This window comes from Miniopterus natalensis, chromosome 3 (genome assembly GCF_054644295.1).
Source record: "Miniopterus natalensis isolate mMinNat1 chromosome 3, mMinNat1.hap1, whole genome shotgun sequence".
Classification (NCBI taxonomy): domain Eukaryota; kingdom Metazoa; phylum Chordata; class Mammalia; order Chiroptera; family Miniopteridae; genus Miniopterus; species Miniopterus natalensis.
In genome coordinates, this window is record NC_142083.1 from 18884806 (window position 1) to 19107764 (window position 222959).

General features: G+C 43.7%; 1 protein-coding gene across 1 annotated transcript; it reads left to right on the plus strand.

The window, feature by feature from the left end:
- Positions 1-27526: 27526 nt before the first annotated feature.
- MYO10 (myosin X) lies at positions 27527-207522 on the plus strand. Its single transcript, XM_087815337.1, has 41 exons — positions 27527-27977; positions 66338-66436; positions 105840-105998; positions 118035-118222; positions 125363-125497; positions 127174-127298; positions 127796-127809; positions 127929-128013; positions 128585-128688; positions 136508-136637; positions 138016-138134; positions 138768-138914; positions 139091-139191; positions 139304-139370; positions 139886-139978; positions 140413-140481; positions 140908-140990; positions 143070-143178; positions 145477-145557; positions 176212-176336; positions 176421-176535; positions 181130-181236; positions 182108-182365; positions 182725-182770; positions 183711-184559; positions 185470-185593; positions 188055-188298; positions 190156-190251; positions 192641-192734; positions 193426-193481; positions 195264-195406; positions 195664-195858; positions 196837-196994; positions 199193-199316; positions 200055-200352; positions 201132-201339; positions 201815-201951; positions 202781-202901; positions 203302-203748; positions 204496-204687; positions 206084-207522. Exons 1-41 carry the CDS (start codon positions 27957-27959, stop codon positions 206183-206185), a joined length of 6168 nt encoding a protein of 2055 aa, XP_087671463.1. The 5' UTR covers positions 27527-27956; the 3' UTR covers positions 206186-207522.
- The last annotated feature ends 15437 nt before the right edge of the window (positions 207523-222959 follow it).

Genomic DNA, 222959 nt, shown 5'->3' on the forward strand with positions numbered 1-222959 from the left:
CTGAGAACATTCCTGGCAGGGTAATTACAAGGGATTTTCTACCAGAACTGTCTGTACTCCCCTTTCTTACACACTAATTATCCTTCTAAAGAGTTGAGTTTGCCCGGAGGTCCCTCCATCTAGACCCCCAATGGCTTCCCTCTGAGGAAAGCATTCATCTTTCCCTTCCAGCCCAGGCCTCAATTATTTTGAATTGTGTTACTAGAAGCTCTTGACATGCCTGGAAACAACCACATTTGTGGTAGGACTTTATCCCTTGAAGGCAGAGGCTAGAAGAGATTTTATGGAGCTTTTAAACTCCCTTCCAGTGACAACCCAGAAGAGCCTTTGGTCTTAACAAGGGATCAAAATCCAAAACAGTGTTATAGCAAATCCATCACCCAGGACCACCAAACACTTGCTGAAATAAAACAGAATCTTGAGGGGGGAAAAACTCACCAACCAAACCAAAAGCCTAAAAGGGTGTGACAACGAAGTGGACAGAGCCTGCCGCCGGTCCTCTGTTTAGACAAAACCACCATAAAGGTCACTTCAAACATTTCCGTTTTTCTTACTTGGACTGGGCACGGCTAAGCTGCCTCTGTTTTCTGGAAGCGGTTTTCCCCTTCCTTGTCCAAAACATCTACACGGGACCTCAAAGAAAACACAACATCTCAAATCCCAAATGCTTCCCTGCTCTGCCCAGTTCTCTCTCCAGCTGAGAAGTTCATCATATCCCAATTTAGTAGCTATTCTTTTACAAGTTGCAGTAAACATCAAAATAGACACGAACACTCAGTGGAGGTAGTGAGAACATCGCTGCCAAAAATATCCCAAGCACCCCACCGGCGCTTCCTTTCTCCCGCTTCCTTTGGCGCTTCAAGGACGGTGCACATTTGTCTTGCACACGACAAAGCGCGCTGCGGCCTTGTAGGGGGTGACGTCCCTCTCGCCTGCCTGCTCGGACTACTGTGCCTGCTGCTGCAGGCAGGGACCTGGGACAACACCCAACCTGTGGCTCAGGGACGACTGTCCAGGAGCAGAAGATATTTCAGTGTCCTGCACAGCGAAATGCAATGAGTATCCCATCCACCACACAGAGATCAATTGTTACAACAGTTTACTGGAGAACAGGACAGAACAGCCTTGGGAGCGAGGAGATGTCCTTTCTTCCTCCCAGCTCCCTGGTAGCGAAGGCTCTGATTGGAGAGGATGGGGCACAGCCCAGGGACTGTCTCCCACGCCCAGGATGTACAAAAAGCCCTGAGACAGGACTGCAACACAGAAAAGGGTTTTAGAGGCAACAAAGTACAAATTTTAGATTTTAAATTATTCCACTTACTTGAAGCTCTTTAATAAAGAAATAAAATATAGCCACTACTTTTATTTATTTTTCAAAAATTTTATTGAGTACATAAATTGACCATAAACGAAGTAAAAATGGATTATTACCTTCTTCAAGCTAACATGTTCATGGAACTACCATCTTGTGAATGTTTCGGTCTACTAATTGCTCAGCTCTTGGGTACAGGCAGCTTGGAGAAAAAAACTCAAAACGAACATGTTAATAGACTGGTCATAGTTTTGTTGGTAATGCTGAGCTGTAGTTCAGATGTACAGATTTTAATAATATTCTAATATTGTTATATTAAAAGAAATGGAATGAAAACAAATAAGTATGCAAAGAGCAAAACTAAAAAAAAAATATTGAATTCATTGGGGGGTGATACTGGTTAATAAAATTATATAGGTTTCAAGTGTACAATTCTATACTACATCATCTCTGTGTTTTATTGTGTGTTCACAACCCAAAGTCAAGTGTTCACTACTTTTAAAAGCTCTATTCATACGTATCTCAGGAAACACGATAGCCAAAGACAAACCTGTCTTCCCATATTTTTACATCTGATTTCTGCTCTTAAGTTGGGAAATTTTATCAAGCAGCTAAGACTGATTGATATGCATGATCCCCAGTGTCCTGACAGTAGTGTTGCACTTAGTGGGTTCTAAATAAATCTTGTTTAATTTTTAAAAAACACACACATTCAAAACTTTTCCTTTTCTCTTTCATTTTGTCTTCCTTCAAATCCATAGCTCTCCCCTGTCTCTGTTTTCTATCTTCCTTCCTGTTTGCTCACATTCACCCATCTCTCCCCTTTTCCTTCCAGTTTTTATTTCACAAGGTGCCTGCCTCCTAGCATTAACTCAGGCTTTCACAACGGGTCCTGCTAGTTACAACAGAATTGGCAGGCGCCGACTGAAGAAATTATGAATAAATGAAGTTGCCATTCATCCCAATAGCCTGGGCCTGCTCCTGAGACTCCGCACGGAAGAGTGAGAGGGAAGCGTAGCGGAAAAGGGAGAGAGAAATGGAATTCTAGCAGAAGAGAAATGGGACTCAGCTGGGAAAGAAAGAGACTGGCTTGTTGAAATAATAAGTCAGGCCCAGCTGCAGGAAATGAGCGAGCACATAAGAAAAGTCCCTCAAAAACAAGGACAGAAAAAAAATAGTCATATGCCACACAGAAGTTACCAGCTCTCCAGGAAAAAAACAGTCACAAATTGGAACAAATTGGTGTTCATCTACTTAACAAAACAGAGCCTTCCGTGTGTAGCCTGTGCTGCAAAGGCTGTCAGACAAAAGGCAGGGGAGGGGACTTCTGTGAAATGCCACAGCTGAGACTGAACTCACTTGGCACAGCCACGAGGCCAGTGCCCAACGCCCGCCTCCCGCATACATCCGACTGTCGGAGCAGACACCTACCATCCTGGCGCAGGAAACGTGACGGGCTCGCCCGGGCAGCCGACCACAGCTGTCCCAGGAAGAGCCGCTTCTCCTCGTCTTAACTCAGCTGATCTAATCTCATCGCCCATCTCCACAGCCTGGGCGCCACAGGGGGACTCCAGCAGTGTCGAGGTACCAGCCGTGGCCTCTGCCAGCCCCTCCTGGGCTCCAGCGCCACCGCCCGATGAGTCATACAGGCCCTCGGAGCACCAGCCTGCAGAGGCTCACAGGCGGGGTTCCCTCCAGCAGCCCTGAATTCCCTCCACAGGCCCCTAGAGTCACCGAGGCTCAGCCGGGGAACTGGATCACTCCCCTCGCCCACATGCGGAATGAGGGGCCACAGGAGGCAGGGGGTTGAGGTCAAGGGGACAGGGAAAGGGAAGCAGGAAGGGGGCAGAGACCATGTATCTCCGTGTATCTTCTTTTCTAAAATGAAGAAATAAATGAGAGAATAAATACATAGCATAAGGGCTTTGAAATTTATTAATATAAATTATTTTCTTGGTAAAATAAAAATAAAAAATCGGTAATCCCATGGCATTATCCCCTACCTTTCCCCACCTGCCCCACCCTTTCTTTTTTATTTTCACAATTTCCTTTCCTGTTACATCCAAAAGACTGGATCATGGGTTATGTGCAATTCCTCAAGTGTTTTTTCTTCTATACAAAACATGAAATTGGTTGCTGCTTTTTAAAAAAAATTTTTTTTTCACCTAACTCAAATTATATTAGCTTCATAGGTTTTCAGATGATGACAGTAACTTCCAAAAAACAACAAACTTTGATGGAAGGAATACACTTTTATCCACTACATTGTACCCAGGTTAGACATTTTACCGCTCTTGTTTCTTAGAGTTTACTTTAAAGTAAGTCTTAAGAGAAAGTTAAATATTCTCCAGAGTGAACCCTACTCTGTAGTTGGTGGTTAACTCATACTTTCTGAAACCCAGGTCTCCAAAGAGAAACCAAAGGCATTAATCCCAAACAACTGCGGCTTTATTTTAAATAATTCCATCCTAGGCCAAATTAAGTCCATTCGTGGATCGTCCTCAAGATATCAAAGCACTTTATAGAGATGTACTAATTAAGCCTTAGAATCTTCTTTTTTGATGAAGAAAAAAAATCACACGTTTACAGAAAGACAAAATTTTAGTTTTCTGTTCTGTTTTCCTCTTGGTTTCTAGTGGTAAAAGCAGAAGTGACAGGTGGCCCCAGAACTGTGTAATATGTTGGAAAGAGGTGGTGGATAAGATCATTCTTTTCTCTTACTAGGAAATAAGCCAGTCTGGTCCCCACCTTCTCTGTACATAGAGAAGAGTGATGCAGAAGATTTCCTAAGAAAATCACTCTGTCAGGCAGTGGCGTCCCAGAGACACTGGACTCCTGGACTGAGGCTCAGTCCACTGGATTCCCGCAGGACTCGCCTCTTTCTTTAATTGCCCCAGTCTCAGTCTGCATTTGGCAATTCAGGGCCTTTCTTGCCGTCATGATTCTGGCAGATTCTGTATTTTCTTGTAACTGTTAAGCTCAAAGGCTTCCCATGTCCTTCAATGAAATGCAGTGTATCCGTGACAGGAAGAGAGTGACTCTTTCAGAAAATAGATCAGTTCTGTTATATTTATTTCCTCTACCCCCTGTCCTAACATAATCCCATGTATTCTCTCAATATTTTAGTGCCATCAAAGAAAACGCTTCAGTGGGGCGAGGAGGGGGAAATGGGGGGTTAGGTTGTTCAACAGGCACAAAGTTTCAGTTTTGCAGGGCGAAGCAGTTCTAGAGATCCTCGGTACAGCACAGAGCCTCCAGTTAACAACCCTGTGCTGGACGCGTAAACACGTGTGAAGAGGGTAGATCTCATGTCAGCTCTTCTCACTACAGTAAAAAAAGAAAAAGAGAGAAATTAATAGCAAATGACAAAAAATTTAAACAAGAAATAGCCTCTAAGAAGGGTTCATATGCTTAAATGCTTGGGAACCTTGGATAAAGGATCTAAGGGAAACAAGAACAGAGGAAAGGCGAGCATATCCCATAAATTGTTTCAACATCCATGCTGAGAGATTATGAGCAGGCAGAAAACAAAAGGTCCCTATGAAGGATTTAGAGATAAATTGTATCCCCATCTACAACTGCAGCATTGTTACAAAGGGTTCATTAAATATTGCTGATGGGAATGAAATGAATTATGGCCCAGGAAAGGGAGGGGTGGATGGGAAAGGGCAGGATGCCAGGCAAATGCAAATGGTGTTTCCTTGTCAGTCCTGCCTACCTGCCTCACCTCTCCAATGAGTTCTTTTTCTCTTTTTATTGAAGGCTTTCAGGTTAATTCGTTTTTGCATAATTTGCTCTTGGCCTCAATATAGTGGAGTTCAGAACTGCTTGTGTTTTGATCACCCCCAAAATCCATGCATTTTTTTAAAAGAATGACAGTTGGATTGGATTCTTGTGTAATTAATGAAAACACATATTTATACCTTCTGACATTTATAAATAGCTCTCACCACTCTTCATTCTTTGACCCAATCATTAGCCAAGCTTTTATTCAGAACCAAATATGTACCAGGCCCTGTGCTATGGGGGGGATTTCCTCAACATCACTGAATTACATCGAAAACAATGGTCTTTTTATGGAGAGTGGGCCACGTAAAATCCACATTAGGAATAAAATGTGTTAGTCTTCAGCACTGGTGACTTCTTTCAGACATCAGCATTGTTAGTAACTAACATTTTGTGAGAACTACCTACCTGCTGCATTATATCATTTAATCTTCACAACTCTGGGAAAATGAGCATCTGTTACTCTCTGCTACAGAAGAGGAAACAGGCTCTGAGTGGCTAAATAATTTAGGTGAGTTCCCAGAGGAGGCTCCCCCGCTGGCTTTCCTGCACTGCCACCACCTCTTTTTGGAAAATAGTGAGTAAAGGCTGCAACCTAGATATTCAGCCTTCCCACCCAACTTGAAGCACGTCCTTTAAAATACTCAAATAATTTTACATTTCTGGTTTAAAATTTTTACATTATTTGGCACTAGGTTTTTCTGAATTTTGTTGATATGTTTGTTTTTTAAAATTTATTTCTTTAACCTGGAAAAGAAAAAGCAATTTTAAAATGTATAATTCTTTTTTATTTTACTTTTTTAAAAAGATGCCAACAGCAGAGTAAATGTTTAGAAAACCCCACTGGCCCTGAGCACTCTCGGACCCTCCTCCCTGGTCATGCTCCTGCACGTTAGTCCAGGGGGCAGCAAGCGTTCTCTCTAAAAAGCCAGTCCCAACCACTTAGGGTTTTCCAGGCTATCAGGTCTCTGCTGCAACTATTCAACAGTGGCTTTGTAGCTCCCAAAACAGCTGCAGACAATACATAAATGAATGGGTGTGGTTGTTTTATTTTAAAAACAGCCCCCAGGCCAGATTTACTCCATCCTTCTGCCAACTTTTATCCTCTCTACAGGATCTCCTTTAACGTCAGGTTTTTAACCTGGGGTCCTTAGGCTTCAGGTTTCTAAACTCCCTGAAATCCTTTGCAAAATGTTGTTTATCTGTCTTTTTGTTTGTATGGGCATCTTTCAGGGGGTAGGGTCCATAGCTCTCATTATGCTTTTAAAGGTTCTATGACTCAAAAAGGTTAAACCTGAGATCCCTCCCTGCTGAAGCCCTCACCCTGCTCTACTGTTAGTTACTTTTCCCGTGACTTATGAGCACCACTCACACTAAACTATTACTCAGGTCCCAAAAACATCTTGCACAACTTTCAAGTTGAATCTGTTTGATGTGAACCTTTGATTTAATTAAATTCGATCCCATGAGCATGTATTTCTGAAACAGCTCCTTACAGCTAGGTTGTATGTCCTGGGAATAGTTAGACGTGCAAACGTGCAATTACATTACTAATCAGTGTGGCAGGGAAAGTAAAAGGTGCCGTCAGAACAGGAGGGTGCCTAACCCAGATTTGGGGACATGTCATAAGCAAGGGAGCATCCCTGAAAAGAGCCATTCACACATTTGTGTCTTTCCACAATGCCAGGTGTATTAGGGGAGACCTCCCCTATAAGCCAGTAGAGCCACACACAGGTTACACAGAGAGGGGGAGCTTAAGCAACAGAGGCGAGCAGAGCCAGCGACTGGCATGCAGTCCCGGCCACTGGCGGTGCCTGCCGGTGGAGAGGTGGGCATCAGTCATAAGCCAGGGGGCTGCAGTGAGGATATGAGTCTGGTGGAGTGAAGTCAGGCAGGGCACCAAGCCTGACACATGGTACAGCCAAGCTCAAAAGTCAGGTAGTCAGAGTACTGATTTCTCATAGCCCACAATGGGTGGCAGTCCCACTCATATCGGTGTCCCGATGCAGTCCTTACCCAAGTGTTTAGACTTGTGGTCGTGGGTGTCCTGGCCCCCCAAGGGGGTTCCCGTTATACCCCATTACCTCAGTCTTGACATAGCGCTTGACATAACTGTCACAGCTGAAGTGACTCCCTATTGGATTGCGAAAGGTAATAATTCCCCAAAGTATTCAGTAGGCGTACAGATTCCCTATCTCCCCCCTGGATCTTCTCATTCAGTGGCTCTAAGTCCAGACATCTATTTTTCCAGCAAGTGTTCAAGGATGATTCTTACTTTAGGAAAGTTTGGGAAAACATATTTCCCTGATCCCCAACTCAGCAAAGTTCATCACCTCTAGGTTCCCATGGCACCTTCTCCTTAACTGTAACACAGAGTTAATGGGCTGGTCTATAATGTGTTTTTTTACACATCTGTTTTCCTTAGCAGACTCTGAGCTCTTCCCTTTCGATCTGCTGTCATATTCCCCATGCCCGGCACAGTCCCTTTGCGCTCAGTCAGCGCCCAAGTGCATCCATGAGTAACGATGACTGCCACATGGCCCCTTCGTGGGGGAGACCAGAGGTCAAAATGACAGTAAAGCAGAAAGTAGCTGCAGTGTGAATGAGCAATTTATTAGTGGGATCTAGTTCTGAATATTCAAATCACCCTCAGAGGATGTTCCTGTTTTCCAGTTCCAGCTGAACCTCTTCTTCACCCTAACGCGGGCCATCTCGGCTCCTCTCAGCAGCTGAGGATCAGGGCAGCCCCTGCCCGCCTCCCTCCAGCCACTGCGCCCTGAAAACGCCTTCGAGCCATCCAACCACCGCATTTGACCATCTGACCTTCTGTGACAGCAAATTCCTCTAGCTGACCACAAGCTGCAGGAAGCTATTTCCTTGCATTTGTTCTAAAATTCCTTATTAACCAGTTGGCCTCATTTAAGGAATAGCTTTTGAAGGCGAAATTAATTGTTATTTTGTGTTGTAGTGAAGAGAGGGGAGAGGTTATAAATATTTTTTAAGTGTTCTTCAAGAATCTCTTATTTAGTTTCACATTATATTTTTTTCTGGATATTTAAATCATATGCATCTATATTGCAAATTTGGGGGGGGGAAGAAAAATGTAAAGAATATAAATCCTACCAGCTAGAATGTTATGGTTCTGTTATCTGTTAATAGGGTTTAGTTTCAAGTTAGCTCCTTCACATACGTAATGATAAATGCAGCTGGAACCAAACACAGGTCTGTGTAATGCTCTTAATGTCTGAAATATTACTACCCCCCCACCAAGCAGAAGAGTGATGTGAGGGACACATGCAGCCAAAATTACCTGAGGCTCCTAGAGAAGAGAAGAGATGGGGGTTAAACTTCTGCGAGGAATCCTGGCTTTAAAAATAAAGGAGCTAGGAGAATTTGTCACCCGGACTCTATCCGGGGTCAAGAAGGAAGCTGAAACACTGCTAGGACAATAGGAAAAATCTATCTCCCTTCCCCAAATGTGCTTGTCCTCGAGAAAATTCTGCGTAAGCAGCTCTCTGGAGCCTTTCCAAGCATTTCCCTCCCTAGGCGCTCTAACTTCCAGCGCCTCAGGTCTCTGAAAGGTGCTGGGTTAGACAGGTGCTGAGCCACTTGGATTGTCCACGGGAGAGCTGGTTTCTGGTAAGAAGGCATCTGTTCCCTAAGGGATCCTAGGGAAAAGCCAAAAATGGCTTTCTCGAGATGGGATTGTTTTATGGGCTTCTTTCTTTTTCTAATCCGCGTGTGACTGTTGTTTTATTTTCTAAAGGCATACACTCATTACAAAACAATTAAGTGGTGCGGAAGAGTACAGATATTAAAGTATAAAATCATCAAGCACCCAATGCCTGGGCTGTCTCCTGTCTGAATTGATATTAAATGCTCTGGGCGAAGGCTCACTCTCCCCCGTTGGGGATGTTGCTTCTTGCAGAACTCAGCTTGACCTCCCGCCCCCTCCCCAGCTCAATGATGAGCCCTGGAAAATAAGGAAACCTGACAGATCCTTTGTTCGCTGCTAAATTCTGGAGTGGTGAGGTAGGGCCTTTTGCTCCTACAACTTCTCCCATATGTTTTCCTTGGATCTACCCACTTGGTACGCTTCTCTCCAAACTGCAGAGACTCGACAAGCATTCTTAGAGGCTGAGCAGAAGCACTCCAGAATCTTCTGTTCCTCTACTTGACATCCAACCCCATCTGAACCTCAGTTTACCTTATCCATGCTCACCATTCTTGATGTCTTCTGCCTAGCAGCTCCTTCTAGATGCTCTGACTGGGCATCTTCCTGTCTCCCAGCATTTGGATTGACTTCTAATCTGAACTACACAGATTCCCTTTGACAAACAGCTTTACCAACCAGTGAGCCATAATGAGTCCCCTTTTAGCATAGCTCCAGGACCTCCCTCACCTGTGAACCACCCTGTGGGTTGCTCATCCAGGCAACAATCAGGACTAGATATAAGAGAAAAAAACAATCATGGAAGTAACTTGAGAAGTTATTTATGCAAATTTCCTACCCAATGCACGATTCATTCTGACAACATCCTTGACTAGTAGTCATCTAGCATCTTTAAGCCTCCATCCAGTGGCACCAAGACAGCTTGTCCTAATGTTGAACAAGCTTCATTCTTGTCATGAGCCAAACCCTATAACAATGTCACTCACTGATGAAGTTCTGGCTTCTGTGTCCACACAAAGTAGGCCTCACCCAAGTCTACGTACGAGTCAACCCTTTTATATGAAAGCCTCCATTGTATTTTCTTTTCCGGGCAAACATCCCTAGCAGCTTCAACAACTCTTTATAATGAGCTATTACTCTTCTTTATTATTCTGATTGTTTCATCTGGAACTTAGTGGATTAAAATAAGACAATTTATTATCTTACATTTCTGGAGGTTAGAAGTGCAAAATAAATCTTGCTAAACTAAAATCACCTGCCTTTTAAAAATCAGACATAGCAGGTACCCAAACATGCAGTCATCCTGTGAGGAGAAGGGGAGACTCATGAAGAAGCCTCTCTTTCTAATCTTAGTCTCTGCATATTAGCTAAGCAAATTGTGGTACTTCAGTAGACTCCTTGAAGAGCAAGAGTGGCATAGTTCAGTGGGCTCTGGGATCCAAATACCAGTGTGCGCATTTTGTCCTTACACTTACAAGTTATGTGAGTTTGGACAAATTTTTAAATCTCTAATCCTTGGTCTCCTCATCTGTAAAATGGTATAATAGTAAGACCCACCTCATAGTGTTATTGGGAGGATTAAGTTAGACAATGCCGGTAAATTTCATAGAATAAACTAAGTGCTCAGTAAATGTTTTTAATGCTATGTAAGATTTCCTCTTGTATTGCAGGGCATAGAAATAAGTCATTAGTAAATTAATTCGCTGGTTAATCATACGAGAAAAAGGAGTGCCTATTTCTTACTACACTGTTACATGAGATAAGAGGAATCACGATGAGTTAAGTATAGAGCAGATGTTGCCTGGTGCTTGGGGAATTTGACTGCAATTTCCTGTAAAATGTGAGGTTGCATGCCTTTACAAGTCTTTCTCCTTGACAAATGGCATTGATTCAACATGACCCAGGTGACAAAGCCTAGACACATTTGATGAATTTTTTTTAATGTCACTTGGCTATCTTGATTGATAGGAAATTAAAAGCAGCAGATCATCAGGAAACCTGGGAAATATCACCATTTATTTTAGTTTTCCCTCTTGAGAAAACAAGTTTTCTGGAAAGTCATATTCAGGATTTCCAAGAGGGAAAAACAAAACAAAATAAAAAACCCTTCAATATCACTAATCAAAGATATTTGATGTTTCCTTAAAGTACCTCTTAAGGAAAACAATCTTTTAAAATATGCTAAAGGAGAGCAGGGCTATTATTTCTGATATATGCTGGCTTACTTTAGCTTCCATAAAATGTTTATGTTAAAAAATCTGAAAAGATGAGGCATCATAATTGAGTTTATTTTTATTTTATGGGCAGCTAATCAAAATAAAGTCTTCTTAAGTATTCATCAGTTCATCAGACTGATTTCTGGAAAAGATATATATTTTTTATCTTTCCTACATTTTTCATAATAATGTCAACAATATAGAGCCTATCATTATTATTTTTGCTTATAACTCTTTAATTTTATTTGTGTGACATGTTATATTTACTGAAAAAGGAAGCTTGGCCCTCTTGCCATGCGTCTGTTTGTATGTCTGTCTGTCCCCCCCCCTTCCTTTAAAATAGCGTATCTGTCATTCCTTTTGGTATGAGAATGCTGAGACACTACATCATGAAAGCCCGAGTCTCCAGGCACTTTCATCTGTGTACTTATTTTCTGAAGTGCATTCCTTCACTGAATCCTGGTCAGCTCCACCCCTCCTAAAATAACACTATGACACTTGAAGATCTACCTCGGCCCTCCCCCGCTTCCCTAATTGCACATAAAACTACTGTTGTAGTATCAGAATAAGGGGTTGTCAGGATTGGCTACATAATTTATGGGGCCCAGTGCAAAATGAAAATGCATGACCCTTTGTTCAAAAAAAAGAGAGAGAGAGAAAAGTGCCACTTAAAGCACTAAAATAAAAAGCTATTTCCTTTCTTCTGTGTTCTCTCTCTTGGCTTGTCATGGTGCTTTTTAGTTGCTATTTAATGTCATTCTAAGTAAAGGAAAAATAAAAATTTGAATTATTAGCAGGCATTTATGTCCATCTTTTAAATGAAAATATTTATTTTGTCTACGTTTGGCTCATCCTCAGAATCACTGAAATTATACAATTCGTATTTTGTTGTTTGCACACACATCATACGTATTTTATTCTTACAAGAGCAGTGGGATTGAGGCGCAAAGCTCACTGACCATTTTTATTTCGCCTCCTGCTATGCACGCATTTACCACAGCGTTACCTTTGAGTTAATGATGAGTAAGGGAGCACTGAAATGAAAAGCGACTGTGCATTGCACCAACTTTTCCCGTTCCTTCTAGATCATCACTTTCAGCACAAGGGGTTGGTGAATGCATGGAACTAACATGAACAAGGATATGATGGGCTTCCTCAGTGGTTTATGTTTCTTAAAACACCATTGCTTTCTTTCTGCGTTCAAAACAAGTATTGATTTGACCAGCAGTGAGGCCACTTGTGGCTGTGAGCATTCCTCAAGCCCATTTTACTCACTCAAAGACATAGGACACTTACCTTGAACTCACTTTGAGTCTCCCTGAACTCCCATGGGTGCTGGGTCCTCCAGAATCCTGTGCCAATGGGGCATTTATGAACGTTACATGCAAATGGGCCTGCAAGAAATGGCTGAAAACACACGTACTGTGCATTTCTTCTCTGCCCACAAGCTCCATTGTCCTACAAAACACAAGTTCCAAGACAAGATTATGCAGAATTTCAAGATGGTGCAGTGGAAAATTAAACACACACACAAGATTTTAGAGCGGTTGTTTACCCTCGTGATGGTGTAGCTGACTGGGAGCTGCTGCTCTCTGCCACTGCCCAGGATCAGGAGAAAGTATTATACAGGATATCACTAGCCCAGGAAAAGATCAAAATTAAAACATTTGAAGTATGGTTCCTACTAAAGGAGTATCACGTTCATACCATCGTAAAGTGAAAAAATCAGAAGTCAAACCATCTTAAGTAAGGGACCATTTGTACATATGAATCACCTGAGTAATCTGCTTAAATGTATTTTTAAGGAGCTCCCCAGGTAGTATTGACAGATAAAATACCAATATTGCATGGGACATGCTCATACTAGAACCTTGTTTACCTGAAATTCAAGTTTACTGGGCGTTCTATGTCCTAATTTGCTAAAAATGGCAACCCTGTCCCTTGGGGATTCTGATGCCAATGGGACACTTACAGACTCCCAGGTTTTCCTCTGATGGAGCAGCTCATAAACCCCTGAGAGCCTTTGGCTGAGCAGTTGTGAGATTTTTGACCATGATGTCTCTAAAGTCCCAGAAAACATTCTATACTGCCAGCCAGTCTCTCTTCATATAGTCCCTTCTCTCCTTTCCACGAGTTCTCCTGGCTTCTCTCCCACTTCAATGGCTTCTCCTCAGCCATCCCAGGGGTCCTTGTTTTGTGGGGCCCAGAGCCTATTCAACTTGGGGTACTCTTTTTAAAAACAATATACAATTATAAGTACATCATTGGGTCAAAAGTAAGCAATATGTAGAATAAATAAAGAAATCACCAAAAATTGCAAGTTTAAAAAAGCTTGTTTTTCATGGACACTCATCTCTAATGTTTCCCTACATTTTTGGCTGCATACTCCTTAATCACTTCAAATGATAAAGTTTGTTTATAATATTTTCTATGGACAGAATAAGAACGATCATTCATCTTGCTCTGGCACAATGATAATGTAGGAGAGTTTCTTTCCATTTTACAAGCAATCATGGCGATGTCATTTACATTTTTGGATAGTTGGCAAGTTTAGGCAGACTTCATTCAAATTTCTTTTATATATGAGCTGTCAGATTTGGAAGAACTTTCTGCAGATTTGTTTTATTTATTTCAAACCCAGTTTTTCCTCTGCTTCTGGTGCTGAGCAGCACAGGTCTCAGTCATGTCTCATAAGACCTCTGGTTTCACATGCCCAGCTTTCCACCCCAGCAGAGTCAGCAGTGTACAGAGCTTCTGTCCTGTGGACGCCCTGATTATTTGGGTTTATTGTTTTATTGTGTGTTCATGTGTGGCTGACTTGCATTGGGCTCTACCTACTGTATGTGCTTAAAATTATTTTTTTCCTTGGGTTTTCGTAGACCACTTGCTAGGTCTGCCATAACAAAGTACCACAGATTGGGTGACTTAACCACAGAATTCCCCCCCCCACACACACACAATTCTGAGGCTAAAAGGCCAAGATCAAGGTGCCACCAGGGTTTGTTTCGCCTAAGGTCTCCTTCTTTGCCTTGAAGGTGGGCACCTTCTCAAGGGGTCATCACATGGTCTTTCCTCTGTGTGCACCTGATCCCTGCAAAACTCCTGACATTCCCTGTTTGCAAAATTCCCTGCACTTACTCAGATGCCAGTGCAGAGAGCACAGGTAATTTCTTTGTTGCTGAGTATGGCTTTCTGTTTAAATGTCCCTGTTTGTTCTGGGGCAGTGGTCAGAACAAGGGGGGTTGGTACAAGAAGGTGGAAGCAGAAGGAGTCGAAACAGAACTCTTCGTCTCCAAAGGGAAAGCAGTGAAGAGGTGATGGGGTTGTTTTCCATCAAGGTGAGTGACCTGGCAAAAGGGAGAAAGCTGAGGGTGGGAGTGGGGGTGGGGGTGGGAGTGGGGGTGTGGTCTCATGTGCTCCAGGTGAGTGCTGTCCCAGCTGTGAAAACACAACTGCTACTAGGCAGGGGAGCTGACTCAACACACTCTGCCACCCACCACCAGGTGTAAGGAGAAGTGTGGACCAAATGAAACTTGTCCTATTTGTTATCTTTAAAAAAGACAGAAGCACTAACAGTTTTAAGCACCCAGTATGTATGTGTCAGGCACTGCGTTGGGTGCTTTACCCACCCTATTCGATGCTTACAACTCTGAGAAACAGTGGTAAATTCCAGGCCTCACACTAGACAAATTGCCAGGGCAAAGTTGTAGAGCAGTGAAGTCCAATATTGAACCCAGTTCTGCCTAACTCAAGTTCATAACCTGTCCAGGGTAGGACAAAAGAAAGAAATAGGCTTGAGAGACCTCATGGAGTTGTGTGCACTGATCAACAGTGGGAAAATGGGCAATTGCTTGAACTCTGTGAGTCTTGGTTTCCTCCTGTATAAAATGGGTAGACTGAAACCTCCCTTGCTGAGTTAGTATAAGCATTAAATAATAGAATACAAAGAAAACCTTTAGAACTGTGCCCAGAGCACTAGCTCTTGTTAAAACACCTTAGCTCTTATTATCAGTAGTGCTAATAGCACTGTTATTATTATTAGTTTGGCCAATGTTATCACTCAAGTGTTTTAGTTAACAGTACTATCAGGCCTTCATTTTCACCCCTCCATCATCACTCTTTCATTTATGCAGCAGTGACAGACAGCCTTCTGGGTTCCTGAGATACAGCAGGAAATGAAATAAACACCCGGTTCTCAAGGAGCTGACATTCTAGTAGAGGAAGCAGACAATAAACACGTAATTATAGTAAACAAGTAAACCAGGGATCAGCAAAGCTTTTCTGAAAGGGACAGATAGTAAATATTTTAGGCTCTGTGGATCATAAGGTTTCTGTTGCAATTCTCCAAAAGCAGCCATGGACAATCTGTAAATGGAATAGGTGTACCTGTTTCAATATAAATGCATTTCAAAAACAGGCTTTGTGCCAGATTTAGCCCATAAGCCACAGTTGGCTGACCCCTGAGGAAAACAAAGATTATCCACGATTACTTTGAAGAGTGATAGATGCCGTGAAACAAATTGGTGGAGCAGCGTGATACAGGGTGACAGGTGTGTCAGTGCAAATAAGATGGGCTGATCAGAGGACACCTGAGCTGAGCCCTAAGCGAGGCAACGAGGCAGCCATGCAGAGTGAATTGGAGTGAGTTGAAGGTGAGGAAGCATTTCAGATAAAGGAAACACATGTGCAAAGGGCCCGAGGCAGGATCAAGCTTGGTGGTTGGTGTGCTCCAGGAGGTCAATGTGGGAGAGACACGGGAGGCAGGTCCGACAGGACTTAATCAGCCTAAAAGGAGCTGGTATTTGATGCTAAGTGTCAGAGTCCCTTGCAGAGTTTAAATGCGACAGTAAAGTGTTACTGGTTTAAATTTTAAAATAGCACTCTAGCTGGGGTAGAGCAGAGAAATCACTGGTAACAATGACAGAGGAGGGGGCGGTGAGGAAGAGGGGGCAACAGGCAGTGGAGACCCCTGAAGAGAGAACTCCTCGGATGTTTCGCTGTGAAGAAAATAGGGTGGTAGGTGGGGGAGGATGTCTCGGGTGAGAGATTTAGGGGTGGGTCTGGTAGAGCATGTTGTCTGCCGAGCAGGAAGATCTGCAGGGGACACGGAGATGCTGGAGTGAGGAGCCATGAGGAGGTAAGGGCAGATGGGACCCAGAGAGAGCGAGGCGGTGATGCCGCCGGGTGGGAGCAGAAAATCAAGCAGCGGGTAGGGTGATGGCCTTGAGAGAGGCGATGGAGGAGTCGCCATCTCTGAGCCCGTTTACTGGCGGGTCCCCAGCATCTTCTCCCCTTGGCGCCTTTCCCACATGTACCTGACCTGACCCTGACCCTGACCCTGCATCACCATGGGCACTCCGCCTTTCCTCTCCCTAACCCCCTCACCCAATGGTATGTAGTAGCCAGAATCCCTGCAGTCCTCTGGCTTTCAAGATGATGGATTAACCTAGTACATTTATCAGAGCAAGTGTGTAAATCACCCGATCCCCCAGTTTACTAGGAACTGAGCTGGTGGAGGGCATCCGATTTGAAACTCCCTCCTCCATCGTCCTCTCCATCTCACAGTCTCCTCTCTCCCTGAAATTTTCATCTTCCTCTGTATTCCAAAAATTACCCCACTCCTCTTCTTGAAGGCCCCAGTTGATGCCACCTCCTCTGTGATGGTTTAACCACTGCCACAGCCACAGAGGTTCTTCCTCCTCCCACAGCCCTCTACCTTCTTAGCAGTTTCCTCCTGAGTGCATGTGTGTCATCGCCTCAAGCAGATGATGAAATGTGCTACGTATTACTTTATTTTTCTAGTCCTAACCCCCCAAGGGCAAGCCCAATAATTTATGAAATAGTAGACATAAATAGCAGTGTCCTTATATTGACTCATGAGAACAGATTGTTAACTTTTCAGAATTCTGCAAGCCAGTTGTGACACATGGCCATCACTCAAAATTGTTACATAAACTTACAGTTAAATGAGTAATCTTAAAACCTCAACACTCATGGTTTATAAATTATTCTGGTGCATTTTTACTGTTATCTATGCACTTGAGGTTAGTTATGTCCACTGTATCTATGTAGATGGTGGAAATACTAATTAATGATGAGTTTCTACGCATCTCTTCTCAACGCTATGTTCAGTGAGTCACGATGACAGCTTGAAATCAGGTGAAACCATTTACACCACAGAAATTGGCAAATGCGGTGGTATAATTCAGGGCTATCCTTCCCAGAGGGTCAGTTGTCAAACATTTACCAGCACACTACTGATTGTAAACTAACTTAATAGAAACCTACAGCAAACTTTCCAGATTTTTCTCTTATAACTACATACACAATCTCTCGTTCTCTCCACCCCCCCTCCCCCAACCATTTTTGGTTCCCTTTGCTGAAAATACTTTTCATACCTCTGGGTCATTCCATGTGCCCTTTGCCTAGAATGTGCTTTTTTCTCTTTTCCACCTGGTAGACTCCAACTCATCCACTGAGCCCTGGTTCAAGTGTAGCTCTCTGGGAATTTTTTTCCTGACTACCTGTATTAGTGAGCCAGTGCTGTCATAACAAAGTACCCCTTGACTGGGAGGCCTAAACAGCAGACATTGATTTTCTCACAATTCTAGAGTCTAGAAGTCCAAGATCAAGGCATTGGCAGGTGTGGTTTCTCCTGAGGCCTCTCTCCTTGGTTTGCAGAAGACCATCTTCTCATTGTGTCCTCACATGGTTTCCTCTGTGACTGCATCCCTGGAGTCTCCTTGTGTGTCCAAATTTTCTCTTCATATAAGGACTAGTCAAACTAGATTAGGGCCTACCTTACTGGCCTCATTTTAACTTAATCACCTATTTAAAGACCCTGTCTCCAAATACAGTAACATTTTAATTTTTTTTTTTTAAATGTATCTTTATTGATTTCAGAGAGAAGAAGGGAGAGGGAGAGACATTGATAGAAACATCAATGATGAGAGAGTCATTGATCGGCTGCAGCCCGCAACACGGGCACGTGCCCTGACCAGGAATTGAACCCTGATCGTCTGGATCCTAGGGCGACGCTCAACCACTGAGCCACGCTTGGCCGGGCTACAGTCACATTTTAGAGTACTGGGAGTTAGGACATCAACATATGAGTTTGGGGGGGACATAGTTCAGCCCGTAACACTACCCCAGGCTTAATGCCTTATTTAAGGTTTCTTTTAAAACTTGGCATATGCTTCCTGCTACAGAAATGTCCATAGCCCTTTTGAAATTATCTTTTAGTATCTCTCTCTGCAACTGCTCTATTGATTTTGTTAGAGACGAGACCCTGACTTACTCATCTTTAAATCTGCTCATACCTGGCATCATACATACACAGAAAACATTTTTTTAAATAATCAAAAGATCAGAAGAAGAGATGAATGAAGTTCTGCTCTTACAGAGAAAGTGTGTATTTTCTTCTTCAAAGTAAGAACTACTACTGAATTCACAGGTATCACAAAAAATTCAGAAAATACAGAAAAGAGTCAATAATATTTTTTATTGATTTGAGAGAGGAAAGAAAGAAAGAAAGAAAGAAAGAAAGAAAGAAAGAAAGAAAGAAAGAAAGAAAGAAAGAAAGAAAGAAAGAAAGAAAGAAAGAAAGAAAGAAAGAAAGAGAAAGAGAGAGAGAAGGAAGGAAGGAAGGAAGAGTTGTTGCTCTACCCATCCATGCATCCATTAGTTGATTTTTGTATGTGACCTCACTGGGGATCGAACCTCCAACCTCGGGGTATCAGAAGGATGGTCTAACCAACTGAGCTATCCAGCCAGGGCCCAGGAATAATTTTTTAATCGTTCTTGTCTTTGTTATCTAGAGATAACAACTGTTAAACATTTTGTTTGTTTTTTTCCTTCAAAGCTTTCTACACAATTAATTTTATCAGGCAGGAAAAGACAGACAGCTGTTTCGTAGTATCTGTCCTTTCCTTCTTGCAAGTAATAGTTTTCAGCTGGGTAAAGAAGCGCCCAGAATGAATATTACATTGCTCAGGATTCCTTGCAGCTGATGACTGAGCTCCGGTCAACAGCATAGAGTCGGCGCGCTGTGCGGGGCCTCCTGGGAATCTGCCTCAACAGACGGCGGGCCTGCTCTCGGTCCTCTCCCGCCTCCCGCAAGGCCCTGGGCGGTCACCACCGTCGCTGCTCCCTGCTGCTTAGGAAGCCCACAGGTCCTTCTCAGGCTGCAAGGCCGAGCTGGCTGTGCACAACCGCAGCAGAGCTGGAAGGAGTCGGTGTCCCCGAGGACTTTATGGAACGCCCGGGCCTCCAGGCTTTGTTTATGAGGGAAAAAGAAACATGTCTGCCTCAAACCACTGTTTGTTTTAAATTCCTATAACATACAGATGAAACATATCATTCTGCAGCTTTTATTTATTTATACCTCCACATCAATAAATATGGATAATATGGTAGATTAAAAATGGCCACAGAGAGGTACAGTTGGCTGGTTCCTCAAAAAGCCAAACATAGAATTACCATGTGACCCAGCAATTCCACTATGTACGCAAGAGAATTGAAAACAGGTGCTCGAGTGTTCACAGCAGCACTGCTAACAACAGCCAAAAAGTGGAAACCACCGAGCTGTCCATCAACTGACGAATGAGTGAAAATGTGGTCTGTCCATACAATGGAATATTATTCAGCCATACAAATGAATGGAGTACTGGTACATGCTACAGCATAGGTAAGTATGACTCCATTGTATGAAATATCCCAAATAGGCAAATCCGCAGAGACAAAGTAAATTAGTGGTTGCCAGGGGTTTGGGGGTGGGCAGGAATCTGAGTGACCACTTGATGGGTATGAGGCTTCCTTTTGGGGTGATGAAAATATTCAGGAACTGGATAGATGGTTGCACAGCATTGTGAATGTACTAAATGCCAATGAACACACTGCAAATGGAATCCTGAGACTTCACAGTGTGAGAAAAGACACGTGGAGAGAGTGGCCAGCTGTCCTGGCTGCCTCAGCCAGGCGCCTGCCGTGTGCGGAGGCCTGTCCCATCGCCAGCCACAGCGGAGCGCCGTCTGCCAGCAGCTGCCCGAGAGAGCCCACTTGACATCAGCAGCCGTCAAGCCCGGTCAAGTCCCGTCAAGCCACAGAATGGTGAGAAATCATAAGTCACTGTTGTCTGAATCCTCTCCGTTTTAGTTTTCGATGGCTTGTACACAGAAACAGGTAACTCACAGAGTGTGCTTCCATGCACAGTTACCGTAATTCACTCAACCAGTCTCCAGCCGCGAGGCATTTATGCTGTGTCCAGGTTCCTAACTATTCTAAACAACTCTGTCTCGGACATTTTTATATAAACAACTCTCTGCACTTACCTGATTCCCTCCTCCCCCCCCCCCCCCCCCCCCCCCGCAATACTCTCAGCAGCAGCACACTTGCATTTAATGGAAACCTTAGGGAAGAAACATTCCAAACATATTCCTAACATTCAAGAGACAAAAGCAATAGTGGGATTTCAGGCCATTTCAGCTGGGAAAACAAGGCCTTGCCAGGCAGCTGAAGAGTTTGTATAGAATCCACTCTGTGATGTATCTCATGAGTCCTGTCCCCAAGTTTCTCCCTTGTATGCCAGCCTTAGGCTTTCTGCATTGTTCTTCAGGGCTTCCCATAGGCTGTGTGGGACCCCTGTACATATAAATAATTTAATTACAATATGTTACAAAATTCATGGACCCATGTTAGGTGATTTCTCCATGGAGATTTAATGAGTCCTCAAGTATTAGTTTATTTCAACAAGTGTACATAAAGATTGTTTTTAGGGTCCAGGCACCAACTTTTCCCGTTCACATTCAGGAAACATCTCATCTTCTTCTTGTCAAATGTGACATGTGTGGCTACTTTCTACCTTGCACCATGAGAAAGGGGTAGGGAAATTCTTATTATTCACAGTGTCATGGCCCTTTAGAACCTGTCTGTATTAAAACAATAGAGAAATTTATACCTCTGCAGTTTCTTAATTCCATTTACTTAATGTCATTGTTTATGACACTGTTGTCCATCGTGGACCTGTGAAACTGGCTACTAGTGACACTCAAAGGTTGTGACAGTGCTTTGTTAGTGGTGACCACAAATGCAAGTCCAACCCAGAATATGCAGGAAAACGTGAATGATAGTTCATATCTGGGTCATGTTCGATTTACCATTGAGAGTCAGATGGGTATTAGACTTATCCAAGTGATTACCTCATAAGGTGTATGAATGTCTATTCACTATGTGTTACAGCTGAAACTAATATTGTATGTCAATAATAACTGAAAATAAAATTTTGAAAAATTTACCATTGAGAATTTTATAGCATAACCATCGAACAACACATCTCCCAATTATATCTTCTCTTGAACTCTGCAGGCTGCACTCAAGGCATTCTGAGCATATGGTCAATTTCAATGTTGACTGCACTTGACTTTCCAGTACCACATGGGAGAGGGGCCATGAGTGGAGTGGGAAGAACTGTCTCACTGATGCAAGAAATTTCATCTTTCATTTGGTTCAAATTAAGGGTAGTCTATCTACAAGAGTAAAGACTCCATAGTGACTGGAGACAAGAGAGGACATTGATTGGAGGGGCTGATTGGCAATGCAGAGCTATCTACAAAGAGGAGATGGGTACAGTTAACCTGAGAAGATTGCCTAATATGAGGCTCAGAGCCAGTGAAGGGAGTAGGATGACTGTTCTGTGTGCCTGGAATGGGAGCCACACAGGGTAAAGGCTCCTGCCACCTCCCCACTGCCCAAAGGTGCTGTTGACCTAGACAGCACCACTGTTTGTCAGAACACATAGGTGAGGCCTGACACAGGAGTTCACATGGCTAAGCCTCTGTGTGAGGTGAGTGAAAGTCACTAAGGATCAGCTTGTCAGCACTGTTCTGGTGGCCCAATCTCTCATGAGCCTGTGAAAAACATACTGCATTGCCCAGCAGAAAAATCCAGGTGGCTGTCCTCCTGGGACTGAGGCCCATCCATGAGCTCCATGAGGACCTTAAAAAATGTCAACTCTGGACTTCTGGATGACACCATGTGCATGATAATTAGTGAGAGCCCCAAAGGGGAAAGACAGAGAATAAAGCCCATACAGGACCTGATTTGGATCTAGGGTGGCCTGGATGACACTATTAGTCCTGGTCAGTACCAGCACCATATGGGACTTAGGCCATTTTGATGAACACATCCCCAAGCACAGGGCGACACTTTCTTCAATCTATGGGTGTCAGTCTTCCTAAAATATTGGCAAACTGTAGACAACAAAATCAATTTCAGAGAACTTACACAAGAGAAGATTTAGTAAAGAGTGTTACAAAGTGTGCTGTACCATTGGAAGAGCTGGAGGATGGGCTTTAGGCAAAGCTTCCAGAAATAATTCTTAGAACCACAGCACAGAGCAGGCCTCGTTGGTCAGAGACTGCTTCACCTACCACCCTAGGACACCTGCTTCTGCTTCTGCAGTCTGGAAGCTGCTGCCCCCACTGCTGACCACAAAAACATACTGCCTCTCCCACAACCTTGGCCACCAACATTGACGCTCTGAGCCTCCCGTGTCCTCGTGTAGTTTGCTTCCTAAGTCTTAAGTGGGTACATCCAATTGCTAGAACTGAAGTTGCATGTTTGGAGCAAAGGAAACTTGAAGGTTCTCTTTTGGGTTGAAGGGATTCACAATGTGAGGACACTCTAACATGTAGATGGGATCATTGGAAGATATGGGGCAGCTCTAAAAGACAATATCCACTCATTAAGATCACTGAATTATGATTATTCCATTAGTATATCTAGGAAAGTTGGTAGATGTTGATGAGGAGAGTAAAGAAGGTTTAGTTCTGGTGTAAGAAGGATGCGAAGAACCTCACTAGGAAAAATCCAACAGATGGTTGGAAATGTGGGAAGGGGACTTCAGGGAATTTGAGTTATGGCAGCAGAAATACTGAGAAGTAATGGCAAGAATGTAAGCTTGGGGAAGAGAATGCGTGCTTAGGATTGATCGCATTTTGGAGGAATAAGGGAGAGGAGCCTGTAGGAGTGACAGAGAAGCAGGTCAAAGAGATGGGAGGACCAGACGAATGCAGTGTAGAAAAGCTGGGTAGGAGTGGCTACATAATTTTCGGGGCCCAGTGCAGAACGGAAATGCAGGGCCTTTGTTCAAAAATCGGCAAGAATTTTACAACAGAACAGAGTATTGAACCAAGAACCCTCCTGAGCCTGTGCAACTAACCCTGCAGGTTGCACAACTGTGAGGCTGGCCTTGGAAGCTAAAAAGTTAGAGAGTTTCACAAGAAGGGCAATGCCAAGGAGGGGGAAATTTGAGAACCGGCTATTGGACCTGATTCCTTCAAGGTCATGACCATCTTCAAGAGAGCTGGATAAAGGGCAAAATTCTGATTTTAAGGAGTTTAAGAGTTGATTGCTTGGAGATGAAGTTTAGGAAGTGAAAAGTTAGAGGTTTGAAGAGAGATGGCCTAACAGTTCAAGGAGCAATTGGGTTTAAAAAACCCAATAGACACAATCACATTTATTGGCTTGGATAAATAACATGAACAGGAAGATTCAGGAAAGGGAACGAATGAGGGCACAAGGTTCGGAAGTGGTAAATATTAACGTTAGAAAGATGCTAATTTTGGAAAGTCAGCCTCAGAGCCACTGAAAGAGTGGGAGCATGAACATAGAAAGAAATGCAGGCAGAGGGGAGCTGTGGAACATAGTCCATGGGGCAGAATAGGTAGGTCATCACCAGTGTTTCCAGGATTTGTGCCATTTGTTTATCAAAATCTGCAAGCCCAAACTAACCACTTTAAATGGAAATGGATTAATTTATGGAAACAACTCTCCGTGTTTGTGTGGGATCTCAATTTAGAAAGCATTCTTGTTGTAGTTTTGAAGTGATTGGGATTTAGTCAGAATCAACTGTCTACTGAGTGCTCTCTGATGAGGTAAATTTCCTCTTAGCCCTAGCCCATCTTGTTTAGAAAAAGAGCTACCAGAGAATTAGCTCTTGAGTTCTTATCCGTGCTTTATTTCTGTACTTTTGTACTTGTTTAATTCTATTACAATGTGAAGCATTTCAAGTATCCCCACATCCCAGCTTTTTCTTTCTATAGAAATCTTTCGCAATCATTTGCAGTTTCCTATGGGGAAAAAAAAAAATGCCCTTCAGGATTTTTGAATTGCAAGTTATGAGAAATAAAAGAAACATTTGTCTAAAAATGTAAAGAACACTTTAAAATTCCCTTCATTTTTGTTTGTTCAAAGAGGCAAACACGTGAATTTTTAAACACACAGGACTATAAGAGACCGGAAAGGATGAAATGTTTAGTTAAGCACCAAAACAGTACTTTATGGTTGTGTCAGTTATTAACCTCTAATTTGTGTGAAAGAACCTTCCAGAACTTTCCCTTTCCGTAACTGGCAATTAAACCATTACTCTGATTTGGAGCAATTAGAGGTGAGTGTTTTATAAAAACAAAGGTAATGGAAATCACGCCACACACTAAACACACCCAGATTAGGAACCCAGAGAAAGCAACAGAATAACAACAAAGGAACTCAATTTGAAATCACAAAGGAAGTTAAGACAACCCATTATGACTGAAAACAAACAGGTGGTGGAAAACAGAAACAGGACGATGGTAATACTTCACTTACATATATGCAAAATTAATCCTCCCTTAGAGTGGCAAAAATGGTCCCATGTATATTAAAATAAATTTTTATCAATTGTAGATTAATTTGTGCAGCTAAATAAGAGAATGCAACTCGAGCTTTTTTGATGTTTTAATTTGAAAATATAACACTATTAGCATGGTGTGCTTGAGAAATAAGTAGGATAACTGAAGAAGGAACTTGGCTCAGAGCATTAATGTTCTTGAGCCTCTGTTCTCAGGGGGCAGGGTTTAACTATTTTAGCCCAAACAGCTTTGACCAATGGGTTACGCAGATTCTTGAAAGAAAGTGCTTAACTTTTTAAAAATGGTAACGAAAGTGGATATTGTTAGAAATCTATTGATTTAAAATGCATCGCCATCTTTGCCCAATTTTGTCAAAGCCCTTATAAATTTAACACAGTCGTTTTAAACAACTGATTCAACTCCAAATACATGAATGTTAGATATCCCATTTTGAATGCTTACAATAACGTGCACTTTGCTCTTTGTTCAGCAGTCCTACTGTTCAGTTTTTTACTTTTTTTTTTTTTTTTAGAATGCGCATTTATAAGGAAAATCTGATGAATTCTGACAACCTAAAGCAGTGATTCTCATAGAATTGCCTAGTTGGGTGTTTACTAAAATTCAGATTCTTAGGCACCCAGCTCACCTGAGATTAACAAGTTTTTTTGTTTTGTTTTAAAGACCAGTCCCAGGGGATTTTGATAAGGTGGTATAAACTTTTTAAAGAATTATAAGGTAGTAAAATTCAACCCTTATGTATTGGATCTGGCTCACATTTTTCATATGAGTCAAGTTGGGGGGTAATTAACTATATCTTCTTAATCAACAGGAATGTGACTTTTAAAAAATTAGACTTAATTTTTTGAGCAATTTTAGGTTTACATAAAAATTGAGGAAAATGTGTCTATCTAGCTCCACACTCCCCCCCCCCCCCCCCCCCCCCGTTTCCTCTATTACTAACATGTTGTATTAGTGCAGTACATTTGTTACAATTGATGAGCCACTGTTGGAAAGTGTCTTGGCCGAGGCGGCCCAATACATCAATCAGTGCCTGGGCTGATGCTGGGAACCACGCCTCACCCACACAACTCACTTGAACAAGCTGCCTGGTAATTTCTCTTGAAAGATGTTCTGTACAGATTAATACCATAATGACTGTAATTGTTCTGCCCCCATATCTGAGCACAGGTGGCAGCAGGACTCATTTGACTAAGCACTTTGACTGGTGCCTGGGATTGCTGGTATTTATCCTGGCTCTATCTTAACTTTCCTTGCAATCTGGGACACAGTTTTAATGGCTTAAGTGCCTAAACCTATGAAACAGGGCAGCAGCAAAGCACAATACCACTAATTTATACCTTGACTCTTTCCGAAGGATGGCTGGCTGAATAAACATTAACGCAGGAAAGCTGCTCTGAGATGGGTTATAAACATGCTTGGATTTTCACACAGGTTCATTCTTTGAGAAAGACTGGGGATACACATTTTAAAGCACAGTTCCCTCTCTTAAGGAGCTTCCATTTTCCCAGCTGAAGATGGGTAGGACACCAATAAAAAGCCCCTTACAATATGATGTAGTTTCCTCAACAGTCTTAGGAATAAGCCACACCTGTGGTTAGGTGGAGCTGGAAGCAAGATGAGTGGCTTGGCATCTCTAGGTAGGCTTCCTCTGGAATATGTGACTTTCTGGCTTGAGTTTTAAAACATGAGGAGCAGTTGGCAAATCCCCTAGAGAGTGCGTCTCAAACTGTTTGTGGTGAAGAACCAGTCGTTTTCGTTTCCAATCTGCCAGGTACCAATACGAGATCCCTGTTGTGCCAGGTATATGACTCACCCTGCAGTCTGACAACACCCAAACTGGTTTATACTCAGTTCAAAGAGTCCAATGATCATGCACTTGGATGCCGTGGCATTTTAAAATCGTTACAAAAGTTTCTAAACCTTTATTCTGCATTTCTCTACCTGTTACAGACAGGCTCTAGTTTGCAGACCTGCACAGGAGGGCCTGCTAAAAATGCAGATTGTCAGCGCTCGCCCCACTCAGTTCCAGCCTGCCTTCTAACAAATTTCCCAAGTGATTCCTGTGCACGCTAAAGCTGGAGGACCTGTTGTTGAGGAAACCAGGACTCAGTACCCGTGGGTGTGATCCTTCATCCATCTGATTTTCATCCATCTCTGTCTCCTTCAGGTCCTACAAAAAGGTTCCATTTTTAAAGGTGCAATTGGCCACCTCCTCTTCCAGTTTACGAAAGTACGTTTCCTCGCGGCTATGAGAATGTCTGTTAACCTGACGGCAGAAGAGAAACTCAACACGCGAAAGCAGCTTCCAGAATTCTGATTAGCCTCCGTGCCCCGCTTTGATCTGGCCCAAGAGCCCGGCGCTCCGCGGACCGCGCTTCCTTCCCGAGGGCGCTCCTCTGCCGAGCTGCATAATGAGATCCGCGTAGCGCGGGTTCCAGGGTCCGCTGGAGATCAAAGGCACAAAAGAATCCCCCGGCCCCTCCTCCCGGTGACTATTTGGTCTCTATCACCGAGGAAAGATCAGCTCCCCCGCGGGTCCCTAGGTGGGGAGGCGGGGACAGGAGCGAGCCACTTGGAACCCGCCTTCCCCCTGCCGCGGGGCCCGGAGCTGCCCAGGGGCGGAGTGGGCGGGGCCTGGGTTGCAGGTGGGGCGGGGCGCGCCCGCTTGGCCGCGCCGAGCTCCGCGGAAGCGCCGGGCGGGGATGGCTGGGGCTGGGCTCCTGGGGGGGCGGGACGAGGCGGGGTGGGCGTGGCCTGCGAGCGGGGCGGGGCGGGGCGTGCGCTCGGGTCTGCGAGTCTCAGCGGCGGTGAGCCGGCTGAGCCGCGGCGCCCGAATACTTACCGCGGCGGCGCTCGCGCGGGGAGAACGACTCGGGGCTCGCTTTGTGGCCGCTGTCCCCTTGCAGGCGCCCAGCGCCCCTCGCCCCAGCTCAGAGGGAGGGGGCGCGCTCCCAAATTCCCCGCCGCTCTCCCCTAGAGCCCCGGGGAAGAATGTGCCACCAGCTGTTCTCCGCTCGCGCGCGCTGCGCCCAGAAGTGAAGAACTTGGAGGAAGAGGAGACAAAGGCTGCGTTTGGGACGCCGAAGTTAGAGAATTGGCTTTGGGCGAACAAAAGGTGCGAAAGACGAGAAGGGGATAAGGCGATGGCAGCGGGGGAGCCCCGAGGGCTCGAGTTCCTGGGAGTCGCGCCGTGACACGCATGGTTTCCCCGGACCTTCTGCTGGGCTGACTTCCGCGAGCTGGACGCCCGACTCGGGCGAGTGGGGAAACGCGCTGGAACAATGGACAACTTCTTCCCCGAGGTGAGTGCGCCCGCGGCCCCGCTCGGGCTGCTTTCCGCGAACCCGGCGCGGGCTCCCTTCCCGTCCGGCCCCGGCCCGGGTGCCCTCAGGGAGGGATCTGCCCACCGCGCCGCGCGCCCGCCCGGTTTCGCCCTGAGCCCGAGAGGACGAAACTTCCCGGGAGTCACCTGAGAGCACCCCCTCACCCTCCGGGGGAGTAAGCCGAGGCAGGTTTTGTTCTGTCCCGCGCTTCCACTTGCCGGGAGGTAGGGAAGGTGAGCTTCCTCTTGCGCGGGTCGCTGGCTCACCGGGGTCCCCGCGGCGCCCGCGCGAGGTGAGGCGGCGGGCGCAGGGGCCTGGCCAGGACATCTGCTTGCCCGACTGCCAGGGTGCAGGAAGCCCAATAAAATGTTCAACCGGGACGTGCCTTTCTCCGAGAAAGGTCTGGTATTTCCTTTGCAAAACGTGCCGGCTTCCTGTGCGAGGGGTGCAGACGCGTCCAGGGGAGACGGGCTTGGATGAAGTGTGAGCGGGAAAGGCGAGGGTTAATCGCTCGCCGTGTTCTCTGCCCGCGGGACCTCTGGCGTCTAACTTCTAGCTCTTACCAAGAAGCGCTCTTTTAGGGTTTGAGATCGCTACAGAAAGCGAGATCAAAAGGTCATGTAGTTGTGCCGACTGTCCTTGGCAGATTTTGAATTTGAATGTAAAGAAAGTCGTTTAGGGCAGACAATGGCTATTTTAAAAGAATAAACTGATGCCCCTTTTTAGGGTTCATTGAGGGCGGGACACCACGGTTACTTGAAATCCTTGACTTGAGAACCCCCACCCCTCTTTTTTTTCCTGGGATCGAGAGTTACTGTGGTTTCTTGGCTCCCTTTCCTTTCTTGGTTGTGTTTATTTAATAAATTCTGTTTAAGTTTGAGGTTTGAAGTGGCTCAAAGTAAACTTAGTTGACTTAAGGGAGTCTGATGTGACTTTCATTGAAAGCCAGGGGTTGTTTCCTGAATCTAGGACAGTTTTGGAACGTTCTAGCAAATTGGATTGGGGAGGGTTTGCCTCTGTGTTGGCTAATTTGCTTTATCAGGCATAATTGGATATAATATTTCAAGTCATTTTTGCTTTCTGGATTCCCACTTAGACAACTATTTATAATGGCCCAAATGATAAATAATGTTCTTGTGTAATAGTAATATCCAGGTTTTTTTCAAAGTGGCATCTCACATGATACCCCCATTCTCTATGAGAGGTGGGCTGGAAAGGAATTAATCATCCATTAACATGTATTTTAACTTTTTTTTAAAGAATGAAATCTATAAATGTGAGATTTCATGCCTAGAACTTCATGCCTGTAAGAAGGCACCAGAACTTTTTGTAGGAGTTTCAGGTTAACCAATAATGAAAGACCAGTGACTGTGTATAATCACCTTTATCTGTAAGAAAACCTAGGCTCTGCCTGCAGGACATTAATTCTTAACCTTTTTGGGGGACTTTATTTTGTTTTTGTGTGTTCTGGGTCCCTTAGGAAATATGATGAGACATAGAATTTGTATTGGGTTTTTTGGGGATCCCAGTCCCCATGAAGCCTGTGGACTACAGGGGGTGGGTCCCCTTGGGAAGAGCTCTGCCCCCTAGTGCAAGTGGGGAGAACTGCAGGATAACAGGGGATAGCTGCCCCTCACAATTTCTGGTTAAAAACCGTTTTCCTTACACTATGTACCTTGCTTGGTTCAGTGCAAGAAAACCTAGTTGTTGGATTTTATTTCTTTTTTATTTATTTATTTTTATTTTAATGGTTCAAAATATTACAGATGTCCCTTTTTCTCCCCATTGACCCCTTCCACCCCCCCACCCCAGTCCCTCACCACACTATTGTCTGTGTCCATGGGTTATGCATATATGCATATAAATTCTTCGGTTAATCTCTCTCCACCCCCACCTTCCCTCTGAGATTTGTCAGCCTGATCCATGCTTCCATGTCGCTGAATCTATTCTGCTCATCAGTTTATTAAGTTCTTTAGATTCCACATATAAGTGAGGTCATGTGATAGTTGTCTCTCTCTGCCTGGCTTATTTTGCTTAGCATAATATTCTCCAGGTCCATCCATGCTGTCCCAAAGGGTATGAGATCCTTCTTCTTTATAGCTGCGTAGTATTCCATGATGTAAATGTCCCAAAGCTTTTTTATCCACTCATCTACTGAGGGGCACTTGGGCTGTTTCTAGATCTTAGCTATTGTAAATTGTGCTGCTCTGAACATAGGGATGCATATATTCTTTCTGATTAGTGTTTCAGGATTCTTAGAATATAGTCCTAGAAGTGGGATCACTGGGTCAAAAGGCAGTTCCATTTTTAATTTTTTGAGGAACCTCCATACTGTTTTCCATAGTGGCTCCACCAGTCTGCATTCCCAGTTGGATTTTATTTCAATGATGAATATAATATTGAAGTTCGCCTTTAGCGATCATCTACTCTATCCCCTTTATATTCTAGATGAAGAATTTTAATTCAAAGTTGTTAACTCACTTGCCCAAGGTTAAAGAGCTTGTTATAGAATCCAGAGCATTTTCTCTCTGTTGCTGGTGAAAATTTTCATTTTGGGGATATTTTCACTTACTTAAAGTTGTACTTTTAATCTTGAGATGTATTTCTAATCAGCCTTCAAAGTTCTGCCCCTAAGGTGGAGACCAGTAGGGCCAGTCAGAGTGGCCACACAGTGTTCTGTTAATTGAAGACAGACTCTTAACATAGATCCTTTCTTGCTATTTAGTGTCTTATAACAGAGCATCCTTTTGTTAAACTGTCCAGTGAAGAAAATCTTGTTATGTCCTGTGAGAGTAGAAACAATAAGTGTGGTAGTGATATATTTCCAAGGACAGGAAAATGGTAGGGACTCCTTATCACTAAGTGGCAGCCTGTTCTTTGGTAACTTTCCCCACTGTGATTTAGGCATAAAGACTTGTTGCTTGTTGGACGACAATTTGAAGCTAATGCTAACGATTGAGAAAAAAACATTGAACTAGATGTTTTATGTATTAGCTTCATGTATGAATGGCCAAATAATAAGAAACAGGAGCACCTGGGACTAGCAGTTGTTACTTAGAGCAGGGCCAGGGTTTCTCAAACTGGGTAGCATTGTCATTTTGGGCTGGTTCATTCTTTGTTTTGGGGGTTGTTCTGTGCCTTGTAGCATATTTAGCAGCATCCCTGGCCTCTACCAACTAGATTCTAGTAGAGCCCCCAAGTTGTGACAACTAAAATGTCTCTAACATTGCCAAATAAGCCACAGGGAGCAAAATCACTGCCATTTGAGAACCATTGATCTATACCTACAAAGCGGTTGCCTCGTGGAATGAATTCTTGTGCGTGTTGCGTGCACAGCCTTCTTGCCTGTGAGTGCCTGCTTTAAGTAGCAGCAGACATCTATCTTCCCGCCGGCCAGGCCAGCGGGGAAGCTTGTCAGGCTCTGGTCCCTCAGCTGATAGCTGCTGACTTCAAAGTGTACCCCGGGACTGGAGAAACTGAGCACCCCACACTCCCTAATGGAGTTTCTGCCTGGCCTGCCTTAGATTTTTATGGCTTCTCTCAAGTAAGTAGTGTGTGCACTTCTGGGAAAACTTGTTTTTTTAGCATTTGAAGGTAAGTTGTTAAAAAGTTTACTTCAGGCAGCAACTAAGTTTTGCTATGTCTGTAACCAAAGCAATTTTTTTAAAAAAGCAGAGAAGTCTTAACCAGCAAAGTAGCAAGACTACTGTGCAAACATGTTGTTGATATTTGAAGTGTGGACGCTGTTTCCATGTACCCAGGGCCTAGTACAGTGCTTAGAACACTGGAGGGGCCAGTAAGCACCTAACAGTTGAACTCGTAAATGAGCTTGACTTTTCTGTTTTCTATTCTAGGAACAGGGGTGGCATAATGGCTGTTCAAGGAAAAGATCTTTTGAGGATTATTAATGGGACATTGATTTTTTCAGAATGAATATGTAAAAATGTACATAAATATGCTCATAAATACAGATACAGGAAGCAGGTATGAATGTTTTGAGGGATAAATTGTTGGGTATAGTGGAATGCCTTCCGCTGTTTCTTATAGCCTGGTTCACCCTGGGAACAAACAGCTCTCAAGATGCTCAGTGGAAACACCCTCCTCCTTGCCACTCAGTTTGGGTTTGGTTGTTACCTGGAGTTGTTCAGCTAGCTTTTTAAGTTGGTAAGATTTCTTGAACCTATTTTTTTCATAGTATTTTATTTTGTTTTGCTTTAGACCATATTGATATTTCTTGTTTTGGTAAAAAAATAAATAAAAAAATTAAGACTTATTTTTGGCAGCCCCTTCCCTCCCCCCAGATCGTCTCTCCTGGGCAAAAGGGAGGCACTCAGGACTTCCTTGCCCCACCAAATCCTGAAGCCCACCCTTTTGACAACTGTATGATAGAAGCAGGGTATTTGCCTTTTCTCACAATGAAGTTATAGTGTCTTGCCTTTTCTCTACCCTCTCAAAGATTTCTATTGTCAAGTACATTTTTTTGGCTCCTGACACACTGGGAACAGCAAAGCCCCAGGAGCAGCTGCGAGCAGGACAGTTGTTGCTAGCAGGGAGCCCTGATCTCCCTGGCCAGGGCAGGCTGGGGGCTCCCCTTATCCCGGGGCCTGCTGTTCTTGTTCTCACCTCTCGCACTATCAGGCACAATCCAGCCTGGGCGGGGCCTTCATATTAAGCAGAATGGTGAAGGGAGCAAGTAGAATGTTTGCTTTTCCAGCTCTGCTGGCTTTAAGTAGAGTCACCTGTAAGGACACGAGCCTTGAATGTGCTCTTCTGCTGAGACTGGTAGGATAGGATACCTTGTTGTTGATGGGTTCAAGGTTTTATGTTCAGGGTAACTGCTACGTAACATTTTCATGTTATTAATTTGCAGGAAATATTCAGGAATGAGCAACCCCTGAAGTCTACATTAAGCTTGGCAAGACTTCCTGGTGCCTGAAGGCCCGGCCCCTAGGCGGAGGGAAAAGCACCTTGTCCATAAAAGTAGAAAAGATGTGGCCTCTGGGAGCCTGGCTGTACCCCTCCCACCTGTGGGAGCTTGGCCAGGTTACCTGACTTTTCTGGCCTTTGTTTCTCTGGTCTGTAAGTGGGCATAATCTCCTTGACCTCGCGTGGCTCTTAGGTGAATTCGAGATAAGATTTACAATGTACTTGGCACGTGGTAGGTGGGTGAGTAATAATAAGAGTTTAGTTATAGTAACTGAGAAATTAACAGCGAAGGGAGTCCCAGTACTCACAGGTGCAGGGAAATCTTGGCCTTAGAGCTGGTCCCCAGTATCATATCTGGTGCTGGATTGCATTTATTAATTTGCTCCCTTTCAACCTATACCCTTCTGGCAGATTTTGTATTTCCAGAATCCTGTCTACAGCAATGTCCATATTGCTTACAAAATCAAGTTCATGTTCCTGAGTCTGATTTTCCAGGCCTTCTGATCTTGCAACTCTGTTCTCTTTCCCTCTCAAGAATTTGACTCCAGAGTCTCTCTTCCTAGCCCTGCTCCGTACCTTTGTGCAAACCAGGTCAGATGGCCTGCTCGCCCAGCTCCTTTTTGAAACCATCTCTGACAGGTCTAGTTCATGGCAACCCCTACCTCTCTTTTCTCTGAACTTGACTCTGCCTTTCTGTCCTGGTCATCTTAGGAATTTACTCCTGTTTGCTTTACATATCTTCTCCTCCACCATCACCCCCTTCTGAAATGAGTAAACAGAGCCTTGAGAGGTTAAATATCCCATTTACTAGTTTTATCACCTCGTTTGCACTGAAAGGTCCTTAAGGATGGGATTCTATCCTTGTATGGCCTTCACTTTCCCTTCAGGTACAGATTCTTTTTATGGCGGGAGGGGAGATGCTCATAACCTTTTTCATTAATTACAAAGCATTTTACAATTTTTTGAAGACAGTAATAAATATGGCTAATGTTTATAGAGTGCTCACTATGTGCCCTGCATGATCCTAGCACTTTACATTCAATAACTCATTTAACCCTGAGAGTAAGGCTCTATGAGGAAAGTGAGGTACAGAGAGGTTAAGTAATTGGCCCAGTGTCACACAGGATTTGAACTCAGACAGGATGTCTCTAGAGCGCCTGAGCTCTTCACAGCCTGGCTGACTTTCTCTCCTGTTGGTGTCATTAGCCTTATGCCTGCATCATCGTTTCCAGGCTCTTTGATGAAGTGCCATATACAGTAGGCACTTAGTAATTGATTTTTGAGTTGAAAACAGCATGGGAGTTTGAGAAAACAAATGGTCCACATCCCAGAAACATTGCAAACCCAGCAGGAAATTGTGAATCAGCTTTTGAACATGCCGCTAATTTTATTTGGTTTGTTCTTTACTTAGGAAAGACAGGTATCTTCTGGGTTGGTGTTTTTTGTTTTGTTTTGTTTTTTGTAAAATGTGATTTCTAAAGCTGCTGGCCCCAACCTCCTGAGGATGGTAGGAAGATTGTAAAAGAAGGCACTTGGAAAACTGGGTTTTTGAGAAGTGTTTATTAAAAGAAAGGATTGGGCAACTCATTTTGCCCCCCAATTCTAATGCTCAGTTATTAGAGCATTTATTCCTCTTTGAGGTTTTCCGATGGAATCTTCTCTTCTGAGTAAAGGTTCTGGCTCCTTTCCCAGTGCTTCTGCATATCAGTTGTGTTTTACTTGTTAGCTTGGAGTGATCATGACAGCAAAGAGGAACGTTTCTCAAACAACCTTCCTTGAATACAGTTTTCCTTGCCGAGGACTTTCCGGAAAATGTGTCCACCAGGCCGAAAGTAAGAAACTTGAGTCCCCAATTTCATTCTAGCATCTCATGGCACATGACAGCATATCAACTGACTCTGGCAGTTACAGGAAGAGGTGTTCGCATTCTTGCGGCAAAGCCTTGATGCATCTGCTGGGATCCAGTCAGAGCCAGGGAGCGGCCTATGGGAGCTGTACATTTCAGACCCCTGCCATCACCCGAGCTTCAGTAGCTGCTTTCAGGATTAAATCACCTCGGCATAGAAGCATTTGACATCGTAGTAATTTAAAATATTAGATATTTATATTAGAAAAGGTAGGCAAGGTTGAATTTTTGCGCTTTTGGGTAGGCACAGTTATCTTTACTACCTGTCTGCAATTTAGAGGCCAAGATAAAACAAGATATGGGGATTTGGAATGCAGCTTTTTTCACTTGGTCTCTTATCCAACATTGGGTCCCAAAAAAATCCCATAATTCTTTTAAATGTCATTTTTGGGGGGATCAGCTAATAGTGTGAGGAGTATCCATTGACATTGCGGAGAGAGGTGGACTTCTCTGAAGAGTGTGTGTTCACGATGTCTACTTTGTGTGTTCAAATTCTGTTAAAAAGTTTATCTAGTTGACTGCATACTTGTGTGTGGCCTGCCATACATTTTGGGGTTTTATTAGCTTCATAGATACTTAAGTTAGATTACTAGAAATACATTTAGCATTAAAAGTGTTCTTGCTGGGGAAAAAAGCTAAATATAGATTTGCTATATTAATTTTCTTTGTCATTCTTAAACCATTTTTTTCTGCAAAGAATATACACCAAGCTTAGAAAATTTAGAAAATGCTGTAAGCAAAAGGCAAAAACCTTCCTGGGCCCTACCTTGATGTTTTGTGGTGTATGCTTTGTATGCCTCTGTATATGTTTGGGTAAAAGCACACCTGTAATGTTTTTCACATAAGGGTTGATTGAGAAAAGCTTTAAATGTCAAGAAACTTGCATGTGTGCAGGCAGTCCCTGTCATTTTCAGGGCCAGGGGCAAGAGTACAAATGCAGGGCCCATATCACAAATCTAAATATTTAAAAGTTATGAATCAAGCTTACAAACTGGTAAATAAAATCTCTTCTATTCTCCTACCTTGACAAATATACCTTCACTAGGACACAATTGAAAAATATTTAAAGCTATATTTTTTTCTGCTGAAAGTCAGCAGACTATCAAAGGTGAATGAAGATAATTGTAGTTGCACACATCTGGGTGTCCTTTTGATGGACCAGTGATGTGTGCATGAGTAATAGACATGTATTCCATAATATAGTTTCCATAACCTATTTTTCTTGCCAGTATTTCAGCAAAATCACTAATTTTATGGTTATAGTCATGATTTTCACAGTAATTTATGTTTTATTGGTAGTAACATCAAAGTAGGAAACCTTTCTTGAATCATCGTGGTTCTTATATTTGTTTCTGTGTTAATTTCAGTTTGGAGAAGGCCTGCTTTGTTAAGGCTGGACAGTAGTTATTGGCATTGTCAACAAAACTCATATAGCAATATTTAGATTTTAAAAGGAATAGGATTGCATATGATAAGTTATTGATATTTCAGGATGTACAGAATTTTGTAATTTTAACTTTGTTCCTGTTATTAATATTGTGAGTCTCACCATTTCTTAAAACAATCTCTAGGCCCATTAAATATTTCTTAAATTGTTCTTCAGACTTTTCAATGCTGTGCATATTATAAAGAAAAAACACAGAAGTCAATTCATTAAAAATCTGTTTTCAGATGAGACTATACCTTAATGTACTTTGCCCATAAAATAGTCTGCATAACAATATGATAGGGAATCATGTGTGTGTGAATTTTTTCTTCCTAGTCATACAAATGTTTTAATTTCCTTAACCTGATTTTTTTCATATTTTCTTGAAATATCCATTTTGTTGCATGTTTCACATTCTTTATTCATTCCTTTTCTATTGAGAAAATTTTTCTCTAATATTTTTAAAAACACATTTTTTAAAGTGATATGGCCAAATTCATGCTTTCTGGGGTTTGGGGAAGCTTTTGCTAATATTATGAAGGGTAAGCAATAGTTCATAACAAATAACTGCCGTTTATCGCAAGTTCAAAATTAATAATACCGTGATTAGCTCTTTGAGAAACTTCTGTTTAGTTATTTATTTATTTTTTAATTTTTGCCTTTGTGATGTACAGGGCACTCTAAAGCCTATAGCTCAAGGCAGGGGTCTTAAGTGTCCAGTTCTAAGAGTGGCCCTGCCCATTTCTCTGGGGCATCATCATTTATGTGACCATTTTAGGTGGTTTCTAGTTGTTTGCTTTTATAGAAGACAGCACACAAATATTCTTGTACCTGTATCATTGCATGCTTGTCTGATTACTTCCTGAAGATAACATTTTCTGGGAGTGGAGATGTTTGATCAAAGGGTTTTGCACATTTTTACTTAAGATTTGGCAGCAACATTTTATGAGATGTGTCAGTGCAGTTTACTGCAGGCACAGTTGAGACACCCTGTTGTGATGTATTTATGATAAGAAGGATTTCATAACTTTTTGTTAGACTCTCAATGATATGCATTAGTTTCACAAAGGAAGTTAACATTGAGTACTAGATTTCTGTGTCCACTGTTAGGTTCTTTTTTGAGTCTGGGTGGAGGAGAGAGGCATTCTTCTTAGTTAACAGCAGGGCTGTTGATTTACATCTGGCACACAGAAAATCCCAGTCTGGTTGCTAATGTTCATTTAAGACCAAAGCACACACAAGGGATGCAGCCTTGTGCTGCCTGGGGAGCCATTGACCATTTGCTTAGGGTACTGTTTGTATGGATTCTTCTTTTAATTCTCATTCCTATGCATCGTAAGTATCCTTGGGAGTTAACCCTGGGCCACAGCAGTTACGTTGTGGCTGTTCTAACTGTAGGGATTTGGGTGACATGCAACACGTATGTGTTTGTGTCTGTATGTTTGACTTTAAGGCTTATTATTCTAATTAATTACCCCCAGGAAATCTTTCTATGAACTTTAAAATAAGTGTTGAGTGCTAAGTGCAAATAATACTACATCATTTACAATGTTGTCATTTTATGCAGCTTTGCCTCTGTTTATTTCCTCCCCCATTTTGCTCTTTTAATGATGTAGGCTAAGGGCCAAGGTATTCATCCCTCTAGTAGTTTTCAGCCTCAGATTTGCAGATGTGGACAAATGTGCCCTCTTTCTAGGCCTTTTCAGCCTCATCACTGTTGACATTTTCAGCCAGATCAACCCTTGTAGTCGGGTGCATTGTGGGATGTTGAGTTAGATCCCTTGATTTGAGTCACTAGATGCCAGTAGCATTCACCTTGCTCAGTTGTGGTCTCTTCCCCTAGCACAAACTTCATGAAATAAATTGACTTTTTGCATGGTTAATGCTGTCGATGTCACAACCTCATGATGTTACAGCGCCACGTGGACTTGGCAGGTGAGCAAATGGATATTGGAGTTTGCTCGAGCCAAGACTTCTTGGGAAGCTGAACACTATGCATAGTTGAGCAACAATACAAGATATTTCTGCCCTGATTGGTTGTCTTCTGCATGCGCCCCAACCAGGGATTAAACCCTCAACCTGGATATGCGCTCTGAATGGGAACTGAACCCACCACCTTTTGGTGTATGGGACGACACTCCAACCAATCCTATGCATGGATGTGAAAATTGGACAGCTTCACTTTGTCATTTTTTTACTCCTTTGATGTTTTAGGCTTAATTTGATTGAGGGACCACCTTTTGGTCTTTCTGGCAGTGCAGGGTATCTGTAGAGCTCTTCTCCAACCCCATATTTCAAATGAATCAGTGTTTTTCCTATCTGCCTTCTTCACTGTCCAATTTTTGCATCCATGCACAGTAATTGAGGATTTGAGGCAGCAATGGCAGAATTAGGGAAGATCACCAAGAACAAAGATGTGTCATTAGAGGCCAAGGCTAGGATCATCCACAGCCTCTTTCCATTGCTGCCTTTCTGAGCCTCTCTTTTTCAGAAATCAGGCATCTTCCCAAGACCAAATTGCCTGTGGGTTTTTTCCACACCTAGTAGATGTGTTGTTTGGTGTCAGAAGTAGTCTTTAGTAGGCAGTGTTTCTGAACTGCTTTCAGATTTTTAAGAAGATCCAACTTAGCAGCCTCCCTATAATCTGACACATTTTTGCCTTGTATAGGTAGGGCCATCAGAATACTGCCTTGTGGATCATAGGTACTGCTTTTCCCAAAGATTTTCATTCTCTAGGGATTCTCTCAAAAATAGGTGCCAAGTTCAACTTCAAGAATATGAAGTCAGGTGCAGACTATAAATCCTGACTAATTTCTTCAGACCCTGAGAACCACTGGAATTCTTGGATGTTTCTCTTGGTGGTTTTTTCATCTGTTAACAGTTTTCTTCGTGCCTTTGTGCAGATCTTGGTAGGTTAGGTCACTGTATTTTAGGTCCTAAAACCATGTCCACGTAAGGTTCTCTCTGCAAAGGCCAGTGTGTCTTTTCTACAAATATTTCAAAGGTGGAGTCTCTTCTTGTTCTTCAAAGTCAACATCAGAAGAAAAAACATCTGATGAAATGAGCTCTTGGTTGTGAAATTAGGAGTGGATTCTGCCATACAGTATATTGGAGAGTAAGCAAGTCAGGCTGTTTTGCATAAGTTGTGAGGGGTAATTTGTACATCTGTCTCTTCACCATAGTTATTTTCCAGTATTTTATTTAAAAAAAATTCAAACATGAGTCATCAGTTCCAAGAGTGAAAGTGGGGAGCAAAAATCATCCTAGCTTGGCTTCCTAAGGCCGTGCTCTTCTGTTCATTGTATGCAGTGCTAAGAAAGTGTGCTTCTGACGTGGACAATCTCGTTGAAGGAGTTCAGAGAGCTCTTAACAGGGCTGTACCTCTTTCTGTCTTCTCCTGTTACTACTGCGATATCAAGTAGATTCTTTTTACTCTGAGGCACAGAGAACTAGGTTACTTGACCCCAAATCTACCACAAATGATGGAGTCAGAAATACAACTTAGGTTGTGTCCTTTGAGTCTCTTAAAATCCCCACAGGCTTGTTAAGCTCCACCAGATCCCTAAATGGGAATCTTTCGAGTTGGCGTGTAAATGTGAGACAAGGAAATGGGATATCCTTGGAAGTTAAGGGCCCTGGGAGGATTTTCTTTCATGTTATTATAAAATGTTTGATGAAGTTAAATAGCCATTCCCTCAAGGAAAGCAGAATTTTGGAAGCTTATTTATTTATTTGTTTATTATTTATTTATTTATTTATTTTTGTAAAGGGTATATCCTGTCTTTACCTTACTCGGGACAAAATTACTTTTTAAAGAAAAAAATGTTTATTCTAACAGTGTTCTCTAACTCAAGTCAACAGCTTATTTGTCCAAGGAAGAAATTCGATGTATAATTAGGATTTGATATTGTGGGGAAGTTTGAATAAGTGGAACTCGGCCTTGGGGCTTAGCCAGTGTGCTGTCTGTTCAGCCTCCATGTCACCTGCATTTTCTCTTATCTAGTTTAAATTTATTGATCACTTACCGTGGGCTGGGGCTGTGTTAACATTGCTTACATGGATTAATTTATTTAATCTCCCCCAAAGTCTTAATGCGGTTGGTACCACTCTCCTCTCCATTTTACATATGAGAATACAGAGTCTTAGAATTTTTTCTAAGTAATTTTCCCAGGTTCCGCCAGCTGGGAAGTGGTAGAACCAGGATTTGGACCCAGAGAAGGAACTGGGATTCATGCAGAGGCGATGGCAGTAGGTCCCGGAGAGAAGATCTTGGGAGCGTGTATTTGCTTCTCCATAGAGAGTAGGCCAAAGTCATGTGATACAAGCCCTGGAAAAATTACCCTTTTTTTGGCCAGCAACTGGAACAAGGAAAAGAAATTTTCCTGTAATCCAACAAAGCGAAAACACAGTCTTTCTGATTGTTAATGTGACGGTAGCAAGTGACCCTTCATCCTGAGTGAGGGGCATAGTAGGCGTCCTGTTTGGGAAGATTCAAAGACTAGTTTAATGAAATTTGTGTAGGTTTCTGGGGAGCATCTCTACGAAGGTGAGGGTCTCGCTGGAGTTCCTGAGTCATTGGTCGTTGCTTTGGTCTATTTCTGACAAACCCCAGATTCCCATGAAGTGATGCCATGAGAGGCATGTTTGCTTTGGAATCTGTGGGCAGTTTTGTGAATCTTGGTCGTCTGCAGAGCTGACAGCTGCTGTCTGCCTTGTACATGGCAGTGGCCCTCTCATCACAGATTTGGGCATTTGGTCTGCTCACATCTTCCTCAGAAGAGAGATAACAGTGCCATTTCATTCACATTCAGGGATACATTTTCTCTTACAAAGACTTTTTTTTTTAAACAACAGTTTTATGTTCACAGCAAGTAATAAAATTTTGAGGAACTATTTGGGAGATTGATCTTCCTTCAAGTGATGTGAAAGTTTTAAAAGATAATTAGTGGTTTACATTTAAATTGACTTTTCAAAAGCTGTAATGCAGTTAAGATGGTGATATGGTAGCTGCTGATGTTTTTTATTCCTAACAAAGATAGATTTTTGTAGTTTACAAAGAAGAGTGCTAGCGTGGTTATGTCAGTAGGTGTGTTCTTTGTCATGAAGTGTGCAGTCTGGATGTGGGTAAGGGCTGGGTAGATCTTTAGGAATGGGATTAGAATTTTGTTTTATATAGAATAGTGGTTCCCAGCTTGGGACAATTTTGCCTTCCTGAGGATGTTTAACGATGTCTGGAGACATTTTTGGTTGTTACCACCAATGTGGGGAGGTTGCTATTGGCAACTAGTGGGTAGAAGCTGGAGATGCTGCTAAACATCCTAAAATGCACAGGAGAGCTCCCACAACACAGGTCAATTCAGTCCAAATGCCAATAGTGCCAAGATCGTCCCTGTAGTATGTTTTTTAGGGGTATATATGCAAGTGTGTGTGCGTATGATGCATTCATCTGGTTTTTAAAAATTAATTTTAACATTGGAATTATATATATATATAAAAATATATTTTTAATCTTCACCTGAAGATATTTTTTCCATTAATCTTCAGAGAGAGTGGAAGGGAGGGAGGAGGGGGGAGAAAGAGAGAGAGAGAAGCATCGATGTGAGACACATCAATTGGTTGCCTCCTGCATGCACCCTGACCAGGGCGGGGGATTGAACCTGCAGCTGAGGTCAAGGGAATCAAACCGGTAACACTTCAGTCTGTGGATCGATGCTCTAACCACTCAGCCAAACCGGCCAGGGCTGGAATTATATTTTATAGCTTAATTATACTATATATCTAAATCTATAGTTATATGTTAGTTATATTTATTCCAAAATTGATTTCTGTAGTATTAGTGAATAATAAATAAAATATATTTATTAGGTATAACAATGTATATTTATATAGTGGGATATAAACATTTTTTCCCCAGACTTCCTTAACTATGAGCTTGCTCTTATCCTAAAACAGCAAGAGAGTGGACAATTGGACAAGTTCTGCCACAGAACACCAGGAAACCGATACGGGTTTCTGAGACGGAGGAAGGCTGGAAAGGGCCTCCACCAGAGATCTGCACTCTGCTCTCTGGACCTTCCCTGTCATTTGATTATTTGAGTTAATTACCAAGCACTCGGGTGACTGATCTTGATAAAGCAAAAGGCGGCTTCTCGAAACCAGGGATAAGTGAAACTCTACACCTTCTCTTTTCTTCTCTGCTCCTCTCAGCTCTGATGAGTAACTGTGTGATTTTTCTTTCTGCTTAATTTTCACCTAGCATGTTGTTTTCTTGGAAGCCACAGGAGTGAATCACTGCTCGATAAAGGCCATTGAATCAGCAAGCGGAACTCGCATTTGCTGAAAATAATTGGAAGAGTACTTACAAGTTTACAGCCTTACTCTCCCCAAACCTTCAGGCAGGAGGGAAATTAAGTTGGGCTTGTTTTAAAGTTCCTGGATTTCATCTGTGGTTTTGGAGTGAGTTTTTTATTTTATTTCAGCTTTGGTGAGATAAGATTGACATGTAAAATTGTAAGATGTTTAAAGTGTACATTGTGGTAGGAGTGAGTTCTTTCCATGTTTCTTATCACTTTTTCCCCCCTTTCTAGCAGGAAGACAAAAGAAAAAAAGATTAATCTATGTTCTTTTGACTTTGTTGCTTTTTAATGTGTAAGATGCTGTAAATGAGACATCTTTCTAGATGAACCGTAGAATCTTATATGCTTTGTTTATTGATTGGGAATCATTTAAATAGACTCTGCAGGACTCCAGATGGGATATTTAATTTGTTAGCATAAGGGTCTGTGCCTCTACCTGTTGACACAAAATTAATTAAAGTGGAAAATTTGTTGGGTATTAACTGACCCTGACATAGAATTAAGGTCTTTGGAGATGGTTCATGATGGAAATCTAGGCTTGATAGGTTCAGTAATGAGGCTTCAGCAATGACATTGTTATCAAGGCTTGGACTTCACACTCGTGACCAAGCTATTCAGCTTGTAAGGGACCGGCACCAAGCACTTATTCACCAGTTCAGTTAGTTTAGATTAATAAGAAACCCGAGTGTGGTGAATGATTTCTTTGCTTCAGAGATCACTTCTTGTTAAAGACCACTGTTGATGGAATTGAGCGTGATTCAGCTGTGCCAAGGGACCTGTGAGGGACCTGGCGTGTGTGAGACTAAGGCTATGCTCAAATTGACATCTAGGCTCAAGTTGAATTCCCACCCCTGCCTCACTGAGACTGTGATGTTATGGAGGCGGCACCAGAGGACACTGAAGAAGTACAGTTGATTAACTGATGAATCTGAAGGGTCTCTAAAGTTTATCCAGACACTATAAACCTCTAAAACTAACAATAATAGGAGACATTTGTGAGACACTTACTTGGTAGCATTGACTATGCTAAGCCCTTTATATACATCATGTCATTGAATCCCCTGCATGTTAGAAACTATTGTTAATTCATATAGAGTTGATCAATTGAGGCTTAGGGAGACTGAGTAACTAGTCACATCACATAGCTGGTAGATGGGATTCCAAGTTTTTTGTGACTTCAGAGTCTGTGTTCATTATTTTTTTCCAAGTTGATAGTTCAGGAGCTTATCACAGCTCTCCCTGCCAGGTGCATTGCCAGTCTAGGAGACTAACTATGAATTTATCAAATGTTTGGACTTTTCTTAATGCTGCAAAGTGATCTCGCACTGGGCAACAGTTATGTTTCAAGGTTATTTTCATGGCTTGTGTACCCAGTATGAGGGTGTGTTTTGTCTAGGACTCCCTCAAATATAGGACATATCTGGGGTAGAAACTCAGTATTGCAAGTGGACAAAACAAAAATAGTGGCTTTAACAAAAATAACAGGTCTGCAGAATTAACAGTGAAATAGATGGCCACATAGGTTTCCTTGGATATCACTGGCCCTGAGGTGTGATGGGACATAGTAACTTGTCCTTTTGTTGGCTACTCTCTGATAGTGTAGGCTTACTGACGATGGATATCATCATTAGGTTCTTTTATAAATGGGTCCTGCAGGCTTCATAGATTTGTTCCAGCAAAGCTCATGAAGGTCCTTGGGAAGGTGTCACCGGTCAGAACCACCTAGAATGGCTGTGTGGCCAGCAGGTGGGATCAACAGAGTGGACTCCAGCAGTGAGTTCTCTCTGTGTGCCTGCCCTAATAGTAAGGCCTTATCGCTTTGTTGGGATCAGACAGATGTTGCTCTGCCTTTCCCGACCTTCCTTATTGCCCAGACCCATGATCCCAGGTGCCTGCTTCCAGTGAGGAGCCCAGGCTAGCTGGGTGTTGTATATTGTTTCTTGCCTTACTGAAATGATGTAAAGCATTCAGCATTGAGGTGCAGAGAGGACCCCGCGTTATGGAGGTTCTTCCTTCTGCTGGTGCCTCTTCAGCAGTACCCTCATCGCCCCTTCCCCGTGCACCCCAAGTAAGTATAGGCTTGGCTTTGCTTGCTGTATTTGGAACTCTGATTTTTGCTGCCTTATTTCTGAACTTTAATACACATGGATGTATCGTGGTTCTAACTGGTTCTTACTTTTGTTCTGACTCGAGAGCTTATGGTCCCCTGGCCATGCGACCCCACACCACACACCACTGCTTAGGCCACTGCCCAGGGTTGGTCATGCTTCTGTGCAGAACCTCCCCTCCTCACTCCTCCCCAGTCTCTGACTGGTTGCTGTCCTGGGGTCTCAGTGATGACAGGTCTGATATACCTTTTTAGCAGGAGTCTCTACCCTGCAGATGCAATTTCTCCAAAGACAGGCCTGTGGAGGCGGAGATTCTCCCCGGGCAGAACTTGACATTAATCATTCAGTCTTGAGCTTCAGATGGCCAGGTGAGGGGAAGCAGAACAGCACTGTTTGAAACTCACAGCAATTTATGGCACAGTGGCCGGATTTCCTGCGGAATTACCATGTGTCCCGCCCCTTCCTCTATTGCTAGTCAGTAAAGAGTTGATTATATCACTCAAGGTTTGGGTTTTTTAAAGTAATTGGCAAGAGTTTTAAGAGAATATTGACAGCTGCTTGGACTTTTTTATTTGGCGAGTTTTTAGCACCTTTCAATTCTGAATATGGAAATAGTTTTTGTTTTATACCTGGGGGAAAGCAACCATTTTTAATATTCGTGTTAGGATATCAATCATGGAAGAATAGAAGCGCTGTGACAAATGTAAGCTCCTTTTCGGTGAACTTGCTGAACACGAAAGGGAAGATAGAATCAGTTATTATTTTGAGAAATAAACAGAATTTCCTTGCGTTCTGGCATTCAGTTGGCTGCCAGCCAGGAAGCATGCCTTTAGCTCAGGAATTATCCCAAACCAAACTAATGGAAAAAGTCTGACTTGCTGGAGGCTGAAATTCAATATTGAGGTGGTGACATGGGTGTGTGAGTGTGTGAGAGAGAGAGAGAGTGTGTGTGTGTGTGTGTGCGCGTGTGTTAGTGGTGGGGCGGTGGCGGCTGAAAAATGTTGGAAGCCTTAACCTCTGGCAGCTATAAATAGAATACTTACTCACTTGAGTGCCTAAAATTCATGCTTTTAAAAAGGGCTTTATTCTGCCATTTGGTCAGAATTAAGATTTGATTCAATATATTATGTCCAAGACTGGCTTAAAAACATATTCATTTTCCTTTTGATTTGAGCCAAGTTTAATTAAGAGCATTGCTTGACAAGCCCATTAAAAATTGAAACACTTCCCTTCAAAAGCTTACTCTGAATGGAGGCACTATGTACAAAATAACACATTTTTTAAGCCCTATATTGAGACCTAGACTCCATGAGGCAGTCTGTAAAAGGGTTCCAAATACTGGCCCACAGGGGCCAGCAGGTAAGGAAAATGAGTGAAATGAGCCAGCTTGTGGGTGATAGGGCCTGGTGGGGACTGTGGCTGACTGGAGCTCATAGACCTGGGAGAATTAAGGCTCATGGTTGCCAGGCCTTCTAGTTTTTAAAGAGAGGACAGATATATAGATGTCTTTGAATTGTCTCAGTTTGTAAAATGTAGACAAGTAATGCAGAACACTTTTTTTAATAGACTCCTTTTTTAAAAAATTTATTGATTTGAGAAGAGAGAGAGAAACATCAATTTGTTGTTCCACTTATTTGTGCATTCATTGGTTGATTCTTTTTTCTTTTTCCCATATATCACTGTAAATGAAAATGCTGTCACCAGTGATCTGTCATCAGCAGATGGAGTGATCAGTGGCAGCTTCTTTGGTCCTCACTTGTAGCATTTGATACTTTCTCCGTGGGTTCCCCCAGCCTGTGCTGTGCTTCCTGGGAACACAACACTCTTCTTCTGTTTCCTGTGTGGGCTCCTTCTCTGTCTCTCATTTGAGAGGCAGTATAATAATTATGTACCTGGATTGACTTCTGTTTTGAATCCTGGATCCACCATTTAATAAAGTTACAGAGGCAAGCAAAGAACAGAAAAGGAGGAAGTAAGCTTTTTCAAGGGATTGTTAGAAATCATGATGGTCTGGTTCCTTGAATGTACATAGGTTCCTCCCCTTCACATTAGCCTGAGGATTCAGAGAAGGGGTACATCAGACATCGATGGCAGGATCCACAGCATTCTGGCACCTCTTGGATATGGGGGATGGGATTGTTTAGAAATGTCAGCTTTCTACCTAGTGATGGCAGAAATCTTCAAGGTGGGGGTGGAGAAGAAGAGAGTGTGGAGAGATCCTGGGGTGGTTTTCGCCATGATTAATGATTTCAAATGGCCTCCGTGATCTCACCCCTGTCCTGGCCACTGCCCCCTCAGTAATCACATTGAGTTCACTTCCCTTGAGAGTTTGGATTAATTCAGGTCAGAGCTGCAACTATTACAGAAAAGCAGTTCACTGAAGACTGATCTCTTCATTCAGAAGCATATGGTCTGAATGTACAGGGGTGATAAATAAAACTGTTATTTTATGATCTTTTCATTAAAAAGCTTGATTGAAAAGTAAACATAAATAAATGAAGCTGCTTCCAGGTGGGACCTGAAATAGCCACTGGTCTAAAAGGAAGAAGGCTCTCATTTTGCCCACCCCCCTGGAGGACATTTGGCAATATTTGCAGATATCGTTGCTTGTCACATTTAGGGGCAGGGTTATGGAGTGAGTAGAAGCCAGGGATGCTGCTAAACTCCCTGCAGTGCACAGGAGAGCCTCCCACAACAAAGAGTCAACTGGCCCCAAATGTCAGTGGTACAGATGTTGAGAAACCTGCTTTAGACCCTTCCTCCAGTAAAAGGTTCACATTCCTTTAGTCCTAGGTGAACCTGCAGGCTCCTCACTCCACTCTATAGACGTTGGGCCTTGGAGGGATGGGGGGAGGACCAGTGTGGCCCCTACTCCTAGTGACCACGGGAGATGCCCTGAGGGTGGCCTGGGAGCGGCTGTTCTGTCAGATGATGGGTGCCTTCAGGGCCTGTTAACAATATGGGCTGCGTGTGAGAGAGATTCTGTTGTCACTTCTGTGAAAGTGCCAAGTATAAGAAATCTCTGTTGCCTCTCACAGGGACTGCAGTTGAGGATGTGTCCACCCTAATCTATGGGAGCTTTTCTTGCTTTTTTTGTTTTTTATTTGCCATGGAAGATATGGAACAGGAAATTGGACTCAACAATTGCTGGATTGTTCTCCTTCCGCAGATGCCACTTTGTTAACAAGCTACTCTTAAGTCCCCACAGCTCTCATCCTGGACCCATACATTATCCTGTGCGGGTCAATGCACAGGATGGTGTGTGTGTGAAGGCTCTTCTCGGCCAGCTAGTATCTTTGAAATCAGGGGTTAAATTTCTTAGTTCTTCCCCTAGCAGGGAGTTTATTCTTTAAAGCAAACAAAAGATTAATTGGTGTCATTGGGTTCCTGAGAGCCATAAAATATATTTGAAAGTGGGTTATGTCTAAGGTAACACTGCCTTTTGCTTTGGCAGACCCTAGAGCAGAACATTCTCACTTCGGGGCACTTGCCAATTGGTGGATCTGAAAGGGGGCCCATTGCCCTGGCAGGCTGGGCGCTGTTCCTGCAGCCGGGGGATGGCTGGGTGTCAGGGAGGTGGCTCTGGCAGGGGAACTCTGGCTGCAAGAGCAGTACCAGTTTGAAGAGGAGGGTTTCAAGGTCAGTGAGGGCAGTGATCATTCTCAGCAGACAAAAACAATAAGCTTTGCAGAATGAGACCAGACAGATGTCTGAGGTGGAGTACATTGATTTCATTCTTGGAAGTGTTTCCTGAGAGTTTGGAAGCCAAGTGTGTGTTGGTTTGTTTAAGGACGGTCATACCCATCTCTAGAAAAAGGGTTTTAGACCACTGTCCACAGCAAGCAAGATTCCTTGCCTCATGTTATATGTGTCAAACATGCAAGACTCACCTAATAGAGGCTCTGGGCTCTTCTCCGTAGTTTCTGTTTTAAGTTATTTAGCCTGATACACATCTCAGTGTTCTCTCTTTTGCAGATACTTAGCTCTAGAAACACAGATCCTCACTCTCATTTAAACACACAATTGCCCTTTGTATTTTTATGTGTACTTCCTATGTCATTTATCTCTGCATTTTATTATGGCTGTTTTCTGTATTTACTAGTTTTGTCTCTGATTAGATTAAACTCTGGGAGCGGACTGCCTTTCATCCATTTTCAGGCTGTGGAGCAGTTCCCTTTGCCAGGCATCAATATCATTTTACTAATATTCATTTCCTTAATTTAACGCCTTCACTGCTCTGCTGATTAGAGCTTATTTTGCAATTTGTAAAATAGAAAACTGTGTCTCAGGAAAGCTAAGAGATGGGAGAGGTAGAGTTATGTGGAACTAGGATGGAATTGCCCAGGTGTAAGTAATATTGTGTATAAATTTTACATTTATAAAGCTGTTGTTTTAAATAAATACAAAAACAAAGGGAAAAAAATCAATCCCGATACCTGTTAGCTCTGGGATTTGGGGCAAATTCTTTAACTGCTCTGTGCCTCATTTCTCACATCTGTTAAAGGGGGGCATTATTAGTTGCTCATGTCAGTTACTGGCTTTAGAATTAAACATATTAGCACATGTGAAGCGTTGAGAACAGCGGCCTGCAGCTGGTTGCTGTGTCTGCTGTTGCTCTTCAGGGTTATGTAGCCAGCTGGGGGATTGGAGTCTGGTCTGCTGGATTCTGAAGCCCATGTCCTGGCCTTTGAATTCTGTGTCTTTCTTGGCCCTGAGACTGCCAACAGGGCTAAGTCAATATTTGTAGAATGAATGAATGCATTTGGAATTTGGGGTGGTGGTACTTCTCTAGGTAAAATGAGTTTGCTAAATGTTGAGAACCTACCTTGGGATTCATGAAAGAAATAGAACACCACGTCAGAGTTCTGGAAAATCCTCTTGTATACCTCAGCCTGGGCTGAAAAAGCAAACAACTTCTCAAATCAGTCATCTTAAATGAACTCCCACCCATGTGGAAAATACGGCCTCATGTTGGTCTGGCAGGGGCTACCAGGGAGCCAGGGCACTCGGGGCTGGGGTGGTAGAATTCCTGTGCCCTCTCTGCAATCTAGAAAATGAATCTTGACAAGCACTGGAGGTAGCACAGTGGGGCTGGGCAGTGAGCGGTCATTGCCTGGGTTCCAGCGTCAGCAGGCACTGACTTCTCATTGTAGGGACTCTAGAAGAGGGCGGGTATTGGTAGGTAATCAGGATATGATGTGTTTTAGGGTGTAGCTATCACTTGTATTATTGGCTTCCACAAATGTGAACCCCAGAAGCTGTAATACCAGTCTTCTCACCTATTTAAATGCTGTAGAGATAAGCTTAAGGAAGTGAGTTGGACACAAAATGTCAAGGTCATTGTTAATAGGAGAGGGCTGGTAAAAGACAGATGCACTTCCCTGGCAAAGTGTCCAGGTGGGTGGAGTTCATGCTGGAGACCAGTGTGTTCTTGGGTCTTTGCTATACCTGTTTTTTGTCTTTCCTAGCAGAGGTGGTCCTGGCCCCCATCTAGCAGGGAGGGCTGGCATTGCTGGTGTTATTTATGTGCCAATTTCTCCATCATAGGGCAAAGGTGCAGGAGCAATGGTGACTGTGTTGGGGAGGCAGGCCAGGGACTCCCCGGGGAGGGGGTGTTGATGCCCAGGCTAAAAGAGTACATGGGTATCGCTGACAGAGCACTGGGGAGAGGCTCAGCCTGGCTGAGACCTGAGAATAGTCCATACGAGGCTGGAAGGGGAGGCAGGGCCAGAGTGTGCATGGTCCACAGGCCACGGGAAAGATTTTGTCCACGTGAAAAGACTTCAAGTAAGGCAGGGATGTGGGTCTGCAAGGATCACACTGGCTTCATGGTGTCACATAAATTGAAGAGGGACAGGGTGCGTGTGGGGACTAGGGAGGGGGCATCAGACATGGGAAGGTGTTGAGAACAGATGGTCTAGCTGGGCCTTTGTCCCTGGATGGCGCAGCTCCATGTTTTGAAAAGCCAATTTGCCTTTCTGAGCTGCTCACCTCCCTGCTGGGTACTGGGGGGAATTTACAAGTTTTTCTGCAGTTAGTCTTCAGATCCCTGCTTCAGGCTCCAGCTTTACCATTGCTGCTCAACTACATTTCACTTTCTAACCTACAGCTCATGGAAACCTCAATTAAAAACACATTTGCCTTAGACAACTCTTATTAGGTTTGCAAGACTCTTTCCTCTTCCTCTGTTATCACATTAAAATTATCTGGTCATGGTTGGGAGGAGAAGAGGGCAGTTTTGGGGTGAAAGCACATGCTTTCTGCTGCTTGATGTATAATTAATTGTCTAGTTTTATTTGTCTTAACTCTAAGTCACCAATAACTCAGTTAATGAGCTGACATGTGCAATTAAGAGTTCAAGAATTTATAAAACATTGCTGTTGAAATTGCTGCTAGTTTTGTATTTCAGTAAACAGATATGGTTTTTTCTCTCCCTTGGGTAAAAAATGTCACGGGAATTTATGTACCACGTTCCCCAGTGCTGTTTTAATCATCTTATGTAGCAGGCATGTAGAATTTACATTCTTAGAGCAATTCTAATTTATCACATGCTTTTATTATTTTGGAGGTAGAGCAAAAGATTGCTCTTTTATCTCCCCAGATGAATGTTGAACTAAGGTAGGTCAGGGTGGGGCAGGTGAGATGATGAATAATTTATACATACCTCTGCTGGTTGTCACTGCGGAAGTTTGTTCCCTAAAATGAGAAAAAGCAAAATAAAAGGAGACATTGTCTTTGTATACCTCTTGCACCTTTTAGCTCACATAGTGACTTCTCTAGATTGTAGTATCTGAAACTTCGTGGTCCAATTCGGTGGGCAATTAAAATACGGCTATTCTGAAGCGAGATGTGCAGTGAGTCTAAAATGCCCACCAGACTTTGAGAATTAGTGTGAAAAACAAATATAAAATCCTCATTAATACATTCTTATATTGATTACATGCGAAAGTGGCAATATTTTGCACCTAGAGGGTTAAATAACAGATGATACTCAAATTAAGATTACCTGTTTCTTTTTACTTTTTTAAAAAATGTGGTTGCTAGAAAATTTAAAATCCCGCCTGTGGCGTGCATGAATTCTGCTGTGAGCATTGGTTTAAAGATGCACTCAGCCAGGAAGCAAAAAGGGCTCAGAGGGAGCTGGGGACCGTGAGCAGGGAGCTCCTGAAGGTTTTATCTCTGGAGTCTGTGAGCTGCTGGTGATATTCTTGCTGCTCTTACCCCAAGGAGAATGCACCACTCTTCTTTCATTGCTCAGCTGCTCCAGGCCTCCCCTGCCTGCCAGCAGTGTTTCTTAGGAGAAGTCTGCTTATCTGCCAGTCTGTGATTGATGACGGCAAGAGGGCACACATACTTGTAGGTCAGCTCTTTCTTAGAACAAAAAGAGTTCAAGGAGTTCTTGAGATTAGGAGGGTCTGTAGAGTTTTAGTGACACTCTACAAGAGCTTGATAGCATTTGGTGAATTGCCCATGATCTTTCTGAATTCTGGGTTAGCCTCTGAGAACATTTGTCCTTGCTAGTTTCCAATGATCCACTTGCATTTAAACAAACCTCTTGGTGGTAGTGGGCGGGGGGCGGCTTTTGCTGTTTTCTGTCAAGTGAGGGGTTTGGACCCTTTTGACTCTGCCCTTCTAGATGATGCTAGATCTTGTGGTCCAGGCAGGATGTCCCCGGGGAGAGCCATCACTACAGCCTATAAGTGGGGCCAGTGGGGATGAATGGTTATTTCTCTGGATTTCCAGTGTCTGTTGACAAACCTCTGTGGCATTTGTTGGGGACCAAAGGAGTTTGGATTATAGGACATAAGAGGCCTTCCAGCTTGCTTGGTGTTAGCAGGAGAGAGCAGGGCATGGACTTTCTGTGGAAGCCTGTAAAGGAGATTTATTGCCATTTGAAAAGCCAAGTTGTGGGCTTAAACCCAGATGTACATGGTTTATCTGAGAATGCTGATTTTAGACACCAGTAGGGCACTTTTCATGTGTCTTGGAATTGGGTATTATGGTATTCCAGTGCACTTTCTGCTAGTGGTGTTGCTGAGTCCCTAAATAATGCTAATTGAGGACATTTTTGTTAAAAGGGTAAATTTTTAGGTGATGTTTAGCAAGCCAGGTGCAGTTTTGTGGGAACTTCCAAAATAATCTTTAAATGATATATTTCAGAATGAATTAACTAATTTCAAAACAATGGATTTCAGTGAGCGTTGATTTTTGGAGTAATTGATAAGTGTAGTGATATATGTCAGCATGCATAGTAAATTACTCAGGAGCAATGCATTCTATCTTGTGACACAATATATATGTTGGTAACTAACTAACTAACTTAACTTTTCTCCCTCCTCCTTCCTTCTTGGTTTTGCGCTCCCCTCTAGGGCAGCTGTTTAGATTCATGGTTTTAAACCCAGTGCTCTTTGTTTAAGCTGGTGTTTGCTTTGTGCGGGAGCCCTTGTTTCCTAGGAGTCAGACCAGGGTTGAGTCACTGAATTGGTGAATGTGCAGATGGGGGCAGGGGAGGGAGCCCTTCGCCTCTACCCCAACTGGGCTCAGAATCATGGTGGAGCCACAGAAGACCCAGCCCCTGCCCTCCCAGGTATGCACATCTGGACTGGGTCCTGGACTCTCCCAAGATTAAAGTGCTCCAGCATGTTTGATTCTGCTGAGAAGTCAGGGATGAGAGCCTCCCTTCTGGGCGTTTCTATCCCTGGATAGTTTCCTGGATGTGTGCTTGGCCTGGCATCTGAGTTATGACTTCCTCTGCCTGTAGTTACTTTCCTTCCGTGAGCCTGTGCAGTGGCAAAGGGCCCTATTTTGCAGAGAGAAGCAGTGGGCCCAGATGTGGCTTAGGAATAGAATCCTGCCTCGGTGGAGCTCTTGCAGGCCCTGCTTGGTGTACTCCATCTGTTCCTATCCAGTCCTAGAGGAGGAGCCCCTCTGCTTTAGGGTTCACCATTGTGGGTTTTTATTGCGGGCATGCCCTTGCTTCCAGCCAACAGTCCGGTTTGTACTGAGTATTGGGCAGAGTGTGTGTGTGTGTGTGAGCTTCTGTCTTTAATTGTGGCTGGAGTGGTATGGGAAGGATGCAGTTAGGGGTGTGGGGAGGACTGGACTCCACTCCTAGAAAATTTCCTTTGGTCTCACTGGGGAAGCAGCTACTTTGCAGGGTGGAGCCTGTTCTCACCACCAGCCTTTAGGTAGCGAGAGGTCTCCTGGGAATGAGAAAGGGGAGCAAAGGCCTTCATGTGGGCCAGGGCCACTTTGGTCTAGATGGGGCTTGGCATCCAGGAGCAGGGGAGAAGCTGACCAGGAGCCAGGAGGAACTGGGAAGAACTTTCTTTTAACTTCAGATCTCAGAGCTTCGTGCTACCTGCCCTGATGGGGCCTGGCCACATTTGGTTGGCAGGCCACAGACTTCAGCCCACCGGGCTCTGCTTGTTCTCCTGGTCTACCCCAGCGGGATCTTAACTATAGTCTCCAGCCCCTGTTTCTGCCCACCCATTTAGTCTACTAAGGGAAATCTTGAGAATGTCCAAGTTTTGAGTGACAGAGGATCTTTTGAACTGAGATTGAATTCAAAGTTGATACCTCAGAATGACTTGGCTGCTGGGTTTTGCTGCTTGTTTTTGTAAAAACATAGTTAGAAAAAAATCCATTGCATTGCAAGACAATGTAATTTGACCCATAGTTTATTGGTAAGGGGGGAGCAGTTTTAGTCCTTAGTGGTTTCTAGCGCTTGGTGGGTTAGAGCCTGAGACTCATTTCTTTTTTGGACTGGACAAAGGTGAATGCCTTCATTGTTCAGTTGTGTGGAGCTGTTAATAGTTTACGGATGGTGATTAAGTCAAGCAGGTAAGCCAAGTTACAGTGTGTCTTAGCCTAAGTGGCGCTTGGCTAATTTGCAAAATTGGGGCCTTTCAACTTGAGGCTTCTACCCCGTGGGGTTTGTCCTGTTCATTTGTCCTCGGAACCCAGATCTTGTGAGGCCTGCTTCCTTGGTCAGCACCCCCAGGCATGGGTACTCTATACGTATGTGTCCCCACATTAGCCCCGGGACATCAAGTTTAAATGATCAAAATGTCATCCCTGTAGGACAGCAGGCTTCCGCTGTGTCGTCCGCTATTCCCTTACTCATCTTTGGACGGGTCTCTGGCATAGCATCTTCCCTGCTCAGTCAGCCAGTGCCGCTTCTGCTCTCCATGGGGGGTTTCTGCTTATCCACTCATCCTCACCTAGTTAGCCCATTAAAGCCCCACAGGTACCCTGGGAGGGAGGGAGAGAGGGAGGGAGGGAGGGAGGGTGGGTTTATTGCTCCTCTGTAGAAGAGGACACTGAGGCCCATGGTGGCTAATTTGTCCCAGGCCATGTTCAGATGCAGGAAAGCCAGGATTCCCATTCAGGGGGTTTGAGGCCCTGGATTGAGCCGTCATTGGAAACCACCACACTCTAGTCTAACCTTGAGGAAGAACCCCAGACAGTCAGCAACCGAGGGACATTCTACAGATTACCTGACCTGTGGCCCTCAAAACAGTTAAGGCCTTTACTCAAGGAAAGTCTGAGAGACTGTCACAGAGCAAAGAAGGCCTAGGAGGAGTGATGATGAGAAGTATTGTCCTGGATGGGCTCCTGGGACAGAAGGAGGACATTAGGGGAAAGCTCATGAAATCCAAGTGAAGTGCGGAGTGGAGCTCATAGCAGTGCACCGGTGCTCCTTTGTCATGCCAGCTCTGCCGCAGTAATGAGAGATGTTAATAGCAGGGGGTTGTGGGGACCCTGTATTATCTTTGCAGCTTATCTGCAACACAGTTCTTGCAGATGCCGCCTGTGTTTACTGGGCATTGAGCAGAGCACTGAGGTAGGATTTAGGATTGAGAATGGATTAATTAACACTCAGCCCTCATCTAGTGCACCCAGCCCTGTCTTAGTTGCTGGAGATTCAGAGCCAAGTAAAACTAACCCACTCCTGCCTCCTATAATACAAATGATGTAAATCCTAGTATAACATCCATCAAATAGTCAAAGGGCTGAAATAACTGTTGTTTTGGTGTTTCCAGGAAAAACGCATAAAAACCAGTTGTGGTCAATTGCCTAGATCTCTTGATGAGTGAATTGCTTCCTAGAGATCTTCTGACAGTAATATTTATGTGTGGTAAATAATAGCTTATATTCCTTTGTTGTAAGTAATAGAAGCCCAACAAAAACCAGAGTGAGCTGAAAAGAGGACTTCCTTGACGTAGGGAATGTGGGCGGGCAGGGATGAAGGTGGCCGTTGGGATAACTGGATCCAGAGAGTGAAGTCAGATATGGGTCTACTTGTTTTTCTGTATAGTTGTTTGTCTCTCTTTCATTTCTCTTTTTTTATTTGAGATATAATTCACACATCATAAAATCCACCTTTTTAAAAAAGTATACAATTGAGTGGTTTTTAGTATATTCGCTGAATACTAGTATGAGTATATACGGGAATACTAATACCAGTGTATGCTAATAGTGATGCAACCATCACTGCTATCTAATTCCAGAATATTTTCATCACCCCATAAAGAAACCCCATACCTATTCCCAGTCACTCCTACTCCCAGCCCCGGGAAACCAGCAGTCTGCTTTCTGTCTCTATGGATATAGCTTCTGGACATTTCATATCAATGGAATCACAGTATGTGGTCCTTTGTGCCTGACTTCTTCCCCTTAGCGCAGTGTTTTCAAGGCTCGTTCGTGCTGGAGCGCGGATCAGTTCTCCATCGTTTTCATCACTGAAGAATATTCCATTATATGAGTCTACCACATTTAAAAAACCTGTTCATCAGCCAGTGACCTTTAGGGGTGTTTCCACTCTAGGGCTGTTGTGAACAGTGCTGCTGTGAGCTCTCCTGTACAGGTTTTGATGTGTGGACAAATGTTTTTGTTTCTCTTGGGATATCCCTAAGAGTGGAATTCCTGGGTCACGTGGCAGCTCTGTGTTTAACTTCTTGAGGAACTGCCAGACTTTTCCACAGCAGCTGCACCGTTTTGCATCCCCACCAGCAGCGTGGGGGGAGGGGTCTATTTCTCCACATTTTCACCAACACGTCTGTGCTTTTGATTGGATGGGATTATCTTTTAAGTACCTTTTAATTCAGGAAGTATGATTTTATGGAAAACATTAACTATTTTTGAAATTTAATACAATTCTGCAAAGGCATTAATTAATATGTATGCGACAATGAGAAATAGCTGCTTTAAGTTTACTTACTTCCCACTGTGTTCTTGGGTCATTCGTTTTTATGAAGTATTGACAAACGCCTGTTCTGAGTACGTCTGTGTATTTTTTTCTAAAAAACAGATGGTAGCCAGAAGACAGCCAAGATTTCATTAAGATAATCTTACCAGTTTTTGTTCATTTGTGAGGGATTTTGGTGGTTTTTCTTGAAAAAAATTATTCAGGTCAAGAATAGGAAAGGACAATAAACTCTAGGAAGTGGGAGGTAAAGGTCATCTGGTATTATAGTCCATGTGGCATGCAAACATCTGTCAATTGCTTTTATTGCTCCTCTGTTCTGCATCTCCTACTGTTTCCACCTAAAGGAAGTATGGAGTGCAGTTCTAAAACCAGCTATTTGGTGTCTGCTGGAGAGGATTTCCCACTAGTTTTTGATAGTCTTTGGAACAGTTTTATTCACTTTATAAAATCTGCATGTCTTTCCCCCATTTACCTGCTTTTCTTTCTTGTCTTGTTCCACTGCTCCTTATGTTACATAATTATTCCCTTTGAAAGAGACTTGATGGGGCCCTGGCTGCTGTGGCTTAGTTGGTTGGAGTGTTTGTCCCATATACCGAAATGTTGAGGGTTTGATTCCTGGTCAGGAAATTGAACATACCTAGGTTGTGGATTTGGTGCCCAGTTAGGGCATGTATAGGAGGCAACCAATAGATGTTTCTCTTTCTCCTTCCCTCTCTCTAAAATCAATAAACATATCCTTGGGTGAAGATTAAAAAAAAACAAAAACAAGATGGGGAAGATTTTTAGAATAGGCATAGTTTACCTCTAATATATTGTTTTTTAGAGTAGGCATAGTTTACCTCTAATATATTGTAAGCTCTTTAGAGTAGGAACAACTTTATATACTGTTGAATCTTTTATATGTGCCTGATACAGAATAGGAAGCTCAAAAGATATTTGTGGGAAGCATGGATTTGTGGAAGGGTGGCCTGGTGGATGATGAATGGATGGGCAGATAGATGGATGGACTTACAGGTAAAATAACTTAAACATATTGAATGAATTGTAATGGTATTGGCTGATTCTTTAGGTCCATTTTCTATTTTCTTTTAAACACCTGTGTGTTGACTGTGTGATGATTGGTTGGCTAATAGATGGAATAATTTGATTTTTGTTGCTTGGATTGTCATGTTCCTACAATGTTGAGTTTGTCTCAGCAACTTGGAGATGCCTCATTTCTTTCAGTGTTAAATTGTTTCTTGAATCATTTCTAGTCACTGTAGTTTAACTGAAAAGCTGTTTCAAGGAATTGCAAGGAAGAGAGGGACAATCAGAATATGAAATCAGGACTGAATTAGTTGGCAGTTGGACCTCTATAACCGTAGGAATAAACTCTTTACAGGATAATAAGTTCATAATTTAGGCATTTTGCCCTTTAGCCTAGTTTGTTTTTGTTTTTATTTTCATTTGGATTGGAACTAGGCAGGTGCCAGTGAGTCTTTGCTAGATATAAGGCTTAGTTTATTGGTGATGCCCTTTTCCATTTTATTTCCTTTTTCCCCTCCCTTTCCACCTTCTACCCTTCATACACTTTTTGCAATGTCCTCTGCATGGAAGCCACCCTTCTTAGTAGCTGATAGCTGTGACAGAGTTTGACCTTATGGGCAGGACAACGGGGGAGAATGTTGGTGCCGTGTGATCCTTCTCGCTGGGTGCACTGGAGACTGGAACTGTCCAAAGACATGGGATAAATTGTCTGTGAATTTGATAGTAATGAACGCAGACAGGCCTCAGTTAGCAACCATACTGTTTTTTAGGTGCGTTTGTGAGTTAGTTGTTTGGGATACTACACATCTTCCTGTGGAAAAAGTGCTATAAATTATCCGAGGCCCACAGACAAGCATAAGAAATGATGTCGACGATGATGATGATGATGATGACGATGGCAACATAGCCAAAAGCTACAAATATAGTGTAGCTACAAATAGTTGGATACATTTCTTACTTAAAAAGCAGTACCATTAAAGACTTCTATAGGCCAACCTTGGGATTAACCCAACACCTCTCCTGTAATCTTTGGGGAGAGAGGGCCAGTTATGCTTATGAGTCCTGAAACAGAGTGTCAACAACACATTTTCTTCTGGAATTGAATCGTGGCATCACATCTGGTGGGGGCAAGACTGTGGTTCTTGGGGTTGCCTGTATAGAAAACAAATGCCATTGCGGTCCCACAACCACCAGTAAAATGGCACAGACTTGGGATCCTCACAACACATTTCTTACATTTTGGGCTGTATGCTCACAGTTTCTCTCTTGAGTCTCCCCTTTTCTTCCTCAACGGCTGGTGCTGGCCTTTGAGGATGGAGCCTAAGCAGCCCTGAGCTGGCCTGCAGCGGTCTCTTTGGAATCTGATACAGTTCAGAACTGATTGCCAGGCTCAGGTCTAAAACCCCGCAGTCACACACCAGGGAGGGCATGAGTCAGATCACTCAGCGTTGTGGGTGTGCACTGTGTGCTGTGAGCAGAGGCTAACAGGACCACCCACTGCTGTGGGGATGCTTGCAGAGCATGTCGCCCTCCCCCTTTACTTTATTTCCAGCCCCCCACTGAGTGGTGGACGTCTCCATGGGGGAGAACCTTAGGTTCCACCTTCCCCTTTAGTTTCTGACTCTCCTGGGTCTGCCTCCAGCCAGCAGTACTCCCTCATCCTTGCTGCTTGTGTCCCCTCCCTCGTCCCTGCTGCTTGTGTCCCCGTTGCTTGTGTTCACGCTGCATTTTTCCTACTTATTTCGTAGTGTGATCATGTTGCCTCTCTATTCTCTCTGCCCCGTTTCCAAGCTTTCTGCCAAGTTTCGTGTTGGGGTTTGCAAGCACTTGGGGTTGAAATAGCTCCTGGGGTGAAAAAGCTCCGTGGGCAGTTCGTCATCTGCATAAAAACATTAAAAGTCAGTTCTAATTAACATTAAAGTGCATTGGAAAAAGCAAAAACAAAGACAGCCCAGTGGACAGAGAGGAGGAAAAGGAGAGTCCCTCTGGCACCACCGGCAAGCTGCTGCCTCTGAGGCTTCTTCCCTTACGCTTGTCAAACATTTCGAATCCCATTCCCTCCCTTCTGTGTGCACTCAGTTTAATGTCACTGGAAATTAGATCTGTCCCAGGTATACTGTGTCCAGGCTGATCCTACTTCGGGAGGTTGTGAAAATTCCTAGAATTTACAATGGAGTCTGCTTTCAATTAATTATGTCTCAGACAGTGAATGGTTTTGAAAACTTTTTCAGAACTCTATTACTCTAGATCAGCGGCTGTCAACTGGGACAGTCCCCTCAACCCCAACATAATTACTTTGTCCAAAATGTCAATAATGCCAAGGTTGAGAAACCAGCTTTAGAACTTTGAATGTTATAAAAGCCATGTGTCCTTTGAAGTGGATTTTAGTAGTAAGGATTAGGAAAAAATAACATCTGTTAAGTTGAAAAGGTATTCCTACTTCCAGCAGGAAAAAAAAAATGACAATAAAACAGGAGAGATCTCATTTATATGTGGAAGCTAAGAAAAAAAGGAAACCCAACTTATAGGTACAGAGGACAGATTGGCCGTTGCCAGAAGTGGGGATGGGAGAAATGGGTGAAGGGGGTCAAAAGGTAAAAACTTCCAGTTAGAAAGTAAGTCCTGGAGATGTAATGTTCAGCATGGTGACCGTAGTTAATAATACTCTATTGTATATTTGAAAGTTGCTAAGAGAGTAGATCTTAAAAGTTCTCATCACAAGAAAATAAATTTGTAACTATGTATGGTGATGGATGTTATCTAGACATGGTGGTGATAGTTTCACAATGCACACAAGTAGTGATTCATTATGTTGGACGCCTGAAACTAATGTTATATGCCAATTATATCTCAATTAAAAATAAACAGGAGAAAAAGTGCTGTTTATATGATCCACATCCAGTTTTGGAATTCAGCACCATTCACAGTAAAGAGCCCCTTGGCCACTCCCCACCTTCCGCATGAGACATCTAAGCCAGGTTGCTTCTTGACTAAGTCACTACAGCCAAAAAGATAAGAACATTCTTTCGGCTACTCAATTTACTGCGGATTTAAATAGTCTTTTTAATTTATCTCTTACAAAATTATTTGACATCTTTGTCTTAAAAAAAAGAAAAAAAAAAGGCAGATCATATTTTAGGACCAAATTGTGACTTTATCATGTAGGTTGTTAGAGAATCCTGAACTATGATACTTAACATAGGCCAAGTAAGCAGTTGTGGGACAAAAGTAGGTGTGGTGCCCTGCTCTGGGTCTGAGACTGAGTTGTGTGCTTGGCTGAAGAATATTCTCTTTTCTGTGAATCTGTAATTAGAACATGCCACACAGCATGGTATTTGAAGTCCATCATCATTATCACTTTTCAGGGGTTATTTCCCTACCTTATTTTAAACTTACGTTTTTTCAAAGTTCAAGAACATCATTTTTAAAATTAGAAGAGAAGTACCCTAGTTTTTCAAAGGGCAGTAGGAGGTTGAACTCTACATGGTGATTTTAATCTTCTTTACCTTGAAGTAGGTAATAATAAACAGTTTGCGCAAAGGGCCATTTTTGTGTAAATATTTTAGGCTTTGTGTAGCTACTTCACATAGCCATGGTAGGAGGAAGGAAGGAGCTAGGTAAACTTCCTTGCCCAGGGAGGCACTGCAAGTCACAGGCAATTGGCTGGGGATTTATGATTCATAATTGAGATTCATGAGACAATGATGCAATCTACGCCTTATCTTTAGATTACCTTGGGCAAGTCTCATGTGATGTCGTAGCTCCCTGGTCTATGTTAGTGGAGAGCAGAGATTAATGAATTCAATGCAGAACTCTGAGTTTTAACACAGCCCTTATAATTAATTGTTATGGGTTTGGGTTTTTTTTGGTTGTTTTGTTTTGTTTTTGGTATGTTTCTTGATAACCTCCATTGCTCAATTACAGAAACATGACTGGGTTTTTCCCGTTACGGAATGCTTAAGAATGTTCATGTCCAATGGAGATGGGAAAGTAATTTTTTTAAATGATTGAAACTACCAAGATATAATTACATACCATAAAATGCACCCGTTATAAGTACAAAGTTGAATGAGTTTTTGTACATTTATATAGTTGTGTGGCCCTCAGTACAGTCCTGTTTTTAGAACAGCTCTATCATCCCCCAAAGTTTGTTTTCCACATTCACGAAGTCAGTGTCTCTGTCATCCCTAGCACCAGGCAGCTGTTATACTTTCTGAATCTGTGGATTTACATCTTCTGATAATTTCATGTACACAGAACCTTATAATATGTACTCTTTTGTGTATGGCTTCTTTCACTTAGATGATGTTTTTGAGGTTCATCTTTATTTGCTGATTCTATCAGTGATTAGTTTTTACTAATGAAGACTTCTGTTGTAAGGGATTTATCACATTTTGTCACTGTACCAGTTGATGGACATTTGAGTGATTTCTAGTATTTGGCTATTATGAATAATGCTGCTATGAATATTTGCTTGCAAGTCTTTTTAAAAATTTTCTTTTGAGTAGGTAGATATCTAGCAGTTGAATTGTTGGGACATATGGTAAGATTATGTGGAAACATCTTTGTTTTACATCTTCAGCACTTTCTCCACATCGTCACCAACACTTGGTATAGTCGGTCTTTTTTATTATAGCCAGGAAATCATTTGTTGGCAGTGGAACCCCTGTGAACCTCGCTTTTGAATAAAGGATGGTATTTCTTGCCTCCCTATATCTTACAGGATTGCTCTGAAGATCAAAGGAGATGGAAATTTATGTGCAAGGGTTTTATAGTATAAAACTGTTAGTGGTGAGTATGTGCAGAAAAGTTTTTAGCTGTTAAATTTAACACAGAGATTAAGATGAAAACTTGCCCAAGTTTTAATAAAATGTGTATGTTACGGTTGAACTTGTTCTACCTTCTTATAAAGGCATATTTTACTCAAATTGTGAGCTTCCTCCGTATGCCTGCATTCTACATTAAATTATCAGCCTTATTTCACAATGACAGAATATAATGGTTTGCATATGCTGGGCAAATTTTTCTTTCCCACTCAAACTTGGATGGTCTGGTAAATGTCTGCTTGTGACTTCATTTTCCAATACCTGTGGGTGGCCTCTTTTCTGGACCTGGGCGTATGTGTTCTATTCTAATAGAATGGAAGTAGAAGAGTTTGGGAGCTCAGAGAAACGACCAGGAAACAATCTATAAAAATAGTCATTGCAGCGGTTTTACTTTGCAATTCTGATTCTATGAAAATGGCCAGTTTAAACTTTTTCAAAGAACAAAGGGAGTTTTGAATGCATTTCCCTTCCTGCCTGTGGGAGCCAGCTGCCGTAGGTCTAGGGGAACTGGCCCAGGGGCTCTAGATTTGCTCTTTGGGGCTTGATTTTGTAAACCTTGCTTATCAGCAGCTCTTCACACCTGTTGAGGAAGACCTTTGGACTAAGGAAGTTGAACTGTGTGTTTGATCATGTACGACTATGTCAACAAAGGGCTTTATAGCACTTTCAAATGAAAAGGTAAAAAGAAACAGCAAAACTCAAGTCAAAGGAACTGCGTGCCTTATAGGAATCTAGAGATTTATACTAATCCTGGTGACAGTTTATATTCAGTAATGTTTCCTAATAAAATCTTAATACATCCTTACTAAGTGGACAATTTTAATAATTGGGAAATGTGTACATGAAATCCTTTTTGATAAAGATGTAGATGGTGATCATAGCAAAACAGTGCTTTGGACTCAGGATCCTGGGATGTGCAAAATTCTTTCATGATGTTACTCACTGAGTAAAAGTTCTCACCTTACATGACTTTGAAAATTTCTGTTTGAATATGGGTGTGCGTATGTGTGTGTACATGCATGTGTGTGCATGGATGTATGTAGGTATTTTCAAAGCTTTCAAATGCTGCAGTCTCTGATATGTGAATTAAAAAGCAGATGAAAAAAGTAGTTGAGGCCCTTGGAAATCTTTTTCTCGAGCATTACTAATAATGTGGTGTGGTATGGAATGATATTTGAGAGAGCAGTTCTAGAGGAGGCCCAGAGTAAATGCTCTTTTTGGAAGCAGCTGTTGGCTAATAAAGAATCAGAACTGACAGGCAGTTGTTTCTGGGTGTTACCACCATCTCAGCCTGGATTGGGGATCACAGGTACGTGACCCACTCCTGTGAAGGAAATTCCCTGCGGTCGGTATTGTTTGTGTTCTTTAAATAAGCAGACTCCAGGATTTATAGAGAAACACTTCATATTCATTTCTGATGTTCTTGTCCACCTTGATCGCGGAGGATTTCAACCCCTCCGTGGAGGGGCGGTGGAAAAAGGAAGGATGGAGTCAACAACTTAAAATTCCTGTAATAATGAGAAATGGGGTGCCCATGGGGAGGGCCTTGTATGGGGCTGTAATAGGCGATATTAAGAGAGTTGCGGAACTCACATGGGGAATTGTGTGAACCAGTCACGGGGAACAGAAGCTGGTGCCCTTTCAACTTTAGGCCTCAGCCACCTAGATCTTCTTGGAAATGCCTGTAGAATCTCATGCACACATGGTCCCCGCCACGGGGTCCCGAGAACCTGGGTCCCTTTAGCTTTCATGGAACTCAAGGTGACTTACTGCATCCTGAGTAACAGTGGTGTAACAGCAAACGTTTTAGGTCCTGGCTGGTGTGTTCTAAACAAAGTCATCGATGGCACAGAGGGAGTAACTTAAATTGGGTTTTTATATCTTCTTAAAATTTTTCCTCCTAGGAGGGTGAGAGAGAGAGCAAACGATTGTATATGGTAACTGACTACTTAAAGGGACCTCTGTGTTATATTTTAATTGTTGACTAATCTATTAATGCATTTGATTTATTTATTAATTATTTTAAGGAGACAAATAGAGTCGGTGTGACATGTGGAAAGAGCATGGGATTAGGAATCGGAGAGATTTGAGACCTGGCTTGGCCACTAACTGACATCAGGCAAGAATTTAGGCTCTGAGCTTCAGTTTCCTATCGGGGGAGGGGATTCCTGTCTGACTGAGGATTAGTGTTAGATACAGAATGTCATTGAGGCTTTTAGCACATGACCTGGACACCTCATGGGCGCTCCATTACTGGATGCTACTATTTTTGCTATTTATAAAGAGCAAAAGTCGCATAAAGTGATGAGTATACTTCTGTATTACTTATTTCCTGCCAACTCTCTGTTAATAGAGCAGTAGTAACCCCTGGAAGAGAAAGTTGGATAACCAATATGTTGTAAATATTTCACTTAACACTTCAAATCAAAATAGAAATTAAGCAGACCATTGAAATGAGGTTGAAAGTTCTAGATAAAGAAGTTGTTCAGTTTAAGTGCTATTTTAAGTGATAATTTTTTCAGTTTCTTTTTTGTTGAGCAGAGTAGAAATAATGAGATGCTAAAGCTGTCCATCACAAGGGTATACCTCAGACGTCATGAAGGGAACTCTTTATCATTGGAATGACCAGTGAACACCCAGCAATTTCGTCAAACTTTTTTGTCACTCATCCTTGGAAACAAATAGTTTTTATGCTGTGAGATTAAAGGAAGAGGGTATTCAGCATTGAAAAGCTAAAAACGCATTATTTCATTTGTCCACTGGGGAAATAAAAATGGAAATGAAATCAATGCCAAAAACATATGCCCTCGGTTAACATGGGATCTGGAAATTCTCTTTTGGGCTGTAACCCCAGACTTTGGAGTGCATTGGGTGCGTGTTGGAATCCTACCGAAATTCACACCAGTGGATTGGGTTCTGATATTTACTAAAACGTTAGTTCCTCTCTTGGTGAGTCCAGTTGACACGTGGATGTGGTACAAGTGGGAAGTCAGTGGAGTGTTCCAATGCCTTCTAAGAGGGCAAGTGCATGGGGCTTGCACCTGGGAAAATGGGAGCCCGCAGGTCCCAAAGAGTTCTCAACTTGGGGTGAAGCAGAGTAGTCACCCGACCAAACTTGTGGTTTCTGGAACCCAATTGCCTGGGGTTGAGTTCTCCCTCAGTCTCAGATGCTGGGCAAGTTACTTTACCTCTAGGCCTGTATTTCTCCATCTGTAAAATGGGTGCGATAATAATACCTGCCTCAACAGGTGTCTGTGAGAGAAACGAGATGATCCCCGTTAAGTGAGTTGTACTCAGTAACACAGGGCTACAGATTTCTCAGTCCCTTCTTTGCTCTCTCTGTCTGGTGGGACTCCCTCTCAGTCACACTTCTCTGTAGTAAAGCTTGCAGGCGATGCTTTCTGAAGAGTCATTCTTTGCTTGTTTGAGAACATTTGCATTTCAAAAAATTTCTTTTTTAAAGGAATGTAGTAGTTATAGTAATTTTGAGAGTGGTTTTTCCCCACAAAGTGCAATCCAAACTCACCATGAAATTCTGTTTGTTTTGTTTACAGGGAACACGGGTCTGGCTGAGAGAAAATGGCCAACATTTTCCAAGTACTGTAAATTCCTGTGCAGAGGGTGTCGTCGTCTTCCAGACAGACTATGGTCAGGTGAGCACAAGTCCCTTGGCCCACAAGGAATGTGAAGTGCACGCTTTAAGTGTGTGAGAGACGCAGTGAAATTCTCCCAAACAGATTTCAGAAGGTGTTCCAACCAGGATGGGACAGAAGAGCACTCCACTTGGCCTGTCTCCTTCCTGGGGATCTTGTCCAAGAATCAGAAGTATGGAATGCAAGCAGCTGGAGGAAAAGTCTGAATAGATTGATATTTGCTAGTTGGTTTCATTACCACTTTCCCTCAAAATTCTTAAACTTTCCTAGAGTATTGGAGATGCTTGGCTTGCCAGTGAGAGTGTAGTGTTGCCATGTCCTAATCCCTGTAAGAATCAGACTGACTAAATCCCTAACCTGAGCTTCTGTATCCACCTTGTTAAGCAGCTGCAGGAGTTCCTTCTGTATGTGGGAATTCTGCTGCTGCTGGTTCTCCATTTTTTTAGTGTAAAACAAATGAAAAGCCGGTCACTGAAAATAGAAATATCATGTGAATCCAGAAACTGGCTCATTGATTGTACATTTGAGCCTTAAACAACATAGATTTCACCTGGGCAGGTCCACTCACAGGTGGATTTTTCCCCCATAAGTGTTGTAAATGTGTTTTCCTTATGATTTTCTTTTCTCTAGCTTACTTTATTGTAAGAATACAGTATATAATGCATATAAACATACAAAATACATGTTAATTGACTGTTTATTGCTATCGGTAAGGCTTCTGATCAACAGTAGGCTATTAGTAAAGTTTTGGGGGAGTCAAAAGTTTTGTGATTTTCGACTGTGCAGGGGGGTTGGTGCCCCTAACATGTTGTTCATCAACTATATTTGGATAATTGTGAAAGGAGCCCAGTTTCTCCATTTTATTAGGGAAACTAATTTTAATGTTACAAATGGGCCTCTCCCTGAGAGGCACCTATGGAAATTTAAGACATAAAGTAATAAAAGGATGTCATATACCAGGGTTGAAAACTCCTAGTGCCTGAATCTCCTTTGTAATTGTGCTGAGCACGAACGCTGCAAGGTGTAGTTTGAGGCAGATGGGCTGGGCTACTGGGCTCTCACAGCCCCTTAGCCGGATGGTCCCCTCGGTGTGGTACCTTTCTCAATTTTTGGCGTAATGAGGAGTGATGTTACTGGACTGTTTTGCAGTTCCTCAGTTTCTTTTTCATCTGAGTCTTGAATGGCTCTTTAGTACTTATCCAGGTGAAGACATAGCTCAGTTTCGTTGATATAGACTGTAAAGGGGGAGGGTGTAGGAAGAGGGTGGCAAAGAGATCACAGATCTAACAGCCATCGCCGGTGAGGTCGCTGCACTGGTGCCCAGTCCGGTTTCTTTCTCATCAGGTTCTCAGGTAGTGTCCTATGATCTATAAATGAAGGCCTGACCGATCGACTTCTCTGAACCTCAGAGTTGGGCACTGCTGTAATGTTGAAGTTTCCCTGCAGACGTGGTCAGCATTTTTTCTTTTTTTGAAATCCTCACCCAAGGATATTTTTTTCCATTGATTTTTAGAGAGAGTGGAAGGGAGGGAGGGAGAGAGAGAAACATCGACGTGAGAGAAACACATCGACTGGTTACCTCTCACACGAGCCCTACCGGGGAATCAAACCTGCAACCTAGGCATGTGCCCTTGAGTGGGAATCGAACCCAAGACACTTCGGTCCGCAGGCCGACGTGCTAACCACTGAGCAAAACTGGCTAGGGCAGCATTTTTTCTGTCTTAGCCTTGACTCTGCCTGTGTCCCTTCTCACTGGCCCCGTGAATTCAGTCCCTTTCAGTCCCTGTACATGCTTCTCAGGATGACATAAAAAAGGAAAACAGTACTACTCAGTGTACCTGCTTGGACATAACTATTCCTAAAAATATTGTAAAATAGATTTGTAATGGAGTTCTTTTTGTTGTTGACTATCTTTTAATCCCAAAGGTAACTTCTAAAAATTTTATTCCTCTTATTTTATTTTATTTATTTTAAACTATATCTTTATTGACTTCAGGGGGAGGAAGGGCGAGGAGAGAGAGAAAGAAACATCAGTGATGAGAGTCATTGGTCAGCTGCCTCCTGCACGCCCCCTACTGGGGATCGAGCCTGCAGCCCAGGCATGTGCCCTGACTGGAAATAGAACCATGATCTCCTGGGTCCTAGGTTGATGCTCAACTGCTGAGCCACACCAGCCATACTAGTCCTCTTTTTTTTAAAAAAAAAATGTGCTAAAAAACCATAGGATGTTAAGTTTACCATCTTAACCGCTTTAGTTTGCACTCCAGTAGTGTTAAGTACATTCACATTGTAGTGCAACAGAGCGCTAGTACTTTTTCATATTGTAACACTGAAACTCTGTACCCACCCAACACTAGTTCCCCATCTCTGCTCCCCTAGTCCTTCTAACTCCCGTTCTACTTTCTGTCTCTATAACTTTGCTTTACATACTTTATATGAGTGGAATCATACAGTATTTGCTGTTTTTTGTGACCGGCTTATTTTGCTTAACAATCCTCAAGGTTCTAAGATACTTTCTGTTCCTATCTGTGCTTTGCTTGGCAGCGGCTTCTAACGTGGCAGCTTCAGTGGCATTTATTGCTACTGCCTATGACACGTGGTCAGCAGTCTGTGTCACATGAAGACACTGCCAGCCCCAGTCGATGGGCAGCTCGCAGAGAGGCGTGGGGAGTGGAGTGGGATGGTCAGGGCAGTAGTTCTGTTCACTCTTGATGGTATTTATGGGTTGTGGGTTTAGAACGAACCAGAATAACGTGTACTTAAACGTGAAAACAACTCTTAACTTGGACTCCTAATCCTCAATCGGTCTTCAAATACTTGGTCTTAATGTTGTCTGCTCTATCATTCCCAAGTCTAACAAGTATAATTAGCTCGGTGATTTGTGTAGGAATTGCAGGGTTTAAAATATGAGAAAAGTGAGGCGAGATCGAAAGAATTGGGCTCAGACTAGGATCAAGAACTGGCAGTGGCCAAAAGACTAGTTTCTTTCTCTCCTGACCTACAAGTTCACTGTGGAGGACAGGAGCATAATCACGGAGGATTAGGAGAAGTTCATTAGCTGGTCCTGGCACCGCCCAGGACAGGAAAGCCTGCTTTTTAACTGGGCCAGGATAAATTCTTGAAGGAATCAGGGTCAGAGACACAGAGCATGGCGTTGTCCTAGTCAAGCCTGTATAGTAACTTTTCAAGGCATTGGCTAATTTCAGCACAATTTGATACATTATTAAAAGGTGTTAAGAAATCGCTGTTTCTGCCCTGGCCATGTGGCCCAGTTGGTTGGGTGTTGTCCTGTGCACCAGAAAGTTGCCAGTTAGATTCTCCGTCAGGGCTCATGCCTGGGTTTCGGGCTTAGGCCCCTGATCCATGCAGGAGGCAGCCCATCAATGTTCTGTTCACATTGATGTTTCTCTCTCTCTCCCTCTCTCTTCCTCTCCCTCTAAAAAATAAATCAATAAAAATATTTTAAAAAAACATAAATAGTTGTTTCTGGGGTGGGGACAGGGTGAGGAATAGGGATATATTGTTGCCTGGGTGGAGTAGCTCAGTGGTTGAGCAGCCACCCATGAACCAAGAGGTCGCCGGTTAGGTTCCCAGTCAGGGCACATGCCCAGGGTACAGGCTCGATCCCCAGTGGGGGCATGCAGGAGGCAGCTGATAAATGTTTCTCTCTCATCGATGTTTATATCTCTCTCTCCCTCTCCCTTCCCCTCTCTCTAAAATCAATAAGAACATATTAAAAAAATATATATATAGATATATATCTATATATCTATATATATATTGTTTAATGGGTACAGGCTTTCAGTTCGGGAAGATGCCGATTACACAACAGTGTGAATGGACTTAATGCCAGTGAACCGTATGCTTAACAATGCTTAAGACGGTAAATTTTATGTTCGTATGTGTATTTTATTACACACACGCACAAAAGGATATTAGTGTTTGAAGTCAGATAGTAACTGGTAAAACCTCTCAAATGGGTATTTATTTGTATCTTTAATAACAATTTTGGTGAAATTTTTATGTTGCCAAAATATGACTTCTCAGAAACGAACCGAAACGGCTTGAAAAACTAATTGCCCTTTGGGTTAGAGCAGCGCATCTCCTACTTGACTGCCCGTTGTTCAGATGCAGATTCTGCTGGGCAGGTCTGAGGTGGGGCCTGAGGGTCTTGCGTTTCTCACGAGCCCCCTAGTGATGTTGCTGTTGCTGGTTCTTGAACCCCATCTGAGTGGTGAGGATTGAGAAGACGTTCCTGGAAGTCACTGTAGGGTCATCGTTAGGACAGCGAAGTTCTCTCAGATCTCTTACGCAGGCCGCCAGCACTACTGTTTGGAGGAAACAGAGATAAAGATGAGGAGGGCTTTAGAGAAAGCTGGAAAGTATTTCTTTGGCCTTTTGAGGCTTTTCTTGGGGCCCTCCCTCCAACAACCATTTTACCTTGAGCGTGCTGACTGCAGCATAGTATTCCTCTGGTGGACTAAAGAGCAGTTTTTAAAATCCCGTCTAGTGTTAGAGAGCAAGCAGAGCCTTGTGTAACTAAAATCCTCAGATGGAACCTCGGGGACCCTGGGAGGTAGGAGTTGACAGTGTGGTGTTTTTAGTGGCAGCACTAAAGGGCATGTTTTCTTATTTCATTCATTCTCGGAGAATCGTGCACACTCACGCAAGCTGTTCTTTTTTTTTTTTTTTGGCCAGGGAGATAGCTTTAACGTTCACTTAAAATTCTCTTCCACACGAAAATTGTAATTGCTGTTGGTTGGTCCTAGGAATATGGAGGGCCGAAACATTCCCTGTGGACTCATAACTTTTGTTACACTCACCGGGAAGTATTTGCAGACGGAAAGAACTGTGCAAGTGACAAGCTAACACACTTGGGTGAAACCTATGCATAGTTGTAGCCTCCAGACGCAGCACATGGGCAGTCAGCACATGTCCTGAAATTTCTAAATTACTAGTTTATCGTCTTAGATAACAAGCTTTGGACAGAGATTTAGAAGAGCCAAGTTAAAACGCACTGCGGCTCCGCAGGGTGCAGATGTGGCTGAACGATCGACTCTCATCCAATGCTGTCTTCCCTTTCTTACCCGAGAGTGTCTTTTCTGGAGCTTGCACGAAGCTCACTGGCGATCACTATCGCACCCTTTACGTACATTGCAGAATTGTGTAATAAGTTTTAAATTAGATTTTTTTTTCACTTTGAGAGTGAACTATTATCTTTTCTGAAAGAGCCTAATTTGATTGCTCTGAAATAGCTTCGAGAGAGCTCAATTTACCTAATTGTATTTAAAAGGGTAGTTATTTAACTTTCCTCCGTAAACTTAGGATGATTACTGCATGCAGTGATTTTGTTGGATTTTCTGTATGCAGTCTCTGTATGGGGTCTTCCGTAATATTTTACTGGCGGGAGATTTAATCGCCCCAATCTACAAATAGATGCCCTCCTCCATGCCCCTTGCTTTTTATTTGCAACAAGCGTAATTAGACTTTGTTTTCAAAGTTATTCTTTTCATTCTATTAATCCACGAAAAGGCTATTAGATTGCCTGGTACTTTGAAGTCATCCCCCAAGAAAGACTTCCCCAGGCCACACAGGAAACACAATCCTAATTATTTATAATCACATCTCCCATTTAAAGCTTTTGCTAACCTTTTTTCTTTGACCTTCGGGTTTTGACTTGTTGGAATTAATATAAGATGGGCCCACTTTTGTGAAACTTAATATCGGTTAGTGTAGTAATTTTTCATCACTTTATTTTATTTTGGTTATTTTGGTCATTTTCACACACTTTCTGCCCTGGCCAGCTGCTTTTCTTTTGACCCCAGGGGTTCCTTTTTGTGGGTGTGTGTCCCTTGAATGTCATGTGGACGTGGGCAGCCTTTTGACCTCTCTACACCCTCCCTGTCCATATACTCCCGTGTCCTGAAGAAATCTCCCCCAGGCCCGCTGAGTGCTGGAATATTGACAGTGGGAATGTGCCCAGCACGCTCTCTCCCACGTTAGAGCTCCAAATAACACGGGGACCGTCAGGAATTGGACAACTAGAACTCTTGTGATTTCAACCTTCGCGGGAGACAGTCGGATCTGACTGCTGAAGGGCCGTGGTGGATCCTAGGTGTTGTAACCGGGGAAACATTTCATCTGAAAGGAAGCTGACAGCACAAACTGGCCGCAAAGGCCCAGGAATGCCCAGGAATGCCCGTGCTTTCCAGCAGCCAGGGAGCTGCATTCCAGGCTCCACACGCAGAGCCAGCTGCTGGCAGAGGCAGCTGCCTGGCTGCCCCCCCCCTTCTACAGGAGCCCGTGGGATGTGAGCCGCAGTTGGCACGGCCCCCGAGTGAGGTGGCCAGCAGGAGGGCACCACCTGGGGTCCCCAGGGCAGCTCACAGCCCAGGAAAGAGTCTCCAGGCTACGAATGGTGGAGGAAAGGGAGGCACCTAAACTTATGAGGGTGGAGAAAAAGGGGTGCAGGGGATAAGAGTAATGATGCGAAAGTAGTGTCGTTTGGATACTTTGGCTCTCGGGGCCAACAGGACAGATTCTTCCTAGTCAGCTGTCCTGGACATAATTCCTGTGCTGTTTTTTCAGTTTTATTTAGTATTGTTTTGGGGATACAGCTTAGTGGTTAGATAATCATATACTTTACCTAGTGCTCCCCTCAGTATTTCCAGTACCCCGACTGGCAGCATACATAGTTATCACAGTATTATTGACTAGAGTTCCTATGCTGTATTTACTTCCCTGTGACTAATTACCAATTTGTGCTGTATGTCCTGTCACCTCTTTCACCCAGTCCTCCTTTGTTTTTTTTTAAAGTATATTTTATCTCCTTCTCAAACTTTTTTATCTCCTTTTATTGTGTATCTCCTTTTTGTGTGTGTGTGAAGGAAAACATTTTCATATTAATGTGTGTATTTGGGAGAAATCTTACCCATTTTTTTCTGAAAGGGAAAGAAACATAGATTTGTCTTTCGGCTCCTGTGTCCTCTCAAATCTCAGATTTCCCATATATTGCAGTTCCTGCTTCCAACCAGATTAACCTGCGGAGTCTGGTTGAACCATATGAAATTGCCATCTCTATAGGATAAGCAAGTTGAATATTAGCAATTTCATGTGGTTCTGCCTAAGAAAATGTTAGTACCCATCTTTTAATTTTGTATTTTAGCTTATCCATATGTTTATAATTTTTGTGATGGTGTTCAGTAAAGTTTAACAAAATAATGTTTTTACAGGTGAGTTGAGGGGCAAAGCATATCTCTAAAACAATATCCAGCTCCTGTTTTTGGAATACCACTGCCATCTTTAATTCTGTTTTCGCTGGGTATGCCTGTTTGCTAACAGCTGTGACATTTGCATTCCTTTTGTGGTTTTCAGTTTTTCTGATGGGTGTCTAAAAGATTTGCCGTGATTGGTCTCTGCTGCAAGTGTCCAAATTGGAGCTAAAAGAAAAATTAATGAATATACAATTTATCTGTTTTTTGAACTGGAGCTAGAGTTTTCTCTATTGTCATGTTTGCATATTTGCATTTACTTTGCTAAATATAAATTACATAAAATTGACCATTTTAACCATTTTTAAGGGTATCATGCAGTGACATTAATTATATTTGTAATGTGTGCAATCTTCTCCATTATCCATTTTCAAAACTTTTTTCTCACCCCAAACAGAAACTCTTTAACTATTAAGTACAAACTCCTTATACAATTTATTTTTTTAGCTCCTTTCCTCTTGGATGCCTTTTCTCGTGCTGGTTTTAGAAATAAAAGCACACCAGAAATTCTGGTTTGTGTTCTTGCTTAAGGAATAGACAGCCCCAGGAAAGATTGCTTTAGACCTAGCTCCAGACGCCCAGGAGGGAGATTCGGATGGTCACTAGGACCGCTGCCCGGCGCTGAGCATTTGGCACTGGCCACATGACGTGCTGTGGGGTGGAAGGTACTGCCCCGGGGGTGGGCCTAGGGCCCTTCCCAAGAGGAAGGTGGCTGCACAGTCCTTCGGAAATTAAGGGGAAAGAGGGGCACGATGATGACAAATGGCAATTTCTAAGAATCACATGCATTTGGCTTTTTTTGTTGAAATTTCAGTATGGACCCATCTGTTACTCTTGGAATTCACTTCAATCAAAACAGTACAGCTGTATTAAAGGGATAGCACTGAGCTGGGAAACTTCTGAATTCTCTGTTCTTTTCCCACAATCTGCTATTTCATCCTGGAAATACCCCTCTCTGGGACAGATATGAAACACCAGCCCATGGAGTTTCTTAGGATCAGAAGTCTATACCCCAGAGGCCAAACACCACTGGGGCTTTCAGTCTTGCTTTGAAGACAAAGTACAGTCCAGCTTACTTAGTTTTACATGAATAACATGTTTTTATGCTCTGAAAAGCCACGTGATTGACTCTCCAGACCTCTTCCAAGAATTTGGTTTGGCATCTTATGGCTCAAAGATAGGAAATCAGATGTTTCCATTAGTTTTCATTCTGGGATGATAGGAAAAAATGATGTCTACCTGTTTATTAGTTAGTGTACTTAGCTCCAGAAAAGAAAAAACACATACACACATGAGTTTTTGCAAATTAAAGCTCTGTGTGGAATGCTCACTTATTGTTGCTCAAGCAGCCCAAGTGCTTGTCTTTCCCCCTTTCAGGAACCTGATTCCTGCAGAGATGTGCCTGGCTCTCCCCACCTTCACTCAGGAGAACTTCTCAGAGAATCCTTCTCAACCTCTCCATCCAAAAGAGCCACCACCTTGACATTTTATCACTGTTTATTTGATATTCTTTCTGTCTCCTCACCAAGCTCTCTGAGAAGGGGGCCTACTCCTTGTTGTGTCCTTAGCATCTAGGAGCAGAGCCTGGCTGTGGGAGGTCAGGGGTGGCATTCAATAAGTATGAAGCCAGGCTAGTCATTAGAATGCTGTGTGCTCTGCTGAGACTGTTATATAACATTTTAATTAAAAACCGACAAGTCTTAAAGGGTAACAAGTGACAGAAGAAAAAACCACGTGTCGCAAGAGCCACGGTGGGAGTTTACTATGCTATTCCTATCCTGGCAGCATATAAATCAGGCTTGGACCATAGGACTGGAGTGAAATAAAGGACTCTGAAGATAATGAGAGCCCTTTCAAAGTAATTATTTCACTTGATAAACTTCAAACATATATGAATTGCATTTTCACTTTTTGCTGGGGAGTGGGTGGATATTGAATTTGGTTCAGAATATTTTCCCAGAGTTTGGCATTTTGAAACTTGGTTGTTATTTCCTGTACTTCAACATCTACACTGAAACAGGAGCAGTTTACGGCGAGAGACACTGTAAGATGTGTTGGTGTTCTAAGGAATGAGGGCTGTGCCGAGTGTGGTAGACCTTAGCTTGCCAGGGTGCTCACCATTTCTGTTCTGCTACCTGCCATGTTCCCAACTTTTCTGAAAAATCCCTAGTTTCTGGGGTCTGTCTCTCTGTTTCTTTCACTGTATCCAGCTTAAATAGATTAGGAATCTAGCTTATTTCTGACCCTTTCTTTTAGAACAGGAGTAGGGAACCTTTTTTCTGCCAAGGGCCATTTAGATATTTATAACATCATTCTAGGGCCCTACAAAATTATCAACTGGAAAATTAGCTGTGAGAAAAGCTCCTAGATTTGTTGAATTTCAAGCCCCACTTGCAGTTGCCTTGGCAGGGCCAGACCAAATGATTTTTGCCCGTGGGCCAGACGTTCCCCACCCCTGTATAGAACATAGCTTTTACCTTCCAGCCCCAGCCCCCTTGGATTCAACAGCCAGGCCCCTCCCTGCCTGGTCCTTGCACTGGGTGGGTGGGTGGATGGGGAGAGAATTGGATCACTGTTAGAGGTACTTACTGGCTCTAGCAAGGCTGGAATTGAACACGCACACATACTAAACGTTTTTTTGCAGGAGAGCAAATGGCCTCTGCCCTGGGTCACAACCTTCCTTGGCTTCCTGCCCTCCTTTGGATCAACTTGACTTTTTCCACTGTGGCTACCTCTCGACTTTGCTGCTTCTGATGGTGTCATCAACCTGGCCACGTGTTACAATTCACTGGGCTGCGTTTACCAAGAGCCTTGGCTCTGCCCCACAACAACAAAATCTGAGTTTCTGTTGGAACTCAAGCCAGGGTGTGTTTTAAAACATTCCTGGGTGCCCTTCAGTGAGCAGCCAAGTTCAGAACCATTTCATAGACAGAATGAGCCTCATATCAAAATACTACCTTCAAAGTTGTTGAAAAAGCACAACTTTTGCCTACTGGACTTAGTGCTAATGTTACCCGTGATTCCTGGGCCTTGGTGTTTCCCACACAGCCGCTTTTCTGGACATCTTTCCTTACATGGTTTGGTGACATGTCTCCTGGGTGCACATTCTTTGTGACTGCAGCCCCCTCTGTCCATCCATCTTTCCCCTCAGGGAACTGGACCTGCACCTCATCTTCCCCTCTCCACATCTCCACTCCCACCATCCTCTCAGTGGCTGCTCCATGAGAGCGGGGCATTTGGGTTTAAATGTCCCAAACCCTAGTGCAGTGTTTCTCGATGCGTGATCATCATTGGGGTTCTTGTGGGAAATGCAGGCTCCTTGGCCCATCCCAGACCTGTGGGAGTCCACTTCTCTGTGAATATGACCCAGGGATCTGTAGTTTGACAGAGTTCTCAGGTGCATCTGCTCACAGTGAAATTGGAAAACCGTGGACACAGTGGGTATTTTGACCTGAGATAAATTGGGGAGTCTTCTTCTTTCCTTTTCTCATCCCCTCTCATTTGCTGTTTCAAAGTGGCTGCTCCCTGCCCTGTAAGGCTCAGGGCCCTGGGGAGGGGGGTGGCCTTCCTGGTGTTTGACATTCCCATTCCTCCAGTGGTGCGCCTGCCCTCCATGGCTTGAAAGACCTCCCCTGGGCTGGATGAGATGCAGGGTGAAGGACTGGGAAAATCCCAAGGGGCTGCCCGTCACTGGAGAGGACAGGGGGCTTGTGCCTAGTGGGTGCCTATTGCTAACTTCTGCTTGAGCTGTGCTGCCTAGAACTCCAGTGAAAGTGTGAACTTCTGGGTTTTACTTCAAACTGTTTGATTGTGCTGCCATTTTAAAGGTGACAAACATCTGAGGAATCACGGTACATGGTTACTTTGAGGAATGCTGACTGGGAGGAGAGCACCAGTGAGCTTTCTGAGGTCAAGGAAATGTTCAGCATGTTGTTTCTGTGTGGTTGGTCAAGCTGTATATTTTGCTGTGTGCAAGTTAAACCTCCATTTTTTTTTAAAAAAGTAACATCTAGCTGTTTTGAAGGCAGCTGTATGTATTGAAGTCACATATGTCAGGAGCACAGCATTCCTGAGCTCAATAAAGTGTATGTAATGACCCCAGTGTTTAACTCAAACAGCGACGGCTGCCTCGGCCCATGCCTGCTGCCTGTGTCGGTCCCAGCTGTGAGCTAAGAATGGCTTTTAAATTTTTGGAAAAAAACAAAAGAATCCTATTTCATGACACATGAAAATGATAAGTTCAGATGGGATGAAGTTGTTCTGGAACTTGGCCATGTCCTCTCACCGACTTGTCACCTGGGACCGTGTTCCAGCTACAGCAGCACAGAGTCAGCAGCCCAGAGGATTTACCATGTGGCCCTTTGCAGGAAAGTTTGCTGACCCTGATCTAAGGGCTCATTTCCCCCAATTACTTCTGATATGCTATTTAGGGCTGCAGGGGGCCCTTTAGTGGTTCCCAGCCCTGGCTACACATTGCAAACTGTTGAAGGGCTGCTAATTGAGAACCTGGGCCTCGACCCCATGCCCAGTGGTACAGCCCTTCTGGAGGTGGGCCCAGGAACCTGTGTTTGCTAGCAGCCCTCGAGAGTTTGTGCTGTGACCCCCGGCGAACAGATCAATTAGTGAAGCCCCATTATTGTGTTTTCCCTGGGAGGGGGAATCCCTTGCCCAAGAGGATCAAGCTCCTGGTGCGTGTGGAGCAGCGGCTCTCAGACTGGAACAGGCATCAGAACCTCCTGGAAGGCTTGTTAAACCACTGAGCCCTGGGTCTCTACCCACCGTGTCTGCTGGTGGGTCCTGGAAATCGCAGGTGGGTCCTGGAAATTTGCACCTCTGCTCCCAGGTGCTGCTGATGCTGCTGGTTTGGAAGACTCACTTTGAGAACCAGTGTATGGGGTTTCGCAGGCTGTGTGTGCACTTTCTGTTTTAAATCCATGTTCAAGTTAGAGCGTCTGATACACAATCTTCTCCCCAAAGCATGTTCTTTAGAAACACAGATGGTCACTTGCACAGTCCAAGTAGCTTTCACTGCTCCAGCCGTAGAGGGATCATCTTGAACAGTGCCTGTCAGAAACAGAACAGAGTCTGGCGATCTTGGTTTTAAATACTAACACCTGCTGATGGTTTAGTCTGTAACCCAGTCTTTTTTTCTGGGTTAATGGAGAGGCACTCCCAGGCACAGCAAAAATAAGAATAGCCTGTGGGTTGTGTGTTCATTACATTTCCAAGGAAGTGAGCTGATTGTGCTTGTACACCCTCAGAAGTTGCTGTGTAAATTTTGACACCCTGTGTTTATTTCTAATATTGAAGAGCAGTTAAATTGTTAACTTGCCATTTGCTGTGTAGGTAAATACATAGCCCTTATCTTCTAACTGAGGTGCCAAAGCCAGAGAAGGAAGGAGAGGTTATGTATGTTTAGAAGCTGCTGTGAGGACTCCCAAGCTTTTGATAGTTACCTTGAGGTTAATATGCTATCTTATCCCATTGTCCATGCCACCCTGGCATAGAAAGCACTGCGCTGGTATCTAGAAAAGGGCCAGGACTCGGGTGAGTGAGGGGGGTGAGTAGGGCACAGGGATGCTCAGGGCTCTGCAGGTGCAGAAGCTGCGTTTGCACGACCTCCATCCAGAATTGGCGTATCCTTACACTGTGCACCCCGCACCTGCCTCACCTAGTCCTGGTCTTGCTCAGAACCTAGGAGTTTGAGCAAGACTTCCAAGGACAGGAGGCCCATCTGTCAAATCAGACGTCCCTCTTCCCAAGCTCTCTTCGCTTGAGTGACTTATTGGTACTTTAAAAATACTCTGAGAAATGACTCATTTTGAACAGTCCTTTTTTGGTATTTGTTTTCAGATATGTGTGTCAATACATTTTAGTGAACTTATTTAAGATTAAATTATTGCAGCATGCAGTGCAGTATGTGATGTGATGGTATTGATTATCCGCATGAAGTTTTGAGGGGGAAAATGTCCCCAAAGGGTTTCCTAAACAAAGGCTTTCCAGCAGGGCTTGTGCAATCTCCTCTAAGGCTGTACATGACATTGTAAGTTCAGCACATGGACTGTATTAGAAGTTCCAGATTTGGCAGCGGCTTCATTTCAGAGGTTCAAGTTGGTCTTTAGCTCCTGTTTGGGTGTTCCAAATGGTTCTTGCATTGATTTTGAATTAATTATCACTATTTCTAAGTCTTGCAGCGAGGGTAACCGAGTAGCTACCCCTTGGGAATTCAGCAAGTATTTTTGTCTTCTGGAATGATCTTCTGTTCTGAAATGTATCCATCTTCCTGCCATGTCAGAGTTCACAGTGGCTTGCTCCAAGCATCTGCTTTCGCTCTTGGAAAGGAGCTAATGACAGATGTTTACTGGGTGGTGCGGAGACCCACTCACTCCTGTGACAATGGGCCGGAGCATCTGTTGTCCCCGGTTTCAGGAAGCTTTTGTAACAAAGGACTCAAAAGAGACCAGGCCACAGAGGAATGTTGCCAGCAGGCCTTTGTAAAGGGCAAATCCTGGCCGATTAACCCAGTTTCCTTCCCGGAGTAGTGATAAACCAGGGAGATTAAAATTGCAAATTTTTCAATGTTAGCATTTTTTTTCTGATTTAAAAAATGTTCATAATTACAATTTAAACGTCTTTTTAATTTGACAAATGTATTATGCTTCATCCCCCCCTCCCCCAGCCACCAAAAGGACTTAACTTGTCTTAGAAGATAGCATGGGCCTCCTGAACTTTCACTGGAGGTGTCACTAGTGAGACTAGATGTCAACATCCAAACCCCCACGCTTGTTTTGGAGGTTCCCTGTTTGAGACATTCCCTACAATGGTATAAATGCCACAGAGAAAATAATTCCTGCCTTTTGAGGAAAGTTATATTCAGAAGTACACACTGTTGGTTCATTGCTCTCTTTGATGAAGACTTTTAAATAGCTTGCAGATGTTAATTTTAGCTAAAAGAGCAAAAGAAGTTGTAGCCACATTTTAGCACCTAGGATATGATTAGTTAATTACTTTCATGTTTGGACTTTGGTCTAAAATAAAAAGGGATGTTTTCTCTTTTAATTTAATAGCTGTATTGTGATATAGTTCACATCTCATACAATTTACTCATTTTACGTATACAACTCAGTGGCTTTTATTATATTCACCGAGTTGTGCAACCATCAGCACAATCAATTTTGGAACATTTTCATTACCCATAAGAAAGGAACCTTGTATCCCTTAGCCATAATCCCTAAACCCTCCCACCGCACCTCAACCCCCCCCCCCCCCCCCCAGCCTAGGCCACTACTTTCTGTCATTATAGAGCTGCCTATCGTCAACATTTCCTATAAATGCAATCATCCAGTATGCAATCTTTTGTGACTGGCTTACTACACTTAGCAGTGTCTTCGAGGTTCATCTGTGTTCTAGCATGTATCAATACTTCATTCCTTTTTGTTGCTGAATAATATTCCATTATATAGATGTGCCACATTTTATTTAAAAGGAATGGTCTTTTAAAGCTAAATAGCAAAGAAGAATATAAAAGAAAGCAAAAGAGTGATGAGCCATATACAGCTACTTTTTATACGGTTACTAATGGGTCACACATTTAATATTTCTAAAACTGAGGGTCACATTTTGATGTGTAGGCTGGAGATCAGAATAGTAGTTGAGAGCAGTAAGATGATTCTTCTCTGCGTTAAAAAAGCAGTTCAGATTTTCTCTTAGGCAGTATTTCTAGTTATGGCCTCACATCTGAAAATGGGCTCCATGGTTGCGTGTGTATGTTTTTTATAGTCCTGGGAAGATTGGGAGATCAAAGGTTTAGGGACTGGGCTCCCCAGAGGCAGCCCAGGAAGTGGGTTATTTAGCCAGGAGGAGGTTTGGAGGTTAATTTAAGCAGACAGGATACTCTGATAGTGCAGCCCAGCTATTCTTCCCCACTTGGAAGAATGGGCTTCAGTCCAGCCAGGATGGCCCTCCCCATGCTGCCAGCTCTTCTGACACTGAGGACCTCAAGGACAGGTGGCCTAACAGCAGGAATAAATAGTTGAGAATAAATAGTTGGCCTCTGTTCTATTGAAAGAATGGTAATGCCATAGATTTTAGACCTGAGGATTGTCAGGGGCCATTTTCTTCCTGCCTCTTCTGTCCAGGCAGGTGCAAGAGTATCATAAATGTTTCCTTGTACCAGGTGAGATTGTGTTTTATCATCCTGACCTCAGAGGGACAGCCGGCGATCGCTGCAGGGGGCCTGGACATTGGACAGTGCTGTAGAAGTGTAACAGTTTTTAGAGAAGGCGTAGCTTAAAGAAATGAGGTATGGTAACGGAGTTTTTTATAATGGATTTTTGAGATTCTCTGAGTGGTGTCTCAGGTCATCACCATTTTATTCCTGGTTCTACCCTCACTGGTCCCCAGGGATCCCCATGGGTACAGCTTGCTATTGTTATCCCTCAGCTCCCCTGTGGCTGCCTGGCAAAGGCTTTTGAGGAATTCCTGGGAGAGATTCCCCGGAGGTCTACACAGGCCGTTTTAGTTCCAGCATTTTTTAGTAGCTGCTAAACACGGGGACCTTGGGGGAGGAAAGGACGTAGGGAATCATCTAGTTTTGTGTAGTCATTTCACGTGTGAGTGGAGTTGCCCAGAGGGCTTTGACTAAGGTCACCTGAGAGAGGAAACTAGCACGGGAGCACAGAGGGTTTCCCACGGGTCAGGCCTCCCTTGGCTTGCTGGCCATCTCCTGCCCGAGGGTGCTGAGGGTTGGCCAGGCCGGGCCTGGAGACCACACGGAAATGAAGGGCACGATGCTGGTGAGGGAATCACGACAGGAAGTCACAAAATGGTTAAGAGAGCCAAGTAATGTCTGAAAACCAGAGGCAAAAGAGTGAGTTAAGTTGTTTGGTACTGGCTGTGAATGAGTGCATTTAGGATAACTGACAGTGAGGCCCAGGCTGGAGAACGGCCTGATTCACCTGTGCATGGAGAGGAGCCTTTGCACAAAATCACTCATGGACACTAATACTTTGTTTCCTTTTCTAACTCATACCCTCAACTGTGTTGCCCTTTGAATGTGCCTGAAGTTGTGTGCGGACTTGGTTTTTATAGAGTTTCTTTACCACACTGTCTCTGTCTCTGTCTCTGTCTCTCTTCTCATCCATCCTAACCAATGGTTAGCAAATCCATTCTGATTTCTTCAACTAAATCATGTATGTGTGTTGACTGATACTTGTAGTGTTTTCTAAGTGTATATTATTTGGTTTGATCTTCCCAGAGGCCCCAATTTGGCAAATAAAAGAAAAATCGTGATCACAGTTTTGCGATTTTTATCTTGAAAGATCGCTGCCTCCCCTTGTCCCCGTGGGCACTAAAACAAGGGAGTGTGTGAGGAAGTCTTGTACTTTCATTTGAGGGGTCTCATTTTTGATCGTCATAACAACCATGGGACCCAAATTGCCAATTTTAAAAATGTCATTTATAAAGATCTGTTTATTACCACTTCCCCTCTGTTGCATAGACAGAAGTGATTTCAGGTCCGCCAGTGCCATGACCTGACTTTTCAGTATAAGACAAAGCTAGGTAGAGTCCTCAGGCCACCTCTCTAGAGGAAAAAAAAAAACACGTGACAAAAAAGCACCTGAACATAATGGCCACTTTTCATTCTCTCCCTGAAAGACTTCAGCTTCAGAAATGTAAGCTGGACCTCAGAGTAGAAATAAAGTTTTTATTGCTGTCTACTTTTTAGTTAAAAGCCATTTTACATGGCAGGAAAAACCCAGTGAATTATGTACACGCCCCCCCCCCCCCCATCTCCTGCCAACTTTTTTAGAGCGGGCTCACCTTCAGGTGTCAGAATTGCCTTGAGCTTGTGCTAACCTATAGCTTTATAATCATCTCTTTCTCCCTGCCAGTGTCCATTCCAGTCCACTCCATTCACTGATGGCACTATTAGGTTCTTTCACTGAGAATTTCTTTTATTTTGCTTTGTAAAAATTATTAAAAAAAGAAAAAGTATAAGTAGAGTGTCGGATTGGAGTTGGAATGTCAGATTTAGTATGTCAAGCCAGTATAGACAAAAAATAGCTGAATGAATTGATGGTGCTTTTTGATAAGAACATCTCTCTTATGATTGCTGGGCTGGGCAGAATGACTAATACGCTGAGGGATGTCAGCGAGGATCAATTAATTTTTTACTCACCTAAAAGCATTCCTCTTTGTCTTTCAGAAATGCCTGGTCTGAAACTGCCATTAAGGTCAGACTTGCTGGATAAATAGTTTAGATGTCAGTCTTCCCAGTCACTTTGTTGGGAAAGGCTAAGCCATCTGGTTTCACGTGCTTTTTATTCTGCTGGCTCGAAAGATGGAGCACAGTGCCCTTTGTTTTTAGGTCGAAGCAGATGTGCGCAGCTCACCATCTTCATTTCTTTTGTAAGGGTTGGTATGTATGTTAGCTGTTCTGAAATGCTGGAAAGGTTTCAAACCAAGTTAGGGAAGAATATAAATAAGCTGATGTTTTTTCCATGACCAGGCTTACTAGTTCAACTATTTTGTGAACAAGTGTTCTCTGAAATAAGTACATTTATTTAACACCATTGAATGCTTCTCTAAATTTGTTGTTAATCTTTTTTTTTTTTTTTGGTCCAGATGTTTAACTTATGTCTACACCATGCGACTATGATTTTGTTTCAGCGTATACAGGGAAAGAATATTAGATCCTGAAATAGTTTGGTGTATTAATGTATTGTGGGATGATGTTTCCCCCTCCCAACACAAACTGCAGCAATCTTGAAATGTATCCTTCTGATTCCAATCTTGAAATGTATCCTTCTGATTCCATGTTACCTTTGGCTTCGCTGATTTATGCTTTTATAGGTGTGTGCTTTATTTAGGTGGCATAGGTAGACTCTGTCATTATTAAAATTTTAGTCATAACTGATGTTTATGTTAATTGGTTTCTCTTAAGATTATGCCTAGAAGCCATCTTTTTAATTTATTTTGTTACCTGTGGAAAAGCCAAAGTGGGAGAGGGGATTACATCTCCACTGTCGCCCAGCAACACATTAGGTTGGAGCAATCAGTAAATGCGTGTCATGTGCAGATTATGGACTGAAATATTTTCCGGTCGTCAGAATGGAAAGAGAAAAAATGCTTTAGAAAGAATCAATTTAAATACTTTAAGGGCTCCATTTCTAGTTGCTATTATTATTATTTTTAAATGTCTTTATTGATTTCAGAGAGAGGAAGGGAGAGGGGGAGAGAGAGAGACATCAGTGATGAGAGAGTCATTGATCGGGTGCCTCCTGCACACCCCACACTGGGGATCGAGCCCGCAGCCCGGGCATGTGCCCTGACCGGGAATCAAACACGATCTCCTGGATCATAGGTCGATGCTCAAGCGCTGAGCCATGCCGGCTGGGTTAGTTGCTATTATTTAACCTTCCTGTATAATACTCACATTTCCAAATGTAGTTGAAAAAACTCCTATGCCCACAAGGTATGCTGATGCCCAAGACAGAATTGAAGAAAGAGCCGTGGTCCCTACCTTCGAGAACTTATTCCTAAGGAGCATTGTCAGTTATGTCAACCAGCAGCAGTCGTGTTAGTGGTGATCCTGGTGTAGACACTGCCTCTCAAGTCTGGTGGAGAGGCTGGTCCTTCTGTCTGTGGCTGGTAGGTGTCAACTCCAGCCGTTTCACTAATGACAGTGTTAGCTATTAGCGTTTCCCACAGACTTAACTAGGGAACACCAGTCCTAACTGATGTTGGTAGAAGCAGGTGAGGGGGGTGTTAAATCAAGTGTGGGAAAGGCTACATTATTTTTCAGAAATTAAGAGCATGTATTTAATCATAATTTCTGCGGGTAAAGAAACGCGTTTCATGCTTTGCTTAATAATGCTGCGCAAACCACAAGAGAGCCTCTTCGTAAAATTAGTGCTCATTAACTAACACACATTCACCTTGGGAAACGCTGAGCCAGACGACCCTTCCTTTTTTGTGGTTGCCGCTTTCAGTTTCATTCGGGTTCTTGGTATCAAAGTTACTCAACTCATACCAACACTGTCTCTCTAGGCTGTGAGTCCCATGTGAGTCCCATTTGGATGCTTTACTGTTTCTCAGGAACGTTAAAAACTGTGTGTGATTGTGCACGTCTCCCTGCCTGGACTGTGCTCCAGGAGGGTGGACCCTCTGCATCACCCACACCTCCCAGAACATCGCCGCATAGCAGATGCTCAGCAAGTACTGAATGCGTGAAGGAGTGGAGAGGAATCCTGTGTGCTCCATTCAGTTACAGCCGTGCCGAGGGCCTGGGGAAATGATTGATCTTAGGTGGCCTGGAGAAGTGCGCCTTAGAGATTCGATATGACAAGTGACAGAGTGGTGTCTCCGCTGCGACTGAATAACTTTGGCCAATCACGTAATGTTAATCCTTTGCTTTCTCACCTGTGAGATGGTGATGGCGATCCTGACCTTCCGGGGCTGGCTTGGGGAACGGGGAAGGAGTGCAGGAGGGTGCTCGGGGCTACACTGACATCGTGGATCCTTAGCACCTGTCACGTATTGTGAGGAGTGGTCCCAAAGGCAGGCCCTGCACGGTGCTGATTTCCCCCACCTTTTAACACTAACCAGGTGACTAGGAACCTGGTCGGGCCCACCCAGCTTCTTTGCTCTTTTAGCTGCAGACATACCTGTGTTGCAGGTTCAGTTCCAGACCTCATCATAAGGGGAGTATTGCAACAAAGGAGGTAGTGATCTTTTTGCTGATAGAAGTGATCTTTTTGCCTTCGATTTGTGAAAAATGCAACATCTATGAAGTGCTGTAAAAACGAAGCATTCCTGTGCTTTGACAACAAAGAACAGAGATAATAAAGGTGTTGGAAGATGAGAGAAATCTGTGCTTTCACGATGAACAGTCTAAGGGAATTTCTTTTTACAGTAATGGACTCTCTGGAGCCAGGTGTCAGCCTTTATGCTTGGGTGTGGGAGGGAGGGAAGAAAAGGGACTTGGCAGGTCCGTTCTAGAACAGTTTGTCTCACACCCAGAAATGGCTGTCACCCTTCAGTGACTTCAAAGTGGTTTTCAGTGTTGCGAAAAGGAAACTTCATCCGAATCCTTTTAGTCTTATGACACGTAAAGATAGTAATGTTCTAATTGGTCCTTCAATAGCTTGTCTTTCTGTTTGGCTTCATTTTACTTTGAAAACAAAATTAATAGTACAGCCCATGAAAACACTTTGCCGTCATCAGTCTGCATTTGATGTTCCTCAGGGCCTGGACCTTGTAGCTCGTTGGTTCCCAGGCCTTTGGATTTCTCCCCCCAGAAGTACCAGGAGACCAGCAGAGTTACCCCATCTTTTATGTTGTCAGGTGAGGGCATCGAATAACTCCTGGGCCATCATTTTATTTTTAAAGACAATCTCAACATGCTTTCAGTGTGTTGAAGGACATAATTTCAACACAAAGGACAACCTTTTAAATGGAAGAAATTAAGCTTTAGGAAAAAGTCATTCATTGTCGTATATTTCTTGTTTGGCTATTGATAAAAAGCAGCCCCACGTAAGTATTTGGAAGTCCCTGCTACAGTTAATTCAACAATAGGGATCTTTTACTTAGGATCAGAAAATGCACTCCCAACCCCAGTCCTATAATTCCTGGGCCTTGTCTCACCAAGAGGTTTAGTTCTGTAGCAGGTACTTTAAATTACTCTCATTCCTTTTGCTTAAAGATAAGGTTTTTGATCGTCTTAGGGCAGCTAGTTATGGCTTCAGTTATAGGTTTTGGTAGGATAATTAAGGGAGTTATTCAAAAAAGGAAATATATATCTAGAATTCTTTTGTTCAAATAAAATGTTACTGGAAGTTTACAGATTTTACAGACTATATAAGGAGGAGTGGGCAGAAACAGCCCCCTCATTTTATTTGGTTTCTGTGAAACTTGTTGTTCTGTAGAGCTTGATTTAAACACCACTAACTGACAACCGTCTAGTCAATATAACACATGCTCTTAGTGCTGCTGCTATTTTCATCTAACTTTATAGTTAGGTGGTTATACTTTCACGGCAAAAATTAGTACACAAGGGGAAAGTTGGAATTAGAGGTTGAGTGTAGATTAGGTTCTAAAATTCTGTTTATGCCATTTTTGTATTCTAATGTGCTGCAAGACCATCTTTTGCTTTTCGAAAAACAACTAGGCTTTCTGTTCTGGTAGATTAACTAGCAAAAAGTTAAACTGAGTAAGTTTTCTTGCTACAGTCGTTCATATTCCTCTTTTCTTACCATTAGTACTTTCATAACCACATATTTGCCCTTTCTGATTGTGACTATAAAAAAAGAAAAGTTGATTAGGCAACTTGTTGGAGAAAGCGTAGTGGATAAGTCTTGGAGTCATTGGATGTCATCTTTATTTTCAGGGATCATTGCTCTCTGCTCCATTTACCTTAGTAAGGTGCTTCTAGCATGAAAAAACTATGTGAACATTAGAGGTCTGTGTTAATATGGGAAGTGGACCTGATAGCAGTGAAAAGCATGTTTCTTCTGTGATTTATGTAAAATACTTAGAGCCCAAATGATCAACCCTGAGTTCGATAAGGAAATTAATTATTCTAAGAAAATAAAGTGAGTAAAATTGTTTGGAACAAAATTTTTTTCTAGTAATATGATTTGAAAGAATAATTTTAGGGATACACAGGGACAACTGGGTAGAAATATGGAGCAGAATTCTTCAGGCTGACTGAGGGGGAGCAGAGAACGGGGAAAAGTGAATTGATTGTGATTTGTGACTGGTTCAGCGGCCGATTCATTGAATGACTTTGGACAACCCACTTTTCTTGTTTTGCCCACTTTTCCCTCTTGTGCATCAGTCTTTTTGTTCATTGGGCTAAAGTATGATGAACTAATATGGGTTAAGTATTTAAAGTTCTTATGTAACCATGTAATTATTATTTATTGGTGTCCTCACTTAACCCATCTGCCTAACTTGTTTTGATGTTATTAGTGAAGTTCAGAGACCGAGAAGCTTGTTGGTTAAGTGTTAGCATCCCATTTCCCTTGACTGTTTTACTCTTTTAAAAAAGAAAATATGTAATATTACCCATCACCATTCATTTGATATGCTATACTAATAGATCCAAGTGCTTAGCATAGGTGCAGTTTTAAAATACTGTTCCATTTTAACTTGATTTTTAACAGTGAACAGGCAGAAGTTTAAAACTGGAAAATCCGGCACACACTGGTGGTACACAAGCCTGCACTTGTGGCAATAGCCTGGCACACTCTGATAGATGGACTTTTGGCTCCCAGCCCTGCCTGCCACATACTGACCTTGGGCACATTATTTAAGCTCTCTGGGCCTCAGTTTTCTCATTTATAAAATTGGGATTCAGAGTTTTCTTCCCAGAGGGCTGATTGCCAGATGGAACGTAGGCATTTGCCAGGTTATACAGGTAAGAATTGCCATAATTATACATGTATGTCTGTATGTATGTATTTAGGAATATATGTGCATGTAGATATACACATATATGAGGTACAAAACAGTTGGAAGTAGGTCATTGCCATAGACATTTGGAAGGTAAGGGTGGAGTGGGGAACATGATTTAAGCTGGAGTCCATGGAAGGTCTGGTGATGTGTGGAGGCTGGTGCTGAACTGGTCTAGCTGGGTGTGGTTTCTGCTGGCTGCTGGACAGCAGGGAATAGCCTCATGAATGTGTGGCCATGGGCTCAGAGTAGAGGAATGAGATGAAACAGGGCAAATGGAACCAGACTCCATAGCTGGATTTCCAAGGAAACAAGCCTTTGGCAGGTTGTTGATTGAGCTGATGGGCCTACTGCCAAGTGGTAGCAGGCATCTTATCTTGGCACCAGCGATGCCCAAGCTTCCAGGTCCCTTAAAGCTGTGCATTGTGACTGCCTGTCTGATGCTCACAACAGCCTTGTACCTGGGGAGGGAGGTTTTTCCCCTCCTTTGGACAGATTAGGAAGATTCTGAGTAGTGGACTGACTCGTGTCAGATCACATCACTGAAGGTGCAGGGACCGCTGTGAGGAGGCGATCTCCCTGGTGTTGGCCTCCCTCTGCACGGAGACCCTGCACTTTGTTATGACACCTTTTAAAGCACTTTCAGGATCATTTTCCTCACCCACCCCTTCCCTTGACTGGCTCTCAGCACCCTTTCTCATCTGTCTTTATTTCCTCAGCTCCTTAAACAGTGCTGGGCACCAAGTCAATACATTTTGAACAAAAGAGCTTTTGGCAAAAGACAGGTGAGCAGACTTAAACCCCAATCTCAGTCAACACATGCATCAGAAATTATACTTATTTAAACATCAATAGGTGTGGGCCACATTTTCTAAAGTGCACATGTATGTAGAGAGGGTTTTCTCCAAGGTGCTATTTTCTAAGGACCTACTTTATACTGTGAAACCAAGGATCTTCTTGCCACCTGATTATCTGTTTATTGTGTAATGCTACTCCCACTCCTAACAATCCCCCCAAAAGATTAGTTTCATGGCTTTGATGGTTCAATCCTCTTAGTCTAGGGTATCAGATATGGTGCTAATCTCGGCAGGAAACAGGGCTGTGCCCAGGCGTGGGCTAATATGTGCCTGACCAGTTATAAACACTGCAGGTCTCCGAGCTCGCTCAGGGCTTTATTATTAGACACACTTACAAAAAAGCTTATTAATGAAAAGCAGTTTGCAGGAAGAGTTGGCACACAAGTCAGCTTCCATTGTTACAAGTCCAAATAGAACTTGGCTTTGGTGGAGGAGAGCCTGAATTAGTCATTAGTGTCTCAGGCCACAAGGCCACTCTGTTGTGATGGTCCATGGAGCTCATGAAACATAACCATCCTTTCTGTCTCAAAGAAGTATGAAAAATTAAACATTTTCAAATGAAAATCTTCAGCTCTGCTGTTTCATGCTTGCTCATGCATAACTTAAAGGGGGGTAAGTTCACAAAGGCAAATAGTGGTGTCAGTTCAAAGTAGACATTTTAAGCCGTTTTCTAAAATCTGAAAAATCTGCCTGACTATTGAGTGTTAGCCAGCTTAACGGAATTGTTTGAGTTGTTAATAATTTGTTCTTACCATTTGTACAGGAATATTATCTTTATTTTAATAGGCTTAGCTCAGTCCACAAAGTAATTACCCATAATATCTCAATTCTCCTCATACACAGCGAAAAGACCTTCAGAACAGAATTCATTTGAAAATGTGCATTGTTTCCGAATAATACCTTCTTCTGGGTTTTTTGGGTTATGTAAGCAGCTTCTAAACATTTTAAATCACCTCTTCTTTTACTTTTAAACCAAGTTAGCACTTTGTATGTTGAACCCCCTCCCCCCAGTACATTGGTTTTAACGTTATTTGTAGCAGCCGGACATTGAAAGTAAAGGCTTACAGCCTGCCATTTGTTGTACCATGTTGGCAATTATAGCATCTCCTCTGAAGGCATGTAAACACTTTATACATCTGATGTAGCTGCCAGTGTGGGAGTAGCCGCACTGTTCCTGTGGTGGTGAGCACTGGGCACAGCACTTCCAACAAGGGCTTCTAAGAGCAGAAAAAATCACACGTTGCTAGTAAAGCAGAGAGTCTCTCAGGGCAGGTGGGCCTAGGCTCTTCCGTGTGGCCGGGGATTGTCAGAGCCGGCTGGGCTGTGTTCTCCCCCGTTCCTTCTCATCCACAGGACCCCCATCTTTCTCTGGGTGACCCAGGCGCCTACTTCCTTCCTAAACTTGGAATTAAATTACACCACCTCTGTAACAGTAACAAAGTGGGTCACCAAAGTACAGGGCATGGGGGAACTGGGACTTGAACCCTGGACTTATAGATAATGTTGAATGTGGGGGTGGGGGTTTTTTCTAACCACCTAGGCACTGGATCTCTACTGAAATCTCTGACATCTCCTTCCTAGCTTTATTTCCCGAGATGTACTGCCGAGTCACCCAGCACACAAATCCTGAATCCCTTCCTCCCAGCATTCAGTTGGTTAATGTCCTGTGGATTCAGTCTTCATGCCTTGAATTCAGATCCACATCTGTTCCTGCTGACTGTTTAAAGCCCCCTTTCTGGAGTCTCTTTCCCCATCTAGTCACACAGGGATACATACGTACATCAGTAATAGCAGTGATAGGCTGTGGTCTCAGGCGCTGTTCAGTGGTTCCCAGTTGTCACCTGCTCTGTTGTCTTCATAGCTGATTCCAAAAACCCAGTTTATTGGCTCCGGCCCAAACCTCTACCCAGGCACACCCTGTGGGGGAGGGACTAGGTGGCAGCGCTGTCCACTGGTTCTGCTGGTAAGTCTTGGACACACTAAAGCGGGAGGATGACCCTCACCGCATCCAGCCTCAGCCTGGCCTCTCTTCTGGGTCTTACACTGTAACCCTGAGTCCCGTCTCTGATACTGCACACTGCTCCCCGATTTAATTAGGCATCATTCAGTGAAATTTCAGAAATCAACTCAGAGAAGCAAGGCGACAGTGCTGATTTTGTTTATGTCCCAGTGATGATCATGCTAAAACACTGTGGAGTGTCTCATGCTCAGACGCAGAGTGAGAACTGAACAGATGCCATTTCTCTGAGATTTCCTGGGACTTGCTGCCACCCATCCAGGTATTCACCGTTCCCATGTAGAAAAGCTACCCAGGGACTCCCAGTCTAGTGTGCTTACCAGTGTTTGTCTGCACATTTTGGTGGAGGAAGCTTTTTGTAAAAACCCATTTGACACATCCTTGGTGCTTTCCGTTGCTGCAGTTCATCATTTGGAGTGGCAGGCATATCCTCTTAAAGAGGTGAGAGTCCCAAGCAGGGTTCTTATCCCAGGAGCTAGTTCAACATTCTGTAATCCTCTTCAGAGTTAACAAAAACAGTGTGGAAGTTTCTGGGAATTCTGGTTCTACCTCATTTCTGCCTGAATAATTCTGTATTTGAGAGATTAGTTCAGTAGGAAAAAAAGCTTGATACTCTTAGGTTCATGGTAACATCTTACGACCACCAGAGAGAACATCTAGTGGTAGAAAGTCCTGAGGAAAGGCCTATTGGCATATATTTCTGAAATGAAATTCTCAGTTAAGTCCATTTAATGATTGTTGAGGGCTCATCCATAAAATATTAGTTAAGTCTTTATACTAACAGATTAAAAAAAGATCTTTTTCTGTATTAAAGAAAGCATTTCCCACTGATTAAAGACAGTATTAACCCAGCCAGAGTGGTTCAGCTGGTTGAGTGTCATCCAGTGCACCAAAAGGTTGCCGGTTCATTCCCTATCAGGGAACATACCTGGGTTTTGGGTTCGATCCCTGGTCAGGGCAACTGATGGATGTTTCTTACATCGATGTTTCTCTCTCCCACAGCTCTTTCCCTCCCTCCCTCCCTTCTTCTTTCTAAGCATGTCCTCAGGTGAGTATTAAAAAATAAATACAATTTTTTTAAAAAGAAAATATTGATCTTATTCTGAGGTACCTTGTAAACAAAGAAGTTGGATTCCTTTGCATGGTGACTTTTTGCCCATCTTCCATGGTCATATTATGGAAAGTAAGAATCCAGACTGTTGGGACATTTGAAAGGAGGCCTTAGCAATGGGCACTTACCTTGCATTTTGAATACACACCATTCTCTGCCACCTGTCACCCGATGTCAGGGGACTTTGCATGTAGAATAGGAAGTGGTAGATAACTGCATGGCTTTGTGCCTGGGCATAACAAGACACCAGTAACTTGTGCTAATTCACACTTTTGTGAAATGCTAGCCTGAATTATTATGAACCTGAGGTTCATAATAGTTTTGCTTTGCTGAGATCATTATTATATTATTTGGTTCTTGTTAGTGGAAAAAATGTTGTTTTGAGATATTTCAATCACCTGAAGTAATGGTTAATAAAGTGATTTTGGGCCGAGGCCTCCTGTGTCAGCTTTTCAAGGCATAACTAACTCCCCATGGAAAGAGCTTGTGCAGACTGCAAGATCATCAAGGTCCGATGACCTTTGTCAAGAATAGCAGGTGTCTGAGCATTTACTCTGAGGCAAGAGTTCTGCCTGATGTGAGCTAAGTTATGACATGAGCTAAATAAGAGGCAGGCCCTCTTATTTTCCATGATTTCTAGTTGTGGGAAGTGAGGCACAGAGTGGGGAGGTGTCATTCCCGAGGCCATGCAGCGTTGATTGGACATGGCAAGGATGTGAGCGGGGTTCTGAACTGGGGTCAGTGGGATGCCAGAGACTGTAATGACTCATCACAGTTACTGTGTATACTATAGATTAAGCAAGTGATGGCTGGAGACTTAGGATTTACAGTTTCCTACTTCAAGTCAACTCCAGGTGTAGCTCTGTGTACCTGATTTGGCCACACTGAAGACACCCTGCTTTACGCAGCCCGGCGCTTTCCTGCCAGGCCCATCTTGGCACTGGGAAATACATCGGGTTCTGTCCTGTTGCCAAGACGAAGATTCCAATCAGATTTCCATCAGTTTCTCTAAACCTCAGGTACTCTGGCTTTTAGATACTTCGACCAGATTTCCTACAGCAGGTATACAAAGCGCTTACATCCTTTGCATTCACAGATTATTTACAGAGAAACAATAACTCTTTGTTGGCACTTTTCAGGGGGAAACAACAAGCAGTGTTCTTTTTAGCCCCCTTATGTTGTTCATGGTCCAAAACTCGGTGCATGGTATTAATTTTTCTTATTAAATATGTATTTTTAAAGAGATCCTTGCCATCATTTAGTGACCTATATTTTTTCAATCTTTCTTCTTTCTAGCCTTCTGCCTCCTCCTAATCCTTTTAGTAAATCAAGTAGCGTTTTCCTGACATTTTAGAGGTTTCCTTGGCAGTGGGCGTTGGGATAGCAGACAGGGACAGTGTGGGAACTAACCATTGCATGTTCCAAGCTGTTGTGCTTTGTTTCTGGCCTTTCCTATAATCTTCTGGATGACTTGTTTTCTCCTACTTCTTGGACCATAAGTTTGAGCCAAGCTGACCTCTTGGCCCCCTGTAGATATTTTACCAAACCAAGAGCCAAAAACGACTTTCGGTTTCAGTCTTGAATCTGGAGTAATTTTGGTTCTGTCATTGTTCACTGGGTTAATAAATCCTTTGTGTGGTATCTCTTAATTCTTACTTGATACTTGGAAATGAGTAGCATGTAAAAAACATAGTGTGTGAAACTAGGATTCATAAAATTGATTGTGACTTTGTTTTAAAACTCCAAGATGTGTGCATATTTGGCTCAAATATGCCATTGTCATTTCACTTTAGCCAAGGAATTGCTGTCATATTATTCAGTTTCAGGCAGTTTCAAGGCAGCCAGTAAATAAAGTGTTGACTTAGAACTCACCCTTTGGAATTTCCCATGCAAATGCATGGTGCTGGTTATATGCTCTTAGCACCGTAGGACAGCCCGTGCTCATCCATTTAGCAGACGGTTAGTAAGCCACTGGTGCCAGACATGTGACTAGGTGATGACGACCCAGAGGTTTTCACGAGACACCGTCTAGGTCCTCCCAGATTTGTCCAATGCAAGGACTGCAGCGTGGCCCTGACTGTTGTAGACATCACTGTTCTACTTCCCGCTGTCTGCTTCCCGCTGGCTCATCTGGAGCCCCAGATCGTCATCACACTGCTCCAGGAAATCATCCACTTCCAAGCAGGAGCCCAAAGTTTTGTCACCCTGGTTCCTAGGAAGAGATGAGAGCGAGATTGCATACATCTCTTGGCCATTTATATCTTCTTGGGAGAAGTGTCTGTTCAGGTCCTCTGCCTATTTTTTAATTGGATTGTTTGTTTTTGTTGTTGAGTGGTATGAATTCTTTATATATTTTGGATGTTGACCCCTTACACTTGAAAGCTATATAATTTATTAAACAATGTCACCCCAAACATATAATAAAAATTTTTTAAAAAGAGATTACAGTATCATGTGGTGACGGGAGAGGTTCTGTCCAAGGTGCTGTGGGAGAGGAGGGCACTCTGCTCAGGCGGAGTGTGACGGCTGAGGCTGGGAGAGGGGTGACCAGGGGGAATTGAAGGGCTGGCCCCAGGAGAGTTTATGGGGGAAGCAGCAGGGGGCTCAGGAAAGGCCCTGTAGGAAAGCACACTGAGGAGATTACTGTTCATCCTGGGAGTGATTGGGAACAGGCTGTGAGGGATGACATCACTGATAACAGCAACAGGGTTAACAGGGGACATGTCTGAGTTGCTTACTCAGCTCTGAGAGCTCTTATTCACTCCCCCTGCCACTCTATGAGGTGTACGGGTTATGACTGCCCTTTTCTTGTAGATGACGATGTGGGAGGTTACAGAACTGAGTCACCGGAGCAAGTGAAGGTTGCTCGGCCAATGGACAGCATATTGAGGTTCATAGTTACCAAAGACCGCGCTGTGCAGACTAGAGCTGTGTCCCCTTAAAGATCCTAGTCAATTCCAGTTTGGGAAGCACCAGCCAAAGAAACCAAAGTTATGGCTCTGAAAAATGTCTTTCAATTCTAAATTATCAGTGCCAAGAAAATTTGTCATTAGAACTAGTAAAAAAAAACCCACCACTGTTTTTTAAAATTGATTTTTAGAAAGAGAGGGAGAGAGAGAAACACTGATGTGAGAGGAAAACATGGATCGGCTGCCTCCTGCACCTGGGATCGAGCCTGCAACCCAGCCATGTGCCCTGACTGGGAGTCAACCGGCCACCTTTTGGTGCACAGGACAGTGGCCAGCCAACTGAGCCACACGGGCTATGGTGAAAAAAATACCCTTTTAAGTTATTAAAACTCAAAATTAAATGTCTCTTGAACTCCAGCTTAAGTGCTAGGGATCCATGCCATGGGACACTGGGGGCAGAGAAACTGGAGCTGTCGTAAAGGGTCTGGATGAAAAATGTGAGGAGTGAGCCGTGGCCGGGCAGGAGGGGCGTGAAGACGGACTCCAGGGAGTGTGGCCATCTGATCGCCAGGACCTGGGAGGTGGGTGTAGTGGCCAGCAGAGTGGAGGGGTTTTAGGCTGGCCTTGGTTTCTGACTTGGGGAGGTGGCACTGGAGGTGTCATTCCCCGAGAAAGAGATGAGGAGGCGGGCGCAGAGTGAGGGGATGTCGCAGTCTGAGTTGTGTTGGCTTCTGAGACACTTGTGAAGTATCAGTGTGGTTCAGAATTTTAAGAATGGAGGTTCAAGTTCATGCTATAAGGGTCTAGGCTTATGATTCAGAATAAAGGGATCAGAAAGGAGTCCTTAAAGTTAGAACAAAGACCAGAACATTGAGACAGCAACCAGTTGTCAAATGATCTTTGGGCCAGGAATTGGGGTTCCAGGGTTTTCACTTCATCCCTTCTTGCTTCGTAGAGTTTCTCTGGGCTGGCACTTAATATGCTTAAGACAAATGGGTTAGAAGAAAAACCCCCTATCCTTCTAATAGCCTGTGATTCTTGGTGGAGGTTTATTATTTCATTTTGTCTTGTTTTGGAAAATAATTTTAAAAAATTGCATCAGTTATATGTATCCAGATATGTCCATTGATGGTGATATTGATTGGACTGATTTGTCTTTGTAAGACTAGAAATGTTTGAAATTTTCAGAGAAGAGTCATAGAAGAGTATAAAAAGCAAAATTAAAAACACCTACAAACTTGCAACCCATTACTGGAGTTCTGATATGTTTTCTTCCAGCCTCTTTCTCTGTATGTGTAAACTTCATTAGTTTTGAGATCATTGTAGACCCATGTGCATATGTAAGCAATAATATAGAAAGATCCCAATACCCTTTACCCAGTTTCCCTCAGCGATCGCACACAGTGTCACAGCCAGGGTGTTGACGCTGATACAGTCAAGATACAGAAGCTTTCTATCAGCACAGAGATCCCACATGCTGCCTTTTGTAGCCACACCCACTTCCCCCTTAACCTCTGGCAAACACCAGTGTTGTCTTCCATGCTCCATAGTTGTGTCATTTCAAAAATATTATATAAATAGAATCATACAGCATGTAACCTTCTGGGACTGTTTTTTTTTCAGCTCTTGCACATTACAGATAGAGCTGCTATGAACATTCATGTGCAAGTTTTTGTGCAAACGAGTGTTTTCATTTATCTAGAATGAATGCCCAAGAGTACAGTTGCTGCTGTGTGTGCGTATGTGTGTGCGTGTGCATGCACATGTGTGTATATTTTTAAAAATAAGCCTAGGATCATACTGTGTATGTGCATAGAATAATTTTATAGATTTTAGTATAACTCTATAATGAAAAAAAGATTTATATATCATGGTCTTTTCCTGCACACTGAGTTCTTCAACATAGAAAGACCAGCTCAAGGGGCACAAGCCTCTTCCTTTTCTTGGTGGATGTGGCCTGCTTAGCAGTGTAGCCATGGGCAAGCTTCTTGAGACACATCCTAACACAGCTGGAACAACAACGGTGACTTCCTTGGAGCAGAATTTCCTGAAAATTTACACATATAATTTTCTTTAATGAATAACTAATGTAGTTTAACATTTTTAAAAGGACTGTACATAATTCTTTTTAAAATCACAATTGCTAATTACGTATAAATTGAGATTTGAGGTCTTATTGCCTTTGTATGCAAATAGCCTACCATGTTCTTTAGTGTTTGTGTGTGTGTATTAGCCATTCCTTCCAACTGTGCCAACTCACAGAGTTCACTTTTCTCTCTGAAGTTCACCAGGGGGGATGTCCGGGACAGTGTATCATCTAGGCTGTACTGGTCGGTGGGCAGTGCCGGTGCAGGCAAGCTAGCTGCCTTTATTGTGTGGCGTGTTGTGTGGCGTGGCTCTACATCTCCATCGGCTTACGTGCTGTCTACAGATTTGCTGCCTTGGTGTGTTAGACTCTTGGGCTCTGAATCCTGTCAGTCTGCCTGCACTCTGCAGTGTCATCAGAAAGATCCCTGCTCTGTGGCTGACATTTACTGTTCAGGACTCGCCTGCAGAGCCTCCATCTCTCTTGGGTTGTGCGTTGACATTGCTGAAGCTTTCTATGGTGCGTTATTTGTGCATGTGAAAGCGGGAAGAGACCCTCCATGTGGCGACAACAGTGCTTGTAGCGATCACTCTTCGAAGTGACTCAGACATTGCTTTCTTGGGGGCTGTCGGGAAAGTTGGTCTCATTGAGTTGCGTTTCGTAGTGAGATTTCTTCTTTGGATCTTGTCTCTAGAAAAACAGTGTCAGTGTCACATTTGATATTAGAGTTGTCTTGATGGTGAGTAGGTAGAGAGGTGTCTGCCCCCACTTAGCTGCTTGCAGGCTCTCAGTTGCGTCAGGTCAGAGGCCAAGGGCCACTGCAGGTGCAGGACCCACACCCTGCCCCGGCCACGCTCCACCGAGCACGTGCCTGCGCAGCCTGGCCTCTGTCTGCTCTTCCCCGCTGTCCTCCCTGCTGCGTGGCTAGTTCCCGGCATACCCTGGGACTTTCCTCTGTTACAGCCCCCACCCCATGGGTAGGATTTTTGCTTATTTTTCTGATCCCTCAGTGGATGGTAAGCTTTCTGAAGGAGAGGCATTTAATTCATCATTGTATTCCCAGGGTCTAGCTCACAGCATGGCACGAGTGACTGGGGAACTAGAGAGTAAATGAAAAATTATGGAATAAATGAGAGAATAAACCCAGCATGTTAGGAAAGCAGTGCACGATGTGTTTTCCTTTCCCCCTCTGCACCCCTGTTCTCCACCCCAGCTCCCAAGTTCAAAGGGCCATGGAGCTCTTTCCCATTTACTGCACTGAATGTGCTCAGGGATGCACAGCCAGTAAGTGGCAGAGCTGGATGCAAAGGCCATCTTTAGACTAGTGACTTCCAAGGTCTCACTCTGACATGCATGCTTTTCCATGATTCCAAGGAATTCAATGCTAGCTGTGCTGTGTGCTCTTGGGCAGATTTCCTAACTTCTCTGATCTTTTGTGAATTCATTGTTTAAAAAATGAGCAACAGTATTTCCTCCCCTGCCGAGGATCAAAGGAGGTAATATAATCAATGTGCCTGGTGGGTGCACCCAGCACTCAGTAAGTACCGTTTCCTCTGCCCAGCCTGCTTCCTCACCCTGGTTCTGTACCCGAATGCTGTATACTTGGTGCTGCACTGGGCATCAAAAACCTGATGATGATTTAAGTGGCTTAATCTCACAAACTAGTTAGAGTCTTTGAAAAGGAGGATATCAATCTTTGCTTTATCTGTGTTTAGTAGTCGGTTATCTAACAAACTCACCCAAGGGGAATCAAAGCAACTGATATTTATATAAAGATAATTTTAACCCCCTGTGCCATGGTTATTAGGCTGCTAAGTCTGACAGATTTGAGCCAAAAGTACCATTTTTCCCCTCATTAGACATGTATAATTTGCTTTTGATTAGGTTCCAATGGAACTTTCTAGTGGACTTTACTTTTTCATGCCCCAGATTCTTTCTCCAGTCTCCTGAGGCAGCAACACAGTAACAGGCCAGGGTGGATTTTCAGTGGACAACTTCTTTCCTAGACTTGTCCTGGGAGCATAGCTTGAGTCAGTGAAGCTTAACATGAGGAAGCTCATTTTTTTATTTACATGATTGCTCATTTTAGCTACATCAGGAGGCAAACGCCTTAACCTTTGTCACCAATCATACTTCAACTCATGAGTTAATGAGCCAATAAATGAAAGAAAGAAGGGAAATAAATTGAGAGGCATCCCCAGATATAATGTAGAATTCCAGGGAAAATTCAAACAAGGCCACCCAGGCTTGTGTAAAGGGACTAAAATAGAAGAAGAAAGTGTTATGTCAGATAGTTTTTCATCAGCTCACAAGTCAAGAGATCATCGTAAAGTATGAAGAACTGAGTGTGCAGCCCTCCCTCTGCTCAGCCCTTCTCCCGCAGCTGGTGCTCAGCCCTTGTCCGAGGAGTGTGAGCTCCTCCATCTGTGCCGAGATTGATTATTTCCTTATAGAATGTTCTGCATTGTTCTAGCATTACATCCCCCTCACAGAAATAGCTACTTTTACTGAGCTCTCATTGGTGCTATTTGTTTTCACAATAATTCTGTCAGGTAGAGATTATTATTACCTTTCTTATTTTGCAGATGGAGGAAATTGTGGGCCAGAGAAGTTACCTTGCTCATTGCCTCTGAGCTACAGGTAGCATAGATCTAGGAGAAATGAATCCACCCAGGTCTGACTCCAAGACCATGTTTTGGTTATTACCCCACTCTGCCTCTCCTTCTATATTATACCCATTTTGAAGGCCAGGACCATCAATCCTGTATTTATTGAATCTGTTTAGTGGGCCAAGGCTGGGCACTGGGGAGCAAGCTCAGCATATTTCCTGCCCTCATGGAGTAGGATTTTCAAACCTTGGTTTGTGACGCATAATAGTGAGGTGTTTTGAAATCAGTGTAGAGGGTCACAGCCAGCATTTAAGAGAAACAGAATTTAAAAAACTGGGATGCATCAAATACTTGTGATGTGTTTTATGAAACTATGTGTATTGTAGTTTACAGTATAAAACATATTTTTTATTGTACGTTGTGGTCAGTAGAGTTGAAAGTCACTGACCAGAATGGGGGTGAGGTGGTTTTTAAACAAGTACAATAATAGATTAGATAAGCTATTACCAAGTGTCATAATGAGCTGTGAAGACGGCACTCGTGTCTTCATACGGTGAGTGACAGGTGCCTTCTGAGAGGGTAACATTTGGGCTGGGACCTCAAGGAAGAGAGGAGCAGGATGTTAGTGACCTGGAACCAGGAATAGCAGGTGCAAGAGCCCTGGGCCAGGTAACAGAAGTAGAAATAGTGTGGACCGTATTGTCTGACCATAGCACAGTACAATTAGAAATACTAAAATGTAAGCAGACCCCAGTGCCTAGTAGTAACTTTCATCATTTTTATCATCACCACCACCCTTCTTAAGCTGGGTCAAATAAGGAAGAATCAGAAACTAAGTTACATACTATTGTCATTTTGACCTTTGATTTCCCTCTCTTTACTGGTTTTAGTTCTTTGTTTCTGGAAGCCTTGTTTTTATGTTTTCTGAAACATTTTGCTTACAGACATTGGCTTACGTTCATCACTTTTTCTAGAATCCACATTGACATCTGGTTGGTTGGCCTGTCGTGGGACTTCTAGACCAGGGTATCTCAGCCTTGGCACTCTTGACATTTGGTCTGGATAATTCCCAACCTTCACCCAACTTGATACCAATAGCCTCCTCCCCTCAGCCCCCAGCTGTGCCAACCAAAAATGCTTACAGACATCGCCACACGTTCCCAGGGGGTGAAGGGCCAAATAGAGAACTGCCCTAGAGGAAATGCCAGGCTAACGTGCTACGAAGTTGCTCAGGTTGAGAAGTCCCTGTATGCCATCCGCTCACCAGGAGAGGACATGATAAGATTTCCCCCCCCTTTCTCTTCAGTAGGAAAAGTTAGGTTTTATGACGGGGGTTCCTAATGACTGTAATAAGGAAAATCTGCATACATCACTCTGTGTTCTACAAACTGTTGTGTAAGTGGGTGGGGTTGCCTTGCAGTGTGTACCATCCTAAGGTTAAAAATAAAAGGGGATTGATCATGGCTCAGCTTTTTTATCTAATCAATTGACTCCGTGCCTTTTCATACCGAAGTGGACCCAGCCTTGGGCAGGCCTACTTTGGGTGTTTTGCCAGCAGTGTTGATTGGTTTCCTCTGTTCCCCACGCTTAACCCAGTCCATCTTGTGACCAGCGGCTTGTATTGCTATAACAGGAGCTGTTTGTTCTGAGGCCCCACTTTCTCTAAATTGATTTCCTGCCTATTAATCTTCCGTATTTGGCTCCACTTCTCAATCTCACTACCTTTCTCCCAATATATGCTCCATTGAAGTAACACAGTTTATTCTGAGTTGGCTTTTTAGGGCTACATCCTGTTAATGTATTTTGGCAGTTGTCTGCTTCTGAAAAAAATCCTGTAAAAAGAATTCCATTCTTTAATCCTAGGATTTTCTTTTCTGCTCTTTTGGAATAATCTTGTGCAACTAATACCCTGTTAATTGTTGCACATAGGAGTATGAGTTTTGGTCATTCAAAGGGCTCTCCTTTAAAAATTCTTGAATAAGATTGTGGGTCTAATTAATCTGTTGAAATCTTTGCAAATTCAATCAGGTGGTTTATTCAACCAGTACAGGGACTAGTTTCATCCCTTACTTACTTAGGGTTTCTGGTGAAGAGAGGTAAGTCAAAGGTGAAAATGACAATATTATGTAACTTAGTTTTTGATTCTTAGAAACTCTACTTACAGGAGTTTCTAACTTGATGTTATCCTCCCAGCGAGGCTGTCCCCAAATACCTAATATAAAGTAACCCCTCTTGGTACTTAGTCCCCTGGCCTTCGTGATGTCTTCGTAGACATTCATCACCATCTGTGATGCTGTACGTTTACTTGTATATTTGTTTTTCCCCCCTCTTTCCTTATTGGAATGTAAGCTATATCCTCAATGCTTAGAACACACCAGTAAATATTTGCTTGAATGAATGGATTTTCTTAATTAATTTGTCAGACACTTATTTGGTCATTTCGATGTAGACTAAATCTATTTCTGAGTGGATGGTTATCCTTGCCTTTCCTTCACAAATACATTTTCTCTACTATTCTTTGAAATAATCATTGTTTTGAGCAGCTGCAATCCTGTATCTATGCAGAATGTTTCTTTTTTCTGTTCATAGCCTCTTGTTTATGTAACTGTTATCTTCCATCATGATTTCCTCTCCTTGAGGTCATGAGGATTGTTCTAGTTCTCCTGATCTCCCCTCTCCTGGAATGGGCAGGGGCCCACGTTGTATACTCAGTATGTTCCTGAAAATATCTGAGGAAGTCAGTGTAGAAGGTGGAGAACTCTGTTTACAGGTCACGGCCACTTTTTTCTGTGGCCATGTGACCAGCTCTGAGCTGTTTACTTTGCTCACAAATGGTCCTACTGTTCTAAGCACATTAAAAAACAATAAAATGTTTACATAGGATGCAAATATTTAATCACTGTTCATATATATTTTAGTGTCTAAGTGTCGTACGGTGTATATTATTTCCAAAAAGCAGAATCAACATAAATACAGACAATAATTTTAATATTCTAAATTATTTCTGTCCTCAAATTCTGGAATTCTCCATCTATTCAATTTGTGGAAAAAATTATTTGTTTTCATGCTGGGCAGGACTTGTGATGGTGAGTTTGCCAGAGATAGTTGTGCTGGTTTTGGTGGCTTTGGTGGTGTGTCTAGGTTCCTACGAGATTTTCTGGGGAACTTGAGTAACCTGTTTTCTAGTTGTGTTGGCAGGAGCTTTGAGCAAGCAAAGTGAGAAGAGACCTTCCTGGGGGTGCTTCCGTGCACTCCTCAGCCGGCCAGACAGCCCCTGGCCCAGCCAAGTTCTGCTTCTGTGCCCACCCTCACAGTCACTTTCAGTGGAAGACCAAGTAACCTGCCCAGTTGTGGTGTTTTGGGAAAACGTGCCTGGATTGACATCATAGGCGTGTAGAAAGCTGGGGAAGGCAGAGAGTTCAAGCTCTTGCTTCTGGGATTTTCCAGGTTGCCCTAAAACTACTTGTATTCTTAGCCTAAGTCTAACTTTCTTTCATGGTATTTATGAGTTAAAATGCAAGCTTGGGTGTCTTAAGTGTTTTCACATTCTTGAATGTTCCTGTGCATTTTTCTTAAGTACCTTGCTCTCCTGGCTTCGGCACACTCCTCCCTGCATGCCTTCCGCCCTCCGAGGGCCCCAGGCGCGCCCCAGCCTGCGGGTACTCACGTGGCAGGGTTGGCCACCTCTCCACGAGGTGGGGCTGCCGGGACTGGCACATCTCCTGGTGGGTGTCCCAGCACAGGAAACAGCTGGGGAGAGTGGCTGGTCCTCAGAAGACAGGCTGGGTGTCTGCCCTGGCCTTGAGCAGTTTCTCAGGACTGGTTTTGAGCAACTCTTGTGGTTCACATGGCAGAAATGCCACTGCTGAAGTTTTAATTTTTCTCTAGAGAAAGACAACATGCCATTTTCCGTGGCTTATGAAAACCGTCGAATTGGTACTTTTGCTTTTTTTGGTGTGTCGTTCTCTTTTGCAATAACATACCATTTGTTGCCATGTAGGCAACTGGTCAGTATTTAAAAACAGAATCCCCAGTCCTAAAGTTCTGCAAATATTCCTGAAAGTTGGTTGGCATGTGTATGTGCACATGTGAGTGTGTGTGCATATGAAGACTGCATATTTTTCCTGTTTTTTACGTTCCTGTTTTTTGCATCTTGGTGTTCTTGTTTTGTTTTGAGAATGAATGTAATAAAAGTGTAAAGTGAATAAATACGGAGTAGACTCCATTATTAAATGATGTTACTACATGAGTTTGTATGTAAAGCTGGGCAAGCTTTAATCAACAGATGGAGCTGACTTGACATGGTTAATCCTAAACCAAATCGGTTGTGAGAAAGGAGTGCTGAATAGATTGGAGGAATCCATGCAGATTCCGTCATCAGTCGCCCAGCATCAGAGCTGCCTCGCGTACATGCCACGGCATGTGTCCAGCACTCACCACGGGGGTTTGGAACTTCCAGGAAGACAGGCTGTCAAGCAAACAAACCGATTTTATTTTAAATCTGATAGGGCATTTGTTTTGCTTAAAGATCACATGAACGCTATATATCCCGATAGTGAGAGGAGAGTATCCACGGATATTTTTAACATTCCTGTGCAGATGTGTTCTAATCTTTGAGCAAATCTATGGACATACAGTAAATTTATGTAACACTTCAATGGAAGATTGTTATTTTGAAGCTTTGAACTATATGATCCTGTGTGAAACATTAGGTAGTGAAACCAAATTGCTTTCTGAAAGCTTGGTTAGCCAGTTCCTTAACTGATTTACATCCGTTGGAGAAATATGCAGAGAGTGAACTGTAAAGCTATAACTTTTGTGGTTTCCAAAGGATGATTGGCACTCGAACTAATGTCTTCTAAGACTATCTAAAGCAATTGTCAAAATAATGGCTTCCTCTGAAAAGAGATGGGTGGCGCAAAGAAAATGAAAAAGCTCTCTGCTGTTTATTTTTTTACTGCCCTAGCTCAGGATCTTGTTGCTGAAATTGTACTGAGTTTGTATTGTTTATGTTGTATGTTCAGGAAACTTCTAGAAACTCTTCATTGCTGCTAACTATAAACAATTGAATTTCTCTTCTCCCGCAGGTATTCACGTACAAGCAGAGCACAATTACACACCAGAAGGTGACCGCTATGCACCCCTTGAAGGAGGAGGGCGTGGAGGACATGGCCACCCTGACAGAACTGCATGGGGGCTCTATCATGCACAACTTACACCAGCGATATAAGAGAGACCAGATTTACGTAAGTGCCCCTCCAGCGCCCTCTAAAAATCCCTCATCCCTGGCCCTTTTGGCTCAGTGGTTAGAGTGTCGGCCTGCGGACTGCAGGGCACATACCTCGGTTGCAGGTTCAATCCCCGGCCCAGTCCGGGCTTGTGCGGGAGGCAACCAATCGATGTGTCTCTCTCACATCGATGTGCATGTGTCTCTCTCTCTCCCTCCTTTCTACTCTCTCTAAAAATCAATGGAAAAAATATCCTTGCGTGAGGATTAAAAAAATAATAAATAAAAATCCCTCAAGTTTGACTGTCTTTTTTAAATTTAACTTTTCGGTTACAGTTGACATTCAATATTATATTAGTTTCAGGTGCACAGCATGGTGGTTAGATATTTACATAACTTACAATGCGAGTCATTCCCCCCCAACAAACCTAGTACTGTTTTTCAAATTATTGTTTTCAAAAAGTATTTCCTGTTTTTTGAGAACCTCTCGTTAGTCTAAGTAAAACTATGTGTTCAGGTGTTTTGCCAAATTAGAAATGTGGCTTACTAAGTCATGTTGTCTCTGTTTATTGCCTTGATTTTATTAGAGGGATTACTTAAATTGAAGGGTAATCTGACCTTTCTTCAGTGAGCGCGTTCTGTACCTAAGTGTTCTGTTGATGAAGAAGTCGGGGAGTGGTTCGACTTCCTCAATTAAGGGCTGGGGGAAAATGTGGATTTGCAAACCAGTGTACCTGAACTTAGCTTTTTTCTCATTTTCTTGGTTTTTCTTCCTTTTATGGATTTTTTTTTTTCTGGCTCTGGACGTCACCCGGGGGGATATTTGGATTCAAGGGAACCCACCCTCCCTATTTGTGGGATCTGTTTTGAATGCAGACATGTCTGTAAAAAGCAGGCATGCACGTGTTTCTCTGAACTTTTATGAAATGTGACTATTTTGTGTATTATACAGTAATATTTAAAACTCACTCCTGTAATAACCATTTTTTACATTAAAGTACATATATTACATTATCTGTCAAGATTGATCGGCCTACAGATTTTACCCATTTTTTTATCTGCCTGTTTGCAGGTCTTTACATTAAACTGGGGCAACTGCTTATACATGTTTATTTTTCTTGTCATGTTCAAATTCATACAGTTTTTAATAAAACAAATATGAATATTGTAAAAACCCTTCATCTTAACTTGGCTGATACGTTTGTGATTATGGTGGAAAGTAACACCAGCTTTTACAACAGCTAGTAGGTGCTACTGACACTCAAGGCACGCGTGGGAGTTAGGGCCTCCAACTCACCTACCTTGGCCCAGGAGAGAAGAGTTGGGAAGAAGAGGAATGAGAGATTTGGGAGGGGGCGGGGGGTTAGGCTTGATTTTATTCATCTTTTCTAAAAAGTATGTTTATTTGCCTTCTCTTTACATCGTGAAAGTGTCATTTTGCCAGATCGCCCTAATGTTTGCCAAATGTTTTCAAACAGCCCTGTCTAGAGAAATTTCATCGCGTTGTAGTCCTCTGGCTTGCTGAGCTTGCTTACACTAAGCCTTCAGATTTAAAATGTTTTCCATATGTTCTTCAGAAAAGGTAACGCTCATACATGCTTATGTCAAAGTGGCTGTGTATTCTAGTCTTGCATGTGCTGGCGGGAGGAATGCCCTCTGCTCCTCTCTTCCCACGGAGCACCCATGGCGCGGGTGCCCGGGTTGGGTTACCACGCACCGTTCCTGTTTTTTTAGTATTAAGAACTCGACAATTCCATGTAGCTATCTGTTTACGTAGCACGTTCCTTCCTCGCTTTGTTAAGGACTTAAATTTATTTTGTCTTTCTGGAGCCAAGGACATTGCCTGGCACCTGGTAGTTGTGCAATAAATGTTTGTAAAGTAAATGCCATGCATATTAGAGATAACCAGCTCTAGTTGGTAGTAAAATGTGAAGCTAGACTGAAAAATTCTTATTGGTGTGTGTCTCTTGTAGGTGAGTATTTCAGAACTCATATCTTTCCATGCAAGTTCTTACTGTACATTTAATGGTCAAGAAAAAGTAAGTCAATTCGGAGGAAAAAACCCTGTCCAATGGATTTAGAAGGTAGAGCCTTTTAACAGTTTTTTCCCTCCATGAGGATGATGTTACACCTGAGAGGTGAATTGGCTAGTAAACCCTGTGATTAGGATCTTGGTGTTTTTTTAATTCCTGAAATGAAGATCTTTTTCCTCTCCTTTGAGGGAAAAAAAAACAGAGGATTTTTGTACATCCAATTTGCAGTTCAATTCAGTTAATGTTGCCCTGTTTGTCTTCCTTTTGAGACTTGGATAATCGTACTGTTATCCGTAAAGCAGCCGCCGTGATTTTCTTGTCGTGGCTGAAGCTGTTGGCAGTGGGGGCCAGTACCTGTCAAATGCCCCCTGGAGACAAAGCCACCACCTGTCAGAGAAGCACGGCTTTGCCGCCTCCTGTCCCAGCTCTGAGCGATGCCCGTCTGTACATGTAAAAGAAGGAAAAGATGACTTGACTTACAGCGTGGTGCTGTGTCCCCGTCGGCCTTCCCCGAGGCTCTGGGGGGATCCGCTTCCCGCTCGGTCCTGATGCTGGCGGACCTCACTTGTTTGCAGCCGTGGGACTGATGTCCTCGTATTCTTGCTGCCTGTCAGCGAGGGCTGGCCCCGCTTCTAGAGGCCCCCTCCCTTCCCCTTCAGAGCCAGCGGTGGTGGCTCGAGTCCCTCTCAGGTTTCAGATCTCTCCTCCTTCCATCCCATCCCTGCCTCGGACTGCAGCCAGGGAAGGTTCTCGGCTCGCAAGGATTCATGAGAGTGGATTGGGCCTACTGTCTCAGAGGTCACCACTGTAGTCACACCTTCAGAGTCCCTTTGCTGTGTGACATCACAGTTACGGGGTCTGGAAATTCGGTGTGGACATTGGGGGCTGGGGATATGGATTTTGCCTGCCATAGCTGCCCTGCTTTGAGTCATATTATTGAGAAGCAGTTTCGTGGGTCTGTGCCCCACTCTGGGTCTTGCATTATTTGTTGACCTTCTGGTCTGAATTGGCAGGTTACACAGATCACCGGTGAGGGGGACCCATCTCCAGGTAGAGAGGTCTGTTGTTTTGTGCTAAGAAGGACAGTTGGATTTATTTTCCTTGGAGACCACCCTTATTGCCTGAGGATTTTATTAACCTCTGTTTTCCAGCCTCTGGCATCCTCCATGAAAATTAGGGTACAGAGTGATAGAGGGATTAAAGCATTAAACAGAAAATCAGGGTTGAGCCCCTTTTTTCCACTCACCTCCAATTTGGCTCTGTACTAATTACTTAATCTTTTCGAGTATCAGGTTTTTAATTTGTTTTTTTAAATTACATAAAATGTAATGACCTCCATACTGGACAGGGCTGTTTGAAAATGAAATGGCAAGAGAAAGCTTTAGAGCCTTTGTTTACCTTTGCACCTTTGTCTTCATCTTAGCTGATACCACCAGGTCTTTATCTAGAAAGCTCCCGCCTTGCACTTGGCACCATGTCCTCTGGGCATAGAGGCTGTGCAGACTGTTACGTCAGTGTCTCTAGGTCTGCCCGATTCCGGCCTTGTGGCTGGTCCCATTTGGCTCTGACACTTTGGTTAGAGCAGATGCCCGAATGCTGGTTCCTGGAACTCCAGGTTCCTCATGCTTAGGGCTCCACCTTGTCAGCCTTTCCCATTCTCTCGCGACTTCCCAGGCGAGAGCCCAGCTCAGCACTCCAGCTCCTCACCTGTCAGCCCATCCCAAACTTCCACCTGGACCCTCTGTTCTCTGGGCTTCTTGCCCCTGATGGTCTTGCCCTTTGGAGACGGTCTGATGAGGATCCCACCCTCCTCTGTCTCTTCCTACCACTGATGAGACCTGGTGAAGACAAGTACTCAGATCTGTAAGTACCTGAAGACTCGGAGTGGAGGGGCAGGGTATGTGTTTGTGGTGCAGAGATAATAGGTGAGTGAGAAAGTCTGAGCTGTCTGTGAAAAGCTCCATGGAGCAGGGGCGGTGATGACACTACAGAGAGTTGGTTAGAAGGAGAGGCTAGTGAGACACCATGCTTGAAGATGGAGAGATGAGAGGAAATTGGTGCGACGGCTTCACTAAACTGGGAGAAGGTTCTTTGCTTATGGAAACTGGGGTTTGTTGAGGAACTCTGAGCAATGAGATGTGTAGGCGGGCTGGGGTCAGGGCACCCCGAAGCAGTGGTTCTCAATCAGGTGATGCTGCCCCCGGAGGACATTGGCAATATCTGGGAGCATTTTTAGTTGTCACATCTAGGGTAGAGAATGCTAATGGTGTCTGGTAGGAGGCGGCCAGGGATGCTGCTAAACGCCCCACAGTGCACAGGATAGCCCACAGCCAAGAGTTACCTGTGTTTAGATCCTGGGTACTAACAATTTGAAATGATCCAGGCTCCAGAGACTACATTATGTTGGGCATCCAAACCCCAACTCAGAAGTGTCGAGGGTGAAAAACCTGACTTCCTTACAGCTAGTCAGCAAAGTTTGGGCTCATTGGTGTATAGACTACACTGTCTTTGTTAAAGGATTATCAAGAGAGAATTTCCCAGAGGAAAATTTTAGAAGAGTTGATAGGGAAGTGATGTGAGATGAAACTAGAAAGTCAGTTGGCTTAGAGAGCATTGCAGTACTTCAGGGGTGAGGAGCCATGGGTTTTAGACCAGGGTACGTGTGGTAGTGAGCAAGACAAGAACAGATATGAGGAGTGTGGGGGAGGAGGTGAAGGGGACAGGATTAGCTTTAATGAACCCCCAGCCTCGTCAAGCCCAATGGGCCTGAGAACATGGCACCAATGGTCTTGGCAGCTCCTCGGGGAGGGGAGGGGAGGGGAGGGGAGGGGAGGGGAGGGGAGGGGAGGGGAGGGGAGGGGAGTGGGAAAGACAAGTTGGGGTTTGGATGCCCAACATACTGTAGTCTCTGGAGCCTGGATCATTTCAAATTGTTAGTACCCAGGATCTAAACACAGTGTTGAAAAGAACAGATGAGGTCCTTGTTGTATTGAAGGTGAGCTCCGTGTCCAGAGTGCAGGGACTGCCAAGCAAGGCCCGTGGCGTGGCTGCTTTGCTTTCTGCTGAATGGAAGAGAAGCCCATTCTCTCCATTACAGGGTTTGTTGCACTCAGGGTCAATTGCAGAGACTCCTGTCCCAGCCTTGAAGGAATGGCTCCAAACCACATCAGGGAGAGGGCTGCAGGGAACTGAGAGCGCGCCTGCAATTATGGGGTTGGAGATGGCTCCAGAGGAAGCCGGGCCCTGTTCCACCCAGCCCTTCGGTTAGTTTGTTGGTCTTGTTGAACAAACAGTGCAGAGTCAGAATCAAACAAGCCCATTTTAAGACGTGGGGCTGTGTCTAAAGATAAATGCTCGTGTCAGCACAAAAGATTCTTCACAGCTGATGTATTTTTAGGTGTTTCAGAAATACTCTCCTTTGGTTAGGTGGCATTCTGGGCTGAACCTGTAAATGTGTTTGATGTTGCTCTTGAATTAACTTTGAAGTCTGCTTCTGTCGAGCCAAACGTGTTAGCATTTTAAAAATGCAGCACCCAGTTAAAGACCCATTGATTGCAGGGGGCAGGTGGACTGAGTTTACCTGCCGGGAATCACGGCGCCTGCGGTGTTAGCACCGACAGGCCACGGAGGGTACCGCTTGGACATGAGAATCGAAATCTGCATTTCATTTCCTTGAGCTGAGTTTTCCCGAAGTAGACTTTTTTTCTTTTTTTTTTTTTTTTGTTTGTTTCTTTCCAAAGCCAGTGTCGAGTAACAGTGTGCCTCGCACGGACTCGGGGACGGCTGATGTCGGAATGATGAGCAGTCCTGGCGTGTGGCTCGTACCGGGAACAGCTGAACTCAGTGTGGTTTGTCAGGGTTTCTTCCACATGAAATCAAGAACTGGTGTTGCCAAAAGATGATTGTAACCATCTGTCCGACTGTGGATGTATTTTTAAACTCTACCAACCGTTTAGGCTCTTGAGTGGCCACTTCCACATCAGCACATGATGGTGGCAATTAGGAACTTTGTTTTTGTGACTTTTTATTTTCGTTACCTGCCTCTCTTTGGGGTCAGATTCCTTTCAGCAAGGAAGGCATTATAGTCTGAAAGCCACTCAAATTCAATAGAAATGTCATCTCTAAATTTAAGAGCTTGACTTCAGTAACAACTCGAGGTATCTGTTGTGATCTAGTTTTCTTTTCAACAGCCTTGTATGCTTCATGGTTTTTTTTTAATTGTTTAAAAATATTTTTAATGGTTTAATTGAACAGTGATGGCAAACAATTTTGTTATGTAGAAGGTAGTGGCTTAGAGCACTAGGACACAGTTGAATGCGAGTTTATTTGGTGGGTTGGTGGTCAGATGGTGGGCCCGCAGTATATTACTTGGATTCAGCCCTGCCTCTGTCAGGATGTGTGCTAGGCCCCAAGCATGCAGAATTACTCTTCTTCACGGTAATTGTTTCCTGAAAGCCTGGATAAATGAACAACACTGCCCCTCCAGGACCTCCCAGTTTATTGGTGAAGACAGACACAGCGCACCATTGACAAAGAGCTCAGGGTGACAATGCATGTGACAAAAGTACTTACTGGGAACACAGATTGAGCCTTGGAAGGAGGTCAGGCAAGGGTCAGGAAGTGATTCCCAGCCAAGGCACTAGTTGGGCCGAGCCTTGAAGCATTCGTTGGGGGATTTGGTTGAGGAGGAGGGTCATTCCTGGCAGAAGGTCAGCATGTGCAGAGACATGAAATCATGTGATGTGATGCATTTGTCCGGCTGCAGGACATTGAAGGCACGGGGATGAAGGTTGCATGCAGCTGGCCGGCAAGGTGGTCAGGAGCAGGTGGGGAGGGGCTCTGTGTGCGAGTTAGGTTTCTTGAATTTATTGGTGAAGGCTGTAGGGGACAACTTTAAACATGAGTTCTGGGGAAACTCACTCTGGCTGCAGGGTGATGGGTGAGTGCAGGGGGTGTCAGTCTAGGAGGAGAGGGGACCAGCAAACCAGATGGGAAACGATGGGGTTCAGATCCAATCTGGGAGAGTTCAAAAGATACCGAGAGTTAGAATCTTTAGTGTTTGAGTTTGGGGGCAGGCAGGCTGAATTTCTACATACCTGGATTTCTGGATTAACCATTCTGGTGCCATTTGTCATGAAGTGACCGAATGCAGGTGTTTTGGGGACATCATCAGCTTTGTCCATGTTAAATGTGAGCTGAGGGGGCATCCAAGTGAAGCTGTCCAGTGGGCCGTTGAGGATACAGATCTGTCGTTTAAAACTGAAGCTGCATTTGAGATAACGATCCCAGAAGTAATTCGTTGCCGCATTTAGCTGAAATGACGGAGAGCGAAGGAAAGAGGAGAATGGTGGGTGGCCAACCACTCCACTTCCTAGCAAGTTCTTCCCCTTGGAAAGCGTGCCCTGGCACTGACTTTAACCAGTTTCCCCTGTGCTTTCACATGACTTGGTCTGCGTCCAGCTTTGCAGGACCACATGACGAAAAGCAGTTGTGGTTTTATTTTCATCAACAAAAACAATCGTAAATACCTCTGATTTATATCACAGTTTCACGTAAAACTCATGTGGGATGACAGAGGATGTTTTGTTATTACTGATCAGAATCTTGGGCCCAGAGGGGTTGAGCTAGTCCCAGGTAGGGCAGCCCCAGGCTGAGGGCTTCCAGCTTCTGACTTGGCTACACCTTGCTGTCCAGATCACTTGTCCTGTGTTGGAGTAGTTCCTTCCCAACAGTAGCATGATTCTACCGTCTCTGCGCAGCTCTGTGTCTGGGGCCCCTGGATCGCTTTGTTTTCTTAGTAGTTGATTTTTTATTTTTTTTGTGTGGAGGGTTAGAGAGTAGGTATTATACCCTATGCCTTTTGAAAACCTTGAATTGGTAGATTTTGGATTGAAGCAACATAGTGACTTCCTCCCAGCATTTTGAAGCAATATGTGCCCCAGCTGTTCCAGATTATTAAAATAGGCAAGGAAATATATTTTTTAGTGAGTTATGTGGAACTTTTCTGACTATTCTATTCAAAATAGAATGTACTTTCTATTTCAGAAAAGCCATCAGAATGACCTGGCTATTTATTCTTGCGGAATTTGGGATCCAGTAGGAGGAAACCAATACCTAGTCCTACCTTGTATTGGAGAGTTGCAGATGCCCAGAGCTTTAACTGCAGGGCGTTATCAGGGCCAATTTTAGAGCAGTAATAATGGCATTTTATAGAGTGATAAATGGTACAAGCCTGCAACAAATATCATCTCACAGCTCTCAGGGTTTCTTACCACATTTTCTCTTTGCTTCGCTTGGTATTTAATTTTCAACTGGGCCCTTCTCCTGTCCCCTCCATTGCCCAGTTGCCATTTTTACTTTTTATTATCTGTCGAACTTTCTTTATTATTCAACAAGTCTGTTATTTATTTAGTGACAGAATCACTCATGCAAAGTGGTATATTTAAGGTAGTGTCTTGGTCAGTAATTGTTGCCGATGGACCTCTGAGGTTCCGCGCAGCATCTCTCTTTGGTAAAGCCTTAGGCACTATTGCTATTGTTGCTGTGTTATTTTACACTAGTTTTTAGGGAGGTCCATAAGTGCTGTTTGGTGTGCACATGGGTACAGGCAATAAAAAGCCAATGAGCCTGTAAAGACCCTTCAGGATACTGAAGCCCTCCTCCCTTCTATAACTGTAATGAGAATAATTGATTAGGACGTGGGGTGTCCCATCACCTTCTTGGAGCCACTCAGACTCCCTTCTCAAATATTCTTGTGGTTGATCGTGAAGGTCATGGAAGTTTTAAGCAAGAGAGTTTCGTCTTCAGTTCATTTGTCAGGTGTGGATCTTGGATTGAGCCTACAGGACCATGACCACGTGGGACATCAGGAGGAAGGAGGCGTTTATGGAAACCTAAGCAAGTCAAGTCAGGGCGGTGGAGGTGGAGGGAAAGGGGAATGTTCTAGAGTTTATTGAAAGTGCAGCTTACAGGACATGGAGACATTGGTCACTGACTGTGAGGCCGGGCACGTCTGGGCTGACTCCCATTCTGTCCGTGGGTGGGTGGTGAAGGGGGCCATGCAGACCCGCAGTGTGACATCAGTCCCTGGCACTGTGACTGGAGGGGTAGTACTTGCTGTCCTCTGCCCATTTCATCTGCCAGAGGAGGCAGAACAGCAACCTGTGCCCTGCCCACACCTCAAGGTTATCTTGGAGCAAATGAGGGCGTGTGACACTGTCATGATTGTCTTCTGTGTCCCACGATTATGGGATGTCAGGTAAAGCTGTTGTGGAAACATGTAGGCTTCATTGGCATTTAAAATCGGTGACAACCCTTTCAAGAAATGACTTAGGTCACTAGTGAGAAGGTGAAATTGTAAAACTTGAGCCTTCGTGTTTTAAGAGCCTAATTTACCCAGGTCCTAAATGGAGTTTCTTAGAGTAGAGAGGCATTTTAACTCTAAATGAGACCAGGGTTCCTATAATCTTAAAAAATAAGAAGTTAGGCTCTCTTTCCATACCAGCCAGACACACGTTACACATTCTTTTTTTTCTTTTTTTTAAATGAGAGATTTCAGATTATTGCGTTTGGCTCGTGGTCTGTTGTTTGCTGTCCCTGTTGGTACGTGGGAGTCCACTTGTTGAATTTGTCGCCACAACATACGTGTTTATTATTTGAACTCTAATGAACTATTTTGTCCCTGAAAATCTGAATGCCTTCTGTTCTCTCTCTACTAAATGATCTATAGTTGTCATCAGAGCGTTTTTGTTTCTCAGTTTGGGTTGACATCTGAAGGTGTGTATTCTAAAACTTTTTATTAAGGTGAAGGAACATGCTGTGCCTTGTTATTTCTGGATATGTGAACTTGTGTGGGGGGCTTCTTTGATTTTGTAATGTGTTCAGGGCTCGTCTGTGTTTTAGCTGGTATCCGTACTTCGTTCTTTCTGTGGGGCTGAATATTCCATTGTCTGGATAGACCACCTCTTGTTTACCCATCTCTCTGATGATTGACATTTGGGTTGTTTCCATGTTTAGACTACAGTGACTAATGCTGCTCTGTCTTCATTAGAGTACCCGCTTTTAATTCTTTGGGACATATACCTAGGAGGGGAATCATTGGATCGTATGATTCCCCTCTTCTATGTTTTTAACCTTTTTTGGTTCAATATATTTCCAAAACGCATTGCAGACCCCCTTACATTTGAGAACAGTTATATGGAACATAGATCCTTTGCTTGATGTTCCTGGCAGTCACCATGAATATAAATGATTACAAATTGCTGTAATACGGTACAGATGCTCTCAGGATGTTTGGACTTGCTGTCTAGTGTTTCCTGCTTTCCTTTAGCTCTGCTGCATTGCCCAGCCTTGCCAGTGAAGGAGAGAGGGCTCTGGCATTGTGTTGCTGGGGTTCAAATCTCACCTCTATCACTTACTGGCTGTGTGACTGTCCACAGAATTTTCTCTCTATGTCTCAGTTTCCTCACCGGAAGAACTGTGAACCTCCCAGGGTTATTACAAGTGTTAAAGGGGTCAGGCCCTCTGTATGAGTCTGCTTGGGCTGCTGTAACAAAATATCACTGACTGGGTGGCTTAAACAGCAGAAATTGATTCTCACAGTTCTGGAGGCTAGAAGTCCAGGATCAGGACATCTGGTGGGGTTGGTTACTTCCGAGGGCTCCCTTCTTAGTTTGCTGTGTTCTCCTATGATCTTTATCTGTGCACATACATCCCTGGCATCTCTCTGTGTGTCCAAATCTCTTTTTCTTATGAGAATACCAGTCAGATTGGATTAGTGCCCACTCTAATGGTTAACTTAAACGTCTCTTTAAAGGCTGTATCTCTTTAAAGGCAGAATAGTTATATTCTAAGATAGTGGGTATTTGGGGCTTCAGCATATGAATGGGGGATGCACAGTTCAGCCCATTACCCCCCTAAAGCCCTTGGCACAGCACATGCATGCCATAAAAAGTGGCTGGTGGGGGGTGATGGTTGCAGGGCTCTGCCTCCTCCCCTTCTGATTGGCTCCTTCAATTGGGTCTAAGCCTGGAAACCAGACAGCCAGGCTTCATTAGCATCTTGCAAGTGAAAGCTTATGTCCATGTGGAGGAGACACGAGGCATTCCATATTCATAGCTCAGTGAAGATTTTGCTTAATTTCTGGCCTGCCTTTTGTTCCAGAGAGGTGAGCTTCTCCATCAGCTAAGTTCCAGGTAAGTGGTTGCGCCTTTCAGGAGCCATTGAGATTACTGACTACCTAGTATTTTCAAAATGATCTTGTTACTTTTTGACATTGTGGTTAAATACACAACATCAAACTTACCATTTTGACTATTTTAAGTGTGCAGTTCAGTGCATTAAATGTATTTGCATTATACAGGTGATCACTTTGTAAGTTATGTAAACGTCTTATCACGGGGTTGTACATCTGAAAGTAATGTAATATTGTATGTCAACTGTAATTTAAAAATTAAAAGTATATAAAAGTTTAAAAATATATACATTTGCAATGTTATGCAACCATAACCACCATCTATTTGCAGAGCATTCTCACCATCCCAAACAGAAACTCGGTGCCCATTAAACAATCGCTCCCCGTCCCTCCTTCCCCAGCCCCTCCGCCTCTCTCATGCTCTCTTTAATCCTGTGGTCCATAGCAGCCACCTCACGAGGACAGGGTTCTTTTGAGGACAGGGGTAGGAGGTCACGGGGGAGAGGCATTTGGACCTGGGCTGCTTCACCATCTCCTTTCCCTTAGTAAGTCTTTGAAATGGCTTCATTCATTTGTACAGAATGATAAGATTCTGTACCAAAATGTTACAGGAAAAACATATGCAGCGGGGATCAGACGTCGCCGTTCCCCTACCGGACACTAAGTGGACTCTGTTAAAGCTCATGTTTAGTGACAAGTGGCCGCTCCGCCCCTTCACGGGGAGCGGCACTGAGCTGCAGGGACTCCCCCCGTCCCGTCCCAGCCCTGGCGGGCGGAGGTGCGCAGGCCTCGCCCAGTGCCCTGTGTGACGGTGTCCCTGCGCTTGCAGACCTACATCGGCTCCATCATCGCCTCGGTGAACCCCTACAAGCCCATCCCCGGCCTGTACGAGCGCGCGACCATGGAGCGCTACAGCAAGTGCCACCTGGGGGAGCTGCCCCCCCACGTCTTCGCCGTGGCCAACGAGTGCTACCGCTGCCTGTGGAAGCGCCACGACAACCAGTGCATCCTGATCAGGTAAGCACCCGGCCAGCCCCGAGGCTGGAGGGGGCCTGGGGGGCCTTCGGGGGGCCAGCCTTCCCACCCCACCCGCTGGAGTCCCCGCCAGCACTTTCTGACCGCCCCCGCCCCGCCTGCTGAGCACATTCATGGAAACATGCGTAAGTTCCCGAATTTCTCAAATGATGTTTTCCATCTAGAATAGCTCAATTTAACTATAGCTTTCAAAGGACACCAAGAGCTCACTTATTAGAAAAGCAAGGTGTACTACGTTTGTTGACATTTGTCTTTAGAGTATTTACCCCATTTGTTTCTTTTTTTTTAATTGCCGTAATTATTCTTCAGTTTATTCCAGCTGTGAGGTTTGGTCTTTCTGTGGATTTAGGGAAGTGTTGCATAGTTCTTTCAAATCAACATGTGTGATGTTCTAGAGCGCTGGACAGAATTCTCGCAGGTTTGAGCAAAGTTCTTTTATTACTCATACAACGAGGTTGGAATCTCCCAAATTGAAGACTTTTTAGTGGTTTGAATTGGATGTTCCTAAAGTGTATGTTTGAATTGGTACAGAAAAAGGACCATTATTATATGTTAAGGAAATGATAGGAGAGCATGCTTAGTGTATTTAATTCTTTCTGGTGAGAGAGAGGAAGGGTCTTGACATATCTGTTTCAGCGGAGTCTTACTCATCAGTGAAATAAACAGAAGCCCTACTGTGAAACCTTTATTACTCGCAACTGTCTAAGAAAGAAATAGAATCATTCTCTTTAAAAACATTTCTTAGTTCTTACTAATTCAAAGTGCCTCATCACCTATATTCTAGGGACATCTGACTGGACCTTCTTATTAATTGTTATATTGGAATCCTGTTCTCGTGACGATCAGAACACCCCTGGACGGTATCCAGGGCGGCGAGCTGAGTGCTACTTCAGCTGGGTTTCCATGGAGTCCCAAGCACTTCATTCAATGGTCTTCCAGGCTTTCACTCCTGGAGCGTGGCTGTTACTGAGAACCAGTGGTATATAAACAGAACTGCCCAAGTGAAAGACTTTGACATCTTTTTTAGATGCTTTTCTAGTCCCAACTTGTGGCAAAATAATTGTATTATTTCAAGAGGAAAGGGGCGTTTGGATTTGGGGGGAGAGGAACAAATAAGAACCCCCCTCCCCCCCCTCCTGATTTCTGATTCAATGGAAGTCAGGCCCAGGAGGCAGATGGGCAGCCATATGGCCGCTCTAGACTTCCAGCCAGTCAGGATTGCTAACACTGCAGCCCCAGATCAGACAGGCAGGCCTACCTGGTCAGGGGTGCAGGCAGGTACCTGGTGGCCACAGTTCCTGTGGGAAACCAGTTCCCAGATGGCGAGGAACAGACCGGCCCTCCCCCAGTTCACCTGTCAGAGAAGCTGCTCCTGCTGCTGTGGGGAGGGAGGGGAGGGGGGTAGGTGGGGAGAGATGCCAGAGGAGGCCCTTCATGGAAACCCCAGGGAAGGAAATGGAGGGGCCCCCAGCCAAGGACCTTTGCCAGGTACTCACCCGCCCTGTGCAGTACCTGATTGAAGGTGGCTATGAAATAGTGGCTGTCCCTTTTTGAAAGGACGACTGTTGGACACTGTGCCAAGAACTTTCCAGGCATCAGCTCATTGAAACCGCCCAGCCACCCTTTGATGTGGGTGTTTAATATGACAGCCACGCCCAGAAAACTACTGGCAGGGGCTGTGTTCTTGTGACTGGCAGTTTTTACCCCTACCTCTTGTTCTTGGGTCCTTGCTTTTGTGACAAATCGGCACAATATGAGTGAGAAAGACAAAACAGTGCCTTTCTCAGAGCCTCTCCCTCTCTGCCTCTTTCTTAAGGGGAGAGAAATACCTGGGCTGATAAATTCTTTTTTTTCCCATCATCTTACTGGTGCTAATGTGCTGGGCTGTGGAAACCACTCGAATAGAGGGACTGTCAGTTTATTCCATTAAATAAATATGAATGATTATAACTTGCAGTTAATGAAAATGAAGCTACTTGGTTCATCTAAAAACAGCTTTTAAGAGTTACATTCCCAATAAAGTAACCTGCCTTGTGTTGAGAAGCACGGTTTCTGGGTTCTTTCAGGTGACTTCGCTGAAGTTCAGAAGTTAGAATTTAAGATCACTATTTCAGCATACAGAATCTAATTTAATAAGATTAACAGAAAGAGAGAGAACTTAATCTATTTTAAGAAGACTCAATTCTTTCCCACACTTAGGTACCTGAATATTTGCCATTGATGATGGCCTGTGCTTCTTACTTTAAGTGGGAAAAAAATGAGAGCATGACTAATATATCACTTGCTAGACGGAGGAGCTTAGGAAGAAAGTGAGAAATCAAATGAGATCATTGTGCATGTGTGGTGTGTGTGTGTGTGTGTGTAATTAAACGGAAGAGGGTTGGCATTTTCATGCCAAAGACTGTGGTCTCTAAAAGTCAGGTGGAGAGGGGGTGGGGGCAGGGGAGGAGTGGATCCCAAACTGAAAGCTCCCATTGTGTCATGCTGATCTGAAAAACTAACTGTATTTATCTAAATTAACTCAGGAAACAGTCTTTAAGAATAGATTTCTCATTAAAATGTGTTTCAGCTTTTAATAGCTCTCTCCAGCAGTTTTTTAATTTTTTTTTTTAAGTGGGGGTGGGGCTGTGAGAATTAAGAGAAAATTGAGTCTAAAAATAAAAATTGCAGGATAGGAGCGCCCTATTTAGATATCCTCAGGCATTGTCTGCCCTCTGGTGGCTGCAATCTGTTTCACTACTTTCAAAATAGCTCATGCTGATACCATTTAAATCAGAAAATAAGCCTGTTTGGAACTAGACAGGACTTCATAGATCAGTTTTTCTCTCACTTTGAGGCCACATCACTCGGCCAAGGACCCCAGCTGGTTGGTGTCAGTGCCACGTTCCTAGGCTTCTAGGCTAAGCCCCTTCTGTTGGTCTCACTTTCAAGGTCGTTTACCTCTTTTAAACTTAGTTTTATCTTTTTGTGCACATTTAAATGAAGAATGTTCATGCTATTATCGTTTTAAAAATATAAATATATAAGTTTAAAACATATTTGAGAAATATTTTTTTCATCTAACTGACCGGGGCAGCATTTGGTCTTGGTTGATCTAGTACTTTCTGCATTGACTTCAGTTTTTCATACATTGTATTGGGCAGGCAGAGTTTAGTTGATTATGGTCTTTTCAGTATATGTGACCTTTTAGAATACATCGTATAGGCGAGGCCTGTGGTGGATTCATCCTTGCCCAGAACAGTGTCTGATAGGGGGCCAGCCTTCAACAGCTGTCAAAGGGTGGACAGGAGGAGTGACTGTTGGTTTAGGACCTCTGCCTCCTTTGCATATTTTGCTTTTCCAAAACCAAAGCAATTTCTTCTTAACTATGTTGTTTATATTCTGGAATGATAATTGGATGTTCGGTATTTTTCTCTTTTTTCTTAATATATTTAGAAATGACTGAATTGGGACAGTGAACAAAGCTTTCATCCTTGATTAGAAAGTACCAACCAGAATAAGGTCCAGGGCATGTCTTATGCTCACATAATGTGTCAGGTATTGTGCTAGGCTTTGGGGATTTAAAAAAAGAAGACCCAATCACTGCCTTTCAGGAACCTCTACTCTGACGGGAAGAAACTGATGTAAATAATTTCAATTCAGCTTGCAACATGCTGTAAGAGAAATAATATATGGTTGCTCAAAGAAGGTAGTAGTAGATACTCAAAAAGGTGCCAAGAGGATATTTCATAGAGAAAGTGATGTGATCTTGTAGGAATACAGCCAGCCTAGAGGGGAGGAAGGGCACAGAAGCATCTGCAAAAACAGATATTTGGCAAAACAAGAATACTTAGGAAATGGAAGGTATGCCTGTAAGGATATGCGGTTTGCTAAGGAGCATGAAGGAGCTGGGGAAAGACAATAGAAGGGAACTGACATTTATTGAGAAGATAAGTTTGTGTGTAATCCTCAAAGAAGCCCAAGGGCTATTGAGTAGCTTGCTAAAGAGAACAGCTATGAACAACAGACACATGATTTGAACATGAGTCTCCCTCTGTTTGTTTCAGCACAGAGTCCTAATTCCTGGTACAGGGTTGAGTCTTAAGGATTTTGTCCTGCTTGCTAGGACAACCAACCTGCCTTTCCTCTTGGATCTTCATGACCCCCAATTTAAACACCTCCCATGCCAGTTTCCCCTCTGAGTTCCAGATATGTGCCCTCGTGCCCCTGAGGTGTCATCACAGAGATGTTTCGTGTCCTAAATTCATCCTAATTTTCTCCCAGAAGTTTATTTTTCCTCTCATGCTTTGCGTTCTCAGCAAGTGGACCTTCCATTCTACCAGGTCCTAAGCTTGAGATCAAGAAGCCGTTCTTGGATCTAGAAGTCTCCCACCTCCCCACTCTCAATTAAGGTCAAGTGTGCTGCTCTTCCATGCACAGTTTGATTACTGACAGAAGTGCACACCCGTGTTACCAACGCCCAGATCACCATGCTAGCAAGCTCCCCGGCTCTTGGGAGTCATTCCCCACCCTCCCTCTCACTTACCAACCAACCCTCCTGACCGGGCCACCAGCCACTCTTTCCTTTCTTCCCTCCGCAGTCTGTCCTGGGCCTCACTGCTCACCTCTGCTTTCTCACATCTTGTCTCCCCACTTCCTCCTTTAAAGCCTCCAACCTGATCATGACCCTCTCCTGCTTAACAACTGTCTTGTGACTTCCCTTTCCGCCAGTGATAAAATTCTCCAAACTTTTGATATGGCCTTTGAGGCCCCACGTCAGTACTTTGGGTTATTTTTCTTTTTCTCTTTCACTATTATCTTTATAAAGTATCAGTTCACTTGGGTTCATCTCAGGGAGCATGTTTTCTCCAAAGCCCATGTTTGTTTGCAATCGTGTTGGTGCTGAGGGTTAGGACCCGAATTGCCCTGGGCTAGTGAGAAAAGTGTGGGGCTGGAAATATAAGTGATATGTTTGCTCTAAGTGAAGGTAATAACAGCGTAATTGCACAGGAGTTACTGCTGTATGGTGGCTGGGATAAGGGGGAGGTGAAATAAATGAGTCACTACCCTGCCCAAGTAGAAAAGATTCAACAGGCTCAAATCGGAGCAGTAAGGCAGTCACAGTGCAAAGTGAGCAAAGCTAAATTAACTGGAGGTTTAAATTAGTCTTGTTAATTGGGCTTTTTTTGGTGGTATATTTTCTCTTTGGCTGAAATCCTGACCCCTCCCCTTCCCCTTCCCTTCTCTTCTCTCCCTTCCCTTCATTTTCACCCAGTTCACCCCTGTGCACATTTTTGCATTTTAATATCAAGAATTATTTAAATCTCTTCTTGCAACTTTCTTTTGGTTTCTGTGTTGCTCATTCAGTGCATCCTCGGCTGAATGCCTCTAGTACTGGGGAGATTCTGGTTTCCAGATAACAGAAAACCCAGCCACAGTTGCCTAACTTGCATGGCCTTTATTATCTCAGACAACACAAGACCGGGCAGCTTTAGGGCTGTGGATTCAGCCACTCCTGCTGGGCGCTTCTCTGATTTTCTTGGCTTTTGCTTTATGATCTCAGATAGGTGTGGATTCCCAGGTATTTGCTGTCTGCAGCAAAGGGTGGGGGTTTTGTTTCTGCCTGTTCTCTTTGGTGTGCATGCAGACCTCCCCAGGGGCCCTCAGCACACTTGGCTTTAAGTCTCTTTGGCTAAAATCCTGACACCTGCCCAGGGCTAACTTGCAAAGGGAATGGAATTACTACAGTTGGCCTGGACCGATAGAGATTCCCCATGGGCTGGGCCTGTGGCACCCAGCAGGGCACAGAAGGTGTCATTTCTGAGTCATTTCCTCTCTTTTATTTCATGTGCTTAATCATTCACCAAGTTTTCAGCAAAATTCCTCTTTCATGCTCACTTCCTAGGTCTTGGCACTCAGTGAGCATCTACCTGGAGCTCATCTGTTTATATGAGCTCCAGCTGCACTTAGCAATTATTAACATGCTGCCTTGTGATATTGTTGGTATTGCTGTACTGTTACTTATGTCCTTGGTTTACTTTTTGGTAAGTTCTCTGCCTTTTTACTGCCTCTGTTCTCCCCACAGTACCAAGCATGGTGCCTTACACAAAACTGAGTGTCTCCGTCCAGATCTCTTCTATTTCCATTCCATCCCTCCAGCTCCAGCCCAGCTGGATTTGTCCAGGACCTACTGTCACACGCCTGGATTATAGCAGCTGCTCTTCCTGAGTGACCCCACTCTCCTGGAGCGTTAACTCCAGAGCTGTGTTTTTTATGGGTGACTTTGATGAGCTGTCTTGGCCTCCCATCTCCTGAAGGTGCCTCTGAATGATGAAATTCAGTCCTTTAGCCCTTTTCTCTCTACTCAGTCCCATCTCAGTCCCACTGACCTAACTGGAATCCCACTGCCCCGTAGGCCTTTCCAAGCTCATCTGGCTTCTGGGCTTTCGCTCACGTTGTCGTCATCAGTCAGTCTCTTTCCTCCGCCTGGCTGGTGCTTGCCAGTCCCTTAAAGCACAGCTTGTACCTCATTCCGTCTCCCATTGGCCCCTCCCTCTGCATCGCTTTGTTCACTTTTCCTTAACGGGCACTAAAGTGCGGTCTCTGCAGGACTTTGGACTCAGACTGACCTGGTGTCAAATTCTGACTGCACGCAGAGCCACTGCCTCCCTCACGGGACAATCGTGGGCATGAAATGCCTTGGTGTGGGTCAGGGACCTGGGGGTTCACTCATCCCCTCAATAATATTTATGACTGATTGCGTTTCTATGCACATTTACCTGCTTTAAGTTCCCCAGAAACATGTTAATGTGCCTATTCATTTAACAAATTTTCCCTGAGTGCTGGCGACCAGCCTGGCACCATGGAGGTGTCCAGGGTGTAGACCTTCCCTCCCGCGACAGGCACTGTCCATCTCATAACCGAACCTTAGCAAAGGTAGTTCTGTTGATCTCCTGTGCCCTTTGTGGCCCGCGGGACAAAGGACTTCTGCTTTCATTTAACTCAGCTCTTGAAACAGGCATTTTGAGCTGTCTCCACCTTTCAGCATTTGTTCAGAGGACAGATTGCAATGACATTGGCCAAGGTGGTTTTTGTAAAAGAATTGATACTTAGAAGCACAAACTTCTGCCTTTTGTCTTTCAGCGGTGAAAGCGGGGCAGGTAAAACTGAAAGCACCAAGTTGATCCTCAAGTTTTTATCTGTCATCAGCCAACAGTCTTTGGAACTTTCTTTGAAGGAGAAGACATCCTGTGTTGAGCAAGCCATTCTTGAAAGCAGGTATTTCTTCCTTGTGTTCCTTGTCTCCAGCTAATAGGGTTCACTTTCCTCACCGTGTAGCCTAAGGAAGAGTTAAAACTAGTGGGTCTGTGTTCTCTCTTTCTTTCTTTTTCCTCAAGGAGAAGTCTTGACATGCACATAGCGATTTCTAATAACCCAAGCAGCCACCCGTGGGCCAGGTTTGAGTTGGGGAGGCCTCCTTCTACCCGAGTCCTTGACTAGCTTTTGGGAGGCCTTGTTATCAGTGGAAATGTCAGCCTCCAGCCCCTGAGTGACAGGGGTCTCAGCGTGGAGAGGAGTGAGCTCCTGTTCCGCATTCTGCCTTCTAGAAGTGCCATGTAAGCAGGGGGCATTTTTATAGCTTCGTGTGGCAGAAGATCACTGATCTGTTTGATGCCAGTGAGCCTCATGACTTGAAAGAGGGCTGAGTGGGGAGGTATCATCTGGAATTTTCTTTAAAATATGCAGTTACCCAGTGTCTGATTTGTGCCTTACAAAATTTTAGAATCTGTAGGGACTTCATAGATCCTATTATTTAGAAATTAATCTAGGAGTCTACAAACTTAGTCTATATTCTGCAGCCGGTTTTTGGTGGTTTTTGTTTTTTTTTTTTGGTTGGTTTGGTTTTGGCTTTTTAGCATTCAAACTTTATTTTTTTAATTGTAATAAAATATACATTGCATAAAATTTATAACTTGAAACATTTTCAGTGTACAGTGCAGTGGCATTAGGTACATTCACATTGCTCTGCAGCCATTTCCACCATTCATCTCCTGAATGTTTTCATCTCCCCCCTGTAGCCTGTTTTTATAAATTAAATTTTATTGGAATACAGACACTCATTTGTTTACAGATCTTTTTTAAAATTTTTAAAAATATGTCTCTTGATTTTACAGAGAGTAAGGGAGAGGGAGAGAAAGAGAGAGAAACATCCATGATGAGAGAGTCATTGATCCGGCTGCCTCCTGCACGGCCCCCACTGGGGATCGAGGCAGCAACCTGGGCATGTGCCCCGACCAGGAATTGAACTATGATCTCCTGGATCATAGGTCGATGCTCAACCCCTGAACTATGCCAGCTGGGCTGTTTACAGATCATTTATAGCTGCTTTCAAGCTCTAACGGCAGAGCTGAGTAGTTGCAACAGAGACCCCATGGCCCGAAAAATCCAAAAATATTTATTATCTGCTCCTTTACAGAAAAAGTTCACTGACCCCTGATCTAGCCTAACCACATGTTAAAGTTAGAGAAGACCCAAAGAAGCTAAATGAGTTGCTCCCAGGACATACAACAAATGGGCAGAATTTTCAGGACTGGACTTTTTCAGTCCCTGGAATTGCAATAGGGGCTTTTTCTGTGCAGCCCCTGGCTGGTGTACATAAGCCCAAGCTAACCTGTGCAGGGACGGGTGTCGTGGCCTCCTTCGCTCTGTATGGCATCCTGTACCCGCACAACCAGCCGTGAGAGCTCTCCTTCAAGGTGGATGTCCCCAATAAACCCATTGCAGCAGGTGCTTGGAGAGTCTGGCTCTTCTCTAAGGGAATGTAATCACCCAATGTTGGTCCTCCGATTTCAGACTGCCCTTGGCCTTGTGTATTCTGACTTTCGCGGGGAGCGTCCTTGCTGTGTTTAGAGCTACCCTCATTGACACTCACCGCTGTCCTGACTTCTTTCCAGCCCCATCATGGAAGCTTTCGGCAACGCCAAGACCGTCTACAACAACAACTCCAGTCGCTTCGGGAAGTTTGTTCAGCTGAGCATCTGCCAGAAGGGCAACATTCAGGGCGGGAGGATTGTAGATTGTATCCTGTTTCGTTTAGTTTTTTGTCTACAGTATTCGACTCCACAGGTAGAAACTGTTCTTATCATAAGGACAGGTGAAGAATGTAAATAAAACATTTCTATCTGGTTCTTCCTACCTAGTTATTGCTCTAAGATGACTATGAATGGCCTATCAGTTATTCTAGGAGATAAAGAACCAGTTTTCTTTTGGAAATCTCTGATATCATGTCCATAATCTGAAAAAAATGGATTCATGATCAAACATCAGCTGTTTGTTGTTTGAAATAAATTCTGCCAAATCGTTTGGCACGTCGTAGGGTGCCACGGGTCATGTTTGAAATTGGATTTAGGTGAGATAGTGTGTGCTTTGAGGGCTTATCTTTTGGCTCTGGACGTCTCAGTGTCAGAGGAATGGGCCATTGTCATTATCTGGGTAACAGAACAGAAAATTAAAGACTAATTAAGTGGGTCATATCCTGGTTTTGTTCCTTGACTTGCCATTGCTTTTCACATGAAGATTTATTAGAAAAAGTAAGTAAACATGATTTAATTCACATTTTCTGTCACAGTCACAATTTTCGGAAATTATTGGTTTGTGTTCATTAAGCAGGGGAAGCATCTCTGAATAGAAATCTGATTTATTTCCGCAGAACCGAGTAGTGAGGCAGAATCCTGGGGAGAGGAATTACCACATATTCTATGCACTGCTGGCAGGGCTGGAGCGGGAGCAGAGAGGTGAGCAGGCGGCTGAGCAGCAGAGGGGACTGCTGGCCGCTGGTTTCCCTGTAAACCCGCCCACGCCAGAAGGCGTCTCTTTGGACTTTGTTGATATTCCGCCACTCGATGCCAAATGTATGAGAATATCGAACGATACTGAGTTCCTTTTACAGCCAAATAATGCACAGGGAAAGTCATCAATAGGGAAATCTTAAATTTTGTGTTTGTTTTTGGAATCTTGGTGCTCTTCTGATTTAAAGAATATTTATGAAAATATATATAATGTATTACAACCGGTTTTACTTTGAACCTACACCCGAATAAAACTAATTTCTGAACATTCGATTTTTAAGAGAAAACAATCAAAACAGGATACTCGTCGATTTTTTTTTCAGTAACATTATCTACCATCCCACTTAGTTTCATTAAATTCTTTCTATTTCCCGTATCTGATGATTAAGAGAGGACTTTATCTTATAGGGGACTATTAGCACAGAACTATTTATGTACTTGATTTTAACATCACAAAATGAAAACTGAGATTCGGCCAGCCAGGTATTGATGTTATGTTTTTCTTTGCCTTTTGTAGAAGAATTTTATTTATCTGCGCCAGAAAACTACCACTACTTGAATCAATCCAGATGTGTAGAAGACAAGACAATCAGTGATCAGGAGTCCTTTAGGGAAGTTATTGTAAGTTACTTTCTTATTTTTCCTTATAAGGAGTGACCAAAAAGTAAAATAAATTTTAAAAAGACAGGCTTTATTTTCTGTTTCCAAAATTTTCTAAAATAAAAACAGAAGTAATTGCATTTGCACCACTGTCTGAGAACAGTATTTTTTTTTCTTTCCCAATTTTATTTTGGTTCCCTAAACTGTCCTCATTACTCAAATTTTCTCCATTCACAATTCATTTACTGAATTACTCTCTTTGCTGAAAGATCTTGTGTTAGAATAAATATGAAAACTCATTCTTATTTTTGTTGAGTTGCAAAAAAGACCTGTCTCAGGATTTTTTCTATTTTGCTTTATTTTTTCTTCTTTTTTTAAAATTTATTTTTATTTAAGTATACTTGATATGCAGTCTTATATTGCTTATATTAGTTTCAGGTGTACAATATAGTGATTCAACATTTTTATCTTACAATGTTATCACCCTGCTAATTCTCATAATCATCTATCTCCATGTAAACTTACCACAATATTATTGACTGTATTCCCCTTCCCCCCTTCTGGTAATTATCCCTGTGGTCTCTGTTTCTGTGAGTCTGATTTTGTTGTTTGTTTGTATTGTTTTTGGATTCCACATCCTAAGTGAAACCATATGGTATTTGTTTTTCTCTTTCTGACTTTTCCACTAAGTATGATGCCCTCTAGATCCATCCATGTTGTCACACACGGCAAGATTTTATTCTTTTTTTTGTTGCTGCATAATATTCCTGTGTGTGTGTGTGTATATACACACCCCCCACATTTTCTTTACTCATCTATCAGTGGATACCTAGTTGCTTCCCTATCTTGGCTGTTGTAAATAAACCCAAAGTAAACAGAAGAAAGGAAATATAAAGATCAAAGCAGAAACGAAATAGACAATAAAAACAGTAGAAAAGATTAATGAAACTAAGAGTTGGTTCTTTGAGAGGGTAAATAAAATTAGCAAGCCTCTAGCAAGACTCATCAAGCAGAAAAGAGAGAGAATACAAATAAAGCCAGAAAATGAAAGAGGAGAGATTACAGCCAACACCACAGAAATACAAAGGGTCATTAAAAAATGCTGTGATGACAATGTAGAGGTAATGGATAAATTTTTAGAAACATACAGCCTTCCAAGATGAAACCAGGAAGAAACAGAATATGAACAAACCAATTACTAGCAACGAAGCTGAAACAGTAATAAAAAAACTCCCAGCAAACAAAAGCCCAGGACCAGAGGTCTTCACAAGGGAATTCTACCTAAAGATCAATTAGTACCTATCCTGAAACTATTAAAAAAAAATTGAAGAGGAAGAAATACTTTCAAACTCATTCTACGAAGCCAGCATTTCTCTGATACCAAAACCAGACAAAGATAATACAAAGAAAGAGAATTACAGGCCAATATCCTGGGTGAACATAGATGCCAAAATTCTCAACAGAATATTCTGCTTCTTTCTGGAAGTTGGCCAACACTGCTCTGTGATAGAGGGATGTTGTTCCTGGTGACAGACACTCATAATTATCCCGGTCGGTTCACTGCAGGTGAAACCGGTTAGCCAGCTGGCCGCTAGGGGGCGCTGGGCATCCCACCTGCCCTTGGCCTGAGTGGAGAAGGGCTCTGGTGGCTTTCCTCTTGGGGCAGCATTTTCTGATTCAGAACTGCTCGTTCTTTCTGTTAGCTGCAAGTTAACTTTTGGAGCCTGTCCCAGTTTCAGTGATTGCTAGCTTTTATTTTTAAATTGAAATGATAGGTTTTGACATTTGAAATTTGGTCTTATGATGAAAGGCTTTGTTTTCTAGAAAGGAAGGAAAATGTATACATGTATTTGGCTTCATGAGTGTAAACAACAAACTTTTAAGTATTCTATTGATAGATCCTTAATATTTACTGTGCGCTTACCTTTTAGTATGGACCCATCAGAAATGTCAACGACTGCTTAGCTGGTGTTTGTTGAAATCAGGAACATGTGATTTTTCTTATTGACACTACTTCTGGAAGTTCTGAGCCATGTAGTCAAAAAAGAAATGAAAATAAATGAGCAGCTTTTCAGAAAGGAGGAAAGATATTCTTTTCTATAAAAAATAAGATTCTTTACCCCTAAACCTACAAAATAATGAATTGGAGAATGGCTTAAATAACTTGTTATATCCATAAAGTAAGATCCACTGCAGCAACCAAAACACATACTCAAGTATATTTAATAGTATGGAAAACTTGCTTATTACATTAGTGAGGAAGGCAAGATGCAGCACTATAATCTTTATTTAAATAAGCATTATATATACAGGGTGGGGCAAAAGTAGGTTTACAGTGGTGAGTACTCAAAACAGTTTATTCTTGTATTGTTATTTATTAATGATTGTATTGTTTTCCATACCAACAACTGTAAGCCTACATTTGCCCCACCCTTTATATGCATCATATAGCAATTGTATACACAGAAAAATATTGGAACACAGTATACTAAAAATGTTACCTCATGAAGCAGAATTCTAGGATTGTATTTTAGTCTTTATCATTCTCTCCGTTACAATTTTACAACAAATGTCAACTTTATAATGATACTGTGATTATATTCCTAAAAATCATAATTCTATAATATAGAAATATAAGTATCATTATCAGTACCAGCCAGCCCATCTTTCTGCCTTGAGCAGCACTCTGTAACCAGGAGTGACACAGAAATGATTAAGAAGACACCACACTCTTCTGGCTGGAGTTGGTTTTGTATGTTCACCTGCTGTGTGCCAGGCACTGGGGAGACAGAGCGAGCAAACCACATAATCCTGCGTTCTGCTGAAAACAACCGGAACAGATCACACTGCTGTTTTTTATGTAATTTGTCACAATATTTCCTTCCAACAGCAAATACCACTTAAATTTTTATCTTCATATTTGAATTCCATAAAGCTCCTTTTCCCAGAGGTTTGGGGATTGAAGGAAGGAAAGGGACCACATTCTGTTGGGGCTCAAGGACATTTGTCTGTAGAGTGTGTTAAGGTGCTAATGGAGAGAATTTGCTTCTGTAAATACGTAGGAATATGTGACCTCTGGAATTCATTTTTTTTAAATTGATTTTTTTTTTTTTTCAGAGAGAGAGAGATCAATTTGTTGTTCCACTTACTTATGAACTCATTGGTTGATTCTTGTATGTGCCCTGACCGGGATTGAACCTGCAACCTTGGCATATTGGGACGATGCTCTAACCAACTAAGCTATCTGGCCAGGGCTGGTGTTCATTTGTAGCTACTAAAAAGTCACTTTTCTTTTTTATCAGCTTCAATGTCAATGTACTCAGGCAATAGAATCTTTTAAGAATTTTGCTTATTTCATTGAGAATTCATGTATTTTTAGAATTCATCATTGGCATCAACTGATGCCATTAATATAAGTAAGTACCTGTGACATTGATATAAACAAGTACCTGTATCCTGAGCAGTTTTAGGGAGACCTAGATTTTCCTGGGTCAGGGACAGTGACCTGCTAAATTTCATGGCTATTTTTTATGCAGCCTTTCAAATTGCCTCTTAATTGATCTGTCAGGATGAAAAGCTATTTCAAGTCAATAGTAACAACTAATTTATTCTGTCACCTGCATTGACCCACCAGGGTGGTGGCTGATGAAATGTGTGTGAGATACAGCAAATCTTTGAGCCATAATCTTATTATTTTCTTACTCCACAGTATTGAATATTTTACAGTGTTCCTGGCCATGGGCCACTCTGGGACTTCCTCACCATATCGGCCTTACTGGTCATGTCCATGGGTTTTTAATGGTGTGAGCTCATGTATACATATACACACATTCATGCCTTATTGAGTCAGATTTTATGAAAATTTAAAGGGCTGACTTGATAACCTTGATTTTGCCAAGCTTGGAAACAGTCTCTTTCAGTGATGGAAAACTTTGGAGCCTAAGCAAATTTTATATTATAAAATAGCATCGTATGGCCTTGCTATAACATAACATTACATAGTAAATGATTAAATTATTGTAATAATTGACTATGGCCAGAATAGCTTCCACCATTTCTGTCGTAGCATTTGTTCAAGGTTAATGTGTGGTCCCTTTGCCTTCTTGAATGGAGCCTTTCATAGCTGACTTCTGAGACCCTGAGCAGATGCACCTTTTTGGCAATAAACTACCCTCAATTCTCCGCTCTTCTCTATTTCTTTCTAGTGGGACAACCTAGCTTCCTTCAGTTCTTAATGGTTGGGACCATATCACATATTTGTCACCCTTGCTCCCCCCCACACACTTTCACAAACATTTAATTTTTATGGGCTTAATTAAGACTTTATTGAAAATATTTTGTCTAACTTCTTGCCAGCTTTATAACTAAATTGCTGTTTAGCGTTTCTGAACTATACTGAGAATTTCCCAGGGTTTTTTGTTTTTTTTAAGTCTTGAGCCCTATTGTTGAGAAAATAAGATAATTATAATAAACCTTAAAGTGCTACTCTTGCCAGAGGGTGGAGATTGCTACTAAAAATATCGTAAATAGGACAGTAAGAGACAATGGATGGAGGCTCAGGCTAGCAGTTTTGGCACCCACACCCACTCGGGCGATAATTGGTTGCAGCCATTAAATTTCCCCATGGGGTGATTAATGCAATTACCACTTATCACCACACTTCTCACTAATTAATTCACTTGGAATTAGACTTGAAAGTAAAGAAGTCACAAATTTATTAATGAAGTAAGCACCTTTTATCCTTCTGCTTTCGTATCTCCACGTATAATCTTTGTATGTATTCTCAGTACTTAACCAAGAATTTTTCATAGGTCACCTTTTGATATTTTTCATTTGACAGTTTGAAATTTTCTGCTACTCTAAACGGAGTTTTCAAAAATCTTGTTTCTTTTAGTGATGTTTAAAGTCCAGGTAGGTGACTTAAAACAATGCAGGTTTTCATTTCTGTGGTCATTCTAAGAAGAGCTTAGAACATTTTTATAAATTAGTATTGAATGTGTCATAATATGAGGAAAATTTTCATCATAGAAAAAGAAAATACTATTGCACAGTGTAGGTGCTTTGTAATTATTTTGCTGATGTCTGATTTGATCCTGACCACTGTTTTAAAGTCTCGAACATAATAGGTTGTTCTGTATTTCTCAGCCATGTTTCTTTGCCTCTAGAATAAGTACATTTGAATAATTATTTTTCCATAGGCCTTTTTTATTGATAAACACTTGACTAATAACTTCTTATTTTTGCATCAATTTCTGTTTGTACCCATGAAATGATTCTTCTCACCCTTCATTAAATAATTCATGGTCTTTTTCTTTTTTGTAATCAACTTTATTGAGATACAATGCACATAAAATAAAATGCTCCCATTTAAAGTATACATTTCATTAATTTTGAATTTACACAACCACAATTAACATGAAGGGCAATTCTACACCCTAAAAGTTCCTTGTGCTCCTACCAGGGCAATCCAGCTACCCCACCCCAACCCCAGGAAACCACTGATCTTTCCGTCGCTGTACACAGTATAGACTTGTTTTTTGTAGAATTTTGTGTAAATGAAATCGCACAGAATGTATTCTCCTGTGTCTACCTTCTTTCACTCATCCACACCCCACGTAACACAATCCATTTCTTTTTATAGTAAGTAGTAGCCCATGAGAGAGCAATTTGTGTATCCATTCACCCATTAATAATCTCATTTGTTGTTAAAAAATATGTCAACAGCATGGAAGGACATGATAGAGCACAGTGTTTATAAGCCTGCCCACACTAAAATACTTTTATTTTTGAAGTTCTCTTCACATCCTGATTTTATTAGTTATAGTTAAAAAATATAATTTTTAGTTTTTGCTTAAAGCAAAATATCATCATGTTTCTATATGATGCTTAGAATTTCCTTTATCTATACACTAGCCCTGGCCAGTGTGGCTCAGTTGGTTGAGCATTGTCTTGGGCACCAAAAAGTCTCTGCTTTGATTGCGGGCAGGGCACACGCCTGGGTTGTGGGCTCGATCCCCAGCAGGGGGCGTGCAGGAGGCAGCTGAGTGATGTTTCCTTCTCACATTGATGTTTCTCTCTCCCTCTCCCTACCTCTAAAAAAGTCAATAAAAACATTTTTAAAAACCTATACACTATTCTAACTTTACTGTTTTACTTGTCTAATTATAGGATATTAGAATTCTTTTTCTCTGAAAGTGTTAAGACAACACTGTAGTGAAATTTTACAAAACGTTATTGTTGTTGACATTTTCCTTGGAACAAATTATCATCATTGAAGGTATGGGAGATGACCCGGGAGATTTCTTTCTTTTTTTAATGTCCTTGGAAAGTAATAAAGTTGAATAGATAATAAGTTCCTGGACTTTGGACTGTTAAGCCTGACTTTGAATCTTGGTTGTGCAACCCTGGGAAAGTGCCTTGGCCTCTCTGAACATTGTAAGATTGTGTACCCATGTGGCCCAGCACAGTGCTGCCACATAATCTTGTTTTCCAAAAAGATTATACTCTTATAGTACTAATGGTCAATGCCAAAATAGCCCAGTTTCACCAACTTTAGGTTAATCTTTCAGAAATGTTTTGCTAATTTAATAGATGTGATCTCCGATTTTCTTTAATTGGCTCATGTTTCGTTTCTGCGAAGGAAAATATTCTCTGTGGATTTGCACTTCCTCTGTAAGAAGGGCCTATTTTAGTTTTGTTGCTTGTGTATCTCCCAGTATAGCTCTTGCTCTTTCCCTTACATTTGTTTCTTTTAATTCTGTTTCCCTATTGTTTTTGCCCTTTGTTTCAGCTTCATTGTTTTTTCCTTGTAAAGAAATGATACGTGTCACATTTAAAAATCTCCAGTTGTTTCCTTTGGCCATTTCTATTGCTTCAAAGTGGTGCATGGTTTCCTTCTCCCCGTGTCCTGTGGTCACTGCAGTGATTTCAGGTCCAAGTCCTCCTTGTAGGTCATTTTCAGCAGTATTGTCGCCAGTTCTGTCCTCAGTTGTGTGTTTGGGGGGGGGGGGGGGGGGCAGTATTTCTGACATGGGTATGGCTCCTAAATCCCAATAGGAAATGTGCAAATCTTAGATATGATTGAGAAGACACCTGGCTAAAGTTGTTTAGATACTTGCTGGGAACAAAGCCCCTATAGTAAGTGCTTGTTTAGTTTTATTTTTCCCAAAACAGCATTATGTTAAGTTCCATTTACTATCCAGAGACCACGATAACACCTTACAAACCTTTTGAAGAAGTGAAAACTAGAGATGTGATGAACATCTTGGGGAGATAGACCCAGATGCATTCATAGTTCCATCAGTACCTGTTATGAAAAGATCAAGAGACTCTCCCAACTGTAGAGTTCCTGCCAGAATTTTACTCTCCCTCCTGGGGTCCCTGCTGCTTTTATAACCAGGAAGACAAGCCCGAGTTTACCCTGGAGGACTCTAATGAAGTCTTACCTCTCCCAAATGCCCCCCCTGATTTTTTATGTGTAATAAAAGAAATATCCCATTATGCCTTGATATCTGTAGAAGAAAGTCTTTCTTTGTCACTGTCATTATTGTGACTCTCCTAGGTCATTTTCTGTGGCATAACTAGGAGGCTTGTACATTAGGCACATATTTTATTTCAGCGATTGGGGTCTCTCAGCGTCCTACATTTGTTAACGTCATATCCTTTTCTGTGTACCTGTGTAAAGTCTTCATCACCTAAAAGTGGTCATGCATCTATTTCTTGTCTTCTTGCCCTTTAGAACAATACCTAATAGTTTTATTGAGCACTGAGCATTTTTTTCCATTTTCTTTATTATGATAAAAAACACCATAAAAAAGGAAACACGTTGCTTTCCTTGCAGACGGCGATGGGGGTGATGCAGTTCAGCAAGGAGGAGGTGCGGGAGGTGTTGAGGTTGCTGGCTGGCATCTTGCATCTGGGGAACATCGAGTTTATCACTGCCGGCGGGGCGCAGGTTTCCTTCAAAACGGGTAAGGCCGCCGCTCCCTCCCCGGCCCCTCCTTCCTTCCTTCCTTGGCTTTTTCCTCGTAGGGAATTTCGACCTGAAATAGTGAGCGTCTGGCCTTTTGCAGAAAGAGCCCTCTGACCCGACGTAAAGAGCCCCAGAACTTTGTACTGCTCTGCACTGTCCGCTGGCGCAGGGGCCCCACCCCCCCGGGGGATGGTGGCTGTGTCCTTGCCCCTGCGAAGAAAGGGAAAGTGGGCCGAAGAAGAGGAAAGCCGAGGAATGAGGAGGAGATGTAGGAAAAATGGGCCGAGCCGGGGCAGTGTCGCCGTAGTTTTCCGTGGCTGTTGGGTGGTGGGTAGTGTGATGCGTGGGATGGTAGTTTTCAGGCCAGATGCTTGATCCGCAGCCTGCGCTGCCTCGAGCTGTTTCCCGGGTTATCTGTCCCCTAACACCAGCAGCTGCTTGTCCCTGCAGTCCTCCGAGATGCGTTGGCAAGATTAAACGAGTTAATGTGCGCATAGCTCTGTCAGTGGTCGTTTTCTTGGAGTGGTTTATGTATTTGTTTTTAAACTGTTCTGATGGAAGCTATATACGGGGGCGTGGAGGCTGGGAACTTGATGAGCTAGAGTACAAATGGCTCTGGAGGAGCCCAGTGCTGCAGGTCAGTGGTTCTCAAACCTTTGGTCCCAGCACCTTGTAATAATCTTAGCATCATGGAGAACCCCAGAGAGCTTCTTTTAAAAATGTGAGTCTTATCTGTTGATGTTTATAACATTAGGAATTAAGACAGGCATTAAAAAAAATTCCAAAATGACCATAACAAACCCTTTTCATATTAAAATATAATATTTTTATTTAAGACTATTTTCCAAAAAAACCTCACCAAAACAGTGAGAAGAGTAATGTCTTACATTTTTGCAAGTTTCTTTAATATGTAATATAATAGAGGCCAGCTGGGTTCTCACACCTGCTTTTGCATTTATTTTGATGAGATATCTCAGGTCATGTAGCCATTGGAAAAATCATCTGTATACTGGTGCGGAAATGAGAATAAAAAAGCAAGTAGCATTTAGTATTATTATTATTGAAAATAGTTATGACTTCACAAGCCTCCGACAGGGTCTTGGGGAACCCCCCTAATCTTGGGGTCTCCGGGCTACACTTGGTCCAAGCACCAGGTTCTTTGCTACTAACCTAGGGCTCGATAAAGGAATGAATAACTTAACAATAAAATGTGCAGTCCATGAATTGCGCCTGAGGGACTGAGGGATGCTTTCTGCCTTAACGTGTTGCAGTATGTGATTAGCTTTCCCCCCGGGGTCCCGTGGCCCCGTGGCCCGTGGCCCGTGGCCCCGTCCTTCTCGGGGCCGGGCGCCCATGCTTGTCTTCTTCCTTTCCAGCCTTGGGCAGGTCTGCAGAGTTACTTGGGCTGGACCCGACGCAGCTCACGGACGCCCTGACCCAGAGATCAATGTTCCTCAGGGGGGAAGAGATCCTCACGCCTCTCAATGTTCAGCAGGTACATGAGTTTTGTTATCAAACTTGTTTTAAATGACACTCCTGGGTTTTCAGATCCATGGCTTTGAATCAAATAAGTAACTACAACAGACCATTCAAATGAGTTTGGTTCACAATCAAAATTGTTATGCACATGGAGGGGAATAGGTAAGGTTGTTGAATTGTTTCTAAGAGACAGTGTAGCTGAGTCTTTAAGAGGGTTTTGTCTGCTGCAGATGGCCTGAGTTTGAGTCCTGACTCTCCACCTTTTACTATCTGTTCTTGGGAGATTTGTTCGCTGTGCCTCAGTTTCCTCCTCTGTAAGACAGGGATAATTATCATACCTATTTCAGAGGACTCTTGTAAGGATAGTAATAAAAAAATATGTACTAATATATACTAAGTACTTAATGGTTTATACTTATACTAAGTATTTAAGGATATTCTTGGTGAGACCTATAAAGTAACTAAGCAAGCTCCAGTTGATCCTTTCTTTCAAGTCTATGTTTTCCTAGATGGTATTGATTTACTCTACGTTGGGTGCTACCCCTGTTTAGCATGTGTCTCCCAAGGACTCCCCAGTGGGCAGGTGGCCTTGCCTGCCTGGGCTGTGCCCTGTCACCAGGAAATAGTGACCACGTCTCCTCCCCCTCAGGCAGTAGACAGCAGAGACTCCCTGGCCATGGCACTTTATGCACGCTGCTTCGCGTGGGTGATCAAGAAGATCAACAGCAGGATCAAAGGCAAAGACGACTTTAAATCTATTGGCATTCTTGACATCTTCGGATTTGAAAACTTTGAGGTATGCTTCCGACAGGTGGGACACATGAATTCTTTTCTATCCACTTATTGGCTGATCTTCAACAAAACTTTTGTAACAAACACTGATAACTTTTTTCTGCAGATTTCCCCCCCCTCCACCTTTACATATAATAGTGAGAGCACTAAAAGTACTTTTTTAATGGTTTCTTCTCTTAGGTTAATCACTTTGAACAGTTCAATATAAACTATGCAAATGAGAAACTTCAGGAATATTTCAACAAGCATATTTTTTCTTTAGAACAACTAGAATATAGCAGGTAAGCGCTCATGGAATTCTGTTTCGATTTTAAAAAATCAGCCACTACATTAGATAGTTTTAAAGCTATGTGTTACTATAGCTCAGCCCTTTTTATTTTAACCTTTCTGCAGGGAAGGATTAGTGTGGGAAGATATTGACTGGATAGACAATGGCGAGTGCCTGGACTTGATCGAGAAGGTAATGTATTGTGGAAGAGCCGTTTCAGTCCCAAGGGTGTCCAGCTGGGCTGATTCATATTTATGGGAACGAAATAGCTTGTGTGAACACGCACATCAAAGATGTGAATGTTCAGGACACAATGGACCATTTGGAAACATTAATGTAAATGCGCAAGGTTGGGTTTAAATACTTGGCTGCTATAAGACTATTGTCTCCTTGAGCTCAGTATTTTAGGATCGGCAGCGTGCAAGTTCTCTTCACGTAGGCTTGAGGTCAGCATCAAAGCCTTGCCAGTGCCGGTTGTAAAAGTTTTGTCTGCGAAATTGTGGTGGGTTCAATTCTGTTGTGTTTATGTGGAATTTAAATTTATTGTATTTCTTCATAGTATTATTCTTAATTTTTTCAATGAAGAAATTACTGTGCCTTTTCTTTTAACCACCTATTAGATAGAGAGTGGAGAGGAAAGAAGGTCTAAAATATTTTGAAGCATACATTCAACTTTTAATTCATTTAACCTTTCTTCCCTCTTCTAGAAACTTGGTCTCCTGGCCCTTATCAATGAAGAAAGCCATTTTCCTCAAGCCACGGACAGCACCTTATTGGAGAAATTACACAATCAACACGCTGTATGTCAAGACCTGCCAATTTTTTCTTAGTTGTGTCTTTATAGCACATCTGCAGATTGAGATTGCATTTGAAATATTTCAGTGCTGCCCCCCACCCCCACCCCCTGCATGCCTCCCACATTTAATTTTTTTTATTTCAAACCAGTGGAGTTCTTCTTTGATTGCTAGAACTAAATTAAAATGAGCCAAAGGGATACATTGGGAACTGTTTGTCAGTATGCCCACGTTTAGTTTATGAGTGTAGAATTTTATATTTTTAATCTACTGTAATGACACAGATGAGAGGGACATGGTTTTCATTAAGTGCATCACCTGCTGTGTCTCATATATGACCGGTTTTGAAATTGTTTTCACTGTCTGGTATAGTTAGTTTTCTCTGGAGCTCAGTGGAAATCAATAAGTAAAAGTAGGCATTTGTGTTTGTTTTTTATTAGAATAACCACTTTTACGTGAAGCCCAGAGTTGCAGTCAACAATTTTGGAGTGAAACACTACGCTGGAGAGGTAACTTCTTAATTAAGGTCCTTATTGACGTTTGCCCATTTGGTATTTAGAGAAATAGTACTTTCAGAGGCCATTCATAAATATATTGTATGACTTCTTTTCATGGGTATTTCTTTTTTAAAATATATCTTTATTGATTTTAGAGAGAGGAAGAGAGAGGGAGAGAGAGAGATGGAAACATCAATGATGAGAGAGTCATTAACCTACTGCCTCCTGCACGCCCCCTACTGGGGATCGAGCCCACAACTCGGGCATGTGCCCTGACTGGAATCGAACCGAGATCTCCTGGATCATAAGTTGATGCTCAACAGCTGAGCCACTCTGGCCAGGCTCATGGGTCTTTCTTTAAAGGGAGTCTCCATTCTTATGACCTGAAATTACTCTTTTGATCAAGTCTGCCTTCTCGCATTTGTTTTTTAAAACCAGGTTCAGTATGATGTCCGGGGCATCTTGGAGAAGAACAGGGATACCTTTAGAGATGATCTTCTGAACTTGCTAAGGGAAAGCCGGTATGTCAACCTACCCCCTAAGACATCATTAGCAAGGAATAAAATGACCAAGAGATATAAAATACACAAATAGCAGTGACTACCATTTAATGAGGTGCTATAAGAACATCAAATCCATGGTTTAGGTGCTATTATTAATCCTGTTATACAGATGAGGAAACTGAGACTTGAAGCAGTTAAGTGACTTGCCCATAATCCCACTGGTTTTAATTGGTCTGCTTGGCTCAGGAACCTAAGATCCTAACCAGTATGACTATGTTCTTCAGGACAAGCTCAGAGCTGCTGTTAAATTGATCTCAGCCTTGGGTTTGTACCACCTCTCTGTCTCTAGTTAGCGTAAAGCCTGTCAAGAAAAATAAAAAGATATTAATTCAGCTAAAATGATAAATTTATTACACATTCAGTTATTCACTCATGAATTGTAAATTCACACCATTAAATCAATAGTTGATGAGTTTAGCTATTTGTATATATTAAACCAGGAGGCTTTGTGAGAGAGAGAGGGAGGAAAATAACCCTGCATTAAAGCTTTCAATACCTGTGTCAGGTCCAAAGTGAATCTATAACAGAAATAAATTTTTAATATGTAAGGAAGGAAGGTAGCCCAATTATTTAAACGTTGTTTAAATAACGTTTTAGGAGTGTCAAGGCCAGGTGGCCACCCTGTCACTTAGATAATATCACCTGAGCGGAAGGGCGCCCATCTAAGGTGTCAGCTTAGAAGCTCAGAATTGGAAGCGTTCAGTCTTTAGATGTGTTTTAACTCTCTTATCTGAAGATTCCCTATTTACAACATGGTCAACCATTTTACTTTTAGATGAGGTTTTAGACCTGTAAAAATGGCAGTATTTTAAAAATTACCATAGCGTGTTATTTGCCAAAGCAGTTTCTTAGTTATTAGGTTTAAAGTGATACCTTTAAATAAAAGTAGTGTCTTGATGTTAAATGGAAACATTTTGTTGTAGTGAGAAGCTCACAGGTGTGGAGATCAGCAAGATGGCAATTCACTCTCACACATAAAGTGGTTTTGTGATTGGACTAAAGAACTTTCTGGTTCAGCCCCAGGTTTCTCTCTGCAAACTGAGGGGCTTGGGCTCACTCTACTCTTTCACCTTTGACATCTGTGACACTGTCATGGAACCAAAGCTTTTCTCCATAGTGCTCAGACCACTGTTGGAGAACTTCACAGAGCGAGCATGACATAGCACCTGGAACAAAACTGAAGAAGGGCTGGGGCCAAGTGAGAACTGATGGGAGGAGCTGGCATTACCACCTCAGGAGGTGTGGATGCCCAGACGTTGTCCCCATCTTGCCTGGTCTCAGTGAAGCCACCAAACCGCCCCCCACTTTACAGCCCATAGCGACTTCCATGCAAGGAAGATAAAAAGTTATTGAGAAGCCTTTGATTTTATTAATAGGGACAATGAATTCTTATACAACTTTTTAGTAATAGTAACAGCTACCAACATCAGCACTTACCATCTGCCAGGCACCCTGCTCAGCCTTTTGTACATTTTCACATTTCATTTCACCTAGAGTTATGGGATAAATTGTAAAATGACCCCCATTTTCCAGATGGAAATACTGAGTCCTGGAGAGACAAACATCCTGCCCAGTCACACAGCCAGGCAGTAGCAGAGGCAGAATTTGAACCCTAGTCTGCCCCTCACTCTAGAGTCAGCACCTTTCTATTGCTGACTGATTGGATATTGCAACACTGTGAGATGAGCAAAACAAATGTGTCGCTGCTACAGGCAGGGAAATCAAGGCTACAGAAGCTTGAGGGGGTGCTCTGGAAAGCACAGCACTCGTAACTGGCATGTCACCCTGGGCTGCCTGTCACTTTCATCACAAGCCACTGTTCTTCTGCAAGACTCTAGTGCTCTGAAGGCAGCCACATTTTTTTTCAGTGCCTAACGCCCTGTGGCAGTGGTTGGTTTGAAATCTTTGGAAGCTGTCTTAGCTGTTCCAGGCCTCGGTGTGTTACTGTCAGTGGGAAAATGCATTTTAATTACAGTCATCTAGCACCTAATAATTGGGTGTGTGCCCCTCATGGTCCTCTGCTCTTCACTCTCACAGATTCGACTTCATCTATGACCTATTTGAACACGTTTCAAGCCGCAATAACCAGGACACCTTGAAATGTGGAAGCAAACACCGGCGGCCCACGGTCAGCTCACAGTTCAAGGTTAGTCTCTGCTGCTGGCTTTGATGACTTCGTCGTTATTGTCATTTAGGAATTGAAAATAGGCATTAGGAGCAAGAGCTCCATGAGCCTGTGCTTTTCTTTTATATCATCCTTTAAACCAGAAATAAAATACACTTTTTTTCTGAGCCAGATGAAAACATGTAGTTTTTGTTGTTGTTATTAAAAAGAAATAGCTGCTTATTCTGATTATGAAATAGCAGTTCTTAAGAATTGCCATGTGGGATTGTGTTTGGCTGTGTGGGATCACTCTGATTTGTATTCAGATGATCATCTGAAAATAGTGTATATTTCTTCCTATGTCTGGATTTTTGTGTTTTTCTCAGGTATATTTACAATATCATAACTAAGAGTAATAACCAAATATATATTTAAATAAGGTCATTGTCGGTTACCTTGTCAAGATGTTTAAAAGTCAGGGAAAATCAGGAACCATTTCATTTTCATTTTAAATGTTAAGCCTTTTATGCAGTTTAGAGGTAGAGCATATGGTGACCATCTTTCTAACTTAATCCTAATATGAAGGGAAACGGAGGCACGGCAGTCAGCAGACATTCAGAACCTCTGCCCTCCGTGGGGCTCTCATTTACTCAGTTAGGTGCATCGGTGGGAGTCTGTGTGTGGTCTGTTGTGCAGTGTGATTGGTGATGAGCCAGATACACCCAGCACGGCTCACAGCGCTGGGTAACTCGATCACATGGGGGACAGATGGGATATAATAATAATAGCTACCATTTATTATATAGACTTGTTATGTGCCAGTTGTTGGGCTAATCACTTTATATACATTCTCTTGTTCACGTCTCTCATAATCTTAGAAGTACATATTATTGTCCTGTTTTATAGATGAGGAAACTGAGGTTTAGAGAAATGGAGACCCATTCAGTCCCTCTGAAGATTGAACAGGATTTGAATTAAGCTTGTCTATCTGACTCTAGAACCTAGCTTTTACTTGCTTAGTGGAGCTTTCTTTTTCTAGATTGGTGTCGTCTTGGAAGGCTTTGTGGATATTTTGGAATTAAATTGGACTAGGAATCAGGGAAATGGGAGAGAGTGGGTGGGCCTACCAGGTCGAGACAAGGACAGCAGGTTTCCTGAGACGGGAATGTGATGAGTCCTGTCCCTGGAGGATTGTGAATAGATATGGGCCAGCTGACTATTCACCCTGTATGATCTTAAATTGGTACCAGTATATGAAGGGCCATGAATGCCAGGACATTGTCATCTGTGAAAAACTTAAAGCTTTCTAAACAGAGAAGTAACTAATCAATGTAGTGTTGCAGACAACCCAGTTTCCTCAGCAAGATTGTAAGAAGGAAAAAGAGAGATGGAGGGGGGAAATCAATGGATTAAAAGAGACTTAAAAGACATATCAACCAGTTACAATACATGAACCTTGTTTGCCTTCTTAATTCAAAGAACAGAGCATTTAAAAATGAAATGTGAGACAGTCGAATGTTTAAATATGAAGCTTGATTGAGACAATTGCACTTTTTAATGTTAACATTAGGAATTCACAGTAGATCTTTTTAGGATGATGCTATGGACATGGTTATCTATATATATTTTAAAGTGATTACCCTTTAATAGCACATATTGAAATGTCGAGGGATGAAGGGATGCACTGTCTCAGATTTGCTTTTCTACAAGGGGTGGGCGTGGTATGGATGGAGACAGGGATCAGAGGAAATGGGATTAGCCATGAGCTGAAGCTGATGAGTGAGTATACATTACACGCTGTCTGCTTTGGTAAATGTTAAAAATTCACAATAAAAAAACTAGAAAGAAAAAAAAAGAAAGAAAGCAGTATTACAGAAGGTTGACCTGCCTGGTGATTTGAAGGTAAGAGTGGAGGTTGGAGGTCCAAGACCAGCGAAGGGTTGGTAGAGGCTGTCATTTTGATGGAAATAATGAGTCAGGAGAAATAACTCTAGTGGGAGAATGCATACTCCTAAGGTTTTCTCTGCTAACCACTGAAATATTCTATGCTTTTTTTGCTGATTTAACGGAATAGTTTTTTTTAACGGAACTATTTTAAGAAAGTGACAAATGAATTTTGTATACTGTATTGTGAAATCATTTCTGTGACAATGAATTCTAATATCTTTGCTTTATTTTATATTAGAATGAGATGATTAAAAATAATGACTATTCCTATTCCTGTGATTTACATTGGGTTCTTAAAAATTTGTTTCTGATAAGTGTCTAAGGTGCTGAGAAATTTAAAGAATGACGTACTAAGAGACTAAATCAACATATACTCTTTTTTCTTTCTGTTAGGACTCACTGCATTCCTTAATGGCAACGCTAAGCTCCTCTAATCCTTTCTTTGTTCGCTGTGTCAAGCCAAACATGCAGAAGGTAAGACAGGCCAGTTCTAGACCGAGACCCCGTCTTTGAGGACACTGCCTCCTAGGGTGGTTACTCACAGATTGGGTTTCTCCAAAGTCCTTTCATTATAGATGGTTGGAGATGTATGTGGCATTATTATAACCTAACATTGCTGAATGGAAAAATTCCCTTTGTCTCTTGGGCCTATTTGTCTGCTTTTGAATGATGCCATTAAGCTTTAGAGAAATCTAGTTGAAAAGGAAACATTGTAAAGCCTTCACTTTTTTATTTTTAAGCATTTGATGTGAAATTCCTGGGCAAGCTTCTATTTTAGAAGAAATAGTTGCTGTATTTTTTGTGGTTGATTTTCCAGTTTGTTTTATTTTCTTTTGCTTTGTTGTTAAATGTTGTTAAAAAAGAGTCTGTATTTTGTGCTTTAAGGACTTTAGGTGGTCGTAACTGATTTGAACATTCCTGAAAGGTTATCATCATGAGTTTTCTTGTCTAGGCTCTGAGATTTTAGCTTTTCAATGCCATACCTGATGAGAAACAATGTGAATTTTAAAAGGAAAAGCTATTTAAACAAAGAAAATTTTGTATTAGATATAGATGCAGTTGCTGAGTCTGAGGCTAAAATGGGCATCTTGCCTTAGATTGTTGTTAAAAAATTGATATTATTGCCCTGGCTGGTGTGGCTCAGTTGGTTGAGAGTTGTCCCGTGTACCAAAAGGTCAGTGGTTTGATTCCTGGTCAGGGCACATGCCCAGGTTTCCAGTTCAGTCCCCAGTCTGGGTGCGTGCAGGAGGCAACCGATTGTTTCTCTCTCACATCAATGTTTCTCCCTCTCTCCCTCTTCTTTCCTCTCTCTCTCAATAAATAAATAAAATAACAATCAATAAAAACATATTTTAAAAAGATTTTTGAAATTATCTTGATTTGGTGAATATCAGCTCTTAGTAACCCCCCTGAAGAGAGGAAAACCCCCACAAGATAGTAATGTCAAGGAATCCTCAAGTTGAAAAATTGATGTCATCGTCATAAGGATGAAGATAAGGAATCTGACCTGAACTGCGTCCTATGAGACTTGTGTTACATTCTGATATCGAGGCTGAGGCTAGATCTTTTTATATCAGTTACCAATTGCCTTTAACTTAATATTACAGTGATTCCTGATTTACAATTTAAAGATGTTTATTTGTAAGAATCACAGTATTGAATTCTGTCTTCTCGGAAGGCAAAAGTGCATGTTCTCTTTATTGAAGAGTAACCTGTTCAGTTTGTCACCTGACTGGGTGGTGAGAATTTGGCATTAAGGTGGTCGAGACTCGTCTTACATAGCAGATCTGTGATGATTAATTTAACGTGCATCTCTTCTGGTTGTCTAAACAGTAACCCATCTTCCCGGTTTTCAAATTTACATTAAAATGTTTTAGGTTACCGCAAAAAATGACACATAAGCAATACGTAACTTTTTTGAAACTATATAAGAAACTAATAGTTAAGACACAACTGTATGTCATGCCAGCTGCTTTATATTTCACTCTGTGGTCCCAATGGGCAGTATTTACAAGGCAGTATAAATGGACTTTGCATTTGGGATACTACACTTACAGAAGCTGTTTCACATTTGTCAGCATTTCTTTTCTGATTTTATTACAGAGATGATATTACCATATTTCATCCTTAAACATGCCTGTTTTTCCCCAACTGAAGGTCTGGAGCTTGGGGTGGATTTACAGCTTTTGGCAAGCCTTAGTTTATAGGAGCTCTCTCTTCTTTGTGCAATGTTCCAGCAATTGGCATCTCAGATTCAATGAAATGGGGGACCTGCTATCTCAGCATTATTATAAGGATAGGAATTCTTTTATATTGTAATGGCTTTTGATTTAAAAAAAAAATTGTAATAGCTTTTGAAATTAGGCCCTCTTGAGCTGAAAACTATTCAGCAGCCAGAATAGGGAAGAAATTACTCTTTCTGATGTTTATTTTTCCTTGCTGGGATTTGATTGTGCCCAGTTGCTTTGGTTTTTTGCATTTAAAAAAATGATCCAGCCAAAACTCCTACTTCCATTTGTGTCAGCTTCACAACCCTTTTCTCTTGACCTGGGGCAGACACTTATTCATAACACACCAAGAGAGATGGGCTGTAGAGACTTCGACAAAAATGTCTCGGTAGCATTTTAAAGACACCCAGGCAGTAAAGGCACAGACACAAGAACTGACTTGTCTGAGGCCTGAGATGTAGGTGTGAGTTTTAAGTGTGAAGATGCTAATTAGAATATAGAGATACTAAATTATGATGCCCTCAGCCTTCATTTGGTCCCACTGAAAATACGGAGTGTTACTGGTGATTATGTCACATGACATGTATGTAAACAGCCCTCATTTGGAGTTCCCTATGACTACTGTCTTATCCAAGATAGATGCCTCTGGAAATTTCACAGGGAAAATCTTGCTGCCTTCCTTAACCCCAGAGATGGGACGTGTGCATTTCCCACACGGAGGGATGTGGCCACCTCCCCTACTCAAGTGAGTTGTTCATTGTGGTTTTGAGAGCATTTATTCAAATACATGTGTGTGGAGGCATTTTGTGTATCATTCTGAAACGTGGATCATGGGTTTGGGCAGATTTTACAGGGTTTTTTGCGGGGGAGGGGGGCAATTCTAAGACCAGAAAGGAATAAGAACAGCGGCTCTAGAGTCCATGGCCTGGAGAACAGTGGCCTTAGAAACAGCGAAGTAGCTGCTTTGTGCTTTTAGGACCATGCCCAGCATGTGCAAGACTCCCCCAGTGGCCTGGCGAGTGTGGGCGCGCACACAGCTGCAGGGGGGCCCCAGGCTGTCCGGACAGGCTGCCTCCCGTTCTAGGCGAGTGTGCGCAGCTCAGACCGGGCACTGGGGCCTCCAGCCTCTGGAACTCCTTTGTGGGGGTGTTATGGGGTGTTTGTATTTTGCTTTGAGAAACAGGTACACGCAGGGAGAATACAACTAAGTGCTGGAACAATTAAGTCAGTCCAATTATAGTGATAGGTGGGCTTTTTTTCTTTTTTTTCAGACAACTCATAGCTAACTGGTGCTCAGTTATAAAGTGAATTAGTAAAAAAAGCACACCTCTTGATCCAGTGCTGTGCCTTAGATAGCACTGAAGAATATAATCCTCCAGTTGACCCAGAATTTTTAGTTTGCAATGAACAGACTTCCCCCCAGATGGTTTTTAGTTGACGAGGTGGCCAGTTAGCTTTTTTCCCTTGTATTTGCTCAGGCAGTGGTGGGCTAAAGTGCCCAAACCAAGCCCAGCAGAGTTCTGCATGGAAGGAAACCTGCTCTGCCTCCTCAGAACTTCTCCCCAAGGGTGTCCCAGGGCCTGTGATCTTTTCTGTCCCTCCTGCCCCTCTCTGCGCCTGGTATTTTAGCGAATGAGTTCCAGTCAGAAAAGTCTGTCATTAACATTCCTCAGAAAAACCCTGAGGAGGTGCAGGACAGAATTAAAGAAGGGGACAGACCGATCGGTATCAGGCAAACCCTCCCAGGTGTGAGAACTGGCTGTCTGGAGTTGCAGCCCCACGTGAGGCCCGGCCACCTCCTGCAGGAGCAGGCAGGGCCCCACCTGTGGCTCCACTGTCTGCAGGTTTGACGCGTGGAGCACTCAGGTGCCGCAGGGGGAACATACTGGGTTCCAGCAGCAGTGTCTCTACATTTGGAACCCTATGGAACAGTATCCTCAGAGCTTCTGCCAGGCTTCCTCACAGAGGCAGGACCGGAGTCACCTGAGGCGCTTTCTCTCGCCTGGGAGCTGGTGGAGGAAGGCTTCCAGAAGATGGGCCCCTTGGAGGAGAGTTTATTTAAAAGGAGAGGGGAGAGAGAGCAGAGGGATGGCCACACCGAGGGGGGGTGGAGACTGGGCCCCAGAGGAGGGAGTCCATGAGGCCTGTGAGGTGGACAGCAGTCGTATTTGCTGGAACAAGGGATGTCGAGGAGAATGAAGCTGGAGATGTAGGCTTGGCCCTTGCCTTTTTTTTCTTTTTAATCCTTACCAGAGGATATGTTTATTGATTTTTCTGTTTTTAGAGGAAAGGAGGGGGAGGCGGAGAGAAACATCGATGTGAGAGAGAAACAGCCTCTGTTGCCTCCCTTACGTGCCCTGACTGGGGATGGAGCCCGCAGCCTTTTGGTGTGTGGGAGACACGCCCACCCACTGAGCCACCCGCCAGGACTGGCCCTTGTGTGGAGCGCTGTCTCTGTAAGACACAGGCTGTTAGGGCTTCACACAGGAGTCTTGGAGGAAAGTCAGGGAATGCCAGCGTTCTGCACTTAAGTAAATCCTGATGACCCGCGTCCCTGCCTTCACACCGCCACTGTTGACATCAGACCTGGTCCCTCATTGGGACAGCACCCTAGACGGCCGACCACGCAGGAAGTGGAACGATGTGCACGCATGGGGGAAACATGAGCCTTTTGTTTCCAGAGGCATAAAGATTTGAAGACTGAATTAACAAATTGATCACACTTAATCCTCAGGAGTCATATTTGTGTGATCCAGGTGCTGCCTGCCATTTTTGTCTAGGGTTTTTTGGGGGGGGGGGGGGCGGCCTTAAAGACCAAACGTTTCTGTAAAAAGTTCTGATGATAATGTGGTATATGAACTACCTTGAATTTTTGTGCGATATTTATTCTTCCTCTATTATTTTCTGTCATTTTATTCACCTTATTTCTCATTGCGTTCCTGAACTTTATCGCAGCAACCCTTGGCATTTTGTTTTAGGCTTTGGTCTCTCCACCCCGATCCTGTTTGCGGAGTACAGTGTTCCATAGAGAGGACCGTGGCCAGCGCCGCTTTGCAGGGCCTGCCTTGTGCATAGTCGCGCCCTGCTGCTTGGCTCGGTGTCCAGGCTGTCGCGTGTGCTCAGTAAATGTTGGATCAAATTGCTCATAAAAGGACACTGGAGAGATGCTCATGGTGTATGAGTGCTTGACTTCCTGCGCTCTTTAATCCTTATTGCCACAGGTGCCATTCTAGTTCATTTATTTTATTTTTGGCATATTTTCACCTCTGGGTAATCTTTGATTTGTGTAGTTGGACATTACTCCAGGGACGTGTCTACAGGACATGTCTGTAGGTCAGTATTTCTCTGTGTCAGTGCACTACTTCTCCCTGTCTACCTCTCACAACTGACCCCTTCTCAGAGGCTTCCCCTAGGATTCAAAACCCTTCTGGAACAGCCAAGCACAGCACCAGAGGCTCATTCACAAACACGTCTTCAAGTTGGGGCTGATGCGTTCAAGTCAGATTCTCAGATATCTAAATGGGGTCACCCACAGCCTTTGTTACCTGCCATGACTGGGCAAGAAAGTCTGGAGTATGAATCTGTCAGATAACAAGGGTTTAAACTGAAAGATGAAGCACTGGATTTTTGCCTTTTGATTGAACTTTTTGGAAGTGTACATCAGTCAGTTAAGGCGTTGCTCTGTTTCCATATGTTATTGACTCTAAGACTCCCATGGTGGTGAAATGCACCTTTATTTATGTACCACTGTGGAAGCAGGAGCTCTGCCTACTAAGCCAGGGCTCGATGCTGCACTCAGCTCTTGGTTGGTGATTTGCAGAAAGTATGGAAGAGGGAGATATAGGAAAGGGGAAAAATTCCCCTTTTCCTCTGGTTTTCTTGGCTGGACAAATGATCACGTTAAGAGGAGACAGATTGACAAGAGAAATGAAATTGAATCTCACGTGCACAGGGATCCCCCATACATGTGTGGGTCAGAGACCCCACATGCAGGAGAGGTTTAGAGATAGGAAGGGCGGTTGAAGCATATTAGACACCCTGAGCTGGGATGTGGTGAGGCGCCTCAGGAGCCTTCAAAGGTCATCTCAGGACGACCAAAAGAGCAGACCGTTTGTAAATAGAAATTTGCCTGCTCTATGGAGGGGTCAAAGGAAGTTATCTGTTACAAACTCTTAGGGCAGAGCCTCTAATTCAAGTTCTTCTAGGTAGATAAAGGGGATGAAGAGAGATGTCTTTTGAGCCTGAAGCTAAAATTGCCTTTAGGTCAAAGTAATCTGCATACCACTGAGGCCCCTCTTGGAGTGGCTCTTTCTGGACCCCACAGAGGTCATTCCTCCACCACAAATATTTGCTTCTCTTATATCACAGTCACACCTCTGTTTCCAGGCCTTTCTGCAGATAAAAAACTATCTGGTTTCACGAATATTTTGACGACATTGAAAGGACAGCCAGATTCAATGGGAGTAATGTGCCCAGAATTTGCCAAGATAGAATGAAAAGCTGTGATGAAATTCGCACATACCCAGGTATTGAATTACGTCGGGATGGCTGTTGGGATGTCAGCAAATCATAGACACTTGCCAGTTTCAGGCACATCGCGATGGCAACATTTTTGCATTAAGAACTGATGAGCCCTGGCCAATGGGACTCGGTTGGTTGGGTGTCGTCCTGTGCACCACAAGGTTGCTGGTTCAACCACTCCAGTCAGGGCACATGTCCAGGTTGTGGGCTTAATCCCCGGTAGGGGGGTAGGTAGAAGAGGCAGCCGATTGATTTTTTTGTGTTCACATCAATGTTTCTTTCTTTCTCCTCTCCCCCTTTCCTTTCTCTCTAAAAATCAGTAAACTATCCTTGAAAAAAAAATTAAAATTAAAAAATAACTTTATTTAAAAAAGAATGAAACATGGTCTGTTTATCACCTTTAAATATGACAGAGAAGAATCGTCTTCCTAAATAACCCTCAGGGACGGAGGATTTACTGTTTCCTAACACCTGAAGCAGCCTGTGGTGGTGATTTTTTAAGACCTGACTGTTTATGGGAAAGGTCTCGCTGGCACTGAAGGAGAAACTCATACTCCCATCCCACATCAATTCACTGATTTTCATCTGGTCATTGAAGATTAAAATGAAATGTCAGACACCTATTCATTCCTAAGAGTGTGTCAAATATTTTTAAACCCTTAATAAATGTACATTTCCCTGCTCTTGTAAACACCCTCCTGAGCAAAACGTTATCTCATAATTTTTGTTCGAACATCAACACACGATGGTACAGAGTCTCAAAGCTCTTGGGGGCACCTGGGTTTTGTAGAGCTTTCCCTGTCCTATTACTGACTGTGCGTGCCTCATTCATGTTTGTCTATTCTGTTCCTTCCTCTGTGACTGTTTTTCCACCCCCCGTTGCCCCCAGCCCCTCTCCCTCCATGCCCTTGTGGGATTACCTGCAGAACCTGAGTAACTAGGTCGTTCGTGCTCCACGCCAAGGACATAGGTGGCTCTGCTCCATTGCCTCTGAGACAAGGGCCTGAGGAGGTGCCTGGGTCACATGTTAGGATGCACCACAGTCCTGTGAGTGTGGGAGGCCACTGAAGACGCACAGGTGCAGGAAACAGTGGGACGAACTAGAAATAGATGAAAGGTGTGCGCCTGGGTTTCTGTCCAGCCCCTTGTCACTGAGCAGTCGGGTGGCCTTGGGATTGTTGCCTCGTTTCTCCAGTATGTGGAACAACAGCGCCTGCCTAGGGGAGCAGTTATTAAATGAGGTAATGTGGACATGCAACCAGCTACATTTGACCGTGTGAAATAGTTCATACTTGAGCTGTATGTTTGAATGTGGACAATATGGTCAACAAATTTACAGCTCACATCATCCTCACAGGTTTACTGCTCGATTTCAGCTGAATCACAGGAAATACTTCTAAGATTGTTGCCAGGCCTTTTCCTATTTGGGTTCAGTTTTAAATCATACTATCTTTGACAGATTGTAATTAGCTTTGGCTTTAAAAAAAAAAAGATTCCTTTAGTCCTTGAAATTGTTATGGGATGAACATTTTTATTTCAAGTTTTTTAAATTAGTAGACTTATTTTTAGAAATTTTAGAGTTTACAGAAAATGTGAACATACAGTAGAATTCTTCTATCACTCTCTCCTCCAACACACACACACACACACCCCTTCTCCTGTTATTAACACCTTGAATTAGTGTGGTACATCTGTCATCGTTAGTGAACCAGTACTAAAGCACAGAGTTAATGTTAAAGTTCATGGCGTCGAGTGGTTCTTTGATTTTTGCCAATGGGCTACCATCATGATGTGTCCAAATGCCCAAAGTTCACGCGCTATTCACAATAAGATTAACATCTTTTAAGTAATATTTTTCATAGGAGTAGGACAGTTTGTGATTGGCCAGAGATGAAGCATTGAGAAGGAAGTTTCATTGCAGCCGACAATGTGAATGACATTGTGTTATATAGAAGAGACTAAATGAAAAAATGGGCAGGACAAAAGCATAGGGAGCTGGGGTTTTTAGAACTGTCTGGGTTATGAGCCCCTGCGACTCCTCCCTGCATTCAGTTAGCTGACAGCCATTCCAGACGGTTCCATCTCCTCCACCTCCTTCCCGACAGTTCCTCCTGCCTTTCCGAATGCCCCTCACGTGTCCTGTCGCCCCGTAACTGGAGCACCCACAGCCAGCATCTTTGATTTTTGAGACTATCATGTACAGAGCACCTGAAAAAGGAGCTCTGCTTTTTCAGGAAATTTTAGTCAAGGAAGCATTAACGCTACCATTCTCCCCAAAGAAAACAATGCCACTAAACCCCTCAGTGGTCACTCGAATCCTGTTTACTGAGTTGTCATAGCAACTATTCAGCAGCGCTATGTAAAGACCAGGATAAATAGCCATAAATGAAGCTCCGCGCCAGGGAAGACTGTTGTTCTCAGGGCAGACTTTCCCGGGTCCCATTTGCTTGATTTTTGTCCAGGAGCCTTTTTTTTTTTTTTATTTAAATAATAGGTCATCTTATAAAATCAAGATTCTTTGCGCCTTCGGACGTCTTTGCACCTTTGTCGGTGCAGAGGAGGTGGTTGGTTTGCTCCCCCAGTGACAAGTGTCTTCGGCAGTTGCCACCCCGCCAGCCTCTCCAGGCTGGACTTCCTTTCGGTAGAGTCAGGAATGAATTAAGCTGGCAGAGCCCAAGACACCACATAAAGGACTGGGAACACCAGGCGGCTAAAGAAAGCCCGTTTTTGTGTCTGTCGGCTCAGATGCTCCTAGTCTGGACTGCTAACGATGCAGCCATTCACGGTGGACAGAAACTGAAGGGGGGACAGGAAACCCAAGGTAGGGCTTTTATGCTTACTTGCACTGCTTAAAAGTTGTGTGTACCTTGCAATGAACGCGATAGTATAAAATTTTGCAGAGGAGTTTTTTTAAACCTCGGGAACAGGTTTTGCCGTCTCTGTGAGCACCAGAAGCGTCTAGTTTCTAAACACACGGGTAAGTGCTGATTTTGATTGCGTTTAGAGTTTGAACGACCAGTGCTTTGTGAAAATTAAGGATGTGATACATGTATTAGATAAGGCATTGATCTGCAGTTCGTTTTTGTTTTTGAGAAGGGATTCACCTATGGGGAAAAAAATCACCTTTCATGTTAGGGTGCAGGGGAAATTGCCAGTGGTAGTTTCTTTTGTTTTTATTTCAAACAATTTCTCTAAAAGTTTATACACTGCAGTTGTGCAGCTTTTCCTTGCCTTGTGCTTTATAGGACTATGAAGAAACCTGCACAAAAATAATCACCTTTTGTAAATTGCATTATAAACTGGTTTCTGCACAAGTATGGGGATGGGGAGAAGTTACTGGAGCTGAGTGGTCATCTGTTGAATCTACGTGCTTGTTTCAAGCGAGTTTACACATGCCGGCATTTTGCAATCTGCCTGGAGAAACCTGATAAGGCACATTTTGTGGAGATTCCCTGATTCCCCAAAGTAGATGTCTCCAAAGAAAAGAACATAATAAAGAGAGACTGAAATGCTAATCTCTTCCTCTGGGGAACAAATGAATGTGTTCAGTTGATTTCTATTCAGTTGCTAAAAGTGCCTTTTAAGGGTGTAACAGTTTTAAATGTGAAGGTGGTCTTTCATATTAAATTGAGTTACATTTTAAAAGAAACGAATACTATTGTGTCTGACTGGTATTTAGCATGCAATCTGCTTTCGAGATAATTTGTAGTGCTAAGGGAAAACCAAATGTTAGAATGTTTTACTTTTACCATCAGATTTTAAAATGTTAAGAGTAATTATTTAATCCCACATAAAATTAGTTACCATCGTAAGAGAAAGGCTGAGAGTAAGTCCTGGGAAAGTACCTTGTATTTCTGCCTCTCGTTGCTATTTGCAAGAGGCCTTGAGCTGTAGATACACTCACTCTCTGATGAGGAGTATTTCACTCTCTCTGATGAGTACCATGGCATGTTAAAGGGTACATTCAGGAAGACTGTGCCTGTATAGCCACCTCCTCAGTCTGCCCTGCTTGCTTCCCTCCCGGGAGGTGCTAGCTGGTGAAACGGGGTGAACGTTTTCCGTTGTGCCCCTGTGATGGTAGCCACGGCCTCCTCACCGCATTCCTGTGGCTGTGCATTTTACTTGGGCTGATCCTGATGAACCCTGTGAATAGCACCCAGTCAGAATCCCAGCGCTAGCCCATCCATCTCTCCTGTGCAGACTGCAATTTTTGTTGTTGATCTCTAGCATAAGTGGCCCTGTGTTAGAATTTTCACAAGCAGCCCCGTGGTCTCATTAATGGGTGACTTCATGCAAAAACCCACCCCTGCTCACCCAGCAGCCTTACAAAAGTCTGATTCCAAAAGCTGCGGTTCCCCTTGAAGACCCTGGGACAAAGGGCTGGGTTTGAGATTGTGCTCAGCTCAGTGGCTAAGCTCCCTGGGGCTTCTCCGAGCCTCGGGAAGGCCTTGTGCACCTCTGCATTTCACTGTGCTGGCCTTTAACCCTGGGGGAGGTCCTGTTCCTCATATTCTTTCTGATACTCAAATATACTACAACAATAAATAGTAACAATAATAAAAACACCACCACAAGACTTACTGGGTTTTGCCTCCACCCCTTCCCAATAAAAAGGCAATACTTATTGATTATAAAAATTTGCAAAATAACAAAAACCTTAAAATTACAATTACCCATAATTTCACCACCCAGAGACAATCCTGTTTACATTGTGTTGTATGTATACATTTTTCTTTACATTTGGGTCATAGTCTACCTTAAACTTATAATTTACTTCTTTTTTTAAAAACTTACTATAATCTTAAAATATTCCTGTGCTTTTTTTCATGACTATAGAATTCTATTAGTGGCTATACTTTAAATTCAGATTTCTATTGTTGGATTATTTTCATTATTTGTTTTAAACAGTGTCGCTATATTACTTATGTATATAAATATCTGTGCACATTCAAGACTGTTTCTTTAAGGTAAATTCTCAGAAGTTTATTTGCTAAATCAGAGCATGCACATTGTGACTTTAATATATACATACACACTCGGCCAAACTGCTCTTCATTAAGGCAACAACAAGCAGGAAAAGTTTTTTGCAACATGTATAACAGTGGCTTTATAACCTCAATAAATAAAGAGCCCTTACAAATCAATAAGAAAATAACATGTTTTAGTGGGAAAATGAGTGAAGCACATAAATGAGAAGTTTCCAAATGGTGAAATACAAATGAAAGATAACCTGACAACTTCAATGGTATAATCAAAGAAATGAAACTTAAAATGGTGAGATACCTTTGCCAATGTGAAGACTGAGTAAGTTGTTTGGTTTTGTGTTGCTTTTTAAGAACACTTCCCAGGGTCTGTGAATGGTTAAGAAACTACCATTGGTGTACTCCGCTGCTGGGAGCTTAAGTTGTTGCAGCATTTCTGAAGGGCAGTCTCATTCTGTCTTCTTGATTTAACCTATTTTTTGCTTCCCTGGGACCGTATTCCATCAGACTTTTTTCTCTTGTGCTGTTACAAGTTCCTTCTCCTGGATTCCATCTCCTTGCTCACACTCTCTTTGCATTAAGTACATCTAAATATTTTAATATCATACACATATGATGTTATATATTTATATCATATATGTCACATATATTTTATATGTATCATATATTTTAATGTATATATTTTAATCATATATATTTCACATATATATACACACACACACATATAAAGGGAGGGCAGGTGGGAGTGAATACGGATTTCCTTCGAACAGTCTTCTTTTCACAACCAAACATTTCTAAAAGGAGTCCCCCCTGCCCATTTTCTTACTCCTAATGCTATGCCATCAAAACAGCCCCGGCCTCTCTCTTGCAGAAAGCTTAATGGACGGGTTCTCACCTAGGCTGAGGGCGGAGGGAGTGTGCTCTGCCAGGCCCTCCTGTCCCCACCCCCACCCCCAGGCTGTGACTTTAGCAGTCACCGCCTCCTTCCTGGCACCTCTCTGACGGGCCTCTCTCCTCCCGTCTCGCTCCTGACTGGTTCCCCGGGTGGAGGCGCAGCCTCAGGTTCTTCCCGCACCTGTCCCATTTCTGAAGGAATGCGCACCCCTCTCCTCCCGCCCTCCGCCTAGGTGAGTACCCGTCCCCTGTGCTTTCCCAGCCCAAACCCTCCTCTAAGCCGTGGCCTCATGGTCTCATTTTGTAACCTACTTTGTTTCTAATTCTCTGAACTTCTAGTTCTTTGCTGGTCTGCATCACCTGGCCAGGGTTTCAAATTGAAATGTTTTCATAATTCTACTTCACATTCTTTCCTTTCCTCCTCATTTAACCATTTTCTTATTTATCTGGTCATAGTAGAGTGTCTCAGCCTTGGCACCATTGACATTTTGGATGGGACATTTCTGTGCTGAGAACACTGTCCTGGGCGTTGTAGGATGTGTAGCAGCAGCCCGGACACCAGCAACAGTCCCCTCCCCCAGGTGTCTCCAGACCTGACCAAACATGCCCCAGGGGACACAACTGCCCCATGTTGAAAATCACTGGATTAAGGAAGGTGTCAGTGCTGATTATTTCTTGTTTTGTTTTTGGTTTTTCCTTTCCTTTGCTCAGTAAAAATGGCATCTATGTGCAGTTCAATTTTTATTATAGTGCTTGTTAGGGCTTTGAACCTTGTGTCTTACTATTGAATATATGGTGAAAATAGAAAATTGAGTAGCATTTAACATTTTCCAGATGTCCTGAGTCATTAAGTTAAACATATATTATTATTTCCTTTCCTAGTAAGTAGTAGTAGAAATTTTTAATTGGGGCTGGGGTGGGGGCTGGGCTCCCTTCCCGGCAGCGTGCCCTGCAGGATTACGTAATTGCTCAGTGCTATCCACTTTCTCAAATGAATGGCTGTCCTAGTTTCAGCCACTCTGAAAGGACAAAACAGCTCATTAAAGGGTGCCACATGCTTCATTTGCCAGCATTTCACTTAAAAGGGAATGCTGTTTAGCTTTGGAATTATAGTGTGATACACTCAACGTTTGCCTTAATGAAATGAAAGAAAAGTGTCCCTGTTAAAAGTGTTGTAGCATCTACCCCCCAAACACACACACACACACACACACACACACACACACACACACACACACGCTCTTCTGTGTGTTTACCATGGTGAAAACTTCACTAGTGACAAATGTTTTATATACTATTTAGTGACGATTTTTTTAAAGTCTCTAATAAATTTGGATAACTGGTTTTTCAGCTTTGGACTGGTAGGCAAAGGACACACGGGTTGGAATATGAAATCTTTGTAGGCATACCTTGATATTGTTTCGATGGGACAGTTTGAGGTTATCATAATACACAAGTAGAAAAAACTAAGACAGTTTGCTGAGCCAATTAATAAATAAATCCCACAAGATAATTAGTGCTAAGGGTAAAATTTAATAGGTTAATTGTAGCTTGAGAAATGGCAGAAGGAAAATTGGCCTGGCGCCTTCTCGCTTTCTCCTTTGTTTGTGTGTTTGTTTGTTTGTTTTGGTATTAACTCTGAAACACTGGCCTATATATTTGACTCACTGACTATATGACATCAATTCCAAGAAGGCTTAGACTGTTCAGTTTATATTGGACCACACAGTTGGAGCTCTTAGAGCCTCTTAATCGGAGATACCTTGCAAATTAGGGAAATGCAGTCCTGTGCCGAGGTGGGAGGACAGGTTGGACCTGGTCATGACATCACTTGATTTGGATTTCCAGGACTCTGAACACAGCCTGTTAGTCCTCAGGGCTAGTGGTATGAAAGGTGCAGGAAGGCTTAGAAGACTGCAAAGTTGGATGTAACTGACCACCTCTCAGACCAGCCACTGTTCGGAGCCCCCTTGCATTGGCAAGTAGGCCACTTCTGCTCAGGAGCCCCTACTGTCTGGAGCTGTGCTGGAGGCAGTTCCCGGTTCACGCAGACTTGGGGCCCTGCCAGTGTCGACAGTTAAAGCCTTTCCCTTCTCGGGCTCTTTTAACAAATTGACTGCAGTACAATTGCCGCTTGTTCCCCATTACTCACCTGGCCTGCCCACAGCACATCCACTCTCCTTGTTACAACATGTTCATCTAAAGTATGAGAAGGCGAGTTGGGAATATTTGAAGGGCCTTTAGCAACTGGCTTGGGTACCCAGGCTTTTTTGTTCTTTGTTCTGGTTGTTTTGGTAAGCAAGCATGCCTAAAACACAGGTTTCAGGGTGCAGCCTAGAGGGGGCACTGATGTGTAGGTGTAATGAATAGACCCTCTGACGGTGAGTATTACCTGTATTGAAGGGTAGGTGCAAACATCTACGAAGGAATGGAGAGGTGAACAGATCATGTCTGAATTATTTCTGTTTCTGTTCCTATATCGCTGCCTGGCCTCAGATCACAGCTCACGAGGCCAAATCATTGATGAGGGGAAACTCAGGACAGGTTGAGGAGGGTTTTTAGAGTTCGCCAGTGTTTCTAAGCACTGGGGGACCACGCCACATGGGACCGGTGTTGTTTCACCGGTCCCATGTGGCGTGGTCCCCTAGTTTTGTTGCCTGAATCACAGAATTTAAACTCAAATTCAACACTCAACCCATCACACCCAGCCCAGTGATGCTGTAGCAATTGTTGAACTTGGACCTGTTTTTCTACATGTTCCAGGGCTAATGGCATAAAGCTTTCCTATTTCTCAGAGAGCAAGTTAATTTTGTTGCTACTTGCAGGAAGAAGGTGGCCTGTCCTGTGGCTAATGGGCTGATACTACAGGTTGCTCTTTAAATGTCTCTGGATTACAGTGATTGATGGAGATGTACCGGGAGGCCGTGTCTCATGGTAGACTGGGTGAAGCCTTACAGGAAATGCTGTACCCACCGCCTTTCACCAGCCACGGGTCTGTCATTTAAAAACTCAGTTTCTCCTCAGTGGAGTAAGGACAGAACACCCATTTTTAGGATGGTTACAGGGGCTTGACTGTGGTCCTCTCTGTAAAACTAGAGCTCAGATTCTGGCACACCGTGGCCACTGATGGTCATGGTGGCTAATAAATAACGATTATATTTGTCATTATAGGGAGGCAGCGTATGGGTCATGGCCCAGACCGCTGATGCTCACGGTGTGGCTGTCCCAGCGTAAAGGTGCTCATGTCCTCCTGCGGCTCGTCATTTGAACTTGCTCCCCCACTGACTGAACTCAGCACCATACCCTCCAATAAGATTTATGAGGGACGTACATTCATTTTGGGGTTGTAGAGAAAGATGAATGTGTGGGGACAGGATTAGCAGGACCCTGAAACTGTCCTTTACGTCCGAGAACGGGGACTGCTGTCAAAGTTAGGTAATATCAACTGGATCACTAAAGATGTGGATGGAATATGTTATTCTGAGGGCGGGCGAGGAGACAGTGTTTTATTGTCACGTGCGTTTCCTGTGTCTTAGTGGATTTAGGAGCATGTTTATTCTCTATCAGTTTTTATATTTTACCATTTTGCTGAGTCAGCTGAAGTAGCCTTCAACTTAAAACTTTCTGTCATACTAATTCTCGGGCACAGTGTCTCGAAGAAAAGTGCCAGGCCGCAGATGAGCGAGCAGGCGGGTTACTTCACACCCAGGGGCATGCTGGTCTAAGCCTGGGCTGGGGTCTGGCTGCTGTGGTGCTGAGGGTGCTCCACGAGCGCGTCCTTTCCAGGCCCCGGGTGGGAATCACCTGGCCTCCGAGCATCGCCTGACCTCTGGTTTCCTAGCAACTCCCAGCTGCTCAGTGGAACATGGGGTGGTTTTCCTCATTTATATGGAACAGATATTGGCTGTGTCTAAGGCTGGCTGATTGCCCATCGTGACTCGCCAACTTCCACTTCAATGCATGAATAAGCACAAGAAAGGGGTCCTAGGAAGCCACGCAGACCAACTGCCCCCCCCCCCCCCACACACACACACACCTGGCCTTCCTTCTCCTTCTGGAAAGCAGAGTCCACCCAGGACTTGCCAGTACGTTACCAGTTTTCTCAGGGCAGACTGCATTAAACGGTTCGGTTTTCAAGCAAAATTCTCCATTTGATTTTCTGATACCCCAGCCTATCTTCGTCAATATTTATACATCAGCTACATCCATTCTCAGAGAGGTAACTTTCCTTGGCTTTATTTTTTTAAGCAGATGGGGAGTGGCCGCTTCATCTCCCTTTTTTCCTGGGTCAAGGGCCTCAAGCCCCTTCTGGCTCTCAGCTAACATCAACCCGATGGCCTTAGACTCTAATAGCTGACGTCTCTTTGGTTTTTGGCTCAGATTTTTCTGAGGTGCTATTTTTATTTTTCACGCTTTCTGTGGCAGTTCCAATTCCTCTTTCCTAAGTTGGCTTTTTACTTGTCTCTCAGAACCGCTGTTTTCTTCCTGTATTCTCGCTTAAAAGATGTGTTTGGAAGATTTTTGTCTCTGAATTCAAATACCTTAAAGCAAGAGAGCGCACCGGCCTGTGCACCTGGTGATTACCTGAAGCCGGCTGGTGCGGCCGTGGCGGCGGTGGCCCATCCCGCGGGCTCCTTCACCCCGGGGAGGTGAGTGCAGCGTTTCAGGAGCGGTGGCTGGCCAAGCGTTGACAATCCGCGTTTGACAGATGCTCCTGGCTGTGGGCGAGGCAGACTGGCCGCCGGGCACGGCTCTCCCTGAGTTTCCTCCCCCCGCCCTTCATTTTCCACCCCAGCATCCGTACGGCTCTGACACAACCTTGGTGCCAGCGGCCTAGGTGACTTGGAAAGTGCCACGGCTTTTTTTGGCATTTGAGTGACTGATGTGAACCTCCTTGCCAAAGTCTACAAAGAGGGACAGCTGCCTCCTAATTTGTATTTCTCAGCGTGATTTTCAGAGCGAGCCTGAATGAAGGGACGATGTATGAGCTGTTCAATACGGCGGACTGAGAAGCCGAAATATTAATAATGATGAATAGAGTGAGACTGTGGTTTAGTTTAGCAAGATCAAAAGGGTTTAGTTACATGCATCGGATAAAATGGCAATAGGTCTGTCCCAGAGGGAGGTGGCTCTGAGGGTTGCCAGATGGGATTTATGCCGAGGATTGGACCTTCTGTTGTCTTACCCGGGCTTTGGGCTTGATTTAGAATAAATCTTTAGTTCCCTCCCTTTCTCCCTGCTCCCTTCTTCTCTGTGTTTTTGTGAGTCTCTTTCAACAGATGTTAATTGACTCTTAGGATCAGTTTTTTGGGTTTTTTTTTTATATCTTGAACTGCTGAACTCCAGATTTTAAATTTATATGACCTGTGCAAAATTTAAATTTGTCTCTCCAACCCAACCTCTCATCTTTCCTTTGTTTTTACTCCCTAATTGGGGTGAACTTGTTCCTTTTCACCCTACAGCCCTCTCAGTCCCTTAGTTTCTCGTGGTCTCCGCATGAACCCCCTGTAGAACTCCATTATTTCCTTGCCTTGATTGGATTCATTGGTGGGCCTTTAAAAAACTTTAAAAAATTGGAACATAGCACAGTATTTTTAAAAGTGATTAAATCCTAAGCGTCCAGCTTTGAATGAACACAAAATGAGCCCAGACGTAAAATAACGTCCTGGATCGGAGATGCTGAGCCATTTAGTCATGAACTTGCGGCTTCCTTGAGATCCCTCGACTCACTGACCTCTCCTCCCTCCGTATTGCCAGCCTTGTCCAAGATAAGAGCCACATTCCCATGGTGCTGTCAGTCATCGGGAGATGTGCTTTGATTGGCTCTAGCTCACATTTTCGGCAGCCTCCCTGCTCTCCACCCCACTCACCCAGGCTTTCCCACACTCCCTAACCTGATGTGACCCACTCCAGCATGATCTCACCTTGTAATCCACCACAGGACTGACAACATCTGTCTTTCATCACCTCTCCTGCCCTCCTCCACAGCGCCCCGGTTCTTATTGTCTTCCTCCCTTTGTCAGGTCCTCATTATATTCTGAGAGCCACATTCCTAAAACTGCCGCATCCCAGGCCACCTGGCTATTTAGCTGATTCATGTGAGGCCACAGCCTAGTGGCTCTCACCATGGCCACAGAACCTGGGTCCATGCGTTCTGTCTTTGATTCTTACTTCTCTGACCTGGATTTGAACTTGGCCACAACCTTGTGATGTCCATCTGGCTTTGGCGTGATATACCAGCTCACGTTGCCACTGCTGACCTCTGCTCCATTGTCGATTTGCCTTTGAGACTTAATAGTATTAACCACTGTAGAGTTTTAAGCTATACACCAACTTCGCTTTATCATCATGGATCTTGGTCTTTCTGAGTCTCAGCCTGTTCCCCACTGGTGTCCCCTCCTTCCCTTTCTCCACAGGATCTCTTCCACCGTATGCCTCACACACTTGCTACCCCCTCAGTCTCCTTCTGGGCAGACTCTGACTCTTCTGCATCGAGGCACAGAATAACTGGGCCACCAGTGACCTACATAGTTTATACACATACGTGTCGAATTTAATAATAAGCACTTCTTTAAAAGGCACCATGATGTCGGGCTTTGCATAGATGCCTGTATGATTCTCTTGGTCCTTCCTCAAGGTTGCAAAGTGGCAACCATCACACACACCCTCACAGAACATTCTTATTCATGTCTTTCAACAAGTAGCTTTTGGGTACCTGTTGTGCCCTTGGGAGGATGCATTACCCAATAAAGCAAACAAAGACCTTGGCCTCTTGGAGTAAACATTAACTCCTGAAAGGAATGAGGGCTGTGCCAAAATAGGTTGCTCTTTTAATTAGGAAGGAAAATTGTTTCCCAGGAGTCCCTCAGTAGGTTCTCCTCATATTTCCCTGTTTCTAGGGCCAGACTGGGGCCTGTGGTTGAGCCTCACTCCGCAGGATGCTAGGAGAGTGAGTATCTGGCAAAGGCGAATGGGTTTGCAGGGTTGGCTTGGAGTGATCTCACTCCCAGGACAGCTGCCTGAGTACAGTGGGAGTTTCATTAGCAAGTGAGGGCTGAGTAAAGCTTTAGATGAGGAGTGGAAGGGATGAAGATGGAAAGATAGAAATACTGCGGTGTCTGGATTTTATCTTGTATAAAGTTTGGAGAACTTTTAGCAGGGATGTGATATCAGATTGTTGGGATAGACATTTTACACCTGTAACAGTTCTGAGGGAGAATTTAGATAAAGTATACTTTTCTTATCTATTGAGACTGATTGGGCATTTAACAATAGAAAGGGAAATGAACCTAGTACTTTAGGTAGCATTAATTAATAATGTGTAACAATAGTAGGTTTGTGTACACACAGATATCAAGAAATGTCTTAAAAGCAGTATTCAGAGTTGACAGTGGTACCTTCTTTAACGGCACTTCCTAAACTAAAAGTGGTTATATAATGGTGAAAGAGCCGTTCTTTTTTACTGTTGCCAGTTAGCTGTGGACTGGTATTTTTAAAAAACTCAGTAACAGTGGTGTAACCATGTCAGACTGCTGTAAAGTTCCTACGTGCTCACTCCCATTACTGGTACACATCTCATCATAAACCAGCACCCATCACAGGCTGCACTTGGAGTCATGCTCTTCTGGTTTTCCTGGGTGGGGGGGGGGGGGGGAGGAAGAGCACAGAATCCAGATACAGGTCCCAGTGCTTACTAGTCCCATGACCTTGAGCAAGTACTCGGGTTATATCCACTTCACTTCCTCCATGTATATAATGGAAGGATATTCCTGGCTCGCCCACTTGCCTCAGTAGGGTTCTTAGAGATTTAATCAAGGTGGCAAAAATCCTTGGTGTGGAGTAACCCGTATTTAAATATTAGGTACTATTCATTTGCTGTGTCGCCTTTAATTCAGGAAGGAAACCATAGCTTTATTTCAGTATTGAGAATTAAACACCAGCTCCACTGTTGGTGATTCGGGGTCCTGTATTTGCAGGGACACACTGTGGCAGAGGTGTCCACAGGAAAGCTCCAGGCACCTTGTCCCCAAGAGGGGAGGCGCAGGCGTGAAGACTGGGCACTTCCTGCAGCTCCCTGGGGATTCGCAGGTGGGAGGGAGGCAGGTGGGGGAGTGTGCGGAGAGGAGGGAAGGAAACCCCGCAGCGTGCAGGGTTCTAAGGAGAGGAAGCGAAGTCAGAGCTGCAGGTGCAGAGGAGGCCCTTGAATCAGGAAAGCGGAAAGGCCTACGAATGGAAGAAAGAAGCCACGGACGAGGGTGGGCTCCCATTCTTGTAGCTCAAGGAAGCGTTTGACCAAACGTTAAATACTGATTTTCAGGCCATTTGTAGGTTTGGAAACAAGTATGTGACAAGGGCACAATGGTAGCTAAGATTCAAAGGAGTAAATGTCCCAGGGATGCAGTTAAAGAGAAAGGGGCTTGAACTGCACATTGGGGAGCTGTTGGCACAGCTTTTCTAAGCAGAGACTTGCCAGTTTAGGGGGGGGAGGGGAAAAATCAGAGTGTATGTGTCCCCTGTTCAGTCTAGCTTTCTTAAAAAATTCCCCCAGTGAGGCTCTTTTTCAATGTTACCATAAGTCCTGAAGACGCAGGGTTCAGTGATCTGTTAAAAAAAAATCCTAGGACTCTTTTGGAGTGACTGGAAACTAAATATAAGTTTATTAGGAAAAATTAAGTTAATATATTCTGTTTGATTTGAAGTCGATGGAAATTCTTTATGTCCTAATATATTTGTGTAGAATCTGTTAGTCTCATGAAAACTGCTCATGAGGTCTCTTCTATTTCACATTTGCATGTTTATCATTGTTGAAAAATAGATACCGTTTTTGGTTAGAGGTAATATTTTAGTCTCTGTATGGGTCTTGATTTTAAAAGGTCTCAGTTCATTTATATAAAACATGCTCCAAGTATCAAACAAATGCAAATAAAATTATACTGTTAAGCCTTGCTGTTCTTTCATTGTCCAAACAGACCAGGAGCTCAGCCTAACTTGGTGCAGCAACACTGTCCAGTGGAAAAATAATGTGAGTCAGATGTGAAATTAAAATTCTTCCAATAGCCACATTTGAAAGTGTACAAAGGAATTAGTTTTGTGAAATTAGTTCTAAAAATATATTGTAGCCCAGTATATCCCACAGTTATTTCAACATAGTAAATTTTAAAATTATTAATAACATATTTTACATTACTTTTTTCATATTGATTCCCCCCCCCCCATCTGGTGTATAATTACCGTTAGCACACAATTCTGTTTGTACTGTTTGAATGCACTATTGGCCTGGCTTTCATTCTCTAACTCAGGTCAGCAGACTTTTTCTGTAACTGGCAAGATAGTAAATATTTTAGGCTTTGCCATTGTGGTGTGGAAGCAATCACAGACAATGCATGGCTATGTTCCAAGAAAACTCTATTTACAAAAACAGGTGGCAGGCTGATGGGGCTACAGTTGAAGTTTCCAACGCCTGCTGTAACTAAATTAGTTAAATGTATTGTCTTATTTGTGTTTTAATTCACAGAAGTGGATTTCTGTTTTGGCTTAAGGTCCACTACCAGGATAGCTATTGTGATAAATTTCATTCAAGAATATTCAGGAAAAATGTACCAGGAAGCAAACTCCATTGTTAAATGATGAATGCTTGGGAACTGCAGGAACTCTCCCTCCCCCTTTCCTGAGTGGCACCTAGCAAGGACCAGCAGCGTGCCTAGTGATGCCTGAAACTGGCTGGGAATCATGCCCTTTCTGCCTGGGTTTGAAAACTGGCTCTGTCAGGCATAAGTTTTGTGACCCTAGTCCAGTTAATTAACCTCTCGGTGCTCAGGTTATGCATCTGTAAAATGGGGGTGTTGATAATACCTACCTGATAGAGTTGCTAACATAAAATAAAAGCCATCATGGTAAAGCTAGCCTAGCGCCTGGCACATAGTAAGTACAAAGTTACACATTAGCCTTTGCAGTGACTACGACTAGGACTGCTGCGGCCACTATTACTACCACTGTTGCCACTAGTAGTGTTACTACTGCTGCTACCACCACAGAGGTTCATAAATAGAAGCCAATCCATGCACCAGAACAGAAGCGCTTCACCATGATCAGCCACCCGCAGGTGATCCTGGCAGCTGCTCACATGCTGTCACTCTGGACTTGAACTCGTTCAGTATCTAGGGAAGCTTTCGCAGAGTCTTCTGGGGTTCTGATGTTGGAAGTGGGTGTCTGTTGCTCCTCTGGGTTGGTAACCTGTGGATGTGGCTTAGGTCACTCACATTCTTTGGACCTGCTTGATGAAAATGCTAGTGCCTGCCTACCTTGCAGGGTGGTAGAGATGAGCACATGATATCTTGTGTGACAAGTACTTTGGAAGGTGTAGAGTGCTGCGCAAATGTTAGCTGATGGCATTTTGTGACTGCTGCTCTGTCTGCCTTATATCACACATTTAATTTGATCACAGCATGGTCATGGTCTGATTTAATTCATAGGGTGGTTGTAAGGATCAAGTGAGTTCTTACATGTAGAGTGCTTAATTCTACACTAATGGAAACAGTTCCTTTTCTAGGTGTAGGTAGTGCTATTTTATTTTTTAAGATTTTTAAAATTGATTTTTAGAGAGGAAGGGAGGAGAGAGAGAAACATTGATATAAGAGGGTAACATCCATCGGCTGCCTCCTGCACATCCCCTACTGGGGATCGAACCTGCAACCTGGGCATGTGCCCTGACCGAGAATAAACTAGTGACCCTGTGATGCACGGAATGAAACTCAACCAACTGAGCTACACTGGGAGAAACTTTATAATCTAATGGGGAGTTCACATGGGCATGTCTAATGGATATGCAAAAATATGTGATAAGAGCGAAAGCATGGTCAAGGTCACATCATGTCCCAGGAACCCAGGGAAGGGGGAAATCACAGGTGACTTTGGTGGCCGCATCAGGAACAGTTTATTGAAGATAAAACATCTGAGAAGTTTATGAAACTCCACCGTTAAAGACAATAGGAGAACATTCCAGGTGAAGAGGCTAGTTCAGCTGAGGTAAGGCAGGAAGTGAAGGGTTTAGTCAAACAGCTAGTTATATATAATTTGACTCAAATGCAGGGTATGCGTAGGAGGGTATTGACTGGAAAGGCAGATTGAGGGCAGATTGCAGGGGCCTTTATTGTGCATTTGAGGCCTTTGTCTTAATTTGGTGTGTGCTGGAAGTTTGTGAACAGGGGTATGATGTGGCTAAAGCTGTGCTTTAGAAAGATTTCTTGTGTGTGTGTGCACATGTGTATTATTTATGTTCACATTTTCCCTTTTACATTAAGTAGTCGGGGCTCGTGTGGATCTGAGGTGAGCACACAGCTTTAGCTGTAACAGAGTTGGGGTTTCTTGCTCGGGGTGATAACTATATTGGCTGGCAGGGGTGTGGTGGGAAGGCTGTGCTTGGTGAGGGAGAAATTTCCATACTCTGACCTTCAGGACTGACTCACAGCTTTTGCCAGTCCTGTAACCCTGTTGCTTCCTGCTCCTTACCTGGGAGGACATTGCCTCTTTTCCAGGGAAAATTAGTTTCTGCCTGTTATCAAAATTCGAGAATTAGCAGGGTGGCAACAGCAGCCAGGAGAGAAATGACTTCTGTAAGTACGATGAACCTTTCTCGCCCGTTCTGTTGGCTTTTGTTTGCTGCCTGTTCAAGGTCAGGAAAATCATATCGCTGCTCTGTAACCATGCTTTTGAAAACTGTTCAAAGCCTGATACATTTCTTACCCAAAATTTATTCGCTGCCTTTGAGAGTTTGATGGAGCAGAGAAAGCAAATAAAGATCAAGAGGACTTACATCTTTAATTCTTTTGTTGTTGTTGTTAATGAGTAAGACTTTCTCAGTCAGTATAGGGCTGGGAATGATACTTTGATTAGTGGAACATAATCGACTTCTGGAATCTTTGACTTCTTAAAGTCGGAGGAGAGTTATTGTAGGTAAGGTGTTTTTTGGTGTTTGGGTTTTTTGTGTGTGTTTTTGGTTTTTTGCTTGTTTGTATTTGAAGTTGAATTAGGGGTAGAGGTAGATCCCCTAATGGTAATGCAAATACAATAGACCTGATATATTAAATCTTCTGTGTAAGGCTTGTTGCAATGTCTGTCCCCTACTCTGCATTCTTTACTGATCAAAATAAAGAATTCTGGATTCCAGGATAATTTTTCCTCTAAAAAAGTTTCCATCTCATTCCTTTGAGAGCTGTATCCTTTGGTAATATGCTGCCAATTTTATAGCATCAGTAGGAAAATAGGTTTCATGTGTACAAGTTTGATTCACATGTTAGTTTTCAGGAATGCAAAGCTCTTTGAGACCTACTTTCCTAATTGTTTGATTTAAACAAATATTAACACTGGTTTGAACAGGTCATTGAGCCTTGCTCAGTCCCAGTTTCCTCATCTACAAAATGGAATGATGTTACCCACCGAGCCCACCTCAGCTGGGTTTCTGTGATCAAGTAGTATATGAATTGAAGGATTGCTGTTGGTACCTCATGCACGTAAACAAAAGAGCACTTGGTTTCTGCACGGCTGCTAAACAAGAATTTGAAATTCTGTGTGTATAATCAACAGCAAGTCTTTGGAGGTGGAACAATAGAATCCTTTTTAAAAATGTATTAATGTTTTTAACATTATATTTTTATGGTTATTTTGGACTTTAAAGGAATCAAGATATCTGCTGATAAACATCTATGAAATCATTCAAAAATTAAGGCAACATGAAATACCTGGTTAACAACAGTTATTAATGGAAATGAAATTTAACTTTCACTTCCTGTCAGGCAAGGCAAAAGAGGGAATGCAATGCATTTTTATTCTGTTTTCTCTTTTCAGTGTGTTTTGCCTTAATTCCTTTGGCACAAGGTAGGGCATAAGTGAATTACAGTGAGTTATATGGTTGTCAGTTTACATATTTATTGTCAAATAAAGTATGTTATTTCTTCTAGAGAAATTCTCTTTTTCCCCCCTTCAAACCAAATTTAAAAAAAAGTTTAATCTCGTTGTTCCAGGTGAAGTGATATCGCGTAGCAGTGGGTGATGGCCGAGTGAAATTAGAATCCGTTATGTGCCCATCCTTCGTCCTGTCTAGCTTGTCCTCTTGTAGAGTGACAAGTATTCTCTATTGTTCTCACACGAGACAGCAGGGTCTCACCCTCGCTGTAGTGCTGACTTTCCCGCCATCACCTGGCCCGGTTTCTTGCAGAGATAGTGCTTCCTCAGCTTGTGTGACTTTTACCATCAGAGTAGAGAAAGGTACCTTCTCCCTAATGCCTTGGCTGGCCCCCACCAAACGCCACTGGCCTCCGGATCCCCCCCGCTTCTTGGGTCCTCAGTTGGTTTCTGTGAGATCTCTCAAATAATGAAAAGCATTAGAAACTCAAGGATCCATAGGTAATAGCTCACTCTATTTTCTTAATTAAATAAGCACAGCTCGAATGTCTCCCTACTGTAGACAGGTAATGATTTCCAAGTCCACTGTCACACCTCTTATTTTCTTTATGCAGTATTTATGAAATTATGGAAGGCAAGGTAATGTTCAGGGTAATCAGATTCATTAATGCATAAATGAATTTCTTTCCATTCTGTCCTTGTAAACCACCTCCCTTGTCCTGTTGTCTTTTATTTAGATTTTAAGTTGCAGAAGGTAGGGCTTGCCCGTAATTGAGTTTTGTGGAGGGCTTAGCATGCTCTATTTGTTTTGTCTAGCCATTCTGAAGTCTTAATTTTTTCAGGTGGTAGGGGAAAAAAGGTTTTTCTAATTTTTTTGTAGAATTAAATTACCTGAAACTAAATATATTTAATCCTGTCTCCAGGATGCAGACTTTCTCTTTCATCCATCTCTTCTTGTCCATTTTAAATGCCTCTATGTCTGTCTGACTTTTAAAATACTTTCTTGTAAAACAAAAAACACACACGCAAAAACACCACACACACCCCCAAAAAACAAAAAAAGCAGCTTTATTGAGATATAATTTACCTACTATGCATTTGACTCTTTTAAAGTGTATAATTCAGTGGTTTTTTGTTTGTTTTGGTATATTCATGGATATGTACGACCATCGCCACAGCCATTTTTAGAACATTATTGTCCCTCAAAAAGAAACCCCCGTCCAAAATTTTGGCTACCGCCCCCCGCCGGTCCCCCCAATCTCCATCCCTTCCACCAGCCCTAAGCAATCACCACGGTACTTTCTGTATGTAGACTTTCTGTTCTTGACATTTTATATGAATGGAGTCAGGTAATGCGTGGTCTGTTGTAACTGGCTTCTTTCATTTAGTATAAGGCCCTCAAGGCTCATCCGCGTTGTAGCATGCATCTCTGCTCAGCTCCTTCCTCTCTAGCTGAGTAACGTTCTGTTGTATGGATATGTCACATTGTGTTGATCTATTCATTAGTTGATGGGCAACTTAAAGCACCCTTACAGCAGCTTCTTACCTCGTCCCGATTCCCTTTCTCTCTTTCACCAGATTCGATCCAGAACCTCTGGAGTCCATTCTCTGATTTTTACCTTGTAAACAAGAGTATTTTTTGTAGATCTTCAAAGATGTCTAGCCATATAGAAAATTTCATATTATATATATGGGATTCTTTCCTTTCTTTAATGTAGCCTAATTTTCTTTACCTTTTTTCTTAGCTGTCTCTTCTTCCACCAGCCGTAGCAGAGCCCATTCAGTAAGGCGTGCATCTTTCTGTGCTTTTCTGTACGTGCATATTTTGACATATATATTCATGCACACGTACATAAGTAAAGGGGTCGTCATTTGTTTTACATAAATGATTACATTATTGTAATCTCTGTCTTGCTTTCTCACCTTGCGAAAGGCCTGAGAATTAAGTGGTATATCTTTACTTTGGTCTTTTTTTTTTTAATGGCTGCGTAACATTTCATGCTGTGCATGATACGAAAATATACCCAGTTTCTGATTTTGCCGTTGCCAGTAAGGGGATCCTTCTGCAACATAAGTCAGACCATGCTCATCTCCTGCTCCAAACCCTTACCTTGAAAACAATGGCCATCTAGGTTGAGCCCCGTGTCCACCATCAGCCCAGGTCCCTCCCCACCTCCCCGTGTTCTCTCTCAGACTAACTACTGAACATGCCAGGCTCCTTTTCCAGCTCTCAGCATTTGTTCGAGCTGTGTTCTCTGTGTGGAATGGCCCATCTGCTCAAGCATTGAATAGTACTTGCAAGAGCTCAGACTCTGGGTCAGACTGGGGTTCAAATTCATGGGCCGCCCATACCCTCCTCAGTATTTTTCTCTCTTCTTTCCCAAGGAAGTTAATTTTCATCTTTATTATGGTTTTATATTAGACTTTCTACTGTATAAGTAGTAGTGCTTGGTGTACCTATCACCATCCAAATTCAGGGTCCTTGGAAACAAAATCCAGCCCCTCTGAGGTTATATGCAGTGTACAGAGGCAGGGGGTTGTGGGGATCTGCACCTTCCTCTCAATTTTGCTGTGAACCTAAAACTACTGTTAAAAAAAAATTGTCAAAACAAAAAACTATGGAGTCCCAGCCAGGTGGCTCAGTGGTTTGGAGTGTCGTCCAGTACACCAAAAATGTTGTGGATTTGATCCCCGGTCAGGGCACATACTTGGGTTGCAGGTTCAGTCCAGGGTTGGGGAGCATACGGGAGGCAACCCGTCGATGTTTCTCTCACATCGATGATTCTTTCCCTCCCTCCCTCCTTTTCTCTCTTCCGCTCACTCTAAAATCAATAAACATATCCTTGGGTGAAGATTACAAACAAACTATGGAGACAGTGAAAAGATTAGAGGTTAGTAGGAGTTGGGGGGCTGTAGAGACGAACAGGCAGCGCTTAGAGGGTTTTAGGGCAGTGAAACTACTCTGAATGGCACTCATGGTGGCTTTATGTCATTATACAGTCACCAAAACCTAGAGTGTAACGTAAACTATGGAGTTTGGGCGATAACAGTGTCAGTGTAGGTTTATCAGTTACAACAAATGTTCCGAGTTGGTGGGGGATGTTGATTAAAGAAAAAAAAAAATCTAGCCCCCACCTGGTTTTTAATTCCCCGGAGCATGAGTCCCAGAGCCTTGCATGCAGAGGTGTTTATTAATTTAGTGATTCCGTAAGTGGATTAAGACCAGACTCCTGGGACTATAATTGCCCTGGTTTATGGCTGTTACTTCCAAAATTCACCCTAATTGTCACCGTCAGAACTCCACTGTTAGCACACGGCGGGCAGTCTTTGCGGGGTGAACTCCAGTTCTGGGGAGCGAGTTACCAGCGAAGACCAGTGCACCCGCGAAGTTTTAAAGGGCAGCATGCCTTTAAGTTTGTGGCTTGTCCAGTCTCCAGCTGTGTCATCTCTGAGCACTAAATTCACCAGGAAAGGAAGTGGGAACTCCGGAGAGAACCACCAGTGGAAATACAGGTTTACCCCCTTCATGATGGCAGCGTGGGTTGCCCCTGGCGACAATCTGCCCATAGATCCCCCTGCCCCTGGTTAAGTTTCTGGGAAGGGGCAGAAACACAATCGCAGTGGGCGCCTGGAAAGAGCGGCCACTGCCGGTGGCTCCCTCCCTCCCTGCCCCCGACCCCTCCCTGGGCCATATGAAATCCTACAACCACACCACACTAATTAGGCCGAGAATGGCAGGGGTTGTCATGGCAACCGAGCACTTTTTAAAGCACAGGAATGGTGTTCATTATTGTTCAGTGTCTTTAGCTGTGGCGAAAAGGTCAGTGTGGCAGTTGTTTTCCATATGAATTTTGGCCCCAGAGCCAAACTGAAAGTGGAATGTTCCTCGGAGAGGCTGGAAGATGGTGAGTGGGGCTGAACTTTCTGGATGGGGCATCCCTTTTAGCAATCTGTTTTAGAATGTTTTAATAACTAGTGCCGGAGTAAGCAATTGGACGGACTTTGTTAAATAGAGATTGGAAAATGTAAAGAGGCAAGGCAAAGATGGGTCAGGCATGCTGAAAGCTTGAGAGGGAATTTTTATTTAAAAAGTGTCAAATGATTACATATTAAATTAGGAGGTTTCTCTGGTTGTGAATTTAACGAAGTTGACTAAATCTGATGCTTTATTCGGTGTTTGTTTTGTATTAGCTCTATGCTAGTCAGATTATATTCCGAAATAAATATAAAAAGCATTTTAACCAAATACCGTCAGTACAACTGCCTCTCTCCATTTGTTAATCCAAATATTAAGGTAGAACAGCAACCAAGGGTAATTTTGTTTTCCTGCTTTTATGTTTTTCCTACTTTTCTAAGGATATTTGAAATAATCAAGACTAAAAACCTGTGAGCCACAATTCTTGGGATGTTTGCCCTAATTTATTGGCTATCCTCGGGTAGAATACTGCTGAGTACAGACAATTTGACCAGTGTTTGCAGAAGAGATTAAATATAAGTCAGCCTGCTGGAGATGATGGGAGGGCAGCTATTCTATCAAAAGCTGTAGGGGAGACTTGCAAAGCATTCTTGAAGTTTATTTTATGCTAGTTTGGAAAGTGTACAGAATAACATGGCTTTCAGCCTAATTTTGTGTTAATGACCAACTATGTTTTTATGGCTCACAAATTTGAGCCACTTTCCATATTTTGCACTTTTAGACAGTGTACTTATAGCCCATGGCACTATTTTTTCAGCCATTTTTTACGCAGTTGTGTAGGATAACAAAATTCCAGTTAATGAAAGGGAATGGGTATTTGAATTAAAAAACAAGTCACTGCCCACAAAGCTGTGAATGGGAAGTGGCCTACTTTTGGGCTTTACTCTGAAAGACTTATTGTCCTGTGAGCAATCCCAGTTTGTTTGGCAATTGAGTGGATAAGGGAGTACATTTCAGAATGTTAAGTCTTGGTTTGATTTCCTCTGTTTTTAATTTGCATGTTCAGGGATTAATTTATTTAGTGATCATGGTATGAAGCGCTCCATAAATGTGGTGTTTGACTAGAAATAGAGAAAATTAAAATTCTCCTTCATTTTTGCCCTTTTTTTCCACCTTCATCCCCTCCCCCTGCTGGTACTTTTTAGCTAAAAAAAAAGTCTTTAAATGCCTTGAAATTGAAGTCTAAAAAGTAAATAAAGTATGGCACTTTAGGTTCTTCGGAAAACATAGATTTAAATATGGTGGTATATTTATGATGTTTGTAAAACAGTCAGAAATTGAAACAGATATTAATATCAAGGAATTATTGGTATCTTTTAAGAGATGATAATGGTAGTATAGTTATATTAAAAATTATGATGATGATACATTTACAGATGATGAGGTGGTGTGATATCTGGGACTTGCTCCAAAAGAAATCCAAGGGCAGGAGTAACTGGGCTGCTGGATGGGGCAGAACTGACAGGGGTGCTGGTTATTGGAGCTAGGTGATGGGTGCCTGGGTGTGGGGTTCACCTTCTGAGTTTTTTTTAGTGTGGGTTCAGTGTGTGTGTGTGTGTGTGTGTGTGCGCGCAACAGTGGTGGGTGGCCTTGTTAACTTTATCTTCTCACCTTCCGCATGTTTCAGATGCCAGACCAGTTTGACCAGGCGGTGGTGCTAAACCAGCTGCGGTACTCGGGGATGCTGGAGACGGTGAGGATCCGCAAGGCTGGGTATGCTGTCCGAAGACCCTTTCAGGATTTTTACAAAAGGCAAGACGGAGCTGAATAAATCCACTTCTTTTTCAAAGGGAGTGGGAAGAGAATAGAAGGTGACGCTGCCCCTCTGCGTTGCAGGTATAAAGTGCTGATGCGGAACGTGGCTGTACCTGAGGACGACCGGGGGAAGTGCATGGCCTTGCTGCAGCTCTACGACTCCTGCCACAGCGAGTGGCAGCTGGGGAAGACGAAGGTAAAGTCACAGGGACAGAACAGCCCCGCCAGCGCCTGGGCCATGTCAGGGCGATGCCACAGGCTTCAGTGTTCTGTGGTCCTGCTGACCACTTGTTTTTTAACATTGGAAACGGTACTGTCGGGATCGTGCCTGGCATAATCTTTTGTCTTCCAAATGGAAGTCCTTGAGTTTTCAGGGACTCTGTTGGCTTACTGGGTGCCACCTGGGGCTGCCGTCTGCTCCTAGACACCCCCCCCCCCCCCGCCCAGGTCTTTAACACATGACCCCCTCCCTCACCCTCCCACAGCATGGCAGCTCACTTCTGCAAGGCCAGCAGGAGAATCTCTCGCTCCAGTTTCCTAAGATGGAGTCTTAACGTGATGTAGTCACAGAAGTGACATCCCATCACCTTTGCCATGTTCCGTGGGCTAGAGGGAACTCACAAGTTCTGCGCACGCTGGTCAGAGTAAATGGGTATATCTCATCGGGTGTCACCTTGCGATGTGTCCTTACAGGTTTATGGGTCTCTGTACCTGGAATTCTTCTTTCCCCTCCTAATTCAGCCCAACTCATCCTTCAGGTATGGACTTAGATGTAGACTTGGACAGGAATCCTTTTAGACATTCTTCAGTGCACCCCATCCCAAAAGTTTACCCCAAAACTGGGTTAAGGCCCTCCTATGTCATCTCACATCACCCTATTTTTGGCCCTGTTGTAATATCTTGTCAATGCCTGTTGACTTCTCTGCAGTCCCCCAATGGAGAATGTTGAGTTATTTGTTTGTTCTACACACTGCACATAGTAGGAGCTCAATCATTGAACAAGGGTGCTGTACGTTTACTCAACTCAAGAAGGGCTTTCTATAAACTGGTATCTTCTTTCCGTCTCACTGCTTTCTACAGCGGAGTAACATCCAAGATCATTATGACTTAGCCAGTGACAGTCTCTTCTGAGCTCTGAGAATTCAGTCCACCTTCACTTACAACTTTCATTATGGAAACCAGGCCCAAGCAAGACTTGGGAGCAGTCGTAGCACAGGGGATAGAGACATAAAGGCATGGGCATTGCCCTCGGTGTACTTTGTTGCTGAGGGATAAGACATCCAGATACAACTGAAAAACCCTACATTATAATCTCTTTACAGAATAAGAACACAGTTTTCCAGGAGAGAGCTCACCATGGATTGAGATGATCGGGGAAGTAGTCAAAAAGGGGAAATCTTTAAAGAAGACTTAAATTATAATTGGTAAAAAGTTGGAAGGAGAAGTAGGAAGGAAACTTACCAGTTCACAGACCCATTAGGAAGTAAATGTAAACAGAGTATTTGAGTTGTGTGCACTAAATAGCTTTGACATTAACCGACCAGCGTTCGACTTGATTATACATTAGTGTGTGTTTCAGTAAGTATTGCCTCCAGGAGGTCTTTGCATTTAAAGCCTTGAACCTCTGATGAACCTCTAGATTTTCTGGTAATTTCTGCAATTATAGGAAGAAGATTATAGGGAAAACTATGTAGGAGAATTATTGTGGCAGTTTTATACATGCTTGGGAACCCAGGGTAGGAGTAGGTAAGGCTGTGGGTCACAGGTGGTAGGACTCTTTATTTCCTTTTTTTTGCCCAAACGTCTTGGAGGAGGCAGAGCAGAGTCTAGGGAAAATGTGCCATCAACAGAACATAATGCATCATGACAGACCAGGATGAATCACAGCATAAATTTAAAAATCATGAGTGAGAGAGGGTGTCATTCAGCTCCCTCCCTCAACCAAAATGCCCACATGGTAACATAGGAAAGCATAGTAATATTTGGCACTAGGTTTTTAGGGAATAATTCAGAACTTATTCATGCATTAAATCTGAAGTTGCATAATTAAAAGCTATTTTGATTGAGGGGTTATTTTTTTCAAAAAACATTTTTTCAAAAGTTAGGAATTGTGGTACAAAGTGCCAGTTATCAGATACACTTCTCTTATTTGACAAGCATAGAATTAAGGAGCCCATTCCCAGAAGCAGGCCAGCAATTAGCTGTAATCTACTTAGTCCCAATTCTGGTATTCTCGTGAGGGCAGAACTGGTGCGTAGCTCACCTGGTTCAATTATGATTTCAAAATCAGTTTTCAGACTCACATTCTTAATGTCAACTTTTTTATGTGCATTAAAGTTTTTGAAGCCAAGATGGGCATGAAGAGGGCATGTGATAACAAAGAACATTTTGCAAATTTCTTAGCTTTCCCTCCCCTTCCCTCCCTCCTTCCCCTCCCCCTCTCTCCCTCTCCCTCTCCTCTCTCTCTCTATTTCTTAATGCAGGGGGAGTATCTTTGTATTTCTTGTTATTTACACTTATTTTAGGACTGGTGCTAGTCCATGAACTAATTGTCCTGGCCCATGATGAGTATTCATAAACTTTTATAACAATATCACAGTCCTTTTATGGCTGATGAATCTAATAATAATAACCGTAAAATGAGACTTTTTATATATCCTTTTTTTCTTTCTAGTAAAAAATTTTTACTATATTTTACAAATATCTTAGTCTATGACAGATCAAAAGTTTAAAAAAATGGTAGGCAACAAGAGCAAAATTAAACAAATGGAATTACATCAAACCAAAAAGCTGCACGGCAAAGGAAACCATTCAAATGAAAAGGCAACCTGTGGAATGGGAGAAAATATTTGCAAATCACATATCTAATAAGGGGTTAATTTCTTTTCTTTTTTTTAAATATATCTTTATTGATTTCAGAGAGAGGAAAGGAGAGGGAGAGAGAGAGCTAGAAACATCAATGATGAGAGAGTCATTGGTCGGCTGCAGCCCGGAACCCGGGCATGTGCCCTGACCGGGAATCGAACCCTGATCGCCTGGATCCTAGGTCGACGCTTAACTGCTGAGCCACGCCCGGCCGGGCAGGGGTTAATTTCCAAATTAATATAAAGAACTCATACAACTCAGTAGCAAAAAAAAAAATCTCATTTAAAAATGGGCAGAAGATCTGAATAGACATTTTTCTGAAGAAGATGTATAGATAGATGGCTAACAGATTATGAAAAGAGATGCTCAACATCACTAATCATCAGATAAATGTAAAAAAAACTACCAAAAAACCACCCCACAATGAGGTACCACCTTACACCAGTCAGAATGGCTGTTATCAAAAAGATAAGAGATAACAAATGTCGGCAAGGATGTGGAGAAAGGGAACCTTTGTGCACTGTTACTGGGAATGTAAATTGCTGCAGCTACTATGGAAGTCAGTATGAAGGTCCCTCAAACAAACTACCATATAATCCAGCAGTTCCACTTCTGGGTATTATCTAAAGAAAACAAAAGCACTAACTAACTCAAAAAAATATATGCACAATAGCCAAGGTAGGGAAATAACCTAAGTGTCCACCAGTCAATGAATGGATTAAGAAATTGTTTCTCGCACACACACATGCACACACACATATGCGCACACGCTGAAACATTATCCAGCCGTAAGAAAGAATAAAGTCTTGTCATTTGCAGCAACTTGAATGAAACTTGAAGGTATTGTGCTAAGTGAAATAAGCCACGCAAAGAGAGACAAATACTATGGGATCTAAACCAAAGGGTTGGTTAAAGAACCAAACCAAACCCAAGCTCATACATACAGAGAACAGATTGGTGGTTGCCACAGGTGGGGGTGGGCAAAGTGGGTGAAGGGGTCAAAAGGTATAAACTTGCAGTTATAAGTGATGGGGATGTGATGCACAGCATGGTGACTAGTCAATGCTACTATATTGCACAAAGTTCTCGTCACAAGAAAGAGTATTTGTACCTGTGTATGGTGACGCATGTTATCTAGACTTACTGTGATCATTTTGTAATGTATACCATGGTGGCTGAGGACAGGCCACCGCAAAGCATACCACAGTGGCACATTGATTATTTTAAATCAAAGCTACTTGAGAAACAGCCATACAAAAAGAGGCACTCTGATTCCTCCCCCACTGCCCCCCGAGAGCAGGGCGTGAATCTCCCGTGTGAAAGTGTCCTCCCTGCAGGAGGAGGACAGTGGTATCCTTATCGCCAGAGAGGGGGAGTTAAGGCTGAGAAAGCCACTTGAAGAAACTTTGTTAATTCATTAGTTCGCTGCCCCAAACACAAACCCCTTTGTTTTGTCTAATCTTAAGGAGTAATTGTTTCTCTGTCTAACACCGGCATCTAAGCAGCCTGCTCTGGTCACTTCGGGGCCCCTTTCTGTGATACCTCCATATGGACGTAATTATATTTGTTTTTGTCCTGTTAATCTGTTTTGAGTCAGTTTATTGTTAGATCAGCCAAAAGAAATAAGAAGGGTAGGGAGGAAAGTTTTCCCTCCTTGACAGTAGAAATACTGAATCATGATGTACACCTGAAACTAACATAATGTTATGTGTTAATTTATTCCTCTGTGAAAAAAATAAAAACAACGGCCCTTTCCCACAGGGAGTGGAGAAGCACTGGGCTGGAAAGCATGGCTATGTGTATTTAGGGCAAACTTAAGGAGAGGGGAAAAAAGGCCTAATCCCGTAAAATATCTGTGACTCAGAGATTCCTTCTTTCTACCAGTCACGATCTTTGGTTCTGACATGTTGGTCCCTCCTGGGCAGGTCTTCCTTCGAGAATCCTTGGAGCAGAAACTGGAGAAGCTGCGGGAGGAGGAAGTTACCCGGGCGGCCATGGTGATCCGGGCCCACGTCATGGGCTACTTGGCACGGTAAGAAGGATCGGAGGGGAGAAGGCATTAAGCTTCATGTGGCCTTCCCCAGTATAATCCATCAGGTGGGGGAGGCTGGTCGATTGCTTTTCCTTAAAGTAGACCTGGATGGAGGGTTAGGATCAGGCTAAGGAGAGTCCTAGGTCAATGCTCCTAACTGGCGATGCCAGATGCCTAGTTAGCTTGACCTAGGCAGAAAGTAGGAAAGGGGGCTCCCAGTGTCTCAGTTAGAGCAGTGTTATCAGGGGACTGTACTGAGATACTTTGCTTCCCAGGTTCATCTTCCTTGAGTACTGAAGCCAGAGGCAACCTGGCTGTTGACTTGGGTATTTTGGCTGCTGACATTGGTGTCTCATTAGGTCCACAGAGGCCCACCCTTCAGTGTTTGCCAAATAAGGCAGCTTCTTTTCATGTGCATTTGAGCTCTGTTCATCTCTGCCGACCAGCATGCCACATAAAACCCCACACTGCTAAATTTTTTCCAGTCCAAAGCTGTCCTACTGTGGTGAGTGGGTTTTTTTCCCCTTCATAAGAACAGGAGAATATGTAAACTCTCTTCTGGTCCTGTTTACAACCCAACTTCCTGCCAAAACTCCTCAAAGTCGGCATTAGGGGTTCTATGTTTATTTTCAGCCAAGATCATGATAGGGTTCTTGCTTTACTTTCGTTTGTTATTATTCTTTTGTTATTCTTCTGTTTTGTTTTGCCCAAAGGGGCCTCCTGTGCACTCCGGACTCTATAATGAGAGCATCTTCCCGACCGAGGTCCTGTTCCTTTGTCTGTGGCGATAACGGAAACACATGGGAAGAGCTTGAAGCCTCATTACCTCGACAGTTATTCTGTTGTGCTGTGTTTTTGTTTTTGTTTTCAGAAAGCAGTACAGGAAGGTCCTTTCTTGCGTGGTGATGATACAGAAGAATTACAGAGCATTCCTTCTGAGGAGGCGATTTCTGCTGCTGAGAAAAGCAGCCATCGTTTTCCAGAAGCAACTCAGAGGCCAGAAGGCTCGGCGAGTTTACAGGCAGCTGCTGGCCGAGAAGCGGGAGGAGGAAGCAAAGAGGAGACGGGAGCAAGAGGAACAGAGGAGGCGGGAGCAAGAGGAACAGAGGAGGCGGGAGCAAGAGGAAAGGTACAGCGCCTCTCTGGCCCGGAGGACACAGGACACCTTTTGAGTTTTAGGCTCAGTATCCATCCTCCCAGCAGGAGTTCCCAGGGGATGCTGCCGAACCTGCTATTGGAAACAGTAGCTTCTGGTGGCTCCAATGTAAAATTCCTTGGCAGCGCTGAGGAGGGGCCAGTTCTGTGCGTGTTTTTATTTTATGCACAGAATAAATATATTGCCACAGAAGAGGCCCCATCCTTCATGCTTTTTAAGTTGTCTATAGCAAAGTTTTTTAGAGAGAATTAGCTTGCTCTGACAAGTGGTTCTGGGATTTTTTTTCATTGTGTTTGTTTATTTTCACTGCCTTTTTTCTTTACTGTTTTTAGAGAAAGAGAGAAGGCACGAAGAGAAGCTGAGCTCCGCACCCAACAGGTGACAAATGGAGTGACAGTATGGCATCTCGTCTGTCCGTTTCCTTCTCACTTCAAACACTTTGACTCAGGATTCAAAGCTAAAGTATAGAGATGTAGGAAGGACATGAGAGGAGGTGTTTATGGTGCAATTGCTAACCCACTGCAACTGGGGGAAAATGAGTGCATGTCTAAGATTTTACTGTGGATCATGACAGCGTAATTTCTCTACACCGACATAACCCCTGTGTTAGTTTGCTCAGGCTGCCATGACAGAGCACCACAGCCTGGGCGGATTAAACAACAGAAATTGGTTTTCTCACCATTCTAGGGTCTAGAAGTCTTAAGATCAGGATGTCCAGAGGTTTGGTTTCTTCTGAGGCCTCTCTCCTTAGCTTGCGGGTGGCCACCTTCTTGCTGGGTTGTCACGTGGTCTTCCATCTCTGTGTGCACCCCAGGGTCCCTGTGTGTTCAGTCTCCTCTTACAAGGATGCCAGTCAGATTGGATTAGCCCCCACCTCCCGACTTCATTCTAACGTAATCACCTCTTTAAAGGCTCTATCTCCTTGCCCTGCCCTGGTGGCTCAGCGGTGGAGCATTTACCTAGGATCCAGGCTCGGGGTTAGATTACCGTCAGGGCACATGTCCAGGTTGTGGGTTCCATCCCCAGTAGGGGGTGTGCAGGAGGCAGCCGATCAATGACTCATCATTGATGCGTTTCTCTCTCTCTCTCTTTCCCTCCCTCTCCTTTCCTCTCTCTTGAAATCAATAGACATATTTAAAAATAAAAGCACAGATACTGAGGCTCAGTGGGGGATATAGCTTGAACATACCAGTTTGCGGAGGGGGTGGGGCCCCAGGGTTAGCCGAGAGCATCTCGTCTCCTCCGGCGGAGGCGGCGCTGCGCCTGTCCCTTTGCCTGTCCCTTTGTCACTCACCGGGGCGCCCCCTCCTCTCTCCAGGAGGCCGCCGAGCGCCAGCGGCAGGAGCTGGACGCCGCGCGGAGGAGCCAGCGGGAGGCCGAGCTCAGCCGGGACCTGGAGAAGCAGAAGGAAAACAAGCAGGTGGAGGAGATCCTCCGCCTGGAGAAGGAGATCGAGGACCTGCAGCGCATGAAGGAGCGGCAGGAGCTGTCGCTGACGCAGGCCTCGCTGCAGAAGCTGCAGCAGCTGCGCGACGAGGAGCTGCGGCGGCTGGAGGACGAGGCGTGCCGGGCGGCGCAGGACTTCCTCGCCGCGCTCAACTTCCACGAGATCGACGAGTGCGTGCGCGACATCGAGCGCTCGCTGGGCGCGGGCGCGGGCGCGGGCGGCCCTGCGGAGGGCGGCGCCAAGCCCACCTTCAACTTCAGCCAGCCCTACCCCGAGGAGGAGGTCGACGAGGGCTTCGAGGCCGACGACGACGCCTTCAAGGACTCGCCCAACCCCAGCGAGCACGGCCACTCGGACCAGCGCACCAGCGGCATCCGCACGAGCGACGAGTCGTCGGAGGAGGACCCCTACATGAACGACACGCTGGTGCCCGCCAGCCCCGGCGCCCACGGCCCCGCGCCCCTGGCCGCCGCGGAGCCGGGCTGCCCCGGCGGGGACCCCCCCTACTGCGTGCCCCAGAACCCCGGGGGCCTCCCCTCGCCCGAGGGCGACTACGACTACGACCAGGACGACTACGAGGACGGCGCCATCACCTCGGGCAGCAGCGTCACCTTCTCCAACTCCTGCAGCAGCCAGTGGTCCCCAGACTACCGGTGCTCCGTGGGGACCTACAACAGCTCCGGGGCCTACCGCTTTAGCTCTGAGGGGGCGCAGTCCTCGGTGAGTACCCCATCCCCTGGGGGCCCCCGCACTCAGAGGGGGGCCGTCCTGTCCACGCCCCTGTTGCACCGTCACTTGGTGGAAGACGCCCTCGCAGGCCAGGCCAGGCTTTCAAAGGCAGGCTCTTAAAGATGCTCTCGAACCCCTTCCTCGTCCTAAAAGCAGTCGGATTAGTAAACGGAGCTTGGATGGGTCCGTGGTAGGTTAGACACAAAGCCCAGAGCTGCATTTTGTCCGAAGCCTAAGAAAGCCGGCGTGGTCAGTGGAGACTGGCCGTGCCTGTCGCTCCTTTGCAGCCGGCTGGGGAGTGCGGCCCCCTGATCGGAGAACTTCCCTTACAGGAGCTTCACGGTCCACACCTGGGGGTGTTCCAGCCGGCCCTGGTTGTAAGGGATCTTGAAGGGCTTAAACACGTCCTTTCCAGCTTCTGCATTTATTTGTCACTTCTGTTCTCCCCCACCCACGTTGGCTGTGCATTAAATACTGCCTTGACTTTCTAAGACTTGAAGATGTTTTTAGCTTAGCAGTTTAAAGGGAATTGCTTCTTCGTTGCTTCTTTGTCAGTTGTTTTTTTAGTTTGTTTTTGTTTGTTTTCTTTTGGGTTTTTCTAATATATCTGTATTGATTTCAGAGAGAGGAAGGGAGAGGGAGAGAGACAGAAACATCAGTGATGAGAGAGTCACTGATCGGCTGCCTCCTGCATGCCCCTGACTGGGGATCGAGCCCACAACCCGGGCATGTGCCCCGACCGGGAATCCAACCTCGATCTCCTGGATCCCAGGTCGATGCTCAACTGCTCAACTAAAACGCCTGGCCAGCATTTTAGTATTCTCAATGTTGATGGATGCTGGGCATGTTCGTTGCCTGTTCTCTGGTTTTCTTGCTCACCATTGGCTGTCTTCTTGTCCAGTTTGAAGATAGTGAAGAGGACTTTGACTCGAGGTTCGATACGGACGATGAACTTTCTTACCGGCGGGACTCTGTGTACAGCTGTGTCACGCTGCCTTACTTCCACAGCTTTCTGTACATGAAAGGTATGACAGGCCACCGTGGCGCGTGGGTGTGGGGTAGAGCGATGGAGTGCTGAGATTTTGTTTTCACTGAGGCTGATCCAGGGGATTGGGAATAGCACCCTACCTACCCCCTGACCTCGGGTTAGGTTCTCTAGGTGCGTGGAGGATGCCATGGTGGTGTGATACGGGTGACACAGTAACACCAGGGAGAACATTGCTGTGACTGTCCTCGGTGCAGTGTTAGGACAGACAGTTTACAGCCACTTTCACCAGTGATGAGAATTATAGTCATGTGTTTTGATTGGTCTAGCTGCTAATATCAGTCATTCGCTTTTCGAAGTCCTGCCATTCTCAGCCTCTGATCCCCAGTGTGCTCATGGAAACCACACAAGGTTTGTTTTAGGGGAGATCTGCCTATTGCTGCCTGAAGTCACTGGTTGGTGGAAATTTTTATAGGAGCCTTAGAATGACAGAGATTGAGAAAGTCTAGTCAAGGAGCTTGCATCAGATCATTTGATAAAGGAAAACAGGTAATCACAGATCAGGACCTAATGATCCAATAAGTATGTAACCATAGCTTTTAAGATTTTCTCATGCACTTCTCAGAATAAATATAAGCTTTTTATTATTAATGTATTTCCCCCTCCCCCAAATGAGTTTTAGTCCCCAAGTTAGCTTTAAAATTCCCTATATCAGTATATTACTCTTACTTATCATATGTGGCATTGATTTATTACATAGTTGTTTGACAAATAAGATTAGGTAAAAGTAAACATACATTCAAAGCATCCATTTCAACATTAAAGCATTAAAAGCTCAAGAAGGTACACAAGTGAATTTTTGGCAAATTCATCTCCTAAAAAAGTTATTGTGTAAGTGCATCATTTAATCTTTAGTAAGGGTCTTAAATAAAACTATGACCCCCCTCCAAAAAAAATCAGAGAAACCAATGATAAAGAATATCCAACCACCAGATACTATTTTATGAGCATAAATGTGTTTTCGCCAGCCTATTAGCCTACTAAAGGTGTCTGCAGTTGGAAATTAATAGCATTGATCAACTTCTCTAAATGATGAACTATTGAGAGAGTGCCCGGAACTGCAGAGAGAGGGCTGGGAAGAAGTCCTATTAATAGCTAATAGCAAATAGCAGCAGAGTGAATAAACCTATGGTGATGACTGTTGTAATCTGCGTCTTTGAAACTGTGAATAACCTTTATCATTTAAAGACGATAAGATAAAAGAATAACTTTGTATCACCGTTTCCTCTGGGCCTGTTTGAAAAGCTCAGATTAAAGTCGTACATCAAAAAGCAAAGAAAGTTTCTGGTAGTCCTTGGCAAGTCTGCTGTTTGTTAGGAAACAGCTCTGGAGCTTGGCGTGACCACAAAGACTTTTCAGCTAGGTGCGCGAGCAGCGCTTTAGATGCAGGAAGGGGCAGCAGTTGGTATTGCTCAACGAAGCAGGTGCCCTTTGCACACCGAACACAAGCCAGTGTTGTCATGGCCTTATTTGCACCACTGTGAGGTTTAGATCTATAATCATTGAAGAAATTAATCGGAAAAGGTCTCATTTAAATTCTAATCTGTAAAAGAAAAGTGTTTTCTTTATGCTGACTTTCAATATCCACGTTTAAATGTCCCTTATTTTTATTACTGGCTGACCCAAAAACATAACTTGTGCACATTTTATAATAAATTATTGAAGTAGGTTATGTTCTTCAGTGGATACATTGAAACAGATTTTTGAAGGATGGTGGTAAGATGCCACTGTTGAGTGTCCTTGAAAAATCTAGAATACTAAAATAAAATTATCCTGCTAAAAAGGTATTAGAAATATTTTTTATCTTATAAACAGCGACATCTGTATACCCTTGTCTCCTTGTCTAATTTGCTCAACCAAAAGAAAGTTTCCCACTAAATAAATTATAGCTAACTTCTCATTTTTTTAGGTTTAATCACAATTCAGCTTGAAGTCTTTGTTTCATATTCTGAATCGTATACCTTATCCATGTGAACCATTTTCAGATGATGATGCTTTTATTTTTTAAAAGATGTGTTTATCCAAAGAAGTCTGTTTTATTTTCCTATTAAGTTAGAGTGTTTTGCTAAACTACAAAATCACTGACAAGTCATGTTTCATTGACCAAATAAGGAAGGAATGTGTAAACTTTGAAACCATTTTAAACTGATTTCCCCTTTGGGGCATTTGAAGATAAACATACAGAAATGATTCTCCTCCCACGGCCCTGACCCATTGCAGGGTTTGAGTGTCAGCTCAGTGTGAGGAAGGGACAACATTCTTGCATCATCCAGCCAAGCTAGTGTAACATCTGTCCAGTGCCGCCATCCTGCCCTGAGGGGCGTCTGAGGGCAGGTCACTCAAGGCAAAGTGAAGGGCAGGCTGAGCCTTAAGACCTGCTGGTATTGTCACCCACTGATTGACTTTTCTTAAACCCCTCCCTACCCATCGCGGGGGCACAGGTGGCTTGATGAACTCCTGGAAACGCCGCTGGTGCGTCCTCAAGGACGAGACCTTCCTGTGGTTCCGCTCCAAGCAGGAGGCCCTCAAGCAAGGCTGGCTCCACAAGAAAGGCGGCGGCTCCTCCACGCTGTCCAGGAGGAACTGGAAGAGGCGCTGGTTCGTCCTGCGCCAGTCCAAGCTGATGTACTTCGAGAACGACAGCGAGGAGAAGCTCAAGGGCACCGTGGAAGTCCGGACGGCAAAGTAGGTTGGCGACCCTCGATGTGGCCCAGCGGGTGGTGCCGGGGGGCGGCTTGGCCCTCGGTGCCGATGCCTCCCAAGCCAGCTGGTGTGAGTTCTTCGAAGCAGTGTACTAGTAGGTGTTGAGTGTGTCCCTTGTCATCACTTCAGTGGGCTGAACGGTTAGGAAACGAGGGAAACGGCTTCATCTGTGGGCGGTTCACTCCCTGCGGTTACATTCAGACATTGGGCTCTGGCCTGGAAGATGCCGGCTGGACATAGAACTAGCCCATTGGAGATGTGATTGGTTGTTTGCAGGAATCATGCTGTGAATGTTGAATGGTTGGCCGAGAATCTTTTTTACCATCCTTTTAATCGGTCAACATACCCCCTTCAAGTCTTGGACATTCCCAGCTGTGCCAACAGATTGCTAAATTGGGAGCCGACTGCCAATCTGGAGGTGTTTGGTTTTTTTGTTCTGTTTTGTTTTTAGAGATATAGCTGACATGTCACTTTGTATCAGTTTCAGGTATAAAACAGAGATTTGATATCTGTATGTATTGCAAAATTATTATCAGCACACAGTTATGCATTTTTTTCTTGTGATGAGAACTTTTAAGATCTACTTTCTTAGCAGCTTTCAAATATGCAATACAGGATTATTGACTATAGTCACCATACTATACAAGGGCAGATTTCATAGGTGGCACAGCTCCTTGCCACATGCAGTCTTCTCTCAGCCCTGTAGACCATGATGTTCTTCTATATTTGCCCTGTGATGGGGGGGCACTAATGCCAGGAAGCTGAGAGAGAGCGTGTGAGTTGTGGTTTTAGTTTCACAGCGTAAATTGATGTTTGTTCCTTTTGCAACTCACTCTGTTGCTAAATAAAGCCCTGTTCTTCAGGTGCTTTGTAAAAATTTTAGAGTCAGGGAAATGTTAGCTCTTAGTCACCCATTTGTCATAGTCTCTAAAGGAAGAGCAATGAGTAATTAGGGTTTCACCACCTTAAGATTTTTTAAATTAAGATTAAGTTTAAGATTTTTTATTTCATTTTTTATTATAGAAAATTTCAGTCACATGCAAGAGCAGATAGAAGAATATATTGAAATCCATGTACTTATGGCCCAACTTTTCGCAGTTACCCACCACAGCCGTAGTGTTTCGCTCCCCCTGCAAACTGTATTCTTGAAAGCAAGACCCTTACATCGTATGTCATCTGCAGATATTTTAGTATGCACTTGAAGATTAAGACTCTTTTTAATATATAACCACAATATTATTGTAACATTTAAAAAATAATATTAACTCCTTATCATCCAAACTCAAGTCGTTCAAATGTCCCCAGTTGTCTTATAAATGAAGGTGATAATGTTCTTGTTAGTCTGGGTTGGTTTATTTCTTCACATCAGAATCCCAACACGGTTTATAATTCCTAGTCAGTCGGCAGATCTCTCCAGTCCCTTCATGTGTAAATTCCTCCTCCATCATTTATTTCTTTCACTACCTATTTTTGAAGATGCTGCCCCATTTATCCTGCAGTTTCCAGACCACGTTTATCCTTTACCGTGGTCCTGATAACGTCATCACACCCCCATCACACCCTTGTGAGGGCCAGTGTGAGAAGAGAGGGGCCTACCCCTAGAGAAGTCAAAGAAACCTGTACCCCAGGCCAGGCCAGCAGCGCCCCTTTCTCTGCAGGAGAGAGGGATCTGGCTCCCCCTAGAGGCCACAGTGATCTTCATTTCTAAAAAAGCAGGCTGAAGTAGGTGTCTGATTTTTCAGTTAGTTTCCAACTCAGTGATCAGTTTGGTGAAATTGCTTTTCTCACTTGTTAAGAATTCTGTGTTCCTGATTTGCTCTTGGCGCTTCCCCCCCACAGAGAGATCATAGATAACACCAGCAAAGAGAACGGGATCGATATCATCATGGCCGATAGGACCTTCCACCTGATCGCCGAATCCCCAGAAGACGCCAGGTGAGGAGCTGTGCTGTCGACCTCATCGTAACTACATCCTCAGTCCTGCACAGGCCTGGGCATCGCCCAGATCACCGCCTCCCCACTGGCTCTGAAAAATTTTAACTGGTTTCTTAGTTAGGATGCCTGAAGGACTGTGAGTTGTAAGAGATGGATGTGCTTTTCCCCTGGGCAATTCTTTACTGGGCAGATCTGTCCACGTACACCTCACAGTTCAGGACTCCCAGCTTGCAGTGCCACCCGTCAGACCCCTTGTTGTCCCCTGCTCGGGCTTATAAAGTGTCACCAGCAGTGTGTGTAAACTGTGCAGCTGCACCCAGCGGAAAGCCCCCAAGCTTCTGAGCTTTGCAATGGAACAGCTTGTGTTTGCTGAAGGATCGAAGAGGCAGGAGCATTAACCACCGGCTGTAGATAAATGAGAGCGCTGTGACATTTGGAAGGTGTTCAGTCTTGATATTGAAGAGTTCGGTAGGAGAAAGTGACAGTTAACGCTTAGAGGACTTACTGTACTGTAGGCTGTGTTCTAAAGTGCTTCCCGCTACTGAGACTGTAGGGTTATGTTGGCGATCTGTCGTCCACTCGGCAGTGCCAGAGAATGCCGTCCAGTTTAGGCGGGTGACATCCTTCAGCCTATATTCTCCCCTTTTCAGCTCAGAAATCACTAGAATCTTCTAGTGAGTTGACACAACACCATGGGAAACAGCATTAAGGGCAAAGAAAATAATTCTCCCCATGGGAACAACCTGCAACCCTGCCAAGGTCCATAAATTATGACACAAACTGGAAAAACAAGCAAGCCCGGCATCACAGCCCCATCCTTCTGTCTGGGACGCCTAGTGAACACGCGTGATTTTTTTGTGGTCCAGGGAATGCCCACAGCTTTTCAGCTAAATTACAGGCTCAGCATTTGGCAGCTCTCCTGTCTGTTTTGTGCCATGATGAACCTGCTAAATTTAACAGTTGGAATATTTTAGCCAAGGGCTTTTTTCCCTGACCAGTGGAACGCATTTATAAAAATTTCTTCTCAGAGTCCAAGTTATTCTGTTCAGACTGAAAGCACGGCAGAGTTTGTTTCTGTGTTTGGGTGTGTGTGTGTGTGTGAGATCCCTGTGGCCTCCATATTGCATGTGTGTGTTTTTAGTGTTTAATTTGGGATATTTCTGAGCTTCCACGTAAAGCGATGACTGCAGCCTTCCTTTGGGTTAACCTGAGTTAATGAAGCAAAGGTACATGGGAAGTTTCCTGAGGCTCCCTCAGCTTCTGTGCATGTTGAGTATTATCAGGCTCTTGGTCACTTTTTTCTCCTTCAGGGATCACAGGAGATAGATTTTAGTGCTTTGCTGTAAATAACTTACATGACTAATCTTTACATATAGGTATTACTTTTGTACTGAAATATCCATGTGTATTAAGTACTTTCTCTTCTGCCTTCCTTAGTAGGAGTATGTATATATGTCTTTTATTTTTTCAATTACAGTTTACATTCAATAGTATTTCGTCTTACTTTCAGGTGTACAGCATAGTGGTTAGACAGTCACGTACTTTGCAAGGTAGCCCCCTGATATTTCCAGTACAATTAGCCCCTACAGGAGGAGAATGTGCTAGCGTCTCTCCTATTTGGCGTCACTCACATTTTGTGGTTGACGGACAGATGGATATTCATGATCGTTTTTCTCAAGCAGGTATTGAGTTTCCAGTTACATCATGACCTTTGTTCTGCTTGACAAGTTTCCCTTTATTATCTGATTCTGATGTAACTGAGAAGACTTTTTTGAAATGAAAATGGAAGAGTTAGTTCCCTGATCAAAATAAATTTTCATTTTCTACTCCAAGCACTTGTTTTCTACTTTGAGCTCTCCTGTGGTTTTACTCACATTAGTAGAAATCCTTCTAGGTGGTTGGCAACCCCATCCGGGGAATGAGGCGGGGAAATAGACTTCACGTGGCCATTCTGAGAAGGTCCTACATTTGGCCTCTTACCTTGCAGTTTACCTTTCAAAATGAGAAGGCACTTGCATGCTCCCGGTTTAACTAATATCTTCAATAAAGATTTTTCATGTAAGTGTTTTGGTTAGAACTGAGGGTTTCATTTTTCCTGCCAGTTTCTCTAGGAACTCATTATTGTTAGATGTCTGTAAAGGTCTGTGGGACTTGGAGGGAAGCTCTCCCAATGATCTGAACTTGCAACAGATGGTACTTAAGGTACTTGGTCTGTTTCTTTTAACTTTGCTCCCTGGTAGTAGGAAACCTGCATTTACCCCTGACGTGTAGGCAAATGAAAAGCAACGTCGGTCAGAGAAAAGGTGGTTTTCCTCTGTGTTCGAGGGCATTGCTGTTTTGTAAATCCAGGGCTTGGCCGTTGCTGACTGCTGCTCTCTCCGTCCCACAGCCAGTGGTTCAGCGTGCTGAGTCAGGTCCACGCGTCCACGGACCAGGAGATTCGGGAGATGCACGACGAGCAGGCAAACCCCCAAAATGCCGTGGTGCGTGAGCATTGGTGGGCTGGGGTGACGTCCTGTGGGCGGTGGGGAGCTGGGAGTTTCCAGACAGTCTTTGTTTTCAAAGTAACTGTAATAATTATAGAGAAAAACAGGAATATTTTGGTTAAAAATTATACAGAAAAACAGAATAAAGATTAGAAGTAGTTCTAGGTTCCAATTCTCCTGCCTCAAATCATTAAAATAACAAGAACAAAAAAATCCCAATTTTCACCAAATCGTGGGAGCACATTACACTTTTCTTGCAAGGACTTAGTGAAATCTGAATTGTACTCTGTCTTTATCCCAGACACAGATACAGAGCCATAGAAACCCTATTTTAGAAATTAAGTTTTATCTTCTCATAAGAAAAACTTAATGTCAAACCAAGTTTCTCAGCAGAATAAGATCATAGCCTAAATCAGAACATTTGTACTGTCGAAAGAAGTTCTCAAACACTTGTCACTGAAGGTGTTTTAAGAAAAAGACAGTTGGGTTCTTTTAAGGAGTGAGCTGTAGATTCTGCCCTCCCTGGAGGCTGGCTGTACTCACCAAATAGCCTTCTTAGATAACTGTTATTCTGCAGTTAATACAAAAAGCCTTTTGTTGGCCTGTTTAGAGGGTCTGGGGGTATTAAGATAATGCTCAGTGTACCTGAATGTGTCTCGCAAGCTCTCTACTCCTTGCTCCGTTCCAGGGCACTTTGGACGTGGGGCTGATTGATTCCGTCTGCGCCTCCGACAGCCCCGACAGGTGAGCTCAGATGTGACTCTTAATTAAGTTCTTAGTTACCTGCCTGCGCTCACTGCTCTCTCTGCGTCTGGGCCACCTTCCTCTTTCCTGGGCTGTGAAAAATCTCTAAGCTGCATGTTCTCACCGGGTCCACCTCGGCAATCCAGAGTCTTCGTCCTTGGTACCCTGTCTTATATCACCTGGAAGCTTTCCTCTCTGGGTCTCTTTGAAGTGCTGGGGGAGACCGTGGAAACCTAATTTAGACAGTTAATTAAAAACATAAAAAACACATGTAAGAGAAATATTCTTTGTTTGGATATGGCACAAACTCAGGATTCATATAGGAGGAAAATGCCTGTGTAGGAAAACAGTATTCTAGCACAGTATTCCCAAAAGGTATAGTTCCCCTTTCTAAACTTAATTATGAATTCAAAAGATTTCTATGTAAAGTATACATTTAGCAACTTAATGGAGAGCATACATTTATTTTCCTTGACATTTCTACCTTATCCGTGCCTTCAAAATAGCATGCTTTTGGTTTTGGTTTTGAAGGCAAATCATCTTTGGAAATCATTGTCCCGAAAGCCCTTGTCCCCATGACCTCTGTTTTATCATCTCTAGTTTTCTTTGCTGCTTGTGAACTCTGAGTAACAATTAAATTGACTCCTACCTTCAAGGACAGCTTTGGAAAGTGAATAGAAATGTATTCAAATTGACAACAAAACTAGTGTCTACTAGGCAGCATTAGAGTTTCGGAGTCTTCATCACCCCACCGATGAAGGCTCTTCTGGACCACAGGTCCTTTGTTTTGGCAGTCACCCTGCACCTTCCTACACCTGGCTCAGCAACCTGAAACACATGTGTTGGGTCAGCAATCAAAGCCCAGATTCTTACTCTAATGGTCACATTCCTATCTCATCTGCGTCTGCCTTCTCCCAACCCCTTCACTCCATCAGGCCGGGCTTGTGCTGAGCCATGCTTAGAACTTTCCATCTCTGTTCAGGCTTTCTCCTCAACTGCCTACCTTTCTCCCCTCCCAACTATAGAAAAATCTTTATTTCTGAGGAGCACCTATGTTTTTCTATGTACTATACTCCTGTGAATCTTCATTCCTTTCCCTTGAACTTTTGCTGCATTAACTACAGTGAACTTGTAAGAGATTCATTCACTAGCTTAAAAGCACTTAGGTAGAGGAATTAGTATGAGCAAAGGCCTATGACAGGCTCAAGGCACTGAGGGGGGGAAAAAGTAAATTTCCGTTATTACGGCACCCTAACTGGGAACGAGCCCTTATTAGATTGCTCTGAAAACATGGGCCCAGGTGGCTTTTTGTACCAGGCATAATCAAGTGTATAATATATTCCTTTACACCTATTTACTGATCTTCTTCTATTATTGGCATCTGACATTTCATTACCGACAACAGAAATATTATCCAAGGCAGTACCCAGAAGCAGAAAGAAATTTACTTTGGAGAGGCATCAAAACAAAATTTTCCCCCACAGTCACCTTATGTAGCCTTCCCGGAACCGGGTGTCATCTGGAAAGTTTTGCGTGAAGAAATGTGTTCCCTTCCAGGGCCTTCAGAATGTGTCGCTCCAAGTGTAAAGGGTAATGATGCATAAAATAAATCCTGCGGAAATGAGCAAGGTTTGCCATCCTTACCGTACAATACAAATAGCACGGTCATTTTTATCCCCGTGACCCGTAAGCCCGGAGGAAGGCACTCAGTCCTGGTTCACACAGAGGTGATGCTCACAGTAGAGCTAAGAGGCTTTGCTTCCTTCCCGCCCTGTCGCTCAGGCCGAATTCGTTTGTGATCATCACGGCCAACCGGGTCCTGCACTGCAACGCGGACACGCCAGAGGAGATGCATCACTGGATAACGCTGCTGCAGAGATCCAAGGGCGACACCAGGGTAGAGGGCCAGGAGTTCATCGTGAGAGGTGACTGCCACCAATGCTTTCCTTTCTCACCGAGCCTTGTTTTCATTTGCATGGACGTCTGTGTCTTTCCTCTTTCAGCAGCTTTTCCAAGTCATTTGACTCTTGAAGTTGCTAAAAATATGAAATGAGAGATGATCATGGTCATTTCTAGCAAATCTTTGGAATATGACCCACTTGTAAGCGTTGTGCAGATTATTACCTGGTATTTGGTGTTTCTCCTCATAGTTTTTGAGTTAGACTCTCCGCTTTCTTTCCAGGGTGGTTGCACAAAGAAGTGAAGAACAGCCCGAAGATGTCCTCCCTGAAACTGAAGAAGCGGTGGTTTGTGCTCACTCACAACTCCTTGGATTACTACAAGAGCTCGGAGAAGAACGCCCTGAAACTGGGCACCCTGGTCCTCAATAGCCTCTGCTCGGTCGTCCCTCCGGATGAGAAGGTTTTCAAAGAGACGGGTAAGTCACCAGGCCGCAGGGCATCAAATCCTAGGAGCTCTGGGTCTGCCCAGGGGAAGGAAGGAGGCTCCTACCAAGAGTGTGCGCTTCTCTCGTCAAAATAGCTCTTTCTGATTGATTTCTCTCCCGAGGCTGCCTGTGGTTAGCCGTGAGAACACAGTAAATGATCGTAAAGAGATTTTGATTTAGTGAGTTGGAGGAAGAGTCATCTGAGGACAGTAACATGTAAACAGACGAAGGTCATCCCACAGGAAGCTTTATATTTATTTGCTTGGGTTTTGTCTTTTTTATCATTGTACCATGAGAGTCGTAATGCAGCCTGGAAAAGATAAATCATGCCAATGAGTGTAATATAAATAAAATAGAGTGTAAGCTTAGTTTTTTTTTCCTTCTCAGTATTATATTAAAAATGTCTCTAGATTTACCTGGATTTTTGTTGCTAGTTTGATTTTGTGCTTTTTTAAATATAGCTATTCCATTAAAAACAAGATTTGTGTGTTTTTAATACATTTAATACATTTAATCTATTCCAGATTGCAGCTTGTTTTAAGCCTGTAGATTGCTTACTTAGCACAAGGGTTTTCAGGGGGGCCTGAGAAAGGACCAGGAGAAGCAGGAAGGCAGGAGAAAGCAGTGGGCAGTTTTCTCTCCAGCCCCGGAGCCTTGAAAGGGGACTTGAGTTTACGCCTGTTTTTCTTCCAGAGCAAATGTTACGATTTGCACATGTAATTCTGGGTTTATTATTTTTTGTTTGTGGTCCTCTCTCAGCTGTAAACTCCTGTCTTTTGGGTACCTAGGTACCCAGTGCAGGGCCAGCACATGTATGAATTCAGCAAATATTTACTGAATTTAGTAACTAAAGGGGCTTAGGTGGAGATGACACAGCTGCTGACGGTGCTGGATTCCTGGGACTCTGGTACAGGACCGTGTCCTTGGTCGCGGAGGTTAACGCTGGTGCGTGTGTGATGCGTCTTACAGGCTACTGGAACGTCACCGTGTACGGGCGCAAGCACTGCTATCGGCTCTACACCAAGCTGCTCAACGAGGCCACCAGGTGGTCCAGCGCCATTCAAAATGTGACCGACACCAAGGCCCCCATCGACACCCCCACCCAGCAGCTGATTCAGGACATCAAGGTAAGGGGGATGCGAGCTCATCAGGGTGGTTCTTAGGAGCTGACGGCCTCTCACCATTGGAACATCAAGACGTCAGCATCAGTCAAGCTCCATTTTTATTCTGTAATCAAAACCAACTCTTGGTAAATTTTGTGTTTGCATATCCCTGCTTTTAGGAATCTAAATGTGCGATTTTGGGTAAAATCTTACACTAAAATATTTTACCTTTAGGGAGGTGTTTGATGTTGCTACCGAGGCAGACCTGGTTGCTGGGCTCTAGGCAGAGGGACGATGGTCTGTGGTTTGGAGTTAGGTTCCCCATCGTAGGGACGTGTGTGAATTGTGTTGGGGATGACATGCTATGCCAGAGGTTCGACTTCAGCCCTGGGTTGGGGTCTTTTAGAAGTAACACAGTAATTCTACTCTTAACTATATGCAGTTTCTAGACCACACAGCTGGGTTCACAGAGAGCCCAGATTGGTCTAGAAAACTTGGAATCTGTATCAGGGGCCCCCAAACTCAGAAAAGTGCCTGTCTCTGGACCAGTATGGACCATGTTAAATTGTGATGTCCTGTTATAAAGATGAGTTGCTCAGTAAGTGTGTGTTGAATGAACGAACACACAATTAAATGGCAGTCGTGCACGAGGATTACTGCATTCATTTTCCAGGAAGGGAACCAGACATGGGGCATTCTGGTTGCATTGCTCACCTAGCTGGTCAGTCCCTGGTGCAGAACCAGGTCAGAGGAATGATTTTTACTGCTGTTCCTCCATGTTGCCCATGCAGACAGATCCCCTACACAAAGGAAAGAGCTGGAGCTGATTCAGAGTGATAGTGAGATAGGTACTTACTGATGTACATCAAAGGATGTTAACCAATTGGATCCAGGAGGCAAACTCCACCTTTGCAAACGTGGGAAAGGGTCTCATGTGTCAGTAGTACATAATTTCCCTCCAAATTCAAGTTGGCCTCTTGATGCCAAACTTAAGTGTTTTCTGTGTGTTTGAAGCTAAATTCCACTGAGTGAGTTATTCTCTGAGACTCTGCAAAGCTTTCTGTGGAACCCATGGTGCTGGATACTAATAATTTTATTTCTGGCCATAAAAATACTTTTTTGAAGCTTTCTTTTGAGATAGGAGTAAAAAAATGCACATATCAGCTGAACTTCCTCCTCAAAGTTCTATCTAGTCTTACATTGTCTAATTAATTTGAAATCAGACATTAAAAGTGTAATAGAATTTTCCAAATATGAAACCATGCTTTTTAAGAAACTAGACAAGTTGCCCTAATTAAGTTCATACACTTTTTTTTTAAGTAATTAAAGTTTTTTTCCTACTTTTAATCTGGTGTTATTGAAAAAGTTTCATAGTGGAAATGAAATTACCAGGACAGAGTGATTCATTGCCTCTCCTCCAACTCTTCTGTTTATTTAAAGTTATAAAAGTCACTGGCTTTTTTGCATCCCCAATTAGGATTTTAGGAGCATAAATACATGATGATGAATTTCTGTGAGCAGATCTCTTAAATTTTAGGAGTGAAAGAGAAGGCAGGCACATGGAAAGAGTCTCACTCTACCTGTAGCTTTCCGGTATAGAGAATACAAAAGATAAGTTAAGAACTAGCAAAATGCATGCTTTTGAATTCAAGCTTAAATGAATTTTAGATAAAGGTTCATAGTTTGGCTAAATGATCGATGACTAAATAATTAGCAAGAGACTTTTAAATTAATTTTTTAAGTATATATAAGTGCAGGGGGAACCTTTTATTTTATTTTTTTAAATATATCTTTATTGATTTCAGAGAGAGGAAGGGAGAGGGAGAGAGAGATAGAAACATCAATGATGAGAGAGTCATTGATCGGCTGCCTCCTGCATGCCCCCAACTGGGGATCGAACCCGGATCGCCTAGATCCCAGGTCAATGCTCAACCACTGAGCCACGCCTGGCTAGGCGGGAACCTTTTAAATAACATGAGAGAATTTATGCGAGTGAAACAGAGAAGGAATGATACAAGAACACATGTGGTTGTGGTTTGTTTTCATACACAGATTCTCGGTCTCCTCCAGCTTGCAGTTTTTAATGCTGGATTTCTATTACCATTCCTGGGCTTGGTGGAAGGTTTAGACTTTGAGAAATATTCATGTGTAGGAGAATACAGATGCAGATGTTTTTCCCCATACATTTGCCTGCTTTCTGTAATGGCCCCTTTATTTTCAAGGAGAACTGCCTGAACTCGGACGTGGTGGAGCAGATTTACAAGCGGAACCCCATCCTCCGCCACACCCACCACCCCCTGCACTCCCCACTCCTGCCCCTGCCCTACGGAGACATCAATCTCAACCGTGAGTCCCCAGTTCCACCTGGCCTCGAGACGCTGGTTCTGTTTTCCGTTAACTCTTTAGCTCTGGTATATTAGCATTTGTTAGTTGTAGTGATGCAAGGACTGTTCTGCTGAAGTACGGAACTTTAAAGGGAGTCAGAAAATGCCCGCACTCCCGTGCACTCAAAGTCGCCTCCATATCCTCGAGAACAGATCCTACACAGTCTTGGATTCCCATTATGGAACCAGTTGCCAACAGATCAACTTTTAAGTAAGAATTTTGTACAATAAAAGAGTTGACTTATGTAATAAAACAGTGAATTACATAAACATTATGAATTACATAACATAACTTGCCCGTTTTGTTTTTTTGTGTGTTTTTTTTAATTACTAGTATTGATTTTAGAGAAAGGACGGGGGAGAGGGGAGAGAGAGACAGAGTGTGAGAGAGAAACATTGCCTCCTGCACACTCCCTGACTGGGGATGGAACCCACAACCTGGGTGTGTGCCCTGACCCGAAATCGGACCCGCCACCTCTTGGTGTACGGGATAATGCCCCGACCAACTGAGCCACACCAGCCAGAGCACCCCTCTTTGTTTTGACAGCTTTTCCCAGCTGATTCAAAGGTACAGGGACCGGGGTGGGAACTGTGTCATGAAGAAGCTGTCTGTCCCCACTCCTTCCTCTTATGTGCTGCTCAGATGGTACCTTCTTTGACCCCCTGTGTGACTTGCGTTGGTTTGCTTTTCCTATCCTAGTGCTCAGGGACAAAGGCTACACCACCCTGCAGGATGAAGCCATCAAGATCTTCAATTCCCTGCAGCAGCTGGAGTCCATGTCTGATCCCATCCCCATCATCCAGGGCATCCTCCAGACCGGGCACGACCTGCGCCCCCTGCGAGACGAGCTGTACTGCCAGCTCATCAAGCAGACCAACAAGGTGCCGCACCCGGGCAGTGCCGGCAACCTGTGCAGCTGGCAGATCCTCACCTGCTTGAGCTGCACCTTCCTGCCGAGTCGGGGGATTCTCAAGTACCTCAAGTTCCACCTCAAAAGGTACGAGCTGGAGGCAAATACTGTAGGATTTCACTTATATGTGGGATCTGAAATACAAAATAAGCAAACAAAACAGAGGCAGACTCAGATACAGAGAACACAGGCTGATGGTTGCCAGAGGGGAGGGAGTTGGGGAGCCGGGTGGAGGGGTGAAGGGATTGAGAAATACAGATTGGCAGCTACAGAATAGTCATGGGGCTGTAAAGTACAGCACAGGGAATATAGTCAGTAATATTGTGATAGCTCTGTATGGGGCCAGGTGGGTGCTGGGCTTCACTTACGTGAGCTCACAGACTGAGCCCAGACATCATTTTTCTCTCGAAGCCACATAAGGGACCAGGTCACCTTCCGTGCAGTGTTTTCAGTGTGTAGGACCTTGGATACATTTAATTACTACAACCCAGTGTAAATAGGAAACCCCCAAAACTTCGGTACTTACTCCAGAGAAAACAGTAGTAGAAACAGTCTGATTCAGATTCTGATTGACTGGAAAAACAATTCTCACACAGTGTGAGGCAGAACTTTCAAGTGGAACAGGCCCTACAGAGGTGAAAGTTGCTCCCAGTCAAGACACTGGCTTTTGGGGTTTTTTGTTTATTTGTTTGTTGTTTTTTTGTATTGAAACTGAACCTGCACAGGCTGAACTGGGCCCCTGCTGGGAAGTGGCGGTGTTTGCTCCTCTTGCCGCTAGGTGCCCGCCCACCACCTCGAAGCAGCCCGGCTGCCAGCAGCCAGCCGTCCTCAGTCTAGCAATTAAACAGTGAATGTTTCTCTCCTAGGATACGGGAACAGTTTCCAGGAACTGAGATGGAAAAATACGCCCTCTTCGTTTACGAATCTCTTAAGAAAACCAAATGCAGAGAGTTTGTGCCTTCCCGAGATGAAATAGAAGCTCTGATCCACAGGCAGGAAATGACATCCATGGTGTACTGCCACGGTGGGGGCTCCTGCAAGATCACCATCAACTCCCACACCACAGCCGGGGAGGTGAGATCACACCCCTGACTCGGGTTGTCCACTCCGGCTAGGGTACCACAACGAATATCTAGAATGTGGGATCAGGTGAACACAGGCTGACTTTTCTTTCTCTTTTTTAAAATTTAAGTAAAACCTGAAAAACTTCTTGTGTAGAAGAAACATCGGTGGAAGTCACTATTGTTTCTTGGAGTTTTTTAAGCACAAGACTTTAGTTTTCATGCACTTTTCCTCCTATGGGTTTGTAAGACATTGGATCCACATCTGCCCCTCCCTGTGTTCCTTTTGGCAAGAAAAAGATAAGACTGGTTTCAAGAGAATAAGAGAAACTGCACCTTTGAGATTGTGGGTGACCACGCAGGACAGCTTTAGGAGGCTGTTTGGACCCTCGCTTTTGCTGGCGGCTCCCTCTGAGTTCCCTTGACGGCACATTCTAGAAGCACAGCTCTGGGCACTGACGGCCTCGGGGGTGGGGGGTGTCTTCCAGGTGGTGGAGAAGCTGATCAGAGGCCTGGCCATGGAGGACAGCAGGAACATGTTTGCCCTGTTTGAGTCCAACGGCCACGTCGACAAAGCCATTGAAAGCCGGACCATCGTAGCCGATGTGCTAGCAAAGTTTGAAAAGTAAGTTCCTTCTCCCTGAAGGGCCAGCCGATTAACCGAAAGCACATAAGAGCAAGAGTTGAGGACCTGAACTTTGTTTGCAGCCTCAGTGCGCACTGGAGGTTATTTCACCAGCGTTGAAGCTAACTAGAGTTTTCACCTCCGCAGGCTGACTTTTCGGTTCCTAGATAAGGCCACCGTGTCAAATAGGGTCCAGTTTGTTTTCGTTTCTTTACCCCACCCCGTCAGTCCCGTTTTACTCATTGCCTTGGGATTCCTTGTCCATTGGCTTTGAAATGGGGCTACTAGACACAAGCCAACTTAGAAACAAACTCTGTATCTCTGTTGGAACTCTGATTTTTATCTGTGCCTCTTATATCTTCTTAATAGCTCAGAAGATACTTCTGTTCAGTGTAAACACAGCCTCCATAATATTTGTGTCGATTTTTATAAATATTGTAGTTCATTTGAAGAAATAGCCTGGGTTTCTTTTCTCTCTATGGATTCAGCACAATGCTTATCTAGTTAGTACCCATTAGACTGGGGCACTCGGAAGATGCTTGTTAGCACGGTTTGATTGAAGGCTGCCTGCTTGTTGTGTTAAAGCTAGACCCGGCTGCAAGCATGGCTCCCAGCTCTGGTTAAGTAAAATGCACAAGGGACTCTGATGAGCCTCACTCAGCTCTGCTTTCTCTCTCTCAGTCCCCGTCTCTGCCCACTCGGCTCTCTGAGCATGGACAGATTGCCTACATCCTTACAGAGAATAAGCCATGTCACGTCAGCTCCCTGTGGGTCACCCAAGGCCCGTCTCTTGTTTTGCTTTCTGAGTCTCTCCTGACTTCTTCTGTAGGCTGGCTGCCACGTCCGAGGTGGGCGACCTGCCCTGGAAATTCTACTTCAAGCTCTACTGCTTCCTGGACACAGACAATGTGCCAAAAGACAGCGTGGAATTTGCATTTATGTTTGAACAGGTGAGGGAACTTTTAGAAACAGATTCCTTCATCAGGGAGCGGAGTGAAACCTGTTACTGCCCCTTTTTAAGTTAACTGCTGGTCCTTAGAAATTGGGCATGGCAGTCAACTTCCCAGTGTGGACAGGTCAGCGGCTTGTATTCATTGGTAGATGAAATTTATGCACATTTTATTTGAACTCCTGTGCCAGGAGCTGTTCTAGTTGGGCAGAGAGAGACAGTAAAGAATAAAATATGTGTTAGATGGTATCCGTGCTGGGGAGAAATTTAAAGCAGCAAAGCGGAGTCCAGGTACCATTTCTAGGGAAGGTGACATTTGAGAGCAGTCCTGATGGAGGAGGGGAGTGAGCCAGGTGGGCATCCCGTGTCTGCCCCTAACGCTGCTGACCACCTCCTTTCAGGCCCACGAAGCCGTTATCCACGGCCACTACCCGGCCCCTGAAGAAAACCTGCAGGTTCTCGCAGCCCTGCGGCTGCAGTACCTGCAGGGGGACTATTCACTGCACACCACCATCCCGCCTCTCGAAGAGGTTTACTCCCTGCAGAGACTCAAGGCGCGCATCAGCCAGTCCACCAAAAGCTTCACCCCGAGTGAGCGGCAGAGGCGGACGAGCTTCCTGGAGGGGACGCTGAGGCGCAGCTTCCGCACGGGCTCCGTGGTCCGGCAAAAGGCCGAGGAAGAGCAGATGCTGGACATGTGGGTCAAGGAAGAAGTCTCCTCGGCTCGAGCCAGCATCATCGACAAATGGAAGAAATTTCAGGGAATGAGCCAGGAGCAGGCCATGGCCAAGTACATGGCTGTGATCAAGGAGTGGCCTGGTTATGGGTCCACGCTCTTTGATGTGGAGGTGAGACCCGGCTGCTGTGCGCTGGGGGCAGGCAGGCTGCTGCTTCAGGGACCAGGGTGTGTCTGAGAACATAAATCAGTGTGACCATGGCCAAGGGCATACAGAGGAAGGATGGGATGAACACTGCTCTCTTTGACTCTCTGTGGTTAGAGCTCCCCAAATCTTACCCTTAACACACCCACCCCCAAAGGTTTTATTTTCTTGATAGTAAATGCTTTTAAAAAAAATTTTTTTTTTTATTGATTTCAGAGAGAGGGAGGGAGGGAGGGAGAGAGAGTCAATGGGATTGAGCCCACAACCCAGGCAATGTGCCCTGACTGGGAATCGACCTGTCACCTCCTGGTTCATAGGTCAATGCTCAACCACTGAGCCATGCCTGCCTGGCTATAGTAACTGCTTTTTCAATACTAGGAGTCAGTGAAAAGTTAAGATGCCACCTATTCTGAAATAACTTCTCTTTATTATGGAAGCTATAGAGCCAGTAAAAAGTGCTGGTAAAGACCTGCATTTAAAAAAAATTTTTTTTAATTAATAACTGTACACAGAATTAGAAACTTTGGAGATACTTGGATTTTACATAAGACAGACAGATACCATTTCTCATGTTTAGTTTCCTGGCATGAATGTGCATTGAATGTGTTTAGCATTCTGTGCAGAGGGCTTGCCTGAAAGCCTGCCTTGTGTTTTCTGGGTGCTGTGCTTCTGATCGCTTCCTGATCTAACCCTTACACTAACTCTTGCCCCCAGTGCAAGGAAGGCGGCTTCCCCCAGGAGCTCTGGTTGGGCGTCAGCGCAGATGCCGTCTCCGTCTACAAGCGCGGGGAGGGGAGACCGTTGGAAGTCTTCCAGTATGAACACATCCTCTCTTTTGGGGCTCCCCTGGCAAACACGTACAAGATTGTGGTGGATGAGAGGGAGCTGCTCTTCGAAACCAGTGAGGTAAGAGCCAAACCAGGGCCTTGAAAGAAATAGAAAACCAATGTGCCATTTCCTCCTGATGCCTTTGGCCAAGTAGTTTTATTGGACTCTCATTAAGGCCAAGGAAAATACAGTAACATGACCCCCACCCAGCGTCAGGTTCCTCGCAGCCTGAAATCTGATAATCCCAAATTTCTTCTGTATACCTCTGCAACAGAGAAATCTGGTTCCTTTGTATCAGGGGGTCTTACCCATGGAGGAAAGGAAGAGAAAGCAAAATGATATGGATGTTCAAGAAACAATACATAATTTGGCAATGCAGCCTTGTGAAGATCAGATGCTGATGTAGCAACAGTGAGACCCAACTCTGTGGTGTCCACGGAGCAGGAGTGTGCAAGGGATGTGACCATCCTGGGCAGAGCTAGTTCTGGCTCACAAATTCATAGAAAATGCCTTAACTGTGTATGTTCTCTGCTCTGGAGCTTAAAATTAATAATAATAATAATGATAATACAAGAAGCCTATTGAGGTCTCCACATAGGGAGCTGCCTAGAAACAGAGGCAGGGAATGGAAATGAGTCCATGCTGCCCCCTGGCTAAGGACCAGAGAGGAGGGGCTGGAAGGAGCGGCCAGACCAAGGATGTGGTGCAGGAGCTAGATGAGGCCGATTTGAGATGGAGAGAGGTGGGGGCCATTGACTAGAGGGTCTCGGGTGCCAGGCTGCTGAGTTTGGTCGACTCCAGCAGACAGCAGGGACCCGCTCTGGGACCTTTGTGCAAGATGTAAGGATGGTGCGTTTATAGTGATGTGGGGTGGGGTTGGCAGGAAGGAGAACCAGGGAAGTGGAGGCCAGTCAGGATGTGTTAGCCGGGATCCAGGCCAGCCGCGAGAAGCGATGGGCCAGCGGGGGTGGAAGGAGCTAATTCGAGATCGTAGCCGGCCTGGAGCAGAGCTGGCCGTCTGCGGCGCTCTGCCCATCCCTTAGAACTCGGTTCTGTTTTCTCAGTTGCATCATGAGGCATTGACTAGAACTGTACAATCCAGTCTTTAGCAGCCGTGATTGCGGGCTCTGTCGTTTTCCTTTATCTTAAGTGAGGAGATAATTCCCAGCCCTAGTGATATCAGCGTTAAGTGTCGTCAGGTGGTGCTGTGTGTGTTTTTTAACGTGCAAAGTCTGACAATTTCACATTAAGCCAAATTGCCGTTTTTGCATGAAAGAACCACCAGGTGGTGCACAGGGTACTTGGAAAGGCCTCAGTTCCCTTCTCCCTGACTAGGAACAGGTAAAAGCAGGTCGGCTTGCTGCTTCCTGCAGAACTTGAGCCGTGGATTTGCACGGCAGGCTGGTGGCTTCTGCTGGGAGGAGGCGTGGCGGTTGGGGGGTCCGCCGCCCCCCTGATGAGTGTGTCCCCGCAGGTGGTGGGCGTGGCCAAGCTCATGAAGGCCTACATCAGCATGATCGTGAAGAAGCGCTACAGCACCTCGCGCTCCGTGGGCAGCCAGGGCAGCTCCAGGTGAACGCGGGCGTGAGGCCCCGTGTCCCAGCACGTCCCCCCGGCCTCGGCCGGCGCCTCTGCCCGGGCTCCCCGGCAGCCTCCGGAAGGGAGGTGTCTCCGAGGGACCTTTCGCCCTGTCCACTTCAGTGATCGTGTATTAAGCTGTCAACCTTAACCCAGTTTCCAAAGCTTTACAACTCTTAGGTGACACATGCCTTAAAACGAGAGAGAGGGAGAAACCCCACGCTGCCGCCAAAGCAGCCGGAAGTGCCTTAACTTGTGGAAGCGACACTAATGGACCTTCACTGTGCTACTGAAGGGAATGCTTCCTCCGCCTTGTTGGGCAGACTGACAGAGCCTGGAAGGGGGTGGCATTGACCCATCAACTATGCACTAACCTCCCAGCCTGATTTCCCGACTTTGCGGGAAGGTGAGGGAGTGGGGAGGGGGACAGGGAGCGCAAGGGGACAGTGTATTTTAGTTGGAGTGCTGCTGGCAGCCTTCCTCGCGGACACCTATTAACTTTTTTTCTTCGTTTCATCTTTTAAGTATCTGTGCTTGCCTGTGCATGCCTGTGCTCATAAACTCACCACTTTAGTCATTGTTTCAAGCGTGTTAAAAGCAAAGGGAAAAAGGAAGTGCAATGGTGTAAACAGTCTGTCTGTATATTTCAGTAGCTCAGAGTTATAGTCTCCAATGGTTACTTTATAAGGTGGTGATATTAACAGACGGAATCCTGAATTTTCCTGTCTTTGCTGTATTTCGAAAGCCACGTTTGGACTCAGTTTTGTTATACATGTAGCAAAGTCTGCATTCTGTGTCTGCTGTATTATAAACAGATATGCAGCCTGCAAATAACTGTATTTATAAACCACTCTTAAACAGCTGGCTCCAGGGCTGTTTCTAGAATGATATGAAGTCATTTTGGAGTCTCTAGTTTCTAAAAGTTTTAAGTTAAGAAAATGTTTCTTTGAAGATTAGCTTGTGTGGCCCCAGGTAGATTACAGTATAACCATATTGAATATGGGAGAAGGGCTATCTCCCCAAAGGTGAAACACACGTGAGAATCTTTAAAGGACTAGACGCTAAATGCTGAGGCTTTAATAAAATACAGATTTTATCCCAGGTTTATAATGGTGCTCTGAAAAAGGCGCCTGTACATAAATCAGCATTTATGACCAGAAGAAAAATATTCTGGTCTTGGACTTTTATTTTCATATGGAAAAGTTGTAAAGGCTTAGGCCAACTAAGTCTACCCACAAAGAAAAAAAATGCCTTATCCCTTATGGACAGCCATGTGAAATTGAAATCATTGTTTGTTGGCTCCAAGAAAGTCTGACAATAAAAGATATTAGCTAATGCTCAGTGTGTTTTCTTTATCCAGGTGGCTCTAAATTCATATGGGATCTTGTTTTTGTTTTTGGTGGTTTGGGGTTTTAATGCTTTGGGCTTCAGGGCGTCTCAGTTGTGTGTCTGATGCCCTTGATCACTGGTCTAAAAACAGTCATGTAAACATCACAACTGCTCTTGAAGGCGCAGAGCATGACTCCAAGAAAGCGGAGAAGGTAAAGGACAGGGTTCAAGGAAGTCAAGGGGAAGGGGTGGTAGACCTTGAGCTGGTCTGGAAATATGGCAAAGGGGAAGGAATTCCTTGGGGAGTGCCCCGAAGGAGTGCAAGCACGGGTGTGGAGGTGGAGGTGGCATGGAGCAGGTGTCAGGGCAAGGGTCTGAAGCCATGTGCGGTTCCATTGCCTTGGCCCCAATAGCACCTTCATTGATCTCACGTGGTCCCACCTTTGCGCCCCTCACCACCCCCTCGGCCCTCTCATAAATGCTACTCTCCATAGACCAGATGCCTAAAGGGATCTTTATAAACACACATCTAAATATATGCCTCTCCCACTCAAAACTATCACTTTCTCACCAAAATAGACATCTCTGCTAAGCACCCTGTTTTCTGCCCTTGTTTCATGCCACTCCACCTCGTTCTTACTTCAGCCACGCTGGCTCTGACTCAACAGCACATCTCTTGGTCATGCTTTCATCTCATCCCCATTTTATCAGCGCCCCAAACTAGGGTGTTGGCTGCCCAGTGGTGAGGAAGATAACTGACGCTTCCTGGTGAAACCCAGCGTCTGTATTCAAGAGGACAGAGCAGTAATTCCCAGGGACCGGGAGCTCCGGCAGTGATGTGCTGGTAGGTGTTCATCACGGATTCTCCAGGGGAAAACAGCCCTGCTTTGTAGTGTTTGCTGGTTTTCATGGTGTCTGTTCCCACCACAGCTAATTTCAAGCCCCAAGGGGACATCCCTGTATGCAGAGTTGTAACGAGGTGCAGCCTCAGTCTCGAAAGCTGGTAGGAGCTTGGCGCTGCCCACTGAAAGGTCACATCAATAATTTTTCAATTGAAAAAATGTCCGTCAGAAGAAAATGTCGAGTAAAAAACGCTGAAGTAAAAGAGACACTTATAAAGCTTTAAGTACTTTGTGGGGGGGAGTTATGTGGGAAAATTGAAGAGGTTTTCAAAGTATATTATCTGGTCCCATCTTTGATTTTCCCAGGGATTTTGTTTTCTCTTTCAATTAAGTAACAGGATTACAGTTGATTAGAAGTTTGAGACATAAACAGGGTCTGTTACTCCTGGGGCACCCAGATGTTTGCTTGGTGGGAACCAGTTGCCCGATTAGAGTTCTCATGATTCCTCGTGACCTGCCAGAAAAGAAAATGAGTAGTTCCTGTAACTTTGATCTCTTTGGGGAATTGTTCCCTAGAAGTTTACTTTGTAACTTGACACTGAAATTTAATAGGCCTCTTGGAGATATAACCCCAAGGATCAACACCAACTATAACAATTTTATTGGCTTTAATTTACTAAATATTTACTGAATTCTTGCTGTTCAGATTTTTTTAAAAACCAGCTCAGTGAGGTTTGCAAAGGAAACATAAGAACTGTCTTGAGTTCCTTAGAGCCTCGTTGGATGGAAAAGATAGGACTATATGAGACAAGAAGTTGATTGTAGCATAGCAGGAGTGTGTGGACCGTCTGCATGCAACGTGTTGAAGGGGGGTCCAGAAAGCAGGCGTGCAAGGAGGAGCTTTCAGAGGAGACTGTTGCGCCAGAAAAATGCAGATTTGTAATATGTGGTGTGAACACATGCCAGTGGCACAAATGAAAATTCATGAGGCAAAAATGAACAGGATGTGGATTTCTAAGTAATTACTTCTTACGCTTTCATTGTGTGTTTCCTTTGGCCATCTCTCTGATGTGGCCAGAGGCATTCGTTACCGTTTGCTCAGCACCCATTCTGTGTCAGGCACATTACCTCACTCTCTCACTGTCCTCACAATAAGCATGAGGTAGCTGCTAACAAACCTGTGTTTCATTGAAGATGCTGAGATTCAGAAAGCAATTTAACTTGCTGTAACAGCTTTGCTGTGTAACAAATCACTCCCAAAATTAAGTGGCTAAAGCAGCAATCCTGTGTGTAGGTCATACATCAGTTGGAGCTGGGCTCAGCTGGGCAGTCTTCCTGCGCGCATCTCTTCGTTCAGCTGGGGCCCGGTCAGCTGTGCCTAGGGCCTCGGATGAGATGGTTGAGCTCTGTCCCAGGTGGTCTCTCGTCGCCTTAGCTAGCCTTGGCTGATTCATAGGACATTTGGCAAGGTCTCAAGAAAGCTAGTGGGGGCCGGCAAGGTCTCTTGAGACTTAGGTTCAAAACTTCCACAGTTAATTCTGTAATATTCTGTTGGCCAAAGCAAAACCCAGTACCAGACCAGGGCCAAGAGATGGAGGAACAGACTCCGTATCTTGATGGAAGTTGCTGTAAAGTGACTCAACAGGGGTTGGAGAATTGTGACAATTTACAAATCTACCACACTTGCTGAAAAATCATAAAACTACAATGGGCAGAGAATTCAGATCCAGGTTCGTCTCTGAAATCTTGCTCTTACCACAAAGCTATCCTAAAGTCTAAAGACTTCCTCTTTTCCTTTATCTTGCCACACCCTACGTGGCATCGTTTACCACTGTCCCATCACCAGCGTCCTCAGTTAGATGTGCACTTTAATGTGAACACACATGTGCCCGCCGTATCGCTCCCTTTCCCAAGTGTTTGCTCAGATTCTCTTGCCTGAAATAACCTTTCTCCCCGTTCATAATCTCTTTATCCATGACAATCCGGTTTGGATTTTAGTTTCTCCACAAAGCTGCCTGTGACCGACACTGCTAACCATCCCCCAACTGTGTCTCCTCTGCCTCAACCCTAAGATGAGCGAGTCTTCAGATTATTCCAGCCGCTAGCATTAGGTCAGCCCTCATGCAACGCACACTCCCCCCAAGAACCATCCGAGTCTTTTTTTTTTTTTTTTTAATATATCTTTATTGATTCAGAGAGAGGAAGGGAGAGGGAGAGAGAAAGCTGAAACATCAACGATGAGAAAGTCATTGATCAGCTGCCTCCTGCATGCCCCCGACTGACCGACTGACCAGGGACTTCAGCCCCCCACCCGGGCATGTGCCCCCCACTGGGAATTGAACCGCGATCTCCTGGATCCTAGGTTGATGCTCAACCGCTGAGCCAGCTTGGCCGGGCAAGAACCATCCAAGTCTTATCTATTAAGGCATCAGGTTCAGGCTTGAGACCCGGGATCTTGTCACCTAAATGAAGCCCCTGTGTGAACGAGGCTCCTTGTACTTTCCGAAGCACAACTCATTGATTAACATTTTTCTGGCTTGGAAGATCTGTGTACTAAAGAGAAGTTTTTTGTCTTCCACTTACAGTAGTGGGACTGGCATAACAAAACTGTTATAGACACTCTAATTCAAAGACAGGGGAAAATAGAAACATAGTCAGTGGTCCATGGCATTTATGGAAAAAGGAGGACTCGGGATGTATCCAAGAGCCCGTGGAGAATGAACTCCAGGTAGCAGAACTAAGCTCTAACCATGGAACTGGCCATGTGTGCTCAGCTGGATTCCAGAAATGCCTGAGGGAGAAAGGTAAATAATCAGGGCCAGAGGACCAATCGCGATGGCTTTGAACATAGCCACAAATTCTTTGATAGTCTTCCCACGAAAAGGTGGAGTCTAATGCTCCTGACAAGTAGAATGTGACCAAAGGGATGCTGTGCGACTCCCAAAGCTAAGTTATAAAAGGGGACACGACGGCTTTTGGGACACATGCTTCTGGAGCCCTAGAGTAGCCGCCACGCTGGAGAGCCCATGTGGAGAAGCTGTATGTAAAGAGAAACGCCTGAGGAATCCCAGCTGCGCCTGCCCCCAGCTACTGCAGTCGTCCCAGCACCACCACCAGACGTGCCAGGGAGCGAGCCTGCAAATGATAGCCCCAGCTGCAAGGTGCCTCAGCCAAGGGGACGCAGATGCGCTGTCCCCACTGAGGAGGTTCCAGCCACCAGGAAGCCAAAAAGGAGTAAAAGTATGAGGCACAGGGAGGATTTAAAACTCCTTATTTACAGGCGATATGGTGAAGCACTTAGTTTTTCAGTTGATCGTGTTGGATTTTCTATTTGAATTAATGAGTGAATGCAGCAAGATCACTAGAAAAGACAATATTTTAAAAAACAAGGTAAATCACAGCATAAGGAATGTAGTCAATAATATTGTAATAACTAAGATGTCAGATGGGTACTAGACTTATTGGGATGATCACAAGGTATATAAATGTCTAATCACTATGTTACACACCTGAAACAATATTGTATGTCAGCTATAATCTTTTTTAAAAAGTTAAATAAAAACTAATTGTGTTTCTGTAGAGCAACAACCAATTATAATTTTTTAAATGATACATTTTACAATGTTACAAAAAACATTTAATATCTAAGAGAATATCTAAAGAAATACTGTATCTTCTGATATCAAAGCCCATGACATCTCTTTATGCTACAGCTGAAACTAAGATGCAAATTGATCTACAAAAGCTTTTGAAATGAAGTGAAACAGAAAATGCTATGATACAAACATCAGCTAATCATAAAAACAAAAATATGTTTGAGCTAGAAGGAAATGGGTTTACGACCCAATTTATTTGTTATCCAGGTGAGGAAGCTAATGACATATAGCTTCTAATTTCATGGTCCTTCATCTTCAATGATGCTGAGTATAAAACATAGTAAAAAAACAAGTCTCTAAAATAAAACAGAATACACCCCTTCCTGACAAAGAGAAAGTCCCATTTGTGGGTTAGTAGAAAGCTTCTGCTCGAAACGTTTATTTCGCATTTTAAACCATCTGGCCTCTGCTGCCTGGTAGAATTATGAATTTTTTATAAGTAAATTTCTGCTGCTGTTCAACCAGAGCATGCTACCTGGAATCACCCGGGTGAGAAGCACATGGACTGCAAATTGATACCTGCTATTAAGGGCACCTCCCCTTCCCCTGATTCTGTGCAATGACTCTATCATTCAGGCCTGGGCTTCAATGTCACCTCTCCAGCAAGGCCCTTCCTCACCACCAAATGTTAAATAGCTAGTCTTTATCTCATCCCCATGTTTGCCACTAAATGATATTCTCTTGTTTGTTCAGTTGTCTACTGTATGCCTCCCCCAAGGAGAATATAAGCTAAGAGAGCAGAAATATTTTCGTATTTATTACTGTCTCTCTGTTAACCAGAACCGTGCCTGAACATAGTAGGTACTCAGCAATTACTTCTCTAACTAAGTGAAGAAATAAATAAATGACTTTTAATTTGGGGGCCACCCCAGCTGAGATTCCCTGGAGAATGGAGGTTAACTGCTGATGCTTTGGGAAGTGCCGTTCCCAGGGAGCAGCATGAGGGAGTGAGGCAGGGAGGATGGGAAACTGTGCAAAGTGCTGTTTCCGTGCCAGCCACCGCTTCCTGACGGGCCACCGAGAGCCCTGGCCTGCTGCTCAGCAGGAGCGAGTGTGGCCACACGGGGCGTCTACACAGGCTGCAGGGAGGCCCCCTCGGAGCAGACTCCGGAGAGGAAAGAAAAGAAACTTCTCTTCCTGGCTTGGTCCTGTCTCCTGTTTCCCCTTGGTTGCATTTCACTATGTAAGGAGTCAGCTCCTTCACATTTCCGTGTCGTTGGGTGCCTTTAAAGGCCGCATGGCAAGCCATGTCCCACACTGTGGCAAGCTGAATAATGGCCCCCGAAGATGTCACATCCTAATCCTCAAGACCTGTGACTATTACCTTGTTTGCCCAAGGAGACTTCGCAGATGTGATCAAATTGAGGATTATGATCTAATGAACAACATGAATTGACCAACAAAATAAGACCTGAGACAGAGGCATGGAACAGACTGACGCATGTTGGTGTGTGTTGCGGGGGGACAGACGAGATAAACCAAAGAAGTTATATACTTATGTGCACAGCCCGTGAACACAGACAATAGGGAGTGAAGGCCTTGGGGGGGCTGGTAGAGGAGGGAAGGGGGGAAAGGGAGACATCTGTAATACTGTCAACAATAAAAATATAATTTAAAAATTTAAAAATTTTAAATTGAGGATTTTGAGATTAGCCTGGATTATTCTCGTGGGACCAATATAATCACAGTCTAAGAGAGAGACAGGAGATCAGACTCCATAGTAGGAGACGTAAGGAAAGCAAGAGGTTAGTTAGAATGAGGCAAAGGGGCCACAAGCCAAGGACTGCTGGCACCTCGAAGCCGAGAGGCGTGGAATGCATTCTCCCTTGGAACCCTCGGGAGGAACCAGCCCTGCCAACGCCTTGCTTTGAGCCCTGCGAGACTCATTGCAGACTCTGACCTTCAGAACTGTAAGAAAATACTCTTAGGTTGTTTTCAGCTACTGAGTTTGTGGTAACTTGATGCAGCAACAGTAGGAAATTAATACCCACATCCTGTAGGGGAGCATTTCCTCTAAGTCTATGGCAGGAGGAACCAGAGACCAGACACACAGTCTGTCTTCTCAGGAGGTGGGATGCCACAGGCCTGCAGGGAGTCCATCAGCCGCCTTGGTGCTGAGAGCCTCGGACCCGTGACACCAGAGAACCTGAGCAGGCCCGCAAGATGTGCACAGTACTGGGGCCCATACTTAAAATGACCACTCATCCCTGGACAGGCGGCTCAGCTGCTTGGAGCTTCATCCCATACACCAAAGGGTTGCGGGTTTGATTCCCGGTCAGGGCACATACCTAGGCTGCAGGTCCGATCCCTGGTCAGGGCATGTGCCGGAGGCAACTGACCAGTGATTCTCTCTCTGGTCAATGTTGCATCCTCTCTCTCACCCCTTTCCTCTCTCTCTAAAATCAATAAAACATATCCTTGGGTGAGGTGGTGTTGTTTTTTAAAAAAATACTGCTTATATTAAGAAGTTGAAAATGGAAAAAAATGTGTGTAGATTGATTGTATTAACATTGCCTTTTATCACACGTCGTTTTCAGTTCTGAAGAATAAAGGCCTAGCTCTGTAAAATGTGCCGGGCCTCCCGGAGTGAATTTCATGTCACACAACCTATGCTCTAAGTCAGACCATCACACACATACCTTCAAACTTGGTAAAATCTATCCGGACAGAAACAATTTTATGTGGATTTGATGTAGAATGTATAGAGAACGTGTATTGGGGTAACTAGCCGCTTTAGCGAACAAACTCCTACACTTCACCTACCGACCATGTTAAAGGTGTTTCTTGCACATGTAACAGTCCAATGTGGGTGCACTGTTGGGAGGATGGTGGCTCTGCTCCTGTGGTTATCCAGGGGCCTAGGCTGGCAGACGCTCTGCCTTCAACACTGAGCTGCCAGGGTCACCCTGGGCATGAACAGCTGGCAGAAAGGAAGCAGTTGACTGGATAAAAACATACATCTGGTCCTGGAAGTGATACCATTTCTGCTTACAATCCTGCAGCACAGCAATTTTCAACCCATGTGCCCCCGCAGAGGTTTTTAAACATTCAGTACCTATTTAGTCTCGGGCACTGAGCTCTTTTCCCTTAAATTGTTAAAAAAATGACAACAATAGCCGTCTAGCATAAATGAATCAAAATTATACCTATTTTTTTGTCAGATAGGCAAAAAGTACATTTTTTTTGGTGTGCTGCAGAATTTTAGTAATTAGTTTATGTGCCATGAGATGAAAAAGGTTGAAAATTGCTGCTCCAGCAAGATGTAGTCACACAGTGTTACTTACAGGCGATGGATGCCAGTAAATGTAGCTCCAGGCTCAGCAACCACCTTTTCAGTAACAGCTCTACACTATGTACAGGGGAGGCGGAAGCTTTGGTGGGCAGCTAGCTGTCACTTGTCACAGGGTGCTCCTCTGGCCAGAAATGCTCATGAAGACTCTTCTCCCAGCCGCAAAAGAGCACTCAGTGGATTTAACTCAAAATCCTGTTAGTGACTGACCGCTCCCTAGAGGCAAAACTGATGGTTAGCCAACAAGAGAGTGCTCAACCTATACAATGAAAAGAAGTCAAGGGCAGATCATCAGGCAGCCGGGGGACCACCACCCCAATAAAAAGTCACAATCCCTTGCCCAGTTTCCAGGCCTGAGCTAATTTTTGGACCCAGACCCATTCATTGAAGAAAAGACTGTGTCCCCAGAAGGCAGAGCCCTGCAACACCACACAAGAGTATGTGTGTTCCTGGGTCTCCCAGTCCTTCACCAAAGGGATCTACTTGGGTAATTGAACTCTCAGAACTATCCAAGCTTTTTTTTTAATGACAGGTTTCCTTCCTTCCTTCCTTCCTTCCTTCCTTCCTTCCTTCCTTCCTTCCTTCCTTCCTTCCTTCCTTCCTTCCTTCCTCCCTCCCTCCCTCCCTCCCTCCCTCCCTCCCTCCCTCCCTCTTCCTTCCCTTTCTTCTTTTCTACAAATATCTTTATTGATTTCAGAGAGAGGAAGGGAGAGGGAGAGAGAGATAGAAGCATCAATGATGAGAGTCATTGATCGGCTGCCTCCTGCATGTCCCCTACTGGGGATGGAGCCCGAAACCTGGTCATGCGCCCTGACGGGGAATCAAACTATCTCCTGGATCGATGCTCAACCTCTGAGCCATGCCCAGCCAGGCTATCCAAGCATTTTGATGACTGTTGGACAAGGTCTTAGTGGACATTAATACCTAGAGACACCAGTCATCACCACAGCCTCTGTTTGAGTGGGAATATTGGGGCTAGGTAATAAATGGAGATCTGGCCCAGATCCAACTTTCAATGTGTCCACTTGATCTATGGCCCCACCTGGTGGTCATTTCCCCAGACCCATGTATGATGGAAAAAGACAATCTCACATTGGTTCCTTGGCTTAGGGCAAGACTACCATAGTGTAGAGGGCCAGGATGCTCCGAAAAGAATCCCCTTCATGACCAAGACAGTCAATCAAAACTGATGTGGCGTCCTGGGGGGAGTGGAAGAAATTAGTAACCCTGAAGAACTGGAGGATTCAGGGTAAGGCCCCACCATGCTGTTTTTTAATGCACAAGTCTCGCCCTTGCAAAACCCAGCCAAATCCAGTGGACTGCGGCAGAATCAACCAAGTAGTAGCCCCAACTGCAGCTGCCGTGTCAGATGTTGTATCGTTGCCAGGTCAAAATCTCTTGGCCTTAGTGCATGTTACATGTGATTTAACATTCTTTCTTCTTTGGAATCCTGTTTTTTGAACTAATTTTGAGTGAACGTAAATCAGAACGTGTAATTGCATGTCTGAAGATACACAGAATATGTAGGATAGGGTTTTTTTTTCAGTTATATAATTAAAGCTTAATAAATGACATGACAATAATACATTATTTATACAGTACTTATTTAGCAAACTCAGCAATTCAGATATGGCCAAGGATCTACAAGGAAGCACAACTGGGCTTCGTGTGAGTAAAGACTGTTAAGTCCGTGTGTGAGATGTGCTGATTCTGCTTCTGCTCAGAGAGGGTCAGAAAGCTGATCTTCCCTTTCAACACATGAACAGGTGCCCTCCCCTTTCGGCTCACCCCCCACATGCCCTCCACAGCTCATCATCTGTCATCTGCAAACTGCCCATAATCACCACCTCTTTTTTCCATTTCCTCTTGTCACCCTTCAGAGCTCAGAATAACATCTAATCCTTTTGCCATGGTCTGCAGAGCCCTCCATGATCTTCCTCACTGCCTTCCTCTCCCACCTGATCTCTCTTCACTCCTCCACCCCCAGCCTAGCTCCCTGTGTGCTCTTGTTTTAATCATCTAGTTGCTTGAGCACGTCAAGCTAGTTCTAGCTTCACGGTCCCCTTGCCATTCCTTCTCTCTGGGATGCCCTTGACCCTTGACCTTCCGATGACCGGCTGTCTTAAGTGTCTGCTCAGAAGTCACTTCCCTGACCGTCCTGTGGATTAAAGTCCCCTCTCCTGAAGTAATTAACTTTTCACTGTGTTCAGATTGTCTTCATAGCGCCAACACATGTTATATTGTTATGTTAATGGTCCCTAATGAATTTAAGCTGTTGTTAGGAAGCTGTCCCTGGATGCTTGGTCATGCATAATATTTAGAACCTGATAAAAGTTTTTTCATAAATCTTGTCTTATTGTATTGAAATTAATGTATGTGTCTGTATTTCCCAAAAGACAAGAAGCCCTTTGATTGCAGAGACTGTGTTCTATACATAATTAGATTCCTAATCCTGTCTTTTGTTTAGCTCATAGTAGCCTCTCAAAAAAAAAAATTTGCTGAGTTCATTTTTGTGTTAGGTTTTAAGTCTTTCAAGGCAGAAACCGCGTTGTTCATCTATGTATCACTCATGGTGCCTCTCATAGGATCTCGTACATAGATGATGCTCTATATAAAAAGGTTGAATTAAAGAAATATATTTCTGTTCTCTGGAGAAAACAGTAAGATTTCATTTCCTGTTGCTACACTGTTTCGACCATCATTGCATTCTCGTGCTAAGTGGTGTTACCATGATTTAAGCCAAGCAAGAGTTCATGGAAAAGAGAACTGTCTCGGGGAAAAAGAAATCGAAGGGAACTGTCTTTTAAAATATTTTTTATTAAGAAATTTCTTTATTTCCTATTTTCTCGTACAGTCTTCTAAAACATTTTTGTTGTGTTAAACATTTTCAAACCCACAGGAAAGCTCAAAGAACAGCACAATGAACGCCCGGATACCCCTCACATAGACTCGCCAACATCTTGCCACACCTGTTTCCTCTCTATTTATCGTCTCTCCCTAGACACACTTCCCTTTCGCTGAAAGTAGGCGGCTGCTCCCACGACATTTCAGCCCGAAATGCTGCATCCTGCACGGCTCAGGGGAAGGCCGTTCTCCTACACCGCCGCGGTGCCAATGCAACAGAATTATCTAGAGCCTGGGCTCAGCTTTCCTTAACTGTCTTTCCAAATGCCCTTGATAGCTATTTTTGCTTTTTTCACCCAGAATCCCATCAAGTCTCACAGTGATTTGGCTGCTACGTCTCTTTATCGTCCTCAAATTCTTCCTCTGATCTTGACGTCTCAGGCTTTGGAGAGCCAGGCCGGTGGACCTGCAGAATGTCTTCATTCTGGATTCCGAGGCTTTGGCAGGGTTTGATTCAGGTTAAATGTTTCCAAGATGTTTTACTGTGTCATTCCCATGGCATCAAACCAGGGGGCGCTTAAGTTCCAATTGTCCCACCCGTGGTGATGCCGGGCTCAATGAGAAGCCAATGCAGGGGGACCAACGTCCCTCCAATGCAGACACCCTATGTAACGCATAGTTAGCCTGTGCCACTGTGTGAACACCTCCTTCCCTACAGTCTTTTTCCCATGAATCTTATTACTCTTTGGTGGTCATTGCCTGAATCGATTATTACCATGAGAGTTACAAAGTGGTGCTTTTCTAAATCTATAACTTAGTCCATATTTATTAGCTTATAACCTTTTGTAAGGAAAGCAGAGCTTTCCCTCTCTCTCTTTTGAAAATCACTATGGAGTAGAGGTTTTTTTTAAAACTCAATGTGTTATAATTATTTAACAAAATTATTCTTTTTGATCCCTAAAGTTTCCCAGATTTGGTCAGTGGGATCCCTTTTGAGCTGCCTTCTGTGTCTTTTTGACATGGATATGATTAATCTTTAAACATGTCTTTGCTTTCTGGTACAAAAAATATTCCTAACTTAGACCTAGTATCAGCCAGTTCTCTAAGGAACCCTGGTTCTTTTTTTTTTTTTTTTTTTTTTTGTAATAGGAAATAGTCAGAAACCAGCACCTGGTCCCTGAGTTAGCTCACAGTCACGGGGTGTCATGGATTCTAGCTCTTCTAGTTGTCAGAGCTAGAATACGGGTTTTTTAAAAAAAATCTTTAAATATGTCTTTATTGGTTTCAGAGAGAGGAAGGGAGATGGAGAGAGAGAGAGATGGAAACATCAATGATGAGAGAGTCATTGATTGACTGCCTCCTGCACAGCCCACACCGGGGAAAACCAGGCATGTGCCCGACTGAGAATCGAACTGCGATCTCCTGAATCATAGGCCGATGCTCAACCGCTGAGCCCCGCCCGCCGGGCTAGAATACAGGTCTTGATCTCATACTTAGTGATAGCTCCGATTCAAATCCTCCACCACAGGGTCCTTTGTCACTCCCCCATTGCACATTCTATCGCCCTTCACTGAAGACCCTCGCTAGGTCCAAGAGCAAGAGGTAGACACAAGCCTTGATGGGCTGGGTTTGGGTTTCTCAGCTGATATGGTGGAGAGTGAGAGGCAGAAGGCAAGATTCACCTGCCAGGTAGCTGGATTGTGCCCCAGGGAGCTCGCTGCCAGGCTTTTTGGAGTGAGCACAGTTTTATACCAAAAGGAGAGGACTTCGCGCAAGGGAGGGCAATTGTCGACTAAACAACATTAAAACATCCAGCGCTGACCAGATGCTTAAGGAACCTACTTGCGGACTTTGCACATAGAATCAGCTTTTGAAGATGTTCTACTTAAGAACAAATTAAGGACAACGCTGCTCTTGTAGTTCTTTCCTAGCAAATAACATTTCCAACAAAACACTACTTGACCCATTACCCCCCGAGAGCTGTCGCCTTCAGCTAGTTCCGCTGAACGGACTTTCCAGTGGAGTGTTGTGGCCAAACCACCCGTGAGTGAGACCGGTTTCTCTTTCCCACTGCACACTGCAGGGGAGGTTTATGAAATTCTATTAGTGCATGAACTTTGGTATCTGTTGCAACAATTTTTCCACGTGGTACAGGTCTTCCCAAGAGATCCTGGGCAACCATTGCAAAACGGCTGGGTGTGGAATCCAGGTTCTCACGGAGATACTCTCCCCCTGCGTCTCCACTGCATTTATCTCAAGCAATTCCCACATCAGTCTTGAGAACCAGATATTATTCTGTTTTAAAAGATGAGGAAACCAAGACTCAGAGACACTGTGTTATAACACAGAGCAGAGAGCTAGTATATTTTAGTGAATCTAAGATGCCATGGATGTTTAGGTACATTTCATTCCCAGGTACGTTGGTGTGGGGGGGAAACGTGTCTTAGGATCAATGAAACGGTGGTTGGTGCCTGGACACTTGGATCAAGTTCAGATCTTCCTGACCATGAAACCCATGCTCTTTCCACTTGAGCAAAGGTTAATGGGAGAAGTTCGAGCAGGCTGCGGGGAGGAGGGCCGGGGCTTGAGGAGACTGGAAAGGCAGGAAAGGTTTCAGAGCGAGCAAAGCCATGGACCGGAGCTTGCTTGGGGTGTGGACTCAGTGAAGAGCTAATCCAACAACAGCCGAGACAGAATGAAGGAGATACCAGAAGCAAAACTTACTCCCATATTTCTTGGCTTGGGGACTGTGGGTTGCTGCAGTTGACAGGGAAGTTGTAAATGCCTCTTCTTGTGCCAAGAGGGTCTCTTTTTTTATCTCTACCTGTCCTCCCCCATTGGGCTTATGAGGAATCGACAGCCCCATAAGGTATAGATTAAGGAACAAACTTAACTCCTGAGGTGTGTGCTAGGCCAGGGTGCTTTCTGGGACTCACTGCAGTGCACATTCCTGGGGAAGGAGCCCCTCCGCTCCAACTCTGTCATCTCTGTTCCTTATAGGGCAAGATCAAGAACCACCCCATCAGTGGGAGAGCAAACTGAGATAGGTACATGGATGCCAGCAGTTTGTAGAAATTGTCTGGGAAATTCAGCTGCCCAGCATCTGGAAAATGGGAGGGCCCATGGGAAGCTGGCTTTGGAAACAGGAGCCTCTGAATCTGTGGGACCCTAGATTCATGTGCATCTTCTCGAAGGAAGGAGAAAGCCTCAGTCCCAGCCAGAACCTTGTCCAGGCAACCTGCAATAATCTCCCATGGCCTTTTTTTTTTTTTTCTTGATAGTTCTGCTTGTGGCACCAGAGGACCTGGATTAGGACAGGAGTGAATGTAAATAGGGTAGAGAGAAACTATCAATTTTCAATAAATTGGCCCACAAGCAAATATAGCAGGTCCTCAAATAATGTCTTTGTGCTTAATGTCATTTTGTTATAATGTTGGTGAGAAAAGAAATGAGTTCCTGTCCAGGGCCACTGTCTATGTGGAGTTTTCGCTTTCTCCCCATGTCTGCATGGGCTTCCTCCCACATCCCAGAGATGTGCTCATGGGGTGAACTGCTGTGTCTCCGTTGTCCCAGTCTGAGTGAGTATGGGTGTGCGAGTGGCCATGTGATGGAAGGGAGTCCCATCCAGCATGGCTCCCTCTTTGCTCCCTGAGCTGCCTGGAGAGGCTCTGATGACCCTCCACCCTGAGCTGGAATAAGATGGTTGCAATATAACCATCTTGCTTGTTTTTATTAATCTTTCTCGAATGTAAGTATAGCTAGCACTTATTTTAATGTTTAATATTAAAAGTGTTTTGGGTCTTTGTTTAGAAGTTCGGTGATGTTTTGTGAGCAGAAATATGCCATAGAAACTTAACTCTTGTTTATATCAATTAACCTATGGGAAATTTGTTTTCTATTTTATTTTTTTAATGTGTTGTTTTGCTTAAGTTGCAGCTTCTAAGAACCTATTGATGATGTTAAGTGATGACTTATTGTACACTGAACTTCGGACCATATTAAATATAACCTTAATATTCCTCTGATGGTTCAGAAGGCACCTGAGTCTTGCAAAGCTGAAGGGTCCCCATGAACACCACCGGCTGTGCCGCAAACACCCTCTCTGCCTGTTAGCACATGGTCTAGGAAGGTAACGTGGACACAGCCCGAATGCGTGCTCCCAGCAGCCCCTGCGGCCACTGCCCAGCCTAAAGGGTCACCAGGTTTTGTGCCTAATTTCTAATGAACTAAAATTAGTAAGAGGTGACAAGCCAAATACACTCTTTGAAGGAATGTCTATGGGATGCAAGTCTCATAGCTATTCCATTCCATTCCACTAATCTAATTTTAACTTAGAAAATACCCAAGACTGGAGGCCTGATTTGGAGGCCTGGATTTAGAGACAATCACACGACAGTTCCGCTCCGATGATGGAAGTCAGGCAGAGTTCGTGGGCCTTCCGGAGATGGGTGTACTGACGACAAAGAAACCCACACACTTCAGGCACTCTCCACTGCTCGCAGGGTTGTGTCTAAATTAGTGACTGACACTCGAAACCCTCTTCCATATGATCTTTTTATCCAGAAGTCTCATCACCTTCTCTGCTCTGTGCAGTCAATCTGAGCTGGGCAGGGCCTCTGAACTCATCTGGGCCCTGCCCTCTGCCAAGTTCTCACACAGGCCATTCCCCTGCCCGGATCCATCTCTCGTTCACACTCCTGCTGGTCTCCGAGCTGCAGGCCCCTGTACACAACTGCCTAACTGGCATTTCCTAAGATGACCCAAGCCTGTTCCACCTTCTCCCTCCCCATTTTAGTGAATGACAAGGAGAAG

Excerpts from the sequence above, each read along its gene's own strand:
- MYO10 (XM_087815337.1), top strand. The coding sequence starts at position 27,957 with ATGGACAACTTCTTCCCCGAG. Across the intron at positions 138,915-139,090 it reads TCGGATTTGAAAACTTTGAG|GTTAATCACTTTGAACAGTT; the intron begins GTATGCTTCCGA and ends TTCTTCTCTTAG. Across the intron at positions 200,353-201,131 it reads CTCAAGTTCCACCTCAAAAG|GATACGGGAACAGTTTCCAG; the intron begins GTACGAGCTGGA and ends TTTCTCTCCTAG.